Source organism: Chiroxiphia lanceolata, chromosome 3 (genome assembly GCF_009829145.1).
Source record: "Chiroxiphia lanceolata isolate bChiLan1 chromosome 3, bChiLan1.pri, whole genome shotgun sequence".
NCBI classification, from domain to species: Eukaryota; Metazoa; Chordata; class Aves; order Passeriformes; family Pipridae; genus Chiroxiphia; species Chiroxiphia lanceolata.
The window spans coordinates 66,602,127-66,890,484 of record NC_045639.1 but is presented as its reverse complement, the minus strand read 5'-3'; the positions used below and the strand labels follow the sequence as shown (position 1 = coordinate 66,890,484).

Sequence of the window (288,358 nt, the reverse complement as noted above, 5' to 3'; positions counted from 1 at the left end):
CCGAGAGGTCAGAATGAGACACCAAGATGACTAACTGTGCCTTCTGGAAAGCATTCTCAACAAGACTGCTGTATTCCTACATTTGCATTTGAAAGATCTTGTGCACACTCACATTTTAAGCATAGTCACAGTCAGTGCATTAAGGTGTAAGAGATTTACAGACCACATTTGGAATTTTAGCCTGCCCATTTTATAAAACCCATATATTAAAAAAAAAAGAAAAAAAGTAAAAATCTTTGTGATGCCTCAGCAGATATGGAATTACATGCAATTTCTGTCTGATTGTGTTTTGATATAAGCCCAAAGATTGAACTTTCAGCCTTCTTTCCTAACAGTTGTCTGAAAATTATAAAAGCATTGAACCTGGCCACCTTTGAACCAATGCTACTGTGGTGATTCAGGTTTTCCTTTGAAAATGCTGAAAGAAGATCATACTCCAGCAGGAGAAAAAGGAGACAGTATTTTTCCTGCAGGCCTTCACAGTACTCACATATTTGTTTCTGTATTGGTAGTGATTCATATCACAAATGCCTTTGTCCATTTCTCTCTCTCTGCTACAATAACCCAAGTAATTAACTAAGTGAAGAGGCTGTCAATTAAACACTGATACTAATCTTGGCATAAAAGCTACCTTAAGAAACACTGAGCTGGAACATATTTTACAGTGACACCACTGCCTTCATTCAGCTCACTTCTCAGACAATTAAGTGCTCCAAATGTTTGTGTGTCATCCGGGCAACATTAGTAGCATGAATGACCCCTGCTATAGATACAGTCCCTGCAAAGAATGCCTGGGAATACAATGCCTATTGTGGCAGCAAGGCTGATTTTATCAACCAAGGGACATTATATAGTTAATTAATGCCAAGATCTTTAATGATAAGATTGTCAAGGACAATTAAGAAGATTATTATAAGTGTCCTTGGTAACAAGAATGCAATACTGATTTTAGCTTACTTTCACTAAGTGTGGCTTAAAGGTCAGTTTCTCTAAAGTGTGAATACTTAAGCATTCTTTGGATAGATGTCATTATATGTTAAGATCAGAAAGAAAACACATTTTTCTAATCTAACTGTGCAGTAAGTGAAAATTAATGTGAAACTCTTGCTAAGAAATTAAGGTAACATATTTCAACAAGAAACTTCTAGCCCATGTCACATCCTCAGTAACAGCTCTGGAGCCATATTCTGACATTAAGTCAATGGAATGACTTGCTCCAACTTCAGCCCATGTGGTTCAAAACCATGACCATGGAGCCACTAGATGGACAGACCCTCCTCAGTCAGCATTCTTATGCTTGCTAAGTTTCTCCTGTTTTTTATCTTCCCAGTATTGGATCGGATCTAGCTTTACTGTGTCTCACTTATGCATCAAACTGAAGCTCAAATGGCACTTGAAATAAAATCTCTGTGAACTGGATAAGCTCACAGAAGACAAGTGATGGATACTGGTAGCACAGATTGCACCTTGAATGTTGAAATTAAGAGAGGAATTAATTTTGTCTTTTAGAACCGGAGACGGGTGTGCTGCAAGTTGACATTTTAGCCTCCTACGATGACACCGTAAATGCAGGGCACTTTATGATTTAAAGTTTTCAGTGATTATATGAAAGATGGATGTGGTTTTCCTACCACACTATCCCTTGGAGATTAATTTAGTATCTGGCTTCTGTCTGATGGGCAAAGTATTAATCACTGACTTCAAAATAACGAAACACATTTGGCAAGGCGAGAATACTGTGATCTAATGTTCTTTTATGTGGTGGGAGCAGACTACAGCAGAGATGGGCATACCTGAAACTAGAATCCTGAAAAAGCTTTTAGCAGTTGCTAGCAAAATTGGAAATCAGTTTAAGTGGAATTGTCTGAGGAATGGATGAGCAGTAGATACAATTCCATAGATATGAAAGAAATAATTTGCTTAGAAAAATCTTTCGTAGTTAAAGATAGATATGAACATTTCATATATATTTTTTTAAGTTACAGCAGTTATAAGGAGGAGAGAAAAGGAAAGCTTTCAGCTATAAAAAGCAATATACAGTTTCCATTCAAAACAATTAAAGCAATATCTAAAATATCTCTAGCCATTTAATTAAAACTAAATATAAGGCATTAAAAACCACATACAATAGATAAATCCATGCCAGGCATCAAGTTAATATAGAAACAGATGGTATAAATAGAAACAGGGCACAGAAAAAAATAAGAGATTTAAGAGAGACTGCTGTGCCATGTTTAAAACAAATGGTTCTGTAGGTAGTTATAAATGAAAGAAGAATTGTATTGTTTTGGGAAAAAAGAACACAAGGAAAACAATTATTAAAATTACTTTCTTTCGAAACCAACAGGTTTAAACTTGCATTCAGAATCCTGAAGGATAAGCTAAGGAGTTCCTCAGATCAGAATCTGTAATTTGTTTTTAAGCATAGAGTAATAAACTTATCTTCTTAGATAACAAAGGGTAGAAAACTGATATTTTTTTTCTCTTTTCTTTTTTTTTTTTTAAAGGAAGGGGAGAGGTAAGTAAAGAAGTTAATCAACGGAAACTTGTACCAGTTACCTGGTGCCAAACCTGAGCAAACTAATGAAAGTCTGTTTAAGACTACCAAGAAATAACTAAGTTCAAGACCCCCTAGACTGAGAAACTACAAGCTACGGAGCGTTGGTCTTTTTAAACCTAAAAAGCACTAAGGTTACATACTTGGTCAATAAATGCAAGTATTTTCTGATAGTATAACTTGGATTTATCCCAGGTATCTGATATAGCACTAAATGCCACACTGATTTTAAAACCCCAGTTGACTCTGAACCAGATACACGTTCTGTTTGCCAGTGCTCGGTGTAACGGATTGGGAAGCCTGTCCACCACCATAATACAAAACAGGAGTTAACAATGGCATGTGGCCTTGAAAGCTGCTTACATGCAACCTTGCTCACTCATCCCTGAGAAGGTAAGGTCTTTCTTTTAAAGGATTTTCCAGAGGAATTAAGATCTGGTCCTTCCTTTTAGCACAAAAAGACTGCTGCTTTGCATAAGGAAGTGAAAAGCTGGAAGCCACTAAAGGGCTCTGTACACAAGCATCCCACCTCCCCTGTTTGACAGCCTCCTTTTCCCTTTTTTTCCTTTTGTTCTCTCACAGTGCAGATTCACTTCAGGTGTCTCTGTGAGATCCTAAACTGATATAAAAATATGGTTTAGGTGAACCAAGGCTCCACGCCTGGGGACGGAAACAGAGCTAGGAGATGTTGAAAGTCAAAACTGGGAGTATAAAATTGATAAATATCCATTACAGTTGCCTCTGCTTCTTCTTTCCCTCTCTCCCATACCCTATCCAGTCATTATTTCCACTTGCTTCTGATCTTTTATCAGCTCATCCCTGCATAGAATGCTCTGAAGACTACTTAGGGCTTTCTGTAAAAAAGTTGATTCATAATCTAACTTTTAAGGGGGCAAATGTTTGTTTCACTACATGTACCACCACAATTGTCAGTGAGCATCCCTTTTGCAGCTGTATTGTCACATGCACCACTGAGAAGAGACTCAAAGAGAGAAAAGAAATTCTATTGCAGCTCAGTGGCCAGTGACACACACCACTACAGGGACTAAATTCTCTACTGGTTTACTTCCATTCCTTCAGGTTGTTTCTGAGTAAAGATGGGACTTAGAGAGTAAAATGCTAAGTCTGGAAGCTTAGCCATTTGCCACCTCCGAACCAGAAGCTGTGTGTATACTAGCAGTTTCAGAACCCTCACTTCAGTTTACTCTATAGACTTGGAAAATTGAGAGGTTTATTTGCATGTAAGAAATATAGAGAAATTTTGAAGCACCAGCCATACAAAAAAAATTGCACTGATGCTTTTTTAAAGCACAGAAATAATCTGTTTGCAGGAGCGTGGGAAGAGTAGTGAATACAATCAAAAGTGGTGGGGTTTTGCACAACGGTTAATGTTCAGCACCAAAACTATTTTGCCATCAAGTATACTGATATAAGTAGCAGCTGCTTCTCAGAAAATCTGTTTTCCTTAAATTACCTTATAATTGTGTTATTATTAATCACTCACATGGCAGTTAAATGGCAAAGAAATTGCAGTTCTGATTGTCCATTCACACATGACAATTTTATTCAGCAAGCTGCCTTCCTGACAAACTGGTGGATTGCTTTTGCTGGCTCACAGACTTGAACACGCAGCCTTTCTGATGCTGACAGATTCCATCTGCTCCCCTTTAATTAACATCTAATATGTAAACCATCTAATACATGTAACACTGCATAGCAAGGGATTAAGAACAAGAAGGTAGCTCTTCATCATAAAACTGTGCCATCTCAGGATCTCATTATGAACGGGAAATGGTACCATAATCTAGTGGGAACTGCACACTAGTAAAAATACCAACATGTAGGTACTCTGACATATATGAACACAGACACAAAATAAAGTGGAAGGTGTAGCAGCATTCATAAATGGATTCACATTGATACTGCTCCAGCTCAGAGATATCAGCTGATTTAATGCAATTACAAGGAAGAATGGGATCTACTAATTTGTGTTTCCAATTATTGCTAGCTAGATAAGAAGCATCATTTCTATAAGACTCTGGTGCAATCCATTAAACCCATTAAAAGTGCTAATTAGCTCATGGTTTGCAAATGAAACTGTCCAGGCTGCACTTTATTGTCTGATACCTGCCAGTAGTCAAAAGCTGGGGACGAAAACATACAAAGACTAGATTCTAGGAAAGCCCTGCAACCAAATTAAGATGTCAAAAGTAAGGGAGATAAAATACTTTTCTGCATAACAACAGCTGATGAACAGGCATGAAATTTATGTGGCTGGGGGACAGGGCTTGCCACTATTCATGACTGGCTAAGTTATGTGAAAGGTCAAGGCTGCTATGTTTTCATGATAACATCTAAGCAGAACACAAGCATTTAGAGAGTCTCATCCACACATCTATCTAGTGAGTTAGATTAAACTCATGCAGAACAGCTGCAACAAGGCTTGCAAGGCTCAACAAAGGGCAGGAAGATTAGACATCTTGATAATAAGACATGAAAGACCCTAATGGCAAGAGGAGAACGTGAACTGTGCTCGCTAACGCACAGCAATAACAGAATCATTATTTGAAGCCTCTGAGAAATAACTGGAAGAGAGGGGGAGGGACAAATGGAGGGGACAGTGTGAGATCAGCACCTCCTGGCAGAGTTGGTCACTGGTTTTCTGCAGCATGTGAGCTACGATCTTGTGGTATGAGCTCTTGAGCTAATAATATTATTTTAAGTTGTACAAGTTGTTCTCCATTTGCTCAGAATGCATCTGGAAGGCCAGCCTCTGAAAGCATGCTCACATGAAGCTCCTCTACACTGTGGGCTGAGCATGTCTCTGAGAGGAAAGAGAACTGCTCACATGTTCTTAAGATACATGCGTATGTATTTGCTTGTCCCTCTCACCTGCTTTCAGTTTCAGGAAGCTCTAACTCTATACAAGAGAGCACAGGAGCCCATCATTCACATCATCTTCAGTGGGGACAGGTCAAAAACTTGAATTGAGGAAGACGGCTGTGTCCCTGCTGAGACTGATTTTTCAGTCACTGACTCTTGTCATTGAAGTGGAAAGAAAAGAGGAGTCAGTGCAAATCCACACGAGCATACTTTAGCATGTGCCCCACATCTCTGTTTCTTAGAGCCTGGGTACCTGATAGGATACATATTTAAGAATCTATGAAAATAAATAAATAAAGTTCATGGAGACCACTAACAGATGGTAATGAAGTGCCTCACAAGAAATACGCCAATGCTACCAACTACCCCAAAGCGCAGAGCTCCAAACTCAATGCTAACAAACACCACTGGAGTTTTGAGCATGTCAGAGGTGTTTGACAAATACTTCCCAAAAGTCATATTTGTTTTGTTTTCTGTCCACCTATCTAAACTTTTCTGTTCACACTACTAACCTTTTTCCATACTACAAAGGTGTATCTTTGTCAGACGATGCCAGATGATCTGTCTGTTCCTACCATCCTTGTCCTGTCCTCTTCACTCTAGTTAATGGTCATGTTTACTCTTGTCTCAAAGACAGTGTCTGAACACTTCTTAATAAAACATGTCAATATTGTGACAAAGCACATCTTTCACTTGCCTGAACTATGTGCATTGAAAATGCTTGAAAATGTTCAAGTATTTCATACTCTGTGCTATCTGTAATTTAGTACTGTCTTGAGAAAATACCTAAAGAGTAAGAAAAATAAAAGCCCCAGTCCTGGTCTTTATTCAGTTATTCCTAAAATAGGTGGGTTTTCCAGTTATTTCGTTAATGTGCTAAACAAGCAAATAAATTGCTTTCTAATTCTGTTTTTTTTTTTTCTCTGAATGTTTTTGGAGAGAATGAACCTTTACTCAGTTATTTATTTTGCTGAGATTTCCTTTATAATAGCTTTAAGATCAGTCCTCGATTTCCTAATCCTTTCCTTTTTTCCTGCCACAGGCTAAATCCATTAGGTAGTTACACAGTCATTCACAGGCCATTAAATCTTCCTTTTGAGAAGAGACTCTAGTTAGAGTTTCACTCTTATCTCTGTTTCCGATCAGAGGAGGAAATCCCGTTACATCGAATCTGCCTTGAAGCCTTCCATCGGCATCGTGCTCTGCAGGAGAACACCCATCCTTTTCTCCACACCCCTGTGGCATCCAAAGACCCTGCTAAAGCAAGCATCTGCCGGATCTCCATGCTTTCTCCCTTGGGAGCGGTCAGCTTGCAGCAAGCAAGCTGAAATTCACATTTGCTTCGGCAAAGCCTTGCTCCAGACAATATGCCAGACAGCACAGGACAGTTTCTGGGTTTGAAGCCATGCTCTTTAGGGGAGGAACCTTAGACTTGCACTGGCTAATGGATGATATACTTCAGTAAGGTTTGGAAGTAGAAGTAAAAGGGAGGCCTTTCATATTGATGTAATAAGTTGATCAGAATGATACCATAGACTAGGTAGTCCCAACAGAAATGTTTGGGAGCATCAGTCCATAGGTTATCGAGTCTTTACTTGCTCACCTATCAGCTGCTGCATTCATAACTGCAGACAAAGGAACTCCTCTGTGTGAGTCCCAGGGGGTGGGGGGAGAGAAAGGGAAAGAGTTTGTTAGAAAGCAACACCTGCAGTGGGAATAGAGGCTGGAGGAGATGGCCAACCCAATCCCACCAGCAGGAACAGATGAGGAACAGGAATTTAAGTGGATAATCCCATGAGCAGCAGAAGCCATACAGGGAGGTTTTCTATGGCTGCCTTGCATGGATTTTCTGCTTCCTAGTAATCTGGTTGAGCTCAAATTACAGCATTTCCTTTTGGAGAAAGCACTAATCTTGGTGTGTTTCCTGCACTTATTTGATAGCTTTTTCAAGATTTAGGAGTCCAGTGTCATGGAGCTTTCTCAGGATAGGAGTTCAATATCATGGGAGTCTCTGTTCTCCATTTAGATGTTTTTGAAATGGACAACAGCATGCAAAGAACCACAAATACAGACTAGGCAGTTTGCTTACAGAAATCTTACTTTTTAGCAAATCAGGCTGAAAGTGGTTTGACCATATGCACTTGAAATCTAGCTAATTTTGTGATAGGCTAGAATATAGATTTGGGGAAAGATCTCACTCAACCCTAAGTTTTGACTACTTATTTTCATATTGATTTACCCATCTCTCTTTTTTTCTTTTTTTTTTTTTCATCCCAATAGAACTTTGCAATTTTGATGTGACAATTAATAGCTCCCCACAGATAGACAGAGAGCTCCAAAGACCAAAAGGAGTCAAAATCAAGCTTGTACCTCGAGGCAATTGAACTCAATTGTATACCTTGGTAATATCATGCCAATAGAAGGGGAAAAGTGCGGTCATATGTCAATGAAGTTTTACAAATTGCTAAATAAAACTGAAGAGGTATTTTCCTGGTCATGAATAGTTTGGGGTTTTTTGTTATTAAACAAAAACTTCAACTTTTGCTTTTGAGGAAAGAGTGCAAGCAGGTTGAACTTGTACAGAACAAGTAGCAGAGAAGTTGCCAGCTCCTGTGTTTTGGGCAGGATCGCTAGTGGATTTCAGGCATTTCTGTCTTATTTAATCACCATTAACTGCAGACTGGAATGCTGACACCATGTGTAGTGAAAGCAAAGAGTGTAAATTGGGCATGATAGAGGTTTCTTGATGCAGGAAGGAAGTAACATAACACTGAACAAGCTCAAGTTGCACTGTGAGAACAGAACGAATAAGAAAACCTGGTCTCTGTCACAAGACAACAGGAGAAAAAAATAGATAATTAAAAAGAGGCTTAGAAGGAAAAGAGTAATGAAATGTTTCCATTTTACTTCCTAAATTGATCTTTGGAAATAAAGAATAGATATACCTTTAAAAGCATGTTATGTTTTAGTTAAAATAGCGATTTAAACAATTATCATTAATCAATTAACATTTAATTTAGTGAGAAAAATCTTATGCTTAAGTGCCAAAGTCCTTTTTCCAAAAGTTTTCAGCAGCACAACTTTTGTCTCAGCTCTTAGGAACACTTACATTCAGAACTTCAGAGAGGGATCTTCAAACACCCCTGACAGTTTGCTGGGAACCCAATACAGCCAGTGAATAGGAGGAGTTCAGGATGCATGCCCCACTGGGCAATGAAATGCAGCTTTGAGCAATCTGGTCTGGTGGAATGCGTCCTTGCCAATGGCAAGGGGAGGTTAGAATTAGATGATCTTTAAGGCCCCTTCCAGCCCAAACCATTCTGTGGTGATGCCATGATGATTCCATCTACCTTGTGCCACCCCAATGTATCCCACATGGAGAGGTAAAAGGTGACTTTGGGCCCTGGTAATGATATTGGCTTCTGTTCCTCTGTATCCCAGCAGACCAGGCCTTCTCCCAGCTCATCCTGCCTTAGGAAGTGTTTCCCCACTCTTATGCCCTGGTGACACATGCATCCTACCACACGGGCTATATGAAGGATGAATGGTCACATGGATGCAGGTTGTTGGTGCAGTGAGCCTTGGGGTCCAACACACTCTAAAATATCTATGGAGAATGCTCATGGTGGCACTTTAGGCTTCTTTGAGAAGAAGCGACACAGACACAGGGAGAGTCAGACATCAGGGGAGAGGGGATGAAAAGAAGTAGACTACAGGTTCCCCCAGTTTCCTGTGACCGTGATTCTGTTCCTAAGCCCAAAACGTTGAACCTTCTCCTCAGAAATAGTCTTTGGAATCTTACTGTCCATAGAGATTTTAAAACTAACCTGGTTTTAGCAATTAAATTCAACCTCACTGGAACCAAGGGAGCTATAGAAAAAGATTATTTTCACTGTACACAGCTAAACCCTCGCTGCCCTAGCAAATAATTTTTCTCTGAAGTGAAAAATTCCCCAGGCTGAGCAAGAGTAGCTCCTTTTCAAGCAGCCAATTCAGAATTACCTTGATTTAAAATCACAAAGAGGTACTGAACAAATTTACAAATCATTCCAGAGTCTTGCCCACTCTTTTTAGAACAAAAGATATTGTTTACCTGCTCTGATATTAACAGCCTTGCTCAGATATTCAGCACCATATGAAGAATACTCCAGAGAAGACTGTCATCAAAGTCTATAGCATACCTCTTAAAGCTGTTATAATATAGACTCCACATTGTTTGTTGTATCTAGATACACTATGCTACAAAAAAGCCTCCTTTTTATTACATGTCACCTCATTTTATCTTCATAAAGAAATGTTTAGGTTTCTATCCTTTTGAATGTGACTGAATAATGTTACTTTTTATTTATGAACATATATTTTGAATTTCAACAATAGAACACAAGGACAGACCCAATGAACACTCTATTATACTTAAGAAATTGAGTTTCTATTCATAAAGAGCTGAGTAGTACCTATTAGATGGTTTCCCATACAAAAAACACTGAATACCTCCAAATGAGGCTGACTATATCAAAACACTAAAACATGAATAGGATTTGTTCTCAAAGGAAGGACTGAATGAAAGTAAAACTATACTGGTATATCTTGTAATGCAGCTATTTACAATCTAAGAAGTACCTTTACCTTGGCTTAGAATCACTCTGATTTCTGCTACAGTGTTTTTGTCATAAATATGCACCTTATTATACAGAGGAAGGATTTCTGTGAACAGCATAAAGGGCACATTTACACACTAATTCCCCTGACTAGCATGTGATGTTTGCCACAAAATACAATACTTACCATTTTTCAGATTTAGTGTATCTTAACCATGTGTTCATATTTTTAATTCTCTGCTACTACTTTCAAAAAACATGTACCTGAACAAAAGTGACTGTAATAATCTTTGATAATAATTTTTCAGGAGTTATTCAGGATAAGAAGACTTAATTCTCCAGTTCAGTGACAAAAACAATTTCTTAAGTGTCAAGTCTTAACCAAAACAATGGGAAAAGAAAGGGGATAAAATCTTTCACTTTGTATAGAAGCCACATGCAACCTTATCAAATTGTGCATCAGGTAGCAAAACACAGTCTTAGTAGAAATTTTCGGAGATAGAAACTTTTCACAGATGGAAGGATATGTTTTCATACAATACTTATGATTGTCTTTTTTTCCCAAGCTAAATTTTATCATTTGCCAAGGATATGCAAAATATTACCACTGACCTATGAGTGCTCAATAACCCTTGTGTTTGGTTTGAAGTATCACTGTGCAGACTACTGGAAAGCCTGGTTCAGCAGTTGTAGCAAACCTTTGATGAGGATGCAAAAGGTGAAACACAGGTATTGCCAATTCAGCTCTGTGATACCTGAGAGCCTCATGCCCCAAAAGATCACCATAGAGGAGGTGATCCTACTCCTCTGGATCTCACTGGAGCCTAGTGAGGCTGCATCTGGAAGGCTTGTCCAGTTCTTGGCTCCTTAGGAAAAGAGAGATTTGAAGCTCCTGGAGTAAGTTTGGCACTGGGCTACAAAGATGGTTAAGGGACAAGAGCATCTCTCTTACAATGATAAGCCAAGGGAGCTGGGCCTGTTCAGCCTCGAGAAAAGATGACTGAGAGGGAACCTCATCAATGTCTATAAGTATCCAAAGGGAGAGTGGCAAGAGGATGGACCCAGGCTCTTCTTCAAAGTGGTGCCAAGCAATAGGACAAGAGGCAATGGGCAAAAACTGATGCACAGAAAGTTCCACCTGAATATGAGGAAGAAATTCTTTACTGTGAGGATGACTGTGCACTTAAACGGGTTGCCCAGAGTCTCCTTCACTGGAGATATTTGAGAATCATCTGGATGGAATCCTGTGCCATGTGCTCTAGCATGAACCTGCTTGAGCAGGGAGGTTGGATCAGATGACCCACTGAGGCCCCTTCCAAATTTACCTATTCTGTGAAAAAGCAGAAAGCAAAATCCAGGGCTGACAAGAACATAGATGGTAGCTATTTTATTGGGTTTTCAAAAAAATGAGGCAACGATAACTCATCCATGTACTAATAACCAATAGAGCACATGTCAGTGGACAGGTTCCCTGCTTCAGTTTGAAGTGTAAGGGAAGAACTGCTACTCATTGTATAGTGAATATAAGCCCAGGGTAGGGAACAAAAGTGTTTTTCCTCCCCAACTCAAAGTTTAAAAGGCAAAGTTCAGTCATGTGGTGATGCCACAAACTTTTTTTAAAAGTTTCTGTCTAAAATGTTTAAGTTCAAGAAGATTTTTGACTTAAAAGGAGTTATTCTTGTTGTTGCTTTAAAAAATCTAAAACTCTCAAACACAGTGGCCATATCCTTCAACAGTAAAGCCACTTAGAAAAAGCAGTATTGCTGCTAATGGAAGTACTGTTCAAAGGAAGAACATTACTCCTTAGTTTTTCTCCATAGCCAGCATTTGCTACAAGGGGAGAGACATTGATCTCTGGCTTGTGGTGGATAAGTACTAGCAAATAAAAGTCAAAGGTGCTTTCTATGTTGCTTTTTTTGTTAATGGCCTCTGCTCTGTTAAGACAGCAGCTGTTTGTTGTTCCCTCTACTCTAAAATACACATTTTGGTCACAAAACTGATTCTGCTAGGTTTCTGAGTGGGAGCATCCCACAGTGAATATCTATGTCCACCTTATGTTTCACTTAATGTCTGAACGTCATTGGTAGTTATCCTGAATTATCAAAATTATAAAGATTTTTTTTTTTTAATGGAAGTTTATTAGCCACAGAGTAATAGAGGCTGGGATCAGTTACAAGCAGCTAGAAGGGGAGTTATTTCCCACTGTTAGTAAGTCTGACAGTGACTACTAAACCTTTACTATATCCCACAGAAATTTTGATCAACATCCCTGTAGATTCCCCATAACCTTGCAGTGCAAAAGTTTTTCCTGTTTTTCCTCTCCTCAGAGGCAAGGACAAAGCAGAACTGAAAGGCTAGCTTTTGACTGTAGGAGACCTTATTTTAGGCCCTTTATGTGTCACAGGTTTCCTATCCATTCTCACAAAAGTTGCATGAAGTCAATCGCACAATATAGACCCAAGCCTTGGGGTCTGGAAGTAGATTTGTGCACCCCATGAGACTCAGGGAGTTTGATGCCAGGGAATAAGAACAAGCTCCACTAATGATGCAATCTGACTCTGAATTTCTGCTGCCTTATGCAGAAACTCTGGTCCGCCCAGAGTTTCATAGCCCTATGTCTCATCCCTGAGTTAGGGAGTAGGAGGTCCTTGAGAAGGTTCAAACCCTCAATGTCTAGCCTCCAGGTTCTGCAGCAATGCATCCAGCCTTCACTGTCCCTGAGGGGCTCAGCTAGGAGCTCAAAGGGTCAGCAAGACCAAGATCATGTAAGCAGGATCATGACTCCATAGCAAGGAAGTGCATTCACTCAAGACCAACGTAAAAGAGGAGAGAGATCTGCTCTGAACCCTGATTCCTGCCCACAACACTCTTGATGAAAAATAGATATGCACTTCAAGGCCAAGGGCCAGAGCACAAGGTTTTCTTTCCCTACTTCACCAGGCTGCAAAGCACAAGCTTGTTTTCTCTCTGGCTGACTCCACTAACCTGATAGTCCTTGCTGAACAGTGGCAGAGCCTCAGTGCAGATGTGGACAGTACTTCTGACACCTTGGTCTCACCAAGGTGAGGTTTTAATGGCTTAGTCTTTCTTCTTTCTGGATGCTTTTATGTACCTAAGCTTGAATGTTCTTGTGCCTCAGCTTTCCCTCTCATGTTGCAAAATAAACATATTAATAAAAATAAGCAGGTATGAACTGAACCATGGGAATCACAGAAATAGCAGGTGAGTTACAACATATCCCCTCAGCAAAGAAAGCAGGTGTCAGTGCACTTCAGTTGTAAGTATGCAAACATGAGGTCAAAATACTTTTAAATTTCCTTTTTGAAAAGGCTCCAACAAGAACCTTACAAAACTATTGCAACACAGACCAAAATTTTCACAGAAAGGCTGATTTGTGATTTGCAATATTGAAATCTTTGACAAACTCAGGTTTCAAAAAGCACAATAGAACAGAACCATCAGAATGCATTGTTTTAGCACTTTCTAATTTTTCAATTCATATTGATATTGTTGGTGTTCACTATATTTTTATTTGAAGGATGTTTGTTAAAAAACAAAACCCATCTTGAATGGAACATTTAATTTTGGTTCTTTGACGATTTCATTTCAGATCAACCCAAGATGTGTCTAAAGATGGCTTTTAGTTGTCTGAAGCAAAGTCAAATATCTTCAAACTCTGGATTCTATGATTCTGTGATTCTATGATTTGAGAGTTGATTGTCCATTATGTAAGGTAAACAATGGGTTGTCCTAACATTAGACTATGCTGAAACATCCAGACAATTGCAGGTTTCAGATGCATTTTGCATTAAGTAAGCACCGCTTATTACACACTACCCAATGTGAAGTAGCGTTTCATGCACTGATTTTACAGCTGTCACCACGAGTAGTGGATTTGGGTTCTTCACAGAGATGCTGGTTAAATCAGTCTGCTGAAATTTGGTAGCAGACTGATTATAAGTGAATTGAGAATATTTATTTAAACAATTTAGAAAGTAAACTGATATGGACAGCCTAGTACAGCAGGACTACTCTGCTAAATTAAGTTTAAAGGAAAACAGGACGAGTTGCTACTCCTGAATGCATGTTGAATTCAACTTTGCTTCATTTTATTTTACTTGAAATATATTAGAACTTCGGCATGTTAATTATCAATGGCAGGCTAACAGTAACCAGGTCCTGATTAGTGTTAAATGGGTTGGAAGCTGATGGTGAAAACTATTTCTGTTTGGTTTTTTTGAGCAAACAGATTATTGTGACTAATTATTAAACTTAGCATTTGAAGAGCTATTTTACAGTATAATTGTAATTTGGTATGATTATTTGGTGGTAAAGGCTTTGGGCTGTGTCTTGCCTCACACTTAGTTGTTTCAGAAAGGAAGGAATTAAACGTCAACTATCTATATAGTTAAAGCTCAACTCTGACCTAAGACATGAGCATTTGCTGTGAGACATGCTTGTCTAATCCTGAGTGCCTGGTTCTGCTTTGAGATTCTGTAAGATGCTGGAGAAAGCTATGTGAGACTGACAGACACAGGACCCACAGATCTTTTTCTGAAGTCAGTAGAGGGTTAGGTGGAAGAAGGTTTTCAAAACAGTTTTTAATTTTGGAAAAAGTTACAATCTAGCTTGAATATAAAATCACTGCCACTGAGGGAGAAGATGTACGTTAGATTAAATAGATAAAATAGACTTGAGAGGAGGTAGACTTGTGATTTTCTTTTTCCTTCTCTTCCACCATCTCACCATCTGGCAAAGAATCTGGTATCGGGAGTTATGTGTCTGCACCCCCTTTCCCCTTTGGGAGGGGGTCTCCCTCTTCCCACCCACTCCCCAGCTCAGGGATCCAAGCAATTTTCTCACCACTGAGTAATCCTACACACAGGGAGATTTTTGCATTAGCCTGTTTACTTCCTTTTTACTCAGCACTGCACTGGAGGAATTAGTGTGAAAATAAACTGCAAGTGCAAAGTGACAAAATGGGTCTTTGTCTTACAGTTTCATAGCTCAAGCTCAGCACACACAACACTGTCCCTTGGGTTTGTCTTTGTTTTCTTTTTCCTTTTATTTTACTCATTTACAGACAGGACAAGAATTTTAAGAACATTTAGAATGTCAAAATTGGCACCTTAATCCTTCCCATACAAGGGAAATGGTTCTTCTGCAGCTCCCCATCCTCCTCCACCTGGATTAGCCATAAACCAACAAAAGCAGATTTTCTCTAAGGTTGAGTGCCTAAAACAGGACTAGGTGACATACAAGACAGTCCAGGTGAGTTTAATGTTTTGTCTATTGATGCCTTGTCAGTGACACCATTGTATCTTCAAGGGCATCATATCACTTATCCATCCCTCAGAGGACTCAGTGCTCTGAAGCTCTGTGAGTTAAAATAAGTTAAAAAGTCCATACTGGCAAAAACACTAAATGTTTCACAACAGCCTCACATACCCCTCTCCTCCAGCAGAGTATGTGAGAGTTTCAGACCCACATAGCCCTTTTCAAGGAAGTGCCCAACTCAAAGTGGACCCTTGGGAGCCTTGCTGTGTCCACATTCTAGTCACTTTTCATTGCAGAAGCCCATAATCACTTTTAGAAACCATTTTCCCCTACCTCATCTTGTGCTTATCTGGGACAACATTGTCTGATGTTGCAAATGCCACCTAATGACCAATAAGAGTCAGTCATGAATTTCCATGTCTCTTTTACATTACATGGAGCTAACTGTCTCTTGTGTTCTCATAGAAATAACATGGGACATTCTGGTATTCCCAAATATTTTTATTAGCAGGTGTCCTCATGCAATTGACCCCCACCTTGCAGGTAGGTATTCAGCAGCTTCTTCATAGAGAGTACAGAGGAAAAGGGTTTAAACCAACAAGGAGAATATATGTGCCTTTATTTCCTAGGGCTCAGAGTAGTCTGGGAGTGATAACCATTAAAACTGTTCTGGAGTAAGAGAAATTAAACTGTCTCATAGCCGAGAGACATGACAACTCACTGGCATGTCTGCAAGCTAGCACCAAAACACAAAAGGATTTTTATGCCCGTGATATACTTTGAATGAGTTCAGAAACAGAGAACATTGCTGGTAAACTGTTTTGTAGAGCTCAGAGGCGACAGTGAGTAGCCGAGTTCTTGCTGTACGTCTTGTACTGGGACAGCTGCACACAGACTCCTGGTGACAACAAAAGCTCCCAGCTTGGTTATCATAAAACAACACCCCAGAAGTACTGTTACACGAAGCCATTACAGAACTGAAATTAGTAGGACACTTAAGAAATTAATTTTAGTTAATAAAGCATTTTAATACTTTTTTAAAAATAAATCAATAACAAGTTTCAGTGGTTCTGTTCCTTTTGCATGCATCAACCAGTTTTAGGACAATTATGCAAAGTTTAACTTAGCCAGCCACATCTCTTTTGGATATATGGCTCTTTTACCTTGGCCACCATGTCCAAAAATGATTCATATATTTTTAAAAAGATCTTTATACAAGAATAATATTTTAAAAATGGAAAACCCCAATAATATGTAAAATCAATTGCCCAGTAAATTACTTTTTCATTAGAATAGGGAGACAGGAAAAGAGAAAGTAGTCTTTTACACATGGGATTAAACACACAGAAGAGCTGAATGCATACATATATATGTGTGTGTGTATTTGCACGAGTTAAAGACTTTTAAAGTATCAATTGTTTATAAAGAAAAATCAAAACAAAATGAAACTACACAAAAAAATTGTACTTTCTCCATTTTCTAGCTAAAGGTCATTGTTACATCCCTATTAAAAACAGTAACTTATAAACACATTAACAGGTAATTAGTAAGGCACTCTGTCTATAATCTGAATGAAAAATCAGTATTTTTTTCCTTATTCCTCAAAGACTTTACATGAAAATGCTGAAACAGTGTTTGATGTAAAGCTTTTGTCATTTTACTAGCTGTCTGCGTGTAAGGTATTACAAAAAGAAGTAGAACTAAACCACAGTTTAGTTCTAAACTGCAGCTGCATCGACATAGGACACATTGGGATGTGCTATTCTTGCTTTCTAGTTGTCATAATTGACCAGAAGCCAGTTTTCCATGTTCTAACACACTACCAGTCCACTGGAAGTCACAGAGTTTAGGAACCTACACCAGTAAAATATGTTCATGAGAGAGAGGGCACACAAACGTAACTTTTGAAATCTGGAGCTAATTGATTTCTAAGATTTCTCCACACAGTGTCTTCTAAATGCAGAGAACATTTGCACTGTCCACACATCAGGGTCTACACTCAGCAACCTGCCTGTGCACTGCATCAATCCCTCTGCAAAAACATCTAAGAAAGATCTGGGAAGATGCAAGACTCGCCTCTATCATAACAGTCTCTGAATAAACCTCACAAGATGCCTTCTCTCTGGGCATAAAAAGGATTCCTATGAATGTGGACCAAGCCTACCTTTGCATTTAGACACAAAAGAACTGTCTTTGCTCAAGCCATAGTCATTTAGGTCAGCTTATTTGTACAAAATTGCCAAATCTTTGTTCGCGAAGCCTAGCCATGATGATTTGTACAAAAATGGGGTCAGTGCTTACAGGTAAGTAAGGCATTGAAAATGCTATTGGAAAGGCTAGAAGGCTTAAGAACTTGTGGTCAAACCTCTTGAACTATTGCATAGGATGTTTAGTTTCACTTCTTACTGTGGATTGAATTGGTTGATATTGGATGAGTGACTTTATTTTGCTATGCTTCTACCTATAAATAAGTAATATCCATGGTCTGCAATCTGATCAACTTTAGACATGATCTTTGCAGAGGCAGGAACAACTTTGTGCTGAGTATTTGAATACACACTTGACTTTTTCCAAATGTAAAAGGCAGACTTTAACAAGTGGAGCAGGGTGGTGGTGGGAACTAGAAGGGAGGGGAATCACCTCTGTGTAGAGTACAACAAATGATCCAAGACACACCTCATACAGCAGGAGAACCATTTATCTTCACTTAACTCTCACTTTCACACCTATGTCTACCCCTGTTCTTCAAGATCCACTATACATAGGCACTAAATTGGTGATAATACAAATGACCAAGATTTATACCTTCCCTGGCGGAAATCAATGGCAGCTTGCGAAACAGCTTTGCCTCTTGCAGTTTGCCCTCTAGAGTGTGTGTTTGAGGCATATTTGTTTTGAGCGATTTTAAGCTGCAAAGGCCTGTGAATCCTAACCATTCACTTAATCTTGACTGTCAGAAGTGAGTTGCCAGGCAGGACGGATCTTGGGCTCTGACCCACCAGGGCTGGCCACACTTGCAACTACAGTGAGTAAACCTGAGACATAAAACAACTTTTGTAAGTCATGTGGTACAGTGTTTTTTAGTCAAAACAGAAAAAAAAAACAGGAGGAGAGAAAACATATCTGATGGTTATGTTTAAGGGAGCAGGCAGCAAAGAGACGTAGCATAGGAAAGAGGCAAGTGAAAAGCCATTGCTTCCTTCAGGATGTGCAGCAATGTTTGCTGTGGAGTCAGGAACCAAATTCTTCTTTTTATAATCAGCATAATCCACCAGAAAAAAAATATAATTCCCTGTAACTGAACGGCTGTCTCACAGATGGATGGTGTAATGTGTCCCCTGCTTCCCTCGCTTCCCCTCCCTTCCTTTCTTTCCCTCGCTGGAAGTTCCTGTAATTGTCACTTTGTAATGTATATTCCAGCACATGGACATGCAGAATGAAGGCTGCATGCTCATTTTGCACTATAAATGATGTGTACTGCCTTGTGTCACAAACAGTAAATCCTTTATACCAAAAGTCTGCTCATTTTCACACCATTCACTTGTTCAGTAACAGTTGTCCAGATTTTTTAATTCAGCTCCTTACACTAATCCAGCAACTGCTGGTCTTAGACAGGTGCAGGGATCAAACAGGCTCAATAAACTGGAACATCTGGCCTGGAAATGATAATAGACCCTTTTACTCTCCAAAGCAGAGGAGGAATGCAAAGTTTTCAAATGTTAAATCATGCAATTAGCCCTTGTAATATTCTTTTTTTAAAAGATTGAAACAATAGTGTTTTCTATTCAGGGTTTCATTCATTACATAGGTCCTTCTCTCCTCTCTGGTATGGGACATGACAGGCCAAAGAGGTCAAAACATCATCTACTAATAACAAAATAAAAAAATCCAAAAAAAACCAACCCAGACCTGCCTCCCCTCCTTCACTACAGTAATGCTCAGTCATGTCAAGAGGCCCAGCCATGCATTAAGCCAAAAACTAATTCTGTAGAATGTTTTAGGAGGGCTTATGCCCCAGACAGTGGAAAAATCCCTGTACAAGCCCAGTTTTGTGAAGCTGAGCAATTTCCAGCCCAGTGAAGGCTGGTAGCTGAAGAGCAGACAATCACCTGAATGACACCAGGAGACAGTTGTCCTCACACTCCTTCCAATGCAGAGACTACTGTCAGAGCTAGACAAAACCTTTCAAACTCTGAAAATGCCTGCAGGAGTACTTCTGTTCAAGGTTATTCAGCTTTGGAGCAGTTCTCACTACACCTGTGCCTGGGTTTGGTTAGGCTGAACCCAGGGTTGGAAGGCTCATTATGGTCTCCTTCAGGCATTGTTTCCAGCTACCATCCGTGGCTTGTATGTGGCTGTCTAAGTGCCCCTAAGACCAGAATCAAGACCTTCTGCAGAAAAGGATTGCTGTTAGAAACTTTTATAATTATTACTAAGGGAATATTATCTTCTGGTAGACCATATATGTGGCCAAGTAGTAGTGACAGGTATGTTCCTATGCCTGTACTGGAAAATAAGTTTCCATCTCTTGTTCAAAAAGTTCTCCATCTTCTTGACAAAAATGCTTTGGCTTGACTAAAAAAAAATTCTTTTTTAAAAAGTTTCAACAGGCCTCACCTTGACTACTGGCACTCATTAAATCTCATACGAAGAGTTGGTATTTCTATCCAACATCACTGCCAAACTACAGTCTTGGTAACTCTGCACTGACCAGGTTTTCCTTTACACTTGGAGCTGAACATGGCGTGCTCTCTTGAGTAAACGGGAATGTTCATCTTGGGCCAGAGAAACTTGGAAACTAGTCCTGGGTCCCACTCCAACCTTTGCCTCAAGTTTCCTGTGAGGTCTGAGTGCTGGACTTTCAGAAGTGCTGTGAGCCTTCTGGGTACAGTTTATTTAGCACATTTGAGCCCAGGCTTCCAAAGGTATGTTCAGTTCTTCTTACACATAATCCAGCCTCATAAACCCTTTTGACAGCCTGACTTCATTTGTCAAGATGCTTCTCTTGAAAATATTGTCTTTAGGCTTTCATGGCTTTTGCTGTCAGAAAAGCTGGAATTGTAATAGTTACACAGCATATAGGCTGTAGATTGCCAACAATGCCAATAACTTATATAAGGAAACAATATATTTATATATAAATATAATATAAAGGACCAGTGTAATGAAAATAAATAAACCGTTCCTCCTCACTTGTGCAGAAACAGATGTTGCAGTGTTCCTGGACTGCTGGCTGCCACGGCCCGAGGGAAAAGGGAATAGGGACACGACACTACACAAACAGTTCTGACACAGTAAAAGGTCAGGGTGTAATGGCCAGTTTATTAGGGGGAACAAGGACTTATATAAGGTTTGGGTAAGGGGAGGTCTGATAACTGGGGTGGAGCACGGGATTGACAACTCAGGGTGAAACAGGATAGGAGAACAAGGAAAAGGTGGGTGGAATTCAGGAGTATCCAGGGGAAAGGACCAATGGGAGCTCACTCTGCACTGCGGCACCCACCAGCCAATCAGTGAGAGATGAGCGGGAAAACCAGGGGAGAACAAGGGAGTAAACAACTTTTGGCAGGAAAAATGTGAGGGCAAGTCCAGACAAGCCCTGAACAGTATAAACCAAGGGGAATTAACATGGGAGTACATTGAACATGACATGAAACTGGGAGATAACATGAAAGTACGTGGATTAATAGTCCTTTCAGGTCCCATACAAGTCCCCCCAGGCCTTAAATCTTTCCCAATTGTTTGGGTGATCCTCCTCAGCTGGCTGTGGAAGTGCAGCCTTGGGGCCAGAAACTGAATGCATCACACAGGTCCAGGCTATGGTCTACGTTTCACTGCACGGCTTTGCTCAAAGGTCATGAGCCTTCAGCTAAAAACACCCTACATCACTGTAATGAGGGTGAGCATATACGTTTCCCTCAGTCACTGTATGTTGACAACCTCTGGCAGCTGTAGCAGATCTGGGTTCTCTTCCTGGAGTTGATAAAAGGGACTCATGAGCCAGGCAAGAAGGAACTCAGGGAAACTCCTTAGTTTTCCTGAATTCTTACATAGGTTTTCTTTAAGGGCACAAGACTATGACAACAGGGATCTCTAAACACACATTAAGTGACTGTTCACCTGTGTTAATGACACGTGTGTGATGTAAATGAGAGAGAGAAACTAACAAAACTAGGAGTTAAGCGAGTACCAGCCTTTAGGAGCAGTGTCCCTAGGTCAGGGTCAGGCTTAAAATAGACACAGCAAGAGACTTTAGCTCAGACCAGGGCTCCTAAATGCTGAGTCCTCCTTGCATGATTGATCTTGGACTAGACAATGAGGCTCACTGTGGTGAGAGAGGTGTCATGCAAAAGAGTCTCAATGTGCTCCCGAGGGCATCATTCTCACCTTGGTGCAATGGCTGGTTCAGACCCAGAAACAGTTACCGCATTCAGCAGCTTAGGAGGGAGTTTGGATTAAGCCCTAAAGGGTAGTGTTGCAACAGGCATCTCTTCCACCAGACTGCCAGTAAAAGATGGTAGGCAGACATCAACTAGCTTAACATTGTTACCTTCCTTTAGGAACCAGAGGATGTTGAATCAGAAGCTTGTGACCTTAGAAAAGATGCTGGGAAGAGATTTCTTTGAAAAGGGCAGATGGTACATCCTTGTGTTATCTTTGTTACTCCTGGAAGCCAAGAAAATCCTTATGACCTTTGAAGGAATATGCAATTAAGAGAAAAATTCTGTATTGGTACATATACAGCTGATCTCTCATAACATTTTAACTATATAACTGCTGATCAGAATTTTAAAAGTTTCTCAAGTTTTGTTCACAATCGCACTTGTAATGATTTGATTTGGAAACACACCAGAGACAAAGAGATCAGAATTGTATATATCTTTAATTTTCTGATTTTGTGGTGTTTCTGCTTCCTGCAAAAAAGTAAGCCAAAAGTTTTTAACTTCTGACAAATCTACCAATAAATTTCCTGCTACAGGGAAATGAAATTCAACACATCCTTTGTTGGTCTCTGAGATCAATCTACAGGTCCTACGCCTACTTCAAATAGGTTAGGTGCTCAAAACCAATGGCCTATGGCCAAATTTAAATTCTTAATGGAGGAAATTTATGCCTTGGGGATGTTATATAGCACTGACGCTAATGTCTAATAAAAGTGCAGCAGAACAGTATGTCTGTGCAAAAGCAAGGGAAAAAATAATTACTCTTCAGTCATAGGTGAGGATGCAGTTGCTCAGCTTCTCTGATCTGGGTAATGGAAGTTGCAAGGTCAAGAAAATTTATCAAAGATGTAGCAAAGTGTGTACAAGTATTCTGAAGGAAGAAGCAGTCTCTAGGAAAATATCTTTTATTACCAGAACACAGAGACCAGAGACCTTGATTCATTAACACATGGCCTCTATTGGCACCTACTAGCACTTGCCCATAATTCTGTAATTTGGCACATGAACAGTGTATACACTGAGGAATTGGCTTGTTTGTGGATCCAAAAAACCCACTCACCATAAATTAGCAAGATCGAGGTCATATTTTTTATTGACTATGAAGTTTAGGTGTAAAATGAAACCAAGCCAGAGATGCTTTTTGTTGGTATAGCAAAAGTAGCTAAATATGAGTGCCTTTCATGAATTCAGTATTCCTTTTGACACATTAGATACTCTGGTTTGTTTAGCCCTACTACCATGTCCTTACAAGTCTTCAGTTCAAATGCTCACTTCTAGTACACTAAATCCAGCCTATATGTCTGTTATAAATAGGGTACTGCACATACAGCAAATGCAGCCCCCACTACACACCCTTGTACGATCTCTTCAGATAGCACACATATTCTCACACTATATTTAGTTTTACATCCACAGTAACATATCACCACATCATCATATACAAAATGTCTTCATAACAACAAACACTGAAGCCGAAAAATGGATTTCTTCAGACTGCATTGAAGTCTGCCAATCCATAAAGTTCTAGCAGAAGTTTTATTTAATTTAGTTTAATTCAAATTTCTAAAGTTTTTCCTAGTTTGTGAAACTCCCAAGCAAATTCAAATTACAACAATTCTTTACCTTAGCAGATATGCCCAATATTTTTAAGCACTCAGTTTATCAGTTTGTACCCAGATTTTCAAAACCCTACACAATTCTTCAGGAAGACATGCATAAATGGACAAATATTTAAAACCATTTGGAAAATTAAGCTGTCAGCCATGGTAAAAACATGGAAACATTCTGAAATACCTGGCTCCAGATATGGGTCACCTGGATATATGCTCTTGAGTTCCCATTGAACATCTGTTTTTTTGGTAAATTTAAAATTGTAGAATCACAGAATAATTTGGGTTGGAAGGGACCTTAAAGATCATCTAATTCCAAGCCCCCTGCCATGGGCAGGGACATCTCCCACTAAATCAATTTACTTAGAGCCCATCCAACCTGGCCTTGAACACTGCCAGGGACGAGGCAACCACCACAACTTCTCTGGTCAACCTGTTCCAGTGCCTCACTGCCCTCACAGTAAAGAATTTCTTCTGTAAACTTCACCTGTGAAACACTAAGCTCCTAATTTTTACATAACTTTACTTTCTTTTTTCCTTCTTTGTTTTTCTTTCAATTTATTTCCACTCTTTTGACTCTAACTTATACTCTTAAGTTTATGATAAACAACTTCATAAAACAATTACATTGCTGATATTACTCCATAGAGTGCTTCTATATTTGAATCCAGGAACACGAATGAGCTGTTCAGATAACTTTTACTGATGCATGTTGCCTTCTGGTTTGAACTTTGGACTGCATGGATCAACATACTGGCAACTCGCACACCTAGTATAGATGGAGCAGGCAATAAAAACAGGGTAGTAACCTCCTTCCAACCCTAAAGTAAGAAATATGGACCAGGATGCTGCTGTTAGATATAGCATCAACATAAAATAAGTATTGAAAAAGCTATGAGCATGAGAAGTGGTGCAGCAATCCAGAGCTGGCTGACACAGCAGTCTACAAATTGAGCTCACCATCTATTTGTTATCTTTCTTTTTCTTTTTTGCCTGTTGTAGGCATCATAGACTAAGGGAATCTTAAGGGGTCTCAGGGACGATAATAATATGATTATGTGGGAGCTTCCCTAACATGGATAACTGCGTGGTCAAGAGCATGTTGAAACTGAGCACGTGATGGCAGTAGGATGCAACTGGAGAAGAAAGTTAATATTTTGAGAGTGATTAAGAACTGTTGAAGCAGGATTAAAAAAAAAAACAGAAAGGATCCTAAGTTTCAAGCACTTAATGCAGCAGAAAACATGGGGAATTGGTGAAGGCTGCATAGGGAAGTGTTGCCCAGGGAACTTGACACAATAAGAAAATGGTCATTACAGCAACACTGATGAGACAGGATAGTGTTTCTTCAAGACCAGGTGTCCTGGTCTTGGCCAAGACAGGGTTAATTTTTGCAGTAGCCAGGAGTGGGCATGACCAGGATCCAGAGGTTATTCTATACCACCTCACATCATCTTCAGTGGACAGGGAAAGGGCTCCTGAGCAATCAGCTGTGAATCGTCCACGTTTTTTTTCTTATACATTCTGTCATTAGTACTGTTGCTGTTAGAGTTTGTTGTCTTATTTATTTGCTGTTTCCAGGAAATTGTTCTTAACTCAACCCATGATCTTTACCCTTTGTGCATCCATTCTTCTTTCCGGTCTGCTGCAGGGTGGGGAGAGAGGGAGGGAGAGAGGGATGAATGAGCGGCACATGGTTTGGAATGGTTCAGTGGGAACACCCACAATGGGGAATACCATTCCTAAACCATGACACCAAACAGAGTAATTTTGCAGTAATGAAAATTGTATAGTGAACTAGAAAGGTTACATTTTTGATAAATTATAAGGAAAATGTCATCAGTTAAGGTACCCCTCTGCAGCACCTTAACCCAGCTGAAGTCCAGATGTTTTCTCCCCACGTATTGACACTACAGTCCATGAAACTTCACAGTGAGGTTCTTCAGGGAACCAACCCAGCTGAAAACCAAATCTTCCAAAAACATCTGTTTTGTCTTGAAACAGCATGACTCATTGAACTGCCTGACACACTTGTACCAAAGCACAAACAGCATAAGAGAGGGAGGAAGAACATGGTACCAGAGTCATGGTGAGTAGAGTAGCTACCAGGAGACTTGGGGTGCAACGTCTTGCATTCACTCCTCTGCCAAAAGCTGGGGGAAGAGTAAGACTGAGAACAGGATTGACTGCAGGACAATATGTTGGTACAGTGTTAGAGAAAGCTGTAGGAAGTAAAAATCAAGAGTCATTTTTTAGCCAGATAAATCCTGAAACATTTACTAAACATCCTTTAAATGATATAGGAGAGAAAAGAGAAGATTTGACCTTGGGCAGGTGGAGACAGGTAAGGAATTAAAAGGTAGATCTGTATGTTATTATTAAAGACAACACTGCTCTGAAAGCAGCAGTTAGAAAGATGGATTTCTTACTCCTACCTGTAGTCCTTTGTCTTTATAGTCATAATATTACTTTACCTCTTGTCCCATTACTAATGTTTTCTTAAAAGCTTATTGCAGAGAATCAGTTGAAAGTCCCAAATTTCCTGTTATTATTGATGTAATTTCTTCTCTTTGGTTTTTGCGAGAAGCCTGTTTTTAAAATGTTTTCAGCTGCTCCAAAAACAACTTAGACTGGGCTTAAACTCGTTCCTTCTGGTAGTTAATTCCACTCAGAGATTTCATCCAGTCATGCTTTTTCCTTAGCTACAAGGAGTTTTATTAGGCCCCATTAGCTTTGTTGGCTCAAAAGAAAGCCTGTTCCAGCTGAGATGGTTTCTAAAATACTCAAAAGATTTTTCATGGAGTCTGAGAAGAGAGCTTTAAATTCGCCTCAGAAACTGGGAAGCAAGTAGTTCTGTGGAACACACATATACTGTGGTCCCACTAAGAAACCCAACTGCTAGCTGCTGTGCAGGTCAGGACTTGGAAAAATCTCAAATAACTCTGAAAGTAATCCCCCCAAACCTAAAAGCAGGTAAAGAAGAAATTAGATAATAAAGGCAGGAAGAAGTGTTGTGAGCAGACATGAGGAATGCTGTCTCATGTAGTGCAAGATTGAATCATAATAAACAACTTCCATAAACTAATTTAAATTAAGAAAATTGCAGCTTCAGGATGCTCTTTTCCCATCATGACTAAGTTTTCACAATGCTAAATTAAAAGCAAGCAAAGAAAGAAAACAAAGGCGTAGCAGGTAAAATACTGGAATTCTTTTAACTTTTTGTTTTAGAAGAGACACTCACTACAAACCTCTGACAGATACGTGCTGCCCAGCCAAACTACTTCTCAGCCACTTACCCACAACATACCCACATGCTCAGAGCTGGGTATGACACTTCTGCAGAGGACAGTAGGGCAGCCCAGATAAAAGCGGTATCAGCATACTCTGAGGTAGAAATTTCATCTCACATCCATCTTCTGACCTAGATGGGGCAGCTGCATCACTGACTTCAGCCCAGGAGGTCACCTCACCTGAGTGGGTCTGGAACACAAAGCTGACCTAGTGCAGCTGAGGAAAAGAGTAGAGGGAAGCTCAACTGTTGGTCCCTGTATCAGCCTATATGTAGAACAAATCACACTGGCTAAGGTCTTATTTTAAAATTTCCTGTAGACCAGCTGCACCAGTCTGTTATTGCACCCCTGATGAGCACATCTTGTGAAAAATCTGTCCTCTACTTGAGGTTGGATTCAGCACATTGAGTTAGGATGTAATTAGCTCTCACTGGTGTCCTTTGCATGCAGAAGCTTGGGATGCATGCAATTTGCATACAATTTGGAAAAGGCTGTGATTTAAATAAAAAATAAAAAAATCATGTCTAATAGGAGAAGTGTTATAAAAATACTGAGATTTTCACAGCATTTTTCAGATACATCTGAGTGCATTTTGAAGACAACGATCTGCTGAACTATATCAACATCTTCCATAAGTGTATATTGTCAGACATGAGCACCCTGGTTCATTGGCTACCCTTGATCTGAAAAAGCACTGTCATTCATAGCACGTTTTAAGAACACAGAAACAGATTTGTTTATCAAAAACTGTTCTTCAAACCTTCACTCAGTCTATTTTTAGGACAAATAAAAGGTGTTATAACCAACCTGTTCATACTATGGAATGAATTCTGAGATTGTTTCTTGTGCCCTCTGGAAAGTCTTATTATGTGCCTGACTGACAACTGAAAGTAGAAGATGAGTAGACTTCAGTAGCTGAAATCGTGTTAAGAAGCTGGTCTGTTAACTTTAATATCTGTAATCAGTTTGTCCAAATGAAGTGTAATATGGGCATCTGAGTTGTAAACTTGTACTCAAATCTCAGACTTAAAATATAGGACTATCTACCCACTCTCTCTCATGTATTTCTAGGGCATAATGTGACTTCACTTCAGGATCCCAGTGGACTAGATTATGAACCAGGTGTGCCTTGCAAGTAAGGGCCCAGAACAAGGAGAGTGGCCTCAACATCACCCCCCAGCTGCAGAAAGCACACATAAGAGCATGTGCAGATAGGTGCTTCTGAGAGTCTCGTGTTCAGCTGCAGCAATTCATTGCGGTCTCTCTGTTGTGTGTGTATGAACTTTATTCTCAGATAGCAAAAAAGCCTTTTCAGTCTGGCAATATTAAATCTCTTAGCTAACAGTGTCTAGATAGAGGTGGTACAAGAATCTGGACTGTCCTAGAAGTATCCAAGACTGCTACACAGGATCAAGGCTGAGGACCTCCCAGTTCCTAAATGATTCTTGATGCTCCTGTTCAGGCCCCTGAGCATGTAGCATACTGACCCAGAACCTCATCATAAGTAACTCCTGACAAAAATATTTTCCCAGTTAAAAATCAAAATTCAGGTAGTTTTTTCACATCCCTTTCTTTTTTTTTTTTTAACCTGAAGACAGGTTAGATAGGGAGGGAGAACTAACCATCAGTGCCATGTGAAGAGACAGACTGTAGTATCATCTTGGCATAAACATCAGAACAGCCAGCCATGAGAAGTGAAGCTTTATCAAACCAACCTTTATCATCTTCATCAGCTGTGAGTCCTAATCAGCTCTGGGCCCCTCAGTTCAGGAAGGATATTGAGGTGCTGGAGCAGGTCCAAAGAGCAGTGAGGCTGGTGAAGGGACTCAAGCACAAGTCCTATGAGGAGAGGCTGAGGGAGCTGGGGTTGTTGAGAATGAAGAAGAGGAGGCTCAGGGGAGACCTCATCACTCTCTACAACTACCTGAAAGGAGGTTGTAGCCACGTAGGAGTCAGTCTTTTCTCCAAGGCAACCAGCAGTAGGACAAGAGGGCATGGTCTTAAGGTCTACCAGGGGAGGTTAAGGTTATATTAGGAAGAAATTTTTTACAGAGAGAGTGATCAGACATTGGAATGGGCTGCCCAGGGAGGTGGTGGATTCAACATCCTTGTAGGTTTTTAAGATGAGACTGGATGTGGCACTTAGTGCCATGGTCTAGTAACCACGGTGGTGTTGGATCAAGGGTTGGACTTGATGATCTCAGAGGTCTCATGATTCTATGATTCTATGATCTTGCCAGCTAAACATTTTACTCCCAGACTAAATCTAAAATAGAAAAGTTTTGGTTTGCACTTGCTATTGCTGCTCGGTAGGCCAAGTTTCACAAAGTAACTAATAATTGGGCTTCTTCAATTTTCAGACCTCCAAATCAACTCCTGGAATCTTTTCTAAGGCTTTTCTTGGCATGGACACAAGGGTTTTTGCTTCTTGACCATAATGCAAGCCACAGAATACAGAGGGACGCTTTGTGCTCTATGACTTTAGGACCAAAGTGATGCGTTCAGACTGCCTGGTATGACACTCAGGTTCAAAAGGACTGTTTCAGCTACCGACTGCCTAAGGCTGCCAGATGCTGGATGAAGAAAGAAGTAGACGTCATACATGACTTACACATCCAGATATATGCACTTCAGTTACAACTTCTATCTCTTTCCTCTGGGAGCTGTGGTGGGGAGCTCACAGTGCTTGGTAGCTAGGGTTGTCTGCACAGTGCCTCCAGTCTCTTCCTGACTGGAGGCACACCTCTGGCCACTGCAAACTCTGTGTTAGCATGTCTTTGGATAGCTACAGCAATTAAAGGCAGTCCATGTCTCTGTGCCTCATCCACATAACTCATGCCAAATCTACCTGGAGCTGCAAATGTAAGACATGATTAATTAAAGACGAAAAGTACTGTAGATCTTCAGACAGAAGGAGCTGAGGGAGTCCAACATGATTATTATTATCACTAAGTCAACATTGCATATTCAGTGATGAAAGGCTCTCAGAGTAGTAATACAAACCTATAGTTGGAATTAACACTCCCGCTCAAATTTGATAGTGCCCTTTGTAGAGGATTTTCATTTGTATTCACAAGAAAACATAAATAAGTGCTCGGGCTGACCAACCTATTTCCTCTGTAACTGGCAGCATTCACAGTCACTTTATTGTATGAAATAATGTCTTGGTTTTTTCTCCCTTTATCTTGCTTGTGCCTGACCTTCCATTAAAAGTTGCTTGGAAACTGCTTAGAGAATAGTCAGTGGTGCTTCTTATTGATGTCTTCCTTTTGTGATTTCTTTGCTATTCTGTTGTTTTGTATTCCTTTCCCAAAGCTTTTTAAGCTAGATGAAGATGAAAAGAAACCAGAGAATCAAAGCCTAATATTTTTTCTTTTTAAAAGGAACAGGGAAACCATCCTCCCTGTATACATTGACATGTTAAAGGAGAAAGAAACACTCTCCTAATAAATGCTCCAGCAGGTCTTTAACACATGTGTTATTATCAAGTGGTTTACACATTCGCCTTTGCACCTTAGTAATTAAAATCAGGACATATAAAGTAAGTTGTATGACTAAATACACCTTGCAATTGCCATGTATAGAAATAATGGAAAATGGGAACCACTATGACAACCATTTTACCAGAGAGGCTTTGTAAGGGTAGTTAGAGCTGTCTCTTAAAAGAAGGCTGGAGAAGAAGTAGCTCAGAGGATTAGCCACTGGACAGCAGTGATCATGGTGGATAGTAGGAATTCAAGCAGTGGGCTGAAGGAAGGAATTATTCCCCTTTCCATCTGCTCTTGTGAGTATATATCTGGAATTTTCAGGGACTTCCTCAGGGACCAGGAGCAGTGAGGGCTCTTCTGGAGTGACAGGGTAGGACTTTGTAGACAGCTGTTCCACCACCCCAGCCAGGAGCAGGGCAGCCTGGGAGAGCAGTGCCCTGGGCACTGGGTATGGTCAGTCTGCAACTAGTCCAGCAAGGGACTAGCAGGATGGTTAGGTGTATGGAGCATCCAATACAACAGGAAAAAATGAGGGATATGTGTTTCTCTGACCTGTAGAACACAAAGCAAACAGGTGAATCTAACAGCAGTCTTCTCCCCCTGTATCTACAGGGCTTTATGCAGATGATAGAGGGAGAGATATAATTGAAAGGACAAGAGGCAACAGTCACAAGTTGCAGCAATAGAACTGGTGACTGGACATGAGGAAAATATCCTTTATGAAAACCACTGACACATTTGTCCAGAAAAGCTGGTCAATAGCTATTCTTGAATATTTGGCTTTATAAAGCACTGAGCAACCTGTTCTAGCTTTGAAGGGAGCCCCGTCTCGAGCAGGGAACTTGACTGCTGAACCTTTGGCAAATGCAAATTTATTCTATAACATTATGATTCTATATTCCCAGAGAAATATATTTGCTGTGATAAATTAAATTCGTCCACACTTTTGAGTAGATGGTCTTTGGTGGGAAGGCTGTCCACATGTATATTCAGTGACAAATCTGAAGAGCCATTTGAGAAGAAGTGATTTTATTCTGTAGCAATGGAACTCACTGTGCTTTGCATGAACTTTCAGCCTTAATCTTTTGGCCATGTGCTTGCCCAATACATCTGCACTAGGACACTAAAATATCTCCATGCAGGCCTGAAGGTCTAAAAAGTTTTTCTCCCACAAATATTTTATCCAGATTCACACCAAACTACATCATTGCTCAAATGCAGGTTGGTGTTAGGACTTGTGACTGTCATGGACAAGTAGGATGGTACTGGAATGAAGACATAGTAAGGTCTGCATCTGACTTTATTAAAATTCATGACGAAATTCCACTTTTTGTCTTTACATTTCCACCCTTGTTCACAAACTTCCCTGTATAACTACTTTTATAAAAGATAATGAAAATAAATAAACTTTATAAATTAAGAGGAAGTACTTATTCTTGAATCTCTCTTCCAGTTTTCTCTGTGAAGAATAACGATAACTATGGTTAGTATAGTTTCAAGGTGTATTCTTCAAAACCATAACATTTTAAAATGTTACCTATCACATCAATATTTCCTCATTTTCCTCATTTGTAAGGAGAAAATGCAAAATATGATGTATTTGTAGATGTCTAATTTTTTTTCTTGTACTTCTTGGAACCACAGATATTACTTTATTGAAAGTTTCTGACCAGTATGCACATTTTAATATGATTTAACGTGTAGGAATAAGACAGTAAATTTGACCAGAAAGCAGTTCTTCTTTGAGGGAATCTGTGAATACTACTTTAATCTATGTAGAAATGAAGTAAAAAAATTTTTTTCTTCTTTTTCCCAAATTTAACTCATTGAGTCTTTTATTTAATACTTCTGAGCATGGTTCTTTGTTGATCACAGTCTGATCAGCTTGCAGGCAAAAGGTCACATCAATTCACAGATGACAACATGCAGCTCTTATCTGTTTCAATCCAGAAATTCCAGGAAATTATCACATGGAGTTCTCTGCATGCCCTTCCAGAGCACTATCTTTCAGGCTAATCAGTAAGATAGTTGCTGGGGTCAGATCTACACATATTAAAGTGTTTATTTCCCAGGAGAGAAGTACCCCAGCTCCTTGACTCTTGGAAAATTGTATGTTTCTTTCTAAGTTGCTCTAGTTTTGCTGTCTTCTACTATTCTCAGGTTTCCCTATAGCTGACTGGGTTACCTCATAACTATTTTAGTAAATCAGCATATTGCTGGCAAAAGTTCTTCTCAAAATCACAGTCCAATTCTGACCTGAATCTGAAGACAGACTTTTACTCACAAAGTATTACATGGATACTCTTCTCAAAAAAACAGGCAGTAATGCTTCATTATTTCTCTATATTTGCAGAATATCCTTTCACTTTTATAATACCTTCAAGTATTATACTTCTTATATATCCATTGCAAGAGAAATATATGCATCCTAGATCCGCTCCTCTGCACACAACTGGTAGTATGTTTTGTAATCAGCTTTTTTTTTTTTTTTTTCTTTTTTAGTGGAAACAAAGAAAAGGTCTGTTGCAGGCTAGGGGCACTGACTGTTATGAGACCAGCAGACAGATTTTTCTTAGTTTGGAAATTAATTTTGTTTTATTTTACTGCCTTATATAGTCATTTTAAGCACCTTCTAAGTATACCCCACCTCGTTCATGACAGTGGCTACAGCTAAGTCACCACACAGACACACAGCTGCCCTGCCCCAGACGCTAGCAGGACAAAGAACTAATATAACATAGAGGAATAGGACCCGTTTCAATAGAAATCATTGGCCATCTCCCTTCTGGGATAAAGACTAACAAAAAACCACTAAAAATTTATGTGGCTAGGCACATCCTGGGATTCGTGCATTTCCATATAACCATCCTTTCCCAGTCCGTCTTTCTCCCGACCACAGTTATGCCACCTTTCCTCTTGTCCCTGCTCCTTTTCATCTAGGTGCCTTTGCCTTGCACAGCCTCAGCTTGGGAATATCCATGAGGGCAGGCCCTGATTGTGCTGCTTTGAACCATCTGGCAGGTTTTGTGCAGTGAACGCGTGTTTTGCTTCCCCCTAGACCAGTGTATCAGCCCCTACAGCATGTCCCCTGCCCTTTCCACATGCCTTTGCATTTCACCAGGACTGTCCCACTGTCCTCATCATAAGCACAGCTTCAGAGCCTTTCCCTGGGCGTGGCCCCAGGTACGTGCACAGCAGTGGCCACAGGTGAGCCTACCTATCATTTAAGTGTTTCCTCAACTTGCTTGTACAGGAGCACACACACCCTGCCCTGGGGAGAGTGGGGAGAGCATTTTGCTTGGGTGGTTACACAGTATTTTGATGGATTCTTTGATTTCAGAGCTTGAGAAAGCAAGGAGCAGGCAGTAGTGGTCTCAATCCACCCTCACTTAAAGACCCTCTGCTATTCACTGAAACTGCTGTCAAATTAACCTGTTACTCTTTGGGACCCATATTCTGCAATGTACTGAATCTCTGCAGATTGCAGATACATTTACCTGTGGGAATTGGAGATGTATTGTAGGCCAGGTCCATATACACCTCCTTATGCTTAGTCCACAAAGGACTCATCAACCTGGAAGAACAAATTCTGTCCTCCAGGCCTTTTTTCCTTGGCTTGTACAAGGTTCTTTGAGCTCCAGATTTAAGTATCCCTCCTAATTAACGATCATTTCACATTGTCTTCAAAAACCATTGGATTTTGATTAGGTAGCAAATAAAAATGGCTTCATTTTCTTCTCCAGGCACATATTTTCTCTGTCTCCTTAGCAATTAATTGAGTAGACGAATAATAGTCTGTGCACTTTAACAGACTGTGCAGGGAAGGCAATACCAGCCTGGTCACCAGGAGAACATTGCCACTGAGCACTTAGCAAATCTGATCCCCCAAAGAGAGAGATCAGTGCACCCTGTTACATGGAGTCCTGGCAGCTCCCATGCAGCTGTAGCCTTGAAAGCACAGCACGCAGCCTGCCTTTGCTGTGGATACTTCAGCTCGCTCCTTCATGCAGACCTCAGTCTGGAAGCTGTTATAAGAGAGAGACAGAAAACATATTCTTGTGTCTCCTTAGCCAAATGTGGAAATACTCACCTTTGGAGAAATCTAGGCCAACTCCACTGAAGTTGATGAAGTGGCTCTAGCATAACTAACAGACAGAAATCTGCGAATCAATGAGATATCCTTCCTTTTACTTGTTTTTACTCATAAGATGTGCATTTCAACAGCAAATTTTTTCCAGGGTAAAACAAGGGCAGGAGAAGTCCCTGAAATGTTTTGCTATTCTCAGCACAGTTGTTAGGCAACACATATGAGAGACCAGTGAATGAATATGCCAACTACCTCAACATACATATCAGGTAAAATACAGCATGTAAAATCAAACAGGCATCAAATTTGTGCTGTAATGAAGACATCGAGAACAGGAAGTGCTGGATATCTTGCAGTTTGACTTGATACATTGGTCCTTATTAAAATATTGCTAGGATAGAAAACTTGCTGTCATGCTTTCCAATGAGGTACAAAGTTCAGAGGAACAAGTTGGAGGAAGGAGAGCTTTCAGCAAGTGTTGCTTTTGAATTCTCTTGGCCTTGGAGTGTATTAAGGCATTGTATGTATTAAGTGTAAACAGATCCACCTACATATAACCAAATTCACATCAAGAGGTGCTGAACTTGCTTCTACAGCACTTAAAGCAGGCCTTCAGCTTTTATAGAGATGAAAGGTGTTTTTGTCACTAGCTTCAGGCAAGACCTGAATACCAAACACTTTGAATGTAGCAAAACATGTGCAGTGATTCAACAAACAAAAATACTTTCAAACACATTCTAGATTCCTTTTTATTGTTCAGTTCTATTTGTTGAATTGTAACAGAAACACTTAGAGTTTTCACGGGAGGTCAACGATCAGGAGATGCTTTGTCGCCAGTGACAGTTGTGCATCTCTTCAAATATATTAAAACACTGGAAACAGAATGCTGTGAGACATCTCTTCGAGAAGATTAATGGTTTGTCTTCAATAGCCACCAGAATACAAGGTTAATTGATACCCACTGGCATATTGTGAGCACAGCCACAAACACCTCCGCTTCACATAGGCTCCCATCTATACATAGGTGGTCGGAAAAATCATCTCTTATGTTCTTCCTCTCTTCTGAGCAGGGATCCCTATAATATAAACTATTTCTCTGCTCTGGAGCAGAGTTAGTAACTGTTGCCTTCAAAGGTGTTGACATTATAAGATTGATCTGGCAACACTGGTGTCATGGTTTGAGATAACCCAAAAATCTAATTCCCTAGTCTAAACCCCCTCCTACATTTCAACCTAGTGTAAGATGTGTTTTCCAGACAATCACACGGACTCAAAATGGGGAAAAGGGAATATATTACAATGACTGTACACATAAATAAATACTACAATACATTATATACAATATTAATTATCTCTACCACAGCATAAGTATTTACAATGGATCAAATCTCTTCTCCGCTCCAAATAAAAGTCCAGGAGGGAAGAAGGACAGATCTCTTTTAACTCTCAGGGCAGCAGCTTCTTCAGAGTACCAGTCTATCTCTCTCTCATGCATGCAGCTGTTGCTGGATCTCTGCCAGCACACACGAGGGGATATCCAAGCCCTCGGCCACTCGTCTTTCAAGTGAGGGTCTTCTCTTCCGTGGACTGCGTAGTAGGGACAAAGCTCGCGTCACCACGTCATACCACAAAGCTCAGGGGTCTTCGTGGCAGTCCCTTTCCTCAGGGGATTCAAATTCCCCTTTGCAGAGCTTCCGTGCCCTGCTTCAAGATGACTGTGAGCTTCTTTGTAGCTTGCAGCAAGGGAGGGCCTCAAGGTCAACCTCCACACACCGTCCTGGCTAAGCTCTCAGAATGACTGACCTTCTTAGCTCCTTTACTCCATCTAGGACTTCTAATCAGTAAGAGTCCACCACCCCGACTTAAGAGGGGTCTCAAAGGAGTCTGGGGTCTTTTGGTTCAGTTCTTACCCCAACTCTCTCTGTAGAGCCAGGGGCTGGGGGGGCCCCAGAGGCCCTAAGGGGCTCCAAGCCCCTCTCCTCCTGGTGTCAGAACATGGCTACCTCTTCTACTACCCAAAACTACAACTCCTCTTCCATTTGGTTGTGATATGTTTATATTTTGCAGAAGCACTCATTGGACAAAACTTCAAAACTTCAAGAGTTACCACCCCCTAGGGGTTACCACTTTCAACTGCAGGGGGAAAACTTGGTTTTAACTACTACAACTGGTGTACTTTCTACTTCATATTTCTTCATAAACCCTGACTGTATAATCAAATTAGAAAGCGATGCTTTAGCCTTCTTTTGCAAATTTTACTTCAGAAGTTTTCCCATGATGGTCACAGCCAAGAAAAAATGTAAGACTGATTAAACAGAATGTTTATCTCATAGTATTACTGTCTGACTTGAATTCTTAAATACCTTGTGGGCTAAATATGGAAAAGCTGGCAGCTATTCATGGGATAAGGCCACAATGCTACTGGTCTGTGGCCCTGATCCTACCAATACTTTTGTTGGTTCTCAGGCTACTCTAGTCACACAGATATCAGGTCAAGTAACACAAAAAATGGTAGAAAAAAAATGAGTAAAAAGTAAAAATTATCCTGAATGGTAGAAACTTTTGTCAAGACCTTTCTTGACACAGTAGTTACAGTTGAAAAGTAGATATATACACAAGTAAACATCTACCATTTGCGTTCATAAAATTAAACACACCAGTGTAGCCAGGTTCAGGACGTTGCATAATCAATCCTTCAGAAGAAAGCCAGGCTTCCTTCTCTTTTGTGTTCAACACTAACTGCATTACCAACAAAAGAAATTCCAAGATAACCACACTCTGCACCCAACGAAGAACAGCTGGAAAAGGTTTCAGCAGACAAATCATGGTTTTGTGCAGTAAACTCACTATGATTCCCAAAACTGCCACTTTCCTTCTGTATAATTAATTAAGCATCACAAGTTGCAGAATACTGAACTGTTCTGTGTTTTCATATGGCACTGCTTTCATTTATGTCCCCATAACACTGGAGGATTGAGAAGCTAAGACTGAGACAGAGGCCTCATACCTGATCACTGGCAGTTGAAGTTGATTGGAAAAGGAAGTGTGGGGAAGGGAAGTGGAGACTCTGGAAGTTTAAGTGACTTCTTCAAGGACAAGCTGGAGTCTGGTGGCACAGGTGTGTCACAAAACAAAAATAAAATTAGCTGTCACCTGCTATCTTGTCATACTCTAACTTCACAAGGCAATACTGCCTTCTTGAGACAAGTGTACTGCTAAAGCATCAGAATTTTGATGGCTCAGACCAAAAGCTGGCTCAGACCAAAAGTTCCACTTAAAGGCGAAAATTTTGAGCCTCATGGTTTATCTAAATTGTTTAATCTCACCTGCAGAAATACCATAATTTCTGCATTCTTCAAAAACTACAATCATTCTTTTCCCTGAAAAAATTACTCCAGTAATGATTCCTTATTTCTGTATTGTTGCTAATATGATGAAGGCAGCTGTAGGTGCTATTAGATCAGTGTGACTATTTTTCTCAAGGCAATTTCAGACCAAACTTTAGCTGACATACCCAACATGTTAGTCCACCAAAGACCAGGGGAATTCTTGTTGCTCTTCTGTTACTGGGGTGACCCTTTGCTTTGGTTTAAAATATTTGCTACTTTTTCCCATGGATGACAAATAGATGACCACATTGGCAATGGTCTCATTGCCTCAAGATTTGGAAAGGTGTGAGGGGATATTTTTCCAAAGTTTATTAACAATATTGATTTTGTGAGTACTTTTCATTAGGCAAAGAAAAGAAGAAAGCGAAACTCTGACATGGTAAGATGCACTTACATCTTGTGCTAAAGAGTTATCTTTAGTTCTTCTTAATACTAATGGGCACAAAGCTCTTTGCCACTTTTTTTTCCCTAGTCTCATTGTACCTTAGGCCCCACTGAGCTCTCTTGCAGCCCCATGATCTCCTCTCCCCACCGGGAAGCTCTGCCCCAGTGCCCAGCGGACTGCTCTGTCCCAGTCCCCTGCCTGCCTGCCAGGAGCAGCTGTTGGGCCAGCAGATGACTCTCAGATCTCTGAAGGCCTCCTCCCAGGCCACAGCCACCCTGGCCAGGGGCCAGAAGCTGCTGTCACCACCAGACCCATATGAGAAGAGGCACGTTCCCTGCTTGGCATGCCACCCAGTGCTGTGCCAGGTGGGGCAAATGGAAGGGGAAGGCCACAGAGGCAGGAGTTGGCTCCTCACTCTGTCAGCAGCAGAGCAGCCTTTCCCAGAGATGCTTCTCCTCTTTAATTTTTGTTCTCAATCCCTTTGATGGCAGGAGTCACTTTAAAGACCCTGAACTACAACTTCTTCCTTTTTTGTTTTGTTTGTTTTACTGCAAAAAATAGCAATAACAAATCTTTTTTTTTTCTTGAAAGAGAAAGCTTTTGAATCATTGAGGGCTAGATAAGATAAATGGCCGGAAGTTTATCATAAAATTTTAAGACCTGGCCTTTGAAATCTTTATTCAGTGGACTTGTGCGCATAAATAGTCTTCTAATTGTCATACCCTACTAAGTATCTCCTCCCTTGCAATCCCTAGAGTTAGTTGATGTAATTCCCTCATATCCAAAGAAAATTCAGACAAGAGAGGTCACAAACATTTGCTCACCTCTCACTGAAACAGAAAGAAAGAGATAGTAGGAAACAAGAGCTGGAACTCAACAGAGCAAATTAGATGTTCAGCCAGAAGGATGACCTTCAACTTCAACTTCTCATACTTCTTGATTTTTTTCCCTTCAAAAACAGGAGTGTGCATCCTTTGTTATCATCTGGTTTAAATTTCACTTTCTCAGTGCAAGAACAAATTAATTTTCCCTTGTTTTCAGTGGGAAATCACTTGGATGTGTTTTCTTCAAGATTCAGGTATCTTCCTGCACTTGTTGATACTATCACCTGAAAAAAGCCTTTCCAGGGTTTATGTGTGTGTGTACGTCATGGAAACTGAGCATTACAAAACTACAGTTTTGTCTGGATTGTCCTATCTGCTTATAAAATGTCACCAGATGCAGGGATGGGATGAAAGATGCTTTTAAGGCAGAAGACCTCAAACCATGCCTCTTACCACCGTTGCTGCTGCTACCAGCTGAAAAAAGGGACATTGAGTCCTCAAAGCTGTCAGTTGCTAACAGGGCTGAGAGAGGAAGATGAATAGAACTAAAAAATAGCTGAAAGGAACTCAAGGAACACACATACCAAAAGGCTTGCCAAAGTACAGGGTGCAGCACTGCCAGTAGCACTCCAACTCCAGTGGATGCTTCTGTATTTATTTTGATATACGGTACGGGAAGCATTAAATGGGACTGGGATCTTAAAGTGTTCAGTTTGTATTGCAGAAACACTGGGCAATGACTGCTCCAAGGCACTACCACTTGGCATTCTGATTATTAGCTCCTTCACTGTGGCATGTTTTTACATCGAGACACCTCTTCATTACGGTGGTGGCAGTGTGCTCATAACTGCAGAAAACAAAATTGAATTGGGAAATCCCTGTAAGGTTTACCCTAAGTTGGCTGGATGTCACAAAGGTTTTTTTTTTCTGAGGAGAAGACACCACCTTCCAGAAGGAAAAATGTCGCCCATACTAGGGTGAAAACCCTACCATACACTGTGCTTGGGAAGATAGATCAAATGCGCAAATTGGAGCAACCAATGTTACAAACCTTAGAGCAAATTATCTTTGGAGTCTCACTCACCCACCTCCAATCAGGCAATTTGAGTCCTAAACAGTGACACTCCCCCCCCACCACAAAAAAAAAAAGATGAAACCTCATTTCACAAAGCAAATAAACGTGTTTTGCAGCCTATTCGTAAGTCCCAGCTCAGTATTTTCCTTGGAACTATAATATCCATGATATTCAGATTTACAGATGTAAGAAAGTATATGTGAATCTAAAATCAAAAGAAAGCAAGGCTTGCTTTGCTTGCAGACAGCTCTGACTGGTACCCACCTGCAGCCTTCTCTTCCTGATGAATGGGCAAGAGTATCAACTATATATGCTACCCAGTTGTTAAAAGGAACATAAAGGATGCCCATCAGCTAGAAGCAAGAGAGAAAGCAGTCTCTGTTAAAATACAACTCATGAATCAGTAAAAAAAATGAGGGTTTCATTTTGCTGCAGTTTAGTCATCCAGCCAAGGATCCTATGCCAACAGGGCAACAGATTTTGCTTGTGCCTATGGAGGCAGCATCCAGGTGGGTTGAAAAGGATGCCTGATCAACCTCTGCTCCATTCACTGCTTTTATCACTTTTTATGCTGGGAGCTCACATGCCAGGATCTCGGGGATCACATTAGCAGTCATGTTCAGCACCTGCAGTTATGGAGCTGAGGAGGTGACCATGGTGCTGTGATATTGCAGCTACAGTCCCCTGGACCTTGGGCACTATCAGGCATGGATCCTACAATGGATCAAAACACACATCTGTGGAAGGAGCAGACAGATTAGAGCTATGGAGTGTTGCAACTTGTCTGATTTGCCTGAAGGTTTCCCTGCGGGTGGATGTAACCTGCGTGGTGGGGGTGGTAAAAGAGGTGTAGACTGAGCAGCTAGGTTTGGGGGAAAGGGGAGCACCTAAGTGCTTTGCTGAATTGAAGCTTTAGGACTCTATCAGGCTGTGGAACGTGTAATGCTGACTGAGTGTCTACGGTGCGCACTGGAAGAAGGAAAACCAATGACTGAATTAGTGCTGTGGTCATTGTATACCAGAGCTGTAACAGTGGAGCTGGGAGGTGACAAAGGATAATGACAACCGTGCACAGGATTCCCCATTCATTGTGCAGAGCCATATTCTCCCCTTCCAACTCCCCAGACTCTGCCAGTTCAGTTTGTCCTGGAAACACAAGCACAAAGGTGCTGCACAAAACCCGCAGCTCCCCCTTGTTAGCCACTTGGTTTCTCCACTCTTCACCGTGGGGGAAGGCCATTACCTTTGGACCATCCCTGGCTCTCACTGGGTACAGCCACATGCCCATTGGCACAAGGCTGGGTGCTGCCTGAGGGCTGTGGTGTAGCCAGCCCCCCGCTGCTGGGGCTCGCTGCCTGCTGCTCAGCTGTCCCGTGCAGCAGCCCCAGGGCTAGGGTTACAGGACAGTTTCTAACTTTGTGCCTGTCCCAAGGCATCAGGGCAGAGGCACATGATTTTTAATTTATGAGGACACCCATAGAGCTGTCACTTTCAAGGCAGGTGTTGAGAAACTGGCAGAGGGCCCAAGCAAAGAAAAAGACTGACCTCACCCCGAAATAATGGTGGCCAACATGGTCACAGGACAGAGAGCATTGACATAAGTGGGCTTTAAAAATAACTAGGTCATCCTGCTAGACTGGCTTACTGTCTTATACAAAGAAGCTGTGAAGTACCAATTTATAGTAAAAGTGGAGTGTAAACAACTATTCAAGGATTTGAACAAATGTGTAATGCTTTGAGTCATTATTTTATTTAGTTTTTCTAATTCTCCTACCAATCACACCTGTAGACATAGCATCAGAATAAGGCAAGCTTTCAAGGTCCATGCACAGTGAGGGCCCCAGATGCTGGGCAGCTGAGGTTCTAAAGTGGTCATTGCTCTGCCCTGTGGCTACAGCTTCCTCATTTCAGATCCCAGTCACAATAAAAACCTAAAATGGCTGTTGAACTAGGTGATTGTTGTAGGTCTTTTCCAGTTGAACTGTTCTAGCCTGAAAATGAAGCAAAGGTCACAAACACATAAACATTTTGTTGCAGAGGAAATATTGTGAATATGTGCTAATAGAACCTGGCCTTAGGAAAAAAGGAGAGGAAACACAGAGAGGAAATTGCTATTTCTGTACCTAATCTGAACTTTGGAAAAAATCTTAAAGTAGACTGTTCTCAATTTGAGATGAGGCTGAGTGCTTTCAAACAAATACTGTTTTGCAAAACACACTTCACACCTCCTAAGATCACAGCATTTTGCTGCAATTCCTAAGAGGAGAAAAATAAGACTTGGCTTAGACAGAAACTTCAAACTGTTCCAATAGTTAAGACAATTACTAGGCCAATAACGACTTAGGTTTTGACATCTGCATCCACAATCACCTATTCCTGGTTTTATGGCACCCATTTAATTCTATATGGACTTGAAGAGCACTTACTGCCTCCCCTGCTCTCTCCAGATCTGTTTGTCATTGGAGAGAGAGAAAGCATGATTTTGCCATAGAAAACTCTTATTAACTCTTTCATACCACCCGAATGGTACAAAGGGAAAGGACAAAAACAAGGACTACATGCTGGCTACTGCAACTCTGTAAGAACACAGACTGTATGCTCAGGTGCACAATAATTAAATTCTTGTACTGGTTAGCACCATTGGTTTTGTCAACAGTGTAACTTCACAACAAACTTCTCTCAGTCTTTGCTTCCTGAAGGAAAACTGTCCCTCAGCGAGAGCATACAGCAGCCTTGTATATAGCCAAACAGTTTTTCTCAGCCAGGAAAACAGAAACAAATAATTACAACATGGAAAACACTTGCTTTTGCTTTGACCAAGCATGCCTTTGAGTCAGCTGTTTATGGTTTGTCACATAGTGACCGTTCCCCATCGGGGTAACTAGCGAACTACCATAAAAAGTCCAGTATCGCTGGCATTAGATTGTTTATCAGGCTTGTAAGGCTGTTTTCTAAATCAAGACATCATGTTACCAGAGGTCAATAGATTGCTATTTCATGCTTGATTACTTCCATGTTCCCTCTAAAAAGTACTTGCTAATTTTCAGTTTCTCAGATAACCCTTAATGATGTCAAAAATGTCTTGTTCCAGTACGACACCTATTCTGCTCCTTCTCTCGTTCAGTTTTAGCACTCTTACCTTGTCATCCCAGAAAAGGGTGTCACTGTGTTCCATGTACCACGTTCAATTTAAACCTAATTTTTCCATTGCAACTTGCATCATGACCATAACTCCTATCTTTGCAGTTGTGAAAGACTTCAGTAGCTCAGTCCTGAAGACATCAAAGTGAACAGCAAAAAATAGCTAAAACAAATCAGGAGAATAACAATCAGTATGCATTTTAATGTGGGGTGGGTTTTGGGGGTTTTTTGCTTTGTTTTCTTGGGGGGCGGAGGGCATGGACAAAGGAAAACCCTGTTTCAGGCACCCATTTTGTACGACAGACTGAAAACAGGCTGCAAGTAGTTTGCAGAATTTCACAACAAATTGTAATGGAGAGGCCAATTAAAGAAGAAACACCCTCAAAAAATCAGATTCGGTGAGCCAAAACACCTAATCAAAGTGACAGGCCATCTAATTAGCTTCACATGGAATTAGGAGCTTGCTTCCCATTTCTTTTCCAGCAATATGGCCACTCCAATTATCCATATCCTCTTTCATTCATTTTGACTGCAAACATCTCTCCAATACAATAGATCCCTTCTTAATCAGTGTCCTACAGATGAGATTTGACAAAGCCATGGTGCCGGTGCTGTTGTTTTTAAGTTGGTGCAGTCCTTTTAGGTGTTTTCTCTGCTACAACACAGCTGAGAATTATATTGACCAGCTGAATGACTATAATTTTTGCAAAGGTAACTAGGAAAGGAATTACCTGGTAAAGACAGCATTCTCAGGCATATCAAACAGCTATTATAGGCTGCCACAGAGCAACAGGATAGAGTCTACAAGGTGAAGACCGTGTAAACTCTGAGATACCTGTAATTTGCCAGTTTAGCCCAATCAGTAGATACTTCACATAGTATCTGTCCCAGAAAGATTGGGGGTTTTTTAAATAATCTTTTAGTTGCTTGAGGTCAGAAAAAGGAAACTAAGATGGGCTTTGCTAGCTCGGGTGATATAAACCCTGTTGGTTTTGACCCTGCAGCAAGAAACAATTAAATAAGACATACAGAGTTTATTAAAGTCTTGGCTCTTCACATTACTGACACGTTTGGTGGTGATGGCAGCCTAGGCATAGGAAGATCCAACCTTGTACAAAATAGTCCAAGGCTCCATGAGAATCTTTTACTCAGCATAAATGACCTCTCCAGATAATATCCATCTGCCTATTAATTATACCACCTGGTCTGGTATTACCCTTCCAAATATTGGATAAAAGCAATATTCAAGGTTTTTAATTTTTAATATTTGGCTTACAGCAGGATGTGTAGTTTTCACATGTATGTGCATCTAATAGGCCCTATATCCTTAAATAAAGTGGAAGGACAAATATCCCTGAACTAGACTTGTGCTGCTAAATTGCTTAGCAAAAGGTGGAATAACTATTTAGAATTTTGTTAATGGGGAAAATTTGTTAAAATCATATTAGTGGAAATATAAAATGGAGGAGTCACTTAAGTAGTTCTCGCAATACTGATCTATACCCTGGAAAACTACCCACAGGTTTCTCTTGGGTCAGTGGGGACACAGAGTGTTTCCAGGCGCAGCTCCATAATTCACCCATTAAGAAGAACAGGACTGAATTCAGCACTTCCAGTACTCAGTGAGCCCTTCTTTATCTCGTGTCTAGGGAGAGGGGTGGTAGGGGTGTGAAATTTGGTTTGGATTGCTTTCTTAAATGTCCAAAAAATGAGTTCCGGGTAAATTCACTAAAAAAACTATACTGATAATAGCTCATTGTTGCTAAAGTTGGTCACAGTTATGAATCAACAATAAACAATTCAGGTGGATGAGAGCATTGCATGTTGCAGTTTTGTACCCGACTACCTAAACATAAATAATCTCCAAACAATAGCCAGAGTTGCTGGGAAGCTACTTGAAGCTTCATGATTATCCTCATTATGTTACAGGTTACTTAGGTTATATGTTTGAAGGTAACCCATCAGCAGACATCTCGATTAGATATTTCCAGGCTGACATCACCCACACATTTCACTTCTTGATAATTAATTCTATGCAGCACATGTATTGTTACAGTCACATAAAACCTTTCATTATGATCTTGACACCTTTGTTAATATTGTACCAAATTTTCCATGAAAGAAGGGGTTTCATCTCTTTATATTTTTAGCAATAATATACATTCACTACTCAAAGAACAAGAGTTTTAATTTTGGAAGGGAATGGTATTTTCAGGCAAAGATGCTCATAGAAGTAAGATATTGCTTGGTGGAAACACTAATGTGATTTCAAGACTGCATCAGACAGAAGATCATCTGAATTATTTGAAATCTGTCTGACATTTTCTAACCATATGCTGATATAATGTTTATACGCGGCGGGTATGTTGATTAAAACCTGTTGTAAAAAAGTGAAAACATACAGTAGTTCATGCTTATTCTTCTCTCCTGTGTCTAATTGTCTGGCAATGTTAGTGGAGAGATGAGAACAGTACTACTGATTTAAAGGAACTTTCCCTTGTTCTCAAACATCCTTCCTTGCTATGAATGCAGTCAGCGAAACAGTAACACAGGTTTTGACCCCAGTGCAGGCTGTGAGTGTTCTCCCTGGAACCACAGCTAAAAATGGCTCCAGCTTTCCTGGTATTGCCCTAAGTTTGCACTGAAGACTTCCCAGTATATCTAGTTCCCTGCTTGCTCTTGTAATCACTGAAACAACTCAGTCACTAAAGAACAGTCTTATGGAAGTGCTTTTTATAATGAAAATTCCTTTCCTGGCCTATAATATTTTTTCCTTAATCTTTCTTTTTCCCCCTAATTCTCACAATCAGGGATATTTTCAGGTGGATTATTATTAGGAGAAGGATACAACATAAATATCAAAGGTGCTATACACCAAACTAGGTCTAGAATTTCTCACTACCATAATAGCCATCTTCAAGCCAGCTGGGTGGCCGGAAAAATAATAAATCTGATCCATGCAGAGCAGATGGCCTGGAATGTCTCATTACTCAGAGGTGAGTGCAGGATCCAGTTGACTAAATCTGCATGGCATCCCAGAAGTTTGCTCTTCTCCTTAGTCTTTACTCATCAACGTTTGCAGTTCTTCAAGACTGCATCACTGGGCTGTCTTTTTCTTCCCCTACTATTTCTCCTTTCCATCTACCACTCTGAATTCAAAAGATTTTCTTTTTGCCAGCCTGGGGAATTCCTTTGTCCTGTCTACCTTCTGAGGCTACTTTGTCCTTTTCATCATATTCAGGGCCCTTTGTGCCCAGAGCCGCAGGGTGCTCAACAACCTGAATTAGGCTGGCAGTGTTGAAGTGGATGTCCATACTGAGCTTGACACAAAGTTACGTTGGTACTAGCAAAGTAATAAAGCATATTTCCAATTATTAAAGGTGGTTGATTACACTAGACTCAAAATTTGAATTCTAACCAGGAAGAACACACAGAAGTGTTTCAACTTAATTCCCCAGTGCATAAAGTGTTCAGATGTTCATAGTTCAGATGATCATAGATGTTCAAATTTTCAAAGTGCTCATATGATACAGCATTCAATGTCCAATACAGGATTAGTTTATATGTTCAAAATTAGACTCAGAAACCTGTCATGCATGCTCATCTGCAGATATTTTACTTCCTTAAAATATCCTCCCTTTCATTAACTTCAAGAAGTTTCTTCTACAGCTGTGCTTCTACGGAAAGTGTTGCCCAAGATGCTGTTACTCTTTAACACCTGCTAAGGATTGTGTGAGGATAAACTGTTACCAATTCTAATGCAACAAACTTCTATTATTAAATTTCATTTCATTAAGAAAACATAAACAAAAGTTGCTTTGTTTTCTCTGGGAATCAAATCAAGGTCAGAGATCCATTCACTGCATTGGGTAGCAAAATGAAACACCACACTACTTCAGAAAGCCAACAACCTAAAGGCTGTTTGGAATGATTTCTTGGATTTCAAGAAATACCTTTACAAATAAATCACTGTGGTAGTGCTCTTGTTCATAAACATCTGAATTGATTTTTTAAAAAAAGAACTCATCTCTGGGAAGTGATGCTTGGGAGGACAAAGTGGAATGGGAATCTCTCAGTGGAGATCTTGTAGGCTCACATTTCAAAACCCTCTCTGTCCCCATTAGTTCCAGTTGCTAGAGGGTTTAAATGGACTTCCCAGTAGGTGTTACATTTAACTCCCTCCCCCGCGCTTTTTACACCACTCTGTTCATCAGAGGACAACTTGGTCTAAACAAATGTGACTTGAATACAAGATTGTGTCTTGATAAGCCACATAACAGATTTTTTGCATGCTACAGTGAGACAAATAGTGAGTATCTCACAAATTAATACCATCCATAAGGTAAACACACAAAAATATCAATAGAACTTCATTTGGGGAATTAATGTGAGAACTTTTTGGAGATAAGAACAGCTATAGATGTGAGATAACATATATTGGAATTACTTACTATATCTTTACATTAAAGTATAAGTGTTTTTTTTATTTGGTGAAACACATTTTGAGCATTTACAATGTTCTACACCATTTAAATAAGGGCAAAAATTTGCACATTCTCTGTGTACTACAATCTTCGTTACTAGAAGCATTTAACTAAGTGTTTAGGTCCCTACCTATTAAATAGAGCCCTTCCTTAAGTGCAGGTAAATATAGGGATACTTAAGCATGTGGTTAGGTCCTTTTCCCTGTTGTAATTCAGCTTTTTAAATCTAAAACACCTGTTGATTTTGCGCAGAGGCAATTAGCTCTTACTAATTGTAATACTTCTTGTAACCTAATGAGAAGATAAGGTTCAGTTTGTTTTACCCATGAGAACAGGCCGAAATCATGTTGTTGAGGGCAGCCAGGTTGGCATGGTCTGGCAGGGAATAAGGTGTCCTGGTCTCAGCATTTCTCTGGGAGCCTTTCACCTGTAAATCCTGGGTGTAAGTGAGGCCAGCCTCTACAGCAGTCAGCAGTTGCTGTATCTCTGGGCTGCAGCCCAGCAAGAAAAATGAGTTGGTGGTCTCAACCCAGGTGGTTGTGCATGGCAAAAATTTCCAGCACTAAGTGATACCCTTGATGACAGAAGTCATGTTAGAAAGAACCAGGACAAAAGTAAGCAGGAAAACATGTAGGCCAACACAGACCCCTACTCTCTTCTTAACAGGAGGGGAGGTATAAAAGGAAAAGTTTCTGGAGCAAGTTAAACAAACAAGTCAGCATGGTGGGAATCAGTGACAGTGTCCAGGCTGTATTTTTTAGATGCACAGTGCCCAAAGAAAACCTGAGATAATTTTCTATACAAAGTAAAATTTTGCACAAGGAGGGAAACAGAACACAGCACACCGCACAGGCAGTCTGGAGATAACAAACATTCCCTAACTGAGATACAGATGCCAAAAAAAACCCCCAAACAAACAAAACTGGTCCTGTGTTCCTGTGGGACAAAGAGGGAGCTAGCGACATGATAACTTGCCCCTACATCATTTAGAAAATCTTCATCACATATTAAAGCAAAAGTTCACGACTACTAACTTTCGCCCCCACTGACGTCTTGTGACTGAATCTGTAAGTACGGCCAAAGTGTAACACTCAGTCAATTTTTCTTGAATTCACCAGATGGCAAAGATATGGAAAGAGAAAGCAACAGCAATTTTCCTTTTCCCGCCACTGAGGGAGAAGGGAAACTGCTTTCTTTAATCAAATTTTGATCAAAGAAGTAAAATGTCTGTGGCTGATTGTGCAGGGACAGTCAAAATGGAAAATACGAGCTATTAGATAACCCTCCAGCTTCTCATCTAGCTGGAGCATGTGTTACCACATTGTCTCATGTACATTCCCAGCCACCACTAATTAATTACTTGCAGACCTGCCTCCTTTCCCTAAAAATGACAGGTGCCGGTGGTCTGCCCAGATGCATCCCCCCGCTGCCACAGCCTCCTCCTGGCCGCCCCTGCGGGAGGCTGGCCGGCATGCTGAGTTAAGCCTAAGATTCTCAGGATTCCCCACAACATAACAGCAATGCTTCAGAGAGTTTCTGCAGCTTGTTATGGAGGATGCCATGCATGGTTACTAGAGGGTATATTTTCATTTAGTCTGAATGCTTGGCACCCTCAGACCATCAACAGAAGCCTAGGTAGAAATAGATGGAATTATTTACTTACACTTCCAGTGATGAAAATGATTAGTCAATTAACTTTACTAATATACGGTATCTTGTGAGGAGATAAGATGTCAACAAGTGAAGCTAGCCTCCAAGTCATGTCAAAAAGAACAAGCCCTCTGGCATTTATGCTGATTTATGATGAACTATGACAAGTATGTTAATTATGAAAATTCCCGTTTATGTTTACATTTGTGCATTTTTCTTTGGCTATTTCTGATGATAGGCAGATTAGTGCAGCTACTTATAATTTGATCTCATTGACAAGAAAGCATTCAACTCAGAGAGATGTCCTGCAGCCCGAGCTTCCTGTACTACAACAGGCTGAGGGCACTGTGTTGGTAAATATCTTCAAGGGGAAAATGGCAGCTAAAATTAAACACAATGACATTACTGGGATCACTGGGGAAAAAAAAAAAAGAGTCTAGATGAAAAAGGTTTATAACATGAGACAGGTTCAATTGGTTATTCAGTTGATTTAAGTAGTCCAGCTGGACAATTATAGACAGCTACCAATTCCATTACATAACCATGAAGCAATGTCTTCATGAACTTCTATTTGTGCATCACTGTATCCATCCCGGATATCTAAATCTCTTTTCAGTTCTCTTGTACAGCGTAGCTTCTGGATATAGCCCTGCATGTGTTATACACACTATATAATATAATTTCTTGGTGTCTCAAGCCATATAGGTGCTTCAAGCTTTCTCCAGATGAATGGCCAGCTCAAGAACAGAACATAGTATGAACATGGATAGCCTGGACCAAACGTTTCCATTCATTTTATGCAAATACAACTTCACTCTCTAACTGTGCACTTCCACCCTCTTAGGTGGTTTTACTCTCCCTCTGCTAATCTGCTGCTCTCATTCTATCAAAGGAAATGGAGCCCTACAGATTAGGATCAAGAAGCAGGTTTACCTCACACATATCTGTCTGAGTGAAACTGTTTAAGGAATTAATTTTACAAACACTCTTTGGGTCAAAACTGTCCCAAAATCTCAGTTTGACTCCTCATGTGAGGAGTCCTGCCACAGGAACTCCGTGAACTCCCCATGTCTTTGGTTTCAGTGGGCAGTTTTGGTGAAGAGTAAATCCAAGTATTATGCTCTCCAGAGAGTGCATGTTTTAGAGATTTCCTCTGAACATTCATCTTCTGTTTTTGGTGAGAGTCACTCAAAATATGGTCTCTTTAGAATATCAAGAATCCTTTCAGAAACCAAGGTGATTCACTTCAGCTGATGGCCAACACATAGTCCAGAACATGAGGAGCAACATGCCTACGCTTGTCCATATGACCGTAAAACCAAAAAATCCCTATATCTTTCTGACCACTTCTGTGCATCCAGACATCTTGTGTGCTCTGACCACCAGAAGCTGTGGCCTAGTATCAGGAGTAAGCACATTACTTGGATCTGTTCCAGCCTGAACTACTCTCACACATCTGTGAAAAGGTTAGAAGGGGGTTCAAAGGACAGCCTAGCATAACTTACCCGACAGTTAGCTCCAATTTAATTTCATCCCTTGGAGGCTACCTACAAAAGTTCTCCAATCACTGGCATCCCCAGATATCATCTCTGAACAAAACTGCGCATCTCAATGCTCCCAAAGCTTGAATTCACATCTAAACTGTGAGCAGATCCACAAGGGTAAAGATGATGCAAAAAATATCTCTCACCTGAGTGAATCCTGAGCATTAGTACAGTCATGACTTCTTCAGAGTACAGAAGTATTTCCACAGCAGCTTTCAGATGAGTGAAAGGGAAGAAGCAAGGCAACACCATCAGTCTTTGCTTTCTCATACAGCTGCCACACACTCCAACTAGTGACACCCTCTCTGCCAATAACTTCACATGATGTACAGCACTTCTGATGGGCCCCTGCGAGCTACTTAAAGATCTGAGACTCTGGGAGAAAACCTGGAAACTACAGGATATGAAGCTGTTTTCTTCACCATTTGTTTTCTGTGGATGTCTGTGCAAAAAATTGGAAAACTTTGGAAAAATTTGAAGGAAACCCTTTCCACGTGGAAAAGATAATTTCTCTTGGAAGAAACGGTGAAAAAACCTCTAGTGTCTTTTTCTTAAAGGATATAGCTGCTAAACATGAAGCAATCAGTGTTCTCTCTATAAAAAATTAAGCCTTTCATACGACGTTACTCCACTGGAAAACTTGCTGTTTTGCATTATTTAAATTCCTCCATTCCTTAGGTCAAATGGCTTAGTATGGTGCAGTGTTAGCAATACAAAAATATCTCCACATACATGTTCATGAAGTAAAGCTGAGTATTAGCTATTAAATCCAAAGAACATGTATACAAACATGAAGTTCTTAAGAAGAGGTGATGTAGACAGGTACATAAAAGAGATTACTTTTCTTGCAAAGCTTTAATCTTTTGTATTCTTTAACCAGCCAGGATTAAACACTAGTATTTCCACTATTTCCACTAGAAACATAGACTTGGTCTTCTAAATAAACCGTATAATTCACATTCTTGAAGTTAAGAAAATTTTCTTTTGGTTACAAGTAAGTAGCCCACATCAACATTTCAAACTTCAGTTATTAGAAAGCAAATAACTACAAGAAAACCTAAAAAACCTTGGGAAGGGATGTTACTTCCTGGGGCTTCAAAACATCCAGAAACTTTGCATCTCCAACTCTAACTAGAAGCCAGCAGATATTACCCAGGGCATCAAAAAATACTTTAAGTATATTGAACAAATAAACTATGTTGAGCTCTTGGTTTAACTACGTCAAGATTCAGTTGGTCACACAACATTAGAACATACTGGATACAAGAAGGAGATATGTCCTATTTTATTAAGAAGAGGATATCTCAGAAGTTCAAATGAAAGAGGAATCTAGAATTTTTCCTACTCTGGAAGAAAAACTGCCATTATCAGAATAATATAATTTAGATATTTCCCTCCTTTTCTTGATAGAAAGGAAGAAAACAAGACTTAAGTCACTGATTCCGAGAAGTACTAGACCTTATCTGCTGTTAGGAGTATCTACACAAATCACTTGGAAGCATGTCCCTGCAAGTCACTGTGTTCCTGCCAAATTACTAGAAACAGAAACAATGTGAAATGAAAAAAGTGAGCTTATTTATCCTACGGGGTCCTGAGAACAGTAGCATGGAATGGGAGTAAGGGCTAAAGAAGTACCCATCATTGGGTACAGTCAGAGTCTTATTAAACACCATGTTCTCACCGCCTCCATGGGTAAGTCACACACAGTAAGTCATGGGGTCAAAATCTTCAAGAGTCAGTAGGGTATGTCTGTTTTAAAATCCCTTCAGAGGCAGCTTAATGGTAGAGACTGCAGGACAGTCTTTGGATACGGGAGGAGTCTCAGCAATAAAAGGAGTGAGATCTTCCATAGAAACCAGCCTATGCAACCTGTCTCAGTAGTGGCCAACCAACACTAAATGAAATAGTCTCTGCTCTGAGTACACAGCTCATTTCATACACAGTTGGCCATGCAGCAGTGTGTACATGTGGGTGTGCATGCACATATACTACTTTTAAGAAATCAAAACAAAAGCCCTGCACTGCACATATCCTGGAGGAAAAGATGAGAGAACAGATGTGGGTTAAGTGTTAATTGCATTGCATGCATCCATACTGTAAGATACTCAGTTCAATGATGAACATTGTAACTGAATCCATGGGGAGCATAAAAAAATTATTTTTTGCATAGTACCTCTAAACTGGAATTTGTGTAATCAAACTCTGTAAAACATGTCTACATCTGCCTGCTGCTAAGATCAGCACCAATAAAAACATAAAGCAAACTATATTAATCTCTGCATATACTATGGCTGAGACCAGGTTGCTGGTTATTCATTTTAGAAGGTGAAATATGTCATGCAATGACATATTTCTAGATCTACAATGCTTTGTAGATCTAGCTCAGCAAAATGTCTTATCTTTAAATATGGGCGTCAGCCCCAAGGAAGTTTGCTCAATGAAAGCCTTGCATGATTAGTGCCAGAAATGAGAGAGTTTCAGAAGCATAAGATACTCCTATAAAACTGTAACTTCACAGACAGCTACAGGCACCTCTCCTCTTACACAGGCAGCTGCTCCAGAAATACTCACTTGTTTACTGCCGGCAGCGCGCACACAAGGAGCGCACGCCTCCGCTCCTGCACCGCATGTAACGAGGGGGTGCGTGCCTGCCGAATCCTCCTGTCAGTAGACCTTCTCGCTTTTCACTTCTTCTTTGTTACTTTGCAAACTCTCAGCTATTTTTTCCCAAGCCATAACACGGGGGCTCTTAGAGATTATTGCCATTCTCCCCCTGCCTGTCAGACACCTTGTTTCCAAGTATGGTCACTATGAGGAGACTGTCGCTTGGAGCCTTTGTGGAAAATTAATGGCAGACAGGAAAGGGCAAAAAAGACAGGACAGATGGCTCTGTCACCACCAGTAGCCTGATGCCATGAGAGCTCTTCAGTGTCTTTGCAAATGCCACCCTGTTCCACAGACTTACTCTGAAGTTGATCCAATCGCAACCTTGGCAGCTGTCTTTCTTCTTTTTTATAAGATTTTTCCTTGTCCTTTGACTTCCCAGGCTCATCCACGTGGCAAATTCAAAAGGTCAGTTTTTAAATTAGTGACCGGGTGCTGATGATCTGAAATACTGTTTAACTATAAGGGTATTGGCATCTTGCTAGAAGGGGTGTTGAATAGTGCTGTTAATAGGGCTTGTTTACTAGTTGGTTAAAATCCAAATTGAGTCAGCTGAGACTCGAAGATGCAATGAGTAAACTTCTAATTCAAGTAGGCAAATCGAGTGATGTCACCTCACTTTATTCTTTAAATGGCATTCTGTCTAGTTTCACTTTCACAGTGAAATACACACCCGTAGTATATTGGGTGCCTGTTGGAAGCACAAAGAGATGCCTCCTCCTTATGCGAGTGGTGTCAGACAAATTGTGGTTTGATTTATATACATACAGAAGTGAAGATATGACTAGGATTTTATGTGTTTAAAACATTATGAACAGGGTAAATAAATTGTGATGTGACGCCAGGCTATACAGTCAGAGTCTGCGGAGAGAAAGCTAATCCCTCCGAAGAAGCAGGGCAATGATCTCTAGTTATGTAGTTTCACCTTATACGATTGTAATTATAGGAAAAGTTCTACATTGCACACATCCCAAGACATCTTGCTATTATGCAAGAACAATTCATATGCTTTCAAAGCCTGGGATGTTTGTAGATGTTTCCAGGTTCGGACAAAATTTTAAAAATAGAGAGTTAGTCTGATGACCAGAAGAGCTAGTACTATGGTGTGATTTGGGGTGGAACCATTTGTCTAAATGTGAAAATGTGTCACTGTCCCAAGTCTACAGACAGTATTTAACTGTGGCCACTTGATATGAAGAAATATCTGAGATCTTGCATACTACGGGAACATTAATGAGAATTCTGAGACAGAACTAAATAGACCATCACTCACAAGCCTGTATCTCTGAAGGTACAGGCTGTTTCCCTACCACCAGGTCTAGCCCCTACTTCACATCAACTTTTCCCATGATGGTTTTGTGTTGCACAACAACACTGAGTACTGGAAAGTTTTTTGCTAGAAACCTAGCTACAGATTGCTTTCAGGAAGACGGCTGACACCCACCTTCTGCAGTGGAAAGATCTTCCTCTGTTGCCGTGAATCTAGGGTGCGGTTGCCATCATACCACTATATCATGGTCAGTGATGTCATTCCTTATGGAGAAGCCTGCTATTCTACATGCTCAAACAAGTTAATTTTGTTTGCCTAATCAAATTTACCTTCAAGCCTGATTCAATGAAAAGTTAAAATGTTGAAGTTTTAATATAAAAGGAAGTTCCAATCTGGGCAAAAAAATTCTCATTCTGTAGTGATGGGTTGCAACTATGCCTGAATATAAAGTGTTAAAAGAATTTACATGGCCTGCCTCAAAAACAGCCCTAAAATAACTGAGCTTGCTACACTGTAGTACCAAAGCTGCTGGCACCAAGCTTTATGTCAGTAATACACATATCAAAACCACTCTGTGATAATCTACAACAGGGGTAAACTCTGGATTTATGAAAACAGAAGCTGAATAAGGTATGCAGGATTTTAGGAATATTAAGGATGAAACACTCTTCCTATCATATTGATTAGTTTTCTAGATTCAACTGAATCATTCAGTATTCCTCCTGTTTCTTGGAGCAAGAAGAAGATACAGCTGAGTTACACTGTTTCCATCAGACCTCACTTCTGCTTTGAGTTCAAACAAATTAGAATGAGCATGAATTTTATCATTTGCATTTACAAAGCAAGACAGTGTGCTGTGACAATGTCGTTTGTGGGGTTAAATAGGGAAAGGTGCAAGTCACTGTATGCCAACAGGTCTGTTTAGCAAAAAGCTGGTCCTACCTTGTCCTACCTTCGCTGATATGTCAGTGCTCAGTGACACATATATGGTCTTCAGCTGCAAAGCCTACTGTGGACATCACTATTGAATCTGATGCAGCCTAAATGGGGTCCCTTAGTCATCCACTTCTAGGCCTGGAAACATCTTGTTCATTTGTTCTGCATCCTGTCCCAGCTTTAATAAGAGCCTGAAAGCAAAAAGGGTTGCTGAGAAGGGCATAAAAACATTACTGCTCTCCAAACATTACTGTCTGTCTTCACTCTTGGTAGTGGACATGCTGAGTATGGGAGGTGGCATGCTTCAACCCTTCAAGAAGGAACTTGGAATTAACACGTGTGTGTACTTTCCTGTCTTATGTCGATGAAGCAGGCAGCTTCCACACTATCTAAACTCACTGAGAGTCATATTTGTCTTTTCCAGGACAGAACAGAAATATCTGCCTTCCTCTCCTGATAAATTTATCTCATGATCTCTCTTCCCTTCCCTTCTCATTTGTCTTGAAACTTTCCCTAACACATTATCCCTACTCCCCCTCTTTAACTGGTCAAACATTCTGTCCTTTGTCCAGTTAGATGACTCGGCTTTCTCAAACCTGGCCTAGATTTGGCATTTCTACTTGTTGTCCTTGCAGAATACAAATAATAAAGTGTTGTCAACAGAAGATAAGCACAGGACTTCTGTTTTTGCAGATGAAAGCTTTTGTTCGTGTTTCCACCTGCTAGATATCACTTAGACATATCAAAATGCATCAGATAATTTCCCACTATTACATTTCCTTGGCAACAAATGCTATAATCCCTACAGGAAAGTTATGCAATGATGAATGGGAGGGAAGAGCCCCCTGTAATCTCCATGGGAGGACAGATACTGTGCCATTCCTTAGCTTCTCTTTCCCATCTCAGAAGCATGGTCTCCTTGGCCATGTTCAACTGTTATTCTGTGTTCCCTCTTTGTATGACAATAATTATATGTCACCTCCATGGGATCTCACTGGGATACTTGCAGAGGGAGTTTAGGAATGTCAGGTTCTTAGGCAATGCACAAAGCCTAACATGAGGTTACTTTTTCCAGGCTGCACGCCTGAGTCAGGTGCTTGGTGGAGGGTAACTAAATAACATCTGCCAATTTAGAGAGCACATGTTTGAAAAACAAAGGTGTTGTTACAGTAAGCCCCGAGTTATTTGCACGAAATTGGAGTGCGGTTCCTCCTCTTGGCAGTAAGCAAGCCTTGGTGCCTACATGAGGCCTAATGAAAGAGCAGGGTAAACAAAAAAATACTTGTGATTTTAATAATTTCATTTACCAGATAGATGAGGAAAGAACATTTTTCCAGAAAAAGTCTCAAATTTGAAGACGAGACTATATCCCAGGGTTGAATTTCGGTGGCAACTCCTCAGTGGTAAGGTGTGGATAACAAGCTCAGGATCAAGACTGTCTGCTTCAGGAACAGATAAACTCATTGCAAATGGGGAAATGGAACTCCCCTATTTCACAGGTTCAGCTGGGAAGGAATTATGTGCTCTCTGGACTGCAAGCTAGGAAGGAGAGTGCTGCCTGGAGGTATAGACAGAGTGGACCAAGAAGATCTCCAAAAACAGATGGGGGTAGACACATTACATCTCCCCATCCGCCATGTCTCCTGTTTTCTCCTATTTCCTACTACACTCAATCTTTTGGAAGAGCAACTCAAGTGCTGCCAGTGTTGTGGATCAGAGATCAAAAAATGGATAAAGACACTCCATCTTTACTGCTCCAAACTTTACAGTAATACAACGAGCTACTGCTAGCTGTAAACTATTAGGAGAGAGAAAGAAATCACACCATTCCTTTTTTCTGCTAATAAAAAGTCTGTATTAAAAAGTAGAGATCAAGACTCTGCCCCTCATGGAATGCTGTCCAGTGGATCAGAAGTGATGTGGAGGCAAGGATAGTTACGTCACAGTGACAATGGACCCATTTCAATGCCTACCTGTCAGACAACTGCTTTGTACTCACTGTAGTCTGGGAAATGCTGAAAGACAAGGGATGCTCAACATAATGCCTCCCAAACACCTCATGAGGTACACTGTGTTGCAACAAAGGGCTGGGAATAATAAGGCCATGCACAGTGACTCAGAAGTCATGTTCAGGACCAGCAGTAGTAGAGAGGAAGGGGAAAGAATGGGGCTGCTGCATGAGGTTGGCAGAGGAAATGTTAGAAGCCAGGGCTATATGAACATGGCATGCATATGGCCTTAGTAATAGAGGATGCTTGGAATAGACAGGATACCTAGAAGGACACAGGCAAGGTGTTAGATAACAAGTTATTAAATGTCAAGTGAATGAAAGTGTCTTCTACATCAGGTCAGGTGAGTGCTAATTAATTCTGCCTATGTTAGCAAAATGGGTAAGAACTTACAGCTGAAAAGCAGTTACATGAGGCTCAACAAGATGACTATTACCTGAACATTTAGAGACATGGTTTGCATGATGTTATGGTTACACTGCCTTTTTGAGGCACATTTAGTCCTTATGAGCAATAAACAAGGAAAACTGCCCAAACTGCCCCTGATCATGCTGGGGAGAGTGTGGGGGTGGAGGGTGTAGGTAGGGATGTTGGAACTAGTTGATCTTTAAGACTGCTTCCAACCCAAGCCATTCCGTTCTGTTGTTCTAAAACCATGGAGACTACTATTGAAATTATAGAATAGTAAATTAATGCAGTAAGAATATTGACTTGAATGGCTTCTATTACAGAGTAAAATGAATCAAAAGGCAAAGCTTACATAAAATGTAGCATGTATGTGTAGTCTAAGGGAAAATGGGTGATGAAGCAAAGTTTCCCTAAGACAAAACACGGGCAAAGACATGGTTAACACTAAGCTAACCTTCTTGCTCAGCAGAATTTGGAGCATATTGTTTCCTCATTCATCCTTATCTACGCTCTAGTACCAAAGATGCATTGCTCTAATATTCTTTCAAAAAGCCTGGATTACCCTGGGAAGCTCATGGATAACAAACACCTTTCACTATATGGCTGATTCTTGTTTTCCAAAAGAAATGTTCTGAAGGGGAAGGCTGCTGATCCCATTTTGATTGGACTCAATGATCTTAAAGGTCTTTTCCAACCTTTACAATTCTATGAAGCTATGATTTTTTTCATCCATTTGGAAATACTTTTTAGCTATCTGTCTTTGATTTTGTTTTTGGAAAAGCTCAAGAACCAGAAGAATGACATTAACATTTTGGGGCTACAGAGTGGTAAAAGTACCAGAAAGGTTCACTAGCAGTTATGAACAGGAAGAAGTTCCTCTGGTTAACTTAAACTTTCCACTTCGACACTCAGTTCCTCGACAAGTGGGCAAGGTGAAGAATTTATTAAGGAGTTCCACTTTCCACAAGATTTAGGAAGAAATTTAACTGTGATAATAATTCACAGCAGATTGCAGGTACTGTATTGAACTTGCTTTTCTTTCCTCCATTTCACCAGCTCCTTTTGTTAGGGAGGATGCAGGGAAGGGTTGTTTTCAGCAAAGGGTTCTATTAATGGCATGTTTGCAGGAACAAATATAGAGAACTAGCACATTTTTTTAATATTGTCTCCAATAGGTATAATACACTCTTCTATTAAACCAGTGGAAATAGTTCTTCCATATTTCCAAAGGTCCTGTGAGTTCAGTGTCACTTAGCCACCATCAACTTTTATTATTTGATCTGACTCTTAAAATATTGGCAATTGCAATTAGTCAATATATGTATCCAGAAAGACAAGCATCAATAATGTCAGCCAAAAGAGATATGTGAGTAGCTTCTGTATATAGATGACATTTGTCACTACTGTGGAGACTGAGATGAATAGCTCTGTGTGACCAGGCTCAGACTACAGACTCTTCATATTTGCACAAGAGTACCTTAATGACAGTTTAGCATTCCATACTCATAGGCATTTTTAAACTTTTTCAGAAAGCTTCAATCGGTGTGCTGCTTAATTCACTGAGTAGACTCAGTCTACATTAAATTCTTGCTATAGAAAGTACAGAAGGAAGCAGTAAGCAACTCAGAGGTGGCAGGAAATAACAACTGGGCCAGCACTGCTCAGGTCAACTGGCAATAGCAAGTGGGAAAGGTGAGACCTAAAGCAGTAAGAATGGATTAAAAAAAAATGAACAGAAAACCCTCCTACTCAATTAAACCTTATGTATTCAAAATTATTTAGCAGCTCAGCTCAAAGATGTAATGTAGAGGCTATAGTATTTAAGGAGGAATTCATCTTAGTTGGAAAACTAAGGATAATGCGGGCCCGTTACCAAATGGAGGGGAGACCCTGGTAACAAAGAACACTGAAAAGGCAAACTTACTGAATGCCTTCTTTGCCTCTGTCTTCAATGACAAGGCCAGCCCTTAGGAAACTCCGACCCAGAAACCAAGGTAAAAAAATGTTGAAAGGAAGACTTTCCCTCAATCAAAAAGGATTGGGTTAAAGAACACCTAGACAAACTTTACATCCACAAGTCCATGTGCCCTGATGGGATGCATCCACGAGTGCTGAGAGAGCTGGCAGACACCATAGCGAGGCCACTCATGACCATCTTGGAAAGGTCATGGAGTTCAGGAGAGGTGCCTGAGGACTGGAAGAAAGCAAATGTCATCCCAGTCTTCGAAAAGGGCAAGAAGGAGGACTCAGGGAACTACTGGTCAGTCAGCCTCACCTCAATCCTTGGAAAGGTGATGGAGCACATCATTCTAGAGGCCATATGTATAGAATGACATGGCTGACAAGAAGTTGATCAGGAGTCGTCAGCATGGATTCACTACATGTAAATCACACTTGACCAATCTGATTGCTTTCTACAATGAAACAACTATCAGGATGGATGAGGGGAGAGCACTGGTTATTGTCTACCTCAGTTTCAGCAAGGCTTTTGACGCTGTCTCTCACAATCCTGTTTGGCAAACTCAGGAAGTATGGACTGGGTGAGTGGACAGTGAGTTGGATTGAGAACCGGCTGAACAGCAGCACCCAGAGGGTTGTAATCAGTGGCACAGGCTCTGGTTGGAGGCCTGTCACTCATGGTGTCCCCCCAGAGTCAATAGTGAGCCCGGTATTGTTCAACTTATTCATCAATGACTTGGATGAAGGGGTAAATGCCTCCTCAGGAAGTCTGCTGATGGCAAGATGCTGGGAGGAGTGGCTGATCCCCCAGAGTGCTGTGCAGCCCTTCAGAAGTACCTTAACAGGTTAGAGAGATGGGCAGAGAAGAACTGTCCAAAGTTCAACAAAGGCAAATGCAGGGTCCTGCACCTGGGGAGGAATAACCCCATGCACCAGTAAAGGCTGGGTGCCAACCTGATGGAAGCAGCTCTGTGGAGAAGGACCTGGGAGTCCTGGTGGACAACAAGCTGTCCATGAGCCAGCAGTGTGCCCTTGTGGTCAAGAAGGCCAATGGTATCCTGGGGTGTATTAGGAAGAGCATTGCCAGCAGGTGATCCTGCCCCTCTACTCAGCCTTAGTGAGGTCACATCTGGAGTGCTGTGTCCAGTTCTGGGCTCCTCAATACAAGACAGACATGAGGGTCCTGGAACTGGTCCAGTAGAGGACAAGAAAGATAACTAAGGGACTGGAGCATCTCTTACAAGGAAAGGCTGAGAGAGTTGGGCCTGTTCGGCCTCGAAAAGAGACAACTGTGAGAGAAGGCCTCATCGATGTATATAAGCATCTGAAGGGAGGGTGTCAAGAGGATGGAGTCAGGCTCTTCTCAGTAGTGCCAAGCAATAGCACAAGAGGCAGTGGGCAGAAACTGATGCACAGGAATTTCCATCTGAATAAGAGGAAGAATTTCTTTCTGTGCAGGTGACCGTGCACTGGAATAGACAGCCCAGAGAGGTTGTGGAGTCTCCCTCACTCAAGATATTTGAGAACTGTCTGGATGCAATCCTGTGCAATGTGCCCTAGGATGACCCTGCTTAAGCAGAGAGGTTGGACCAGATGACCCTCTTCCAACCTTACCCATGTTGTGATTCTGTGATCTTCTGGCCTCCTCCAGACACTTGTGATCTCTACGTGTTTGTGCTCTTCCACAGTCTTAAGAAAACCGAACATTCTCTCTCCTTCATCGTGTTCACAGAAAAGCACATACGAATCAATTCTTGAATACTATCTTTTTTCTTTGACTAAGCAGAATGACAACAGTGACAAAATTAAGTAGCAAATTTGTTTTTGTATAAAGAACTAGGAAATTCTACTTTGAGAAAACCATTGAAGTTTTCTCAAAATAGAAGTTTTAATGGACAATTCAAAATGCTAAGCTACTTTTCCAGGAGGGAGGAATCTATAGAACCTCTTGTAACCACTTATAATTCCAAACAATCAAAAATCATTGAGTGGTAATCATTTAAATTTATGTTAATGGGCAAACACATGACTTTTCTTGCAGAGGGACTTAAATGTTCAGAGTTGAGAGAAGTAATAATGTGTGTTTTAATGGACTCAATGACAAGTACCTTAAAAGATGCAGACCCTGTATCTTTTAAATAAAGTTGTTACTGTTATAGGTGGATTTGTACACACTTTTTGAAACTCTGGATTCTGCTATTAAAACATTTCATACGACTTGACTGAAACATATCAAGAAAAAGATTTAAATCTTAAAGAGTTAACATCTCACTATTGAGGATGTAAGTAAAATCATGAACCAGGTCTAACTGGGGGCTCCTCTAACCCTGCTGTGCTTGATCACAGTCCCCTTGCCAATTGGACAGATTGCTTCTGCCTTGTCTGGAATTTTCTTGATCTTCTCTCTTGAGTGGCAGCTGCTGGCACCCTGTAAGCATGGGAACTTCATGGTATATTGTGAGTCAGACACAGAAGATGTTGGAGCACAGCAGAAAAGCCAGGTGAGATCCTGCTAACTGAGACTGAAGAGCTCTTCACCAGACCTGAAGGTCTAATATTTTTTTTAATTAGTTTCTGTCCAAATAATTAACCCATGTACCGTTTCCTGCCTGGACTGTATTGATGAACCTGACTGCAGTGGCATGGTATTAAAACACCCAGACATCTGCCCATACCCAGTAATAAATAAATTCATGTGCCAACAGTCAGAGTCACTTCTCTGTGGTGTCTGGACTTAGTTAGCACGAGCACCATGTTGGGTGCAGTCCTGGAGCCAGCTGCACTTCATAGTGCCCTGAGGCCAACACAGAGCTGGGAACACTGTGCTGAGGTGTCTGACATGGATCTGCCCGAGCAACCTCCCATCCAAAAGATAGCACATATTTTCACACGAGTTGGCACGTGGAGTTTCTCTGCCTGTGCAACACCACTTATACCCACAAAGAGTAAAATACCAGACTGTTAATAGACATCTGCAGACAGATGTTCTCCTCCTCACCAGCAAAACTGGCAGATACTACTCTGCAGATCTCAGGTCACCAAGAGGATGAAAGACCTAAAATTTTGTACATGGTTGTTTTTCCCTCATGGTGAATACTTCAGCAGAGCAACAATGATAATCCAGTAAATACTGGGATTTTGTTTGGCTAGAGAGTCTCAGTTCTGCTTCCCATTGCATCTTTCTGGTGTTGCAGAGGAGGCCAGGGCTTTTCAGGAGCATGGAAGAAGGCAGCAGTAAGGGAGACTACCTTGGGAAGTGTAGAGCATGTATTTTAATACATCCCCTTTACAGTCAATATTGTGCAAACATTCATGAGAAAAAAGGAAATTAAAAGAAAGAAAAAGAAGGAAAGTGAGACGGTCGGAGAGGAGAGGGTCGGAGAGGAGAGGGTCGGAGAGGGTCAGAGAGGGTCGGAGAGGAAAGGGTCGGAGAGGAAAGGGTTGGAGAGGAGAGGAGAGGGTCGGAGAGGGTCAGAGAGGGTCGGAGAGGAAAGGGTCGGAGAGGAAAGGGTTGGAGAGGAGAGGAGAGGGTCAGAGAGGGTCGGAGAGGGTCGGAGAGGGTCGGAGAGGAGAGGGTTGGAGAGGGTCGGAGAGGGTTGGAGAGGATCGGAGAGGAGAGGGTCGGAGAGGGTCGGAGAGGATCGGAGAGGAGAGGGTCGGAGAGGGTCGGAGAGGGTCGGAGAAGGTCGGAGAGGAGAGGGTTGGAGAGGGTCGGAGAGGGTCGGAGAGGATCGGAGAGGAGAGGGTCGGAGAGGATCGGAGAGGAGAGGGTCGGAGAGGGTCGGAGAAGGTCAGAGAGGAGAGGGTCGGAGAGGGTCGGAGAGGATCGGAGAGGAGAGGGTCGGAGAGGGTCGGAGAGGGTCGGAGAGGATCGGAGAGGAGAGGGTCGGAGAGGGTCGGAGAGGAGAGGAGGGGAGAGGAGAGGAGAGGAGAGGGTCGGAGAGGAGAGGAGAGGAGAGGAGAGGAGAGGAGAGGAGAGGAGAGGAGAGGAGAGGAGAGGAGAGGAGAGGAGAGGAGAGGAGAGGAGAGGAGAGGAGAGGAGAGGAGAGGAGAGGAGAGGAGAGGAGAGGAGAGGAGAGGAGAGGAGAGGAGAGGAGAGGAGAGGAGAGGAGAGGAGAGGAGAATGTTCAGCCTCCTTATTGAGCAACACAGATGTCAAGGGCAATGAGGAACGGTACAGTACCTATATGGAAATGCACGCTCATTTCTTAAATCATTATAGGAAATCTTTGGTCAGAATGAAGCCAGAAAATCCTGCTAAGTCTTTTCCATGAAGTCGATCAGCTGCTATCTGAATTATAGTAGCCCAAACTGATAAATGACACATGACAAATATTGGTGTGTCTAGCTCTTTTTTGGTTTTTAAATATGTCTACCCTCTGTTGGAGAGTCAGCATGTGCTGTCACAGGTCAGTTGCCTAATTTTAACCACTAATGGAGTTTGCTTATCCTGGGATGCAGATTCAGGCCAGAAATAGGAAGCCAAGTGATGGTCATGTGTCTGACAAGGAGCCGGGCAGTGGACCAAAACACATTTGAGCTGGATGGAATTTCTTGCCCCTGTGAAAATGCAGCGCTAAATCTTCCTCCCCCACTCGCTCTTTACACACAAGTGGATCCCTCTAGTACAGTGAACTGTCACCCGAAACTAACAAGGAGGATGTGTCTCCCAGCAATCTGAGCTTCGGTCAAAAGTTCACCACTTGCCAGCCCCCCTATGCCAACTTGGACCAAGATTTCTGGAATGGTTAGAAAAATATTTTAATGTAATTCACCTTGCTATGCTATTTCATTAATAACCTCTAAAAATGCAGAGAGTGCGGCCTTAAAATTCCTTGACATCCTCAGCATATGACTAATAATAATGAAACTTTCTCGCTGCCGGTGGAGCCACTCTGTGAACTCCCTGTTTTCCCTGGAGTTTCATGGAGCCTTTAGCAAATGCAGTACATTTACCATGTCCATTTTTTACAGCCTAGTAACTGCTGTTCAGCCAGGCTTGCCTGAGCTGGCTCTTTGTCCAGCCCACTACACTGTACTCTCCTTTCTTGCTACCCTGTGCTATTTTTCTCACAAGAATATTTTGTACAGGCGTAATTTGGACGTGCGTGAAATACTCTTTTACACATTAAGTCTTTCCTATTTTCCCTGTTTCTGTTCTGAGTCCAGTCTCTCAATGTCTTCCAAAATATGTCGTCCATGCTAAGCACGGAGTTGTTACCAGCCCGCATCTGTGTGTGCTCCACACTGTGCTGAGTAAAAAGGGCTCAGCCCTCGGATGGGGACAGAGCGTGTCTGACATGCCATTATATAACTTGAAACCAAAGTATATAATACTGTCTTTAAAAGTACATTTTACATAGATCCCCATTTCTATATCTTGCTTCAAGCATTTCTTTCTAAAATAGCCTTTTGAGAGTCAGTGGATGAGACTCCACTCACTGGGGGTAGGTCCAGGGCTGCAGGATTTCTTTCCACACCATGTCTGCATTCAGACTTCTAGGACCAGGACTTCATAAACTACTGGATGGTATCTAGAATTAAATTAATTCTAGATTAACTTTTTACCCCAGTGGCAAAAGCAGAGCAAAGACTGCTTCATTGCCAACACCTCCCAAATTAGTGACAAAACAGAAATCTTCTCATCATAATTTCTTTAAAACCTGTAGCAAGGCCTGATTATGGCCCATACTGTGTACTCCCTATCAATCCTCAATAGGTCTGTCTCCACTGCATACCCTCATGGGATCTAATGGGATCATGTTCCACAGTACCAGTTGACACATGAATATTTGGAGATGTCATGAGGGATGACCGGAATAGATTCTTTACCCAAACAAAGCCTCCTTTGGACATGGGAGGTTTGCAAAAACATAGTTCTTCTTTGGATCTGATGTTTTTCCCACTGTGAGAAGCAACTGAGATCAAATCAAGACTGCTACCAAAAGCCATGAGAGGTTGTAATCCAAACATATTCTCTCCAACAAGCACAGACAAAGGACAAGTTCCCTCTGGGCCATCCCATGCCGTGCCGAACTGACAAGCCTATTTCATATTGCAGGATCTGTTCATACCACACTGGTACCACACCAGAGGCAAACAGGAAGATTCAGAATAGTGTGGAAAGGGGAAGTCGCTAAAAACTATTTCTATAGCCAGATGACCTTCCACTGCGTTAATTCTAAATTATCCCTTTCCTAATGAATCCCATTTTTTTTCTAACCCAGTCCTGTGACTTCCTCAATTAACAGTTCATTTTTAGATTAAGGTTGTGCCATATAAACTGAGAATGTATTTCCAAGAACTTCATGCACTAACAGATGTAATCTAGCACAGGTGAGGCTGAGTAGAGGAAGAGTTTTCCAGCGGTGAAATGGAGATGGAATATTTTTTCCAAAATACTTCCATATTTGCCCAGTATTTTCCTATTCCTTCAAAAATCTGGGCTAGGAAAAAAACCAGAGCATTCTAACTTCTCTAGAGGTAAACAAAAACTGGGGAAAAAGAAACAAAAATTCATCAAGATAATTTAGTGACATTTTAAAGTCCAGAATATTCATGGACAAATGTAAATATTCCCAGGCTCAGTTGCCTTGGATTTTGTAATAACAAAAAAATTGGATTTTGGGAGAGTGCTTTTCATGGCATGGACATTTGATTCAATTTGAAGAAAACAGACAGAGACTAGCTTTCCTCCAAAGTATGGGCAGTTGTTATACTTCCACCAAACACTGCCACATGAACATAGGCAGTGCTTTGGGTTTTTTTCTGCATGGGTTTGGCCAAGGTCTCTAATCATCATTTATAAGCCAGTGGTAGATGGTGCAGGAGCAGCTGCAGTCTCGGGGAGTTGGAAGTGTTCCTTTGTAAAGGCCTTCTTTCCAGAACTTCGAAGAGAAAAAGAAAGACCTGCTTCTGACATCTTCTGATTTCAGAGAAGCATCATCTACTGGCCTGGCCACACTCTTTATGTTGAGGCAGTCTTCAACTGAATATTAGATTTTACCATTTTTTAAGAAAAGCATCCCTTTCCCAGTTTGTAGTGAACGATTTGTTGTTTTCTGACTATCTTCATCTTCAGACTTTCATTATGGTTACCAGAGAAGGAAAAAATAATATTTGTATGTCAATCTATCTATCTATCTATCTATCTATCCATCCATCCATCCATCCATAACGTATATATGCATGTATGTGTGTGCATGTATATAGGTTGGATATTAGGAAGAAATTTTTTACAGAGAGAGTAATCAGACATTGGAATGGGCTGCCCAGGGAGGTGGTGGATTCACCACCCCATGGTCTTGTAACCATGGTGGCATTGTACTTGATGATCTCAGAGGTCTTTTCCAACCCAGTTGATTCTGTGATTCTATATTTGCATACATGTACATGCATACACCTTTTAACCACTTCTACTGTCTCCTTCACAATAAACTGTCCATTTGTGACAGCATGTCAGAATATGCTTATCTGGCATTACATCCCAGATGACTGGTACACCAGTGGTGTGCTATTCTGAGCAGTCTCAAGCCCCATTTACCCAGAAAAGCTAAAAGTACATGTCTTTACATGCAAGCTGATCGGTGGAAAGTAGTCAATACATATAAGTTAATCAATAAAACAGTTTTTTAAAGAGCTATGTATATAACAATTTTTTCTGCAGGCTCATTCTTACTGCACTTGCTGTTGGCCCACAGTGCCAATCCTCAATCAGTGTGCTTCTGGAAACTTCTGTTCTTCTGAAAACCAAACCTACTCCTGCACTCATCTTGTTTTACCTTCCCTGCCTATAGCAAACCATTTCCTTGTTTTTGGTACTGTTGCTCACTGTGGGTCAGCGAGACTGTGAAGCTGGAAACCTCAGTGCACTTGGGAGCAGGCTGTTAGAAGCATTTTTCACACATCAACAAGACCTGCCCTGTGTAATTTTACATAGCATGGTGTGAAAGAAGGTTATAACAGCCAGCTGGCCATCCACACTGAGAATGCTGCTTATGCAGGGCTGAGATGAGGGTGCAACTTCCTAGGAAAATGTCCCAGTCCAAACGGGGCCCACAGAAGTGCAGGACTGCTGCTGAAGACACATACACAGTGAGGTCTCGAAACTGAAGGAACCAGAGGGTCTTCAGAGGCTTCAGCTGGCTCCAGCAAAAAGGATGGTAAGGAGGACTCTGGCAGGGAAGGGAGGCATAAGGCAAAAGTTCCCCCCCATCACAGAAGGATCATCACTAGAAAGCAACTACAGCAAGGAAAGCCCTGTCAAAACTCAAATACAATAGAACTAAATGGTGATCAGCTGTAGTCCTTATTGTAATTAAGCTGTGTTAGGGATTTTTAAAGATGTTAATGTTCCCAATACAGGTAGATTTCCAGTCCTCCTTGAAAATAAATTATAAAAACAAAAAAGTGAGAGAAAAATATTAACTCGGGAGAGCTGTGGGAAATTAATGTTTTAGGTTTGGATCAATTGTTTCTACAAAAGACAACAGCAATCTGGAAATATTATGAGTTCCTAAAGAGGCTGGAGGTGAATCTTGGCCATGAAACTGATGCATATTAGCTTTTAGGCTACCTAGCCCCCATAAGCCAAAATGCTCCGTCCAGTCCTTGGTTTACAAGTTCCCCCATCACCTCTCTTAGATCTGAAGGTTTGGCTTCTATATATTAGTTGGTCAACCTTCCCTTTCCATGCTATCCCTCTCAAATTGTCTCTTCTTAGGTATTTGATAATTGTGAGAAATTTGTATAATAGGCTAGTACACAAGTAGGGAGGGAGGGAGGTAGTAAATGGATAAATCTTGATAGGAATAGTCTAGCAGACAAATGAACTTCAACTTCAACTTTAGGACAAATGGTGAGTACAGGGAACACAGCTGAAGAAACAAATGTGTTGACACAGAGATAATTACCTTTTTACTAAGTCGATGATGGTAACTTTTTCTGCTTAGTGTTTCATGTACGTGTGAAATCACTACTTCAGCATGTGGTCTCTGAGAAGAAGAAGCAAACATGGTCTGGCTAAAGCATATATACCTACTTGGATAAAAACATGCAGTGTCAGGATATCCAGAATACCCTTTGGAATGTTCATTTTACCTTGTACCAGCTTTGTCTCACCTACCCAAAATCTGCGAGGCAGTATAACCAATTTAGGAGATTAACACTGATACAATTCATGGAGTGCGAATCATCTTGCTTTTCTCAAATAAGAGAAGGCAAGAGAGAACACGAGGCAGTTGCAGGGCAAAAGAGAACACAGGAACAAAGGAACCAAGAGGTTAAAAGACATCTTTTCCAATACTGGCTTCGAACAGTGCAACAGCCCTTGCAGATCAGTGGAGTGTGGCACCTGGTGTGTTTTGCTGAATAGTAAAAGCTGTTCACCACTGTGAGAACTAGCTTACCTGGGAAAGAGCACAACACCCATTAATCTGTGTGTGGTTTCCCCTGGAGCATGGCAGCAAGCTGTGCTCCATATGGGCAGAGGCAGGAGCAGTGTCCCATGCTGCGCGAATGTGAGGACTGTGGAGTTTGCTTGGTGCTGGAAGGCAAGAGACTAAAATATGGTTTAGCATGTGCTGGCTGGAAAGACACTTCGAAAGACAAGCTCCTGTCTCTGGGTGTGCAGGAGGATGGGACAAAGCACAGAGCATGTGAGAGAGAAAAGAGCTGTAAGGGGTTCCTGAGTATCCTGCTCTTCCTCTGGAACATGGAGCTGATGGCAGGCTTCCTCCAACAGCATTTTCTTGCCTGTTTCTGATTTCCCTGGAAATCACCCTTAGCCCCTGCTTCAGCTGCCTGTCAAGCAAACACCAGCCTGACCCAGGAAGGTGCACAAGGGCTCCCGGAGGCAGCAGCATCCTTGCACAGCAAAACAACAAAGCCAGGTCCCACTCTATTTTCAGATTGGAAGTAAAGGAGCAAATCAGGACAAGAGACACACAGACTGATAAAAGTGTCTCTGTGACCAGCAATAATATAACAAAAATTAGTGCCAGTTTATTTAATGCAGCAGTTGTATTATGTCAACAGACAGGGACACAGACATAGCTTTGAACTATCCTCCCATGTGACCAGTGAACTGTCTGTGAGTTAAAAATCAATTTCTGAAAAATGTTATTCAAAATGTTTGCCAAATTCTGAGCCTAAATGAAGTCCTGTCTATTCATTTCTTGTGAAGCAGCAAGTATGTGCCACCCGATGTACTTGGCTCTTACCACCTACGTCCAGAACCTCAACAAAAACTTAAAGGTAATTTTTGAATTTTTCCTCAATTTGGTTATCTTTCTGAATTACAAATTGCATTCTGTTACCTTGATATAAAAACTGGACCTGCATTTCAAAAACTTGATATGTTAGGATAGTATCTCCATCAATTTAACTCAGTAGACCAAAAGATCTTTAATGCACTCACGCTTTCTTTAAAGAAGAGGGTATCACATCAGAGGTATGAAAATTACTTACTTTCCCTAAATTCATACCTCTTCCCTCCTGTGTAAACTCACTGTCTGATTCATACGTACCCGTAAAACTCTTTTGCAGTTCAGGGTAGTGCCCACCTCAGCATGAGAAGAGATTCTTCTTTAAAAAGTACAACCAGCATGTGCAAAGACTCCAGCACATGATCCCTGGTATGCACGTAATGATTTACCTCAGAGGGTGTGCTTATTGCATGGGATTTAATTTAATTTGTCCTCATTCTAATAATTTTGTGTACAAGCAAGGGAATAGGGCATAGATTACATGTGTTCTCAACAGAGTTTGGAGCACTGTTATTTATTACACATAACTCATCTGGATACTAATTTCTTATCTTTCCATATTAAAAGAGGTAAATCTATACAGATACTTATATGAAACTAAATCAGAGTTTCCATCTAGGCTACAATATGACTATATATGCACTGGTTTCTGGTGGACTGAGCTACAAAACATAAGTATTATTATGAGAATCAAGTGACATTTTCTTTTGTCCCCTTCTACTTCACACAGTGCATACCTATAGTGTCAGCACCTTCCTTTATTCTTTTGTTACTGTCTTCCTCTCTCTTTCTTGTTTGTTTTTGCAACCTCATTTAGAAAGGTGGAGTTGGCTTTTGCAGCCATAAAGACTAAGTTCTCTATTAGGTATAGCCATTAAAAAAAAAAAGTAAATGTGGGCTCTGTTCAGTTTCAGAAAGTCAGGATATATTTTCAGCCCTGAATTCACACCTATTCACACTTAACCCAGGAACTACATTATTTGGGGCAATTCCAGACAATGAGAACACAGTTCCCTGTAGCATGGCTCCACTTCCAGTATTTTGCTATGAATTTTCTTTTTACTTTGTTTTTCAGTTTTGTTACTTTAAATATACTCTGTCACCATTTTCTAATAACATTATCTCAAGGCTTAGCCAAATACACACTGAATAAAACAGAAGTGAACCAGTGAATTCCTCCCACTATGATATAATATTTCCCACTCTGAGCAATTAAAGTTTCCACTTGAGGAAGACTTAACCATGGAAGTCTTTCTTTTCCTCATCTCAGCTTCATATTGTCAGTATTATACTAAAATCTGTACAGACAAAAAAACCTATACCTTGCCTGTCTGTACTCTGCTGAAAACCTGATCATCTTCTTGTTTCCTTGCCTCGAGCCACTTACTCTCTCAAGCTGCAGTCTTCCTCTGCCACCTACCTCCCTCTGTCTGAAGTATTATCTACAAAAGTGGAAAGAAAGATGCTTCTAAATTTAAAACATTTGTGGGAATTAAAGCCTTCATATAAAACAACCTTTTTTTTTTCCAAAAAAAAATACGTAAAGTTATGACTGGGCAATCAAAATCACTGTGACTTGACATTGCAGAGGATTTATATCACAATTACATCAAGAGTTTAGTGCCTGTATTAATAAGGTTGGTGCTTAAGAAAGTTCAACAGAGAGTAGGCACAGTCCGTTTCTACTTTTGCATTATAACAATAAAAAAAGTAAAATAAAACATAAAAAGAACCCTATTTTGTGCATAGTGGTGATTGTTAAGAAACATTTTCTCTGAAATTACCTTTCTACCCTGAGCACAGAGAAAATATGTATTGTATATATTGTATACAAATAAAAACAATATCTGTAGAATATCTTTGTGAATGCGTCTCAGAAAAAGCCAGGTTCACCTTCTGGTGGCTCAGTGGTGAGTGGGGGAAAGAGGTGCATAGTCATGCAGCTCAGATCTGAATGTGCCACAATACTTGCATTAGAAAAGCTGATACCTCTGCCTCTGTTGGCAAAACTGAGACTGTTCCTATGCCAATTCTGGAAAAAAATTTCCATGAGCTTTCATATTGCAAAATCAAGCCCTAAATTCAATGCATGCGAACGAACATGTGTGAATATATTCCCTCATGACAGCTCTGGATGTCTCTTCCAGCCCTGCATAATGATCTCTTCATCTGCCGCAATCAGTAGAGGAGAGACAGGTGATGCCTCTGGCCCATCAGGGTTGAGCAGGACGGGTGAGTGACACACGCCAGATGCTGCACCCTGAGCTGGGCAGCAACTCCCCTGTAAATACATCATGGAGTAAAAATCACCACGTACATTCCAGCTGCTGCAGAGCATGTCACTGGAGTAGACGTGCAGTCACATGTACAAATGCACACCAAATAGTATCCGTACGTGTGATGAATTAGCAGCTAACAGTGAATTCTTTGAGCCACAGGGGGGAAAAAGGAAAAGAGAAAAAGAAAATCACACCCTTAAAAGAAAGATTAAGACTAACTCTACAAAGTCTCTGAGGCCGAAAAACTGTGTTCTTCAGGACAGTGAAGGAGACAATGAAGTTAGTGATATGTGTCCCCCAAATTTTACTTTATTTTTTACTGTATTTGTAATACTGGTTTTTATCGTTAATGTCAGTTAATTCAGTGCCCATGGAAACTACCAAGCCAGCAGCTCTTGAGCCTAAAGTCTTCTGTATCAATACAGACCCAGAGGTGTACCTCAAAAACATCCCTGAGAACACCATGGTAACAGTTGCCAAGCCCCCCAAGAAATAAAAAGCTTTTAGGGATATGGAGTACAAAGACTGACAAAATAAGAAAGAAGAATAGCATTATCTCTTAATTCATTTCAGCCAAATTTGACCCATGTAAACCCATAAGTAGTGCATTCAACTGAAAGTTAACTATGTGTTGAATCCTACAGGCAGTTTGAAACATTAGAGAGTAAAGTAGAGAGCAGGAATAGGCAAACTATTAAAACTGATTTTATCATCCCATAGAGGAGGTACTGCACAGTACAAGTGATGCACACAGGAAATGGAAAAAAATTGCAAGAAATGAGTCAACAAAAAATCTTTAGTATTTAGGAATATGAGTACTGCCCATATGAGTATAGTATGAGAACACGGTATAGGAACAGTCATATTAGTTAGTTTGTGAACTAATTAATGCAAGATGTTCATCAGTAATTTGAAAGTTGATATAATATCACACTAGTAAATTTAGCAGGTAGCAGAGTAGCATGAAGACTGGTGAGTAAAGTGGGAAATGGGACATTCAGAAATACCTGAGCCCATTGCTATCTCTCTTGGCATTCTCAAGAAGAAACAGCACATAAATGGAGCTGTTTGAAGAGTTGCACTTCTAGGACCAAGAAAGTCAGGTGATGAAAAAGGTTCTGTAAAGTATGACTCTATAAGATGTCATGAGCAGGTGCCATAGGCTTACATGAGACCACCACAGCTTTCAGCCTAGTTACTTGTGATCTCAGTCAGCTATGTAAGAACTAGAAGAAATGCCAGAAACTTCCCAGTACCATCAGTTCCATATCACCAAGTAGTCCATGTTTTTTGCATACTTTTAGAAGGAAAACTGAAAATGCCCTGGTGATCACAGTGGGAGAGCACATCAGTATGACAGATCTTTAAAACCGTGTTGTGGCAAAAAAACCCACAACAGCTATAAGCATCAGCTGCTAAGAAGGTATTTTACTTCGTGTGTGCCTTCAGCAAGAGAAATGCTAGATAATATCAAGTTCTTGTGTCAATATTTTTAAAACAATGTTGAAAAATTACACAGGTTGCAATCATATAAACTATGTGAAGAATTGCTGTAGAAAGTTAAGAACTTCATCTATTTTGGCAGGGAAAAAATTATATTATTATATGGAATAAAATAAGTTTCATAACAGAAAATATTACACATGAAAATACTGTTTACGTAAGTGAAGTAAGGCATTATTTGAACCAGCAGCTTGAAGCTGAAGCCAGCCCAACTCAAGCTAGAACTGAGAAACACTGAAGGCTACTGAGCAGACTGGTAAATGGCTGCAGCAAGGAAGTGGGATCATCCATCCATCTCATGATATCTTCTAATTGAGAAAGCATGCCTTTCTGGAAACAGTAAAAGTCTCCCCGAGATTCTAAAATAGCGTGTTATGAACAGCAAGAATTATATATGTGGTAAGACTGAAAAAACAGAAAGGTCCATTCTGGATGTTGATATTAAATACTTAATCTTTTCATTGAATGTGATGCTTGATGCTCAAATGTTTGCATACTGGGGGCTGGCAGACTAGCACTGGATGTAGGATTTCCAGGGAAGGTGAACAACAAATGTGGTCAGTGCTATCACGTTTCCATGACTTTTTTGTTCTAGTCTTTCTGAATGTTGATGTTTTGTTTGATGATCTGTTCGCTTGTCAGGTGAGCCATTCACAGTAATACACAATTCTTCTTTTGTGAAAAGTTCCAGATTAATTAGATGATAACACTGACTTGCTTTATAGAAATGTTTTCTGAGGCAAGTTGTACTTTTCTACATCTTGCTGTTTATCAGAATCCATCATTCTGTATTCCTAAAAACAAGATTTTCTTTTCATATTACGGCTGTGAAATATTTACCAGTGTATGGCCATAGGAGTAGGCCCATGACAGTGTTTTAATGGTACACAGCCAATTCTCAACCCATGTCCTTCCTAAAGCTGTGCTTTCCTTTATTGCTGTCATAATTTTCTCTCTGAGGTAACTCAGCTGTTTCTTTCCAGGCTTTGTAGTTCTTTATGTGACTCAATCCACCTAAAATTCTGTAGTTAGGACCCAGGAAAACTATTTTTATATAATTGCAAATATGCAGTCAGATCATTAGTGAATATAGTTTCTGACCCTTGGTTTCCAGGATAATTTCCTATACCAGGACTGATTTCACAGAGTGCACAGAGGAGGCAAAACAATGTCAGTAGTTTCTCATGAATGTCTGTATTGCTCTGCATTAAGACACCAAAGTTTACTCGTGTCTTACACTGGACAGTTTTATTGTCAAATAACTGTCTGTAAAAGAAACAGAATTCATACCAAGCCACATTAGCCCTGATTCCTCTAACACATTCTTGAATGTGAGGTAAAATCCCTAAATTCAGCCCTCAATGAGAAATTCTTCAGGGAGTACAAGCTAGACCATCTGCCTCAATGCAGCACCCGGTCTCACATGTTGCTGTTACTCTCTGGGTTTTTCTACACAAGAAGTAAATGTTCAGCCTTGGCAATTGTCAGGACCTACCTTTGCTATTACACAGAGTCATTGGTGAAGGGCTTGTACAAGGCGTGCTCCGTCTTTGGAGTATGTGTCCATTGGACTCAGTCTCTGAGAAATGGGCTGGTTTTGGTACCTCGCCCAGCATACTGCTGCCTTTAAAATAGTCACAGATCTGTGTGGGCTGGGAAAGCTCCCTACCTCTCACAAGCAGGGACACAGAGGAGAAGTGAGATCTCATTGTCCCAGGTAAGATGTGTTAGTCTCTCACTGTGAGGAGTGGAGGGCGTTCTTTAGCTGACTGCCTTAATTTGGACACCAGCCGCAGAGTGAGTCCTTCCCTGTGTTGTGACTATTTGCTTACTACTCAAGAGAAATAAAATTATAGAGTACAAGATACATTTCTTATTTTAAGGCCTGATACCTAACAGTCTTCAACTCGTTTTCTTCTTCTTGGTCACCAACAAAAAATTTGCTGATGGGGGAAAGAGTGGTGCTGAGGCAGAACCCTCAGCCACGGCATTCCAGGCTGCATTGCAATATGAAAAATGAATTTACCAAACTAAAATAGGGAGAAAAAAGTTTGTTTAAATATGAATTTTAAATCTTGCACGTGATGCAGAAAATATTGAAACATGCTCATTGGGCACTGAAACATCATTTTGGTGAAAGGCACGCATTTAGAACAGTTTCTAGCACTTACAATATAAAAATTACATTTTGGGGAAAACAAAATAGAGTCAATACTTAGTTTTAATTCTGAGGATTTTCTGCTAAAATTAGTTCAAATATTTCCAGGTCTTCAAAATTCAAAGTGTTCATTCTTTTCAGATTTTCCCCCATACTTTTGTAAGCAATCAGCATTTGAAAACCAAGTAATATTCTTTCTATCATATGTTCTGTATTTTTTCTGCTTTATTACAGATTCTTAAAGAAAAAAAGAAACAAACCCGGGTCTCTTTTCACTTTGATTGTGACCCTTACCACGATGAGAACTTAGAGCTCTGTTAGAAAGTGATCTAGTTCCTATGCAACTTCGTCAAAATGAGCAGTGAAGACACATTCACCTATTTACAACTTTGCATGTCACACTCGGCAGAAAGCCGAGGAGGAAATCAAGTTTACCTTCACGATAATTTGTTCTTTTGACGTGACTTTGCCATCGGCGTTGTTTTAATTTCTATTAATGCAAAAGCATTGCCGTTCCAAGGATTTGAAATGATTCAAAAGTTTCTGGGGAGATTCCTCCACGGGAGCAACTGGATTTTTCTCCGTGGATTCATCAGACCTCTCAACTCCTGTGACTTTGACGGTGGCATTTTCCGGCGGACGCCGGACTTGGTGGGATTTGGAGGGTGTTATTCCAATCCCTGTCTTCCCCGGAGCTGCACTTCTCCCCGGCAGGAGCGGGGCCCGACGAGGCAGGAGGAACGACGGGGGCATCTTCCTCGGGAGGCGCGGGGCAGCACCTGGCACAGGAGGCACGTGAAAAGAAATTAAATAAATGAAATTAAATGAAATGTAGCGGGAGATGGATTGACTCTCTGTGTGAGTCCCCATCTCCCGCCGCCCCACGTCTCCCCCGCATCCCGCAGCCGTCGCTCCGTCCCTGCTTGGCCGGGGAGGGTATCGCTTGCCGGAGCTCTCCCCGCGCCTCCCGCCCGGCAGCTCCCGGGCAGTCCCGGCTGCGGGGAGGATCTCCCTGGCTTCCCCCGCCTTTGCCACCCGCCAGGCACGGGGCTAAAATTCCCCCGGCGGCCGTGGAGCCCCTCCGGCCCCAGCGTATTTGCGGGAGGGAGCCAAGCTGTAGAAAGGGCGGGAGGCAGGGAAAGAGGGCAGGGAGGGGGTGTCAGCTCAGCCCACTGCGGCCTCATCCCCCCTCACTCCTCCCACCAGTGCGTGGTGCCTCTTAACCCCCGGGAACCTCCCTCCCGCGAAGCATTGTCCACTTTGCAGAACACGAGTTGATGAAAAAAATACTTCTCGGCCGCGGCCAGCCATGAGCTGTTTGGATGTTATGTACCAAGTCTACGGTCCTCCCCAGCCCTACTTCGCAGCAGCCTACAGCCCCTATCACCAGGTAAGTGTGGGGGGCAGTGGTGAAGAGGCAGTGGGTGGGAGGGGTGTCATCTGGAGGATGGCCGTCTGGGGCCTCACCAAAAGGAAAAAGGGAAAAGGAGAAGGGGAGGGGAAAGGGGGGCGGCGGGGGGGGGGAAGATCTGGGAGCCTGAGATGGTGATCGGAGTAGAACCGCATCCCACCTTGGAGCAGGGCTCCGCAGGGTACGTACACCGGTGGCAACGACGGACTACGGGATGCCTTGGGAGCTTGGGCGCGATTTAACCCTCAGAGGGATTTTTAGGGGGTTGGTTTGCTCGTTTTCCAATATTTGTTTGTCTGTTTCCTTTGCCGGGACCGGCTCCATCCGAGCGCGGCGGCTCGGGGCAGCGATGTCCGAGGTGTGTGTAGCCCGTCGGTAGCTGCGAGGCCGGGCTACCCGGAGTATTGCTCACCCCTGCCCGCCGGCATCCCGGCCGCCGCTGCGGGAGCCACTTCGTGCAGAGATTTTATAGCCGCCTCGGAGGGGTGCTCCGGAGTTACGCTCTGGAAGTGGAGGAGGCGACAGTGCCGGGCGGCTGCAGGGTCTCCCCGGTTTGTCGACGACGGGAAAAGCCCCGGCAGCGAAAGGGGCCAGGGGTTGAGGGATGCTCCCCGCTCCCGGGGAGCGCTCGGTGGCAGGACCCTGGCCCGTCCCCCAGCCCCACCGGGCTCCCGGTGGAGCCGTAGTTTGCGAGACCTGCGGGTGCTCCGTGGGCTGGAGCCACGTCTCGCCGCCGCGCTGCGTGCGGCTCCGCCCGCGCGGGCGGGTGTATCAACTCATCCCCGGTTTTCAGTAACAGGATCCTGCCGGCCGCGGGAATGTTTCGGGCAGGCACAGCCCGTCGTGCGTGGGGATTTGCTCTCTTCAGGACCCGCACCGTCCCGCGTGGGTCAGGGCTCGTTTCCCCGGGCTGCACCTGTTGCACACCTCTTTCCTTTTACCCCTCTGCGTTTCCAGCTTTTCCCTCGCCCTTACTCCTTCCAGAAATTAATTCCTTTGTCCACCAGCGTAACGAAAAAGGGGCTGGATAGAGGAAGCAGCGCCCCAGGCTCGAGGCGGGTGAGAGCCCCCGCCGTGCAGAGTCGGGCCGGGGTCAGCGGCCCCACTCCCTGCAGCCCCCGGCGTGGCGGACCCTGTGCCGCCTCCATCGCTCGGCAGCGGGACCCAATTCCCGTTACAAATAGCAGATGATGTCTTCCCCACCTTACCTTCCTTCCAATCACCCCCTCACCCTCCCGGCACACGGCTTATGACATTATTAAGGGGGATGATCATTACCTCAATGGCCGAACTGGGAGCCAAGTGGAAAGGCGGTCGTCGCAAAGGAGTCACATTATGATATATATTGCACGTCTTGGCCCAAGGCTCTGCCCCATCCCCTCGGTGCTTCCCTCGCCGGCCGCTCCAAGGCTCTGCCCGTATAATCCAAGCCCGGGCTCCACGTCCCAGCGCTTATTGCTAAGAAACTCCCAGCACCTGCAGGCATGCTAACGCGGATAAAGATGGGAAACATCCACCAACGCCCGCTGTTTTCCCACTCATCGATATCCAGTAAAAACAGAATAATTTTGTAGGAAATACCTAGAGCTTCCTGCTGGCCAGGGGAATGATGTGCTTTGCCCTGAAATGTGTTTGAGTCTTTTTTTTTCTCTTTCCTTCTCCTCGCCGCTGTGAGTTACGGGACACTCTTCACAGCAGATTTTGCGAGCCGGGGACCGAGCGGCTCTCGCCTTCCCCCCGTTGCCGTCGCTGCTCCGTGTGTGCCTGGTCGCCGTCCGACCGTGCCCGGCGCCTTTCCCCCCGCATTGCAGCCCCTTGGCGGCCGCTCCAGAGCCATCTGCAAAGCGCCTTCTTATGCCGGGCTTGGTGCGGGGAACCAGGGCGTGTGATCCCCGCCTGGCCGCGCCTGCCCCACCCGGTGGTTCTTCATCCCGGCCGGCGACTCTGGGTTTCGGACCACCTGCCCTGTTTGCAGCCTCTTCGCTGCCTCCCAGAGGCGGGGCAGAATTGCAGTTACGGAGGGCGATGTGGAGGTGTGTGGGGATGCGTTGCGTGCTGGGGGAACAGCGGACAGCCGAGGATTAGACTTTTGCAACCTCTCGGAAAGATCGCAGGAGAGGGCTCAGCGCTGCATGCCGGATGGCACAGGGGGGAGCAGCGCACCTTGATGCGCTGCGTGACTGGCTCTGTTTTCTTTCCTTCCCCATAGAAACTCGCCTTTTACTCCAAAATGCAAGAAGCCCCGGAGAGCGGCAGCAGCGCCAGCGCCAGCAGCTCCTTCTCCAGCCACCCCGCGGCCAGCATCAAGGAGGAGGACTGCAGCCCCGAGAAGGAGCGACCCCCCGAGGCCGAGTACATCAGCTCCCGCTGTGTCCTCTTCACCTACTTCCAGGGGGACATCAGCGCCGTGGTGGACGAGCACTTCAGCCGGGCGCTCAGCCAGCCCAGCAGCTTCTCCCTCGGCAGCTCGAAGGCGACGCGGAACGCCGGCTCCTGGCGGGGTGAGCACCCAGCGCGGCGCGGGGAGCGCGGGGGGCGGCGGGGTCCCCGTCCGGGCAGGCACCTCGGACTTCGACATCCCGTCTCCCTCCTTCCTCCCCTCGGCGGCTGGTGCTCGGCGGGCAGCCCCTGGGAACCAATGTCCCGGGCCGAGAGCTGTCAGCTGCTTGGCCCTTTTAAGGGAAAAAAAAGAATAAAGCCCTTCAGTTCATGCCGGACCACAGTGGGTGAGGGGGAAGCAACCTGGGACGTGGAATGGGGAAATGAACTTTCTTTACACTGCAGGTGCTTTACCTGGAAGGGGCTACAGCCAAAACAGTTACAGAAGTGACCCCTGCACTGTGACTGTGCAGGGGATACCCTGTTGATGCTAGCTTTCAGTTTAGTGTGGTCATAATGATGGGAACAAAGCAAAAAGCAAATGTGGGAACCATCTCATCAGCTTCCCACCTCTGAAAAACTAATTGCTTGTCCCCATATTTTGCCCTGCATGTATCACCGCCCTGATTGCTGCTGGAGGAAGGTCCCTAAATTTCTGAAAATTAAGGCTTCTAGACCTGCCTATGACTGTGGCCATATGCCAGGTTAAGGCCAGGGCTTACGCACAGCTGATTCACTCTGGACAGGCCTAGAGGTACCCAGGGCAGAAGGGAATAACCTTCCCCATCCTCTCTCCACCAGAGAGTTAGGGCTGGCACTTCTTTGTGGGCAGTTTTGGTAATTCTCCCTCACAGGGCCACCTGCTCAGCCGAGGCTGGTTTCCCAGCCTCTGTATGAATTGCTGTCAGTAATGTCTAAGAATGAAATAGTTTAAATAATTCCCGTGTGAAAGATATTCAACTGATGGCAGGAAAGGAGTGTTTTGCTCATCATGAACCTCTTCCCCTTCTACTGAGTAATGCCAGGGCTCAGAGCTGACATACTTCCTGGCAAACATGTATCAGGAGCATGGTTTTGTTTATTTCTTTTGGGAACCGTGTGCATTCTCAATTAATCATGCATAACATCTACCTGTACTATTACTAATCACCAGTCCATCTTGCGTGTTGCTTACTGGGCTAAGAAAATGCAGGGTCCTTGTCCTTTGCCCTGCCTCCCAAATATCTCCAAAGGTCTACAGAGTGCTTCCCAAATGTGTTGACTGTATACCTAAGAAACAGGCATAAGTCTGGTGTAATAGGTGGACAATTGCCCCCAGAAAATTAAGGAAATTCAAGCTGACCTTTAGTCAACTCTCACTGTTCCTGACCACTTTGAAACTGCACTGAGGTAGCAGCTGCTTTCCTGGAGGTGTTGGACATAAATGTTTATACAAGGAGATTATTACAAAAACAAACAAGAAAAGTCCAACCCTGAAAATTTCAGTGGCATATAATAGCTCTCACTCAGTTTCCACTATGGAAGAAATGTTTCCCTCACCTTAGATAACAGCCTTTTTCCCACCTACATACTAAGAGAAACCTGGACCAAACAGTTGCAGCTTCAGGGATAAGCCATAGTCTAGCTGTGTTGGATGTTTAGCTGGAGAGGAATCTGTATTTGTTTGCAGCAAGTTCTTGTGTTTGGTAGCTTTTCAGGGAATAAAGGGAATGCAAGGTTTGGTTTAGTTAGATCAGGGAGGGACAGAGGCCTAGGGGAAGGTGATCAAGGCTTGCTAGGTGTGCTCATTGCTGACTTTCTCTTCCGCTTCCTTCACCCAGATGGCTCCTTCCCAATGAGCCAGCGCATCTTCCCGCCGTCCTTCTGGAACAGCACGTACCAGCCCTCCTCAGTCCCAGCCAGCTTGAGCAGCCCCCTGGCAGCTGCTGCCCACAGTGAGCTGCCCTTCGCCACCACCACCGACCCCTACGCACCCGCCTCCCTGCATGGTCACCTGCACCAGGGTGGCCCTGAGCCCTGGCACCATGCCCACCACCACCACCACCACCACCACCACCCCTACATTGGGACACAGAGCACTGCCTACCCTCGCCCCACCACCATGCACGAAGTCTACGGGCCCCACTTCGACCCCCGCTACGGCTCCCTTCTGGTGCCCACTGCCTCCGTCCGCCCCCACCGCCTCACCCCCGCCTCCGTGTCCACTCCAGTCAGTCCCCCTTGTGAACTGGGCAAGAACGAAGCGGGCACTGCTGCAGCCTGGACGACACCGGGCCCTTTCCCCAGCGCAGCAGGAGACATGGCGCAGAGCATCAGCCTCAATGTTGACACAGGTAACGAGCTGCCCTTGGCGCCTACAAGTTCCCTGAGTCAGCTGCACCCCCGCTCCCTGACTCCACACCATCCATAGTAGTAGGGAAGGACCACCCTGGGGGGTGGCTGGGATGCCGCTGTGGGAGAATAAATTGGGGGTGGAGGCCCCATATGCAACACCTGAGCTCTGTCCTGAGTGCTCTTCTTGGGGTTCTCAGGCCAGACAAGAGAGGATGGGGAGAGGGAGGATGGGACAGACCAACACATCACATCCCCAAAACATCATTTGAATTTCTGATGCCTGCAAACATGCCCTGAGGATACATGCTGCTTTGAGGTACTCTTGTCGGGGCCCTGATCCTGATTCTGCATTGAGCAGCAAGAGTTGGGAGCAGGACGAAGCAGCCCTAAAGGTCACTGCTTGGCCCCCTCCACATGCTGCACTGAGGGCAGTAGTATGGGCAGCCACAGCAGAGCAGGTCATTTTTAGACCCCATGCAGGTTCATGAACTATCTCCTCTCCTTATTTACTTTTTCCCTCAAGTGTTTGAAATGAAAGCCCAATTGCATTTGCTGAGCAGAAAGGGCAATGGCATTCCCCCAGTAGTGCCTGGTGGGGTGTCTGGAACCAAGGCTGTGTGACTGTAGCAGTGATAAAATCAGGGACACAGGCAATTAGCAGTGATAGATCCTGAATCAGTGGTTGTGAAGGCAAGGAAAGCTTGCTCCATGCTGATTTTGTTATCACAGCCCCTAATGGATCCTTTCGGCGTCCTCATTTACAGCAGGAGGGACGTGTACCAGGCTCCAGTCTGGCATGGGCTCTTCTCCTTGCTTCATAGCCTTCTGGGGCTCTAGAGACCCAATGCTTTAGACTGATTTCAGCTGGCAGAAATGCATTTTGTTTTCCTTTGTCCTTAAATGCCTGTACCTATTTTTCTTCTTCCCTTTTTTTTTCTTCTCTCCGTTCTCAGGTTTGCAGACTCAGGATAAAAGCAAGGATCTGTACTGGTTTTAGAGCTGTCCTTCACTCTTCTTCCCCTGGCTATCCCCTGTAGCTCTCTGCCTGTTAGGCATGGTGGCATTCAGAGCTGAAATCGGGTCAGTTTGTAACAGCTTCTGATCTTGGTTTGCAGCTCGCCGTTACTCCTTCTGTGGTGGATCCCTTCTGAGCTGATGTGCTGACTCAAAGACTCTCAGATTCCCCCCTGCCCTTTTCCAAGCCCAACGTGGCCCCGCAGTTCTGGTAAAGACAACAGGATTTAAAAGGACCTGGCATTGCAAGGGCGATACTTTAGATTTGTTTCAGAAAGGAAAATCCTTCTGGCGCAAGAGGAGAGCCAAAGACATTGAACTTCCATTTAAGCAGATCCCACACCGAGACCTGAATTCAGACTACTCTAAAAGAGTCAAATGACATCATGGATGGTGATGCAAAATGACTGGCCTTCATACAAGGAGCAGAGAAAATTGTGGGAGTTCTTTTTTAGTGGTGTGAATATTTTTTTATGGCAGTGAAAGTTATTTCTTGAATGTAAACATGGGAAAGCTACTTAGCAGCTTTGAACTGGATTTTTACTTTCCTTTATAGAAAAGTAAAAGGAGAAGAAACTGGAATTCACAAACATTTTCAGACTGTCAAGGAACTCGTCAGATTTTTCAGCTTTGTGGTTGTGAGTGGCAAGTGTCTGGCTGGGGCCACCTGCCCTGGGCTTATAGATATGCAGCTGTTCTGCTCACAACTGCTCAAATCCCAGAAAGATGAAAACCAAGGTGGCACTTCTTAGAGTTTGGCACAACATTTGCATTGGATGTATAACAGTTGTTTGGCTGGGGGAGTGGGGTGGTGTTTGGTTTTTTTGTTGGTTTTTGTTTTTTGGTTTTTGTTGGGTTTTTTTTGTGTGTGTGTTCTGTTTTTGTTTTTTTTTTTTTACAATAAACATTTTCTGGTGAAAGTAAAACCCCCTTAAAGCAGGGGGAGAATGGAGTCTGGAGAAGAATGGCTCATCTTCAATCCAACAACCTTTAAAGGGAATACCAGAATGAAAAGCATGTGATGGACAATAGGTCCGAGTTGCTTCTAACACTTCTCTTTGTCCACTTGTTGCTGTCATTTTGTCACTTTAGTAGCTGTTTTGGTTTTTTTTAAAGAGGGAATAAGATAGCTATTTAACAGTAGGAAAGCTATATTAAAGGTATCTCCTTCTTTCACCCTGTGTACTTTTATGCAGAATTAAGCTAAATAAGAGAAATGAGACAAACTGGAAACTTCAGGATGAAAAAGAAAAAGGATTTCTCAAATGGATGAAGTGAGTTATTTTATTATTTTGTGCTAAAGATAAATAGAAATCCTAACAGTTGAAAATATTTTCTTAGTGAGTAAAATATACATCGATAAATACAAAATACAAAAAATGCGAGACTATTGCAGTGCTACATTTTAGTGTGTGGTGTATCTATAAGATCTGTAAGAGGCTTTCCATAGTAGCAGATATTTTTCCATGAAGCTGCTAGAAGAGGGGACTATAGCATTTAGTGTTGCTATTGCACTGGTAAATTAAAATGTTATTATCGAGTGATGAATAATTAATGAAACAGGACAGAAATAGAGATTATCCTATACTTAAAAGCTGACTTTTTTACAGGCAAAACATTTGATTTGAACACTACTGTGTTGTGGTTTTTTCTGGTTTTTTTTCTCAATGTAATGTGTTCGGAGGCTGACAAAGTTCAAAGTATATAAGAGGAGAGTCCTAACACTACCCCTCTGACACTAGGAAAAGCAGTAAAAAATGGACTTTTATGCTGTGATGAGAGTTTTTGCCTTCCAACACTCTCACATAAGCTGACAAAATGTTCCGTATGTGTCAGAAATGGAGTTATGAATAACCCAAATTTGCCCTCCTAGGTTTCAGCTTGAGGATAACTCAATTTCTGGAAAAGAGTAGGAAGCCTAATAGAAGGAGTATGATAAAGCAGTGTGAGTACATACTGTGAGAAGCTGACAAGGAAGAATGTGTGCAGAGCATCCCTGGCCAGTGCTCAGCAAATAGCAGGAGGGGACTTGCTGCGATTTCGTCAGCCAGACATACCCCTGAGCATTTTGTCCTCACCTTCCAAATAGCCAGAGCCCAGAAAAGCTGCAAAGGGTAAGGGAAGGACCCCAGAAATTATATTACTGGTTAAAGCAAAAATGTTCTGAAGTGTCTATCAAGGAAGAAAACATCAGGACTTGGCAGGAAAAAAGTAACCAAAAATGGTGTTTAACTTTATTGCTGCAGAGACTTGAAGTTAACGGGATCATTCTATGAGCATTTGCCTGAGTGTTTTTTCAGGCTGTTTTTAAAGGCTTTTTTTTTTACAAAAAGATAAATCTGACTCCATCATTGGTTGTGCTTCACCACAATTTTTTCTTTTTTCTTTCCTTTCCCCCCTCTCTCCTCTGCAATTCTAAACGAGGAGGGCTGAGCAAAGCAGCCCAATACATTTGGCAATACTCGTGTAAGCATAAACCAGTCATTTACTACATTGGTATTTACAATACATTTTGACCCTGACCATATTCAAGCATGAAAATTTGTGCAATGAATACATCAATATCGGTTTTGACGTTTGTTCTCTGGGTACTCTTTTTTACTATTGTAGCATGAAAGCACCCAAACACCAAAGCCAAGATCGTACCTCAAGGCATCAGGTGTGCAAACAACTTTTTAAAAATACTCCTACTCTGGATGGACTGCAGTCTGAAAGCACACATGTCCTGTTTTGGCTAATCCTTGCAGTTTTGCTCATTCTGACTCCTGGAGGACTGCTCAGAGCACCTACCTTTAAGGTTTGGACATGAGTCTGCAGGGCTGGAGCCACAACTCCTAATGCAGTAACAGTGCAAATGACTTCTGTGCCATTTTGGAAGTCTGTTTTTTTCATCTTTGCATCATAGATTGTTACTTCCTTAATCAGGAATGCTTGTAGCAAATCTGGAAATACAAAAGAAACCCTTCTTATACATTACGTGTGTATTACACGTCACATGCTTGTCACACACTGAAAGAGCAGGGTTGTGAGTTCCCATCCCTGCAGCTTGAAGAGCAGATCCTCCTGCTGCCCTTTCTGAGTGTCATGCAGAGGTTAGCACCTGCTTGTGCTCTGTAGCTGCCCACCTGTCAAACAGACTAGACCGTCTAGGACAGACAGACACAGATCCCAACCTGTTCATGCAGAATCCAGGGAAGGAGGTAGAGGGACAGGAACTGCTGCAGAGTATGGCAGTGCTGGGCATGATGAGAGTGTCTGCTGCTGCCCAGTTGCAAGAGTATCCTCTCTACAAGGAGTTTGCAAAACAAGCTCTGGACGTAATTTACCACAGATACTTATTTCTCTTTCTGAAAATAACTGAAAATTAACAAAGCATGAAGGAATACTGTTTTAATGAACAATTTGAAGGGTTGAAAGGGATCTGTCAAGGGAAGAATGGAAGTGAGATAGGACTTTGTGTATTTGTGGTTGCACTTTATTTTAGATGTTTTTGCTTCGGTATAGCACAGTTGCAGGAATGCAGCATAAAACTCTTAAACACATATATGTGCCCCTGTACTTACAGTCTAATGTTGGAGAGTTTTAGGGTGATGTTTCTTACTTCCCATCTCCTCTTCCAGTGTTTTTACCATAGAAGCCCCCAGTAGAGGAGGAGGAGGGGAGGAGACAGAGGGTGAAAGAGAGTCTGAATAATCCCTTGCACCTCCCCCAGACTGTGTGTTGCCCGCCTCTAGGGAAATGTATCTGCCCTGTCTCCTCCTTGGGTCAGGAGCTGCTGATCCTTCTTGCTTTCCCTTTGAAGTCCTATTTAGGTTCACGACAAGCTCTAGCTAGGGCTTAAAGGTTGGTCCCTTCTTGGAAGGGAGGAAAATGCTGCTGGTGGCTTTGAATGCATCTGTGTTCTCTAACTGGCAGTCACTGTGTGTCTTTTTCTGGGCAAGTGTTGTAATTAATGTGCCCTTTTGATTACAGAAGGATGAGCCAGCTCCCATCTGGGATTGTGGTGTCCTGGCTGTCTTCCTGGGCCTGCCACCCAGAGGAGCAGTTGCAGTAGGGAAAGGAGAGAGACTTATGATTATTTGGAGGAGTGAGGTATTGATTTTGTAGGATAGGTAATTTTGCATAAGGAATTGTGAATAGACATCACAAAAAAAAAAAAAAAAAAAAAAAGAAGAAAAAGAAAAAATGGAAACAGAAAAAAAAGAAGAAGAAGAAGAAGAAGGAAAAAGAAAAAAGAAAAAGATAAAAAAGGCAAAGAAAAAGCTAAAGCAAAGAAGAAAGGGAAGGAAAGGAAATTTCAGGAAATTTCAGGAAAGGAAATTTCAGGAAAGGAAATTTCAGGAAATTTCAGGAAAGGAAATTTCAGGAAATTTCAGGAAATTTCAGGAAAGGAAATTTCAGGAAATTTCAGGAAATTTCAGGAAATTTCAGGAAAGGAAAGAAAGGAAAGGAAAGGAAAGGAAAAAGAGAAAAGGCTTGGGACTCTAGCTTTGGGAACCAGATTCTTAATTTACTTTCCAGCATGGTAACACTTATCTAAACTGACTGTACTGACAAGTGGCTCAGTATGGACTGTTCATGTCCATCCCTAATCATAAAGGAGGAGCTACCTTTGCAGTGCACCTTCTGCTGCCTCCTTAGCCAGGTATAGTTGGTGAATAACGTGCATCAAGCCCATGAGTGCAATTTGTAGCAGAGAGGTACCAGGGTGCCATGTCCCCATCCTCCTGCCTTTACCCTCTCTGTATCAAGTCCTACAAAAGAAAGGGAAGGTGCTGGACAAGCCTGTGCAGGAGTGCAGGTGTGCAGGAGTGCAGGTATGCAGGAGTGCAGGGGTGCTGTGCAGGGTGCAGGGGTGCAGCGTGCAGGTGTGCATGCCCCTGGGACTGACTCTCATGCATAGGCACTTCCATTTGCCATACTCAACTGCAGCCCACGAAAGTACAGTCTGGCCGAGGACTGGAGTGTTTGTTTAGGTATGTGTCAGTTGCTTATTCATTGATGTTAAAGACAGGATAAACACCCGACAGGAGTGCTGTCCCATTAGGAGATGTAATACTACTCTGAACATTATTGAGTGTGCTCCATCTCCCCATCTCCCTGCTGCATGGCACATTTCCTTCTGCCCTATCTGGCCCAGGTACAGATGCAGGACGCCCTCCTCCTTCATCACACTTCCCCAACTTCTTTGCTTCTTCTCTCCTTGACTTCTGGCCCCAGCCCTGACTGTGCATCTCATCCTGTCTCTGTTCTCCTGCCTCACCCACTCTCTTATGTTCTGCACTCAGTACTCTGGCCCCACACTCCAGCAACAAGGAGCAAAGAAACAGCATTAGGAGGGTCACAAACTTCCCAGTGTTATTTGCATGGAATTGGTCTTTACATAATAAACAGAATTGGACAAACACAGACCTTTTCAGGAATAGCCAGCACATTGGTCTCAATCCTGCATCATTCCTCTGTGACAGGAACCAAGCCCTAACCCCTGATCCCTAATCCAATGGAACAACCGCTTTTTCCAGAAGCCAAGTCTTAAAGAACTGCAGCAGCCCCAGTTGTACACAGACACAAATGATTATTTGCTCTTGACAGACCTGCACAGCTCCCTCCTTGTATTTAACTGCAGTCCAAGAGAGCTGGATCAGGAAAGAGACATTTGATAGCTGCTGTTTCCGTGGTTGAAATATTTGTGAAGTTAGCGCATAATCTGAAAGCAGAAGCTAATAAATTATAGGGTGCTAATTGGGGCCGGAGTGGAGCTGTCAATCATATTATCCTAAACATGCAGAGACCCTCATAACCTAAAAAGGCAAGAAAGCCTCCGGGAACAGCTCCCAGTTGTCACTAGCCATGACCTCCACTTCACTGAGAGCACTAAGAGTCAAGGTAGAAAGTTTATTCAGCTAAGAAAATGCAAACCCTGTGTTTAAGAGGGCACTTGTATTTGATTTTGCTTACCCTCTTTGGTTATGTATTTCCAAGGCCACTTTATTATTTTGCTTTGCCACTTAACTTGCCAGTCTTGCAATTTAAAAAAACCCATGTAGATTAGAGAAGAATTTGCAATTTTTCTTCTACACAGTCCTTAGAGTAATTGTCAAAAGTTTTTATTTACAGTCCAACCTCCTTGCATATAGGCTTGTTTTCTTAAAGCCATCTTATGTCTCACATATCATTTATTGTTTCTCATTTCTCAGAAACATATATTCTACTTTGGAGTTGCAGGACTCTGTGATCTGAACCAAAGCCCAAATGATCAAAAATGGCGATAAATGGGCATTTGCAGCTCCAGTCACTTTGTCAACACTTTTTCTTATATTGCTTCCATCAAGATCAAATATTTTACTCATAATACAAAATTGAATAAAAAAATGCTAGAGAGGTTTTAGTAAAAATTTCCCTAGAAATTCATGTCTATATATAGAGAGGTAGGCATTCCAGAAAGCATTCCTTGAAGAAAAGATCTGAATGAAGCAGATCACCTTGAGTGCCATCACATGGCATGTGCAGGACAACCAGAGGATCAGGCTCAGGCAGCATGGGTTTACAAAAGGCAGGTCCTGCTTGACAACTTGATCTCCTTCTACGGCAATATGTCCCACTTAGTGGATAAGGGAAAGGCAGTAGCTGTTGTCTACCTGGACTTTAGTAAAGCCTTTGACACAGTTTTCCACAGCGTTACCCTGGACAAACTGGCTTCTCACAGTTTGGATGGGTGCACTGTTCACGAGGTAAAAAACTGGCTGGGTGGCTGGAACCATAGTGTGGCAGTGAATGGTGCCACATCAAACTGGCAGCCAGTCGTGTTCCCCAGGCTTCAGCCTGGAGCCAGCCCTGTTTAACACCTTTATCAATGATGTGGATGAGAGGATCGAGCTCTTCCTCAGTCAGTTTGGAGACGACACCAAGTCGAGTGGGAGTGTTGATCTGCTGGAAGGCAGTAAGGCTCTGCAGAAAGATCCAAAAAGGCTGGATCAGTGAGCCAAGGCCAACGGTATGAGGTGCTGGTTGACAGCATGTGTCCAATCTTAATGATTCTGTGATTTTGTGGAGGGCATCAGAGCTGGCGAAATGTCTGGAGCAGAAGTCCTTTGAGCAACAGCTGGGGGAACTCAGGTTGTTTAGCCTGGAGAAAAGGAGGCTCAAGAAGAAGCTGATCACTCTCTACAACTACCTGAAAGGAAGTTGTAAGAATATGGGGGTCAAACTCCTCTCCCAAGTAACGAGTGACAGGATGAGAAGAAACAGCTGCAAGCCGCACCAGAGGAGGTTCAGATTAGATTTTTGGGAAATTTCTCTCAAAAAGGGCTGTCAAGCATTGGAACAGGCTTCCCAGGAAAGTGATGGAGTCACCATCCCTGGATGTATTTAAAAGATGTGTAGATGTGTGACTTAGAGACATAGTTTAGTGGTGGACTTGGCAGTGCTGGGTTAATGGTTGGACTCGATGATCTTAGAAGTCTTTTTCGACCTAAATGATTCTATTCTATTCCAAAAAGAAAATACAGCTATGTCAACAGTGTTGCAAAGGGATTAATATCCAAACAGAGAGTGGCTATTTTACCATTCTTTTCTTGCTGTAAAAGACAGAAGGCAGTGATGAATGTCCTGCAAATGGAAGATGTCACATAAAGAAGTTAACACGTTATAACAAAGGGTTTTTTATTCAGCAATATCAGTCATGTCAGTAGTAATAATGACAATATTTTGGTATCTTCATATGGCTTTGACAACCTGCATTTCTGGTTATTTTTTAGAGTTAAAACATAATGTCAGTTAGAGTTGCCAAGTGTCATTATAAATAGAGCCATGGTCATTTGAAAAAGCCACCTGATATGGAAGCTCCTGCAACTCACTCCAGAGTGTGTGTGTGTAACAAAAATTTTAAAGAATGAATTAAAAGAAATGAAGGTGAATTAGAACTTTTCAATCATTAACAGACCTGCCAGGGCTATGTTACAGATATTCTTTTCTGTAACACCTATTTTCAGGTCTGTTATAGCTGAATTAATATCAACTTTGTGTAGAAAGAGGTAAATTTGAATTTAGAACAAAGCTTGCCCTCACAGTTATTATTAAAATGCATAGTCCTAAACCTGACTTACAGAGGATCGATTTCACCCAGTTATGTTCAGTAAAGCCACAGCTGAGGACTCAAACCATCACAGACAGCATGCCACAGATGTCAAGGAAAATTAAAGAAAGAGGAAATAACCTGGAGTCATTAGTCAAGTCAAAAAGATGGTAAAATTTTCCCTACTGAAAAACAGCTGTGGAAAGCAAGGGTGTAGTGACACTGCTGTAAGGATCTTTGTGCTCTTCTATACAAGTGATGAAGGAACCAAATTTTGAGGGCCCTTGTGATCTAGAGGATGTTACTAGTCTCTGTCATATAGGGTAATAGGAAATCTGAGGAAAACCAAGTTTGGGTTCAACCCTAAGATAAGTTAAGCTGAGGTGAACTTAGTTCTTGCTTTTCTTGTTCTCACTACTTAGTTTCTGCAGGTAACAAAGACTAATAGAAAAAACTTTTGTTAGCAGTGTAGCTGCACAACCTTTTGCTCTTCTGATGGTCATTTTTAAGTTTCCCAAAGGTTGTGATCATGCCATTGAATGACTGACAATAATGTCTCCTAGAGAAGATGAGACCTGAATGTAAAACATAAAAAGACAAAAAAATCATCTTGAACACTCAAATTTTTCAGTCCAATGTGATACAAGCAATCATGTCTTTTGCCTTTCATATCTCAACAAATCATCTTTTCAAGCTGTGTAAGTTTCCCCTTCAGAGCTCTCAACAGCCATGTTTCTATTGCTCGTGTTGAACTGCTGAGCACTTCCTCTATGGCACATGGGGATGAGTGAATGAATCCCACTAAAGCCTGGCTTATCTCTCAGCAGCAGATACACACACACACACACTTTCTGTAATTTTATCCAGTAAGGACTCAATATTTTTGTCATAAAACGTTTTTTTTCCTTTGTAGGATCTTGATCAGGGTCCCAAATGGAAAGCATGAGGTACACATGTTTTGGATAGATCTGGTCATCAGTATGTGGTTGATGACCAGCTGAAAAGCCCCTGCAAGAAGCCCTGAAAAACAGAAGTGCACTGACTGTTGGGTCTTCCACCTGTAGACCAAGGGACGTGAAGATAGAAGACTTAGAATTGATGCCACTGAAAATGCTCCCTTAACAAACAAGTAGCATCTGCCCTCACATTTACAAAATAATTTGCAAATATTAATTAATCAAAGAAGCACTTGTGTTAGATTGTAGTAAATGCTAATCATAGGTAGAAGCAGAATATTTTTCATCTGTTCATATGAATGTCAAGTTTGTGGTTGCAGGACTAAATAATCCCACTAAAGACACACAACATGTCCATGTCTGCCCAAGCACAGCTCAGAGCTCAGCCATAGCCATTTGAGAGCCCAGAAGTCATGGGTTGTGTGTGTGGTATCATGTGTGCAGCATGTTCACCATTGCAGCTCAGTGATCTCCCCAATTGTCTGTGCTGGCATCAAGGAACATGGAAGAGCCCGAGACACTAACTGGCTGTGGCCCAGAGACTCACCTAGGGCATCCCCTGATCAGCGCTTGAGGGCACACATCTCCTCTTCCCTGGCAGTTTAGAGACTGTGTTGGATTGGAGTTTCTTTTCTTCATAGCAGCTTGCCTTGTGTTGTGTTTTAAATTTGCAACCAAAACAATACTAATAACAGAGTAATATTTTAGTTCTTGCTGAAAAGTTCCTGTACAAAGTCAAAGCCACCTCTGTTTCACACTGTGCCCCTTCCCCAGTGAACAGACTGAGTTTGGGAGGGGACACAACCAACCAAGTACTTTGAATTAACCAAAGAGGTATTCCATGCCATATAGTGTGGTGCTCAGCAATAAAATGAAGAGGAGAAGACTTAAGGAGATTAACCATCTTTTGTTCAAAAACTGAACTATGCCCACATAGGTCTACCTGTCTCAGGCCAAATCTAAGCTAAAGACTTGGAGACAGTTTCCCTACTGCTCTACACCAACTTAGCTTAATGTATTTAACTGATTTACAGCAGCTGAAGATTAGGTTCATGTGCCTTATACTAGCCTGAGAATGATGCTTTTGTTCAGAATGTTTTGGAATGGCTGAATCTTGTTCATTTATGATTCAAAGTTCAGACATCACTTTCTGGTTACTGTAACTCTTGCAGAGGGAATCTTCCTAGGACAGATATCTCCTCTTATTTAGGTGGCTTCCTCTGAGTTACAAGGGAATCCAGAAAGATTTTCTCTTACTACATAGACATCACAACCTAGACTCAGTCTCACTGTACACCTTAAAGGAAGTAACTAAGAATGCAAGTTATTGCCTTTATGCTTGAAGACGAGTTCTCTCAGAAGTGTGTCACATAAGTGCGGTCACAACAACTGCTTCACTTGTACCCTTATCTCACATACAACCCTTCTGACATGTCAGGATTCTTTTCTCCTCTAAACACATATTTCTTTTAAATGACATTATTACTCTTAAACCCATATATACTTATTTAAAACCTATAACCTTGAAAGTCAAGACACTTGAACTCAAGGATTTCTTGACTCTTTTTCTTGATCTGCCACAGGAGGAGGTACTAACAATCAGAGACAAACACAGGCCAGGTATTATCCATTTCCCTGCTGTAGTGGGTTTCTGTGGTTGGGTTTTGGTGGTGGTGGAAGAGCTACAGGGGTGATTTCTGTTAAAAGCTGCTAGAAGCTTGACCTGTCTGGTGGAGCCAATGCTGGCCGGCTTCAGGATGGGCTTCCTGCTGCTGGCCAAGTCTGAGCCAAACAGGAGTGATAGTAACACCTCTGTGATAACATATTTAAGAACAGAAAGTTATTTTGCAGTGAAAAATTCCAGCCAGGGAAGAGCAGAGTGAGAATATGTGAACAGCAATGTAGACACCAAGGTCAGTGCAGAAGGAGGAGGTGCTCCAGGCGCCCGAGCTGAGGCCCCTGCAGCCTGTGGTGCAGGCCACGGTGTTGCAACTGTGCCCCTGCAGCCCATGGAGGACCATCAGGGTGCAGAGACCCACCTGCAGCCCACAGAGAAGCCCATGCTGGAGCAGGTGGATATCCAAAGGAGGCCGTGACCCTGTGGGAGGCTCAAGATGGAGCAGGGTCCTGCCAAGGACCTGCAGCCCATGGAGAAAGAAGCCCATGCTGGAGCAGGTTTTTCCCAGGTAGGACTTGTGGCCCCTGAGGGGGACCCACGCTGGTACAGCTTATTCATGAAGGACTGCACCCCACGGAGATGTGACCCATGGGACAGCAGTTTGGGAAGAACTGTTGCCTGTGGGATGGACTCACACCAGAGAGGTCTGTGAAGGACTGTCACCTGTGGAAAGGACCCCACAGGAGCAGGGGAAGGACTCCTCTTCCTGAGCAGCAGCAGAAAAAACAACTGACTGTAACCCCCATTCCCCATCTCCCTGCACCGCTGGAGGAGGAGGAGGTAGGGTTTGGAAGGAAAGGAGGAGGGGTGGGGGAAAGGTGTCTTTAAGATTATTTTACTTTTCACTCTTTTGCTCTGAACGTCTTAGTAATAAATTTAAGTAATATCCCCACTCTGAGTCTGTTTTGCCCGTGATGGTGATCAGTAAGTGACCTCTCCCAACTCTTAACTCACGAATCCTTAGCTGCTTTTTTTTCTCTCCTCTGTCCAGTTGCAGAGGGGAGTGAGAGAGCTGCTTTAGTGGGTACCTTGTGTCCAGCCAGGGTCAACCTACTACACTTGCCTAAGAAAGAATATGCTGAAGTGGTCTCTCATTATTATCATCTCTTATATGTGTCCAAAAGCAGCTGCAAAAGGTGCCATCAGGCCCTGGCTGCTTGAAGGTGAGATGTGACCTCCTGACAGTGAATAAATGTTGATGAGAAAAACATGAATAATCAAGAAGAGTTTTAATGAAAAGAGGAATCAACACCTCAATAAGATAGAGAAGGTGAAATGATTAAGATGTATAAAGAGAAGGGTGATACAAAAAGCTGAGGGATTAAGAAACTCTCTTCAAGTAGCATCATGGGTGGATGCAACTGAGGTTAAATTTGCATACATCAAATTCAGCCTTACTATAACTCAGTAGAAAAGTTGCATTTGCATACTTACTTCTTTAAGGCAGGAAAATGAGAGGGGGACAATGGAGTTATCACTGGTGTGTGAGCAGGGCCATGCTCATGGTCACACTGTATCACCGAGTATGACTCAGTTATGGGGAAGGTGTCTTCCACTGAATTCAGCAAGTTATAGATCAAGATCCTTAGATTTGGATTGATAAATTTGGGGTTTACCCAGTCCAATACATTTTTCATACTATGCACCAAAGGCATAGGTCACTGGCCAGTACCCTTAGATTTCACTTATTAGCAGTGTATTATTAGACTTGACACTTTCTTTCTCATCATGATGTTGTAAATCCTTCACTAAAACTAGCCTTGTCTTGCAACACTTACAAGATGTGAACAAAACAAGAATTTTCTTTCTGTACCAGTTTGGATATTTGTCACTACACCTGAAGGACATTACTCATGGTTGCTATCTGTTACCAATGCTCACCTTGCCCATTAACCCAGTTTACATGTTAGTTAGGCTCTTCCATGATCCTTTTCCAATGCAGACCTACACAAAACTGAATCCACTTGGGATGTCACACCACAGGCACTCGTGAGGACTGTGAAAGTTGTTGCCTAGACAAAATTTTAGCAGGATTGAAGGTTTCTCCTGCTAAAAAAAAAGATATCATATGAAGTCTCATTGTTTTCCCAAACCTTTGTGTGTGGTTTGCTGACTGATCAGTCTTCACTAGTTAAGTAGAATTACGCACACATTTGAAGACATCCGGGTGTGGTGATAAGGAACTGGGATCCTCCTCGTTTCTGGCTCACACATGCTACAGCTTAGTAAACATCAGTAATTTTATGTTATTGAAATGGAAGGAATAGCTGTACAACCAATCAAGAAGCACTTGAAGAGGAAGAAAACACAATACAGTATTTATTTTTTTATCTCTTGCTCACAGTCTGGTGAGAATAGCAAAGTGTTGCAATTGTTTTTATTAGCAAATCTATTTATATAATTACGAAATGCTTCAATGGGCTTTGTCAGGGACTTTGAAGAATCCTAATTCAAAATGTCTTAATTTCTATTTCATTTGAGTAAAACAGTCGAAGTCCAAATTTCTTGTTTATCTGTGTTGAATCTCCATTTAAGAAATTTTTTAAGCTTGACTTCAGTGGAGTTGCATCTTGAAAATGTATACATTCTGACATCAGATAGCACCATTACTACTCTCCAGTATGCCACATTATCAAATATTTGCATAAAATCATAGCATGTTTCTAGCTTCCTGAAAGATGTCAGCGAATAGCTCTGCATAATTGCTAACTACTGCTCATGATGAAAGGTTTCAAAAAGCTTATTCCTGTTTTTTATTCAGTAATGATTTAGACTTAATTTTATTATATACTTTGAGTTGATCTCGAAACACACCAAGGAAAAGTATCTCCCTTCACCCAGTCTCATAAAAAATAAGTGAGGATGATGAACATTAAAAAGGGAAAGTAAAAGAAATGTGAGAAAACAGAACTGTCCAGATTCACAGACCGTTTGCTGTGCAACTTAATATGCAAGATGATTGCAAGCATTTGTTTAAATTAAATAGTGAAGCAGACCATCTGCAGCAGTGGACAACCTTCATTGATTGCTTTCTGATTTGAAGCTCAGTATTTATGGTTTTTTTCAATTTTTAAAATCTTGCTTGTGCACGGTGAAGTTAGACTTCAACTTTTCGTTTTTTTTTCATGAACAAGCTGGTCTGCTCTTTGAAACAACATACCAGTGCTCCCTTTTTTTGAAGGACTGCCTGTACCTAAGGCATATGTGATTGCATAACTTTATTCAATACCACAGTAAAATCACTTATTGTCTGATACATGTTTTATTACCTTAAACTATCTCCTGTGTAAGCACCCAAACCATAACATGTAGAAAATGAAAGGATACATAATTGTTGTCTTATTCTGGTGCACATCATTCAGTATTTTATTATATTTTCTGGTAGCTTTATTAAAAAGTTGTTGGGGCTTTTTTTAAACACCTCTGTAAGTATGATGATGTGCAGAATATTTTCCTTTGCTTCTGTCTTCTCTGAAAGAGTTTTTCTCTTCTTTCTCTGGGGGAACCAAACTTAAGAAAGTTCAGTAGAATTGATGCTTCCTTGATCTTGTTTGCCTTCTTTGACTAATACCAAATAATTTAAGCCCTCTTGATTCCTTGTTTCCATTAATGTGGCTGAAAGAACACTGTCTGAATCTACATATGGAGTCTCATTATCTGCATTTAAAAAAAAAAAAGAAGAAAAAATGCAACAGCTCAATAATATACATATAGTTGTTGAAAGCAAATAAGATCAAACAGCTGTTGGAGAAAGCTGGTCTAGTGACTGCATAAGGAGTGACTGATGATTCAAATTCATGTTCTGCTGATGCCTGCGTGGATTAGAACTTTAAACAAATCACTTGGGGAAGGTTGGTCATCAGTATTCATACCTCCAGCGGCAGCAACACAGTTATGAATACCTGACTTGCTTCCTTTCATTGTAAAGATAAACTGCATAAAGCCAAAGTGATTTCAATCTGTACCTTTGTAGTAAACCTGCTAATAATACTGCTAAAGAGTCCTGTAACATAGGCAGTTTTATATCTACTAAATCATTATATACTGTCTCTCTAGACGACTTGTAGTATTCTGTCTTTCTAGAAGATTAAACTTGTCAATCCATTGTGGCTTTCCCATTTTTAAAAACTTTCTATTTTTCCTTAATTTGATACAGTTTATATATACATAGTTGCTTGAAATCTATTGCAGGGGATATATATTTTAAAAATATAAAAATGGTTAACTAAATGCTCAAGTTATAAATGTTGCTATTTTTTGCATTTACTACAACATGTACCTTTCTTTACTACACTCCCCCCTTATTTTACTTCATAAAAAGTTAACTTCGTGAAAAGTTAAGCATGTGACATTCAGGGCTATGTATTCAAAGGAATTGCAACTGTTGTGCTGTTCCACCAGGCAACACACAATTTATTATGCCACTATAATCACACATCTCCCCCAGTTATAAAGTGAGAAATGTGTTCCACATGCTAGAGTCCATTAGGCAATATTATCAGGAAAAGTCTGAAAGAGAATTTTGGTTTTAGAAACCCATTAGCAAGACAGGGTTGGGGACAAACTATAGCAAACTATGGTCACATACCACAGTGACTGACAGCAACGAAAAATAATTTGATACTCACTTTATCAGTTCAGGACTATTATGACAATATTTGGTAATTCAACCCCAACTAAGCCTTTACCAATCAGTTCAGCTCTTCTTTGTATTTGTTTTTTGTTTAATAAAACTTTTAATGGGAATCCCCAGGGGCAAGTTATTTTTAAAAAGGCACACAAGCAAATGCTGAGGGCACATTTACAGCAAACTCTTAAGAGGGAAACCTTAAAATAAAGACCCAAGTAAAACTGGGTATTTACAGACCAGACATATGCCGGCTGACCTGCCTAAGTATAGAACACTAGAGGAGCATTCAGATTTGTTTCCTGTATAAGTATCTGGAACTGATGAGGTGATGTTTACACAAATGTGAGTATGAGGTCACTGAGATATTTTTACCAGATATATAGATACATTACTAATTCTTTCCCCGACAGGTCTGAAGAACTACAGAATATATTAAATATTATAATCCTTTTTCAGCCTATGCACAACTGTGTTTCTCATTACAGAGAAAAAGATCTAAAAAATCAAATACTTTGCCTTGGTTTTACTTCTTGAGCTTTGGGAACGAAATAATCAAGAAAGTCTATTTTTGCAGAATATTCTTGTCATATCCAAAGAGGGAGGAAGAATACAGTGTTGATGACTTTTCTCCTATCACATGACGTATAAGATACACTGCCATTTTCACAATGAGATTTTTAACTGTAACTGCCCTTTCCTTCACTATTGACTCATCTCTTAGTGTAGTATTCAGTGCCTATGAAAGTTTAGCACCACTCTGCTGTACAAGCCACAGAAGTTGCACGAAGATCTCAAGTTATATAGTGCAATGCTGGACTGTTGTGTAAGTCAGCAAAGCAAGCAAATAATTTTTGCTGATTTACTTGGAGCAAAACAATGGATGGAGACAGAAAATACTGAAAATGAACAACTGAAGAAAAAAATCATGATAAGATGTGAAATTGCCTTAGAAATGTGAGGGCTAGAAGCACACCAGCACCTTGAGAAGCCATAAGTCAAGTCAGAGAATTTTGAATAATCTCTGGAACCTCGTTTCAAAAAACATTAAGAAATTAAAGGAAGAGAGAGAGAAACTGGAATGGGGAGGCAGGCCAGTATATTTATGAGATATCGTTATTTTCTCTTCAGTTTTAACATTGCTAAAATTAGTTGATTGATGTATAGTCATGCTGGGTTATACGTGAGTAAATGCAGGATAAACCATGTGATGTGATCCCCTCAGATTTCACAAGCAAAGCCTGGCTGGGTCAACAAAACACCCCAAGAGGAGACATCCAAGAAACACCTTCGTGGAATCTGAAGTCGTGCTGGGGAGTCAACTCCGAATGTTTAAATTCTGAGGGGTGAACTGCTGCATAGTGTAGAGTTACCCATGCTCACTTTAAACAACCTTCTTCAGGGCACGAGACAGGCTAGCTCTGTCAGTCCAGAGCTTTGTACAGGCTGAGAAGTACTCTGTTGAGAAGCAGGTTCCCACTGAGCTTTGAGCTGTCTCATGTAGACTGCTTCCAACAGCTAAAATGGTGAGTTCAAAACTCAGCATTTTACTTGGACAGACATGTCTCAGGTCTTAAATTCATGTTGCTTTGACTTTTCTGGACACTTTTCCTGGTAGTGCTGTGCTTAAAGCTTAAAGCTGATGTTTAAAGCTTGTGCATAAATCACAGCCTCTAGCTAAACTGCAGGTAAATTAATTATAATACATCTCTTGAGGAGTAGGCAGAAGCTTACTCTAGAGAGCCATGCATTAATTGACACAAGAAACTATTATCGCCTGACTCATACATAATGAGGAATAAAGTTTGCTTGCTTAGCCTCCTCTGAGGAGATTGGCCCTAACCTGATAAAATCTGTGCTTCCCCCTTCCCAGTCTCAGCATCTCAGTTAGCTACTTCCTGCCACAGAGTAGCCATGGTGCTGCCTCATGATTGCGGTGTCTTTCCTTGCCTGCTTAGTAGACTCTGAGGGCTCACAACATGTTTTGAAGTCCTGCCTGGAAGGGTGCAAATTTTTGTGATGTCTTGATAAGCAGAAGGGTTTTTTTGGTGTTTAAATTCAAGAAGGTGACAACACATAAGAAGAAAAATAATGTCAGTAGAAAAGCTGACTGGTAGAGACTGAACAAACTGATCTAGAGATGCTGATCTTCTATTACAGCTATTTCAGGACCAGATCCTCAGCTAGCATAAATTAACAAAGTCCATAGAAACCAGTGTGATACCACCAATTTACACCAGCTAAGTAGCCAGCCTGAGACATTACTGATTCTGGGTAACATAATCTCATGCAATGCTTAGCACCTTCACTGTGGTAAGGTATTTAGAAGTGCAGACACATTTGCTTTTTCTTATTAATACCTTCCTGTTTTTCTCATGCATACTCTGTCCTTTGTCACTGCCACACAAAGTATGTGGCAGTAAACAAGAGACGGGCTGCCTTACTGGCATGGCCACTGTGACCACATTCAAGAGGAGCACTTGATGACATATCTTTGTCAAGTCTATTGAACCTAGACTTCTCTACCTCAGCTGTGTTGGTTATCCCAAGGAGATAGTTCCTGTGTAGAGAACATTTTCCTGGTCCCTGATGGCCACCTGGAGCTAGAGGTGCTGTGTTTCAATTTCTGCACATTGCCAGTAAGAATATAAATAGAACAAATATATATCCGTTTTAATACTCCGCTCTGTATTATATATCAGTGGAGATATATCTGTGTTTCCTGTCTAATGAAGCATATGATCTTGCATGATTTGAGGATGACTCATGGAGCTTCGCTATTCTGTCAGACACTGAATGTGTTAAAAGTGACAATTTTGTTCATCTTACATTTCCTCAGCTCTAATCTGCTTGGAGCATTGACTACCTGCCTTTCTTTTTATTTTAATATGTTTTTTAGAGATCTGTGAACTGAAATCTCTGTGTGCAAGAAGCTGTCTGAGGAATTACACATATAAACATGATTCTTTTCTAGTTTATTATAATTAATAATATAAAAGCAACAAAAAAGACCAATTCCACATTTGTTGCAATGCAATAAGGCTATACAAATAGGAAAACACTTTCCTTCTCCAGGTCACAAAGTAGGACTCGTTTTACCAAGTTTTGAGGACCCATATCTTAAGTGTCCAATTTAAGCTCCTTGCCTAGGCTGTCTTTGCAGTCAACAGAGAGAGAAAGGAGGAATGAATCGCTTTGTGGAGATGCTTATTTTGCATCCTTGCCTTAATGCATTAACATCCTCTGAATGTGTCTACAACTCTCTGCTGACTATCAAACAGTCTAGACAGACAGTGTGAATGCAGTGCTTATGTTTTAGTTCCTTATACCTATCAACATCTGTCTACAGAGATGTCAGCTCTTATACATTATATCACGTGATTTTTTTTCCATCAGTTCAAGGCAAAGTATTAGCATGACTTTATTTGCAGCATCATATGGCTCACATGCATCCTCTGGAATCAAACAGCATTTATCTAGAGTACAAGTAAGATATCACACCATCAAGTCCCCCTTTTCCTGCAGTGTTGTAACCGCTCACTCTTTCAGAAGAAGCCTTTTCTCTGACCTCTGCTGGCTTTGGGTCAGCCACTCACTAAGCTAAGTGGGGAGAGGATTATTGAATTTCAGAAAAATACAAAGGAGACTAGATACAAGGTTTTAAAAATGTCTCTTATCAACACATCTGCTTTAGAGAAGCTTCCGTAATTACAGAAGCCCAAGTGATTACTTTACGTTCAGAGAGTTGTGTGGAACAGTTTTTAAAAGGCAGATGGGTTTAGGAAAATAAACTGATGGCTCTTACATGGGGAACAGAAAACAGGAGCTACTCAGTCAGCAGAGAGTGCAACATATAATTAATGATGAAATCACTGATTCTATATTTTAATATCAAATCCCCTCAGTGCAAAGTTTTGTACAGAGATTTTAAAAAAGTACAAATGACAGTTTTAGAAAGTACCTGAACTGCTGAAAGAATAAATACACTGAGTTACTGGCTTTGTAAAGAAAAGTAAAAAAAAAAAAAGGAAACACTACAAAATTCTAACTCTTTTATCTTCCCACATTTTTCAAGCAACATCTCCAGCTTAGGGATTTAAAAATCATTAAAAATTGTTTAAAAATAATTTTGAGGCCAAATGTGTTTCCTTTTAGTCTTTAGACTTTTACCCTGGATTTCATCCAACTGTCCTGCATCTTCTCTCACCAGAGGAGCTACTTTTTCTGAGCAATTAGACATTTTTTCCATATAGGACCAAAAGGGATTATGGGGAGCAGCCCTGATAAGAATAGTCCTCCTGGGTCATAAAGGCAAGGAGTCGCTCCAGCTGCTTAATGCCCAGTTGTCTGATGTCGGCAAAAATGTTTGCCAAATCAAACAGGTGTTTCCGTCTGTAAAGAGGCACTCTTGGGACCTGAAAAAATATAGTGCTGTCTTATATGTGCAAATGTAAAAACTTATGTCTGAAAATAGATGGTCCAGTTATTTTTACAGCAATGCAGAGCCATCCTTCTAGCACACTGCACCTCTTGTAAATGGGGGAAGAACAGACTATCTTTCAGCAATAAATGGGGACTCTGGTGACAGGGCCTCTGCTCAGTAAAGTCCCATTGAATTCAAAACCCACTGGTGTCTCAGTACTCAGTTGGTTAGTGCTGCCCTCACTCAAATAAATATCATTACTGCTAGTTTAAACCCACAATTAATGTCCTGGGAAAGCCTGTAAGAGCTAGAAGGAAAAACTCTAGACTGGCAGACCCTGGTCCTGAGTTTCCTTCCCTCCCTTCCAAAGCAGCAGTGCCAGGAGGTGCTGGTATTGCTCGGGCATATTTATTGACATTTGACACCTGCTTTAGAAGGGTGACTCTTGCAATAGCACAGCATGTGTCTCTTTTGCCATCCCCATGCTATCCTGTTAGAGTGCTGCCCAGACCACTAACATACTGTCTGTATTAGTTCACCCACACTTGCCATCTGTGTGTCACATTGCACTAGCATTAAGATTCTTGAGAAAATCTAGTGCTTCTCAGCTCTTCCACCTATGAAAAGCACTGACAGGATGTATGGATCTGTTAAAGGTGTGGCTACCTACAAGCAGGAAAGACTCAAGACAGTTTGGAAGATGTATGATTCCATGTAAGGTTAAGTATCACAGTTATTTTGAGGCATGTTGTTTCACTTTGCTTGACATTTGTCTCTTTCTTTTGGAACCAGGTCACCTGGTGAGAGCAAACATTTCTTGGCAGGAGGCTCATGATAGGAGTTTCATTACACACAAAGGCCAATGACCGTGTAACATTTTTGGAAAATGTTGTCCAGGACAATCCATCATGGAATAGTCTTTTGGATTTCTACTACTACAAACACAAGTACTTCACTTAGTTCCAGTTAAAAATTAGTGCAAATTTTTAAAATCACTTACTTATTATACAATATTTTACAAATTACAAACTAAGGCATATTCCAAGCCCTAAACTGTTTTCGACAGGGTCATAATGGAGAATGCATTTTAGTCTGGAAGCTCAGCTAGAATTTGAGTGGTCTTTTCTTGCTTAAATCAATCTTGCTTCCGGAGTCCACATTTCTCTGAACTCCACTGCATGAGATGTACACTGCCGGCAGAAAAACTGTTGAATTAATTTAAGGCTGGAGAGCTACAGAAAACTGACATGCAAGTCTCTCTGATCAGGTAATTCAACAACATTAAGACATCACCGGGACTCTAGACCTCCAGTCAAGTACACAGCAAAGGGAAGAATGGGGGAAAGCCAGAAGAAGAAACACAGCAGCTAGTGGTGAAAAGTCTAAGGCTCAGGGAGAGACTGTGCCAAGCATGAGCTCTGATAGCCAAAGCTCTACCTACACTGAATTACCCTGCTTACTGGAGTGGGCCTGATTTTACCAACTAAGTTACTGTAAACAGACTTAATGGAGTCTGATTTTAAAAGTGACCACCATCAACAGATTTCCTGAATGCAACATACATTATGGAGTACTACTATTATTAGGACAACCCTGAAAGTCCATTATACAACAACATTTTCTGCAGTAAACTAATTTTATCAATTTTTTATCATTTAAAGTGAAACTTTTCATGGAAGCCTCAATTCATATTTCCCTTTGCAACAACTTGGTCATTTCTAAGAATACTATTTCTGTTCCTGGCAAACAAACAAAGCAATGGCTTTTTCTCTGTGATCTCTGCTGTGTGGCAGAACCTGAAATCTTGGCATAGTAGTGTTTTTTACATTAAGAATATCTATTTGTCATCCCATTGAAAGCAATTATTTACCTAGATTGAGCAAGTTAACAGCAAGGGAAAGATCATGCTTAGTTGACACATGTTAAACAGAAATTTGCAGAGACTGAAACTAAAATTCTTTCATGTTACATCTGTGCCGCCTGCTTTACCAAAAGGACAGCAACCTATGTTCCAGCCCCTTTCCCCAATTCTAAGCAGCAAAAGGGTAGGCTTCTCTTTAGAATTTTCAGCCCTGCTAAAGATTTTAACAGATATTGATGTAATGCCACAAGAATTTCTTAACTCCCTTAGTTTTGATGTCTCTGTCACCTGTGGAGCTAGGGAACACAGCACAGAGATGTCTAATCTAGAAACCACAGTAGCTCAAGAGTAGGTGTGAGCAGTTGAATCAGTACAGCCCCGTATCCAGTGGATGTTGTGTTCCTGTAGCCAGCTGGATATTAAAGATCTAGGCTGAGATACTGTATCTGAGATGATGTATTTTGGACATGATCCTGAGCAATGTGTTTAAGGGACCCTGCTTGAGCAGTGATGTTGGACTAGATGATTTCCAGTGGTCCCTTCCAATCTTACCCACCCTGTGACTCTGTATTCACTCCATGAATATAGCAAGTCACCTAGACACCAGCCATCATTAGTGAAGAGTAAAGCAAAAGATGACTCCTTTCATGCTAGGATACATGTCTAAAACATAGGAGTTATCACTTTCTGGAGATATCTGTTTCTACTCCTGACTACAGAGCTATCTAGAAGAGTATCTTAGATGAGACTCCTAGCTTGTAGACAGCTGCATTTAGGTGAGATAAAGTCTATTAGCTAAAGGCTATTAGCTTGGGCATACCGCCTAATTAATTGGCTGTACTCCTCTCCTGAGCTAATGCCAGGCTTAGATTTGTGCCAGACTAAGTATCTCTTTCCTGAATGCCACTATTCAGAACAAAGATACCCTTAAAGAAACTAAGGAATTCCAATGTATGCAAATAAACAAAGCTTTTCATTATAGCCTAAGGGTGAAAAAACAGCTGTTAAAAAAGCATGAAATGATAGGTTATCAGTGCTGGCTTACTTTGACCCTACCACGTCTTTATAAAGATTTTAGTCTTGCAATGACATGTAAACATGTCATACACAGACTGGATCTGACATATAGAGAAATCAAGATGGGCATAAATGGACATTTATAAAGCTACACAAAATGATAAAGATTAGCAAAATATCAAATAGACTAGCATTAAGTGAGCACTGGACAATGTCAGTGAATTGAATACAGGTAGTGTCCTGCAGAAAAATGTCTATGTAATTGTGTAATTGAGTACTGTGATGGATCAGGAAGTTTTTAAGAAAAGACAAAATACTAAAGAATCAAAACTGTTCGTGAAGCAGGGTGAGTTCCTAGTTCAACAACAATTTTTGAAGGGGGGAAAAGAAAAATCCACAAAAATTCCCACCAAAAAAAGTCTTTAGATATTTTAGAAAAAGACAGGTTTGGGATTTTTTTCCATTTTTCGGAATGGAAATTACCTCTTTTGCCATTCAACATTTTTCTTTAGAAAACCATAGAATGTAAACAGATCAAATGAGAAAAAAAAGAGATCTGTGAAACAAAAGTGAAATATTTGAACTGATAAAAACTTTCTTTTTGCAGATTCAGATCCATTGTTTGCTAATATTTGTCACTTTCTCAATTTAATTAGTCAGGAATTACTGCAGGATGTGAAGAGATTGTTGTTCTGGTCTAGTCAGGCATTCATTTCCATATTTAGGTGATTTAAATCACAGTTGCATAGACAGATTCAAATTTAGCACCACTTATTTTTTTTTAATTCCTGCCTTCACAACATGAATAATGTTCTTACATAATGGACTTTGTCGTGTCCCATATCTTAAGTGTGTCTTCCCTAACATCACCTAGTTTGTTCATTCACAGTGTGCAGAGCACGGGGAAGACCTGACTCTATCACAGTTTGGGCTTGGATAAAGGCTGCCATACTTGGGAACCTAAATTATGCCTCACTTTCAGGAGACTACCGAATCAGTAGTCCTATAGTAAGTGTCTAACAGCTGTGTTTACCAGATGGAGAGGGTGCAGATGCCTTTGAAATTGAGACAGATTTCCACACAGAAGCCTTCTAAGGCTCTCCTGGTTGTACATGGAACTTAAACATTTACTTTAGTGGAACAGAGCTGTGAAGTATCAAAAATTTAGATGCAAGTTGGATGTCCCTGTGAGTCAGGCTCAGTTGCAACCTCATTTGGGCCTTTTTGTTTGGTAATCTTACACATACTTTATCTAATGCATTGTACCTAGTGGCACCTAATGAATCCTTACAAGTTCATTATGACCAAGGTACATCTTTGCTGTTTCCATTTTACAGGCAAAGAATTTGAGACAGTGACAAATGCAATGAAAAGCACTGTTGAATTCCACTTTGCTCACAGGGAAGAGGCCATAAGAACAGGTGCTGGCCCAGACTCACTTTCAAAAGCTTGGTTTATGACTCCAGTTGATGCCTCTTTGTCTTCAAGGTAGTGGGTGAAGGACAGTGGACAGCGTCTTATCTCTTGCAGTTTGGCATGAATATAAGAGAAAGTAGGTCTGTTGTGAGGTTCTCGAGACCAGCATCTTGTCACTAAATCACATCTGAAAAAGAAAAATTTACAATGCAAACATTAATGATAATAGTATCATTCATCTCAACACTTACCATTAAACATCTGAGAAGCAAGCTTGGCCTTAAAACTTTCTATGTGGTACAAAGATTATCATCAGCTGCTGAGGAAAGGAAAAACAAATTAAAGATCAGATGTCAGGAATACTCACCTTGAAACCTTTTAATTTTTCAAAGATGGATATTTTTGAGATTGGGAGCAGCTATAACATAAAAACAACAAACAACCAACAATAACAACAAAACACAAAAAAACTCCCCACCACTAGAAACCACACTTGCCATTAACATCTACTCTCACCAAAGAAGCCAAAATATTTTCTAAGGAAGCAGAGAAGGAGGAATTCTCTCACAGAAAAAAAATGCATAAATCCAGAAATGAACCTGAAGTTTTCAACTTATTTAATCCTCCTTCAACTCATGTTACCTCAAATTTAGAGGAAGTTCAAGGCAAACCCTCCAGCACAGAGAGTGTTAATGTAGATTTCTGCCTCCAGACCAAAACAAAGTGGAGTAAGTTTTCCCATCAAAGGCAAAAATGGTATAAGTTTCCTCTGGGTGCAGGGATTCTAGTCCACCTTGTACTACACTATCTCTACCATTCAGTGGAAAACTTTACCTCCTGTTTGTATAAAGGATAGGGCTGTTTTTTATTCCTTAGTCAAGGTGAGTTTATGCTACACAAAACCAAATCCTACAAAAGCCAGTGGGAGACAGGCTGAAAATCAAAACACAGCCAACACCTGGACATGCTAAGTGTTGGGAGTGGAAAGAGGTCTTAGAGTCTCAAAACCAGAAAGCAGTCAGTGAAAGGCCTGTTCAGGAAGCTGCTCATGGAATGTGGAGCATTTACCTCTAAGCCCTAAGTTCAAACCCTCCCCTGACAAACACTCTCCCAAACCTACTGCTATGTGATACCAGGCATTACTCTGTTATGTGAAATGAATTGGCTTGCTCAGATCCTTGCTTATCCATCTTAAAAAGATAAATGCTGTCCTTCACCACAACTGGGTATTTTACAAAACCCTTAGTGACAGCTGGGAAAAATCTCTTGACTTCTGATTTTTCAATGATATTATTCATTAAAATATTAGTGTTGGATGATAATGTGAGTAGAAAAATTGTTTCAGAACCGTTTTTCATTGACCTGTATCTAGTGATTTCCAAGTTGAACAGAGTGATTCTGTTTTTTGAAAATGATCCCAGGACATTTTGCAAATCCATTTTAAGAATCTAATAAATGGTAGTGACTTCATAATGCTCTGAATCACTTCATCTGCTTGCTTTCAGGTGTACTGGTTATTGATGACGCTGGAAATATAGACAGAAAAGTACGGAATAGGACTTAAAATGAGGTTAAAGAGTTGGTTTTCCTACTGCTGTCTGCAAAATGTCACACTAAATTCCAGCCTTGGATGCTAGAAGCCAAGCCATCTGCTTTCTGGTTGTGATTGTTGGTAGGATATCCAAGCAAAATACATGAATTCAGATGCTGTGCTCCACCAGGTTAGCACCTGGGATCTCATGAGCAGAGCCTTGTGGAAGGTGTAGCAATGAAGTAAAAGAGCTGATGGAGTACACTGCTCCTTCAGCTGAAAGGAAGAAACAGCCAGCCATAAGCCAACAGAAGAAAGAAACAGGAAATGATATGTAAGTCATAGACTTGTAGAATGTTTTGGGTTAGAAGGGACCTTCAAGGATGATCTAGTCCAACCTGCCAGCCGTGTGCAGGGACATCTTCCACTAGACCAGGTTGTTCAAAGTCCCATCCAACCTGGCCTTGAACAGCTCCAGGGATGGTATATCCACAACTTCTCTGGGCAACTTGTTTCAGTCTTTCACCACTCTTATCATAAAAAAATTCTTCCTTATATACAATCTAAATCTACCTTCTTTTAATTTATGAAACAAGAACATCATGAGTGTGGATTCTGAATATTTTTGTATTCCTATTACCAATCACTGTCTTTATAAATAACTAATTTTTTATTGGACAATCTGCTTTATAAAGAAGTTCAGTTTTGCTATGGAGTGGGGATATTAATTGTTGCTGAAACATTCAGTACTGTAATTTTCTCTTTTTAATTATATTTCATATTTTTATTTACTAAATTAAATTACTTGTTAGTTGTCTTAAAATATCAATACCAGATAGAACTTGTATTTTTCACCAAGTATTTAATTCAGGTAGGCTTTAGGTTTCTAATGACAAAAACTTTCATGCTGTCTCAAAATATATCTGCAAATTTTGCATGTACAGCTATTTGTGGCACAATATTTAGCTTTCAAGTCATGCTATGATACTGAAAGCTTTAAGTCACACAACGTAAACTTCCACTAGCTCAGAAATGCATCAGCATGAGGTCAATCGAGACAGTGAAAGCCAGGTAAATATGCCAAGTTGCTTATACAAAATAGCTTTTACCCTGGACATATTCCTATATATTTGGGGATCCAAACATATGTTGGCAAACAGTGCATCATTTTAGCATAAGAAAGAGACTCGGAGGATTCCCCTACATTATAGGGAAAGCCTTTCAGGAAAAAAGTAAAAAATAACAGTTCCAAACACAGCATCAGCTAAAGGTTTATGTTAGGTTTAAGAACTAGCCTTTACACCTACATGTAAACCTACACACCTACACTTCACACCTGTGTTTTATCTGGGTGCAACTGACAACCGTACGTCCAATAGAGCTGCATACAGGGGGCAAATTAAATTTCAAGGGCCTGGAAAAAAAAACAACTAATACTCAGTATCCAGTCCTGGAAGCTGAAAGTGAACAATTCCTGAAATGTGCTATAGCACAGAGAAGCTACAGGGCAGCATTATCAATTTTTTCTCCCATGAAATGGAAAATATAATCAATGTGGGATTTTCTCAGAAAAAGTTGTTACGATGAAGAAGAGTCTCTGCTTTCATCTGATGCATTCTGATCAAGGCCTTCTTCTCTCTCATTCTCTTAGTCCCTCCAGGGGGCCATTCCCAGAGACAAATAGCAAAAAGCTTTTAGTTACCAAACTAAAATTTCTTCATCAAAGTCAGTTGTGTAAGCTTGCATGGGACTGAGTATTTTGTGAAACTGCAAAATCAGGTCAGCAAGTGGTATGGTGCTTGTACAAATTCCCTTGACGGTAATCCACAGACTTTGAGGATCTATGTTAGCTCAGATCAGTCCAAACCTTGGTATTCTCTTGCATGCAAGTCTCACACTCAAATGATTGTACCAGATGTGGATCGGACTGCAAATGTAGCTCCATTTATAGATCTAATTCATATTTCAATAAATGAGTATCATTTATAGGTCCCCAAGCCCCTTTTTCCAATTCATTACCAAGATTTACCTAACCACACTTCTTTGGGGAAGAGTAGATGATTAATCCCTGGAGCAAAATCTTGTGGAGGTAAGGGAGAGAATTTCTCACCCTGCCAAAAAAAAATCCCAATCCCACTTTCTTAGTGCTTTTTCACCCCAAGGTTTCTGTGCCAGCCCTACTTGCACTTGCAAGTGTAAGCCTACCACAGATTCCTAAACACTTCTCAGCTGAAGTACTTTGGCCTTTGAACTCTTTTCCTGTCAGTGATGGTTTGTTTTGTCAAATGACAATGAGCAAGCCAAAGTGCCGAGGAGACAATTACTGACGGCTGGTGTCCTGATGCAGGTTCAAAACCTCAAGGAGGGAAACAGGAATGTCAAGAATCCCAGCATGCCATTAATGACCTAGGAAAGCAGCAAAAAGCTATTTATGCTACTGACAGAAGCTGCATGCAGGTGCTGAGTGTTCACCAAATGAGATAAAAGATGGTACAAGAGCCTAAGCTCATCAGCTCCTTGGCTTTCCCACTATTAGACATTGATCCCACTATTAAGTTACAGCAGGCAGACCAGTATTTAAGCCCTATGCTATGCTAAGTTCAAGATCTGGCACCTTAAAAATTGCTTCAAGCAAAGTTTTCTTAAGATTTGGTCACTTGTTTTAAGGCAACTTATGAGCCTTTTCTTAAGCTTGAATGTCAGATTAGTACAGGGATATAGCTGCCTCCTATGCTTTTTTATTTGCAGGAGAGCTGTCAGAAACTTTTTGAGGAAACTTTTTTCAGCAGATCTCGAAAATAAAATGGCTTTGGGCTCTCATTTGTTCTGTGACTTCCAGTTTTCCCTCTGTTCTTAAAATTTTAATCTCTTCAATTTTCCAGTTCCTCCAAGTGCTAAAGCTTGGGGGTTTTTGGTTTTATTTGGTTTGGTTTGATTTGGGATTTATTAATTGCTACTATGATGTTTCAGCTATATCTACATAATGATAAATAATCATCTTTTTTGAAATTCAGAGCATGGTAATTGACTGTGAAATCTATCAGAGAAATACTGGTTTTTCAATCACAGGATTATTCTCAAGCCTTTTCCTCAGCCCCAGGAGTAAGAATTGTTCAGTAGCCTCTCCTATTTGTAGGACCAGCTGTCACGTGCATTGTTGGGACAGAGTGGGTAATAAAGAAATTGAGAAATGAAATTAGACAATATTGAGTGATTGTTGAGTTCACATTCAGCTTCCTCCTTTACACACTACTCATCAGTATGGGTTTGATCCACTAGATGTATTTATTTTATTCTTTTAATTGCAAGAATTTTGCAACTAAACCCAAATTTTGTGCTCAAGAGACAAATAGAAATTCAAGGCTTTATTTATCCAGCCTAGCTAAAGACTAAGCAGAATTGCAGACTTCCCTTTTCCTGTACTGCTTCAGCTTTTCTTATTGGTTTTTGCAAGAGTTCTATCTATAAAGAGAGCACAGGTTATTTTTCACATATGTTCTAGTATTAGCCTAATTCCTGCATCTACCATTGAGAAAGCCAGTTATATCTACTGTTACTAGACCAGTAAATTCTTTTTTGAAACCATCTTAACTTTTAACCAATACCATCAGGTACTCCCAGCCTGTTCTCACATTACTACCGGATTCATGCCCAAGACTGACTTTATATTGTCCCTGAAACTCTATTTAAAAGACCAGTATTCACCATTCAACTTCAACACTTATATTCTTGTTCACAGGCTGCACTGCTGGATGAATTAACAGGAGGTTGGCAGCTACCAGTGCTAGCTGTTTTATTGGAAACAAAAAGGAACAATGTTGAGCTCTGCGTGGGTATGACTGGCAACAAGTCTCTTGCTTCTTATAAATATTATTAACAACATTTAAACAAAATTAACTTACAGGTCATCAGGACAATTGTTTGGAGATTCCAACCTTCCTCCTGATCGTACATGGTGTAAAACTTCTGTATTGGACAAACCCGGATATGGCTGTTGACCCAAAGTTAGTGTTTCCCACACTAGTATTCCAAAAGCCCTAGAAAGCACCACCAAGAAATAAAAAAAAAAAAAAAAAAGAAAGAAAAATTAATAGCCATAGTCATCATGAATAATCTCCTTATTAACAGCTAAAATATGCCTAACCTAAGAATAAGACTCAGAAAAATTAAGTTAGAAGCCTTAATTTGTTGTTGTCCCTAAACCAGTCTCTGGAACAGCTAAAATAGATGTGTAGAACCGACCCGCTTTCCCAGACTCAATGAGATGCAGCTCAGAAGACATTGAGTACCCACATCTTCCCTGGGCAACACTGCCTGATTGAGCATGTCCTCACTTAAACAAGTGTTTAGAAATCTCTAAACATGTTTTAAATGGAGAGAGACAAGTTCTCCTAAGCCCCACTCATGGAGTAATCAGCACCTCATTTAGTTTGGCACAGAGCACTAAACGACTTGCTTAGATAAGTGCAAGAGTGGCAGTCAAATGGATTGCTGCAGGGGCTGAGGACTTGGGCAAGACTGGTGGGTACAACCCACCCGAGTACCTATGGCCACGAAATCTAAACTTGTGTGAATCAGGTTTTGTGGATCTAGTTTTATTTGGGTTTTTTTTTTCATGTCTCTGACAGTGGGTCTCTTCTTCTTCACTATACACTCAAAGTTACTGAAATACACACTTTAGGTAAACCTCCACGGTAAAGTGCTTTGACCTTCCCCTGATGACACTGAGAAAGTTGATCTTCAAAATAAAGAAGTCACTTGAAGAGGGTAAAATGGTAAGGGTATTTGGCGGTAGGAATGAAGTGCCAATAAACCTAATGGAAAACAAAATGGAACAGCATAAAGGCAGTCGACTCACTGTCCAATCAAGTAAAAACCACATTGTGGACCTAGTACAAAATTGTTTAAGTGACATAAGCAACATTCACGACTTTGAATCCAGAATCCAAAGTTAGAGCTCAAAGCATAAAAAAATATACCCATAATATATATCATATATTTGTAGTGCCAAACTTTTCATTAGCCCACTAAAATATCACTTAGGAGGAAATCTGTCTTAGCCTAACAATTATTAGAGATGGAAATATACAACCTTGTAATTCCTCCTACGAACTAATATTTTCTTGACGTGGGATTTAATATTATTCCCACAGTTGTGTAGCTGCTGTAACTCACCAGACATCAGAATGATTTGTAAAGACTCCATCAATAAGGCTTTCAGGAGCCATCCATCTGACAGGGAGTAGGCCTTCTCCTCTTTTCCTGTAATAATCATTTTTGTAGACATCTCTGGCAAGCCCAAAATCACCAATCTTTACTATCCGGGAGGAGCTCTCATATTCCTTCTCAGACACAAGGCAGTTGCGAGCAGCCAGGTCCCTGATTTGTAAGGCAGAAAAAAAGAGGATGGAATTTGCGTTGCAGAATAACTCAGGTCTGTAAGTCACGTGGTTCAACCCTCACAAGGTTGGATCATGGGACTTCAGACCTCACTTAGTTTAGTTTGGCATATCTTCAAGACTGGAGATGACGCAACCCCTCTGGACAATCTGTTTCAGTGGTTGATCTTGCATTGTGAACAACATTATCTAATATCCTTCACTGTAAGTTGTACCTGTTACTTCTCGTCTTTTCCCTGTACTTCTCTGAGAAAAGTCTGTGTCCTCTAAAGCTACCCATTGGACAGATGAGGACAGTAAATTGGATCTCTCCACTTGCCCTTCTCTCTGTTGCACAGGGTATGATTCTTGCCAAGGGTTCAATAAGCCCTGGATTCAGATCTTAGAGTAGCCCAGCATTTTGAGAGAGATCTGCAGATGATATTTAGTGGTAAAGTGTAACATTAGATTTTACTCCAGTGCTCTCCCCTTTCCAGTTACATTGTAACACCTTTCTAGGCATTTTTTCCCAGGTAAGATGATCAGTCCTGATTCTGTGGGTAAACCTGTGAAGACTAACGTAAGTTCTGTACCTGTGTATAAAATGCATTTTCTCTAAATAGACACAGCCTTTGCAAACATCCAAACATATATCCAAGAGGTCAGTCACTGTCAGTAAAGGGTTCTGGAGCTACAAGAAAGAAAGACAGAGGTTAATCATGCATTTCAGCTTTACCAACTCAGAATGACAACCTCCCTATGCAAAGATGGTATTGTTTCCTCATTTGAAATGTGTAGGATTTTTCCAAAAGAGTAGAAGCAGAGGTGTAAAATCTCTGTATGTCAATAGAGATTAATTAGGAGCAGGGTAAACTGCCAAATCACTACACTATAAGGAAGATGAATGCATCCTGTTCTTTGATTTGGGACTAAAAATATCCTAGGACCTTCAGAGCTTTGGAAGAAATGGGATCCTGAAAATTTCCTCCCACTATCAGATCAGGTTTTCTTGTTGCTGTATTAATCAGCGTGGTGTATTTCTAGTAGAGTACATGTATATACATATCAGTACAGTTCAATACTGACTGTGGATTTGATCTGATCATGTAAATGAACTGTACAATTGCTATTATGATATAAAATTTCATTGTTGAGTCATTTTGACCTACAATCCTACCATCCACATTTTTAATCTGCATGCTAACTATGTAAAAATTTACTTCAAATTGTTCATTCTTTATTCTTTTCTCTTTCCTTCTAAAGAATTTGAGGATATGGGGATAGTATCTTCTTATATGTCTGGACTATACCTCACACCTTAATGATACTGCTATTATTTAAAGACAAAAAATCCCTACGATGCCTAGTAGACCACATACATGACCACCATTATTTATGATCACTTTCCAAAAGGACTGGTTATGATTTTGACAGAGAGAAATTCAGCAGACATCTCATGACTGAAACCATGATTTTGGTCAGTAATCTAATGACATTCACTCTTATTCACAGCACCACTGAATGCAAGATTGGCACTCAACACTGATGTCTCAGGGTGTTAAGGAAAAACCAAGTCAGACTTTACAGGTACAGAAACAGCTGAACGTCAGCATGGACTTTGAGAAAGGGCAGTTCCTTACCCTACCTTTTGTTTTCTGGCTCCTCGTAAATAGTTAAGTAGATCCCCTCCTTCCATCAGCTCCAGTATAAGATACTGAGGTTCATTTAACAGGCACACACCGAGTAACTTCAGAATGTGGGGATGATCAAATTTACTAAAGAGAAGGAAACAATTGTAAGACTACAGATGAGAAATCCAGCTGGTTGATAGTTAACAAAATGTATATGGCTGTAAGCAATGAATGAGCAGTTTGGCTTTTACAATCCTGCCTCTACGAACAACATGATTCAGTAACTCACGGTGCCTAGATTTGCTCGGTCATGGAGAGAATTCAGGGACATCCCTTCAAAACACAGGCTTACACTGTCTTTGACAGGCACTCTAATACATGTACCTATATTAAAAGCACACTTCATTCTATTTCCAGGAAACAAAGAAAGGTAGCCAAATGGCATTTTCTTCTGGAAATAATGTGATTTGCCACCTGTACCTTGAAAGTATCTATGTTATTTTAATAAATTACTTTTACTACTATATTCATAGTAGAACTGATGATTCAGAAAAATGCACAGAGAAAGGTAAAAGCACAAGGTGCAATATATAATTTTCACAATTCAGAGGGGAATGGTTTTTCACAGTACATTTTCAAGAGAAACAAAATACACATGACAAATACTTGTAGGTATACGAGTAATTGTCTGTGTGTGCCTAAAAAGACAAAGATTTCCACAAAGGAATTGGCACTCTCAGACCTAGCACTTTTTAAAGAACAAAGAATATTTTTGCTTCTGTCAGTGCCTTTGTTTTTACAATCACATCTCTTGTTTTAGAAAATGGTTTTGCTTCTCACCACTGTGTGAAAGCACTTGCACCAGCAGTCAGAGAAACTTGACTCTACTGGGAGAAGTGATGGTGTCCAAAATGCTGTCAAATGCACAAGTGTAAACAAATAAAGCAGAGGGACATTTTCCTTCTAACCTCTTTTAATTCATGTAGTCTCAGGTATGGGCAAAACTTTAGCAAAAAGTGTGATTTAGAATTTGACAGTTGCCCCTGGCCCCTAGCACATACCTCTCACTCAGACAAATTTTGGCACTTTCAGGAACAAAAAGAGGGGAAGGAGCACCTGGCATTTTCCTTACAACAAATACAGACCTTTCTCCACTGAGTCGTCATTCCTTACTTCCCAAGTGATGGGATACAGACAAGGATTTCCTACATATATTTGTACACAAATGACTCACCAATTACCAATAACAAATTACTTTTTGTAATAGAGACAACTCAATTTCCCCACTGCTGCATAGCAACAATAGAAGTACTAAATAGTCCTATATTCAGCTTAACTGAGCCAGTATGCATAGCATTACAATCCAAATTTTAATGAACATCCAAAAAGGCAAGCAAAATAAAAGTTGCTCTTTTAAATCTTACATCAAGGTTTGTAAACAATCAGATCTACTTATTTTTCCTTTCTATGCTTGATTTCATTTATGAGACCTTACAGATGAACAAAAAGAAAAATCATTAAGTTTTCCATGTGTGAACTAAGTTATTTTTCATATTAAAAAAAATAATAAAAATATATCTTTTTATTGTTATTGTTTAATGACTACTAGAAATATGTAATACTTAAACTTTTCTATTCTTTTAATTTCTCTGACTCATTTTATTGGTGTACACATTAATGTTTACATTTAAATGCAATAATTTTCAATTATATATTCTTCCAGGATTTCTGGGTTTGGATTATTACGTGCAACAAGAACGTAGAATTGGGGAAGTTTCAGAGACTTCAACTATGGGTCCATATAATTTCCATACTACACAGAAAAGAGACCTTAACTGGGTTTATGACTGCTAGATAAACTGAAGAAAGATTATAAGACATTTACACACAACTGCTACTGTTTATAATTAATTTTTGCTTTAATGACATGGTTACATTTTGGTTTTCACAAACCTTTTACCCCATTCAGGTACAGCACGTGGGAAAAGTTAGGCAAAAAATGCAAGATTTTTTTTAAATATGTAACCAAAAATAGGATGCTGTGAAAACCAATTTCAAATTTAAAACCACAACATTTTCTGTGCATGATATAAAATCCTTAATTTTTTAAAAAATGCTTCTAATTCCACATTCATGAAATAAAAGTCAAAGTGCAGAGGTGTGTCTGAAAGTTAAACTACGCTCTTGGTCCTATGTTACCAGCTGAAAACTTCAGTTGTACTTCTGCTCGTTTCTGTGGAGACTCTGGAAAACCAGATTTTCAGCTGAAACATAAACCTTTCTGTGTGACCTTCTTGCATTGGTGACAGATTCATTAAGTCTACCTCAATAGAAAAGGTATGTGGCAGCCTCTAGTGGTAAATATGAACATTTTTTAGAAACAATTTCCACAGTAAGTTAAAACGTGAAGGCATCAGCTGATTCTGATCTGTTTTGGTAAAATGGGATTAGCCAAGTGTTGATTGATTGCCTTTAGCAACTAACTTAGTCTTAGATGAGCAAGGATACCAAAATACACCAGTCCAAACCCAAATAAATTCATGTTATGAGCATACTGAACTTGCAATATATATTTTAAATTTTGCTAATCTGTTTTATAGCTTTAATTTCATAGGATTCATCAGTAGTGATTTACTTTGTTAGCAGAAACAGGAGAACACCCTAAAAGTGCCACAATACTCTGTTTAGAGGAAAGTGCTGCTTTCATTCCTCTGGAAGGCCACCATCTTCACATGATGCTGGCTTTGAAGAGTGCCCAGTGGCAGAGCTGTCCCTACCTCATTAAGTGTGCCTCCTTCAAGAATTCACTCTTCTCGTGGTCTGTCGCACCCTTCTTCAAAGTCTACTCAAGAGAAAGTAAAAGTGTAGTTACACTTTGGTCATCACCATCATCATCACATAGCACTTATGTAAAGCAGTCATACATAGACATGGCCTTAAATATACATTATTTTCCAGAAATCATTACAAGGAGATAGGCACAGCTTTAAGTGACTTGCAAGAAATGCTGCAAGGAAGTACCCAGATTTGTCAACACCCATGTCTCAGGTAAAATCTCTAAGACAAACCTATCTGCCCATCCCATTCCATTGCCAGAGAAATACACAGATACAATTACCTTGACTGCTACTTTGAATTCTCCATTTCCACCTGCCAGGATATCTACTGCAGTCCCTTCATACACTTCTCCAAATGCTCCACTTCCTAACAATTTGTGTAAGTTCAGTTTGTCCCGAGGGAAAGCTGGCAATGATTCAATCTCTGCCTGAGAAGGAAGAGTACTACAAAACAGCAATACTAATCATTTGTTCATACCTAAAAATGTTTGAAATTTTATTAAAATTCTTCTTCAAATGAAGGCGGTACTATTTCTATCATCAGATACATTTAAGGGAAGCTTAATTGAGGCCAGGATGTTTTGGAAGCTATTGGAAAACATCAGAACTTCTTCCTTCCTCATGCACTTGCTTTTCTTGCCAGGGTGAGTATGAAGGGTGGGCTAGGGGCAATCCAGGCCAGGCTCCATGCCACGGAGACCACATGTCAGAGCGCCCTTCAGAGCAGACCTGCCCTGCAGCACAGATGCAGCCCTTAACTCTACCTTGAGGTGTCAGGAATGAGTGCCCTGATGAAAATTGGTCCAGGGAAGCGCTCTTACATGTTTTTGTCCTGAAAATACATCTACCCCGAGGACATACCGTATAGCATAACAGGCATTGGCTATTCCCACTGTCTCAGACATCCCTCTGAGTTGAGCTAGTTCCTTATCTTCCTTGATAAACACTATCCGTCCAGGCAAGGCTTGTTTTCTGGATTTCCATCTTTGGTGCCATACTGGAACAGAAAAGGAGATGATCAGGTATTTCACTCTGGGAGCATCCTGATGTGCAAACAGGCTGAAAGGCTACAGACTTTTTGTTATTCAGTTCAACATGGCCCCCAAGCATCTCATGGATGCAAGTCATTTCCAACCAGTCATCCAGCCAACTTTTTCCCACAAAACACATATTCAGCTCATTGAGCTGAGAAACCAGTGAAGAATCCGCTTCTGTATGTGGCAGGATACAAGCCTGAAGGGCAGCTGATGCATCCCAGGGAAAGGAAGAGGAGTGAGAGGACAGGACCATCAGATGTGGACATGTACACTTCAGGGTAATCATTGCATCCTTTCTTCAGGAACAAATCTTAAGAGAAAGATAATGGGACTCTTTCATGAATAAATGCAGTTCCAAACTTGAGAATTGTAAGGTACAAGTTTTTATAAGGATACATATGAACATCAGAGCTCCCTCAGCATTCCTGTGCTCTCCCTGCAGGTAATCAACAGCAAGAAATGCCTGAGGATGGAGTGAATTTGCATCTTATTCTTGATAATGAAAATATAAACAGTTATCTTTAGGACCTCAGAGAATGAGAATATGCAAATTCCTTCCAGCTCCCATCCTAGGAATAGCTCAGCATTTCCTTAAACCTGGAGGACAGTCATCTCCCAACACCTGGACTGCCTTTTACTGAAGCCTGGCAAAACAAGCATATGCAAAAAATTTAGCCACATACCAAAAACGAATAGCAAGACCACAGCCAAACTCAGCACAGCTCCAATCACAGAAGAAATGGCAGTGATGGTGCCTGTGGTGCCCGTGCCTTCTGTTAAATAGAAGAGGAAAATTGGTTAATGAGTGTGTATACAAACAGTATCAATCCTATGGAGCTGACCTGAGAGAACCCTTGAGCAGCCTGCTTTGTAAATGTCTTCCTCTGCACAAAGCTCTCTTGTAGACTGTATGTGGATGTCTGCATTTGGTCAGACTAATCCTTCTCCCCCAGACCTGGGCCATTTCTGTGGTGATGACCTACAGGGTATGCAGAAAGAGAAAATACTGCACTGTTTAACCACTCAAGGTGGGATTTCCAAAAGCACCCACAGAGTGTAGGTCTAACATTCTGGCCAAAGGAAAGAAGTAATCCTCACATCTTTGCCCAGTGTGGGAGCTTACCTTTTCTCAAGAATCATATCACAAAGCAGTGGCAGGGCCACAGAAACAAACTGGTATAAATGAGCAGAAGTACATTTCAGGCCCACTGTTCTGTGCAAAAGAGCCTGCATGAGCACTAGCAGCTGGGGTCCATCATATAAACATCACCATTTATTACCTACAAGGCACATTACCTTTGCAGCAACATCATCATTAAAATAGCAAGTCTCTGTTCATAAATTGGTGTGATTACTTAGAATTAAAAAAAAAATAAAATTGAAAGAGTACTAAAGTATGAGACATACCTTTACCCAGAACTATATTCTTGCTTGTGTCACTGTATTCACCAATTCCCAGTGCATTTGCAGCTGCTGCTCTGAACTGGAAAGTTCCTTCTAAGTTCTTGGCCTTCCATGTGCAAATACTGCCACAGGAGCCATTGTAAACCACCTCCCACAAGGACTTCATTTTTCTAGTGTTGCCAGACTGCTTCCTGAAACATGCACAGCACAACAACACAGATAAGTCATTAATGCCACGAGGGCAGTTTACTGCTCCCCCCCACCCTGTTCTTCACTTCAGTTCCATGGTTTTCACAACATCCCTCTGCCTGCATGAAAGCTCAATCTGGCTGTGGGATTCTGGCTACAGAGCAAAAAAATTGTGTCATGCCATTTCAGCAACGCTAAGAATCACACGTCGTTATCTTCACACTGGAAATTAAATAATAGAATATTTTAGACATAAAAAGCTACAGCATGCTTTCACTTGTTTCAGTGTATGCCTCACAGCCACAATTTCAAAATTTTCTTATTTAGCTTTCAGAAAAAAGTAACCATTTTTTTCTTATCCTATTAGAGCTTTTTGATTGCCCAGGCCCAGAGTAATTCAGTGGCTCAGGTTTCGCAAGCTAAACAGGAAGTAAGTAATTGGCAGTGAAGACACAATTCTTTAGTTAGCCACCTTCCTATTGGACTGAGATTGACTGCTCACTATAAATTCAGATCTGATTATTCACAAAGCAGAAGAAGACCATGTATCAAAACTTGAAAAGCCATATCTGAAACATCATTTCATGTCATGCAAGACCATGATATATCATGTGAAATGACCTTCATGAGTATGTCAATCATTCTCCCAACACACCTTAATGTAGAAAAAAGTTCAAATGTTTCTAAACCAAAAAGACATGGGAAAACTATATTTTCATGTCCTTGGTGTACAAATATCCCTACTAGAGCTGTATGATAAAAAGTGGTTGTTTCAAAGGGCTATGCAAATATTTTCTAGAATGCTGTGCAAATGACCTAACATTTTTCTACCTAATGTAAAAGGGTCACGAGGCTCAAAGTGAAATTCAGTCAAAAACATCAGCAAGTGCACATTCAGACCGAAGGAGAAAAGCTTATTTAATTAAAAGACCACCTCAGCGTTGCTTCATGACTCCAGAGACGAGTAAGAAGCTGGAGTCTGGAGAACACAGCAGCTAATGCACGGCCCTGACACAGGCCAAGAGACTGACTTTTCTTTACCCATCCACAGCAAGTCAGATACAGACTGGCTGCTGGTATGCCAAAATTATTGTTGACTCATAGCATGTGGGTCAGTGCTCCCGTATGCTCACAGAGCTGTACAGAGGAAGCTTACAGCACCAGGAAAATATGTCTGGGTGAAAACTTATATAGGTAAGGTGTGCCCAGCTCCAGAGTGCTGTCAGTCCTTAGCTTTCATAAGCAGAGAGTTAACTGAGAAGAAAGAAATAATAGCTGAGTTTAGCAAACTACTTCCTTCCATCAGTAATGATTTCAAACAATGACATGGCTGACATCTCAGAAGATGGACTCTTCTCATTTTTAAATAATGGTTAATTAAGCTTTGCTCTGACTGCTTTAAACAGATCTCTCCAGAGTCATGGTCAAAAAATTAGAAGTTTCAGACTCACTGCCCACAGCAATATACTCTAACATACCCACCCAGCCCTTCCAATGTCAATGCAGGAATAAGCATGAACTGGCACTCTAGTGTGACATGTATAGTCCAGGCAGTCTGTATTTGATGACAGAGCATTTTAAAAATTATATAGTTATCAGAGACTGAAACAGTTAATGATTTACTTATTATAAGATCACCAAAAGACTTGCAATCTGCGAAGAAACAACTGTTCACCAGCAAAGCCTACCCCTCCCTGAACATGCCTACTGTGAAAGGACCTTCAAATCAGATAAGTGGGTGCTGTTGTCCAACTATCCCAGGTGCAGGCATACCTGAAGCTACAAACTGGATTTCCACATAAGGAAAGAGACTAAGAGACAAATTCTGCAAGGTGGGATAAATTCTTCTTATCATGCCAACATCCTCCCTTACATGATGCCTCTGCTGTGAAAACCCCTCTGGAGGAGCACTGAAAACTTGTGACATGTCCTGTGACATGATCCATGGTAAAACTCCCTGCCTCGGGGAGGTACAGAGTGTTCCCACCTGAGCTGGAAGAGTACATTTACTCATGAAATATTAGAGTTTTGGGGAGGGGCTTCCCCCAGCCCCAAGGGACCAAGACCACCACATCAACCAACTGACATGGAAGCTGTAACTACCAAGTTTCATCGCTGGATCCAGTGGGCTGTGATTATATATATATTTCTAACTTTATCCTTTCTTCCCCTTTCTCTCCCTTATGCATTTCTTTAAGTGTTATCTTTATGCTTTAATATTGCTATATTGCTAGAGATGCTCTAATACTTCTATATTGCTATAGATGATAACACCCAAAATGGCAAGATACCTGTTTACCTTTGAAATAAAATTGTTCCAACATAAACTCTACATACATATGTTTGCAAACACTGATTATTCAATGTCATTTCACTCTAATACACCTCAAGGGATTTATTAATAAGAACTTGGGTTACCCTCCCCTTCAGAGACAAGTTGTAACAATAGTCATCTCATGTTAGTGGGAATACTCTACTTCTGGCAACACTATAAGACCTTTTCATGAGTCCTCTGAACACTAAGATATTTATACATACATTTTAGCCAAAAATACATACTACATACTTGAAATTTGTGATTTTAAATTATCTCTGAATCTTCTAATTCACTGACAAAAATCCGAATACATCACCATATTTCAAAGTTGGTCTGAAAATACTGCTAGTGTATATTTTCTTCTAAGTTTTCGAGGAATTTCTGGAAATTATGGCTACTTGGTTTATCTAAGAAAGGGATCCCAATGAGAAGGGCCTTCTGCATCATAGATACTTCACTCTTCCCATCACAGCCAACCTGGAAATCCCTGCACACTGGATTTTTTTCTGGGCTGCTACCATGGGAAGGGTACCTGCATGCACAGCTTACCTGCTTTCTAAGATGTAGTAGGTCAGGTTGCTTCCATTATCATCAGCCTTTTCCCACTGTATATAGTTTTTAGTGTCTTCTGCTCTTTTTGGTACTCCTGGCTTACTAGGAACACCAGCTTAAGCCAAACAGGGAAAGAAACAGAACCTTTAGAATGTGTTTGTAGCAAGACAAAGGCTAACGGGCACAGAAAAAAATTAGATGTGTACATGGGTGTTTAGACATACAAAAGGATGGAGGATCTACAGCAATAATCCCCATCCGGAATGTATCTTTGGTGTTCTCTTTGCAATGGACAAATTTCAAAATTTTTATTCACGTGTAGCCTTTCACCGGTAATGAGTTCATATCCGTATAGGCATTTCATTTTAGTTTCCATCACTCTTTTCCTCTCCTCCACTTGGAAATAAACCTCATTTCTTTACCCCTATTACTTTCAAAGGTATGATATTGTGTTATTCTTTTTCAAACACGCAGAACTATTGGCTCTCAGTATAAGAAAATTACCTGCTAAATTTTAGAAAATATTATGTTTAATATTCGCATCCTGAAAATAGTCTTAAAATCTTGTTATCTTACATTGAGTGCTTACCTGTAGTTTTAAAGCTTGTTGAAGAGGATGTGCTTTTCAGTCCTGTAACATAAACTACTGTTACTCTTACAAAGTAGTTGGTTGAAGGACGAGTTCCTGTCAGGTTGCATGTGTAAACAAGATCTGCTGTGCATGTAGTGCTTGCAGGAGAAAACCAGTCACTCTTTGTTGGCCACTAGAAAAAAAAAAAAATCATCATAGTCAACTTTATTGCTCTTCTGAAGCATGTCACAGTTCTATTCCTGGGTAGAATAACTACTTTTCCACCTCTTAATATTGTAGTGGGGATATGACGCGTGCTGTTTCAATCATGGGACTTTTTCCTCTTAGAGACCAGGGTCACAAACCCTAATTTTTTTCTTTGCTTTCGGAAGACCTACAAGTCTTGCTGGTAATAAAGATCAATAGATTAAGTGACCGCTTTACACAGCCAAGAGGAGCTTTCTCCTTGTATTTCTGGATCACCACGATGTGCCCATGAGTTCAGCTTGCCATGACACAATTGAAAGCAGGTGGTTTAGAGGAATTGTACTATGACATTTGTTTTAGGGCAGGGAAATCTTTGGTGTAAGTCTAATGAATCTGATTTTATATAGTAAAGAATCTATGTGATTCAGCTTAGCACATGACTTTTTCAGTGTTCATTGGTTCAAGCACTAAAATCTGAAGTTTTCATCCATGTTGCTGTCACTCTAGCGCTTACTTCTCCAGTTTGCACTTCTGGATCTGTCTTTGTCTCTAGCATTTTCTCCTAGCCTCTATCACAGGAAAATAAAATTCAGATACTAGGTTGTAGCTAATATTTATTGCTGAAAACCCTTTTCTTCTTTTTCTTGTGCAGAGCAAACATAGGATTTATAGCTGCAAGCCAGGTTGGGCCAGGGCAGTGAGGAAACAGGGAGAGGACTCTGCTGAAACCGGAGACCCAGGAGTAATTCTGATGGGGTCATCCAGGATGTCCTTTGGCACTATGGAGTACTAAATGCTCCAGCTGCATTCCTCCTTGTTCCTGGCAAATGCTGACTCCATCCTGCCCCTTCTGAGACACTAAGACTGACATCATCATGCCCAAATTATTCACTGAGACTCTTCGTGTACATCCTGCCACCCACCCTGTCCTGCTCACCGGGAGAGAGTAGCTTAAATTCACTCTAATATGAACAAAAACCATAAGTGGTATTTTTACCTTACACAGATCAAACCAGAAGCTGGATTCTTTGATGTGCAGAGGAGCTCTCCATTCTAGCTGGAAACTTGTATTTCTGGGAACTATGTTGACAGGTGCAGGTGGAGTCTCAAAAGTTTTTGCGATGACAGGGACACTTTCTGAAAACCAGTTCTCCTCAGGATGAAAAGCAAGAACCTAGTAAGGAAATGAATGAACTATACCAGACCACTTGGAAAGGCAGCTTTGCTTTAGCAACTCGAAATGTTTAGAAGACTAGCTGTTTTCAAACAAGACAGTGTTCGGGCAATACAGATACAGGTGTAGAAAGATTTTAAGCCTCATAGCTGCAGCGTTACACATCTTCAGGTTGGAAGTCCATGGCCTGGAGGGCATGGAGTACCCTTCCCTTCCTCAGAGATTCTTCTTAGTTTCTCATCTCAGCTTTCTTACCAAGACTTTTCTCTTTCTAGACCTTTCTTAAATGCCACATGGTCTTACACAGACACACAGATGTCACATCACGTTAGGCAGGGCTTTAGAACCACAAAAACACAAAGTGAGGAGGTACCTTAGGATGTTGCCTTTCACTAAGCCACAGTTCTATGTTTGGGTATGCATACTTGCATAAACTCATACAGGTATTTAGGCAGGTGCGTGTATACATACATACATACATACATATATATATATATGTATATATATGTATATACACATATGTATACACACACATATATATATTCCTCATTGTAACATCCAAGTCATTAACAAAAGCACAAAATCAAATTAAGACCAGAACAAATCCCCTCCTGTCATCATCTGAATATTCTCCCAACTGTGATAACCACACTGTGACTATTTGTGATGTACCCAGAGCACATTCTGCAGACAACATGTTTACTTGTTTGCTTTTGAAAATGTCACTCTGCTGACAGCCCTGCTGTCAAGACATGTCTTTTTTTTTTCTTTTAAGTCTTCATCTGTAAAGGGAGAAGCAGTACATTTTGTTATGAATCCACACTGGACACTTTTATTTGTCTGCTTTACAGAAGAGCAGTCAAAATATTTGCAGTTCAGTGAACAAACCAATAAAACTACTTGCAACTATACCTTGAATGAATTGCTTATTCCAGGTTGGAGCCCACTGACAGACCAGGCAAGCATCCCATTTGAAAATTCACTTTTTCGCAAGGGTGTCACTGGAACAGGAGGTAATGAATTGACAGCGATTTGATAACGGATGGATTCAAGAGGTCCATTTGGCTTCAGAGGTTCACTCCAAGATATATTGATGGTGGTGTCAGACAAAACTAGTGTTTTAATTGTGTCAACTGCCTCTGGTACTAAAATAGAAAGAAAAATGAATCTTCTTTTAGGTACAGATCTCACAAGAGGTTTTTTTGTCTGTTTTATTTTTAAAGAAGTCAAGAAATGTCACCAGGGAAGGAGAATAAGGTTAGATGTATATGAATATGATTAATTTACAGGACTGACACTTTACACATGTAAAACTCGTATTCTTGTGTAGTCAGTCAGCTGCAGACAAGTTTGAAATATTTTGAGGGATTTTTTAGTATCTTCCTGGCTATCCTACAATGAAAGCAGATTAAAAAAATACCAAAAAATCTGGTGTCCTGTACCACTACATTTATAGTCATATCACTGAATGCCTGCTCTCTCTTGGTTTCCTAATCAGGGTCTCAGATGTGAGTTTAAGATGATGCTTACTTGGACACACACACAAAAAAATACCTGTGCACTATTCCAATTGGAAAGTCTGTTCTTGAACAGAAACTTCTGATGGAAGAAAACCCAAAACTAAGCATTGTTTGCCATCGTTTGCAATTTTACTCTGAAAAACATGATCTGACTGAGCTGTGTAAGGAAGAAACTGGGTTGCTGGTCTGATGTTCATACCAGCTGGTTACTCACTAATTGTTCTGGAGAAAACAACCTTTCCTTTGAAGCTTTAAGGTCACAGACTTTGAAATAGTATATGGCATACCCCACCTCTGCATTGAAAAGTTCATTTGCTATTGAACTGTCCAGATAGGTAAAAAGTTCACTTATTTTCCCAACATATCAGAATGATGAGTCTCTATGCTATCATTTATGTCCTAGTAGCAAGACTGTAGATTATTTAATGAAATATGCAGAAACTAGACAAATAAAGTAGACAAACTTCTCATTTTTCTAGCTTAGACATATGTGGAGTAAGAGTGACACTCTGTGGCAAGAGCAATGCATTACTTTTTCTAAGTTGTCTTCCTCTTTTTTCATTCCCTCTATCTTGCTATTTGATGGAAAGCACAGATTAATCCGAGCTTCTTTTACTTCATTGCAGAATTGAGAGAAAGGCAGAAGGAATTCACACAGCTTCAGAGGTGTAAAATAGTGTACACACTTCAAGAGGCTCTAGCAGCATCTGATTACAATTTAAACTAGCAGTTACATTCATGAAATTGAGAACATAATTGTCAGGACACATATACCTTCTATTTACAGCTGGTTGGAAATTTTTCAACAAATTGTGAAAAGCATTCTGAATGTTGATACGAGTACATATTAAAAATGCTCAGGGTTGGGATATTGGGGGGAGGGTTGCTTGGTTGTTTGATTTGGTTTGGCTTTTGTCTAGGACTTTATTTTGATCCGGATGTTGTGTTTTGCCCCAGCTAGAGAGGCCTATTCTGAGTTTCATGTTTCATTTTAACTTGAGACTGAAAAATTCCATTTCAGTGGAGCAATTCAGTCTCCCATTTCATTGCTACCCTCATGTTTCACCCCTGAAAGGGCGCACATTGCTGCAGGATGGATCGGTTTACCATACAAAGAAGTAACGGTGTGAATTCTTGCCGCATCCCAATCGTATTCAGCACCCAGCACTGTATCCCTTAAACCACTAAGCCAAACCACCCAGCACCAGATTCAGGCACTTTTTAAATACTTTCAGGGATGATGACTCCACCATCTCCCTGGGCAACCTATTCCAATGCCTGACAACCCTAACAGTGAAAAAAGTTTTTCTAATATCTAATCTGAATCTCCTCTGTCTCAGCTTAAGGCCATTTCCTCTAGTCTTGTCACTGAAGATATGGTAGAAGACACTGGCTCATAATATTCAGAGATCCACACAGGATGAGAGCCTATTTGCTTGATGCTGCAGATGCTAAGGGATCTGACCGTTGAGAGGAAAAAAAATAGCATAGTTGCAAGAGAACTTCCGAAGTATAATATATCTGGATTCCAAAAGAAGAGTGGCAATATGCCTGCACCTCTTGTTCCACTTTCATTTGAAAGATGAAAAGAGGTTCCTCTTAAACAGAGGGGGGGAAATATGACTGCTCCCAGGACAAAAACCAGAGAATGATCTGTGCATAAGAGAAGCCACTGGTAGTTCACAGGTGATGCTCTCCTGTGGACAATGGTGGCAGAAAGAGAGGTGACTTATTCTATAAATGAACCTTTAAAGCAATCACAGAGTACAGCCCCAAGGGAAGAAGAAAAGGAAACAGGACCCCTGGCATGTACTTGTTGCCAGGTATTTTGAATAAAGTGTTTCCTTGGACATAGTTGATCACTAGGGGAGAGAGACACTGAGGCAAGCAAGAAAAACATAGTGGTGGCTGTTCTTATTTCAATTCTACTTACTTTAGCACCTTCTGAAGCAGCCAAAAGCCAAGGAGAGGTAAAGAAAGAGGGAGGGAAACCTTAGAAATCCTGCTGTGGCACCCTAACTGCATGTCACAATATCTGAATAGCTGCCCAGCCTGCACAGCTGTATGTAGCTATAACCATCCCTGCTGTACCTGGGCCAAGTGAGTCAATGCCCAGGGACCAGGTGGACTGTGACTCTCAGTTTTACTCCTTTCTCAAAGAAAAACTGCTCCAATTCTTCAGGACAAGAGCCAGACATGAAAACTAGTGAAGATGAGGTCCATAGCATTCCCATATCCCTGTGAATTCAACAACAAGCATTGTTAGGTACAATCTCCACAGTAGTTCCTGCAGGGCACAGATTTGCCGCCACATAGATATAATTCTGCCTTGCTCACTTAGGTATTATCAGAGGTGCCTGATGCAAGTGATGACTTTATGTGGATCAAGCTGACCCTGGCTGATGACACCGGCCACAATAAATGGGCGACATCTTCAGAGCAAATCTGATACAACAGAAGAGCAAGCACTATGTATACTACAGGGAATAGCTACCTCTTATAATAGTTTTCCACGTTTTCAGAGAGTTCAGCAGGTGCGCTCCAATTATGAGAAAATAATCTGAAGAGAAGCATAAAGGCAACTCCTCTGGAAGACAAGTACACGTGTGCATGAGTACACACACGTGCAAAACAAGAAAAAGTGCTGAGCAAGGTACTTCTATTGGGTTGAGTTACAATGTAAGACAGTATGTGCAAAAGTGTTACATGCATCTTTGGATAACACTTTTCTTTCTGGAAGACAATAAGGGCTTCAGGGAATTTACCCAGTCACTGCCCCACAGCTGCAAGCAAGTGGAGTGAAGCAGGGAGTGAGCTGAAGTATCTTCCTGCCCTCACTTAGGTATTTCCAAGCATAGGAGGCATCTAGCTCAGACTAGTAGTATTCTCAAAGATTAAGGACATCTTGGACTTGAGCTGTGTGTGAATCTCAATTCCTCTTCTAGCAATTGATGAAAGTTTCCAGGTCATGTTGGTTTCAAAGACAGCTGGGATACATGGGTCTGCACTAAAGCAGCAGAGAGTTGGTTTTCCTTACTATTATATGCCCCAAGTTTCATCAAATATGACAAACTGAACTCCCCTGAGCTTCTTCTGTGTTCAACGGAGCCAATGCTATGTGGCTCCAAGATGGACCCAAGGCCAAGCCCACCTTGATCAAAGCCATTACCATTAGCAGTGGTGGTAGCACCTGTAGAATATTTAAGAAAAGAAAAAAGAAAAATATCAACTGCAGTTGGAGAGAGGAGTGAGAATATGTGAGAGGAACAACTCTGCAGACACTCAGGTCAGTGAAGAAGGAAGGACAGGAGATGTTTCAGGCATCAGGGCAGAGATTCTCCTGCAGTCCATGGCGAAGAACATAGAAGAGCAGGCTGTGCCTCTGCAGCCCAAGGAGGTCCATGGTGGAGCACCTGCAGCCCCTAGAGAATCACCCACAAAAAGAGGTGGATACCTGAAGGAGGCTCTGACCCCATGGGAAGCCTGCGCTGGAGCAGGCTACTGGCAGGACCTGTGGACCTGTGGAGAGAGGAGCCCATGCTGTAGAGGGCTTGCTGGCAGGACTTGTGACTTTTGTCCACAGAGGACCCGCGCTGGAGCAGCCTGTTCCTGAAGGACTGCAGCCCATAGAAGGGACTCATGCTGGAGCAGTTTGTGAAGAACTGGAGCTTGTGGGAAGGACTCATTTTGAAGTTCATGGAGGACTGTCTCCCATGGGAGGGACTCCATGCTGGAGCAGGGAAAGGATGTGAAGAGCCCTCCCTCTGAGAAGGAATGAGTGGCAGAGACAACATGTCATGAATTGACTACAACCCTCCCTCAGCACCTCCCCTGCACCACTGCACAAGAGGAGGTAGAGAAAACTAGAAGTAAAGCCCCAGAAAAAGCGAGGGCTGGAATTAAGGTGTTTTAAGGTTTTGTTTTATTTCTCGTGATCCTACTCTGATTTTATTGGTAATAAATTAAATTAATTTCCCCAAATTGAGCCTGTTTTGCCCATGATAGTAACTGGTGACTGATCTCAACCCCATGAGCCTCCTACCTGTCCACCTGAGGAGGGGAGTGATAGATCGGATTTGGTGGGCACTTGGTATCCAGTCAGGGTCAACCCAACACACTTAACATCTTATCTTGGCCTCTTGCCTTCACTAAAACCTCTCTCACCTATCCACTCACACATAGATTTCTTAGTTTCCCTCTGCCATAATTAGATAAGTTTACCAATGTGTTTATTTATTTTTAGGTAACCTCTAACCAGTCCACTCTTAAATGACACAGTGAACATTCATGTGCAAAGCACTAGTCTTAGCTTTTTCTTCCTGTCTGGAAAGGACTGAAAGGGTGCACCAAAATTCTTGAAGCCAACTGAAAACAGGCTGTTGTCATTCAGGCCAAAAGTAAAAACAAAGCAATGTCTTTTCAGCCTGGTTCACAACAAAACAAATCTGCTTGACCTTAAGAAACAGTAATTATGAGAATGACATCAAGCCAAGGGGAAAAAATCTTAATGCTGAATGAACATGTAACACACATATTTAAACATACATAACCACATATACATTCAAATACAACCTATTAAAAGATGTGGTCCAAGGCAGAAACTGCAGCTGTTTACCCAATTTTAACCATAGTTTGTCTTTCCTCAGGAAGCCAATGAGCCAAAACATTAAAGAATACATATGTGTCTTATGAATCTTACAAATTCATTAAGTCTGGTTGCCAAAACCTTGTAAAGATCTACACAGGTTAAATTTTAAGCAGACAATTTGTCTGCTTCCTGATTTACAAACCAAACTTACATAAACTTTCTTTAACTGAGATGAGAATTCTGTTCAAAATCAGAATAAAATATGAAACAAACCTCCACATAGAGTTGTGCCAACTGTGTGTTTTCCCATAGGCTGCACTTCCTCTTCTGAATAGTAGTTTTTCACTGCTACTTGTATGGCATAACTTGAAAATGGCTGTAGGTTGTCTAGGACAGCAATAGGATCCTGAAATTCCTGTAATTAGAAATCAGATAATAAACATGCATTCTCAGAAAAGAGAGTCATATGTCAACCCAAACATCTGTCAGTGAAATGCATGTTAAAAAAACCAATACAGTAGTTCTTTTGTATTGTACTACACTTTGGTGTTTAAAAAAAGAATGTTAAAATCATAGTTTTGGTAATAGGTTACTACAGAAAAGAAAGCACATACCCCAAAACAAGCCAAAGTGTAGTACCACACTATTCAATGGCAATTCTGGAAAAGGCAAAGTTAAAAAAAATGTAAGAAGAAAAAATTATGAATAGAAGTACAACTAACACAAAGAACATAAAGGCAAGCTATTTGGTTGCTGGATGGCTTCAAGAGTCATTTCAACAGATTAATATCAACCACAACCACTCATTTTACAAGTAGAAACTGAAGACCTATTTCAGCAGGACTTTAGCAAAAGCATGTTGAAAAGTAGAGGAGTGCTTGCACAAAGGAAAGCTAAGAAATCTACCACTTACCAAATACCAGACAGAAAGCTGAATTACTGTTGGGACAGAGAAATGGAAAAACTCACTGATAGAAAGTTACAGAATGGTTTATAAAATTACTACAAGTGATATCATATTCCCTGTTTATATGTGATATCACATGCATTTCTGTTCTGAAATAACCATACCAATGTTTTCTGCTGTAGAGCAGACAAACAGTATCTTGGGTTCCTGCAGTTGTCAGTCATTTCTCTGAAAAACACCAGGTATGTCAGTGTAGGCCGTGTTATGCCAGGGCATAGCTGCTGTGGTGTGACAGATGGTAACCTTAACGTAAAACTGGTGTTGGTCGTAGCAAGGATAGTAGGTTTCTCGGTGTCTGGCAATACCATCAGGCATCTTTTATCTAGGAAAGAGATAAAATTTAAAAAAAGTTAATTATGGCTGGATCAATCCAAAATTGCATGGGATCTTACCACTGTTCTTAGCAGAAAGCATAACTACAAAGAATTCTCTCTGCTTTTACAAACCGAAACAGAAGAAAAACCCACCTGAATGTACTTTATTTGATGACTTTCATGGACACAAAAATAATGGTCACCAAAGGAAGTCTCATTTATGCTTGATAAGATACAGCTTTAATAAAGAATTTATGTTCTTCTTTAAGCAGAAAATGGAAATGCAATTTGTAGTTACTGTGTTATCAAGGGCAGTAAACACTGATAAGCCCAAACTTGCTTGTCACAGGAAATAGAGAATATTTCCTGTGACAAGGAATAGAGAGTATCTTTCTCTAGCAATTAAATGGTTTTGGTTTGGTTTTTTTTCTAAGCATCTTTCCACATGCAAAGCAACAACAGGGAAGGAGAGACAAATTTTGGAACTAGAAAAGGAGTCTGTAAGGAGAAAGTAATATGAAACTACATTCTGACAGTTAACAAAAAGTCATAAAAAAAAATCCCTCATCACTTGATATACTTTCAAAAACAAAATAAAGATATATTGAATGGATTTCCTGCTAAGAAGGAAAAGATTAACGCTTGTGCATAGGGAAGAAGGTACAAGGACCAATGCTTGCCCTTAGGCTAGAACAACTGACCTCATAGTCAAGATCTTTTCTTCCTAAATGAGCAACCCTGACATTCCTATCAAAGTCAGGTTCATGCATGGAAGGGAAAGCAACTAAAAAAGTCTTATTTAACAGAAGAAAATGTAAGGTTAAATCTTTGTCAATTTTATATCTACCTAGAGTAGTAAAACTCCCATGGGAAAAGTCCCAGATGGAATAAAGAATTGAGTCACTTTCAGTGTTAAAGTTTCTGTCAGGCAGTTCCATAGAAATATGTTTACCCTGACAAGAAAATCCTTCACTACATATTCAGTCCCCTTCCTTCTAACTCTGAAGAGAAATCATTCTCTCAGAGAATCGGTGACAAGACAATAATTTTCACCGAGTACTTCTGATGTGTCAAATGATCAACTGACATCACATCTCCGGATGGCAATTAAATAGGTTAGAATGAAAGGAAACTCTAGCAGTACTCCTTGCTCACATCACTAAAGCAATAAAAAGCATGTCAGTCAACCCAGATGGTCTTTACAAACACCAGTTTTCCACATATACATCATTTGCTTTCAGTACTGAGAACTTTCTTTTTCTTATTTTAGCATGTTCACTTACTTTTATTTTAAACTTGTGTGAATAATTCTCTTTATTGCCCTCCTCCTCAGATGCCAAGGTTGTATATTCCTCCAAATATATTTGCAGCAATGTAAATAAGAAGAGCTCTGTAGGAATCTCTGGGTATAAATAATGCATTTGGACTGAGATTTGGTTCTTCCATTTCTAAGCCATTTAAGCCTGGGGCTCTTGTGGGAAACCCTATCCCCTGGGGACAGGGAATGGCACATTCTGTATCAGGGCCAAACCAGGCTCCTGCACCGATGCCAAACCCACACAGGTCTCATGAAAACAAATATGCCCAAAGTGCTGGTAAGAATAGCCTGGGCATTGGTAAGAGCACCTGCAGGCAGGAGTAACGCTACTGGCTACCCAAAAGAATGTGACATTGTTTTATTCCAATGAATTCTATCTTGATAAAACATTCTCTTGTGTACTTGTCAGGTTTTTTGTACAGAACTGGAATTAAAGAATTATTTTGAATATATTCTAACCCTCTGCATTTACAAAGATAATCCCTATAGGTACCATGAATCCTAATTTTCTGCTAAAACTAATTTTTTTATTTCTTTCATCATCATTCTGTAATGGTTTGTTTAAAATACTAGGCATTCTATCTGAAGCTTGGGGTCTACTATAATGTAACCTATAATTGTCTCTCAGGTACTTCTTTATAAGGGGACCCCTGGTGGTCTAGTGGTTAGGATGCACCATTCTCACCACTGCAACCCAGGTTCAATTCCCAGTCAGGGAAACTCCCCCAGGCAGGTGGAGCTCATCAGCCCTGTAAGGCCATCCATCCAAGAGAAGGTCACTCTAAACAAACCTACATCCTGAGGACCTCACTGCCACTGTCCAAGCTTGCTCAGCCCCAGCAGATGAACCTTAGGATTAAAGGGTGGGCTCAGCTCAGCACACACTGTGTCTCACCTAAAAAATCCACTGCACAGGCTCAAAGGGTAAAGACCTTTCCCAAATCTTCATTTGCAAAGACTGACCATACACACTTCTTTAAAAACAATTTTAATAATTAGAGTCTTACCTCTTTGTCTTTGGAAGGGCAGACCTTTTTATTTCAGTTTTATATACTTGTGAACAAAACCAGAAATAAGTGTCACAACAGGGGTCATTATCAAACTCTTGCTACAACACTCTGTGGAACACATTTGCTCTTTTTCTGTGCTTTAATGTGCACCACCTTTTCTAAATCTCCAACTTTGACACAACTTTGAAAATAGGCATGGTTTGGTGTTAACAAACATGGGCAATGCTCATCATCATGACTTTTCATGCGATCTAACATAAAACCAGTCCTTATATTCATCCTTTTAAAAAATATGCAAATTGTTTCCCTGTAGAAGGTACCTGAATCCACGAAGCATACTTTGCGTGAACACACATAGCACCATCAGCAACTTAAACACATGCTTCTGAAATAAGTTGGTTACATTTACAAAAGAACCCAAATCCCCTCTACCTGGATACAATTGTGCCGCTGAGCTGTAAGCTAAGACTTTTAGCTTATGATTTTGTCTCCTGTGAAGAAAGTATCTTGTGCTTTCTTTATTTGCTAGCCAAATTTCAGCGTATTCCTTTGTTTCTGCACTCCAGTATATAAATTTCTTATCTGCAGTCAAGCTGCCGATTTTCTTACCTGTAGGAAAACATTGCATAGTTAAGTTTTTTAATCAAAGAATCACAGAATATGCTGAGTTAGAAGGGACCCACAAGGATCATTGATTCCAACTCTGAGCAAACAATTTTACAAGAGTAGATGGGTGTTTGTATTCACAGTGTGTCAACATAGGTTGAGTCAACATCTTAGCCATAGTGTATCTTCAAAGACCACTCCTTGAGAAGAGATTTCTGATATTTTCAAGTAGGTCTCATGAAGGTGAGACACTGTTATTTCAGTTTACAAGTGTAGATTCAAAGGGGTTTTATTATCCATAATTATGAGAACGGTAATTCTATCACCAAACACAAGAAATGAAACATGAAAGAGAGAGTTGTCTACAGAAATTTTCATCTTTTTTCCAAGATGTAAACCACTGTGATCTGTCATCTCCAAGGAACAATTAAGACAGCTCATCTGGTAATAGAACAGCTTTACCAGCACTCGTCCAGAACTGAGCTGAAAACCAAGCAACCAAGATTAGGTGTTATTACAAGAATTGAAATATAGATAAGTTGTCATACAAGACCGTACCTTAATGAAGTACCCTCCCCACATATTGAAGTCTGCAATGCCATTATCAGGCATGACTTAATGTGTTCCTGCATTTTCTCATTGAGATAAACTCTAATAGGTGTAGATAATATGAAACCCTAGCAAAATAAAGTATTAATACTTCAAGTGAAATCTGTTGACAGGTAGCATTTGAGACTGTAGCATCTCATTTGATTTACATCTTACTAGAACACATACTTCCATCACAGTGCTCTTCCTCCCAGTTTGTATCAACAGGGTACACAACTGAAAACGTATAACACAAACATTTTGTCCATATTGACTAAAGATGAATCAGTTTTATAAATAATGTGCTCCATGACTGCTATTTTCGGAAATGAATATTGTTTGATGTAAGAGACAGCAAGAATCACAAACTACCTAGAAACATAACTGAGCACTCAGACCTTGAAAACCTGGTATTTTGGTAATTCTCCAACAGTGGCAGCCATCCACGTCTGAGGCCCAAATTTCATCTCTTCCTCTGATGAAGAGAAGCTGGGGATTCTTGGAGTCAGACACATCTATACTCATCGGTCTTCCTAGTTCTGCTTCTGCCACATTACAGGTACAGTAGTTCCTCATCTGTTCTTCTACTGATATGAATCCCAAAATGTGGTGCACTGTGTTATTCGGAATATCATAATAGAACATGTGGCTTCCATAATCAAGTTCTTCCATCCAGTACAAGCGGCTATCAAATAAAATACAATTCTTACAGTAGAAAAACTTCAATCTAAGCAATCTGCTCCAAGAGCAATCCTGTGAGTTGTTAGCCAAAAACCTCCCAAATCTCTAAAATGAGGTAACTAGAGCAGTGTACTTGAAAAGTGATTCCAAGGACTTACTGATTATTTTTGTATGGAAGGTCACAATAACTGATTATTCTGAATAAAGTAGTTACTGTAAAAAATTGTTGTCTGGTGCTGACTTTCATTTGCATTACTTAGATGGAAAAACCTGTCAGTATTTAAGTATTATTTGAAATCTTTACTCAAACACAGACATCTTTTGAAATTAGGTATGACCAAGCTCAACTAGCTGTATAAAAGTAGAACTACACCCAAAAATTTCTGAGATTTACATAATGCCAAAGACTCATGTACTATAAAAAGTCCTTTTTGGCCCTTAACAGTTGAAGATTTAATGAAAATAATGTTTAAAATATGTTTTAAAAAGTTATTAGTAATATATGCCTTACCTTAAGAAAGGATATGACAACAGAGATGATACAGTTGAATTACTTTTGCCCAACTGCATGTTCAAGGCTTTTAGAGATTTTTTCTTGAGCTCAAGATAAATAACAAATATTTCAGTTTCATTCCATGGTGTTTTCGAGGCAAGAAAAAGATGTCTTGCAATCCAGTCAACTGTTATGGCTGTGACATTGTGAAGATATGCGTCTTTGAAAAACTTAAGGAAAAAATAAAAACATTACTAAAACTGCTTAAGAGCAGAAATTTCCAACCTTATGCTAGAACGTTATGAAATTAGATTTGTTTCAGAAAGAAATGTCTACTTGGGAAGTAGAAGTCAAAATACAAAGAGGCGCCATGGATTGAAGATTACAATATTTTTATACATTATTATATATTTATACAATATAAAATATATAATATTATATATTTATGCAAACTATTTTTAAAAAAATCAATTATTGCTTCCATATTGCTCATGTATTCTTGAAATCAGAATAAAATAAAAGTACATAAATTTGTTACAAAAAATAAATTTCTTGTATTTAATAGCGTGAATTTTAAATTAAATATCTGATTAAGTATCAACAAAGCAGATGTCAGTAAAGCTATTTGTGATTAATGGGATAACTTCATCAATGGTATACTCCACCCATTTTACTTTTTCAAACACACAGTTGGCCACAAAATAATGACACATACTTTCCTAGATTCTCTCAAGTAATGGAAGAACATAGGAATACCTGAAACTTTGAAGCATTCTGCATATTCAGAATAAAAAGAGAATCTTGTATTATATAGTATGCTTTTTCATCATTAGCAGTATAACAGATGTCCTTTACATTTGTCTTTGCTGAAAGTTCCCACATGGTATGATTACTGTCTATGTCAGCAAGAAACAAGTTGTTGGCAGTAATAGTTATAAGAGTTGGGACAGGGAAAAGATCTGGAAGGAAATGACACAGTAGAATTTACGAAAAATATTCTAGATAATCACAGTAATTCATAAGAAAAGTACAAGATACAAATAAATGATGTCCCTGCTCTCAGTAAATAAATAAAATAATGAGACTCCTTCTTGTCATCACAATCAATTCCTCAGATATTTTCAATGGCATTGTGGATGTTTGCCTAACAAATTTAAGCATGATAAAACAGATTTGCTCATTTAATTAACTTTAACAGCCCAACTAGAAATAACCTATGATCTCTAGTAGATCTCTAACTCTCCTGGTTACTATTCACAGCCTAATTAGAAATATTTTACGATCTCTAGCAGTATGCAGATTACAGATCAAAAGCCACCGTGCCATATTTCCTGGAGTTGACTAGATAAGTTAATTTAGCATAGTTTTGAGGAAAGGCTTGAAATTCCTGAAATTTAGTCTAATGATAAGTGATGTGTTCATCATTTCATGTCAGAAGCTTGAACCTTCTCTGTGGTGTCTGCTTTAAGGCGGAACAAATGTCACATAAAGTGTTGGAGAATATTTATCAGATTGCCAGATTCTTCTACTACCGATTTCACCAGCTATTGCACACAAACTATGAGAGGGCAACTAAATCATCCATACCTGATGTATTCCTCTCTGCCATTTCAGACAAAGGTCCTGGACCTACAGAGGTGAAGGCTTGCACCTGTGGGACAGAAGATTGTTCCTTATGTTAAGTAAGAGCATAAATGATTGCACTTGAAAGTCTGTAAAGTCATAGTTAATGACAAAAACAGCAGATCCACTGTCTGCTCACCAAGGAATATACGTGTGTGCTTCTGTTTGACATAAGTACTGGTCAGTTCAAAGGCAACATTCAGGTCTGGACCATGGCTATGAAGACAATTTTAAGCAGTGGGCTAGAGAGTGACAATCCATGCTTCATCTAACAATTAGAGCTCAAAGGACTCCAGACAGTGCTGCTTCTTTCCCCAGCCTGGAGCAATTCCTACTGTTGGTTGATGGTTCAACAAACATGGTGTTCTCCCCATCAATACCCGGTCTATTACATGGTCTCATGTTTTAACTTGTCTTTCAAGCACACATTCTGTGTGTTTCAAAGCTTTTATCACAATGAGACTATGACTTCTTGACAAGTTTTAAAATGGAAATTTTTTATGGAAGCTGTGTGAGTCCTTGCAGAAACCACAAGCTCTTGCCCCAAGCCCAGTACCATCTCCTAGGCAAACACATCAGACTGCACTGATAATATCTATCATCTAGCATGACATAAGCTTAATTTTTCATACCTGAAACCTTACTGTGAGGCTGGGAAGCACATTCTTGAGAGAAAAACGCATCAGGGTAGTTTTAACATTGCTTGCATTCCACTCTGTGAAAGTGTCAGCAGTGTCACTTTGATTCAATAATTGATAGTAAATCCTGAACTGCGTTAATACTCCATTGTCCCTTTCAGGTCTGTCCCACCTGAACTCCACAAGGACTTTCTCAGCACTTTCATGTAGGTTATGTCGTAATACATATATTCTAAGGTTTGTAGGTGCTGAAGGAACTGTATCAAAAAAAAAAAAAAAAGAAAGAAAAAAACCACAGAAGCAATACTTCTATTAAAACACAAACTCTACCTCATAGTTAACTCTTTTAGTTTTGAGTCAGAGCTTTACAGCCCGAATGCTGTTCTGAATTCTATTACTGCAATTGTGTGCTTTTGTGTGTGCAATAGATAATTGCCAAAGATGCTTGGAAACATGTCCTTGCAACTCTGCCTACAGCTGGCTAGGTCTGAAAGCTGCTTATCCTTCTCTGGGGTTTCACTTGCTGACATAGACCTGGCCCCAGCACCCATCACAAGTGAGGAATGGGATTTAAAATTTTAGTACCTCCTTCAGGGGCTCGAAGAGATACAGATGTCGTTGGTGCCTTGCCCCAGTATGTGTATGGAGTGACAGTAAAATCAAAGAATGCAAATGGTTCCAGCCAATCTACTCGGTAGGATGGCACTGTCAGGTTATGGGGATGGAGGCACTGCTCACTCTTCAGAGACTGTGAATGAAATAAAATAGAACAAAGTAAAGCAAGACTTTTTTCCCACTCAGAAAGGCCTTAAGTTTTCCAAAATTCCCTCAGCAAGCTGGTCAACTAAATCAAAACAGAGCTTCTCTTCCTGTGAGTGATCATTATTTCACCAACTCCTGTGGTATTGTAGTGATGTGTAGCAATGTGTTAGCAATATGCCCTCTGAATTTAAAGAAAAACTTGCCAAATGCACTAAAATTAAGTGTGGGTGAGGGCTAGATTTCACATTCAGGCAAAGGCTGTCCCACTGTCACCTCAGAGGACACTTCTCTCTCTGAGTTACCGTGAAAGGCTTTCTCACACATCTTTGAGCACTGTGAACTCCTTGCTTGGCTCTTCACACCCCAGCTGCTAGCCCAGAGCTACTGCTAAGCCCGTGTTCCTCCTGTGATGACTGCAGTGATGGAGAACCTGGACAACTTGCATTCCATTTACAGTTTAGTTTTGTTCTTGACCGATTTGTAAATGCTGGAGAAGAAAAAAACTGAATTTCTGTTTAAAAAGAGATATATCAGCAAGTAGATGCAGTAATATATGCAGATAATAGGGAAGGATTGCATGAATATCCTCACCTGTAGAGCTTTTGATCCCACGCAGTAAAAGACAGTTCCCCATTCCACCTTTGTGGAAGGACTCCAAGTGATGTGAAAACTTGAAGAATTTCCTTTAATCCTGAAGGAAGACTCTGGCACTCTATCTGGAATCACTTTTGGTGTAAAAGACAAATTTCCTGTCCATAAACAGAAGAAATAATAATAGCCTAAAGAATGTGAAGAATAGGTAGACTTTTCAAATCTGACGTAAAACATTAAAGTACTATGGAAAATCCTATAAACTGTCTTAAATAGAAACAATGAATAACAGCATCATGTATTCTTTTTATCCATACCCATACCACCAGCTTTTATAATTGCACAATAACTAGGTATATCCTGATATATTTATTAAGAAGTTGCATTTGCCCTTATCCTTTGTCAAATAACTAAAAAATTTTAAGAATGAAGAATTGCAGGCTGGCAGTAAGGAGTTATTGAGGAGTTTAGATAAAGAAAATAATGTACCTGGCAAAGGTTTAAGTGATGTATGAACAAGGGTAAAGGCTGTAAACTCTGCTGGTTGTGAGAAGGGAATGCTAAGGCTCTGATTTAGTTCCTGGGTTGTAATGAACTGAAGCCTATTAATCCAGAACAGACGACCACTGTAGTATTCCAGTGCACCCTGAGATATTTCTGAAGTACTCCACGCTGCAAATTCTGTGACTATGGCATTGCCACAACTGTGAAAACACGTATGAAATTAGCAAACTGAAAGCACACATGTAGAGAGAACAGATTTATGCAATGTTTGACACATTTATAAGTTTCTCATAATTCAAATTTTTAATACTCATGTAGGAGACAGGAAAACAAATTAAAAAGTTTCCTTGAAGCTCTTTAAAGCACAATGCTTTTCAGAATATGAAACATTGCAGAAACACCTGCAAGAAAATCTAAACAAACAAAGAAAAAACCCTTTTCATTCCCTTGATTTCATTGGAAAACAATTATAAAATGGTTTAATATTTTGAAGCAGAAAAGTGAATATTTTGAACAATCAACTCATCTCTCAGCAATTTCACTGAAACAGAGTCTACTTTGCAGAATAGGATTCATTCCACTCCATTATATCAGAAACCCAGATGAATTTGACCCTGCTAGTTTCCTTCTTTTATTAAATTCTATTAACATTTTCCTCCACTGGGATCACTGATGATTTAATCTGCCTTGTATATTTTATGTCAAAACTAAAAAGGCCTTTTTAGGTTCCAATTTATCTTCTGTGTAAGAGATTGTATATGTCATTAGAGGCATCATTTTGCCATCTCAGAAATGTCTTTAAGCTTAGACGCATGTTATCCAAAACAAATTTGGAAAAGCTTTGACACACCAGCAGGTCCATTAGGATGGATTACTTCTGATCTCTGTATTCTGGCATGCCAGGCACAATGATTTATGGTGGCCAATTGGTTCACAATGGGGCTGCATATTCCAGCTAAAACTAATCAAGGTATTTTGATTTTTTAAGTATTTTCTGTTAATCATAGCAAGTCTAAAATGAGTCAGAAAATTCAGCTGATTCCACACAAAGACATCCTGCAACATTATAAGCACATGTAAATACAGATGCTGTTCAGGTAAGTTTAAGAAGTTTATTCTGATGCTTGAAAAAAAAGTAGTGGCATTCTCCACATGGAAAGGAGCAAAAGATTAGTTTCACAAACTACCACTCATCACACACTTGGCAGTTAGAGAACAAATTACCACTTTTCTCAAGGTCTTAGTAAGTATTCAAGCTAACCCATAAACATGGTTTTGTTATGTTTTTCTTTTTAAACTTCACCATTTAGGAATAATACAGCCATTTCATGTTCAGGATGATCAAGAGGAAAGCCTGCTGAGTACTGATTGCTCAGATGAGAAAGTAGTGTCAGTTTGAGTCCTGAGCTTCATGCAAGATGAACAAGTTACAGAGCTCTAGGCACTTGGAAACTGTCATATGTTGTAAATGCCAAGATAAAATAGACAATAAATGGTGACTATTTCCTAAAGCTAAGTCTAAACATTAATGAGCATTATCTCAGTTAAGTTGAGCTTCCACATTGTGTTTCTCTCACTGTAGGACTGTTACCGTCTCAACATGTAGTTTGCAATCAGCCAGTTGTGATCATTAGCTCTTCTTTTTGTCCATTGTTAAATTAGTAAATAGTGTGTCCAGCATTGGATAATTTCTTTTTTTCTCAGAGAGTATCACGAAAGCTAGAAAATATAGACTTTCTTAACTCTGCTATACATTTACTTACTGTTCTTTGCAGAGAGAAGCTCTATATAGGTTTAGACATAGACTATCTTGCACAAGCCAGTAAAGAAAACCTTGGGTGAGATCCAAAGTTAAACCAACCACCTAGGAAAAAAACAGTCCAAATGGCAGTTTGAACACATCTTCACTTCTGAGGTAAAAGGCCTTAGGCATAAGTGTTGTCTAGACAACTTCATGCATGGGTATTTATTGGCAAAAATAACATTACTACCATGAATGTTTATTGTAACACAAAAAGAGACAGCTCTAGAAAATAATCAGGTGCTTGGTGGACAGCTATTTATAGCAGCTGATTATTTTCTAGATAGGATTTTATTAACACTTGTCACAGTGTTCATCCCCGGAGTATCCGAGTACTTCAGATAGGATGGCAGTAGCGTATAAAGTGATTAAGAGAACTACCTATCAAAATCTCTAGAATACCTCCAGTATTTTAACAATCTTTATCTGAAACAGGTGGTTGATATCCAGTCTGAACATCAGAATCACCTTTTAAAAGAAGTATTTCAGATCTTTTGTCTTTGTTTTCTGGCTTTGATTCTATACATAGAATATATAATGTGTTGCATTACTTATGAAAAAGAGGTACAAAATTTTTATTGATTTATTTCATTAAGTGGGAAATTTAAATATTTACATTTTAGTAAATAATTCATTATTTTAAAAAGAGGAGGTGTGGAGGAAATTAAACAATCTTCCTGTTCATTACTTCAATGTTTTACCCTCACTTAAGTGAAAGATTTTTTTGTTTATTTTTCATAGGATCTAATATACAAAATAGAACTTTCTTGCTTTTGCAGTAAACAACAGATTCAATACCATATGCAACAGTAATAGAAATCAGACATCTAATAATCTGTTCTACAAATAAAAAAGAATTTGCCTCCACAAGTTAGTCTGCTAAATGTTATCAAGTTTAGTCTATGTTATATCATTAGCAGAGCTTACAAGTTGTTAGGGGCCTCTCTGAACATGTTTTCCTGCAGCTCTCAAACTTCTCATCCAAACACTAGTTGTAGCTATTCTTTTATAAGCTCTAAATTTCCATTATGGATGTAAGTGGAACAGCCTTTTTTTTTTCCCTAACTCTTCATTAATAAACTGCAGAAGATGATGACAGGAAAGCAAATGCTATATCACTTAGTTGTCTGTTGCTCCTTATGTAATCACATTCTTGACATATTTCTGTTGACACTGTGTGTCAGAAAATTAAGGTTTGAATGATTGCTCCCGTAGGTTGTCCTGTTAAAAATATCTCACAGCATGTACGTGTCTGAGTGTATATTTAGTTAACCATGTTATATTTTATCCTGTTTATCTATTCTCCCTCCTATGCTCAACAACAAATGACATCTTCTGGAATTTATCTTGCTTTCTTTAAACATTTTGGCTTTTTGTCCTTGCCCCATTTTTTTTCTACAACTATTATATTTTCCCATAGGTGTGTCCATTTTCTTTCTCCTAATCCCTGGTATCACCATTAATAAAAGGCAAATAAATAATTGTACTATTCATCTTCGGGAGTTAGGCAGTAATTTAACATCTCCCCTTCTCTTATGCTTCAAAAACAGAAAAACTTTTTCCAGTTCGTGAGAGGTACTAGTTTCTGGACACATCATGTAGTTGTGATGATGCAATGTAACTCAACATCGTAAGATGCAGTATAAATTTACCTATTTGAAATACCCTTTGACTAGAAATATTAAGAGACGACACCTAGGGGGTCCTGGCCCCTTCCATATAGTGCACTTTGCTGTTCCCTTACAAATAACTTTTGTTCCAGCCATTGTACAGCCTAAATGGCTTACTAAGTGCTTTGAAAATTCTACGCCAGGTTCTAAGTTGGTATAAACCAGAGTAGCTCTGCTAAAATCAATCAGGCAATGCCAATACACACTAGCTAACCTAAAGAGCTGATTGAAAAATAAAATAATTGTAATAAAGCGATCTAGTTCCTGCCAAAGAAATTAGACTTTCAAAGCTCTGCCTTTGTATTGGTTTAGGAAAGCTGTCGTTTTCACAGTAGTCTCTTCAATTCCTATTCCTAGCACTCTAGCTAAAAGTAACACCAGTAAGAAACAGTTATGTGGCAAACATGCTTTAACTGTTGAATAACAACAATTAACGATTACATCTGTGTTTTAATACTGAGTTAAGAAGTGCTCTTTCCAGGATAAAGAACTCCATTGTGCAAGGAAGATACGTCAGTACTTGTGTAAACATATATTTGCATCTTTATACTGAGACGATATGACCAGCTCAATAATTCTGCCATTACAGAATGCTGTACTGCCCTTTTTTTTCTGATGGGTTTATTTTGGGGTTTATTTTAATAAACACCTGTAAGCTATAACTGGTAACTTCTCAATCTCGGTATTTTTAGTTGGCTTTTTTCCTGTATGCATCACAGCAGGAGGTTGAGTTCAGGAAGTCAGTGCATAGATTAGGGCAGCAGAGAATCAGGAGAGGAGATGCTTGCTTGTAGGAGGTGTGAATAAGTGGATGGTTGAAGGCTGATATCACTGACATAGAGAAAGGTGAAGAAAAAAAATGACAGGAGGAGACAAGAAGTCTCATTGCTGCCAAGGTTCTTGAAAAGAGGAACAAGAAATCTGAGGTTAGCATAAAGCGATTAAGAGAAGCAGGTAGTGAATCAAAAGAGAAGGACAAGGAAGGTAGTGTTTGCCTCTTAGAATAAACTGCAAGTTTTGGATCCTTTGAAACAGATCATTCAGAAGATATGTGATAAGTCTAAGTGTGCCATTGAGCTTGTACAGCATATATTTTCCCATGAAGACAGTCCACACCAGCCACCTTCGAAAGAGAGGTGGGAGGCTAATACTGGAAGATATTTGACCTTTTGCAGCACAGACACTTCTGTCATGTACAAAAGTTCTCCATTTCTTCTGTATTAAGGTTTACAAGTAGAGTAGGTACCACATCAGAAAGAGCTTTCCTTCTTCCCAAGCCCTCAGGAATGTAACAGACCTGTGAGATTAGCTGGTCTTTCTGAATGTTAATTCCCCTTCATGGGCTAAACCAGGCCTGGCTTTTTTTTATAATTGGAGAAACACTATCTTCTTTTCCTTTGGGAAAGAATATTTAAATGTTCTGGGGAACGATACAAAGCTAACCAAGAAAGATAGATCTCTAAAATTGTAATGGGTCTTTAACAGAGAATCTGGCATCAGGTAAGATGGGAAAAATAATTGTATAACAGATGGAAAACAAACAAAGGCTTCTTTATCATGAGCTGTATTTTAAAGAAAGATGTTGCAGCAAATAATATATCTATGCTGACCAGTTCTGTGGCAGTCAAACTATGTCTCACTCCAGCACTTGGGACAGAGTGTACAAGCCCACACAGGCTGTGGTTTATGCTGAGGAGCATTCAGCTCTCCCTCAAGAGAGACTCCATAGAGTAAAAGCAGTGCAGTAGATGGAACAGTCCCTCAGTCTGACCTGCTCAGGACACAACCTGGAAAAGGTTCAAAGCTACTACTGGGTCTACAGTCCCAATTACACTGATTCCCAAAGTTCTCGAGTCCCTTTTAAGAGAGTAAGGGATTCACTTGCCAGGGAATTTGGTCATCCATCACAGATCAGCAGAGATACAGAGGTTGTCTGTGCAGGCTTCAGAGCACATCAAAATGTCTTCAGGTAGGGAAGAGGAGTTAATGAACTCCCACAATCTGCAGGGTCTCTGATGATCCATAGGTGGAAATGGCATCTCTATTTGCCCTCTACCAGCCTACTCCTGCATGTAGGAGGAGTATTCCACCCTAACACAGCTAAAATGATAATCCCTCATCTCCTTTTTCCCCCTATACTGTCCAATGTCTTTACTCAGTCTTATAAGAAACCCCCTTTCCTTCTCCCTGAGGAGCTGCTCTACTCTTCACAGCCTTCTGGAGTTCCCCATGAGCCTGGAGCAAAGAAAGAGGTACCAAGCTGGGGCCAGGTCTGAGTCTGACTTGGCAAAGGATAAAGAGAAAATGGGGAAGGGAAGAGGTGAGTTGGGAGAGGAGACCCTTGACAATTCTCAAAGTATGGGACTTGCTGTTCCTGGTACCACAGGAGGGACAGGATGAGGCAGAATGGAGACTGTCAGTGGCACCCTCATCAGCACTGTGGGAGAAGCAGCAGTGAGCTGTGCCAGGCCTCAGCAGGGACCAGCTGCGCTGAGTGCAAGTATGGCACCAGCTGCCATTCCCCCTCTCTCATCACCACAGGCAAAGCCTGTCTCTACAGCAGCACCTCTGCGGCCTGAAGCGCAAATCCTATGTCCCTGGCAAGTGTCTAGCCCCAAAACTGGCCCTGTCAGGACCTGCAAGCTGGGCGACATCACAAAATAAGCAGGATGCTATGGAGCTCTGCCTACTTATTTTGATGTGAAAGATCGAAGACTTAAATCATTTGGGGAAAAGCAAGTACCTTTCACATAAGGGAAGGAGCAGCATTACAACCACAAAGAGATCTCTTATGTCACATTTTATTGCAAACGTCTGATTTCAGAATTATGAGCCACGGTTTTAGTACAGCTACTACATCACTTAATTCTTACCCTGTTCTCAGAATGATACAAAACTATTGCAAGTAAGGCATGTTATTCTTCTGGTAGTAAAATGTCAATTTTGGCAGCCATGAACACTGACTATATTTAAGAGATCTAAATACTAAAACATACACCAACCCACACCCCCACGACTCAAAAAAAACCCAAACAAACAAAAAAAACCCAGTCACCTGTTTATCAGAAAACTGTAGCTGCTCTTGTAACATCAGATACTCCTCTCCATTCAATCTTGTGCTCTCCACTGAATACATTGTGGTCCAGTACAAATAGCCATTTACTGAATCCACTACTAGATCCTTCACTGGGAGCATGACATGAGCCACAACATCCATATGGCCCCCCCGCAGTAATCTTCTGTATATCTAGGGACAAAAGAATTGCTTTTAGCATCACACCTAAATCATCAGCCATCCTCAATTGAGTATACACTGGCGACTTTTCCATAGCCTTTTATCAGAAGCCTATGCAATCCTTAGACTTTCAAAGCCTAAACCTTTTACATTCGAAGTGTAAGGATGAAGAATAGCTCAAAAATTATTAGTTCATTTTTGCCAGAAAGTAACAAAAGAAGAAAAGCAGAAATAGCTTTTCCCTTTCATTTTCCCGGTTTTGGCAGCCTTCTGTCTGACAGAGTTTCTCACCCGCTTCATATTCACTATTCACAAGTGTAAATGAGGGTGCAAGGCAGTGTGAAATCTGGCCTTCTAGCTCCAGTTTTTAAAACAGCTTCTGACTTTGCACTTACAAGAAATGAAAAGCATAATTTGACAGCACTGCATAAATTAGCACTACAATTTTGAAGTCGGATACCTTTTAAATAATTCACATGTCAGTGTTCCTGATATAAGAGTGTACAAAGTGCATTTGTAATTATTTTTTAACTGCAGTGATCTGCAAAATATCACAGTACAGAGGTCAATCTTGAAAATCTCAGTGTAAACAAATAGTGTCAAATTTGATTAAAATAAAGTCCATCTACTTCTTAGCTAAGATCAACTTGGTGGTCTCCATTTTCACTATCTTCTCCCATTTTTACAACGTTGAATCCACCAAAACTGTTGATAGCATGTTTGATTTGCCTTTTTTGCACCTGGTAAATTCACTATCCTGGATTAGTGAATGTTAGTGAACATTTTACCCCAAACTTTTGTGTAACTCTGGAAAATCACATAAAGGAAGAAAGACCCCCTTGTTCTACACTATCATAGCAGAGGTCCAAATGCATCTCAGATTGCAAGAAGTAGGGATTATCTTTCTAAATTCTGCCTTACAGCCTTTTATTGTTGACTTGATGGAGGTTTTTTTCTCTTAAGAAGTGCAACTATACCTACCGTATTTGCTTTACCAGCCCAATACAAGCATTGACCCAACCAATCCAATGCCAACATCCTTGCATCTGTGACATCAGGTATATAAGTATTCTCAGTGGTACCCTTTCTTATGTTAAATGACCAGGTCTGAACTTCCCCCATGGAATTAATCCAATAAAGAGTGTTATTATACCAATCGAGGTCTTAAAAAAAAAAAAAAAAAAGGAAGATATTAAGCATTTCACAAACATGCAAATAAAACCCCCATATTTTTTCAAAGAATAAAATGCAGCCAGACACTTCAGCTTTTTAAAAATCAATACAAATCCGCAGCTAGGCTCAGCTAACACAAAGGTAGATGTTTCTCTATAGGAATACAATGTATATAAATAATACATATATAGCCCTGATGACTATAAATGTATGACAAGCATATACTGGGATGCTGGAGACATAACTATTTAGGTCAGAGAGTCGATTTTAGCTCTGCTGTAACTAGGGTGATGTCAGTAGGGTTTCACCAGGGATTCATTTGACTCATAAAATAGAAGAGAATGAGGACAAAAGCTTGGCTCAGTGAAGCTGTTGCACTGTACTGCACTGCACTATATTCAAGTCTAGACTGCTGCAATAGGAACTCTTGTCTTTCAATTCTACTGCTGAAATTTATGGCAACCTAATAAATTCCAGTAAGTCTGTAGCAGCAGCATGTAATTTGTTTAGTATTCACCTGAAATGTTTCCTATATGAGGATAGAGGAGTTCTCCTGGCCCATAGCTATCCAATCGCTGCTTCCAGAGGCCTTCAGGCCCCACTGCGAACATATATGGATCTTCTTCAGCTGATAAAGAAAGAAAACAGTGGTTGTGCACTCTAAGAAGCAATTTTTTATAACATTTGTATTTCAGTGACGGGGTTCTTATTTCTGGAAAGCTACAAAATCACCCTTAACATTTATTTCTAAGGAATAGTGGACAAAGAAATGCATGAAAATATCATAATTTGACAAATTCAGAGGTTAAGGGCAGGTTTAGTCACAGAACAATAAGGCATTTTGAAATCCTATTAGGTGCTTAAAAACCACTGTGTGTTTTGACCTGGCCTTACCAAAGTCAGGCAAAAGTCACCCCTAATCTTAAGAGCCAGTCCAGCACTTTAATCTGAAAGGTATTTTCCCCTCAGACATAGGATATTATGGGTGAACCAGCTTTCAAACCACATTCCAAAGACCTACAAATTTCAGACATCTCACACACATCCATTTCCTCTCATTATTTATGCTCAAACCAAGGATTTTCAGCATTCAGTGAACTGCACTTTTCCATGAACTGTCATTAACCCCCAAGCGTGCAAACCACTTCAACGTAGAAAGTTCTTTACAGAGCACAGGAAAGGAATAACACGTCTCATACTGTTAATTTGATAATGTATCAAATAATGTGTTTGATAGCATATTTGCATTAGAAAAATGTAGATAAGTAGCAATATTAAATGCATAAATAATATTTAATATCATTATACTATTTTAAGAATCTCACTACTTTGACTAAAAGCAAATTTATTTATCCTGTGTTCTTTAATGTTTCTAAGACAAACCGTTCCGTGTCCCTTATTTTACAGTCTTTGCCCAAGGTCTAGGCCTCACCAGGTGAAGATCTGCATATAAAACTTGTTCTTCATTTTTCCTATGAGACAAAGCGATTCTCACCTTCTTCTAAAGTTGTACCTCTAAATGACTCTGACCATGGCCCTGCACCAGCAGGAGACACAGCTCTAACTGACACTTCATACGCTCTGAAGCTGACCAGACCCTTCACTGTAAGCCTCGTGTTACTAATATTTGAGACAATCCATTTCTCCTCAAATGGGTGTTGAGATGACACTTTCACATCATAGGTCCATTTCTGCCAAGCAGATAAACCTGTGAGAAGCAAATCATCATGTTATTACAGAAGAGATGGTTGCAACAGATGATACACATTCTTTGAGAAAACTGTATATTGGCGACTCCTTTCAAAAATGCCAGTATCAGGGGAACTGGGAGAGGGATAAATTAAAAATGTACACTCTTCATCTCTGGGACCAACCAAGAGCAGTGGTTCAGCCCCCAAGAAGAATGAAGTTGGAAGAACCAAAATTTTCCCCAACCAGGTAATTTTCTGCTGGTCAAAGACTCATACACAGAGGATAGAAACCATAACACAGTCACTGATCAAAAGTCATTACATCTCTGGCATGCATGTTCTGTGTGATATCAGCAACCAACATTACTGCTACTCCACACCACTCTTAAGATGAAGCCTTGCTTAAAATCCTTGGAGGGGACAGATGAGTTACTAATATACACTTGTATTAATTCAGACAGACAATTTGTCTATTTTACTGGCAAATTATGGCTTACATTTTTCAAATTAAGGTAATTCCACAACTTCTATGAGGACCTGCTATTGAAGTCACTAAAGCCCAAATCAAGAAAAGAGAAACCAGAAAGTTACTCTTCTAGAAAGAAAAGGAGTAGACTTTCAGTGAGAAACAACTGAACTTACTGGTTCCAATACTGTGTTCAGGTGGTCTCCAGCTGATCACAGCTTGGTCCAATCCAAACAGCACCATGACAAGACGAGGAGTAGTTGGTAAAGGAAAAGGTTGAGCTGATGCCCCATAGAAAATCAAGTTGCCAAAGCCGAAGTATTCTGGATACACCAAATTGCAATCCACAGCATACTCATTGAAGCTAGAACCTTCTGGAGAGACCTCCTCGTGAAAAACTGCAGAGCCATCTGTGACTGTAAATGTGTTATCCTCATAAACAAAGCTCTCCACATCATTAAATGGCACTTGTGATCGCAGCATGCGAAATTCTGAACCATCAAGAAAACCTGACACAAAGGCGTGTTCTGTTTTGTTGAAGAAAATGAGTCTCTTAGATTGGAAGTTGATCATGAAGGCTCTCAGAGCACTGGATCTCACTACTGGTGAAGCTATGGAGGCAGTGCCAGGAAAGAGTGGAAGGTTTGCTCTGTATATGCCATCCTCCAGAAGACAGAAAATATAACTGGCCATGGAGCAAAATAAACCCAAATAACTACAGTGCAAGCACTCTGTAAGTGACACACAAATATTTTAACAGAGATGTGTTTGTGTTTGTGCACAACACGAAAATACTTTTGGCAGTATTAATATATATATACTTCAAGAAGTAACCACATAAATTTTTACTTTCTGGGACTTTTGATAGCAGATTGTTGGAGAATATTCTTCCATAATATTTCAAGTGTTAAGCATGAACATTTAAAATGCATAGAGATTCATATTCATAAAGCACGAAATTTCTGAAACTCAAATTTTTGTGCTGGAAATGCTTTATCTCCTCTACTAACACCCAAAGAAATAAAGAGCAGAAAACAACACTGCATGGCACCACTCTTGTTCCAATTGTTTTGTAGTTTGCTGTTTGTTACCAATTGTACTTCTGTTTAGCTAATGCAAGTGCTTGAAACAGGAACCTAGATGACTAATGAAGTGGAGAAATTTAGAGAGGAGCTTTATAGCACCTTTGACATCAAGTGCTCAAAGGAGGACACTTACCCATTATAGGGATCAGCTATAACCTTCCTAGGAGATGTCACATAAAGAGGAGTGATGTCTTCAACTACTGTGCAGTTCTCTAAATGGCAGACATGTATCTGGCAAATGAGAAGAAAAACTGGTCATGCATTCACAGGGTGTTTGCTAATGAGCAAACAAGCTGACCCAAGATTCCTTTGGGGGAATCAGGTAATGAAACAGCTCTCTCAAAATCCTAGGTCCTTCTGGGCTCCTGAGTTGTCAGTCAGCCAAATATAACACTTGTACACAAGCACAAATGCAGCCATGACAGCTTACCCTGAAAGAGCTGTCAGTCATCTCCTCTTCCTACCTCTAAGCTGGAGGGGAAAGCCCAGTTTTGATGGTCTAGGCAAACTATACTTGGAAAATGATCTGGCAGGAAAGGGAAGTGCTTTTCTGATTCTGGGAATTCCCAATAGCTTGGGATTCAGAACTCTCTGCCATCAGTCTGTTAATGTACAGCTCAGTTGTGTCTTTTTATCACTACTGCTTTTCCTCCTCCCGGTTCCCTGAGCAGTAAGCAAAAAATCAGACATGGCAAGAGGATTACAAAAAAAAAAATTGCCCCACTAACCATTTAGGGCAAGTTTCTAGTCCTTTGTACAGCAGGAGACTACATAAGTACATTCAGAGTCTTACCATTAACGTAATTGGTGTTTTACGAGTAAGAAATCAAGTGCAGGATTGCCTTCTCCATTTATACTTCAGATTGAAGCCATTGTAATCAGACCTGTCATCATTGTATGAAACACTTTCCCTCTTAAACATCTTCTGTCAATTATGAAGGGCCTTATAATCACTAACTAGTTATCTGACCATCTTCCCGAGGCAGAGTAGGAACCAAACAGATTAGATGGGAACCAAGTGGACAAACAAAGTGCCTATACTGGGTATGAGGAAGGTATGAAGTCAGTCTCAAAAACAAAGCAGTTAAAACTAAAAAACTTATGTCCTAAGGAGAAAAATAAGACAAGGAGCCAGAGTTCCACATAGGGGAGTTACTTTAAATATGATCTGATACTCAAGTCTTCCTTATTTTTTAAATTATGAAATATGTGGATATTACTGAAGTTAAAAATATATTTCTGTAAGTATATTTTGTGCATACATATCTACATATAAACCGTATTTTCTCATGTAAAATGAATCACAGTAATGGTTCAACTTTAGTAAAACATTAAGTAAGCCCTAGAGCATTACCTTTTCATTCATGACAAAGTATATTCTATGGTAGAGCCAGTCTACTGAGATGGACGTAATATTACCCCAGCCAGCATAAAAGAGTGTTAGGTCAGATACATCAGACATATTTGCAACTCCTTTCACCCAGATGGAATTCCCCTCAGAAAAATAGACAACTTGCTGATAAATATTCACAGAAATTCCTAAAAATAGAAAGATATGTGCACACAGATAATATAAGAAATAATTTTCAGTTTTTCAGTTAATATTTCAACTTGCCTTAAAAATATGTATTTTTCAATCTGCAACTCATCATCATAGGAGAAAAGTTAACTGGTTTTTTTCCTCTGCTTCTAGTCTTCTTTAAGACAATAAGGAAACTTTCCCATTTGCTATGTAAATGACATTATTACAGAGAATTGCCCTTCAGAAAGGTAATCAGACAAAGAGGAGATATGTAATATGCAAACCGACACTGATTGCCCCTCTATAGGGCAAACAGATGCAATTGGCATCACCTCACAAAGTACTGTTCACTCTAATAGTCAAGCTTGACATAATCTGTGCCACCCCTGCACTGTCAAAGGCTATTTAGTCAGGGGTGACATTCTTTCTCTGGAGTCTCTGCCTCTGTGAAATTTGGTAAACTCAGATTTCCACACTGTCACCAAGGAGCAGTGTAGATAAGAAACATTAGAGTTGTGAGGAATTTGAGATAACAAGGTTGTCTGGTGACTTTGGCTACTAAATCTCTCATTAGTATGCTAACACACCAGCCAGTACCTTTAGCACTTGGTATCATTTTATTCTGAAGTCTGAAGCACATTCCCATATTCATGTTGAGAAAATATAGACATTAATCATAGGGAAACATGCATTCATGTTACCTCAGTTTAGATACCTACAGTGTAAAAGTCTCTCTCTGAAGCAGCTGCCTAAATACAGTGAAGAAAAAGTTGCACTGGGGAGAACAATTCATCTCTGCCCAATGCCTGTCACTTCAAATAGGTCTAATCATATCCTGAAAGTTCCTATTTCTCTTGATTGACTATAAAAGGAGGCTAGATACTGTCTCAGGCTATGTGAGGTGCATTCTGCCCTTGGTGAACGCCAAGGTCTTAGACACACTTGACAGAAAAGGAGAGAGCCCAATTAGATTTTACCTGTAATGTGGTGGTGTATAATATCATTTGGCAGGCACTGAGCAGCTGCAAGGAAATATTCTGTGTATCTCTTCCTTAAAGACTCTTTCCTGGATAGGAAGAACCATGATGCTTTTTCCTTAACTAAAAAACAGTGAAATTCAAAATTTAGATGACTGCAGCACAGAGAATAATGTTGCTAGCTCAGATACATCATTAATAGACATGCACATACACGTGTACACATATGTACATGCATGAATATATTCTTACACTGGAATGACAGACTAAAACCTAAACTCTTTGAGTGTTGAAAGTGTACGGAGTTATTATACAGTGCCTTCTGGCTCCTCACACAGGATGAGAATGCACCACATGAATTTCACACCATCATTTCCTGCAACAATAGTGAGTCCCTAGTGAGGAAAAGTAAGCTGGAGCAAATGAAACTCTACTGACTCCCGAGGAAATGAAGACACTGAGACATCCATATGACTCCAGGATTCAGCAGAATTGGGATATTTAACCCCTCTGGACCTCTTTGAAAACCTCAGTGAAACTAGAATATTATCCCACAGAGCTGAGGAAGAGCAAGGTAATTATATTTATTTCATATGTTTCATCCTGTTGACAAGTGATTTATTCAAGAAACAAGTAGCTTTCATCTTTCATAAAGATGACAATTGGATAATATCATCTACTTTAAAGTTGATAAATTTAATAATGGGTTTTTTCTAATAAAGTCACAGAATTGAAAGTCAAGAAGGAGAGATTTGGTCACATAAGCTGACTTCGTGCTTCAGGCCCAAGTAACTTATATCAAAACATCTGCAGTAAATCCACACCTTCTGTCTGGGCTATGCATAACTCTGAGAAAGACAGATTACCTTGTTTCTGAATCTCAGATCCTTGAAAATCTATCACACACCCTGTGAAATTGATTCATGAGGTAGTAACCTTCATTTCAAAAAGTGGTGTATTATTTCAAGTATTAATTTGGCTGATTTCCATTGCCAAACCATCTTTCCTTTTTTTTTTCTCCAGTGTAAACAGCTGTCTGCTATCAGATATCATTTCCTCATATGAGTATCACAAAACTGTCATTAAACACTGTCTTAATTTATTCCCAGATAATCTGCATAGATTGAGCTGCATGTATTTCTCACATGATGCACACACCGTAATTTTGATAATGATGCCTCCAGAGCAGAGTACAACAGGGTAATATTACATCTTCATCTCTTTTCAAGTAACATTTCTTGCAATCTACAACAGCAATCAAATTCTTTTGCTGACTCTTCTTGAGGCTCAGATCTACACAGCTCAGTATCTCATGCAGTAACACCATTTCTGAACAAAATACATGAGGAAGGGTTGCTCCTGTTCAGTGTTAGTACAGGGAGAAAGCATGTGCCCATGCAATTCAGTGGGAAACAACTGAAATTTTATGTGATGACTAGTAAAGGGAAGTGAGGTGGTTCCCTATCCCCATGACGGTTTTTTTTGGGGGGAAAGGGTTGTTTGGTTTTATTTTTACCTTAAATTAATTGCTTGGTAGTTGTATTGACATAATGAATGAACATGGCCTGGACTTCTCACAAATGACACAAATGTTTATGGTTCAGCGTCAGCCAACCCTAGAGCAAAACTCCATGGAGTCACCAAGTAAGGACATATCAGAGTCTGAACTACTATTTAAAAAAAAAAAGCAGCACTAGAGAAGTAAGTTCAATTTCTCTAACCAGTAGCACAAGACTGGCTATTCAGAGACAGTTTTGAAGTGTTTTCATAGAGTTGAAGTATTTCCAGGTGTTTGACAACTGAATTTCTTCAGGAGGAGGGGAGTAGCCTTTGTTTTCTTTTGGTAACACTGGTTTCATTCTTGTGCTCTATCTCAACGTGTACCTTTCTCTGGCAATTAATTAATATTGCCGCAGTTCTTTGAGAGATACCTACAGTGTATCATTACTTTCAGTATTAGTTCATATAGCGAAATAAATACCTTCATGAAAGAGCAACAAAAATTGACATGATCTCACATATTTGGCTTGAGACAACTGAGAAGTTTTGACAAAAGAGTTTTATGTTAAGTATTTAATATTATTAGAAGAAATATATTTCTTTATCAGCTGTTAAAATCTCATCTAGAAAACAGAATCACGTTTTTTCAGTTGCCACCCCAGACCACTGAGGTGTTTTTCATCTGTAATGCAACTCAGGCCAAATCTGTTTGGGCCTGCCAGCTTCACAGGTCATTACCGTGGTGTATAGCCTAATAATGTCTACAGCTAAAGAACAGGACTCTCTCTGAAATGTTATTGACTTGTCAGTATACAACTCCTTGACATACATTGTTTACAGTGTAAATATTAGTCTCTCTCCCAGGTACACGGCAGGCCAATGAACATGAGTTTTGTCCCCACGAACAGACAGTGATAAGGACTCTTGTACCTTTGGATGCTGGGGTTGTGATGTTGGCTTCAGCAGGGGGTCCAGTACCAATCTCATTAACTGCCACAATACTGAACCTATGGTAAACCAAAGAGACAGGTTTTGGTTTGCAGGTTTCTTTTGAAAGATTGCCTGAGAAACAATTTATCAAGTAGAGAAGCTGCTACAGAAGTGTTTGCCTTTTAGAAAATATAATGCTCTGGGAAATTTATAATAAAAACAAAACCAACCAAAATCTGAATTGCCCAAAGGTGAAACAACAACAGAATATTCTAAATTTAAAGTCAAAATAAATTTGCAGACTGAGAAGAACAACTCAATTTTATTTCAAAGGAAGATCTGTATTTACCAGTGCCATCAGAATGCAGGCTTTCATGTTTAATAAAAACAAAGGAATTTTTCCAGATTCTTAAAGGACTAGAGAGTACTGCTATATCATTTCCTGAGTATACTAAAAACATGTCACACAAACTTAAAAAAATTAAAAACAACAGCTAAGAAAATACAGCCTCCTGGTGCTATATCAAGTTGCTTTTCCTTCCTACCCATCTGAGTTTTGCATAAGCAGCCAACATACCTGGAATAACTCTGTTACCTCAAGGAAAGCACCCCTCATTTTGGCAAGAACATAAGTAAATAGTATAATTGTTCAGAAGTGGCATTAAGGTATACTCTGGGCTATGTGGGCAAGAAGTGTGACAGCACACTTGGCCACGTCAGTTATCTTTTATTTTTGTACCTGTAAGTGGTGTTTGGGAAGGTGGAGTAGAACTGAAAGCTATGGCCCCTTGAGGCTCTCAACAATTCATGATTTGCACTGGTCAGGAGCAAGTTGTATCCAATAATCAATCCATTTGGGAAAAGTGGTGGAGACCAACTAACTTCAACAGTGTTTGGACTTGAACTCTGAATATCTTTAATGACAGGAGCTGTTGCAGGAGCTGCAAGAGACAGAAATATCTGACTCTGGTATGGTGTTTAAGACATTAATGGTTTTTCTTATTTTTAAGTACATTTTTAGGTTTCATACCTCTTAATCCATTTATACACCAATAAACATTATTAGGGACAGTATAAAATTTCAACAACAGTTAACTTTTTTAATGTCCAGGAAAACAGGTGTGTGTTTCAGTCAAGAATTTAGCACGCATAATTATACACAGAAGTGTCCAATGTGTCCTCACAATTTTGACCATGTAATTTTCTGTGCTTGCTTTTAAAACCAAAAGGACAAAGGAGCCCTACTTCAAAAAAAAGAACCTGTGATATTTTGGTTTGGTCTTCTGCAGCTACCCAATAGACAACACACACATCATTTTGAAGATTAGACATCAATGTTTTCTGTAAAAGAAACAGCAATGAAACCTAAATGTTTCTGTTAAAGTCCTGAAAGATGTAATTAACAGCACAATTCATTACCTCCAAAAGCATGTGTCCGGTAGCTGGGACTAGATGGAGAACGGACCTGCAGCTGAGACGTAATGATCCAAACTACTCGAAACATATATTCTGTGTAGGCTTGAAGGTCTTTGACTGTATATGAAGTTTCAGATATTACCTAGATTAATGCACAGACACAAGTGGGTTTTTTGCCTTCCTCCGTCTGCAGCTAATGTGTAGGATGGTATCAGGGCAAAAGATGTCTCATACAACAACGTACATATTTCAGGATAAAAAAGTTCAGCATCCAAAGTTTAAATAAGAGGAAATTCTGGGAATTATTTTCCTCATAAACTTTAATTTTCCATCTTTTCAGAACTTTTCTCTTTTCTTTAGAACACGTGACCAAATCTAAATAATGAGCAGATGAAGGGAAGGATGGATGCAATATAATAGTAAATTTTAAGAAGGTAGTTAAAAAACCCCCTAAAATAATAACTTATTATGAGCCATGTATTTTAAACTGCTGATACATACACTACAGTTGTAAGATCCAAAGGCTCCTAGCTACATTGAAATATTTATTGTCTGAAGTAATTGTTCCCTATCATTTCATGAATGATTCACTCAGAAGAACTTCCTGCTTAGCCAATCACCTTTACCTTTGATTTACAGCAGCAACTTGTCATATTCTGTAAATTGGTCCAATAGAGATGATGGTAAGATAACAGGTGTATAGTTGACGCAAAAGAACATAGTATGAGAATAACTGTAGTGAGTCAGCAAAAAGGTCTTTCTAGCCAAGTATTGTGTTTTGACAAGAACAAAATAAATTTCCCTAGGGAAAGGCATTTAAAAAAAAAAAGAAAGAAAGCAAACAGCCATATTTCTCTTGAATACTCTCAGTCTTGGCGTTTCATAAGTGTGGCTCAACACGAAACTATGGGAATGTTTACATTTAATAGAACTCAATATTTTTGTCCCTAATTTTTCCAGTCACTTTTCCAACCCTATTTAGTAATTTTAGCAATTTTAATATTAAGGAGTTTATAGTAATTCAACATCCACGTGGGCTAGGAATCAGCTGAACATTTTAGCTACACATTCTGTGAGGAGATACCTTCATTTGATAGTTTTGAATATGCTACCTGCTAGTTTACCTCAAATTCCCTAGTTCCTATGTTGAAGGAAATGGGCAATAATCGACCACTCCTCAGCTTCTCCATGCTACTCATGATTTTGCTAACCTCTTTTATGTACCTAAGAATATTTTAAAAAAAAAGGACAGAAAAGAGCCTATTTCCTTGCAAAGTAAAAGGAAGTGTCCTTCTTTACCTCTGTGTACCTCCAGTCTCCAGGGAGCTGATTGTACTTCCACTGGATAATATATTTCACCCCAGAGATATTAGCTGGCTTCCACCCTAATGTGACACTATGGCTTCCAATGGCAGATGCAAATGGTGCTCTAGGCTTGTTCAAGTAGTCTGAGGGGAAAATAAAATGCAACTGTAAGGAAAAAATCTTTCAAGGTAATCTCTGTGTCTCAAAGGTAAAAGCCTATTACCCCATACACCTGAAAGTGGTGAAGCCAATAAAAATACACAAAAGAATATATTGAAAATGTTGCTGAATAAAAATCCCATAACATTTCAAAGACAGTTTGATAAGTAAGCCTGAAATGGGCCAAGTTGAACATGAACAAATGTGACTACAACTCTGCACTTTTATAAATGCACTTTTAGTTACAGGTGCTTAGTAAAATTTTACTGAATAGAAACCTAGAGAAGGTGTAGGAGGCCTCTGAAGAGATTTTCAAGGGAATTATTTCCTTAGCCCTACATCAGCCCAAGGTATCATCTTAAAGAGTTGAGACTGGATTCAAAAATCTCATGTCCATGAAAGGGAGGGAAAGCAGTTTTACTCTAAGATAAACTTCAGTGTATTTGTTAAAGGAAAAAAGAAGAGTGGTAATATTCTGATTAATGAAAATACTCAAGTCATTCCTATTTTTTAAAGAAATCCAGATCGTAGAACAAGACTATAATCTTAAAAATGAATTTATCACTGTCAATTGGACACAGGGCTCTATTCAGACTTACTTTGTGCTTCAGCTCCATATGCATCCTCTGCACGGCTACAGCCAAACTTACAGGAAACTGTCTGTGTAGGGTACAGAAGTCACTGGTTAGCTTTGTGTAGAGGCAAACTTCCTTCCAGAACCATGCAGACACATTTTAAATACATACAAATTCTGTGGACATTTTGTATATACACAAACCCTGTGAAAATAATCATATTCATTCTGAAAGATATCAGTATCATAAACTCACTCCAATGATTTTACTGAGAGCCTTTTTGTCAATTCACTAGGCACTGAATTAAGGGTTACCTACTTACACATTGTCCCTTTGTGGAAAGCACGAATATGGGGCTATATTAAAGTTGGAAATAGACTTCAGAGATAACCATGGAGTTTAACCAAGGTTTTTGACTTGTTAGTGATGTATTCCACATGTTGGATTTCACCCTTTCCCACTTCAAGTATTCCTTATGAATGAGGTGCATTCTTACAGATGTACTTCCAGTGAATTTTCAAAACAGTCTGAAATCAGCAATTTGTAAGAGCAGTCATGCCTAATTCACACTTCCTTTTCGGTAGTTACTCCTTCTGGTACAGTTGTGCCTACAAGCTATAAACATAACAAGTATCCCAGGGCAGTGAGCTCAACATTCATGTCCTAAGAACAGAAAATTCCTGACTTTTCAGTTTAGGTAGGAAACATAGATATAGTATTATCGTTCATTATAGGTAGAGAACAGGTTGAAACATGTTCCAGGTGGGTTTGAGTAGCTTTAAAATTACATTCTAGAGTCTCCTGGAAATTGAAAACTTTTGAGAAGTGGTGGTTTGAGCTTTGCTTGACAGGCGTTTCATTTGGGCTAATTTTATTCTTCAAGTTCACTTGGCCTATAAAATCTTGAAGTTTCCTTCATACAGCAGCCACCTTTGAAGTGATAATTAACCTTTAGATCACTAAGAAGCAATTCATTATGGTAAGTGAGGAAATTTTTTTAACTGCTCTTCCTATGATTTGTGGATACACACTTCTGGCACCCTCTGGAAACTGATAAGACATATTATTCCAGACAACACAGTTGCAGCTGAGACAGATTTGAAAATTTGCCTAGCAGTATCCTCCTATATACAGTACCTCACATGTAGACATTCAATGCTGAGTGCAAGCACTTAAAAAATTTTATCCAATGTTTTCATATTCAGAGAAATGAAATACTTCCAAGTGAATCATCATGACTATTAGTGGGCAAAGATCCGGGTATTAGCAGATATCAGTTATCAGTTGTACACTGGAGCTTTGATTTACAGCCAATATTTGTTTAGTTGTAGAGGATAGTGTTCCCAGATTACATACTGATTCATAGTGCCTTCTGCTTCATTTAACATAGACATTTCTGAGCATTTGTTTTTTGTTGTGTGATTCTTTCTTCTTCTGATTTTTGTCTGAACCTGAACCATAAACCAAATTTTTGCTTGAGGATTGCAAAAGCTCCTCGCCTTACAAATTTAGAGGAAAATTTGTCATGTGTTCTACCTGAAAACAATAAATCTTCATATATTCTCCATCCATCAGAAATGCCCTTGTATGAGCCAGAGTATGCCGTCCTTTCTTGTGAATATTCCCACCAAATTCAGTGGCATTCCCCTGCTCCCAGGTGAAAGGAGAAATACTACCAGATTTCAGTCCCAAGGTGTAGTCACACAACAGAACTGAGCTAATGTCAAAGGAAAAGTCTTACTCTTACTCCCACTCCTTTGCTCTGCAGAGTGCAATAACCTGATCCTCTTTGTGCAGTGACATGATGCACGCCTGACCAGGTGGGTAGTGAAGTCAATCAACCAATCCAGTGGAAAGATAATCCCCAAAAAAGCCCTTGCAGTGACAGTGAATTTAAGTGGCATATTGCGTGACCAGACAAGCAAAAAAAAAAACCAACTCAAAACCAAAAGCAACAAAATCCCCGCACTAATCTTGTGTTTTTACAAAAGTAAGTTGGTTACTTCTTGGACAGTTCCTAGATTCCAAAACCACTATTTAGTGCATTAGTAAAACTATTTTATAGTAAGAATTTGATAGATTAAAAAGCACTTAAAAAAATGATCCTTTCAATCAAATTTCCAGGTTGCCAATGGGTTTGTGTTCTACTCAGGACTGTCTCCAACTCCTCTATCACCTGCTTGAAGTGTGTTGCCTCCAACTGAGAACAACCTTCATCCTGAGGCCTCATCCTTATCATCTCATCCTTATCCTATCCCATCTTACACTCTGTGTTCATGATAAAAGGGCCCCAGAAAGGCATTGTCTCTTTAAAAGCACTTTGTTGACCCATTTATCTTTTGTCTTCTAGCTCTCACTCCTTGTTTCCACTTCTTACCAAGCTAGTATCAGACCAACCTTAATAAGCATTCTCTCTGGATAGTCTTTGATGTCATTAATGAAAAACTGGATGAACAAGACTCTGGTGAGAGCCTAGAACATAGTTTAAATAGGTCTGTACTGAGTTTCATAATGCTGAGATTAGTCTGCTTTCATTACAGCAATGCTCTTTGCCATGCAGCAGTGTTTAACACAAATATGACCTTAGCCACCATGCTGAAAAGAAAGGATTCAGGCACTTGACTCATCTTCAGAAGTATAAAAAAATAAGACCTGAATTGACAACTTTGTGTATCTACATTTTTTTTCTTAACACTATGTGGACACAGTAATCACTGAAATTGTGATTTTTTTTTTTTTTTTTTTTACTGCTCTGATAGCATTTAACTTACCTCACATGCTCTGGTGTATGTCTCATTCTGCCAAGAAACAAATTAATAAAATATGGGATTAGTATAAATATAATCACAGAGTGTTTCAAACAGATAATGCCAGTTAATAAGAAGTTTCTTACAGTGAAAGTACACTACAAAACCCTTGGCAAATAATGAAAGAAGAAAAACCCACACTTGAAAAAACAGAAAGTCAACACCATAACGATGCTAAGGATGAATGAGATTTAGGTGTTCAAGAGGTCCAGAAAAAAAAGAGCATTTTAAAAATTATCGTGGCAGTTGTCCCAGACCATTGCTAGTTCTCATCCATCTGGTTTAGTAAAATCAAGAAATCAATCTAATAAAGACCATGTGCTTCATTTACATCTAGATGCAACTCTGAGACAGTCTCTGGTAGAGTAAAATCCTGAAAAGCGCTAGTTCTTTCTCACTGTTTGAAAATCTGAGTGGTTGAGCAGTTGAGCTTAATGAACTGCAAAATGCCCACGCATTTTGTCAAACATAATGAAAACTTTTGATATTACAGGCAACTTGCATAGCAAGAATTAGTAGCGTCCCAAAACAGAATTTATAAACAAACTGAGAAAAGATACAGACATTACATCTTTTCATAGAAACACTACTCTGAGTAGATTTCAAGTGTCTGTCATTGGATAAGCCATCTGATGGACTGGAGGCAAGTGCTATAGAACTAAGGCTAAGGCAATACTCACACATTTCAGTGGACAATTGATTTGCACCGTTGCATTCCAAAACTGACATCCCTGTATGCACTGCAAAGACAGAGGGTGGCTTTAAAAATTACTTTGAAAGTACATTTTTTAAGAGAAGAGATACTCCAGCTCTAATGGCAAGGACATTGGTTCAATTTTCAGCTGCAGTACAACATTCTGCATGACCAAGTCACTTATCTCCTTCATGAGCTGGTTCTTTAGCAATAAAATAGATATTTATAGCACTTAGACTCTGTAAAAAATATATTAAATATACTAAATATTATAGGTACTCAGATCTTACAGTAAGAGAATTATGTTGTATAGTGCGCTTCTCAATGTAAAACCAAATACAGTGAAAAGGGAAAAAAAAAAGTCATTCTTAGAGATTGGTTTGTGAAAAATTGGAGATGTTCAATCGCCTGTTCAACTCTGGTAAGGACTGTGACACTGTCGTTTGTATTGAGAGCACTTAAGGATAGCAGGACACTTGAGTAGACCGTGACTATCACTTCAGGAGGGTGCTCAGCTTTACATAGGCCTTGGGAAAGGGCTGATACGCAGCTCCAGGGGCAGGAGGAGCCCCGGTCAAGACAGTCCACATTCAGTATTGCTCTGGGAATGAGTTTATTCAGCCAGCTATGATGTGTGTGGCCAGTGCTCCAGCCATTCCAGCTTTATTTTAGCATCTGTTCTCTGTGGAGAAGTAACAGATATGCAGCACAGCCAAGCACAGTGGAAAGCTGTTCAACACAAGTCGTCCGTCCCCCACCCCCCGCTCTCCAATAGGCAAGCCACCAGCTTTAAAACCCCGAGTTTTCAAAGATGTAATAAATATTACATGGTTCAGTTTTGATGTTGGACCTTTCTTGTTTCTGCCATCCCACTTCTTAATGATCATGAAGGTTTTTCTTTTAGAAGGGAAGCTGGAACAACTTTAGAAGCAGAAGACTCTGATACTGAGTATTGCAAAGCCACATGAAAAAAACAAATTAAGACTAGATAATACTGAGCAAAGATAATTGTAACCTAAACAGGAGAGTCAACCTTGCTATGTATTGTCATGACAACACAGACTTTTATGGTCCCAGAATCATAAATGACCCAGCCTCACTAGAAATCAGGTGCTGAGAGGCTGCTTCCCACCAGTCTCTGCAGAAAATACTGATGACTGAATTCTCCAGCACTCTTCAAGGAATGTGTGTAACCACCAGCTTGAATTGCATTTGAAATCTGAACTAAGAAAACATCAACTGAAGTCCTCCAAGAATGCTCCTATGGAAAGCTCATGTTAAGCTGAAGATTTCCCATGATAGAGACAACCATTTGAAGTCCTAGAAACTGTAAATGTTCAATAATTGTAAGTTTTCTACCACTGAATCACCGAGTTTTCTACATTGAATCACTTAACTGTACAAAGGAAAATTAATAAGACAGTCTTACTGATATGCATTTTGCAGGTAACACTCATTTTGACTTCTTGTCTCAAAAATGAGAGACTATGAACTTTGTAGATCACAAATATGAACATGACTCACAGTAGAGATCCATGCCCTTTACACATTTTCTTTAAACAAAAAAGATAACCATGTCTCTAGGAATGCGAGCCAGGTCTAACCACACAACCTAGTGACTTATGCTAGACAAGCAACTGTGCACATTTACTTTGACAATATGATCATTGTACCCGTTATACTGAAACAGCAGTAATATAAAATGCCTTTAAACAACAAAGTGAATCATTACTCACTGCTCCAGTGACGTCACTAACATAACAAAGGTTAGTAATTCCAAGTTCTCCTTTCTATAAGAGAAATACAGACATTTTTAAAAAGAGCCAGAATATTTCCCCAAAATTCTTTGATTAAGATGTAATAAAGCATTGGTTCCTTGTAAAACAAATTTTCTTTGACCAGTGTTTCCTCACCTGGAGAAATTTATTGTTGACACACCAGTAGCTTCTCACTTGAGACTAATGTCAGAGTACCATCAGAGACATTGGAAGAATCAGTTGGTGTTAATTAAGTTATCTCAGGTAGGAGTTGGTTCTTATCTCCTGATTCTGGTTCACTGAGTCGATAACAAATGCTTCACAAATATGTTGGGCCAAGTGGCTTTGACCTCTGTGAGCAGAAAGACCTTCCTTCAAGCTAAATGTTTTTTGTCTGGCCGCCTTTTGAAGGGTTTTACTCAGCCGTATGGTGACCTCCACCATCCTTCCTCTCCTGCCAAAAGTGCTCTCCAGCTAATGTGCCTGGGTTTTTACGTAATTCAAAGTGTGCAAAACCAATCGTTGTCTGTGAAGTGTAAATGATTTGAGGATGTATGCAACAACCTTAGAGAAGCTTAGCTCTTAAGTTTTGACCTGAAAACAGGTATGGCCAGCCTTAGTAAAACAACTCTCAGAAAGAAATTTTCTGCAAAACTAGGCACATAGTGACAATACTGAGAATCAAAGTTTCACAAAGCAAATTTGAACACCACAAGTAGACTGGAGGACTAAAATAAGATTTACATCTCTCAGACTCCAAAATTACATTTTCCTCATCTGAATGCCTTACACAATACATTCACTGAACATGAATGTGATTTTCCTGTCTTTCAAAGCTGAAAGGAAGAGCAACTTACTTCTTATTCTGAATTAATTTAAGCTTAAATCAAAGGATCCCCATTAAAGTTATCATTGCATGATAGGCTTCCATCAGGGAAGACAATTAACTCTTTCACTGATGCAAGAGTTAGAACTAGTTTTAAAGGAACTGTCAGGAAATGTATGAAATAAAATGGAGCAGATGATAGTGATAGTCCTCTGCAGCAGGTTTCCACAGTTAGTTAGCACCAAGGCACAAAATGTCCTTTTTACAAAGCAAAGATACATGGTCCTTTAAATCACATCAACATTTCAGGTAAATAGAAGCAAGGAGGCAGTTCCTGAAAGCAGACTAATTGTTTGGATTTGAGAGGTTTTGTTAATCTTTGTTCTGCATTTGTAGAAGGAAATATAATGAATTCCACACCACTATTCAAAGGAACATTAAGAAAGCGTCAGACTAAGGATCTGACCACTAATTTTAATATTTATAGAAACACGTACAATTTAAGCCAGTTAACTTGAAAATTAAGCTGCAACCACTTCAGTATAGTTGTGCAAGCCACAGATTCCCAGACCATTTCTTGTGAATTTACAGTTTTCCTAGGTTTATAAAAAAAAGTCCTGGATTACACAGAACCTAATTAATAAAGTGAATAAATAAAGAAAAAATGTTTATCTCCCCCACCTTCCAGGGTCTTTAGCATTCATAGTAATTTAATTCAATCGAATCAGTAGGATTTCTTCTTTATCAGTTTCCAAAAATTCAAATGTCAAACATTGGCTCTCAAACTCTGCTTTTACTAGAATACATTCTTTAAAATAATTTTGAAAGAGCTGATATGTAGTATAAAATGATAAAAACCATCTGTGTTTCAAAAGACTAGGTGCAGTTTTTGAAAACTTACCAGGTTACTTGTACATAAGTTTTGGCAATTCCTCGAGAAAGTACAGTACACTGCAGAAATCCATAGACTGTAAAAAAAGACAAGTCTGTTTAGCAGGAAAACCCACAGGCAAGAGTTTCTCATAACTCAAACTTAATTTTGTCTATCAGCCTGATTCTGTCCTCCACTTGGCCATACAAACTCCTTTTAGTCTGGGTGACAGAGACACAACTGTGAAATTTCTGCATGTCAGGTTATTAGAATATTCTTTAAATCCTTGTTTACACTCTGTTCCTTCAACAGCTTCTCAGCTTCCTGGAGCACTTGTCTCAAACTTACGCAACATCTCTTTCATAGTTTCTTATTAAACCACTGAAACAAAAGAGTTGCCCAATGAAAGTCAGTGTATCAACTTACACAAATATCATTAACGTAAAATGGAAACTAAGTGCAATATTTTTAATCAGGTGCTCCAAGCAACACGGAAACAGGGAAAGAATGGGAAATAAAGGCCTAAAGTTAATTTTTACAGTGATTAGGCTACTTCTAAATATTTTCAAGTGAATGCAACTAAGAAAATCTGCTTGTGATGATGAACAACCTTGTTAAAACTCACCTGGCCATACCAGGCATGACAAAAATTTTAATTAATTTTCCGTTTTAATGACTGTTTCCAAATGTTCCATTTCCACACCAAAATACCACTCAAAACAGCCTCCTGTCTGCCTTCTGATGCAATCTAGACACAAACAAAATAAGCAGAGCCAAACTGCTAGGGGCTCTCTACATGAGTAGGCACAATTGTGGTAGTAAATGTGTACCCAAATCATGGAAGAAAATTTAAGCTGATAAATAAATCACATATCTGATTTAAAGAGTGGTGAAGAGTTGGAGACTCACATTAAAGACAAAAGTGGAAATTCAAGCTTAAGATACATCCAGTCCTGGTCCGTGGCATATCTGTGCTGTGTTGGCAGAGCTATTCACAGAGTCATTCTGCAGCAGAAAATCAATCCAGCTTACATATATATATATATATATATATACAAAAACAAATCCTATAACATTTTGTGCATGTATATTAGTCATTATAAATAAAATTTGCTATTTTATAAATAATATAGCATTTTGATGATCAGTTGAAGCTGGCACATCCTGTCATTGCTGCTTAAAGAGGGTACCTGCTTTTTCACCATATCTTTCCAAGCCCCTTTCACTTACCAAGCAATCATTTCTGCAGTCATGCAATAAAACAGGCTAAGAATCTGGTTAACACTAACCCAGCAACAGCAGGAGTGAACTGCTCAGCATTAACCTGATGCTGTTTTCTCTGGTTCAGGCTCTAGAACAATCCTCTGTGCTGCTCTGTCCTTGCAGTGAAAGGAGTAAAAGCACCAAGGCAGGAGGAAAGGGTAAGCCAGGCTGGAGACAGTCAATGAACACTGTGAAACATGGAGCTCAAAGGTGGCCAGAGGAAGGAAAGGCTTTGTGGAGAGGGTTCCTTCCTTTTCTGCCAGTTGCTCTGGGAAGCATCTGGGGGGTTCCTTTTGCATTATCTCAGTGTCCTCACCACTAGTCAAGGGAACTCCTAGATGAGAGTTAGACTTATCTAGGGTGAGCTTAGCTTTCAGCTAAGGGCTTCCAGCTACACAGGTGAAGGGGAATTACTGCCCCGTTTGCTTGTCACTTCTCCACTACAAAAGATGCTGCCCCCACTCCAGTCCATGAGCAAAGCTGCTCAAGGGGGAACTCCTTAGTTCCAGCCAAAATGAGTCAGTTTAGTATTACTACCTAAACAGTAGCTCTCTGCTAACCCAGCTCATCTTGGTTGAAGAACCTTCATCAGAGCTCATGTGATCAGCAAAACTGAAGAGAAAGCTGGTAACAGGCAGATGTAGGCTGCTTTGGATAGTTAGGACATTTAGGACCCTCAGTATTTGATTTCCAGGACTAGCAGGTCTATACTAATAAATAAATGTACCAACACCCATGCCCTAGCAAGTGGCACAGGATAACACACATCCACATTTTAAAAATCAGTCATACCCCAAAGGAGGATAGATGCAACTGAAATATCCATGGATTACGGCTCTTAGCTTTTACTATATCCCAGACTGTTTCTGGTTGGGCTAGTGCTGATGTGAATCAAAATCAGACAGAGTTCAATGATTGATCTATGTGGTCACTTAGGATTAAGAATGCTGGTTGGCATGGATTTAAGTTACTATCTTACATGTAGCGCAGGTAAAGAAATATGTCTAAGTTCAAACTTTTTTAAAAAATCTTTTAATTGCATTTAATTATTCAGCACTTTTTTTCTTTTGGTTTGTTTTAGTTTTTTAGAAATTGGTTGATTGTTAGGATGTCTTGGGTCTTTTTTTGTCATGTATAGGGAGGAGCAGTAGGAGATGAGAAACACAGAATCATAGAATCATTATAGTTAGAAAAGACTTCCAAGATCATTGAGTCCAACCTTGGACTGAACACCACCATGCCAACTAAACCATAGCACTGAGTGCCACTTCCAGTGGTTTCTTGAATACTTTCAGGGGTGGTGACTCTACCAGGTTAAGAATCTGGTGAGGAATACAATCAAGGTGCATCTTAAAGTCTGAAGAAAAAGTTTGCAGTGCCATAAAAATGTTGGTATTTGGCTTTTAGGACAAGGAAATTTGGTTACTATGAAATACACATAACTAACCCTTTCTTTATAACTGGAAAGCTTGGCTATTACTGATGCCGATAATTCTTGCCAGTGAGCATTTGCACACTCATATATGGGTAGTACATGCATACTTTGCACAAATGGGTTCTAAACATTATCGATAGTTAATAAAATAATAACGTTAAAGACACTATTCAAACGAACAACTAGTCGAATGATGCAGAATTTTTTCTTAGACTTTCAACACTGTTTTCCACCAGGTGTCACTGTAACATCCCATAAACCACGACTTTCAAAGAAAAAAACCCCACTGAAATATCTCCTTTTTTATGTTCCTTTGAACACGCTGATCGAACAAATACTAGAAGTCAACTGAGTCAGGATTTTTCACCTGAATTTCAGAAATTCTTCAGAAGCAGAATACTTATGGGCTTTAGAAGCCAAACTTTAAAAGGAGGGTTTGCAATATCTGTAAATGATCGAAAATCATTAAGTGTAATTTTTAAATACACCCCTGTCATAACACTACATCCCGACATGGAGTTGGGGATCCAAATTTTATGATATACCATTAATAACCTTGTCCTTTATATTATAGATCTGCTTACAAAACATCATTTCCTTCATTCCAAAGACCAGCACAAGGAGAGGATATGCAAGGGAGAAGACTCTGAACGAGGACAAAAATTGAGAAAACTCCATTACAATTCCCTACCTGAACAGCAGCATATATCAGAGCACTTTGCAAACTATGGACTCATCTTTCAAACCCTTTCGAGATAAACAGAACTATGTACAGACAAATAATCAGCCCTCATATCTTGAGGAGAAACATGCACATTATTACTGCCAGTAAAACAAGTAACTCTTATCTTCTTTATACATGAAATTTTCATTATCCACGAAGACAAACCTTTACTCTGTGTGAACATGCACATGACTGTGTATATGTATACATGAACGGTACAATATAAGCAGACTAATGATCTAAGACACAGAGCTTTAGGGCCTTGCTGCACTGAAATTATCAGTTCAAAGTGAGTTGGCAGCCTCCTCTACCACACATCCCAGTGCACAGACACAGGCTGTTGCACTTACAGCCAGAAAGATCAGCTGGGAAACATCTTCTGGGCTGCCAAAGGTTACAGCCCAGCGCATTAACACCAGCTGATGGCAACTTCCATTTTTTTTTAATACTACAGGACAAAAGTTCTCAAATTTCAGGGCAGCTCCTAGCTGACCCAGTCCTGGAACCAGGTCATCATCCCTGCCCCTGTGGCAGCAAACTCCATCATAAAGGTAGTCCAAGCAGCTCAAGGCAATACCCACTCCAGCAATTTAATTTTGATCTGCTCCTACATGTGAGTCCAGTATCTAAAATCTCTTCAAATGAAACCCTTGTCTGTGTACTGCCACTTAAACACATCTGTACAGAGTTTCACAAAACAGCAGCACACAGCAGCAATTGGAAGGAGAACAAAAACGGAAGAGGGAATGGCTGAGGAGGCAAGGAGGGGGACACCCAAAGCCCACAGATGTCCATGTCTAATCTGGGCTGGTTTTGTCCAGTTACATAGCACTGAAAATATCTTGAAGATGGACCACACTCGTGAGTCCTTGATGGGGAGGAAAGTTGGGAGAGGTGAGACAGGAGAGACTATCAATCCCTCAGCCAGCCTGTAGGGCAGAGCAATGAAAAGAAAAATCTCAGCTTTTACTTATCAGTTTCTAACTCCTTTGTCTTGGGGAGGTCATCTTGAAAAAATATGCTGATGTGAAGCACTCACTAGGGGTGATGGATTTTTACTCTTTTCCAAAGATCACGCATTATTCTTGTTTTCCCTTCAACAATGGCCCCCCATTATATTCTGAATTTCTCACTAAAGTAAGTGAACAAGGACCCCAAGGGCAAAAACCTTCCCTTCACTGCCCAGGCCTTCCTCCATACCCCTTTTATTTGTTGGTGCAACTGCTAAGACAGCTGTTTGTCTGGCAATACCAGCCAGTCAGTCAGGGAGCGTTGTGCACAAACAGAGGGAAGACCATACAAGAGAAACCCCCTGGAGTCTGGCTGAAGATTTATATCTATCTCTGCAGATTAGAGAAGTGGGGTTGGGGGGGAGGGAGAAGCAGACTGTTAAACTGGATCAAATTGGAAAGACAGTCATGCATGAGATACTTAGCTAAACCAGTCAGGAGACAGGGATTTGTTTCTATCGATCTGCAGTAATGACGACTGGAGAAATGCCTCATGAAATGATGGATGTACAGTGATGGATTTCAGACTAGCAAATTTGAGCTGTGGAGATTAACAATACTAAGAGATGTGAAAGCTAGACCAGGATAGAAAATACAAGGAATGCTAAAGGGTAACATGGATCTATACGTATGTAGCTGAAAGATTCAAATCTGAAAGGAAAAGAATATATTAAGTCTTACTAAACTATGTTTGTGTAATCATCCTACATGACACCAAGGGAGAAAGAGAGCAAGCACAAAGTGATAACAAAAGTCTTGCTGTTAAGTAGGTAAAGCTTGCACTGCTTTTTGTATTGCTTTAAAGAGGAGAGAATAGCATGGTATTTGCAAAGCTTTTTAGTGATTTGTTCAACTGTATTGTCTATTAGATATATCCAGATTTCTACTAATCAAATGTGCAGTCTGAAATTTGAAGAAAACAAGATTTCAACATGCACAGGTATCAGGCAGTGCAACAGTGTAGATATAAAATGGCTTGTTGCAGCATTTCTGAAGAGGATTGCATGGAAAAGGCATGCAAAGATTTTTAGAGAGGAACAGAAGGAAAGAAGATTGTATACTACAGAGCAAGTGACTTATTGCTCTGAGCATGTAGATCAGTGTATAAGCAGATATAAAGCCAAGATTAGGAGAAAAAGACAAAAGCTGCAGAAGCAATAGTGTAGATTACAGGATCTTTGTAGAGATCTTCAGAACAATCAGATGTTCAGCTTGCATAAACATCTCCCGCAGAAGTCTTTATCTCTAACACGTCCTGGTTTCCATGGCATTCCCAAATACCTGAACATTTTATCTCCCAGTAGTTCCATAAAAAGAAATTGCTTACGCAGCAATCCAAAAGAGAACCCACCTGCATAGAGTTTCTTACAGATAAAGAAGCAACAGTGTCCACTAAGGAGATGGGATTTAACAGGAGCTGTTTTTACCATTTCAGTCACCTGCCTGTGTGTGTTGTTGGAGTGTTTGGATGTACTGCTTAATAACCTTTTGGTATATATCTAGAGTTTCGGCCCTTCTCTCCAAAACTTCCTGTCCTCCTCTCCTTAGTTGAGGAATAACCCTAGGTAGAGGCACTGGTCCACAGGAATGAGTAGATCCCTTTATCTACACAAGCAAGAGCAAAGCTCCTTGTAGTAGGGGAAAAAATTAAACAATTCTTTAAAATGTTTTTGAGCCTCGAACAAACAAACACAAATCTGTAACAAACAGGTGAAGATATGTCTGATCCCTTCTTGTCTGAGGGACAAGGAAACATCCCCTGGGAAAACCATGGTTAGCTGGGACCATCATGAGAAATCCTGGGAATGGCAATCCAGTACATCATTTCCACCTGCATTAACAGGCAAAGAGATAAATTTTGTCTTCATCTCAGGCAGTCCAGTCAAACTCAGGTTTCATCCTCTGAGGGTTGCAAACCCTTCTGGAATACCAGCAACAGCCACGATTTCAGACATGGCCATTCCTTGCCCCTCTGGATGGGGGGAAGGCCTGAGCACACATCCACAGGCCCTATATTCAAATCAACCTCCTGAGGGGCAGCCCATGCTGAGCTCCTCAACTATGCACCTGCTCCTCTGCTCTAGGGAACATGAGGCTTGATCCCATTCCCTAAATACAGATCACTATTTCAGGGTACCCCAGATGCTAATCCAGGGCTGTCAATGTCTAGGCACCCTGGCAGGGGCCTCCCAGGGCAGCATCTATTCCATTCCCACCCAGGAGCAGGGCAGTCAGGGTGACCATCAGGCACCTCCCTGGGGACAGAGACAGGCCAAGGCCAGACTGGGATGTGGGCCCATGGCTGGGCAGGGTGAAGGGCTGGAGACTGGCCCCGCCTGTGGCATCACTGGGGCAGAAGCTGATGGCCTCAGGGGCTGACATGGGGTCTTGGTCCCTGGGTAGAGCAGAGGTGGGGGCTGGGGGGAACCCTGTGGGGTGGGGCAGGGAATGCTGATCCCAGGGGTACCCTCAGGCACCAGGCTGGTAGATGTCACCCAGAGCAATGGAGCCCCTGCCCTTCTGAACCAGTAGCTGAGAGCCAGAGGGATAATCCAAAAACCTCAAAAGGCCACTGAATTGAGCCTGCCATCTCCATCAACTGCAGCAGCAGTCATTTGAATCTAGATGTATTGATTTTAAATTAATTACAATGCTTTTAAACATCCTAAGTATTATCTGCCCACAGCCATGTGTGCTGCCCCTGACATGTTGTCAGACTCACAAAAAGGTGGTGGTTTGGGTGCTGAACAAGTTTTTTATTTTCTTTTGCAGAGGAAATCTCCTTCCAGCTGAGGAAGCTTTCTTCACTGAGAAGTCAAGCAGACTTGCCAGAGCAAGAAGGGGGCAGACACACAGAGCTACATCTGCACACTGCCAGTGAGGGTGCACACCAATGCTGAGAGGAGTTATCACTCTGCGAAAGACATTAGCCCTGCCATTCCCTACCATGTTCCCAGACCTCAGTTTCCCTGCTCTGCCCTAGCAGAGTGGTCACTTCCCCGTGCACCAGCTCTTGTGCTGTTTTGATCCTCTACTGAGCTAATTCAGGTCCCCAGCACAGCAGAAGGCCATTCACCTTGTTGTCAAGAAAATGTTCTGCTAGCTCAGCAAACTGAATTAGCTCAATACAACATCAGGTGAACACCAGGAAGCGGGGAAGTAAGGCCAAGAAAGGAACCCTTTGACCCAGCTGGTTTGAACCTTCACTCTAACAGCTGCTATTGTTAACTAAATTTAGGTCTGATGCATCATTGTCCCTTAATAGAGAGAAGCCTGGGGTGCAGGGTCTGCTGCTTGCGACATGTTTGAATGTGATCTTGCACAACAGAGCTGTGACCTCTTTCTGCATTATGATAACACAAATAGTAAGAGTTGGCCCTTAATTGTGAGTACATCTGGACTCCTAAAAGATTTGCAAAACAATAACATGCTTAAGCTGTAATGACAAACACAACCTCAAGGTAAAGCAGGCTAAGACCGGAAAAACATTAAAAAAGGGATGTCATATTGATTCATATGTTTATGCTCCCAAGATTAAAGATATAAATTGGTTTATGAAAAGTACATTATTTTTCCAGTTTTACTTACATGTACAAACATAAGCACACATATGCCTCTTCTAAGGCTGAAAGGACTCAGTGGAGTTCAAAGAAGAAAGGAAGAGTATTATAAAGAGTAAACCTCTATATAGAACTTATTATTTATTTTAAAACAACAACTGCAATAATTATTTCTGAGAAGATTCTTCTGATTTGGTTAGGGGTGTTTGTTTTGAGGGGTTTTTAAATTTATTTTAGAGTGAAGTTTGGGATTTGTACTAAATTATAAACCAGAGAAAGACTACTCTGTGAAAATAGGGTAATGTGCCCTTTGCCAGTAATCCACAGCAGCAACTACAGTAGAGACCATATCCTTCAGCTTTGCCAGGCATTTGTGTTCACTGTCCAGTGTACTGGTGGATGTCCATCCTAATAGAATTTAAGTGAAGGCTGAACAGCAGAGCTGCAGACAAATGTTTTCTTCCATTTCTTTGCAAACTGCAGAACTTGAGCAGAATGAAGAGCTGTGGATACAGCAACATCTTGAAACACTACAGCATCAGCATCTAGAAAGCATGGGCTCAAAGGAGTACTTGGCACTGCTGTCAACACAAGCTCCCCCAGTCACTTCAAGGTGCTTTAGATTAGGTCCAAGAACTAATCTGAAGGAAGAGACTCTGCACAAGCAGGACTACTAAGCAGTAATGTCTCCTTCAGTAGAGTTTCTAGGTGCACAAAGAGTGCCCAGGTACATATACAATGTCTGTATACCAATCAAAACAGTTTACTGCTTTTTCACACATGTTTTTCAGATAAATATAATACATATGAGAAATTGTCTGCAAGTGTATTTTTATAAGACTAGTAAAAAAAACCAGCTATAAATATTTCCTTTGTGTAGCAAAAAGTTAGCCTTCACTTGGTAGAACAGCTGTCTGCAAATGTTATCATTATTTTCTGACTGTGGTATCTCTGTCTTGCTGGTTTTGTTTCCTTTGCTTCAGTGTTTGCTATTGTATTGCATTAGTGTAATTCCACTGATTGAAACAACAACAAAATTCCTGGGACACCAGCACAGAACAAGGAACATCAAGAAAAAAAATACTGGTTTTAAGTTTTAAGATGCAAGGAAGTAAGTGAAGGTTCATGGTCCACCAAATCCAAACTCTGTAACCAGCAGAAACCAACGTAAAATTGCCTACAGTGGTTTGTAACTGACAGAAGGCTGAAGAGCAGCCAAGCTTCCTGCTCCTGCTCATTTGGAGGATAGGATTTGCCTCTCTAGATCCCTAGTAATGAGGGCACGTTGGTGGGAGTGTGGGAGAAGAATCATGTAACGAGAATGAATCAAAATCCATTTTATCTCTCTTTTCCAAGTAAAAGCTATGAAGTCAGCTAGAAGACAGTTCAACAGTGCCAACATGAATCCTGATGATTGATTATTATAACATGCTCATCTTTATTGAAACAGTAGGTCAAATACCTGTAAATGTCTAAATGGTACTGTATTCAAATGTAGACAGCAGAAGTCTGAACCTAAAGATTATGGTGACCCCTGAAGTGGTGCTGAGTCCTGGTAATTACCAGATGAGCAGGGTGCTGCATGAGAAAGTCAGAAACCACAGGGACTCGGGTCTTCTTTTGAGAAAAAAAGTGTATGTTTCCACTGCAAGACTAGGCCTGGTAATTACTATAAGGGTTACTTTTGCCCTGCTTGGAGCAGTCAATAACACAACCTTAGCTGTGGTTAGCTGCACCAACACTGTGCTCAACATTTGGCATCTCTTCAGTGAAGCTACCTGTTTCTCTTGACACATGAGAAACTGTGGCTGGATAGTGGGGACTGTTGCAGGGACTTTGGCCATAAACAATAGCTCTGTTTGTGGCCAAACAGAGCTGCTGCTCTGTCAGCAGCTCTGACTCTGTCTGCCAGGCTTGGTCATGCCAGCTGAAGATTTTCTTATACCTAGATGTTCAGAGCTGTTGACCCACTGGAGGAATGTCTTCACATGAAGCCACGAAGGGTTCACTCAAACATTTTAAGGTGTGGACAAACATGCATGAAACAGATAAGAAAACGCATCTACTGCAGAGCCTTTAGAGTGGGAACTCAACATGCCCAGGCAGCAGGAGCTAGAAATTTAGATTAGGCAGCAGAGCTACTCATACGGTGAATTCCTGGCCCTGGCCCTAACATCTGTCATCTGCGCAGGCAAGCAGCCCACAGGAGATGAATTCGTGGGCTGAATCCACATGGGCAATCAGCCCAACCCCACCATTCTACACCAAAACCACCATCATGCTCAAGGGAAAGAGGGTAAAAAACATCTGATTTCAGTGGACAAATGCCATACTGCATATAGAGGAAGAAATTTAAATACAGGCTCAATTTAAGTCTAAGAGGTAGATCTAACCGGGGCTAAACTACATATAACATATTTTGAAAAAGGTCTTTAGGACCATTTGTGAACCCTGGCCAAGAACAACGACCGCTGTGCATGTCTAGCATAACTAAGTATACAATATCTTTAATGATATTAATCTGTCTTCTTTAAAGAAGTAGACAGAAGGATGCCAAACGGAATATTTGAGAAATTATACTGTCCAAATAAACCTAACTTTCAGGGATAAAAATTTCGATTATTGGTCATTTATTATCTTATGAGGAATGAAAGTTTAAAATTGATTTGGATGTTCGCCAGCATACTATATTTACCTTCTGTTGAGCAATTATCTTTGACAAGGAACCTAAGACAGGCTCTAACTTTTTGTATTTTGTAAACAGCCACAAAAATACATTGAATACTGTAAGTAAAACATGAGAAAATATTCACTCAAGCCCACATTTTTTTTTGAAATTATTTTCAGAAAAGGTAAAAAGGTCTTTATAAAACAGATAACATTAGACCAGGTTTTTACATTTCGACAAATAGCCTGACCTTAAAAGCTATTGACAGTGAACCCTTAAACTGTATATACAGTTGTAACCCACAGCTGTGATAGTTATGAATTACAAGAATTTGACCTTGTGATCTATGTAGAAAAGCTGCACAAGAATAATTTTCTCCATACATAATGATTATTGCAGATTTATGAGCTATGCTTCCACTACGCATAACTGGCTTACTTCCGTGAAGCTCATGAGGACTGCAGACTTCCACAGGGCCTGAACAGAGCACAGGGAGCAGAGATGGAGCACACCACTAATCACTAAATGAATAAGCATGACTCCCAACCCTTTCTCTTGAAACAAATCAACTGAAGGGAAAGAAGGCCATCTCTGGTCTTACTTTTCAACTCCTGAGGCTTTCAGCCTAAGTTCATATTACACCGTGCAAAAAAACTGCAATATGGCATGAACACTCAAAATTAGGAAGAAGAGTTAGATCTGGTGTAAACAGGATGATTTCTATTAAATCAAGCAGTCACTCAGCTTGTACTTGCTTTCAGCTTTTAAGCTCTTAGTTATATAGCCAGGTGTACAATGATCAATAAAACAACATGTAAAGTGCCCTCTCCAGTATAAAAAAGTGCTAGTCTCTATATCAGAAATAGTCAAACTACTTAATTTCATTCACTTTCCATTACTCCACACCTTTTGGAGGAAGAATGTATTTAGACCAATTGCTCTCTTTATTTAAGTCATGATTCAAACACAGTTGGTTATTTCTGCAAGTGACCAGGGGATTGCTTCATAGTTTGCACAAGTTATTTTTTAGCTCCTACTTAGATGCAGACTCATAAACATGAGTAATGATTGAGACCACTTGTTTCTCACAGAAAAAAATGCAGACTATGCAAATTCAGCTGTGAACTCCCTCTTGAAAATCCCAAACATGCTACAGTTAAAAATTATATACTATCTATGCATTAAGGGACAAAATTTGGTGTTTTTAAAAAGTATGAGGACTAATACCTTACAGAAACAGGAGAACTCTTTAAAACACCTATAAAAAACAATGAGAGTTTTGTCACTGACAAATTGATCAAGGATGCTGCCAACTAGTAAGTTATAAAATAGTAGGCTCTGTTTTGACAAAGAGTGTCATGAATCTCTAGATCATAATATTTTTCAAGGCAACACTAAAACAATATGTTTAAATGAAAAGGAACATTCTGCCCCATATTTCTTGACAGCAGCATAACATGTTTTGTTGATTATCTTCAAAATCCAGATGATTAGCAACTTTATTTCATTTTGCTTGAAACTAAGAAAAATTATGACCTAAGACTACCGAGCAGCTGTGAGAAACTGCAAAATATGTGGCAGTGGGACAAACGATTAGTCTTCAACTTGATCTCATAATTACATCATAATAGGTGACATGATTGGATAGGTTACAGCAATTAAAGTGATGAAAAGTGCACATTCATCCCCTTTATGACTCTCATTAGAGTTACACCCAACTGCTGCTATTGTAGTGAATGAGACTGCCTATCTCTTAGCATCCAATTATCCCACGGACATTTCCTGCCAGCGCTGGTAAGAGCCCTGCTATCACTCCCACCCAGACAAGATCTATAGTTCTCGTCTCCTGAAAAGACAAAGTCTTCAAGCCTACTGCATTTTAGTTTTCTCTCCTAGTATTTATTGCCTGTAATTTCTTTTTCCATATTCTTAAGGTCTATGAATACTTATGGTCTCTACCCCCTGGGGATTTCTGTTACCAGTGTAATTGCATAATGCCACTCTATGGTTCTAACTCATCCATATGGGTGTGGGCAGTGACCTATGCTAGTGCAAGTTAAACTGTTTCTTCTATCAGGATTTTTTTTTCTGTCTGATTCTTACCTCATGTTTGCCTTAAAGTACTAATGAAGCACTGGGTCAGGATATCCTCTTAGCTACTTGCTCAGAAGCACTTAAAAAGTGGAAAAGTTATTTTACTAACTCCATCGCTGCTGTGCATTTTCACACCCGGAGAGGGATGCTTACATTAAGCAAGGATGGAAGTTGCTAACATGAACGTCACCAGAACCAAGGCTGGCTCTGAGAAGGAGAACTCAATCCCACAGTTTACTACAAATGGGTAAGACCTTTTTTGCAATAGTAGTTAGATAAATATCCAGAAGCCCAGAGGAGTCCTGGAGGTCAGTCCATCTCCTGCTGGTTTAATGGTATGCAGACCTTAATAGAGGGTGATGTTATACAGGTTGAAATGTTCTTGCTGCTTAATGGGCATGGCATTAGCCTTTCTATGAAAAAAACACAGTGCACTGTGTCCATTAAATACTCTAAATATACAGAATAATTCATGTGTGTCTCAAGGAACGTGCTAAACTTTCTAAGTCATGCCACAGCCTAGCAGCAGCTCTGACTTTTGCTGTAGCCTAACCATTTTTAACAGAGCGGGCTCCTTGCACATGATATACAAATGTTGAATCTAGACACATCTCAGGCTGCTACTTTATATGTTTTATTTTATTTTCTGGCTTTTTTATACAACCACCACATACACTTCTGGCAGAACACAGTATCTGAATACACAGAGATCAGCAACCAGAGCACTCTGATCTCAGCTTTATCCTGTAAATTCATTATACCATTTGTTGTGCCCCAATGAAAATGCAAAACCTGGCCCATGTATAAAGACTGCTATAAGGCCTCTCAATCTGCAAGCTATCCTTCTGCTAATGAACAGATTAGCATACCTCTCAATGTCTAGAATTGCTCTTGTGCTTTGCAATTTGTAACCTCGGGTCCTTTCCATCTCATTGTGCTTTCCATTCCTCCCCTTTCTTTTATAAAGTCAGCAAAGAAAACGCTTTCCACTTAGGAACTTTCCTGTTAGCCACACAAAAGCAAGGCTGCTCCAAGAAGATTAAACTTGAATGTCTTTGTATATATTATGTTTTTGGCTTCTATTTTTTTTTCCCAGAACATGTACAGAACAAGATGTTTTTGAAAGGAAGAATGTATACAGTGTCATGTTTGCAAGATAAGCTTAGGTGAACTTTTCAGTGTGTTTTTTCTTCCTCCCCTGCCCCTTGCCCCAGACAAACTACCAGTTTAATATCACACAAGGCACTCAAGGACTCATTGGATTATTTAGGTCTGTTTAGAAGCAGCTTTTCAACGCATGTTACATACAAGTATGCAACAGTATATAAAAAGTATAGGTTAAGAAGGTAAATCTGAGAAGCTAGAAACTGTATAAGTCTATAAATGAAACCTGCGTATGTCCCCGCCATACTGACCAACCTCCTTCTAAAGTGTTCTGAGCTGATTTTGTCTTGAAGTCCTCTCTTGCTCTTCACCCTGAGGCCAGAGATCTGTGAAGTAAAAACTGAATTTCTCGTTTGCAGGTGGCTGCACAGTAAAAGTATCCATATAATGAATATGAGATGATACACATTACCTAGTTGTAGGTGACTCAGTTAATACCAATTTCATCAAACACACAAAAATACTCCTAAATCGTATGCTTGGAAAACTACCTGTAAAGGAAGGGCACATGCTCATGCTAAAAAGTAGCCCATCCATGTCCTTGGGTGAATTATGGCTCTTCCAAATTAAGTCAGTTTTAGTGACCAAAATAAGCTTCATTAAGCTGCCAGAAGTGGTCTGCCAAAGAACTTTTATACTGTGAAGCTCCCATTGTGTGAAAACTTTAATTAGTCAGGTTCCATGTATGCCTTCTTTCTGAACTAATCTTTTGCCTTGACTCGAAGTCCTTGCCTTTAAGACTGTATTTATTTAAAAGCTCATTTTAACTCTCCTTCTTACAAAAGGAAATTGGCAAAAGTACATATGAACCAATGTAGCAATGTGATGGGATACACAAGTCCTTGAATAAGAGCTTTGAGAGCTATAGACTACTTCATTCGTCTTAATGATTATTTAATCTTGGAAGATGACAGTAAGTTCTTTGCCTACAGCATATTGAAAACTGACAGGGAGATGGTATGGTAATGTGAATTTAATAGCAAAATAAATAATACAGAAGCTACTGCACTGATTACATTGTTATTATTATCCTACTGAAGTCAATACGAAAGCTATGCTTCCAACACCTGCAAGAGGTACAGAGTTTCCACGGGAGCATTATATACGTTTGCAGTAGGAAACATGTAGCCTTGGGAAAGCAACCAGCTCCGGATGAGCCCCGGGTTGTGAGAAGTTTGAAAAGGCAACCTGCACGCCCTTCCTTTGACCAATGCTCTCCTGTACCAACCATGAACAAAACACAAATACCACTCCCAGACATTTTACATCTCCAATCTCAAGGGCATGACTTACCATTTTACTACAAATCATTGAAATAAAAATAACTGTGAATGAAATTATTCTCTATATATCTGTTCCAGAGGGCAGTGCCAAGCCTCCAGCACCCAAGAGAAGGAGAAAGCTTCCTCCTCACTCTGAGCCTCCTAAACATGTGTGACAGGCAAAAACCATTTTGGATTTCCAAAGCTGCTAACTTGCCTCTAACAATTACCAGCCACCCAAGTTCTGTGGAGAGCTCAACATTAGTGACATTATCTGCAAGCTCCATGGCAAATTTAACGTTTTGCACATTAAATTGCTCAAGCTCACCAAAACGAGTTTATTGCATCACTGCTTGGCCGAGATTACTTGGGATCGACCCACGGGACTGTTCTCTCAGTATTTACGATAACCCTTAACAAATACAACTAGAACCTGGCTCCGTTTTTAGAGAACATATTTTAGATCACAGTTGATGGAATACAAATCAGTACAGTTCCCAGTACCAACCTGTGTGTGACTGACTGGTTTTGATTGCCTGCTAAGACTGACACAAAACAAGGCACTCTCTTGTGTTGTTTTATTGCTTTTAAATAACTGCAACTCTTTCAAGGATGATATATGTTTTGCAACATATATATTGTCTTGTTCATTTGTCTTCCTCGTGTTTTCATTTATGTTGGGTCTCATTTGTACATTCTGAACCGGTATTTGGTATTGGAAAAACTATTTTGTATGACTGCAATATTTTCACCAATTCTGTCAGGTTTTCAAATCCAATCTTGAGGATGTTGCAGAATTTTACTTTTTTGGTCCCTTCCTCTTCATAATCACCTTCATTTGTATGGATTTGTTCCTGACAATCTGTCAAGTACATGTACAAGCCACTTTTATTCACATGGACACACTCCTGTTTAAAAGCCTCTCAGCCTTCAGAGTCTTGAAGCGAGTAGCCCATCCCAACCTCCTTCAACCAGAAGGATGCTGCCATTTGTTGGCAAAATCCAGCAAGGCTTAGTCTGACCACCAAACTGCTGCATTAACAAACATTCTTTCTGCCTTACATCTTAGACCATTTTAGTCTAGATTTCAAACTCTCCTTTGTAAAGAAGGATAAGTCTCAAATACTAACAACGTGTGTTAAATACATATACCAAGAATATAATGTACTGAGTACGTGGTAAAAAATATGCCTGATCACACATGGTGTCTGAAAAGTTAAAAAACAGACATTAACGCTTATAAAACAAGAACTCAATTAAAATAAAGGTTTACTAAACTTCACTTTTTTCTAACATAATATAAAACCTAATCATTTTATCTCTATGACATACAAGTTAATTCTGTACTTCATTTTACCATGGCAGCACAGTGTTTCTGACCTGCCAGCAGTGTGAATCCACCTGCCTCACAGCAACTCACCCCTGAAAAGCCTGTATAGAGTCAGACAGGCTACCTTCAATACTCCAGAATACTTCTAAAAGGCCAACCGCTGGGGCTTGCTTAATATGGGGGTCTCCTGTGGTCACTGGCATTGCTTCCCTACCACGCACCTGCGTCCCTCCCTGTGCCACAGGTCTTCTCCAGAGCCAAGGTCATCCCACCCAGACAGAAAGATGCATACAGCATCGTTACAAAGGTTGTATTTAATTCAGCCCATAATGGTAATGCACAAAAGTTCGCATAGGTTAATCTTGCGTTTGCAACCCTGCATGGAGATACTCTCCAGGAGCAGGTTACAGGAGCGAGAAGCCCAATCACGACCCCGGCTATGCTGAAGGGGTCAGACGCTCCCCCTTTGCCCCGTCCGGCTCCGCCGCCCACTGGCCCCACTCGTGTCCCCCCACTGCATAGGCACCCCCGCGACCCTTCCCGCTATGGCAGCGGGAGCGACTCCTGGGAATTAGCCTGCAAACGGCAAAATAATCCTGCTTCCTTATAAACATACATGTATATACGACTGTGCGTGTATATACGCGGGCATGCACATGGCCTGCCAGCTTCGGGATTTCGCAGGCGACGCTGGGGGCTGCATGGTTTGGGGGGAGCCTCCCAACCGTGGGAAGCCCCACGATCCCGGTGCAGCACCCCAGAGCGCCGGTGGGCGGGAGAAACAGCACTCGGGGAGGGGAGGGGGTGGCGGGGACGCGCCGGCCCCTCGGTCCACGGCAGGAGGAGGAGATACCCCGCGCGGCAGCCCAGTGGGAATAGTGGCGCTTCCCCTTCTCCCGTTTCCTCTCTCCACCCCCAGCCCCAGGCCGGGGAGGAGGGAGGCAGGAGGCAGCAGCGCTGCAGCCCGGCCACCGGCGGGGCACGGGGCCAGAGGCAGCCCCGCACGGCCCCTTCTCCGCCTCCGCAGGAACACCTGCGGGGGGGAAGGATGCCGGGAGTTGACCGCCCCCCTCCGCAGGAGCGCGGGTTGGCCCCGGAGCCACCCCAACGACGAGGAGGAGGAAGAGGAGAGGAAGAGAAAGGAGCAGGAGGGAAGTGGGGAAGTTGTGCCTTGCCCGGCCCGCCGAGAGCCGGAGCCATGAGCCCCGCCGGGGGGGCGCGGGCCGCCCCCTCGCTGCTGCTCTCGCTGCTGCTCGGAGCCTCGGCCCCGCTCTGGCTGCGGGCGGAGACGCTGGGTGAGTCCGGGGACGGGGGGGGGAAAATCGGCGGCGTGCACGGCCCCCGGGGGGCTCCCTGCGCCGGGGGCGAGCGGTGGCTGCTGGGGGGGATCCCCACCGCCCTCGCCTCGCTGCTCGGCGTGAGCGTAGCCTGAGCTGCTCTCAGGGCTGTATATAGTTGACCTCGTTAATCCTCGCCGGGTTTATCCCCGTGTCTGAGTAGCTGCGAGATTAAAGTGGTAACCGGCCTTATGGTAAATGTATACTACGTCTTTCTTGGTCTTTGTAAATTAGGATTTTGTTTTGTTTTGCTTTTTAATAAGTCAAGTAAGTGGCGAAAAAGTCCCCAGCAAGTTGCGCGCAGGAGGCAGGGAGCGGCCACCTGGGCGCCCGTCTTTGGCCGCGCCTCGTCAGCCCTGGCGGGAGCCCCGGGGCGCGGCGGGAGACGCTCGGACCCCGTCAGTACCGCGTCTGCTCCGACCGGGGCCGGGGCCGGCAGCCCCTGTCCCACAGCTGAGACTGCCTGTAGGCAGCTCTGCTCTCCCACTGCCTCGCTGAAAATGGGAAATGCCCATACCCGTGCCGGGACAAAGTTCCGTAGGAGTCTCGAGGGGATTTTACGAGCCCTTTCGTGATAGTGCAGTTTGTTGCAATTAGGGCGCAGGTACTGTTCTTTTTAGCATCTGTTTTTATGCGGCTCACGGTTAAGCTTCCTGTGTAAATTACAAGTACACAGGACATCTCCTACCGAGGAGTTGCAACCTTCTGGCAGTGGCATTGCATGGCTTGATGCATCCGTCTTAGAAGAGTTCACTAACAGCCACCGATAAAATAGTTAATACTGGAAGCTAAGCGTCATAATGAGCTTGACAATGCATTCAGATAAATTAGAAGCTCCCCATCAATGTTCTAACTTGGCTGCAAATTTCAGAATCCAGTGCTGTGAATTAGCGTTGCATGCAGGCAATGACACAAAGCACTTCGGCTGATTTATGCCTATTTTTCCTAAACCCTTCTTTTAACAGAGATTTCTGGTATGGATCTCCACAGAAGGGAGAGTTTGGTGTGAGTTGTGTTGCCTTTCCACCTACCAGCTTCATGGCAGCTTTGCTATTCTGTCCTCAGTGTGTTGGGACTCCAATTTGATATGTTTCAGGAAAGATATGTAGCAAACAAAAAATATTCCTTTAATCTCCTCTTTTTGTCAGTGTTTCGTGGGGTTTTTTTGTTTGTTTCCTCTTTCACCAATATTTGTTTCTCACACAATGACCTCAAGGAGAAGAAAGTCACTCGAGGAGTGAGAAATAATAAGTTTGCTGGGATTTCTGGGTGGTTTTGTGCATACAGTAACACAGAGCAGTAAGTATGAATGTCCCTCCTTGTTTGTATTCCCACATTAACTGTTAAAAGCATTTATGTTGTTTTCACGATATCAAACCAACAGCATGGAAGCACAAGTAATATTTTACCTGGTTCTTTTTGGATCAAACTCAAATTTACAAGTCTGTCCAGCCTCTAGAAAGCAGAAAAGATGTTGACTCTCTGCCCCCCCTTTTGTTTCTCCTCAGAGGGCAGTTTTTCTATGTGTTTGTTTATTACTATTACCCTATAAATTAGGGGCTAAGTGTTCTAAAGTCACACCAGTGGAGAAAGGAGATAAGTGGACACAAACTTCCTGTTACACAAGCTTCTTGTCTTGATTTAAAAGTTGTAATGGAGCAGGAGATGTGCCAGAGTGAATCAGGCTTGAGTTTCAGATAATTCTATATCTCCTCACCACTGGTATCTCCCACTAGCTGGTTCAAAGATGTGCTGGTGTAAGTATATTGATTTTAAAATACCCATTTTTAAAAATGAAGCAATATGTTTTTCTGACCTGTCACGAGCTGGCTGCACAACCTGCAGCCTTCACATTTCCCTTTGTTTTTTTCTTGGGGGGATAATACAGAACAAGGATGAAGCAGCTGTTATAGCTTATGTTCTTTTACTTAAGTAAGTTTGAAATTAAGGAAAGTACCCTTTTTTCACTGTGGCTTGGTTACTTCAGAGAATGGCTCATATCTGAGTGTGTGCAGGGTCCAAGTGTCAACTCACTTTCTGTTCTTGAAAATATGTTAACTGTATGTGTTGTCCCAGGACAACTATGAATGTGGAATTTTGTTGTCCATAAAATAACGATAGGAAAGGCTGAGCACCTAGGGAGCTGATTTTAACTAAAAATATTTTTAGGCTTAGTAGGTCTCATGGGGGGACAAATACTGCATCTGTGATTGCCCATGAGCGATAAATAGCTTTGGGATTTCTAATAAAAGGTGATTCTTTTCTCTTTTTACTCTGCTCTACGGTGATCTTCTCTTGGGGTTTCAGTTCATTGCTGATGACTACAAAACATATACCTTACTCCCTGCCTGCCAACCTCACACAGCCGTGCCTGACCTGGTACCTCTTCTAAAAATCTCCTCCAGCATTTAGGACCCAAGGCAGAATGGAGGCAAAGCTGAAGACATTATCTTTGCCTTTCACCATTCCCTGTTTTTTCTTCTGGAGTCGTTTAAAAGACCTTGAACCATGTAATTGTGGGTATCAGAAATGGGAGTTGGATCTTAGTCTTTCAGAGCTTTCATTCATTTTCTATCACATTTCTGGCCAATAGGACTTTAAAATGACCCGAGAGTTGTTTGTTTGTAGGAAAGCATAAGAGGAATGGGGATTTTAATCTATTAAGAACAAGATTTAAGCCACTGCTCTTGCTGTACCTCATTTATTTTCACTTCAAATAAAGCACAGCTATGAAACTAGTTCATGTGGGATTTGCAGATCAGCATCCAGGAGTGAGCTTTGCTTGCAGTATTCCTGGATCTGTTGCCAGTTGCACCCAATGCCCAGTTGCAAGAATTGATGGGCAGTAGACTTTTAAATGTTTTGAGGAAAGGCTGTTATTTAATGTGACAACAGTGTATCCAGTAATTATGAACGATTATGCCTGTTCTCAGAGGCTTTCACAAAACCCTTACCTGAAGAATACTGGTGTGATCCTGCTAATCCACTTTGTATGCCCATTTCCAGCAGTTTGAAATGCAGATTGAGATGAATTTTTCTTGTGCACTCCCCCCTCCAGTTTTTGAATATAAGTCATTGGTAAATTTCCAGTTTGTTTGTGTTTTGTCCTTATGCCTGTTTCCTTCCTTGGCTCTCTCTCTTGCCTTGGGAATGCTGACTAGAATTGCTAAAGAGGGAGGCAACAGTTTTCCAGTTGCAGTTCGTAAGCAATACATGTACCCACCAGAAGAAAACTGCTATGTTTTCAGTCACACAGACTTTGCTATAAATAGCGCTAAGCTCTTTATATGTACTTCTCTTTAGTTTATGGGGGGATGTATTTCAAACAAAGTCAGAGACAGGTAGGCTACCAAGAGTCTCGCTGACAATGCAAGGAGAAGATGCTTGGGGAAAGTTGTTACCTACATGGCTACTGAATGATATTTCATGAAAATTATTCATTGATTTGCACATGCAAAAATACATTCATTTCTGTTTATTAAAGCTGTGTCATCTTTGGTCCACTTGAGTTACATGTGTAGCACAGTAAAAATTAGTTTGAAAAAACCAACTTTGAGGATGCTCACACTACTGTATATAGATGCCTAAGATACCTTCTCAAACCCATCTTAGGTACCAGTAGTATAGTTTTGAAAGCCCATCTGAGCTAACACACTGTGCCAAGAAGTGTGGTCCTACATGGTGGCAGGCAATGAAGTCCTCAGCATAGACATCGTTGTAGTTTGGGGCTGGCTGTATAGTATCAGATGCTCTCCTGTGGCATGTACTTATCAACACATGGGTTTGCACCATCTGCTAAGAATAAAATAAGCCAGACAAAATCCAAATAAAATCCTTCTGACTGGAATGGTGTTGGATCCCAGCTAACTGCAATAAAAAATATTAATAGCAATGCATAAGAACGAGCACACAACTTCCCCAAAAGGTTTAATTAGTGTTACAACTGTGAGTGGGAAACTTCAAATTGGGACAAGCTAATAGTGATGTTTAAATAAAAAAGGAGAGTGGTTTGACTAGTTTTAAGAGTATACAGATATTTTCATTTTTGCTTTCAAAAGAAATTACAAGCTATCTAATTAAACTGATTTTTGTCTGTAAAAATTGTATGAGTGCTAAAGCCACATTTTTGAGGTTGGCTCTTGTATGTAGAGAGCCTGCCAGTAGTTATGGTTAGGATTGTTGATCCTGTATAATTAAGCCTGGGAGCTGAGTGTTAAGAGGAGGAAATATTTTGGTCTTTTCATTCCCTCTCTCCCTGTCTCTTCTTTTGAGAGAGACAGGACTTGCTTCTTGGGAGTTTCCTTCCAAGATGTGAAGGCTTATTTTGGTGGTGATGGGACTTTTTCATCCTCCCTGAGCAGGATTTCCAGTCCCAATGTGACCTTAATCGTTATTTCCATCCCCCTGCTGGGACAGGATTGCTGTCTGGTGGCAGCAGCTTCCTGGGTGGCTGCTCCATTCTTCCCTCTCCCACATGGGCAGAGGGAAGGTACAAGTGTACCCATGCTTTGCGGTCTTTACCCATCTCTAAAGAGCTTCACTAAAGGTGTTTTCAAGTGCCATGATGAGGGACAGAAGAATAAATGGGGAAAAGAGAGCAAGGCAAGACTAGAAATCCTGTCCCCAGTCCTCCTACAGGCCCAGTACCTTCTTCAGTTTTGTATTTAGTATTACGCATTTATGCCCAAGTTGCTTCTGTAATTACCTTAGTAAAGCTCTAAAACATTGTTTCTTCCCTCAGCTGTGGCAGAAACTTTGTATCCATCACAATTTTATTCCATGATGTTCAGGTTTCTGGCACTTCCACCACAAATTGTTCAACAATATTGGATTTCAGTCTATTGCTTTGACATTAAAGTTGAAGTCATGTTGATGTCATCTTCCAGATGTTCATGTCTACTGAATAAAAATTGTGTTTATTTGTTTTATTTCGAATTACAAAAACACATGGGGAATTCTGGATGTGATCCCTCATACTATACAAAGGCCTGTCAGAAATCAAACAAAACTTTTCTTCATGGAGTAGCAGGGGAGACCTCAAAAAGCTGAAGGCATAGGTGGATTTCTTCACCCACTCGAACAGAATGGCTTTTGTTACATGCCTGAGCCTTGTTGTTGCAGCTGTGGTAACTGCACAGAAGGGAAATGTGTGGCTTCTGTCTGAAACTAGTTGTGTTTTGCTCTGGTGCCACACCAGTTCTGTGTTGGCATGTTGCTTTGACTTAATGTCAGCTATGCTTCATTTGTAAAATGAACTCATGACACACACACTAAAAAAAAAAAAAATAAATCCACTTTGTCCTCCAGCTATGAAAATACATATTTTAACCTGTAAAATAAATTCAGGTATCCTGTGGGTCCCCCTCCACTGGGAGGCTTCAGCAGCAAGGTCCATGGCTCACATTAGAGCTATTGCACTCCCTGTTTCAGTTTTCTCCGAAAGACAGAGGTTTATATTATTATCCCATGTTTCTTATGTCAGCATGCTACAAGGGAATTGAAGTTGAAATGCCTGTGAGCTACAGGACTGGAGGTTTTTTGAGTGGTCATAAGTGTTAACATTTTCAAACCCGAAGAGTCAGCACTTACTGCTCTATTGGTATTTTAGCACAGACAGAAGAGGTGTGGTTAAACTCATGGTCCTTGCTAGTGCTTGTGTTTTGAAAATTAATCTGCTGTTTTGTTTTTAGATGAATTTCAGTCCCTGTATTCTGGAGGTGGAAAGCAAAATAAAACTGTATCAAAATAAATTGAGCAGTTACACTGAGGTATTCACTCTTCAAATGAGTGAAAAACTGTTCAGATCTTTCTGCTGCATCCTGTTTCAAAACTGGAGAACATGATTGTTTGATAGTACTGCTAATCAAAAAATTCCAGTCAAAATGAAATTATGGAGTTCCAGTGTACGTGATGTACACAGAGGGGCATAAAATACACTCTTCTGTGCTATTTTCTACATCCATTAGCAAATACCTTTTGTGCAGTATTTGCACTCATATTAACATGTCACAGAAATGATGGTGTGGGCCATATATGGTACCACAACCAAGACTACAGTACTTAAGTAATGCTGTAGCTGCTTTCCTCTCTATTTTTTAATTGAAATATTTTTCACAGTGACTGTCTGTAATCACAATTAGCCAGAGAGGTCACAAAGTTTCCTGGTGTATGGAGCTTCTGCATGCACCATTCTGGTTAATACCTTGATGACAAGCATCAGGCAGGCTGGTAATGTGACAATACTGATAGAAGGCATTTCTTGCTTTCAGTGCTTTAGGTCAGAATAGTACAGTTAATCTTTATTCAGTTAATTTTTGCTTCCATTCCTACTGGAGTTGCACGAAACCACTTCTTGTTAACTTCAAATAACCAAGGAGGAAATAGCTAGTTTCCTATATGTTGGGTTCACTGAGTAAAAAGACAAGAGAAAAAATATATCTTGCTAATAAAAGGTGATTATTGTTTCCATCAGAAACCAATTAATTTTTTTAAGAGATATTTGTTAATTTATACCTTGGGGATAATGGAGTGTCTGCATATTTGCTTGAAGAAAAGTGGCATGCTTTCTGTTGTCCTTTCTTACTAACAAATCACATATTCCACCTAGAAATACAGGCATAAAAGGTGAATGAATGATTTCTCAAGTAAGCCAGGATAGGTTTGATTTCAAGAAAAAAAGAACACCTTGCATCATTGATAACTTTCTGTCTTGTTTTACTTGTATCACACTAACAAGGGAATTACATATTAAAATAAGGGGAGTGTGTAGTTTCATCCTATCATGTTCAGCCATTTCCTCTTGCCCAAATTAAAACTGTTTTGAAATCTTGCCTTCCCACCTGCTACTGTAACTGGAACAGCTCTGCTTCAGCCTCTCCTTACTGTGGTGTCTCTAAATTTCCTGTCCCTGTGGGTTTGTCAGTCCTTAGCACTGCTGTGAATATTCCTATTCCTGTGCAACCCAATATTCGAGTCTGGCCCTGAGATTGCAGCATATGTTTCCCACACAGTCCAAATTTGGTGCAATATACTGTAAGTTAATCTCCAGTAAAGCATAGTGAAGAGAAAAACCTGAGAAGAAAACAGATGGAGAAAGTAGAGCAAACAATTTGCATATATATGATATGACTTTCAGTTAAGATTAGCATTTCCTACTTTGCCCGAAAAAACCCTTAATAAAAATTCAACTGTATGTTTACCACAAATCAACAGAATCAGAGGAGATGCCCTAATGGCAAAATGTCCCCCCACTGCAGGGGCAGCCCAGCACACGGCAGGAGAGAACTCCATCTCCTGCTGCAGCCCTGTGTCGTCGCCACCTTGCTGGGATGCTGTAGGCAGAGGGGCAGGGATTAAACCTCTGTCTGAGGGATATTTGTTTCCCATAACCTTCATAGCACTGAAGCATCAACAGGATTCTGAGTTACTCTACAGAGGTGGCTGATGACCATGGGTGGAGCACGGCCATCTTCTCATTCATTTAGAATCCTTCACAGTTCTTTCCGAGTATGCAGTTACAAGTGCTTGGGAATTAACTTCTCAGTGCCTTCACTGCACTTGAGGTGCATACTATGGGCATGTATCTCAAAGAAAGCAGGTATTTATTTAGAAAACAAAAAATCAAATTCACTTTTGCAAAAAGGGGACCCTACACTTAAAATTCGTCTGAGATTTCCATACATACGTAACTCTGTTCTCCTATCTCTGTCCAAAACCACACAGAATAGTAAGATATTGAGGTGGTCAATCTCAGCAATATGCCACCTTCATAAAAGAAAAGCACTGACAAATATTAAATGCAGCTATGCAGGAAATAAGTAAATAATCTACAAATCTCTTTTGTTTCAGCAGCTAAAAAGGCATAGAAGTTTTCTCACACCCACAAGCACAAGAATGCTGTATTTAGAGTGCTGAAAAGCAAATTCCAATACTGAAACTTGCCACTCTGGCGGACTACATTTGGGTATACTACCGAAGTCCTAGAAGCAGCAACTAAACCATACTTATTTTTGACATGTACTCTGGTACTGTCTATCTTTCACAGATTGTGATGGAACCAGATAATGATACTGAAAATCAAAGGCAAACCTCATTTGCTACTATTTGCATATATAATAAAAGCAAAGTAAGAAAACTGTACAATGCTATTTGCAATTTTGTATAAACCTTATCCCTTTTCTGTTTCAGGATTTTGTCCTTCACAGAATGCAGCAACTTCTTAATCCTGTGTACTCATAAATAATTCATAGGAAAGGAACTACCAGGCTGTAGCTGCTATTCTCTTCTTTTGCACTGTGATTTCTACAGTAATCTGAATTGTCCTGTCACTGAGGTCTCCTGCCAGGTAGTGTTAGGCTTCATCCTGATGCAAGTCCCTAAAATGTGTATGCAGATGAGATGGTTGCTTTCCAGGAAGTTATTTTAAGTAGCAAAGTTAATCAAGTTTTTATGGATACTGGAAGAGTTTCAGCAAGAGAGTTTCTGGTTTGCATTTTTGTTAGTTTAAGTAAGACTTTACTACTTGTTCAGGTTTCAAACCTGCATGCTGAAGTTCCCTCTTCAGTGAATATGGCTTTCTGTTGATGGGAGAAGTTGCTTGTAAGGAGATTTCTGCTTTCTTTTGACCTTTTAGCAGCTAAATAAATAAAATCTCAGATCTTGCTAGGTTTTTGCCTTTGTGAATTTCTGCAAGGGTGAGAGGCTTCTGGGATAGTAAAGGCTGCCCAGGTCAGTTGTAGCAATCCAGCAAAGTCACTACCATGTAGGTCAGCACAGCTGGAAAGATTTCCCTGTCTACTGGCAGATGGCTGTGCTGCAATTGCTAAAAAATTCTTTAACTTTGAAAAATGGTAGTATGGATGTAAGCTACTTTGCTAGATAAGACATTTAGAGGGGTTGTCAGGGATTTTTTTTTTTTTTTTTTCTGTACTGGATGATGGTAATCCAGCTGGTTACCAAAATAACTTGTAATACATTTGAGGCAGAGCATCTCCTCAGACACCCTGAGGAAAGCCAGCCCCCAGCTGGAGCCTGAAAGGCTATAGGGGTGATTGCAGATGGGCGCATGGTGGGAATTTGTGATTTATGGAACCACTGTGGAACCAATTGGAGATCATTTGCTTTTTTCTCATTTCTACTCTAAGAGCAACATTACAGTAAATAACGTCTGTGAAGAGGAGGGGAAAACATTCTGTGGTTTATTTGGCCTCCTTCTCTTTTGCATCCCTTTGAAGTTCATAAGTAAATAATTTGGGCAACAAAATCGGCACTCCACAATCTTCCTTTGTTTCTTCTGCTGCTCTACCTTCCCTTCCTGCTCTCGGCCCTCCTGCCAGCCACTGCATGGTTAGCTTGGGCAGCAAAATGGGTGTCCTCAGGAGCTGCTACAGCAGAAGTTAAAATGTTTCCTGGGAACCTAATGGAATCAAATTAAAATGCAATTCAAAGAAAATGTTTACACACTATTTGTTTTGCCTTTTGCAGTATGGCATACTGTGGAGTGGGAGACTTCTTCCCTTAAACAGATATTAATACTAATTTAAAGGCCATGGAAGATATCAATCACTGTTTTTTTTCAGGTGATTATAGACTTGCCTTAATTTTTAATGGTTTCTTTCATTATTTTAAAATTATTTTTACTGTATCCACAAAATATTGTGAAGAATGTAAAGCTGGACTTTTGAAAAAATCCTGCTGTGTATTTATATAATTTAGAAGCAGGGCTCAGCCAGTTGTTTGGCTGGTGTAAATGGCATCTATCCTGAGTCTGGTGGTTTGTGAAATCCTCAAATGCATGGCCATCCCCCCACTGCCCACATGGTGCCTGTGGCTCTGACCCCTAGAACTGCTGGGAAGGAGGACTGGGGGTACTCACCTGCCCAGCAATGACACAGGACTGTGATGTCGCCCTTCATTTTAGTTACCTGCTTGAGGTCACTGCCAGAAAAAAACACAAAGGTCTGACAATCTCACAATTCTCTAGAAAAGTGATGGGTTTAGGTCTTGGTTGTGTGGAACTCTCTCCCTTCTGTTATAGTGGCACAGTAAGGACCTGATGCTCTTGACCCAGGTTTGGCAGCAGAGAAGTTAGAGATGAAGAACTAAACTCTAGATTTTACTCTGTCACCTCAGAAAGCAGTGAAGGCATGAACACATCTGTGTTTGCAGTGTGCATGATTCCACTAGTAATGGAAGTTAAAGTAGCTGTATGAAAACATGAAGTGTTTTCAGACCACACCAGTGGATTTGTATGGCATTTAGCAAGAAACTTGGTTTTTCCCTGTCTTTTTCCCTATCCCACGTGAGCAGGGTTGGCACAGGTTTGACTGGAAGGAATTGATTTCTTTTTTAGATACTTTTATGTTCTTATGCATAACTCATATCAAACACAGATGCAAAACTCCTTCTTGGCTCAGTTATATTGTAGCTTTTAATAAACTGGAGTGATTACTTCAGTGAAAGCAATGTGGAAGATGAGAAAAGTCTTATTTCTCTTTGTGGGTTTCTCATCAGAGCTCTCAGAGCTGTACCCATGACTCTCCACCTTGACACTGTCCATCTGCAGCTGTGGCTTTTCAGAAAATGCTGATTTTTTTTTTGCTGAATCAAAAATTTAGGTATACAGACTCAGTTTTCTGCTCTCTCCTCTCGAGGGAGAAAGGAGTGGGAAGGAAGGATAGGCCATCAGCCCCCAACAGCTCTACTCCCTGGCCTCATGCAGGGTGGGGAGAGCATGCCTTGTCCCAGGCATCACCATGAAGGTGGCTGTGCAAAAGGCTGTCAGACTGGGAGAGGAGGCAGAGAGGGAGATAAAGTTGCTTTACGGGGCTTCATGCTGGTGGGAAGAGATGGGCAGCCAAGGGGCAGCAGGTAGCAAGAGTCTGTAACCAGAGACACCAAGAGTGAAATGCTGGCACCAAGAGTGAATTGGCTTGTCTGATGGGATGGAAGGGGGCAGGGAACCACAAGCTGAGCGTATGAATGGGCCTAGGTATAACACGTATTTAGCACTGGATTAGGTCCAAGTCTGTTATGAATTGCTTCATGAGGGTGAATCAGGATGAAAAAGGCAGCTGTTTGCAGCCAGGATATTGTAGCAATGCTTTTGAAAATGTGCTTTGATACCATACTCTGTAACTGTTTTGTAGTTGGCCGTATCAACATGTTTCTGAAAGGTGCAGCACATGGAAACTTTTTATAGCACTTATTTGAAAAACTGTAACCTTTTCCCTAGCTGAGAAGGGGTGTGATGACTGCTTGGGCGAAGGTACTGTGCACATCCACATGTGTTGTAAGGGGTGGAAAAGCCTAGGGAGCAGAGGAGTGAGAGACCAGGGCTCAGCTTGTGTGCTGGGCTTGGGAAGGGAGGAGCGAATCATCCTAGCCAGGTGATTCTGGATGATAAGAGGGTACCTGAAGGAACCAGCATCATTTTAGAGATCTCTAGCTGTGCTGCCTCTGGCACCACCATCATTTTGCTAAACCCTCAGAATCTGTTATGGGCTGTGCTGAGGGTAGCTCACAAGCCAGAGCTTGTTTGAGGACATTGATTTCATTACCCTATGTCCTTCCTGGGCAGGTTAGATCCCATAGGGGGCCCTCCTGCCTGTTAGCCAGCAGCCATGGTGAGACTCAGCCCAGACACAGCAGCTTGGAGATACTTTTCCACCTTGTCCCACACACATTCATCACATGTGTGTCTGAGGGTGGGAAATGGTACTATCTGCCAGCCACTTGGTATCTCGTCTTGCCCTCGCCACAGAGACATGTGCTGGTGTCTTCTGGTGGGGTCCCGGGTTTGGTTTTAAAAACATGCACTGCTCTCAGTGAGCACCATATGAGACAGAGCAAGGTGTGAGTGGTGTGCTCACTGCTGTGGCAGAAGGTGGCAGCTGTGGTTCTCACGTCTTGGGGAGCTGTTTCCATTGTCTGCCCTAGGAGAGTATTTTTATCGCTGGTAAACAGCCCTAATTTCAGTGCTGTGTGATCTTCGGTACAACCTGGAGGCCAAGAGGGCCATGATCCAGAGACTATGATCTTGGTCTTGATTCAAATGCCCATGGGAACTTGTTTTATAAAGCATGTTTGATGTGCTTTAAATAACTTCTGGTGCTGTGGGGAGATTTCATTAAATCTAAGTAGGTTTAGACTCTCTGGTTGCTGAATACCTTGTGCTCAAATATTTGCTTTGCTCCTGTCCAGTGAGAAGTGATGAAACTTGGATGTCTGAGGCAAGGCTGCCAGCTTCTTGCCAAATGGGGCGATAGAAAACAGTTCTCAGAAGTAGTGCTAATTTAAAATTCAGTGTCAGCAAGAAATTCTGTGTCAAACTGACTAGTCGAATAAACATATTTCCAGGCAGAAGAGCTGTGCCTATAGAAAAGAGTGTGACGTCAGGAATTTAAATGAAAGTTTTCATAAGGACAAGGAGTTGTGTTTTCAACTCAGTGTTTTTGATGTTTGGCCAATACATTTCTACTGGAAATCAAAATTTTCTGTGGAAAAGAGTAAGAACAAAACTAATGGTAGTATTGTTCACATTTTTCATTTGAAAATATGGATATGCTTTGGATTTCTTACAACTTACCTCCATTTCTGAGCCCTTGTTATACAATGGTGTTATATTTGTAATTTTTTTCACTAGCATTTAATCATTAAATCTCTCTTTAAACCACCAGATCCTGAGCTTTGCTGTACCTTCCCTCTATACTTTCTGACTCCTTCCCTAGGATGGGTTTTACAGCAAATTTCAGTATAAGATTTTTCTTTGTTCTGGCAATCTTGCTGAGAAACTCAAAATTCAGAGCTGCAGTCAGCCTTCTCTGTAAGAAACAACAGTTACTAGGACTTGGTCTGACTTCTTGGACATTGCTTCAGTTCTTGTGGCAAACAAGCTTTTATCATTAGCTTTCCCTTTGTGGCAGGCAAGAACAGAGGCAGCAAGGGACGTCACAGGTGCAGGCTGATGCTGAGCCTACCTCTCATCAGCTAGAGCGTTTGAATGACCATGACCCACCAGTGAAAAGTCAGAAAAGAGCATTTATGCATTCTTAGCTCAAAAGATGTTCAGGTGTTAATACTCTGACTCAAAGACAGATTTAACAAAAAAGAAGGAGTTTCCCTGGGAACAAGACCTTGTATAACCTCGACAGAGGCAGGCTGAGGTCTCTCATGCACAGTTTTGCCTCTACACTTTCTGCAGAAATATAAGGCTGTGTGACCTGGACAGTTGTCAGGGTCTTACCAATGTAGCAATGTCTTTACAGTTTTTTGAGGAACATTTTATACCACAAAGGATCCTTAGGAGTGTACCAAGGTGACACAGGCCAGAACCTAGTCCAGTGAGATGAAAACGATGTGAATCTTAGACTTTCCATTCTAAGGAGTTCATCCCCATGTGGTTCTGTAACTTCGCTCTTTGTTTTCCTTTTTCTTTCCTAATAAGGATAAGTTGCAAACTAAGCTCAGGATTGTAGTTACTTTATTTTCATCAGCCCAGCTAAAGCAAATGCTCACAGATAGAAACATGCAGTGTAAATTGAAGGCCATGGGCACTTTTTTTTTATGACACAGCAGTTGCCTGCATAGGCAGCAAGGTTGTACTGTGTTCAGCTAGAAGTGGTCTGGTTTTACATTTTCTGGAGCTCTGTGGACCCCTCTCTCTGTTCAGAAAGTTGATAGCTCATGTACTGTATTGCTCTTCATATTTTTATTCCAGTTGCAGAAAGCTTCCATTAAAAGATTATTTGCTCATGAGGCTAGTTTTCCTTTCATCTTGAGTATTTTCCTATGCATCCTAAAATCAATAATGCTTAGATAAAAAACTGGAACAACAGGTGTTTTTTAAAGCATGTGAACAAGATCTGAAAACAACATATCGAATATGTTTTACAGTGAGCTGTTTTTGGATCTATATCTTCTATTCCCCTCTATTCCCAGCATGAACCTGCAACAAAAATAAATAGCAGGCAACAAAGCTAGTAATAATGCTAAAGCTTCAAAATAAATGTGGTTGCTTGTGAAAAAACAGTTGAGTGATTTGGATAAAATGGCAGTGTAATTATATGGTAGTAAGTCAAAGTCTGATAGCTTGGAGCTTATCTTTGCATAGCATGCCACTTTGCCCGACAAACCCCAATAACTCATGTTTCTTTTTCAACATTTCATTTCTTGTTGTTTATTTTTAAATAATCTTATGAAACCTAGTTTTTCCTAGTGTTTGTGGAAGGAAGTTCAGATAGTAATGAAAAGGCACAGACCAAAACAGTTTAACCAAAATATCCCCAAAAGTAAAATTTTGGGTAGTTAAAGAGGACATTGTGAATTCTCAGCTCTGCAGGATTGTCTGTTTTATTAGCATTTCTTGGATTAGCTTCAGTTTTGCAGAGATAAAGAAAAGCAGTATACAAGACTCCTATGTAAAGAGTGCCTATGCCCTAACTGACCTAAAGCTAAGGACTGCCTACATGCACATGTATATGACCCTAGTTTCACTGTTGCAAAAGTTTCCATTATTTGGATGACTGAGCAGAATGAAATGGCTTAGGCTTTAATATATCAGTTTTAAGTTACTAGTATACTTTTAAATAGTTTAGTAAAAATTGCTTCCTTTAATAGTCAAGGTCTCTTATCTGATACCTGCTTCCTTCCCCTCTGTGGATGCATCCTGTTTTCCATGTCAGTCCACACATCCCCCCATGTATTTCCATGTGCCTTTTCCTGTTGTCCTATGTTCTGCTGCAGCTGTTCCTCAGATGCTTCTCCACCAAGGAAAGGCTCCAAAGCCAAGCTGGTTCCTATACAGTGCCATGAAAACACACTTTGCGGGCACCTGCCCTCACCCCTTGAGCAAGGAGGCAGCAGCACTTGTATTTCCAGGCATGTACTGCGAAGTAGCCTGCATACCACTAACAATGCACATCCCCCTTTTGAAACCTCTCCTGTCACCTTGTCCCCCGTGCTTTTTGTGTTGTGCAACTGAGACAAGAAAGCCAACAAGAAAGTAAGATGTTTGGTCTATGATAGTACGTAGTTAAATCATGTCTGTTGTGCTTTCATGTATGATTCAGTTACCCTCTCTTCAGAATTCAGTAGGGTTTGTCTGTAAAGCAGACAGCCAGAGAGACTGTCTGTACAGTACTGTCAAATACTCCTTAGTTCATTAGTGTTTCCAACCTCCCTTTCTACTGCTTTACAAGAGAAATGTGACTAGATTTATTTTAGTTACCTATGTTCCAACAAAAGTAGAACTGAAATGGAGTATTTCAAAATACTTTTCTAAAAGGGGAAAGTGCACGAGACATGATTATGTGGCCAGTATTTCTTTACATGTTTTTTATTTCTTTTACATTTTTCTTATTACATTTCTTTTCTCTTCCTTTTTTGTTTTCTTGTTGCAGGGGATGGATGTGGGCACACAGTGATGTATCAAGACAGTGGGACGCTGGCATCCAAGAACTATCCTGGTACATACCCAAACTACACACTTTGTGAAAAGAAAATCCAAGTGCCTCCAGGAAAACGCCTGATCTTGAAAATTGGAGACCTGGATATCGAATCACAGAAATGCGAGTCCAGCTACCTTACCATCCAGAGCTCTTCAACATTGCACGGTACGTAAAAGACAAGACAATGGTCAATGCATGAAATGGTGAAAGTGTGAGTAAAAGGCCAGCTCAGCAAAATGCAAGAAATGTCAGCCTCTGTCCTCTCCTCCTCCTTTTCATATTCAAGTGTGTCCTTCTCTGTATGGGAGGCCATTGCCCCTCACACTGTATGTAGTTCTGCCCCGGCCAAGGCTGCTGCCGTGCTGTGCTGCAGAGGGGCTGCCAGGGACACAGGGGCATATACCTGGCTCTGCCACATCCACCCCAAGGGCTCTGTCTTCAGAACTGCAGAACTTCACTGTCACAGTTTTGGTATAGCAAGTTTGTGGATCTATAGCAGCCCTGTTCCCTTGCATAGGGAAAGAGCTTGCTCGTGAACCAGACAAAGATGAGAAATTGGAGCCAAATGATCCTGCGTGTCTCTATTTCTAGGCAGTTCACGGCGCAGAGAAGAGATAACCTTTATTATTGCTACCTATTAGCCACTGATAACCTTTGCTAATGTACAGGCTTTAATACATGTAGATATTAAATGCATGAAGCCAGACTGCACTCCTGTAAGAGATTTGCACAGGAAGATAAGTAAATAATCTGCTATAGCTGTGCACTTTAAACAATCATAACAACAGGATACTCCGCAGGGAGAACCTGAGGCCTTCCTCAAGTTGATTTTCCCAATCAGATGTCACTGAAACTTTGATCTGCACTTTCTAAAAGAGTCAAACTGATTTTCAAGTCAATGTGCCCTTTTTCAGAAGTCCAATTTAAATCCAAAGCTGCAAGGAGTTCCCTAATGTAGGAGTAAACTCAAGAATTGACAGTTCCTAAGATTTTGCCTGTTAGGAATGGGCTGTAGCCCATCAGTCAGCTGAAGCTGAATGTGCTGTACTGGACTTAACAAGCAGAATGGATTCAATGGGAAAATGTGACAAAGACATGAGCTACACAGGGCCTCTGCAGGTTTTTCAGCTTATTGCTTGGCTCAGAAAAGTATGTGGTTCTCCAAGGATGAAATCTAACAGATATCTTAGTAGTAAGGAGGGTTGATTGTCTTTCATTCATCAGCATGATAGGCTTATCACTCATCTGGTAAGAGAAGATCAAGTGAAGTATTAAAGCCTTGCTCTCAAAGGAAGGTAAAGGTAATTACTCTTCTCGTGGGGGAAGTATTACATTTTGAAACAGCCTTCACTAAGAGTGGGCAGTGACATGCTGATATCTAAGCCTTGCATAGAGCTTGATTTGAGGCATAAGGAACATCTTTGTTCACATGTGCTGGGCTTTTTTTTAAATTTTTTTTTATTCCTTTCTTCACTATGAGGGTGGTGAGGCACTGGAACAGGTTGGCCAGAGAAGTTGTGGATGCCCCATCCCTGGAAGTGTTTAAACACAGGTTGGATGGGGCCCTGAACAACCAGATCTAGTGGCAGGTGTCCCTGCCCATGGTGGGGGCAGCTGGAATTAGATTAAGATCCTTTACAACCCAAACCATTCCGTGGTTCTATGATCATAACTGTAAGTAATGAGTTGTATTTACCTGACACAGTCTGCCTGTACTTGGCAGTAAGAACTAGGTGGTTGATATTGCATTAACATATCTGAATAATTTTTGTTTATACTATCTTGGCATTTCTAATCAAAGTATCTTGGAAACAGGGATGAATCAATATATTGTTTTCTGAAGTGAAAAATGAATCTTGGATGTTGATTGAAATTTTGAGTCCTTACACATCAGCATGAAGACATCTTCACATAGTTTATCCTGCAGTTTTTCAGCCTGTGAGCACAGAATACCTGTGTATTATGCAATCAATTCCACATAATTAATTTTTTTAAAGTATTCCCACACCCATTTTCAGACCTGATTCGTAATGTTAGATGCATGTGGACTATAATTTGCATTCTCATAATGAACTGCACAACTAGCAGATTTTACTTATATCTGATTAAACCAGTTCTATAGGTTAAACAGACATACCCTCTGTAATGTTTTTTTGTGGTCTGCAGCTCACTGTAGACTTTCCCACTAGCATACCTACAAAGTCTCTACATTCAGGTCAATCCATGCACAACAACAGTGTGGAAATAGTTCTATAGGCATAAATTCATGATGTCCCCTGTGTTTTAAAAGACACAGCAATTCTTAGATGAGACTAGAGCTCCTCTAAGTAATTTTTTTCAATAGTTTTGCTACAGCTCTGACTTTTAATATGCATTTATGTCAGCAAAAGAAGCCCTGTGAGTAGACATCCATTCAGTCTGTTAAGTGTCATTTTAGACAGCTGTTTCTGAATCCAGATCTCCTCTTTGCAACTGTCTCCTCCTCATGAACATCTACAGGCAGGTCAACATCTTCCCTTTGGCCAAGGAGACACCTATTTTTGCCATCGAAATTATTTCATAGGAAGATAGAGCATTGAAAATATTTTGCAGTCATTGGAAACATCTGAGCAATTAAAAACTAATCTTTGTATGTTTTCTGTATTTGATCTGGGTTTAAAAAAGAAAACCTAAAAAGCAAAGTAGGAAAGCTGGCAGTGTGAATATTGTTCATGTTTCAAATTAGCCAAGCAGTCTTTGCTCTGTATTTGGGAGGTTTGCAATTACAAGACAATAAGGTCCAAAGGGAAATATGTTTTAAATATCATGCTGATCTCTTCAACTCTACAGAAGACAACAGCGTGAATGTCAGTATGAGTACAAACATCTGCTGAGGGTTGAATCTGAAGCTTAGAAAATCGGTCAGAGGCAAAACACTAGATTATGCGTGTAAATATAAAATTAGGGTAAAGAAGACTCTGATGACAAAGTGTTGTTTTCCTTTCAGATTTCTTCCAGTCTTTACATTTAACTGTGATTCATTCATGATTATAACCATCTGCAGCGACTCATGCAATACAACAAAGACTAACTCAATTTGTGTTTGGGGTATTTCTATTCTGTGCAATAAGGAGAAGCTGTTAAATACAAATAAATGGATTAGTTGATTTATGTTAGCTGTAACATGGATGTCTTCACTGTTGTAAATTGGTGACTACAGATTAGACCACTTGCATGCAAATTTTATTTAAGTTCAGGACATTCCTTGATTTTTGTAAACTGATAGAAGAGTACAATTCACTCCCAGAAAAGTGCGTTGTGTATGCTGATGTACTGAAGCCTCTCTGAGTCTCAACTGAGACACTAATGTGACACTACAGTTCTTCTCACCTTTGATGGACCTGTGAAAGCAACTATTGCATTTAGATTTCTCCAATATTGCAATTAAAAGATGGTAATTAAATACTCTTAATGAAGCTCTAAAACTGGAGACATAAAATGTCTGAACACTGTATTTCTGGGTTATTACTCTGCAAATTATTTTCTTCAGTGTTCACCATAGAAAAGAACCTGTAGCAAACCCTTTCTTTCAAGCTGTTAGCTTTGCATCCAGGCTTAGATGTGAAAATATTAATCATCAGTCAGCAAAGGGAGCCTAACACCCATTTTAGTTGAACTGAGTCACCTTTGTCTGACAAACCTTTAAATATTAGCACAATTTTGTCTCTAGGAGAAATAAATAGATGATCATGTTCTGTTTCAAAGGCATAGCTTTTCACTGGATTAAAATATGGGGAGTTTTGTCCCACAAAAAGAATCTAGAATAAAAATAATTATGAGCATAATCTTACAGTGTACCCAAGGTGAAGCCTTTACCGAAATGCTTTTCTTCTCGAGTTAATTGCATTATCTGAGCATATTAAAAATACTGAGCTCTGAAGTAGAGCTTCTGATTTTTTAATTAGTTAAAGGGATATGTGAAAACAAGATTAACCATGTCAGCCTTGTAGTTCTCAAGAACAAAATTTGCACTACTTAGGAAGGTGGAACATAAATGTTTGAAGAATATGACAGGAACTGCTTTTAGTCAGCTTCTTTATATGTCTTTATCAGAATTCTGTACCTCTTTTGACCCTTTTTCCTTGCCTTTTTCTGTCTTTTTCCCCATCTAATGGCTTAGTATTTTTTCCCTTAATTTTATGAGCTGATCATCAGCCCTGACTGGAGGGAAAGACTAAAGAAGAGATAAGTGCCTACTTACTTCTCCATTCACTTTCAGTCAGTAGGAGGTTGATGTGTTCCTCTGGGGTGGATGTCAGAGCTGCTGAGTGACTAGTAATAATTTGGAGAGTTAGTGCAGTTGACTTGTTCTTGCATAATTTACAGCCGGTAACTAATGTGAAATAGTGAAATTACTGAAAATGCTTTCTCCTCCCCACACCCCGCCACTATGGGCTGTTAGACAAATTGAGCATTTACTGGTGTCTAATAGTTGCTGAGAGTGTGCACATGTGTGTGTGCAGGTGTGCAGGAGAACCAAGTGCCTTTGGATGCCTCCTACCTGTCATTATGACTTGAGGGGATTCATCAAACCAGTCTCTCCTTATTATGTATTGAAATAAATCTCTTGCTTGAATAAAGGGTGTGTCCAGGTTTCTTTTTTGTCCCTCAAAGGAAACTTGTTATTATTGTATTGTTTCTGGTATTTCAGGAAACCCAGGGAAATGCCCAGACAAGTTCTTGCTGAAGATCAAGTCAAGCACTTTCTTAACAGTCAAAACTCTTCTAACAGTTGGGTTTCGCCTGAGTGGTTGCTTGAGTATCCTGAGGTTTCAGAGTTGGAAAGATTGATGCAACAAAGAATGTCTGTGTTTTGTTTTATCAAATGGACCGTTCTTTTCTCTTAGCTGCATACGGTGTATTATGTATTATTCTCTGGTTTTTGTTAAACTACAGCTCTTCACTCATGATTCCTAGCTGTTGCTGTGATTCTGTCTTTGGATTTGGCTAAAACTGCAGCGATGTTAGAAGTGAGGGATCTCACTTGAAGTCAAGCAGGCAGATGTGCAGCCTGTGCAGGTGGTCCAGACCCTCCATTTTTTAATTGTGATTACTTCTCCAGTCTAACTAGGATGCCTTTTTCTTTCCTTTATTGCAGTCTTTGGCAACCCTTTGGAAACACTAAATGAAAGTTATATTTGTTTTTCCTAAAACAAGAAATGTTTACCACTCAGCCTGGGGTCAGACTGTGTTGCACAGAATTAAATGTTGAATAATCAGGCTGTCACATCCTGACTACTCTGTCAACTCGTATCTACCGAGTATTAAACACTACCTTGCCTGAGTCCTGCAAAGAAGGACATAGAGCAGCACTTTTTCTCTCCTGGCACGTCCTTGTGGGGTCATGCTTGTTACCTCTGCACATGTGTGTGTCATGGTTGGAGCAAAGAGGACCTCTCTTGGTCTGGAGGAGAGGAAGACTTACTGCTTATCAAGAGTTACTTCATACTACTTATGAAGTATTTGTGTGAATGTAGGATGGAGATGAATTTTGAGAATGCAGGTGTTTTCATCCAACAGATCCTTGCTGGTTTTGTGTGGTATTTGTGAAAGACTTGCACTCTAGATGAGGTTTTAGCTCTGAAGTGAAACAAGCATAATCTGTGCTCATCATATCCCGTCCTTCCCCAGCTACTGAGGTAATGCCAAGTTGATTTATTTGAGAAAAGGCGACTGAATATAAGGATGACATTTTAAAACATTGTTTTCCCCAAACAAATGCATTAGGACATATTAATCCTGGAGAGGAAGATCTATGGGATTGTTGCTGCACCTTGCCTGACTACTGTGGCTTATTCTCTAAGTAAAGACTGAAAAAAAAGGAAGAAGATTCTCTGTTGAACGGAGGATGTTATGATTTGATATCTAAACTGAGTTTCTTAAAGACCTCTGTGAATGTCAAACTGCAGATTTCAAGTGAAGTTTGGGAATTTGAAAGGAGAATGAGCATAGTGAACCAGACATTCAATAGCTAAAGAGGGAAATAATTGCTTCTAAAAGGAAGCAAAAGCCTTATAGAAGAGGCAGAAAGTATTAAGAACCACAGAAACAAATGGCATGTAGGCATTGCCAGCTGGTGTAAGAGTAGAGGGTCCTCTAGGCACAGTACTTCTTACGGGAAGTAGAAAAAATAAAGGAACATAATTCAACAAAGAAAGGTCATGAGTTGTGCCAGAGCCTGGTTGACAGGAGAAATAAACTAGACCTCATAAACCCAGACAATGCTGTAAAGATCATCAGATTTGCAAAACAACATTATTATGAAAAAGACAAAAGCAGTAGGCCTTTGCTAACATTTAAAAAATAAACAACACATGAAATAGTCTCTTCAGTCTCCAAAGGATATCCAGGAGACAATTTACTGTGTATCTTGCAGGATGTTAATACTACTTGGAGACAGTGATTCCAAAATAAAGGTATTTAATTTAAGCCACCTAGACCATACCAGCAGATCAAATGTTCTGGATGAAAGGCATTAAATGTTAGTTTAATTATAAAGAATATTAAATTAAATTAGGTATATTTGAAATCCTTAGACTCCTAATATCTCTCCTGCAGAATTATATTTATATTTTTATATATATATATATATATATATATATATACACACACACATATATGTATATATAAAAAGAATCTGAAGCGAACAGACAGAACCACAGTTGGGTCAATTTTTAATGAGACATGGAAAGAAGAAAAGGCCCTGGCATATAGATGTAATAATACTGAAATATGGAAAACACCTACTCAGTTTCATCACATGTAACACATCTGTTTATTAAATCAAACTCTTTTCTTTGTTCTTAGTAAACAAACTCAATAATCCTGCCTAGTTACCCCATCAGAGCTCCAGCCAAGTCACTTTAACAGGAAACAGAGAGAGATCAGCATTCATGACTCGTTTTTCAAACTGAATATGCAAAACAACTTACCTCACAACTAACATTAGGAGATGAAAAACTGATAACGTGATCTGGCAGTTCTCAAAAGGGATCTTAAAAATTTTTGGCTAAGTTCCAGTTTTGGGAATTAGATATTTATCCAAAGTCAAGTCCAAATGCTGCAGCAAAAATTAACAGAGCCCTATAAGCAAGTTTCTCATTTTCATACCAGACACAAACCAAGGCTTTCTCCATCATCTCTCATCTCCACTATGGTTGTACTGTATTCATATAGACAGCTCATGGAAATCAATAAATCCTAGGTGGAATGGACAGACAACACAGGGAGCACATATGAATATATGAGTTTTAGAAATATTTTTGCCAAATACCTCAATTGTCTTAAAATGGAAAATACGGAGTAGTAAATAGAGTTTTCAGATGAAGTCTAATGTCTACAGATGCTGATTAGTTTTATACTTCTAATGCCTAAAAATTCTCGCAATATATGTATTTGAGGTAATGGATAAGTCAATGGAGAGCAAATCTGCTAGGCATTACTGTGTATATAGAAAGTGCATCTAATTCAGGCACACCACAAGCTGAAATGCAGAGAGATCACAAGACTATCTTGTCTCTGGCTTTACAGCATGAAAGGAAATGGAGGATTGCTGTATGGAAGTGCATAGGAAAGAGTCCATAAAAACAAAGATGTTATTTTTCTAAAGAAAATTAGGAAACAGATGAAAGCATAAAATTCTCTCATCAGTCAAAACTGAACCCAGAGAATTGTCTTGATCCTGAATCAGTTTTATTTTCTAAGCATTACTAGTTGTTCCCCTGGAGAATTTCTTGGAAGACCATCAGTGTAAAATAAATTGATTCAGGGAAAAATGAGAATTTGAGGTTAAAAAGCCACTCTGCAAAAACCTGGCGAAATGGAGTGAGGTGCTGCTAAACCAAACCCAATATTATTAGGTAAATCAAATCAGAAAGGTGCTTTTACACAGGTCATTTTAAACACAGTAATGAGCAAAAATAGTGGATTAACACCTTTTCCTGAAAAGCAAACTGTACACGTCTAGTTTTTCAGGGAGTAGAGAACCTCTAAGCCAACCTGGTGTCTGATCACCTTCTCTAAGAACATCAATATAGGGGTGAGATAATGCTTACACTTTTTTTCTGAACACTACCTCTCAGCACTTATTTCTGTATTTGACAATATGGAAATAAACTCTGCTAGATCTCAGGCAAGTCTGAGGACCTCACAGTATAGTGTTGACATGGTGTTACCTGATTTATTGAGAAAAAATATATTTAAATATTTTGCAAGCCTTCCTTAATTTGTATCAAGAGAGCAAGTTAATGTTTTAGAGTATTAATAAATCCCGCACCTATTTTTTTCTTAAAAATCTTTGCAGAAAACTGATAAACTTTCAGAAAATATTCCTTCCTTGAGGGTATAATTTTTCTTGTTTCTGTATTCTCTAAGGAATTCATCCTTAGGCCCCCTTAATTTTGAGCTACCCATGGAAATCTCTCAGTACACCAGAACTGCTCTTAGCAGAAAATACCATAGCCTGGATTTAAATCCAAAAAATACCATTTTTGGATTTATCACAAGTAGAAACTTGTCTTTAGACATCAAATGCTGATTTCTTAAGCTGATTGTTTCTGAATTTCTGGCTTTCGTTTGGATTATACAACTCTGTAAGTCTAAGCCTATTTTATATTTTATTTTATTGGTTTTACTCATGATGTGTGATTTGTTTGTATAATTATATGGAACGTATGTAGACTTGCTACTGGAGGAGACACTCATCCCTGATCCAGCTGATGTGTGGTTTTGTGAATCAGTCATCTAAATTATACCTACAGAGTAGATAGGTCAGTGCCGATTGCTGCAAGGGAGAAAGCCAAAGAGCACTTGTGAGAAAATATGTACAGACAGTCCTTCAGAGGAGAAAAGGACTAAAGCTTTCTCAGGTGTTTGTTTTGAAGAAGTGCAATGCCTCCCTGTCTTCTTCCCCTTTCTCTCTCTCTCTCTCAAAAAAGTTATCTAAGTTAGCACTTTACTTCTCCCACTGCAATCTGACACAAAAGACCTTCTCAAATAAATCACTTATGCAGTTGTCTGGTATGACATGGTGTCAGATGCTGTCTTTTTGATAAGTTCATTTCCTAAGCAATTTGTTTAACCCTTTTTATAGACACTGTTGTCTCTGACTAAGTCATGAGTCATTTTTCAACACATGAGTACTCCAGGGAAATGTCATATTCCTCTCTTGTTTCTCTGCCTGCCTGGCTTCACCATGTGACTTTTATAAGCCAAAAGACAAGAGTTCCTTCTTTTGTTTGTCCCATTCTGCTGACAGCTGGCTGTCGTGTGCTCCTATCGGGCTACTCTATAGGCTGACCTTATAGCTGTAATAAGGCAAATGAAGTATTTGGGAAAGAGCCCTCCTTCCCCCCCAACCCCAGAATATCAAGTAAAAGGAAGAAGCTTTTAGGAGCCTGTTAGGAAGGGTATCACTCATCAAATTTGTGTCATGCTGTGAATGTAATTTCTTGTGTCTCAGAAGTCAGTTCCAAATTGCCCTAAAGTAGCCACAATCAACAAAATGAGGTTGTCTAGGAAAAATCAAACTGATCATTTTTCATCCCAAAGACTTACTTTAGGACACAAAAGCTGTCATTCACCTCAACAGAACAGATGGGCTGAAGGCTCGTAAAGGGTCGTTTGTTTCTTTTTTTCTCTTGGGAAAAAAAATCTGTTTCCCACCTTACAAAACCTCTTTGCAGTTTATATAGCAAATAGCCTCATAAATTCGGACAAGTGTACCCAAACTACTTGAGGTTTTCTGTATTATCTGTGCCTGAGGGTAGCCAGGGACAAGTGTTTGCAGCAGGTATGGTGACAGAAGGCAAGCGCAGAGACTGTGGCAGTCTCAAAGGAATGCTCCCTTTGGGAACTGACTTCTGAAGAAGCAGATGTAATTACTAGGAGTCCTGGGCATGCCTGCTCTCACAAGAAAGGAGTGTCCCAAAGACTGTTCCAAGATATTGTAGTTGGTAGCTATAAAACCCTTATCTAACTCAATGTAAGCACAAGGCTCTTGTCTCCCTGTCCCACTCCCTTCATCTTCCCCTTTCTCTACCTCTCCTTTTCCTTTAAAATTCTGGAGACTTGAACTGTGTAATTCCATGACCTGATGGTGTTTTTAAAAGGAAAAGATTAAGAAATGTTCCCAGTAAGGTGTTAACTGTCTTGTAGTACGATTTGTGGCACGCAGGTCCCTGAAAACCAGGTACTCCGTGATCTTAATCCTTCTTGACTGGCTGCTGTGCTACAGCAGCACGAGCTGTATGCGTCTGGAAAGTTTATCTAGGGGACCCTGCCTAGACCCCTTGGATTGCTTTTAAATGTTCTGTTATTTTCTCTAATGAATTACTGCTGGTTGTAAGCATGCTACACTTCAAAGGTCAAAGGGCATTAATCATTCTCTTAAGGCTTATGTGATGAGAGACACAGATGCTGGAATTTCTGCCATGGAGAGACAACTGAATCCTGGCCACTCCTTGTCAGGATAACTTTGTAGCTCATACCCATAAAGGACTGAAGCCAAAAACCTTTTGTCAACATTTGGAATGTTACTGAAAGAGAATGGATGTGTTATGAAACTCTTTGCTAATCATGAGAATATTCCAGTCTAATTATGTCATCTAAACTTTTGAAATCTTCTTTGTTCTGCCATAGGGCCGTATTGTGGTAATGTGATGCCTGTCCCCAAAGAAATCATTCTGGATAGCAATGAGGCAACTATTCACTTTGAGAGTGGATCCCATGTGTCAGGACGAGGTTTTCTTTTGTCCTACGCCAGTAGTGATCATCCAGGTAAAGTGAAATCCAAGAGTAGTAGAGGATTAGTGGCATAGTCCCCCCTATTTCAATATTTTCATTACATGCATAGACTTTAGCCCAAATGTTTGATCCTAAATATTTCCAGATTAGCATCAACCAAGGTATTTTTAATAGCATGTGTGCAAGGAATAGTTGTAGCATTAACCAGATATAATGGCTGCTAGACCATCTGCAATACAGGCCCAGTGAAAGAGAAAATTAATACTTTCTCCTTGAAGCTCCACTGTTTTCTGGGCTCCAGCATCCACCTTACTGTGATAGGAGCACGGGGTAAGACAGATTATTATTTTCATTCCTACATTTAATGTTCTGGAGGTCTGTTCAACTTTGATGAAGGTGTAAAACAGAAGAGGAGTAAAAGAGAGAGTTGAAAAGAATGAGGGAGAACCATAGCTGTTGCTTCCAGTCTAACAAAATTGCTTAAATATTATACAGAGGGGTCTTTAAATGTAATTACACATTTAACCAAATATTTGTCTCTATTTCTACATCCTACAATGGGAATTGACATTTGTAAACTTTCCGCAGATCTAATCACCTGTTTGGAACGAGCAAACCACTATACAAAGGCTGAATTCAGGTAAAGAGGGTTTGTAGCTCTCTGTATTCTGGCTTGCTTTGCTGTATCTGTCATCTGGTCCAGTCATTAGAAAATGTTAGAAAACAGTCTTGGTTTTTCTGGAGAAGTGAATTTTTTTGAGTTCCAATACTGCAATGGTCCAAGGCTCTGTTATGAGAAGCAGTAGTGCAGAATGGAAGTCTGCAGCCCAGAAAAATGATGAAATGGAGTTGCAGAGCTCTCAGCAATACTCGTTAGGGCATACCTATATATGGTATATGTAAAAACAGTTTCCACTTTGAAATTCAAAATAGCTTTAAATTCCGGTGCTCCCTCTGAGAGCAGATCACGTCCCAGCTGATATAAGATTATCTGAGGACAAGCTATAATTTCTTGATTCCTTGAACTTTGTGATAGGATTTGAAGTGGTAATAAATTGTGCTCTTCTGGCTGCTGTCTGAGCGTGCATATAGGCTTCTTATCTGGGCTGCACTGAAAACTCATATGGTAGCATTTCCAGAACAAGAGAATTAGACAGAAATAAGTGCCCTTGCAAAACTGCTTTTCTGGTTCTTTGAGTGCTACTGTGTCCAGTCCACCTATAAACTCAAGGGCCCATTTATTTATCCCCTAGACTCACAAACAGACCACCAGCCAGAAATTGCTGCTAAAATAATTATTGGTTTGAGAGCATTTCTTTTGTATGAGTTTATTTGTGTGTATCATCACTACGGTTCATGTCTTAAACAAGCCTTTCTCTTCTCACTACAGCAGATACTGTCCTGCTGGCTGCAGAGACATAGCAGGTGACATTTCTGGGAATATTGGAGAAGGATACAGAGATGTAAGTACACAGAATAATGAGGGGAAATTCATAAAGATGAAAGAAACAAGAATAGAACCATTCAGTTTAAACTTTTACTGCTTGACTTTTGTCGGTAATTATTCCCAGCTGTGTTAAATAGACCCTTTATTATCAGTATATAAGTAAGCTATCAGTATATAAGCACACAGAGACACTTGTCAAACAGACAAATCAATTGTGTGAGAACAAAGTCCACTAATTGTCAAATACACCTACTGACTTGTGGTTTCTGGCTTTCTGGAAAAACCCTGCATAGGGTTTGTCCCTCTTGAGGCAGTGCTCATCCATGTACCAAATATTTCTGTGATTTTAGCTTTTACTTTTTTGGTGTCCACATGTGAAAAAAATACATTTCAGTAACACATGGTTTTTCTTTAGGATTATGCCTGCAGTATCCTAGCAGTCTCCTCTGAGATGAAATAAATATTACACACTGCCTAATCACATCCCACTGATAAGTACCAACCTCTTGGGTTGTTCTAACTGCCTGTTCTTTAAAGCAAAGAATTTGCCCAAGGTGTTGCATTTATCCACAGTTCATATCACACAGAGCTCTGCCCTCTCTCTGGCCCTCACCGTGGACTGTCCTCCTGTCACGCCTGTGAAATCTCAAAGAGTAAGCTTAATCATATCCCTGAAGTACAATCCCACCCTATCACAACTATAACAGTTGCTGTGTTTCCAAAAAGTCAGTGTTGATGTTTAACCTGTTCATCCAGTTATTCAAGCTTGCCGGCTCCAGCCTGGAAAGTGGCAGAGCTGAAGAAACAAAGAAATGCCACATTACATTCTCATTAGCTGGAGTTATTCTGCCCTTGGGTTGGATGATTAGGATAGAAAAGCAGCACATGGCATGACCTCACGCAGATCTTATCTGCACTGAGGAATTTGTGAAAGACATTTTCCCTTCACCATTAAGAAGGATTTAGCTTATCTGATGGGAAGAACCTGCAGGGCTCCCCTGGAGACCTGCTGCCTTTGAGCCCCTGCTCCCCCCCAGCCCTCCCTGGAGGGAACAGCCCAGCAACCCAGATTTTCCAGTAGCACAGCCCAAGCAGGGCCTCTGTGAACCAGACCAATCTCTGCCTGTTGTCCTGCACAGAAGTTGTCCTGCCTGTATTTTTCAGCGCTATCCCACCTCAGACACTGGTAAATGGGCTATACTTAAAACCCAGCAGCAGCTAGTCAACACATAGCTAAATCTCCTAATGTACGCCATGACTCAAGTCCTAAGGTGCAGTAATAGGTAGGTCTGCCTTCAGGCAAGAATAGCAAGCAATTATTGATTTATCTTCCCAAGGAAATGTTGCCTTGCCTTTGACTTTGTTTTCCTGAAGAGTGACAATCTTACAGCACCTTCTCAGAAGCAGATTATTTGATCTTTCATTTAAAAAAAACCAAAAGACATTACTTTGGGAAACATATATCTTTCAAAGATTGCTCTTCTTCCTTCCTCCCCTGCCTCGTACTTCTCTTGAGCTTTACCTGGATTTTATGAGCTGTAACACCTGTATACTAGTGGCTTGGAAGGGAAAGCATTTGCAGTTTGTCAGATTGATCTTCTGAGTTTTGGCTTCTGCCTTTCAGACCTCGCTGTTGTGCAAATCTGCGATACATGCGGGCGTGATCACGGACGAGCTGGGTGGGCAGATCAGCGTCACCCAGCAGAAGGGCATCAGCCGCTACGAAGGCGCCATCGCCAATGGCATCCCCTCGCAAGAGTGAGTACCACTGGTGGTGCTCACACTGGGGGCAAATCCCGGGGCACAGTGCACCGTCCACATCAGCAGAAGCAGCTGGGGACACCACTTTGGGGAGGAAAAGATGTTAGGTGTGGGTCTAGAGGTTTTCGGGCTTAATTTCTATGGCTTTATTAGAATGGTGTTGGCATTGGAGATAGGAAAATACTCAAAGTTTTCAGTGGCTCTATACCATGTAGTGAAGTATTTTCTTCTTTTTTTCCTTCTATTCTTTCCAACACATATCTACAAATTACTTTGTTAGCAGATACATGAGAATATGATGTTCTGCAATGAACACCTTTAATCAATGTGCTAATAAATCATGGTAAATTCATGTCAAAGTTTGAAAAAAGCTAGGAAGACTGAATAAATAAAAAGTGCCATTGAGCTATAGGGGATTTAATGAACAACTTCTTAAACACTGTGCTATTGACATGTTCAGAGTTTTTCTCTTTTAGAATATTTATAGCAAGGGTGTTATATTTCCTGCTTATCTTCTCACTTTTAATTGTACTGTTGTTGAAGTAGAAATAAATCCTCTAATCTCCATCCGGCACAGTAAGCCCTTCCAGCAACTGCTTCTGTCATTCCTCTTGGTTTATAGTTTTTAATTTTCAAATGTTATCTGGATTTTACGTGAGGCTTTTTTTTTAAGTAGGAAGGAAAATTTCCATCCCACAGCTATGAGAGCTAAGAGAATATGTATTTTTTATACTATTTTCTTGTTTTCTCCATGATTTCTCACACCCTCCTGACAATTTTACAATCATGGTTTCATTCATTAAAAAAAAAAAAAAAGGCATTCATTTGCTCTGTTGCTGTGCTTAAACTTCAGCACAGATTGAAATGCTTTATATATAATGGAACTGAAGTATACAAACCTGGGTAGTATGTAGATCATAGCCAAAGAACTGTAAAGCCTAAATATTTTCTATCTCTCTTGAAAGTTGATTGCCAAAGAAAATTAATATAAAGTTGTATCAAGCAAAGCAGGATTGATAGCTCTGCTCAGGCACCAAGCTCCTCCATAAAACAAATAATACAAATTCTTTCCATCACACATGCCAGCTTAGTGAAACCATAAATTTAATACTTTGTACCTTACCTAAAGATGTTACAGAACTGTTTACATACATTCATATGTTTGTGATCCTTGAGAGTCCCAGTAGGAGTAACTCAGACAGCAGCACATGAAATTTTATAAGGAAAGGCAGTTATGATTCCCATTTGTATTTTTTTCACAGTACAAGAGCTATGGACAAGGAATTAAGTCTTTAAGACAGCAAATGCACACGTTCTGGGGGAAAACAGTTTGCGTAATTACCAATCGCCTTAACTGTGTCCTTCTAATGTTGCTATTCACAAAATATCCCATCCATTTCATGTGAGTAATAGAAGTATCCATGGAGATGCAAACTTGTCTCTGTTACATCAAATGGGAAAACTCCCATTTACTTGAAGGAAAGCTGAAACATGCTTCCAGGCTGAATCCAGCCTCCAGGGCTTGGATGTAGCCAATTTAATGTGAAGCCCCTGAGAAAGCAGCCTAAGAAGGAGCATAGCCCCTGTAGCTCTTCTGCCTACCAGGGCACTCCTTGAGCATGATGCACATCTTGAAGAGACTGAATTACCCTGAGGAGACAACTGTCACTTTCTACAGGTTATACAGGGAGCTACAGATAAACAGGCTCATACTGGGATGGATGCCTGCAAACTAGATGGCATGGACCTTAAGAAAAATGGGATCCCTAGGATGCTTCTGCCATACCTGGCAGCTGGGACAATCCCTGGAGCAGATGAACTGCTGGTGTGAGCCCATTATGCCAGAAGAGGAAATCTGAAGTATTCAGGGAAATTCTTTTATTTCAAATCATGAAAAAATGTTCCTAGAAACAGTGGGCCTGTTTACTAAAATAATGAAACAACACATATGCTTTAAGAAACCTTTTACAAGAGGTATTTGCAAAGTTGCATGGCTTCCCTGTCCTCAGGGTACCTACACGGTGAAAGAAAATCCTGCAGAGAAGCCAGAGCTGGCAAGAAAAAATTGGTGCTTGAGCAGCAGTGCTTTAAGAGCTCTTCAGGTGCCCTTAAATAAAAGCTTACTCAAGCTTTTAAAATCTCATTTACAGTGGATTCCAGTACTAAAGATTTAAATTATTTAGTGGCTTGAGCTGAAATTGACCTCATCAAAAGCTGGTGCTGGAGTGCATCGAGCTGTTAAGTATCTGCATTGTTAACACGGAGTAGGAGTTACTGCTCGCTTGCCCATCATCCTGGGAGAGCTGACCTTTGCCTCCGCACTCCATTTTTCAGTGCGCTTGTTACGCACCAGCATCTGTGAGGTTTTCAGTTCTCATGATCCACGCGTGGACCTGCACCCAGAAATGCTGTAATGAAGACCAAGTGGCTGAATTTATTGGGCAGTTCTGCTGTCCAGTACAAATACATGAGGGTTTAAGCTTGTGACGTGGCCTGGCCTCTCACTATACATCTACGCACATGAAATCATTTGTCTTTGAAAACGCAAGATACTGTGTGCTTGTGAACAGAGAAAGATGAGATTTGGGGTTAACTTTCACTGCTTAGGAAAATCTTGCTTGAGACCAACTCTGGAAAAAAAATGTATTTTATATTTATTTATTTTACTTATTATGGGAAGTTAGCATCCTTTTTTTTGCAGAGCTACTGGCACAGGTCTTCTATGTAGTGCTGCCACTAGTACTGTTAGAAAGGCAGGATCCTGAAGGTTGTCAGGAAAATGAGGAGCATGGGGTGATACCCTTCCTTAAAGGACAAAGTGGAATTTGTGTGACGAATGCCAGTTGTCACATTAGGAAACTGATGAATTACCACTTACTGAATTACTTTTTCCTCTTTAGTGAATTATAGCAGAAGTATTTCAGCTTGATTTCATAGCTTTATAGACCTTAGAAATGCTAATCTCCTCCCTTTATTTGCTAAATTTGCTGCTCTCTATTTGAAAGGGATCTGGATGACTTTTTTATTACAAAGCTTTATCATATTCAAGGAGTGCCGTGATTGCTGTTTTGGGTAGGTTTTACTGATCACCATAGGTGTTTATTTTCTTCTTTTCTCTTGAAATGGACTGCTTTGCATTCACTAAGAAAGCAAAAAATATTTTGGCTCTGATGTTGAACTGGTTTGAAGTGAGCAGAGTGCATCTGATTGCCCCCGAGGATTGCCTGGGGGGAAGATGTGGGAGGGAGGGCTTGTGTTTCCCCTTCTAGCTACATGCCGCCTACATGCCCAAACAAATCAGCTCCCACCCAGTGCTCCCCATCATCTCTGATGGGCTTCGTTTGCCTGTAGTCATTAGTTTTCCCTCACTGACAGAAAGAGGCAGTGTTTTTATTGACCTTGACATGGGACTACTTTCCTATTCCCCATTTGCAGTACTCTCAAAACATACAGACAGTGCACACCGTGGTTAGCCTGCAGACAGTACCTCGGGGGGAAATTTTCCTGGTCAACAACAAAAGGGCAGCCTGAAAGGGAACTGTCTTGATGCTTAGTGCAGAAGTTGTTTTACTGCTCAGTCATGCTGGCCAAGGCTTTTCAAAAGGGGCAAGTGATGCATGCAGCTAATTGAAGTGACGGTCAAGGGGTCAGATTTTTAAGAAATCCAAACTAATTTCACGTTAAAACCCAGGCCTTCCTTTTTATTAGGCAGCCAGTCAGCGTCATTGCTTCTGGAATGAAACCTCAGGGGCATTTCCTTGGGAATCAGAAAGTGCTCCTTGGGAGGCCAAGGGAAGCTCAGCTTTCCCTCACAGTGATGATTTTATCTTGTCTTGCATTGTGCAGGCCTGTGTGGAGTGGCCCAAGAAATGGCTTTTCTCCTGAAGCAAAGCAGTCCATGTCAGAAGCAGGAAGAAAAAGAGAGCCATAGATGTGGTTAATGGAGCATAAAGAACCATTCCTGATGGGAGATGTTGGCCATGGTTATAAAGAACTGGTTCCCACCCAGATTAAAACAAGTAGTTTTCATCCAGTGGCATCCTATGACACACCTGTAGCCCAAGCAGGAATGGCCAGACCTGGTGTGGTTTAGTTGCCATCAAGTGTAACTCCTTCACATGTAGCACGAGTAACAGGTTGATGCAACAGGAAGTCACTTTAGCATAACAAATGTTCAAATCCATTTAAAAAATGATTAGAATTCAGTCACAGTAAGAGATGCACTAGAGTGCAAAGAAAGCGGCTGTCTGGCCAGAGACATTTTACTGGATAAACAGTGATTCTGAAACTGTACCTCAGCATTCCTGTGACCACCTCATGAAAGGCTGAATTACCTTTTTCTTTTCTTACAGTGGTTCACTGTCAGATAAGCGGTTTACATTTACTTCAAATGGTAAGAACAATTGCTTTATTTTTAGCTATTCATATGTTACCTTTTTATTTAAGTATTTTCTGCAAAAGTTTTGAAAAATGATCAGGAGAATGTCAGGCTGTGTCTAGGAAGGATGTTTTAGGACAGCAATTTTTTAAAATTGGTAAGTGAATAAAAAAATTGAAGGGATGTGAAGTGAGCTAGAAAAAACCCAGAGAATATGTGCGGTCATACGCACATAGACAAGAAACAGAAATAGTATTCTGCTGTTGCATTTCTAGTGCCAGCATATGAAAAATGGCAATCAGATAATCCCATTTTTATGTACTTTTGGCTACAGAAAAATTAAAGCAATTTTTCTTCAGACATTTATAAATTTCATCTTCATCATACAAGAAGAGAAAAAAAACATAGGAGGAATGAAGATATATTTATATTGCACTGATATAGAACGAGTTTTTGTTTATGACTTTCCAAGATGCAAAACCCTCTTTTTAATCTGTCAAGCTGTTCATTTGCATAAAACACAGCAAAGAGGGGAGAAAAGTTCACATTCATTCATTTGAATTATATTTTACTCATTTGAGATAAAATCATTTACTATTCCACTGAAAACTGAAAACGTGTAGAGCATGTATAGGCCTTTAAATCTGCCAAGGAATTATTTTTAACTTCATTGAAACCATATTCCACTGGCCTGTTTTCTCTGAAGAACCTCGATGTGCAAAAATTTTGTGGGTTCTTTGGTGGAGTTTGTAATACTTACCTGCAGCTATTATCTTCATGATATCATGTCTTGGCAGCAGTATCAAGGAACTTCTCTAATGAGTAACTTTGCTAGCCCTAATTGCAGGTGAGAATCATGAAATATTTACAGTAAAGTGTTCCTTTCAGTACAGTGCCTTCATCTGTGAAATGTTTTGTAGAGCAGAATTAGTTAACACCAATCTCAAAACATAAATATTATGTTTCAGAAGGAAAATTTAAAAATAAAAAGAGTCTTCACAGGAATGAGACAAAAGTGCAGAGATTAAAAAAACAAAATTGCAAAAATAGCAGATGTAGTCAGAAGGTGTCTTGTACGTAGGAGTTAGACTGGTAAAGGAGAGGGACTGCACCACGCTGGTACTGGATCATCCACTACAAATTCTGGTAAACACCACAGCTAATGGAGAGCATCAGGCTAGCAGTAGATTCAGCAATGTCTGATTTGGCTGTTGTGGGTGGTCTTTAAATGTTGCTAGCCTAATATAAAAATATCCTGTGAAAACACAAAGTAACTCCTTCTGCCTGTCTGTGTGGGGACTCCTAGGCTGCAACAAATCTCTCAGTCTGGAAGAGGGATTCCTCTCCAAGAGCCAGGTTACTGCATCTTCCTACTGGGAGGAGACCAACGAGTTTGGGCAACTATTCCAGTGGTCTCCTGACAAGGCTTGGCTTCAAGTCCTGGGATTGGCTTGGGCCTCTAATCACAGCAGCAATCGTGAATGGCTGGAGATAGACCTGGGAGAGAAGAAGAGAATAACAGGTATGTCACTGTCTGGTTATTAGAAACTGGTGTTGCAGCTGGAGAACAAAATGAATGCAGCAGAAAAGCTAATAGTGCACAAATGCAATGTTTCTTTTGTTAAATGTAATGAAATGTTCTGCATTCAGGAATATTATTTTCCTATTTAAAAAATCTTGGCTATTTACAAGACTGGTCTTCCTATGGAGATATAGTGTTCAACTCAATTGTCATGTGTGTTTGATCTATAAACATGTTGACAGAACAAAACACACAGGGACTGGTAGAGCCTGGGTGGATGATAAACAATTGCTTAGGATCTGTTAAAGATGTAGTTCTGGAATCAATAAGAAACATGAAAGTCATAGCCTTTGAAACAATGGTCCAGGTGAAAGAAATTCCTGTTTCCATCTCCTGATTTAGGTGTAAAAATGTAAATTACAGTTGCTGCTAAAGATGTAAAGATGGTTGATACGGACCATAATACCAAAAAGCAATTATCATTTCGGAGTCACAGAATCACAGAATAGATAAAGTTGGAAGGGACCACAGGGGGTCATCTGGTCCAACCTCCCTGCTCAAGCAGAGCACATGGCACAGGATTGTGTCCAGATGGTTCTTGAAGATCTCCAGTGAAGGAGACTTCACAACCTCTCTGGGCAATATGTTCCAGTGCTCTTTCACCTGCACAGTAAAGAAGTTCTTCCTCCAGGTGAAGGCTGGTGAAGGGACTCGAGCACAAGTCCTATGAGGAGAGGCTGAGGGAGCTGGGGTTGTTTAGCCTGTAGAAGAGGAGGCTCAGGGGAGACCTCATCACTCTCTACAACTACCTGAAAGGAGGTTGTAGTCAGGTGGGGGTTGGTCTCTTCTCCCAGACAACCAGCTGTAGGACAAGAGGACATGGTCTTAAACTGTGCCAGGGGAGGTTTAGGTTGGATTTTAGGAAGACATTTTTTACAGAGAGAGTAATCAGACATTGGAATGGGCTGCCCAGGGAGGTGGTGGATTCACCATCCCTGAAGGTTTTTAAGATGAGACTGGATGTGGCACTTAATACCATGGCCTAGTAACCACAGGGGTGTTGGATCAAGGTTGGACTTGATGATCTCAGAGGTCTTTTCCAACCTGGTTGATTCTATAATTCTATGATTCTTATTCAGGTGGAACTTTCTGTGCATCAGTTTCTGCCCATTGCCTCTTGTCCTATTGCTTGGCACCACTGAGAAGAGCCTGGTTCCCTCCTCTTGACACCCTCCCTTGAGATGCTTATACACATGCTTATACAGATGCTTATACACTGAGAGGTTCCCTCTCAGTCATCTCTTCTCGAGCCTGAACAGGCCCAGCTCTCTCAGCCCTTTGTGCTCTGTTAAAAATATCCATGGCTCTGACAATTTAAAACTGATTTCCATTCTTCATCCAACTTTAAGCTCAATTTCAACACAGTTTGAAAAATAAATTAAGACCTTGAAGGCAAAATTTTCCAAATTGTTTTGGCTTCTGTGTTTGCATTTGAAAATGTTCCTTTAAAACAGACACCTAGCAAATGAAAATGTTTTTTGCATCTTGTCAAAAGGGATTAAGACCACTGGTTCTGGATCCACGATGCTGAATTTCAACTTTTACGTGAAGACATTTACAATGAACTATAAAAATAACAACTCAAAATGGAGAACTTACAAAGGGATTCTGAGCAACGAAGAAAAGGTAAGGGAAAGTGAGAAGGGTAGGAAAACACAAAGCTATAATGTGTATGCTGCCTTGACATTGAAGGGCAGGCTTTCACTGTCAAGAAAGGTTAGGAGTTTCAAACTAGTCTCAACTTGGGTTGTCTTCACCAGTGTAATTTTTGCCCATGGAGTAGTAGACAGTGAGCTTGTCAAAACAAGCAAGTTGTCCAGGGATTGATGAAGTTGTGGGACACACACAGGGAGGCATGTGTATGTCCGTATCCTTCTTTCAAAAAAATAGTGTAATGAAAGCTGTACAGCAGGCTGTTTGGGCAAGTCTTTAGCTCAGCTCAGCTTTTGCCTGTGCTAGTAATGCTGTACCAGTGCAGAAGCATAGGTCGGCACAGCACCAGCAAAGCTGAGGCTCACCTTCAAATGCATGTGGATGGTCAATCCACCGCCCCCGCCAAATGAAACAACTCCCTCAGGTAAAGCGCAGGGCTGCTGCTGGGGTTGTGCCTGTGGCTTCCACAGTGCCCATGTTACCATCGCCAGGGCTACACCACTCCCCAATCCTCACTGGTGGGACTCTTCTGACACAAGTGGGCACAGCCTACGTCTGTTAGGAACTGGTGTAACAGAATGTAAAATATACACTCTTACACTAAAATACCCAACAGCTTTCACAGACTCTGTGTGACTTTGGCAATGAACATAGAAAAGAAGTGTAACAAGTTAATGCAGACAAAAGCTGTGCTGCACAAGTTTGTCTGATAACATTATCCCCTGAAAACCTCATGTTTCCTTTCAAACAAAAGAAACCCCAAAAGCCTCACTTCGTGTCCCTACAGTGTTCAAAGTCAGACCTTCACTTATCATTTCTGAGAGAGTTCAGTTTGCTTAGGAGAAGGTTCTACCTGGTCCTCAGTCCTGATGACAGGTTTTAAAAATTTGGTGGAGTTGCAGAGAGATTTCCTGCTAGCTCTGATTTTCTTAGCTTGCATGGCAAGGAATTTCATTGCCCAACATTAACTGGTTTAATGTTTTTTTTAAACATTAAACTGAGGGGATGTTGGCCCAAAAAGTGACAAATCAACCTAGTAGTGGCTGAACTGCAAAGACTTGTGGTTTTCCACAATGACTTGCTATATGCAAATAATCTTATTAAAGTATTATGTATGATCTTAGTTTCAGCTAAGGTGCATGACAGAACCTGTCCTATCAGAACCCTGTGTGGCCTAGCATTTTATCTAAGATATGCTGAGCTCTCTATCTCATCAGGCTTTTAAGTTTTTCTAGATCATGCTGAAGCATCTCTAAGAATTAATATTGCAAGGACTACTGTTCTGCACAAGGGGCTGAGCTGATTCTAGGAAATACTGTATAAGTGCAATAACAACTGCATAGTTAAAAGTCACTCTTCAGTTCAGTTTTTTCTTTTTATGTCTTTATCCCCTGTTCCCAAGAAAGGGTGCTGTTGTGCTATTAAATAAAAAATGATAGCATTATACCAGCATACATTAACTAAAAATTACACAGAATTGAAATGGTGATAATCTTTCTCCTCCGAGCTAACAGAAAAATGTGATCATCTGGCAGAACTGAAAAGATTATTTCTTTCTTTCCAGAACTCTCAATTCCTAAAATCTTGTGTCTGAATCCCAGATTATCAATGTATTAGTTTTAGGATAATGAAAATCTTTGAAGATGGATGTCAGGAACACTTTGAAGAAAGAGACTTTCAAAACCAAGCAAACAATGTGTGCACATTTCATTGCAGGTATTCCAAGGCAACTCCAACTCTGGTGACATAGTACGCAATAACTTCATCCCTCCAATAGTGGCCCGTTATGTGCGAATTATCCCTCAGACTTGGAACCAAAGAATAGCATTGAAGCTTGAGCTGATGGGGTGTCGAATAATGCCAGGTATGGGGTAAGCAGTGGTCCCCAGGCATGGTGCCTCTAAAACCACTGTGCTACCCCAGTGCCACTGATGCCCCCTTCTCTTTTGCAGCTAACAGTTCATTTACGCATTCAATGTGGCAGAAACCAAGTCAGAGCACAGAAACCTCCCTTGGAAAAGAAGACAGGACTGTTACAGAGCCCATCCCGTCAGAAGAAACAAACTTGGGTAACACTACCTAGTGCTGCGTTTTCTCTAGGATGCACCATGTCTTCAGTCCACCCTGAGTGAACTTTAAACTTTCTCACAAACCAAAACTTTCATTTTCCCTTCAGACTTTAATGACAGAGAGAAGAGGGAGGAACATATGTTCTTTTTGTCTTAAAGCACAGAAAGAGATCGAAAGCCTTAATTTTCCTTGATGTGTTAACATCAGGCTTTGGTTTCCCTGTCCTATTGGTTTATTTGCCATGCTTGGTGGGTTGCTCAAGGGACTATAGTGAGCACACAGCAGCAATTTTTGAAAGAGCTCTTTCTCACTATTTTCCTATATTTTATGATTTTTTTAAATTATAAAAATTAATTAAAAATGTGAGGTAGCGGTCTCACAAAAATGTTACCTTCTCTCTACACAATCATGAGAGCCCTCCCAGAGAGGGTCCCCAGCTAAAAGCAGCATACAGTAGTGCACAGTTGTGTAATTAAACATTTTTTCATAATGCATGTGTTCATGGGGGCTCAGACCACCTTAATTTGCATACTTCTTCCTGAATTTGCAGTCTTCATCCTTTAATGCTGTGGAGCTAGCATCTAAGATCTTAAAAAGCAAACAAACAAAATTTAGTGCTTATACTGACTGTTTGGTGGACCCACAGCCAGGCAGGCATTACCAGATCTACTGTACCAAATGCTTCTACTCACTAGATAACTGATAGTTGCAGGAATGGCTCTGTGAAAAAACTGGTTGTAGAAACAATCACTGTAATAAAAAAAACATTCTGAAGCTCTTGCCAAGAGCAAAGAAGCTCAATTCATCTGCGCAGTGGCATGGGTAAACCATATCCATGTTCACTGAAAATTAAATCTACTGAGATTTCATCTGCTAAATTGTAAATACCCCGTGGACACTTGTACTACCTTATTGTCACAGCTGGCAAGTGTCTGTAGAAACAGGGGATGAAACACTCCTGACACAAGAGCCACCCCACTGCTGATTTTCAAATCCCTGTGCTAAAGCATGTTGTGTTAGAATTTAACAGGGGCTAAACAGGTTTTTCCCTAGATTCACTCATGGAAAGCTTTGAACTATTTTGACTGAAATGTTTCCGTCTGTTCCACGAGCCACATACTCAGCATGTAAAATTGCAGCCTTGTTTGGCAGATTTATAAGCAACTGCAAACAAAGTGTGTGTAAGTGGCTTTTTAAAAGTCATCTGGTGTGTAATAAGAAAGAACTGCTCTTTGTAAGGATGCATATAGATGCCAAGTCAAGTGTCACCCTTGAGAAAGTATATTCAAGTCTTTCATCTCAACATTGTTCCACGTAGGTACATGGCAAGAAAATGTGGCTGAGGAGTAGTATTTTAGTTTTATAGATGTACATTTTTATGCTCTCTTCAAGGAGCATTCCTGCAACATTATCTACTTTTTGCTGCATTCTCTGTAGTAAAAATTTTATTATCTTCAGAGTAATTTGCCTTCTAAACTTTTATCACTTTTTTTTCTCATGCAGGTTTAAAGCTTACAGCTATAATTGTCCCCGTCCTCATTGTGCTGTGTCTGTTCGTGTTCTCTGGAATTTGTATCTGTGCAGCCCTACGCAAGTAAGATATGACTTTTGTCACAAGAGGCATTTGTGGGTACCTAGCTAGCATGTCCAACTTTGTGCCCTCTTTCCAGAGCCTCTTTACCAGGGAGCTGGGAATTGATCCTGTTTGTCAGTCCTCCTTTTAAGTAGAACTCACGTTGTATCTCTGTAAATTGTATTTCTTATCGTATGCCTCCCCTAGTCAGAGTAAAATGAAGGTAAAGCAGGTCAGAACTGCGCACCCCAATTTACAGTCCAAGGTAACCAGCTGTTCTCTTCAGCCTACATATACCCAAAAATACTATGGTGTAAAGCAATCGAAGACAGAATGCTTTCCACACCAAAGCCAAGTAAAAATTCAGTGAAGGGAAGATTTCAGCTATCTATCTGGATCATTTTCTTTTATATCCCTCCAGTTGTGTTTCTGCTTCTCAGTGCCTTAAGTCAGAGCACTTAACCTAGCAGGCTGAAAGCAGAAAGAGCCCAGCTGTAAGGAGTTGCACACATACACTGGGGTTACTTCAACTCACAAGTCAGAGGACTGGAAGAAGCACTGCTAACTGTGCTTCTTGCCAGATGCCCATTCATATGAACCTGCACTTGCATGTAGAGCCAGAAAATATTTCTGTCAGCAGATGGCAATTTGGAAGTATAAGCAATGCTTTGGTGATGCTGCTTCATCACCAAAGTTGCCTTGGATTCCCAGTAAATCTATAAACTAGCCAAAGAATTCAGAAGAGCAGACACAAACATAGCCTGGGTCTATGGACATAGAGACATGAACACATCAAATTGATGAGTGCCAGTCCTAGACATTTGAGCACCAGCACTCACAGCTTGCACACAGATGGGGAAAAAGAAAATGTCAAAGTGCTGGTTTGCATGCCTGACGTTCTGGTAAACACCAGCCTCCAGGAACTTGAAATGAAGCCTTGTCCTCGGCCACTAAACACAAAGCTCTGCTGGAGCTAATGCATGAAACTGAAATGCTGTGAGTACAGACATTCATAATTCCTTTTCTCTCCTGGCAGGCGAGAAGCCAAAGGACTTTCCTATGGATTATCCAGTACTCAGAAATCAGGTTAGTGGAGAATCATGCACTTCATCCTGTCCTGTCCATTGGGCCAACAGGAAGGGGGTTATGCAACTAAGCATTTAATGCTTGTGAAATAGCATCCACATATCCTCATTCAAATTCACCTCTTCATACAAGGGAAATGGCAAACGATAGTCCCACTTGTGTCATCCTAGTACAGTGCCCTGAGAAACAATACAATTTGGTTTCTATGACAGAAAGGCAATTAACAAAAGATCTATTATACAGAGTGCATAAATTAGCATGTAAGAGTGCTCCCAGGTGCCCTCCTTTTCCCTCCCTCCTCCAAAATACCTATTTTGCAGAAAATTGCTGCTTTCCTTTTCTTTTCCCCGCAGCAGGGAGGATTGCCTTTCTTCAAGAGAGCAAGGGATAATCATTTTTTATGGCTTTAATATTCTTATCTCACTGCCCTCCCTGTTTGGGACTGTGTTTATAAAGCTTAACAATACTCAACTGTACTTCACGTGTAAAATCCAAATGAGGGATTGGCTTGAGAACACTGCTTTAGGAGATGCCTGCAAAACCCCGATGAAGTATTTTCTTTGTCTTGCTCAATAACACTTTCTGGAGTGGGGTCTCCCATCAGGGTCTCCCGGCAGTTGAGGTTTAGCTGTTTTTCCTGGCCAACCAACTTGATAGATATCCTTCCGAACCTCGGCTTTTTGTAAAAAAAGAAACCACTAAGCAGTTCATATGTCTCTTGACAAGTGTTTTGCAATAGCTCAGCTGCGAAATTTCATCCCTCAGCAGGTGCTGACGTCAGTGAAAGGAATGTTGTTCCCCACTGCAGCTTGCCCTCACTAGAAAATTAATTTGTACTTAACATCATATTTGCTAATATGATTTTTCAAGGTCACATCATAATCCTTTCTCACTTGCTAATGAGGACAAATCCCAAGAAATTGGAGATAGCCTCTTACCCAGTCAGTTCATTTGTTGCATGCGTGCTTCATAAATCAAGCTCCTAAGCCCTTGTGAATCAAGCTTGGGACTTAGAAAGCTGGTAGTCAAACTCACCCCTCCACAGACCTCCTGTTGCCAGCTCCAGGGAAGTGCCTGACATTGTGGAGTTTTTTCTGTCTCACAAGGATGTTGTAAGAACAAATGAACTGATGAGTGCAGATGCTCAGATACCAACAAAATGAAAGCCACACTGATCTACTGAAAAAAAAATTGTGCATTATTTTTGCCACATAATCAATGCCATAAGACATAACTGATTTAAAGCTAGTGTTTTATCAGTATACCTTGTTAAGGCATCAATGCAGGCACATACAGAATCTGAGCCCTCCTTGACAAAAAATCCTATGTAAAGATTCATTTTCATTTGGAAATCCCAGTTGATGAATCACTTTTTCCTTCACCCTCCATATTTAGGGGGGTCTTTTTACAAGCAGCCTATTTTAGCCTTGGTTTTTAACTGTTTAAATATATATTGACAGCAAAGAGAACACCAAATATTAAACTTCCTGGTAAATCCTCTGATTCTAACCATTTAACTTGTTGATAAGCCTTCTATTTTTATTTCTTTATCATAGGTTGTTGGAAACAAATCAAGCAGCCCTTTACCAGACATCAGTCAACTGAATTTACCATCAGCTATAACAATGAGAAGGAAACACCACAAAAACTGGATCTGGTCACCAGTGACATGGCAGGTAACAGTTGCTTCCCCTCATATGCATTCCTTTTGCTCCATGTGTGGAGCAGGTAATGGAGAGGGATGGCCCAGCAATATTACAAGCTCCAACTCTTATGCAAGCTGAGGCCCAGGAATAGATTTATCCATGTTCATCCCAGATATGTAGTGAAGCAGCTAAGTATATTAGGGAGGGAAAGACCGCTACTTTAGAATTTTTTTCTTGGAGTTATTGGAAAGATTTTCTGACTCTGAAATGCTGGAAGGCACTCAGGCATGGATGGAATGCAAGAATATGCCTAGGATAGGATCGTTTGCCTTTGCTGACTAATTTTTGTGTTTCTATTTAAAAACAAATGCTCCTGAAAATGGAACAAAATATAATGCCCCTTTCTGCTGAGCAAATAGAAAAATTACTTAGTTGGTTTGTGGTGGGATTTCCTACCCAGCTGGAAGTTGTGCTGAGATCCCGGTGCAGCTTTCCTGGTGCTGAACGATCTGGGAGATGAGACCCCTTGAAGTGGAAGCAGGTAGACTGGAGAGAAGAAAAAAGCCAGTGCTTCTCTCCTGTGCTACCTTAGCTCTAGGTCACTGTTTGGATAGAGCAAATCCCCACATCAGTACTATTTGCATTCCAAAGGGATGATTTTTTAATTCATCCTCTTAGCACATCTTATCCCCGCCTAGTCTAGTCTGTCTGGTAAGGCTGGTGAGAGCAGCCATTTCATGAGATCAGTGATCAGCAATCTTGCAGAAAGACTAGTTTGCTGTTTCCAGCCTCCAGACCTCAGAAATTCCTTAGAATTTCTTCAAAGTGTTTGGCAGAGAAATACATTTAAAAACAAATGGATGGTTACTGTAATTCCATATGGTGCTACCCTCCATATCTTTCAAAGACAGTTTCAATCATTTATAGAAACTTTCAATATAAATATGCAGAGATCTATAAAGCAGTTTTCTATTATGAAGGAAAGAGAATGAATAAAGGTTGCTCAAACATCATGGTTATTTGGCTCCCTTGGCCACGCCTGGGGAGTTTCTGCTCTATCCATCCTCCCCTCCTGCTGTGTTTGTGGGAAGTCTTAACTCTCAGCCTGGCCCAGGCAGCTTCCCAGCCTTAGCCTTTCATTTACAGTCTCCTTAAAAATAAGAAACATGAAATAAAAATGTGAATGCAACTCAGAAAATTTAATAATTTAATTGCAGAGAGCACACAATTTGCATATAGGTTATCATGCTACATGGAATTCCCTCACTTCAAATCCCCATCTGCCTGCTGGCTCCCAAAGGCAGCCAGGAGCAAGTCGAGATGCTGCATCCTGAGCGAGAGATTGCTGGGGATGGCGGCAGCGATGCGGAGGAGAGCTGCACCACTTACTTAGTGAAATATCATAACACCTTCACCCTCCATGCTGAAGTTTGGGAGTTAGCCAGAAACTGCCAAAAAGATTCACAGGACATATGGGATCGAATTCAACGCTCATGTCATATGAACCACGATGCCAGAACAGAAACTGAGCTAACTTCTTTCACGCCTGCATCAAAACACGATACTTTAGCAGTGTCATTTACTAGAACTGTTCAGGCCACTGTATGTATCCACATGAGATTGTCACCAGCGCCAAAGTGAGAAAGTTAGAACACTGAATTTTCTCATAATAGTATTACTGGATTTTTTAAAAAAACTTTTTAGTTCAGACCTCCTCCTTACATGGCAGTCTGGCATCTGCCTTGACTAGAGGCGCAAACAAGCAAATCTTGAGGCCGTATTTCCTCCATCTCACTCCTTGCTCCTGCTCAGGCCGTTTGTCTGTCGCCAGCTGTATCCCTGTCATCCCCCTTCACCAGGGTGACTGCCCAATTCCTCTGGGAGCACCAGTCCTGCTTCTCCTCCCACACTCATTCCCCCTGGCATGCCTGCAGCCGTGCGAGCTGGCTTAGTGTGTTTCACACTTCTACTGACTCTCTTGGCTGCCGTTTTGCCTAACTTCATCCTTCTTGTCAGTCAGCTACTGTGAGATGCCTTTTAAATAAAGCAGTCTCGTTAAGAATCCTGGGTATTCTAATTGTTCCAAAAGTGGAACACTTGTTGTGGAGAACTTCTCCCCTGAAGATCTTCATGCAATGTCCTTTGTCCAGTTTGGTGCTAATATTTTGTTGACTTCACTTGTTTTTCTAGGGCTTTTAAGTATATTCCAGAAATGTTAATTTATTTAGGTGGGTAGGTGGAGAAAGGGAGGGAGGGAGTAGGAAAAGGGGTGGCAGATTGGAGTTCCTCTGTGGAAGAGCTTCTGCCATGTTCTACAACGCTTGCTTACGGAAGGAGTTTACAGGATCAGTGCTGCGGAAAGGTTTTCTCATAATCCCCAATAACCACACAATTGATATAATAAATGAGTAGTTTTTCATCAGAAAATACATATCTATGCGTAAGTATTACATACATAAAATAATCATTCTGTGCCTTATTGAGCAGTTCATGCTTCCTTTTAGATTATCAGCAGCCTCTCATGATTGGGACTGGGACAGTAACACGTAAAGGATCTACTTTTCGACCCGTGGACACCAAAGATGAGGGAAGAAGGGGGAGTTCTGAGTCTGAAAATCACTATCGCTGCCCTCACAGAGCTAACCGGCATGAATATGCTCTGCCCCTGACCAGCCAAGAGCCTGAATACGCCACCCCCATCATAGAACGGCACATAGCAAGAGAAAATAATTTCCCTTCTGAAAATGGCTACAATGTTCCTGTTGTCTCATCTCAGATACACTCCCTCACTGCTGGCAGCTTCTCCAGTTCATGTAAAACTGACACCAGGAACGGAGACTATCAGACACCCCAGAGTGTCATAAACTATGACAAACCCAAAGTTAATGGTGTTCTGACCTCTGTGAGCTACAGCACAGACTACCAGAAACCTCAGCAAAATGCCCTTGGGAACGAGGGTTACTCAACACCCAGAGACTGCCTAAAACCCATAAGTCAGACAGCAATGACAGCTCTCTTGTGATTTGCTGAGCAGGAGAGGTGTGGTGCACAGGAACATCACTGCACAGCTTTCTGAAGCGAAAACAGAGTTTGGAGGGACTCTGCTGTGGGAGGCAGAAGGCAAACAAGCCCTGTGTACATAATATTGCTGTCTTGCTGGGTTCTGACATCTGAAGAAAGCATATGCTGTTTATCACTGTTTGTAGCAAGAGAGATGTTATCAGTGAAGACTGTACATCTTATTTTCTGTAACTGATCTCAGTGCTCCATTTGCAATGTGTGCAATTTGTACATAGCTTTTATTTAAGGAGAATTTCTTAAGTTTCCTTTTCACCTGGGGGTTTGAAAGGACTGCAGAAAGGCCTGTTTAAGAAAAAACAGGCCTCCTTTTCTCTCTTTATTTTACCTGCTGCTGTACTGGCAGCTGTAAATGGTGTATCTTATGGTTGTGGTGATTCATCTCCTTTCCTATGAAAACTGAAGATAGGGCATCACTGTAGTTCTTTCTGGGAGGGTAGAAGTTAAACTACTTGAAGCATAATGTGCACAAGAGAAGGCAGCTGAGCATTTAAATACTGTGCTCAAACCCAACTTCCCAGCTGCTTTTTTAGCAGCAATTCTCACATGCTTTAATTTGATCTAGCATATGAGCTGAGCCATCTAACTTGCAATTCATGTTAGAAATAAGTAGAAAGGCTGAAACTGGTTTTGGGTTCAAGCCATAGTGATCACTCTACAACAGAAAAAAAAAACAACCAACAACCAAAAAACCAAACAAAACCAAACGACAAATCCAACACCAGTTAATCTGGTTTTGTTTCTTTTTTTATTTAGGAAGTGTGCATGGAACCAAAATGTGAATTTACAGCTGAGAATGAAATCCTGTTCAAGCCCTAGCTGACCTTTTTGCTGCTAAACTGTAAGGACATTTGTTCCTTGGCACAAAGCAGCAAACTTCCTAAACTCTTCATTGCTCCACTAGGTATTTTTCTGTCTTACAAATTTAGTGTAACATTTCTACTTGAAATACTTCAACTAAGTAAAACAGTGTGTGTACTGTTGCAGTTAAATTTGCTAGACAGTGGATCAGCACCATTGTTTTCAAATAATTTTTCTTTTGCAGCTGATGTTCCCCTTAGTTCTGTTTTTGGACAAACTTGAAAAAGTGTGGGGATGGGTGCAATGTATCGCACAGTAGCTGGCTCCTCTTTCAGCAGAGGCAGCGTTGGAGCAAAACAGCTTCTGGTAGCAACTGGGACCATCTGCTGCCCTTCTACCTCCAGTGCTTGGGGCATTTCTCTGAATTCAAAAGCTTGTCCTGAAGTGTCAAGAAGTGATAAACTTCTGTGAAGAAAGAATGGTGCTATATTTTAAGCACAAGGTTGGGAAACGAGACCAGTAAAACCTGAGCTCTGGGAAAGTCACTCTTCGAAAGCCCCCCATTTCCTTGTGTGTAAATGGGATAATTTGCAAAGGATGCAGCCAAGATTATTCAGTCTGTTTGTAAAGTGCTTTCAGACCCTTGGGTGGAAAGTGCTGTCAGAGGACAGACTGGTTGCAGTGATACTACTCATGAATACTCTAGCCATACCTGAACTTGAGGCAAGGTATGAATGGGTTCTTTGCATACGCGTGTTTTGTGGCCCCGAGTGGTGCCGTTCCCCCACGCCGCACCGTGCATGCAACTCCTGCGCAAAGAAGAGTCAAGGTAACCTCGTAGCCTTCCTGTGTTTCCTGTCATTACAGTTTCTGTGAAATGTCTAAAACACCTCAGGTCCTGAAGTGAAACAGCAGCAGCCTGTTTGTTAGACTGAGCTGGGCGGTGTTGTTTACCTTCTGTTGTTTACATGTCTGTGTAAATAAAGAACACTGGTATTTGTAAATCAGTCACACGGGCCTGCCACTTAACTCGGGCCTGCCACTTAACTCAGAGACTTGATCATCGCTGCACACCCACTCTCGTCACATATGCTGCAGGGTGAGAAAAAAGAGTACTTTACGCCCTGCAAAAGTGCCAGTTGTGCTGCCGCAATTCACAGTCCCAGTGTGACTGGCTAAAAAAAGATTCCCTCAGTGCCCCATTTAGCCCAGCTTTTCTGTCCATAAGCTCTATAGAAGAAGAAGCCACAAAATAACGTCTATGCCCAACCCTGCTGCTGGATGCATATAATTGAGGAAAGGATGAGGATGCCCTCCTGATGAGCCTGAAACCAATCCTCCACCCACGCAACTAATTAGCCTCACTTGACAAACAAGTCAGCAATCAGGCCTACTCCCCACGAGGCAGCTAAATAACACAGCAGTGCAAGGGACCAGGCAGCAGATGACACTACTTGTATTCTAAGGAACTTTTCCTATGCTTCTGCCACATGCTTGGTGCATCTGCAGCATGCTACAAGTGTCAAAGGGTTCTTGGCAGCATATGCCCATTTCTGCTGTCATTCAAACACATCTTAATACAGCTGGTTTAGCCTAATGAAAAGTTGGGTCTCAATTTGCACCTTCCCTTCATTCCCCTCACCTCCCCACCCTCCAGAAAAACCCTGCAAAGATGGCTTAAAATAGATCCCCAGACATCTCCAGCCTCCCTTCAGAATGGCTTGGTGCCAACAGAGATGGAGTGACTGCTGAGGGTGGCTAACCTAAAAAGCCTCAGCTTCTCCACCTTGGCCTGGAAAACTTTTAGTGACCCTAGCAGCAGACATGCAAGGGAACTTCTTACCCATGTAGCCTCTCTATCCTGACAGTGGTAGAGATACAAAATCCTACTGTAGGAAGGAAAGGGGAATGCCTGAATCTTACCAGTGCTAGTGCTCATCCCCATGCTCGTCCTCTGAATGGCCTCTTTCATACCGATACATCGAACTCCAGCTTGTCTACATCAACCTGTTCTATCAACCCCTGATGCAAGGCACCCTTATAAAATGTCACAGATTTAAAAAACTTTGTTTCACAGTGAAGGTTAGAGAATGCATCATTTTGGGACATTTTCATGCTCAGAAGGGCTGCTTTAGCTTTGGATCTCTCACCGACAGCTCTAGAGATTGTGGGAGAGCAGAGTTTGACCCTCTAGTCAATGGAGACTTTGAATAGCATTTTGGTACCGAACTTCTTTCCTGAGCAGGCACTCCCAGTGGGCTGGAGCACTAAAACCAAGCCAGAGTCCACAAGAAGGTTAAATATTAACTGCTCATGGCACTAAGGGCCTGCCTGTCCCATTGCAGTTGACAGCAAGTCTCTGACTTTGCCAGGAACAGGGGCAGCACTGTAACTGCACGAGTCTGACCAAAGGAACTGAAGAAGGTACCTCTTGAGGTAAGAAAGTGTAAAAGATGGTGTACACTACCTACAACTGAAATAAAAACCCAACAGCTTAGCATGTTTCCAGCTGGTGCCTCATATTTAAAACACAAACAAAAAACCTACAAAAACCAACAAAGATTCCGAAAACACCACAGGAAAAACACAAATGTTCTTTGCTCGCACCTCTGACTGGGAAATAGATCGCAAATTCTTATTTCTTCTATCAAGTATCTTTCTAATGCTTGATATAAAAGCATTTCAAGTGTAATTCTAAAGAGTAGTTCTCTGTTTCTTTTAGTTGCTAAACATCAGATATTAAACCCTACCTTAATACCTAACAATCTTTACATCCAACAGGCAATAGAATAAAAGTAGCCCTTGTAGATTGGAACTAGGATATCCTGGCTCAGGTGATGCCCTACTCGCTCACGTATAGTATCACCTGCTCTCATTTATGGTCTTTCTCTGGATCAAAAACTTGGCCTCACCTCTCTCTCCAGACTCAGGACAGGTTCAACCAGCTCAGCACTGACTACAGCAGTTTGCATAGAAGGGGAAAGGCAGGAAAAGCACCGAGGACAATCTGCACCCCCTGCAACTGATAGTATTGTAAGCACTGAGTCAAAATGTCAGCAGTCACAGCAGTGTCTTGAGCACCTGTGTGTAAATGACACATCCCTGCCTCCTTACTTAAAAAACCCCATGAGGTTGGATTACAACCATTAGAAGCAGCTTGTGAATCCCATAGCTGGTCTGCATAATTGGCATGGCTAAAACTTGGGAAGATTGAGTTTTTAATACAGATTTTCTTCAGGTTTTTCCCACTGCCTGCCAGAGAACTGACAGTTCTTCACTCCGTGGGCAGATTTTAGTGAAACCCTGTCTGAGACCCAAAATACTCCCTACACAGGATGGGAATGTCAGGCTGTGGGTCCCATTAGAGGAGCAGATGCCTAACTGTGATGACCTATTTGGTGGATCACTATTGTTAAAATAAAAAGCGAAAAAATGAAGAGAATTCTAAAAAAGGAGTCAGTGGTCTCACAGCAGTCCTGTGGGATTGGATGTCCACTGAAAAGTAACCTTATATAAATCCATCTGTACTTTTCTGTTCACCCTCTCTCCAAAACCAGGTTAGCTTTGCTCAGCGAGTGGGTGTCTGTAATCAGGCCAGACCTAAGGGATAACAAGGTTATGTTGTTGTATTTCTTTCTTTCTTACTTTCCATAATAAAAATTCTATACTGCCCTTTTCTTTCCAGTGTCAGTTATGATGCAAGCTTGTTGGAGAACCTCCACTGCAATTAGTACAGTGTGAAAACAGTATTTACCATTTCATTAGAAATTCACCAGTGTTGATACTTACACTGAAAATCAGGGTGCCATAGCTCTGTGGGGTTAACACGACTAACAATGTTGCAATTCCTATGAACTGAAGACAGAATACATTTCACGGAACATACTTATTTAATAGGAAGGTGCCATTTCTGCACAATCACTTTCAAACTTAAAATAGAAACCTCTCCCGAGGGCTTCCTTTTTTTTTCAATTCCCCCTCCTCCTCAAAGTACAGTCCTACAGTTCATAAAGGACATGCAAGAAGGAGTCAGATAAAGTGTTTCTAAACTAGATAAAGACAAGAGGGAAGACATTCGAACTTGGAGAAAACTCATGTTATCCATAAGGAGGATGCCTCACATCCGACTTTCTCTGCTATCTCTTTGTACAGTCTAGACATGAGAATCTGGAGACTTCTTCATTAAAACTTCACCAATTTGTTTTGGCTTCGCCTCACATTAAACGGCTGTAAGACCTAAAAAACACTTGCCATCTACAAGTAGGCAAAGGTTATTCAATAACCTCTTGTCCTGGGCCGAGTTAATTCATTACTTAGACAGTCACAACACAGCTACTGTGCTGCCATGTGACATCCAAGAGATTATCATCCCATTTATTTTAATACAGCCACAAGTATAAAAATGAGAAATCCAGGAAAGAGACAATGTTATCAAGTTAAAATATAACATTTTTCAGCATAGAAAAAATATAACTCAAGAAATACAACATAGTAGTGTTACTAAGGCTTTTGTGCCCTTAATAACCACTCTCAACTGACCTCAAGAACCCATAATTCTGACTAGGCACAAAATTTTTAACAGACTTTACTGGAAACTCTCCTTTAATGCATTGATTATCTGCATTATTGGCTAACCCAAAGAGGAACAGTATCTCTTCCTATTAAGCTACCCAAAAGAGTGAGAAAACTTACAAACATAACAAATTATTCAAAACCTGTAACATTCTCTCAGCCAGATCAGATGACAACAGCCAATAACAGACTTTAAAACACATGTATGTTGCCTACTAGAAGGCAGGCAAAAAAACTAATGACAAAATTCTAGGCTTAATAGAAACACCAAGAGCAATTTAATACAAACAATACAGAAACATACAGCAATGGTTGGTGCCTGACCCACGACAGGGAGTTTATCAGAAGTCATCCTCCATGAGGAGTGGCTGATAGCAGAGAAGATGGTGCTGCTTGCCATAAAAGAAGGGAGAAAAGACAGTAAGTTCCATTACCCACCACCCAGCCCCTGGTCTGAACCATTTAACCCCTTGAGCATATACTAGAAACTTCAGTCTTTACAAACTTGTTTGGTGCATCTTAGTTTCTCTGGCCTAGGAAAACACCATTTCACAGATGGGTGAACTGAGATAGATAATCTGCCACCTGTGCAGAGCTGTAGCAACAAATCAAGTCCATCCAAAAACGTAAAGGCCTCTGAAAACACCAATCACAAACCTGTGAGAAGTCCTTGGTTGGGCAGGGAGAGAAGGCAGGGGTGATAAAAACTAAGACAAGCTAGCAGACCTCACTTGAAGAGGCAGCTTTTCTTCACATCTATGGCTAAGCTTTTTATCCTTAAGTGACACCATCTGTTCTGACAGACAGTTTTATAAAATTTGAATAAGGTGACCTGGTTAAAGCATGCCTGTTACATGGAAATGCCAGTGTCATATGTGGATGTGGAAAGATCATGGATGGCTCATGCAGCTTCTCTTCCACAGTTATCCAAGCACTTTCAGCATCTCATCACAAAAGGCAGCACAAGTCTTTTTTGATACCCCACAACACAAAGTGAGATGTGGTTTTGATAACAATGCTGCAATAACTTTTCTACTATCTTACAAAGGCCAGGCAATGGTGTTCATAAATGATACTCCTTTAAGGTAAGTATTTAACTTATATAGGCAACTTTTTAACATATGAAGTCATACTCCATCCTCTCCTGCTTTACAGTATGATCACAATACTGTAAAAGGACCAGCATTGAGGACATAAATATGTCTCAGAACATTTTGCTGACAGATCTACTGATCACCTGGTTAATGACAACAAACAAGGTCTGGAGATTGCACTATCATTTGGTGGTGACTGGAAACCAACAGCAGTAGAGAAAAGATGATGGTGGGTCAATGTGAAGCGACCTTCCTCTTTTTCCAACCAAGAGGCTTCTGCCTGAAATTAGACTAGAGCAAAATGTAATCATCATGTCCTTTGTTTCCCACTTCTCCTCACCACAGTTTGACATGACCATGGGCAGCCTCTGTCCTAGCAAAGATTCCAGGAATGTGACAATGCTGGTTCCATATCATGATTGAAGAGCACTGGCAAAGTGCAGGCAGGAGTGTTTAATATTTACCTGATACCCCACTTCATGTTTCATCAGTGCATTTGGTCCCTTCTTTTGGAAAGCCTTAACCCACCCATAAACACAGATAAAAAACTTCAGTGCTTGGGTGTGAGATTATAAGAGAGCAGAGCACTCATTTTTTAAAGTAATTGATGGGGATATTTGTGTTTTTTAACAAGTCACGAATCCAGAGCTATATGAAATTATTTATGCCTGTGTTTAGTGGGCTTGTACATATGCTACACTGATTATATAGAGGACAATTTTTAACTGTAAGATGTGTCCCCTGCTAAGTACTTGCTACAGGATGTCAACCAGACTGGATGTTTGTAATTTTAAGATTACATGCTACTAGAAATAGTTCTAATGAATAAAGTATTCTATTTTTTAAATTCAAAAAAACTCCTCACAAAAAACCCCAGCAACCAACCCACAAAACAATAGGTTCTCTTTCTCAAAGGCACCTTAATGCTGAAGATTTGAAGGAAGCTGCTGCCCCCTCTTGGCACTACATACAAATGCAAATACTTTGCACTAAAAATGAGGATTCCAGTCACAAATTGCAATTACTAAGTAATGTACAAGTTTGGGGGTGGAAATAGCATAAAACTGAGACAGCCCGAAGTGCACTTGCCTATTTAACCAGGCCACTCAAGACAACCTCATTAACTTACTGAGATGTAGGGGTCATAATACATAGAGTTGCCATGTTTTTCATTTCAAAATAAAAGTTAGTAATACGTGACCTGGATTTAAAATAGCACTTGAATGAGCACAACAGATCTCAAAAAAAATTCTGCTGGCTTTCTGAATTGTCTTATAACACCCCATGTCTATCATAAATTAGAACACCTAAACTGCCACACTCACCAAAAAGGAAGATCAAATAAAGGGGAATGTGTGCAGTAGCACTCGACAGCTACACAGAAATCCCCATTTATTGTATATAAAATGTCAGTTCCTCAATTCTAAGCCCAGAACTGTCACCCTCAGCAGCTGAGGTATGTTCCCATTGCAGGGTTTATATTGTAGCAGCCATTGGGAATCCCTTCTCACAAAACCATGGACAACCATGCAAATTATAAATCAAAACAAGAGGAACTGGTGCATTTGTGGACATAAGAGGACCAGCATAGGCAACCTACAGCAACCTTCTTCCCCTACCTTTAGCTGAAGAACAGTCAATAGCAGCAAACTCTCTACAGGTTGTTCCAGCAGGGAGTGAACACAGACACCCCATTTCTTATTTGAAGGGAACACATTCAAGCCCAGTTCAGCAGCATGATTGTTAATGCTTCCATTCCCCTAAAGAAATTGATAACAGACATGAACACTTGGACAACAGCAGATAAAATAACATTAGAAAAAATATTTTCGTGCCAATCTGGTTTATTTCATTTGACAGTAGTATATCTGTGCAAATATTTAGACGGTTAATAGGTAAATGAAGACTTAATCAATAGGATTTACAGACATTTACAGATATATTTGAAGACTTGCAGTTTTAACAGAAAAGTTACCAGCTGTCTCCCAAGCACCCCTGACTTCCAGCACTACAGGCAATCAAAACATGTCTGTAACTGCCTGTTCTTTCACTTTACTTATTTTTACATTTTCCTAACCTTCTGATTGAGACCCAGCTATTGAAAACCAGGCAGCAGAGTGTCGATGGCCTCACAGCTGATGGAGGGGAAGCTGGCGAGATGGTTCAGGCTGCAGTGCTTTTGCACTTCAAAAGGGAAATTTGAAGAAATAGAGTGCCAAAAACTCAATGATGGAATTGTGATTACTATCTCCTGTAGAAAGTTACAAACAAAGAAAACCAGCACAACTTTAACTGGCTTTCCTGCAATCTTTTTTAGGGATCAATAGATGGACTTCTAACATACCTCTCATGGGGGACTGGAAGAGCATACTCCTGGCAGAGCCTTCAAAACACTGGCAGCTCCAACACTTACCTAGGTAGAGCCGGGAAGCACGAGTCTCAGCACACAAAGTTGAAGGCTGACAAAGAGATACCAAATAATTAAACACTTTTAATAGAGTGTGGAAAATTTACGCAAGTGACTTCAATTTTTCACCTAAGAAGTGAAAACCCTTGAAAAATATCACTTGGCCTTTTTCAACCATCTGGTTTAGAAACATTGTCCTGCACAGAAGCAGGCATGAGGAGCAGATACCAAAGTATGTCTGAAGCAGGGGTACATCAGGCGAACACAGCTAAGGCAAGACTACTCCGAAGCATAAGAAGCAACAGCTGTCTTGTTGAGAAAAGAAAATCCAAAGAAGTTGAGTATTTATCTTTCAAAGTCATCACATTTTCCACTTCTCAGCTCCTAGGTTCCCTTCCAACTGTGAAACTTCTAAAGAATTAGAAATCACATTGTGCTGGAAAAGACACACTGGACAAGCTTGTAATATTTTTCAATTGTTGTAACATAATTTCAAGCTTGTAAAGCAAGCTTGAAATATTTTAGCCAATTTTCTTCTCAGGTCACTGAGCTGAAGTTTTAACCAAAACAGACTTCCCACACATACCCTAAGTCAGGATGTGTTTCTCTTGTCTTCTGTCACATGTGGATTCCTGGAAGAAAAATGCAGAGGACTAGTCAGTGACAAAAGTCACTGGGAGTAGTCTCTGAAGTCTTTCAGTAGGGTACTGGGATACAAAGAAATTTTGAATGATCTTCCTTGACCCCAGGTGACATAAAAAAGTAATTTTCTTTCTCCTCTTTCCATTTTCATCTTCATTCATAGCTGCCTCTATTCCTCTCCTTGTTTTATGACAACTCAGGCAAGATTTCTCTGCTTTCCCTCTTCCTTCCATCTGCTGAAGTCACTCATATCCAAACCCTTCTAAAAATGTTAGAGCTAAAAAATACTTACAGTTCTAGCCCTCACCAATTGTCCATTATACATCTTTTCATCCAAAATGCCTCAGCCTTGTCTACTGAGACAGTTCCTACACTCACAGTTTTCTACTCTCTACTTACACACTCTCAATAAGTCCTTAAGTACTACCATAATTATACTACTAACCACAGCTACCAGATCACTACCTTTCATTGGAGCTCTCTGTTCATTCAGATGAACTTGATGCTTTAGGGTAAGATGATCACTCAGGTGTAGGTGAGAGATTATTTCTTTTAAAATACAGTTTAGAATACAAAACAGACACTTAATCTGAACAAGACGACCTTAATATCAGGACTAAAAATTGTAACTTAAACGTGTTTCGTAACTTCAGTGGAAAACTCAGAATACACTTATTATCCATAATGCATGGGAAACAAAAAAGGCAGTATCCACAATTTTACCCAAATGACTTAATTGGTTGACAGGTTTGGGTCTTTGTAGCCCTTCTTAGTCAAGGGCTTTAGAATACTTATGGTGTTATTATACAGCCAGACACTGCAAATATTCCTTTTTTTTTTTTAACTGAAAAACATTCGGCAGAAAATGTATCTCAATGAAATTATATCCTATAACTATCTTTCAAAAAATGTAATTTACTATTAACCATTGCTGGACAAGACTGGAGTGGAGTCAAAATTACGCAGTTTTGGTTTGCCCCATATTAGTTTTTAGGCCAGGTGAGAACCACATGTTTAACAGAAAAATATCATATACAAAGTTGGGTGGGTTTTATATATTAAAAAAGAAGAAAATGAAATACAAGTCTGAATTAGGTGCAGAAATCACTGCAATGCAGAAGAGTATATTTATTTGCAGGCTAATAAAAATATATTATATTCAGCTTAACGAGATGTATACATTTTTTGGAAAACGTTGTATCTGCTACAGAAATGAGAGTAACCCATGATGTAATTAAGTTTGGACAAATACAATAAATACCTTAATTTTGTCTGATACAACTGTGGGTTAAAATATAGCGAGACAGACACAAACCATCTTCACTGCCAAGAACACACTTCTACAAAGGAAATACTACATACAGCCTTTGATCAGATTTAAATTTATTGCCATAAAGCATTTTCCTTATCTTACATGCTTTTAATTAACAGAGGTCCCAGATGCGAACACTGTCCACCTTTAGCTTAGAACACAATTGTCTCACTGAAAATTTTAATAGGCAAGGAATTATCTACTAAAAAAAGAATTGCAAAATTATCTTTAGAATATTATTTTATTTTTTTAAGTAAAAATATATATGCACACACAAGTAAACCATTTTACACTTTAAAAAATAAAAATGACGTCTGAACACTGACTTCCCTCAGGAATTCTTCCAAGTCTAACTCACTCAACCCCTGGGAATCAGCAGGACTGAGTCTTCCAGTTACTGACACAGGGAAGAACACACATTTATCTACAGAATCTGGAAATCTCAACTTGCAAAACTTTTCTCAGTTTAAATATTAATCTCTAAGCATCTCAGTATGATTACAAATAAACCAGCATGTTAAATCAGCTGGTAGGAAGTACAGAGTACATGGAGACAGACTGTAGTGTCTGAGCAAAATCCTCCCATTCAAGACTTTCTAAACAAAGATTATAAAAACTGTCAGGAAGGAAATCTGATGATAATTTATTGCTACCTGATTCATCTACTCCTAGTCATGTTCCTTTAGCTGATCTCATATATAGTCAAAAACAGACAAGGTAAGAGCAGAGAAAAGGGTCTAGCAGATGAAGAAGAGAGTACAACATCATGTAAAACTGGTGGACAAGAAATGTTAGGAAAATAACTCTAGAAACATTCCCCCACTTCAGGCTAAAACTGATCAAATGCATTAAATGGAAAATAGGTGTGCCGAGAAGTAAGGAAGAACAAATAAATTAAAAATTTCACTTTTCCCTCAAATAAAGGGAAACTGTACAGGTAAATTTACTGCCTTTTTAAAAAGTTACACAACTGGTTGGACAAGCCTAATTTCTAAGAATTGCAGCAAGATTCCATAAAGCCATGATTTTCAAGGACAAAATGACCACTACTTAGCTTTGAACTATCCCTCCTGACAGATAGGACATTGAGTGTTCCAGGCTACATACAGTTTCAGAATACACTCTGCTTGAGTAGCTGTGGGAAAAAACACAAATTTGGATGCAAAGTTCTGGCAGTGGATTCATCTGCTAACACACAGCCAACATGTCCTCAAGTTTTCGAAGCTTCAGAAAAAGAAACATGCCTGGGGACCTGTTTCTTCTTCACACAACTTTATTTTTAAATACTAGTTTCTGTTCAGTGAAAACTGTACAGCCTTGACTATTTTAAAAACCTTCAACAGTATGCTGTATGACAAAGACTATTATAAAAAATGAACCAAATAATGTTATACCACTGAGTAAGTGGAACTGATGCGCGCACGTAAACACACACAAAACTATCGTGTAAATAGCGAAGTTAAGGGATTTATAAATAGCAAAATCTTTTAATAAAGTATATACATTTTTAGGCTTTTTTCTATAAACATATATATATATAGTGCTCCTAGGAGAGACAAAGTAACTGTGTTCTACATCACAATTTAGAACATAAGATTAGTTGATGTTACTCTAAAGGCCTTTGAGTTTTTTTCTTACGTATGTACATCCTACACAGTAACTCTTGCAAAGATGTCTTTTCACGTTAGTTCCTCTTTCAATGTACAAAATCTTTTCACATTACAGTTCAACAGCCTGCAGAGAAGTGGGCAGGAAACACAGCACTGCATGCTGAAATAAGTGCGATGACAATGTAGAGCTTGTTTGTGGAGTGTGCTGCACTTCACCAACAGATCTACAAATGGAGTATGAGAAACTGGTCAAGACACTGTCCTCAACATTGCTGTCTGCAGCCCCATCATGGGCCTTTAGATGTACACCAATCAAAAACAATTTTAAGATACGCTGCTCTCACAAAGGCAGTAACATTTTTTTCCAACAGTAAGACAATTTTAAGTTAATAGGACACGGATAGGGCCAGACACAGTATCATTCTGAGCACCTTCTGTAAAGTACTGTGCACTCAACTTCCACTTCTTTAAGGATTATTTTAATGTGGAATTAGTATGTTCAGTACTCATCAAAAGCACTGAGCATTTCGTAAGGTAAAGCTAATAATGACCAACTCCACTAGCAGTAACCATATCCATTCAAAACCAAACACTACATTGATGATGCTCAGAAAAAAAATACCAAAGGGCCCACATAATTGTGAGTAATTTTTAAACTAATTTCACCTTTAGAACCCTGTAATATGGTGGTGAATTTAAATTAAAACAACAATTCCAAAAATCTCAGTTATAAAATTATCATGGGCTGAAAGATCATGATTAGCAAGTAACCCACTGCTTATTTGGGTTTTGATAGTCTTTGCTCAAATAAAACTCTGATCTGCCCCCCTCATCCTTCTACGGTTTAAGCACCAAACTTAACATCAGTTGTCCCTTTAAAACATCAAAGGGTCAAAATGAAGCTGGCCACATACTATTCTACTTCCTTAGGGACATCAATGAGACTAAAAGTGGAGTGTATTGAGGTTATCAATTTTAGAAATTCCACACTTTGGTGGATTACTCTTTTATTATTAAAAGAAATCCATTTCACATGCCATGTGTTAGGTAACTACTGTGTGTCACGCAAAAGACAGTTTTCCACATTTAGAATTGCTCACAATGAAGCCCTGAGGTAACCGCCTTTTTTCCAGGCAACAGTAATACAGTTCTCTTGACATTTAATCATCCTTTTACAACCTACTCTAGTATATGCAACTTTAAGCAGTCAATATTGATTATCAATTGCTCCCAAAGATGGGATTTGTCCAGTTGATTTTTTTGTTTGACTGATTGTTTTTAGGATAAAGACTCAGCAGAACGGGCTAATTTGGGTGCAGTGTCTTCTAATGAACCTTCAACTGAATTCCCCAGGTCTCCATTCTCATGTCCATCAATACTTGGCTTCTTATCAAACACTGCAAGATAAAAAGAAAGTTTATTTAAGGAAGTGAAGCAATATTGGGAAGGACAAATCCGTGATCCTTATTTCAGAAACTAGAAAGTGTGCTTAAATGACTACTCAAAGCTAACAGTTTTTTAGCAGAACGTAGTATGTCAGGAAAACAGGAACTGTTTCTTTACCTCTCTAACATAACAATTGTATCTGAAGAAGCCAACAACATTACGTGTTATGGGGCATTAACTACTCCCAGACCAGAGGCAGGAAAAGAAAGGAATAAGTTTGAATTTCAACCTTTGGAAAAAATGACCATGAAAAAAATCCATAAATTAATTCAGTTAATTCAGGTGTATCTAAGTAAACCAGGCCAAAGAGTGAGGGACCAACCAGAAGAGCTGACAGTCTATGAGTAGGTTAATTGAATTAACAGTAGATTAATTTTACAATGAATATAAAACCAGTGTTTTCCCTAAATTGGTTTGCATATTGAGAATTAAACTGCATGTAACACATTTTAGAAGGTTTACCTTGTGAAGGTTTGACATCCACATTTGCATCTTTCCTATTAGAACTTGAATTTGCACCTTCCTCCAATTCATCAAGGTATAAACGATAACGGTGTCCACTCTCATCCTCATATTCCACATTTTCATCATCCGAATCAACTTCTGGAGCAACATACACTACTTCAAATTCAATTTCACCTCTCTGAAATGCAATGAAAATTACAAATTTACTTACTACTGCACAGCTACCTAATAGGATTACCAAGATGAGCTAGGTTACTAAAACACATTTACTATTGTAAACACATTTGCAATTGAGTATTTTGGAAACATATCTGAATTAAGTTTTTACTGACTAAAATAGTACAGCTCTATAGCTAAGCTGCATTTTTTTTACAAAATTATCTGAATTTCTTAGATATATTCCAGTATATTTCAAACAGTGACTTCTAATGAGGAAGCTGCCTGCTAAATTAAACAGACCTGTTAACTGTCTGAAAGAGGCAGGAAGAAGATTCTAGACCACAAAGAAACACTGTTTGGCTGGAGCTGTTCAGTCATAAAAGACTGAAGTGTATATGTCACTAAAGAATTATTTCTGTGGGGCAATGTAACTGATTTCCATCAGCCTAACTGAATTAGCCAATACATGCGTTTAACTGAACCAGTACTGGCCCAGCATTTTCCTCCTTAAATTGCAAGACATAAGAGGATTAAATGTAAGGTGACACAGCCTCAGGAATCACTGCAGCTTGGAATTACACTGTGCTTAACAGTAAACAGAAAAATTCAAAGTAATTCAACAGGCAGAACACAAGAAGCACCTAAACGTGCTTACGGATAACAGATCCCAACTGACCTGTTGGGAAAGAATAGTTACAGCTTCTTTATGTTTGGCATCTCTTAGATTAACTCCATTTACTGCCAGAATAGCATCACCAACATGCAGTCCTCCACATCGATCAGCAGGTTGCCCAGGATGGATTTCGGAGATCAGTATTGGAACACCATGCTCCTTCCCACCCTATTTAAGAAAAAAAAAAGTGTATTTTAATAAACTGAGATGCCCTTTAACATAAAATCAACATGCAGGTAATTGCTCCTAAAGTGCTTATTTCAACTTCTATTTTAGAAAATTAGAAATTATTCTTCAGACAAAAAGAATCTTTAAGAAGAACACATGCAATGCTTCCTTTAATTCTTCTCCCCACAACAGAATGGAATATTTCAAATATGTACTCAAAGAGTCAAAGGATGCAATTTTGAATATTAATAACACTATAAAATCATATACAAGCTGATGAAAAGCTGAAAACTTCATTAAAAAAAGCCTATCAGGCACCATATTGACTTGTAAGAAACAGTATTCACATTTAGAATACAAGTATAACAGTCAAAATTTTTAAAATGTGTTGTAAAAAGTTTATACAGCTTTTTTTAGGTATGAGATGCCAACACATATACTTAGAAAAAAAAGGTTATAATCACAACAGCTAAAGTCTGGTAGTCAGGTCTCAGATTGCTTCTGCTCTTCTACACACTTACCCCACCTGAAATTCACCACTGGCAAATGTCTATACCTTAAACCTCAAAATCATAAGTTTGACATAAAGTAGCAATTACCTATTTTCTAATCTATCAAAATGTGTCTTCAAGTTCTGTGACCATAGCTATGGATTTTTGTATGTTTTTTTCATATGTTCTAACAATACATTTACTGATCCATGTATTTTACAGAAATAGGACTTCGGTGTCATAGAAAATAAAAGCAAATATTTACTGTGATTGAAATTCCTAAGCCTTCATGGTCTTCTTTAACTAGCAAAACTTTTCTGATTGGACCAACACCTTGACTCTTCTTTAAGGCATCAGGATCCTAGTTTGATAAAAAACAAACATAGCACAAACATGAATGTGTGAACCAAAAACTGATGCGTTTCAGCATTTCGGTTTTTTTAAATTATATACAGACACTGGATGAGCAACAGAGTTTTAGGCTAGCTCCAGGCAGGACAACTTACAGTGCTCCATTACAGAAACAGTATGAAATCAGAAAAGATTCTCCATCATGCACCCCTGATGAGAGTAATTATTTAAATTATTTTAGTGCTGAATGATGCACAACACAGAACTTAACTTCAAAAGAAGGAAATCGCCCACATACTAAAAATATAAAGGGACTACATGAAGAAATGCCGATCACTGCTAAAATGTTACATGATGTAAACTCAACTTGTAACTAACCAAATGACAGAAGAGGTAATACAATGCCAATGAAGAGGTTGCTTGCTCAAGTTTATTTTTACTGTAATAAAAATAAACCAAACCAAAAGCCATTGAACACAAAACTAAATGCCAGACTAAATAAATCAAAGTATTGGTTTTTGCTTTTGTTAAGTCACTGACACCATTATGCACACTCTTAAAATCACACACATATTTGTCCACCAATATTTTGTATGCAATCAGGAACATAAGCAGTAAGACCCACCTGACCAACTAAGGTATTTAGAACAGATCAAAGTAAAGCATTTTCCTGAAAACGTTCGGGTTTATGCACTGAACACTGGGGTGATTAACAGGACATGTGCCACATTGGGTGAGTTCTAAGATACCCACAGTGAAATGCTGTTTAAAGGTTTAGTTTTAAAAAGTACCTTTATGAGGAGAAAAAAGAAACCAAACCAACAAACAATTATTTTATAGTGTCAATTTATGTGGTCTTTAAAAAAAAATTTAAATTGACTTCAGTTCAATCTAATCCTAAAAATGTTATTCTTGTTTTTCGTAAGTAAGTTAGCTCCACATTTCAAAACACAGGTTACAAAATTATGCTGTTAAATTTATATTTATAAACACACATAGCAGAGGCTCAGTTTTCAGAAGGACTGGGTGTTCCCCAGTAAGTCAAAGGAATTGTATCATCTTTCCTGTCATCTATAGGGACACGCTATTCAGCATGGAACTGTCCCTCAGCATACAGAAGAATTACGCATTTACAAGTGACATTTGAAAGAACACAAAATTAAAGTGAAAATAATCACAAAGGTGAAGTAACTTGTGTCTGTTTCCCACAAATGGTGGAAATCATGGAGGAATGGCTTATCTTTTCAACTTACATGACCTGGTGGTGCTTGCATTGGTCGTTTTAGATCATTCCGACCTCGACACGCTCTAATAACAGTTTTGTGACGGTGAAGGTGTATTTCTGCTTCAAGCTGATTCCACAGCTTGTCATGAGCGGGTCCTTTCATATCTCGGCCCAGTAACTGAATCTGCTGGACCCTACAGAGTGACAAAGAGGGTAAAACAAGATGCTGTATTACAACCAAAAAAATCAATGCATTGTACGACTCATACACCTCACGTGGCTACAGCACATAGTCGTGCGGCAACTACTGCAAGAACTGTGGGGATTTTATTTCTACCTTTTGTTCAATTAACTGGAAATATGAGACTTTTCTTACCTAGTCTTAACTTTGAACCTGCTTCTGCGGATGCAAAGGAAGAAAACAGCAACAAAGAACATCTCATGCTAAGGGATGCAGATTGACTTCACATACCTTCCAGCCAGCTCCTTATCTAAATACTTGGCTGCTAGTCTTGCTCCATAAACCTCAGCCTGAAGCACCGCTATGTGTCTACGAAGGGCTTCATTCTCCTTCCTCAGCAACTTCACCTCAGCTTCCAGCTGAGCTTCTTTCACTTTTTCTTTCTTGTTAGCTTCAAGTTCTCTCTCCTTTACAACAGCAGAAAGAGAAAAAAAAAAGGAAAAATATGTTGAAAAGCCTTTATCCAAGTTAATAATGAAAGAGCATTTACTGTTTCTGCATACACAAACTGAAATTATTCTCCTGCGTACAGGACATGCAGTAAAAAAAAAAAAAGAAAGCATGGACTCTGGCACTACAGCTAGTGGTTTGCATACTATCCTCTAAAAAGCTGGCAAAATTTAAGTAGACTAAATATCATCCTTACTTTTTACTGTCTTGCAGATGGAAGATTCAAAGGTAAAGAATACTATTTTTAAAATTAAAGGGTATCTATAAAGCCACTTCCTATTTCAATTTGACCACATTCTTTAACTATTTGATCATGATGATGATGATGATTATGTCAAGGAAACGTTTAATAAGGCCATGTGTCCTTAAAATGACAACTGTTTTCATGCAAACAACTGAGAAATGTCCAGCCAGAGACATTTCCAAATTAAGAGTCCGAAGACCACATAAATAATGCCAGACATTCTACACATAAAGATGCCCACCCTGACAAACTTAAAGGAAAATTAGTGCAAAATAGTTTTGTTAAAAAAACCAAAACAAACTAAACAAAAACAAAACCCACACTAAAACCACACTTTAAGCCCTGTGCTCTGAAAAAGGAATTATGGAAACATAAATTAGTCCCACAGTGCTCCATCCCAAATGTATAGAAACGGCATAGTTATTACCTTTTCTGATAGCTAGGGCACTGGAGCAAAAGGAATTAGTATGCTCAGATTGCTAATCTACAAAATCTACTTTAAGGAGAGCACATTTGATTACTTGTATCTTCATATCTTGCTCTGAATTGCTTTTACAAGGAGAGGAAACCCTCTCATCGCAAATAGGAAACAGGAAAATGGAAGAGACACAGGGTCTAATACTGTTTCCTTTAAAAAATGGCTGACAACTCAAACAGCAATAAAAACTAATTTCACCATAATGCATTTTTGAAGACATTTAGAGTACCCAAAAAAACTCTTCTCTGTGCTTGTATCAATTACATTGTTAAGCAAATAAAACCAGGAAGTGCTACTAAAGAAGCAACAGGACAGATACAAAATTTTACAGAACTGGCAAGACAAATCTGTTGTCAAATTGTGAATATGATATTCACTGTTCCAAGCCTGGATATAAACCACTAATATAGTCAATATTACCACATTTGAGAAATTACGCAAGGTCGGTCCTCCCAGAGAGTTATTTTCACAATAGATATATGTAAGCATTTATAGCTATTTGCCAGAAAGTCAACTCTGAATTTAATGGACTCTACTATCTCCCTCAGCTGTTAAATACTTGTATCAGGTTAGACAGATGAATAGAGAACACCTATGTACGTGTTAGCCTAGCATAGTGCTCAGTAGAAGCAGCATAAAGACTGCTTGACACTTGCATTTCACTTCCTGTCATTCCCATATGCACATTAGAAAACATGCCACACAAAGCCACTTATGGTCTCTGGTCTTTGAGTTGGGGCTTGTCTTGTGAGAATGACTCTCTTCAGCAAATCTCTTTCTGAACTGCAGGATCACTCCTAAACCAACAATTTTTACTAATCTACCTTTCAAGAATAGGAGTTCTGAAGATCATACCAATTCTTTCTACTATTATTTTGGTCTTGGGCTTTAATTCACAGCTACTGCCAGTAGCCAAAGGGCAATTACAAGAATTCAAGAGTGCCACCATGCTGTGTTGTCTCTGCCACACACCCTGGCAGTGAGAAGGGTCACAGTTCAGATATAACACCTGTTTTACAGTAGCTGCAATGTCCATCTACAGGTACAGTGCCCCTGTTTGCTATGTACGTATTGCCAATATCGCACCAAGGTGTTCTAAACAGGATAGGCTCCCTGTTCGTACACATACTGACTTTTAGAATGTCTTTTATTTGACAAATATAAAAAGACAAAGACTAGAATTTAAGACAGACATATTCCAACCTGCTTCAGAAAACTGAATTGTTGAAGCAATCCAAGATATTTGATAACACTAGCAAATTTCATGCAGGACATTTTACTGTATGTATACAAAGTATCCAGCTTACACACTCTCATCAGGACTGAAATTTTCCATTGATTTTCTCTGAATTTGGTTTGTTATTTAAATTAAATTCAAACAGAAAGCCAATGTTACATTTCTAAGTAGAATCACTTTTAGTCAAGCATTTTAAATGTTAGACCTAAAATACAAGTAACAATGCAATCCCACAGAAGTATTTTCTTGCTATTTTCGCCATTACTATGACTAGTGTTCTATGACTGAGGTGGAAATGGCTTCACACCCAGAAGCCATTCTTTTCTGGACTGCCTCCAACTGATCACCACACGAATTTAAAAAGAAAAAAATTTAAAAAATCAAAAGGTTTGCAATACGGAATCTCTGACGATGTACTGAAAGAACACATCTCGTTTTGAATGTCAGGAGATGTGACAAAAGTCCCAAAAATGTTTCAAGAAATCAAAGAAGTTACAGAATAATGTTTTCTAGTGTTGATAGTATGGTACAGGTTCTGAAAACAGAAAACATATTTTCTGTTGGTAACATAAAAAAAAACTAAACCAAAAATGCAACTGCAAGGTTGAAGATCAAAGCTTACAATTACCAGCTATCCCATGGCTTTTCAAAAAGCAAATACTAAGTAATGATAATAAAGTATATAAGACAATAAAAGTGGAAACACTGTTTAAAAACCTCTCAAGTCTATCACTGTGAACAACCGAACGATAAAAGTCACCTTTGCTTCACTTTGTCTTCTTATCTATGTATTATTGTGTTTATATGCTTTTGGCTGTTACACAAGCCAGTACATCATATTAAAACAGGCCCATAAAACGAATAGAGAAAAGGGGAAAAAAAGGAAAAGTTGACAGGATTTTTTTACATACAACATGCAAAATACTTCAGATTACACTCACAGATGTGTACAGTGTTTATGCTTTAGAAATTGTATAACACATTTTTTGAGATACTGCCAGGACAATCTTTCACAACGTCAAGTTTCCAGATATCACCTCAAATTAGCTGTAGCAATAATAAATAAAACATATACAGACTTAGAAAAGAGGGCACCACATCTAGAAAAGAAATTTAAAATGCAAAGGAAATTCTTTACACAGCATTTTGACAACTGTTAGGAAGAAAGAACAAGCCAGATCTGTTTTGCCAGTTTCTGAGGCCAACAAACATATAAGTTGTTGCACAAAACAAAAGCATTGCTTAAACATAAAGAAAAATTGGCAATCAGCATACTTACCATTTCATCCACAGAAAGGACAGACTTAAGACAGAAGAAAAGAGTTCCATAATTAGAGAAAAAGGCAACAGAAACTTCAAGAAAATGCAACAACATAAGTTATTTACTCCAAAAGACATTCACCAGCAGACTGCATATTTTATTAGAAGGCATAAAGAACAAGCACACTGCTACAACTGTATTTAGCAACAATTTTGGTATTTTGCAGTAGAAGTTATTAAAAGCTTAGCCTTATTGTAGCATTAAAACCAATATTTTCTCCTAAAATACCAAGTATCTCTATATAGAATAGTGAGGTAATGCAATATACAGGAAGGTATCACAAAAAACCTTTCTGCACCATAACACCTGTTACGCAGATAACAGATTTTTTTCCTTTCAGAAGGAACAACAAAATATGTGTTACAAGAGGGACACAAAGGACAGCAAGAAGTATCAGAAAAGGTATATCAACTGCAAAACTCAAGAAAAAAATTCAACTAGGCAATTGCATATTTTTACAAAGAAAGTATTACTGTGATTGGAGTGAGATTCACCACTCCTAAAAATGGATTCAGCCTAGACTACATAATGTTATCAACTGTTTAGCAATATAAACATTTTGAAATGTCTTAGTTCACCACTAGGTACAAATTTATAGATTACAGCGTATACATTTATGCTAAGAGTCTACATACAAAAGAAGAGTGTCTGTCTCTCAAAGAAAGCAGGAAGTCAACTAGTACAGAACTTTATTTCCCCATTACATATTCTGTTGACACAGTACTTCTTTGCCCTCAGAGGCTTTCTGACTGCCAGAAGGTCAGTACAACAGTTTTTATTTACCCAAATATCACAATTCCCATTTTATTCTCATTTCAGCAGCCTCAGTTTTGCTTGTTCTACCTTCACAGACCTTTACAGCTTGCTTTATCTTGAAGAGTTTAAAGTTGAGCTTCTATCCATAACTATGGATTCCCTAAAGGCAAAGTAAAGCAAACTCCAAAGACTAGTTCTGATATTTATAAAAAAGAAAAACTAAGGGAAATTAAGGAGAGAATATCAGTCTAAGCTGTTAATAAAATTCAACTTCAGCACAGATAAAATCTGAAACTATGTAGAGTAAAATGTATTTATTGTCACCTGTGGAAAGAAAACTGCTGTCAATAGCACGGAGATTTAATATATCTTTAGAAATTGTTTATAACAAGGTAAAGAGAAACAAAAAGGTTAAAAGTATTACTCTCCATGTCACTCAGAAGTTAAGTCTAACTAATAACGTTTACTCACAGTGATGTGTTGACTTAAAAAATTTGCTACATGTAAACCTGTAGCCTAACACTTACAAAATGCTTATTTACAATTTATTTAACTAATGCTTATTTACAAACCCATAAGAATTATTAACAGCTCTAAATAAATTTCATCATACTTAAGCTATAAATCAGTACAGAATAAATTATGTACAGACAATCCAGAAAATGTTATTCTTATACTGAATATACAAGCGTGTAGCCCTAAGAAGATTCAATTACAGCTTTTGGATCTGAAACAGAAGAATTTGGGTTACTGCTGTTATTCAGTGATTAGGCTAGACATCCTTTAAGCCTTATAGTCTATTACTGTGTTTTACTGTACATTAATTAACAGGACAAAATAGCAGAAGTATCTAATATTCCACATATACTGTGACTAGGTATTTGCAACCCAACTGTGAAGCAATTTTAGAAACAGTCAGAGATAGACTTGGATTCGTGCCAACAGTTAGAAAACATATCTCTACAACACTACATTACTTTTCTAATTTACAAAGTCTTAGTGTTAGAGCCTGAATTTGTGCTGTGGCTAGTAACAAGGCAGACCAGGCTCTGGCTACCAGTCAATGCCAACTAATTGCACAGATTAGTTGTTGTTAACTTTTGGTGTGCTTCGCAAAAGGACTGAGTTTCTAAAAAACATATCGTACAAAATTATCAGTGGTTTACTGAGTTCTTTTACAACAGTCTGCTGCATGTAGTAACTGCACCATCCATGCATTCACAGCACTCTTAAAGAGAAAGAATGACCACAGAGAGGGGACTGTGATGCCATCTACTCTCTCTCTCTTTCTGCATGGCAACCAATCCCGCTCTTACTCTTATCAGACTGTTATTACAAGAAAAACAGTTAACTTATCTCACTTTAGGCTTTTGCAAGATCTGTGAAAATTTGGTTGTGTCTGTTTATTGGAAACTATTATCTTTTGCAACTTCAGTCTCCAGAAAAGCTCTATAAATCACCAAAATATTTTCTTATTTTACTTTAAAAAACCACTATGTAAAAACAACTTCTTAAATTCTAATTCTTTATTCTGACATTATTTATGTTGTTTTTAATGGCTGCTAACAACCAACCATAAATATTACTTAAAAAAGAAAAAGTTAACATTTTCAACATGAAAATCTGTAATCAGCTTAATTAACACCTTCCAGTGAAAAAATTCAGTCAAGAGAGGGAAAAGAATAATGTAATCCTAGATTTAAGTCACCACACTCACCAGTTTTGCCTTAATAGCCCCCGAATCAACATTCTGACCAGTCTTGGCATGTAGCTGAAGCTGAACAGCATGGAGTTGCAAAAGCTGATCGTGCACTTCCTTTTCCAACACTGCTTTCTCCGCCTGCGTTTCTGTCAGTTCAGACTTCAGATCAACTAACTGTGCCTGTGAAGATATAATCCATCATAGTAATGAGCAATGACTAAACAGAGTCACCAGAACTATGACACATAACACATCATTTGTTGGTGCATACATGTTATACATGGTGTATACAGCTAAGAGCACACGCTCCTCCTCTGTAGCACAACCTAAGCACTGGATCATTTGCAGAATTTTCTCCCCAACTGCCACAAAATTAATTTACCCACAAAAGCAGCATCAAACGGCCATACTGCCAAAAGCAACAACAGCTGAGTTCTTCCTCATGCAGATAACAGCATGTGATGCTGATGTCCACTCCAAAACAGGGAAATGGCATTAAACCTATGTAGGGTGTACAACCATACCAATGTAAACACAATTTTAAACTGTAATATTATTAAATCTTACTGAAAAATATTGATCAAAGCAAAATGACATTTATTTATGCAATGCTGAAATCAAATAATCTTATTTACAACTGGTCTATTATCAACAGCTTAACTGAAAGAGCAAATTAGGTGGGTAAACCAGAAGCCACAAATTAGCATGTCCCTAGAATGGACATGTAGAAAACAAAAAACAGTTAGTAACTCTTGAAAAAGTGGTTTCGAAACATTTTAAAACCAGTTTTCATGTAGGGTTTATATGTGGAATAAAAGAACAAGTTTACCAAGTTGCTTTTATCCTTAAGTTCAAGTAGCATTTTATAAGACAAGATACATATATATAAGATTTAAAGCTACTATTTGCAAAAAACCCCACTCCCGAATATGATTTCAGGGGATTTTTAGCTAAATTCCCAGATCATATTTTTGCTACCAAAACATTTGGAACTGAAGAGCAAAAAGGAAAAGCCACCAACTCTAAAAAAAAGCCCTCTCATATTAAAGCAGGGTATTATAACAACATTATACTAATGTTCAAATTCACAATGAACATCAAGTTGCAAGTTGCAATGCTCACCCCATTCAACTACATAAATCACTGCTATAAAACGTCTGTATCAGTTAATGAAAAAAAAGCAGGAAGGATTTGACTATCAATAGGGAGTACTTACTGGGTCTAACATTAGGTACACAGTTTAAAGGGACGGTCTCCTTAAGCTTTCAGAGTAATTCAGACATAAGTAGGCTTTTCCAGAGGTGATTCAGAGCACCTAAATTAAAGTGCAATTTGATGAGATGGGTCAAGCCAACCTCCAGTTTGCTGCTGCTGACAAAAAGATCTCCGTTCCCACGTTTAGGTGGAGCCTCAACAGACCAGGCTTGCATTTACTTTTTGCCAAGGAATGGAGCTGCATGCATTTCCACCTTCCAACTGCCAGAATAACAAAAAAACGTGAAAAATTTGTAAACCCTTGCAGAACTCCAAAGCAGAAATTGCCTTCTACAGAAAGATGATACTTTAAATTTCACACAGCCAAATAGTTTCAGAGAAATGGGTTACTTACAAAACTGCACTGTTTTCCCCAGTGACCAGCCATTGTTACAGTCTCTCTGCTGTGGATTATCTATCCTCCAACAAAAGTAGACACACACCTGAACTAATGTAGCAAAAGAAAATATCACTGGCATAAAAGGTGATAATATGGTACAGAGCAGACAACAGAGACTTTAATAATGAAGGCACAGTTTGTCCCAGTCATAATTTCTGAATAGGAGTATTTTGTTATTATTACATAAGGTACATATCACTTCTACTCAAAAAAAAAAAAAAAAAAAAGAAGACCACTAATGTCTTCCTCCTTTCTAACAGGTACTCACAGCTCACATACTGACTTTTATTGCTTTTTTTATACACGTAAACACACTCTCTCATCTGTTCTAATTCAAAATGCCCGTAGAAAGGTAAAGTGGCAGAACAGATAAATTAGAGCAGTTTAATATTGTCCAGCCTCACTTAGTAGAGAATGGCAGACAAAACAGAGTTCTGGTGGGGGAAAAAAGAAATAAATTTATTTCCTTGTGCAAATTACAAAGCACTAATGACAGCTACCAGTTTTGTGGCATGAATGATGCTCCAAAAGTATCACAAAAAGACTGTCAAACTCATAATAAAAAATAAAAATTGTACTCTGCATATGGCCTATGGTTTAAATTCATGTCCTGCTGTTTTTATCATAAAATGGCCTGGGTTGAAAGGGATCACACAGATCATCTAGTTCCAACCAGCCTGCCATGGACAGGGACACCTTGCACTAGACCAGCTGCTCAGAGCTCCATCCAACCTGGCCTTAAACACTTGAAGGGATGGGGCATCTACAACTTCTCTGGGTAACCTGTTCCAGTGTCCCACCACCCTCACAGGAAAGAAATTCTTCCTAATATCTAATCTAAACCTACTCTCTCTCAGTTTGAAACCATTCACCCCTGTCCTGTTACTACATGCTCTTGTAAAGTCTCCATCTTTCTTGTAGGCTCCCTTCAGGTACTGGAAAGCCTTAATAAAGAGAAGAAAATAAATACAGCAAAATGAGAAATAGTATGAGCATACATCATGGAAATAATCTGTTTACACATTATGAAAAGTCACAAATCTATCCCCAGGTACAGATGCAGACACAAGAGACATTCCAAAATGCAAACACAGCAAAGCTGGTTTCAAATCCTGTGATCACTTCTACGACGGCTGACAAATCTTTACACTATTTCACAGAAGTCCCGTCGTTCTCTGCTTGGCCAGCTCATTTAATTTTCCTTTATTTTACTCTTACTAGCACTATTTTTTACCCAAATTCCCTCAATTTGTTATAAAGGAAACATATGGAAAGACTGCTGGAAATTCAACAGCTCTATATTCAATTTTGGAAGCTACTCAGTAAAAAACAGAGAGGGGGCAGAGACAGTAGAGGAAATGACGAGCACGAACAAGAACTATCAGTAAGGCCATTCCTTCCTAGAGCATCATTCACTGCAGGAGGCAAGGGTTCTACAGAAAAAGATGGTCCCAAATAATACAATTTTAATATTTCAATTTGTATAAACACAAGGATAAATTAATGTTGCACAAGCAACTGCACTAATCCTTCACTGGCAGCTTTTTTGGATGTAATCTCCAACAAGACTGTTGAAGAGAAATGTCATGTATATTGATGGTCACCTGCAACTGCTCTAGAATTTGCAGAGAAGTCAGCTGTGGGCAGAAGTAACAAACACCCAGTCACAGGAGACCATTGAGCTTCAGGGTCAAGAGAGTTCAGGAAAAGCCATCAAACAACAAATAGAGAACACAAACTTTCCTTGGGGAACAGTAAGGGGCAGAGGGTGAAGAGAAGGTAGTGTGTTTACTTTCATAACATCCTTTTAACTCTAACTTGCTGATTCAGCCAAAAATGGAACTCTTCTGGGCAGTATCCAACTGTGCAGCTTAGTACTCATCACTCATTAGCAAGTACCATACTGCAAGGTTACACCTTAGTTTCTCTCTGCTAACTCATTTGTGCCTATGCCCCAGCCAACACGCAGCTAATAGCACAACAGGACTGTGGTTCATGGAACTAGGATTTAATCATGAAAACCTACATCTAGACCTAGATGAATCAAGGACACAGGACATGAGAGACAGAATTTGCACAACTCTTTTTTGCCTTTTATTCTGACATATGTTGGCAAAGTCAGTGTCTTTTGAGATATGCTCATTTGTCTCTGACTCACTGAAGTCATGGATACTTTTCTCTGACCAAGATCTGTAAGTGGAATTCGGTGCCAACGGCAATAAGAAGTGCTGGTCTGGACCTTACAACAGAAGCCAAAACTTACTGAAGTCAACTAGAAAATAAGCAAGTTTCTTAGTTATTAAAGGAAGTCAGGCTCGTTTCAATTCTCCACTTTCCCCACCTCTCTTGTCACGGACAACTTTTCCTGAAGTGCTCTGAAAAATGCTTCAGTTAAGCACTGCCTGCTGACTGAGAACTCAGAGAAGTTACATAAACGAGTCAGCACGGAAAACATTAAGCAAAAAAAGAACAGCATTACTGACATCACTTATTCCTAAGTACCTCATTCAAGCTTGTTCTCTAATTTATCAATGATTATTAAACACGTTACTGTTAATTCTTTGTACTTATTGTCCCTAGTCCATACACTGTCAAGTACACAAGACATGCTTCTTGGTTTCTTACCTTTTTTCTCCTCACTATTCGGAATAAAAAAAACCCCACAACAAACTAACCTTTTAAGAGTGATCTGATCTGATTGTGGTGCAGGGAGAAAAGCCTGGTTTTCCTTCTCCTCCACAAAGTACTAGTAAAACCAGAGTATTTCAGAAAGAGCTATTGCTTCAAATTATGGCACAAGCTATTTCTAAATTCCACATGAAAGTCTGTATTTGAGTAAACTGAAGATCTTAGTCAAATTCACCAAATAGGACAACTCAGTATTTATCTTCCAAACAATCTAACATATAGATGATACCAGAAAAAGAGTTTTGAAATGCTAACTAAATATTTACTCAGTTTTGGGGCATACTTTGTGATTTATCAAGTATTTTGTATTTCCCATTAGTTTACACCACATTATATAATTTTTTCATATCATGGTCTGAACTCTCAGAAAAAATACTCATTTAGTCACCTGTATACTTTTCATAGAAAAGTGAGCATTAGAATAACTAACCAAAATTATTTATTTCTGTAAGATCTCAGAGATACACTCAAAGATCATATAATAACTTTATACATTGAAAAGATTAAAAATGTGACCTCGTCCTGAACAATTTACAATGTAAATATGTGAAGGAAACAAAGGAAAAATGTAAGATAAAGAGAAGCACAAATGCAGAGCTATTTGTGTGTAGAAGTGCACAACAGGAAGCAGACAGATGGCAGCTAAAACCACAACTTACCACTGCTCATACCCATCACTGCTTGAATGAGGCACTAAGATACAGCAATATCACAACCTCTTCAGATCCAAAGCATCAGAGGGAGCACAGAAACAGAGTAAACTTAAGACAGTGGGATGATGGTGACTAACAGATCGTGTCAACAGGAAACAAACCCTCACTACTGAAAGGGAAACCAGCTGCAAGGGGTGAGAGGCAAACTGAGAGATGGCACCATTAGATAAAATAATCACAGTGCTTTTGGGGAAAGCTTTTTCATTTTCTGAGCTATCACTACAAGAATTTCTGCAGTATGGACAAGAGTTTTCTTTGAGCTAATAGATACAAAATCTACCTATGACTTATCCATTTCCCAGAGAGGAGAACTCAAAATACAGCCAAACTGAATTGGAAAGGTGGGCCATAGGCCTGAATAGCAACACAGTGGCATTATTCACCACACCAACTAAAAATGAGAGGAAGACCAGAAATCCCTCAAAGTGTAATGAATGCATTTTTTGGTATATGAATTTCTAGCTCAAAAAAAGACTAAGCATAATCCACGTATTAGAAAACTCATACTTTTCAGCAAAGAAAAGCCAGACACATACAAAATTATCCATCATATTACCAGCCTCCAGTGACTAAAAGTCATAAGCCAAACACTCATCAAATGCCTTTAAAGTTTTCCTTTAATTTCAGGCCTTTAGGGTCCACCTAATTCATTCTCATACCAAGCCTTCTAAACTCATAAAGGTCTGAAAACTGTCTTTCTAAAGTGAAAGATTATTTTTCCCACCATATAATCTCTCAATGCCAGCACTTAATTTCAGAATTTCTTTTTACCTAAACAAGACAGTCTAGTGCCATCATTTTATCTCTATGTCTACATTTCTCCCTATTTTGCCTTCCTTCCCTCTTGAACTGAATTAATTTTCAAGAATCAAACAAAGCCGTTAAAGAGGTAAAGGTGTGCATGATTAAAGTTCCTACAACATACAAGTTTTGCACAAAACAGCTACTAGTAGTAAAGAATGAGGGACTAGTGCCCTCACAGAAGGAAAAGTGGGGCGAGTCAGATCTTCAGCTAATTTGTTTAATCTACCCAGAGACAGGAGGCAACAGCCCGGTGTCTGGGTAGCACAAGTGCAGTTCTGATCTGGAGACTGAGCTGCTCTCTGTGTCCAGCCAACTAACCAAAAAACATAGGTAGATGAAAAGGCAAAGGATGCTGTGATGTGGAAACTCGCAGATCATGGGAGAGAACGGGGAGTGCCTGAATCAGAAGGTTTTAGTGACTTGAGAAAGTGCTCAACACTTCCATGAGGACAAATCACTCCCCACAAATCAGCAGGGCACAAGATTTCCAAGCTCCCTTGAGTCTGTTACTAATAAAACACCTTCACTATATATACATATTTTTAATAGCTAATTTTACAGGACAGATCCCTATCAATCTTGCCAAGGGATCAAATCAAAATTCACAGACAAATCAAGTATATGAGGTGGTTTTACTTCTTCAGAAGAATGTCCTCATGTAATCTACACCTGACTCCAAAAAGTTTACCAACATACATGTTTATACATTTCAACACTGACTCCTGATCAGGACTATTAACTTTCTGATATAGAGGCTGCAGGAACTGGGATCATGAAACACAACAGAGCATACTACAATGCTTATGCCCCCATATATGCACAAAAAAGCAATATAAATATCAAAATATGACAGTAGCATATTTGCATAGCATTTCATTCTGGGGGCATTTTTTTAAAGACAGAAATGTCATTTAAATTAAAAAATCCCTAATTATGCTTTACAAACAACGAAATCATTATTCCTAAGTGTTCCCATAACATTAGACAAATGCAGGACAGAAAACAATTTTTCAGGATGTAACAGCTGCAGCTCTTACAGCCTGAGGCCTAAACACACTCACAGACACCCAAGTGGCATTGGTTCAACAACAACAGAGCCTGTCTTGCACAGTTATGAACCACATAACCCACATACTACCAAGTTTTCAGGGGGAACTCTTAACTTTGCATCAGCCCCCTGATGGGAAGCAGCTGAAGCTCTTAATGATTATGTTTCTCTAACTGCTACAAAAAAGGACTGTCTCCATTATCTCACCAGCATCACTTCACCACCATGTCTACAGCTCTCCAAAAGACAAGAACACTCTACCCTTCCTCAGTCTTGACTATTTGGTTCTCCCTGTCTGCTAAACAACATTTACTGCAATGTCTCACACATCCCTATTAGGTTTAATGGACTGTTTTGAACGAGAAACCATGAAACAGATCAGAGCCCTATAAATCTCACTGTGCTCCTTGCAAAACTAAACAATGTGACAGCACTGTCCAAAATGTTTCTGAATAGGTGATTCACTTAGGAACCATAATTTTTGATGATAAATCCCCCCCAGGTTTAACATAATGTTTACCACTTGTCAATGATGCCAATGTTTCAAGAAATTATTCAAAAAGACTGTACTGACAAATTTTTTAATTATATTAAAAGTTTTTATTTCATTTTTATTATGACCCCAAAAAGGACACGACTTAAATTTTTAGCTAAAGCTTTAAATTTAATAAAATGGTCTTTATCGTGTGCCTAATAAGAACATGAATGACAAAATTGATGATTACTGATTCCCTAAATAAACACTACAGTTACAGTAGTGTAGCTATGTAAGTAGTCTTGGTAAAAATGCAGTGTATGATACTGAAGACGCAAATGAACTGTAAATAAATTTAATCCACTTTTATTATGTCTCATACAGATTACAAAGCACATGAGACAAATTAACCTCTCTGTTTCTTAGATTCTATTCTGGTCCTGACAAAACATTCAAAAGACCGGTCAGCAAATTAAAAGGATGCAAAACAACATTCCTCCTTTTTTATCTTCTCTGCTTAAGATTAGTTCTGGACCCATAACTGTTTGCACACTTTTCCTCCCAACAATTAAAAGATAATCATAATACTACATGTAAAGCATCTTAAGAATTTGGTTTCCATTTACAAAAACGGATACATCAACCAACATTTATACACCAGTCACTGACCTTTTTCAGCTCTATCATTAAAATACCTGTTACTGCAGCAATCTCTTACGGTTTTCACTTTGCTTTAGGTACTGTTTCTTGCTGCTGTTTTACTCTGTATTTGACTGTTTCATTCTGTTTACACCCACTTACAGAAGCAGAAATTATTTTTTTTTTTAATCACTACTTGTACACTTCACTGCCAGTGACAAATTTCTGACTGCCTCACAAAGACTTTTTTTGTCAGGTTGCCCATGCTTCTGATTGTTTATTAAGAAGACACAAATCTGTTCTTAGAAACCATATTGGTGGTTTTATTATCACCATTATTTTGAAAGCCATACTAGCTATGCAATGTAATTCAGGAAATAAAACTATGAAATATAAACTACAATGCTGGTTCCCTCTCAATTTCTCTTTGGCAACTCCCAACAAACGAGACAGAGAAAAGGAAAACCCTTTCTATATGCAGACTGAAAATGAAGTAAACTAATTCAACTCGCATAGAATTCCACGGCTTCTGATACAGGAAAATATGAATTAAGTAGAGGTGACCTCTTTAAAAGGGCTTAATTATTCTGATAAAAGTTATATGTATCAAACTAATGACAATTTAGCATATAAGCCAACTGGAAAATGCATATAAATCCATATTTCCACTTCCTGAATATGTGAAAACTGCTCACATTTTAGGATATAAAATAAGCTGGATCAAATATCATTCAAATGTTTTTTCAAAAAACCACACTCTGTCTAGTACCAACAGATTTCTATCCAAAAGAGAAAAAGTACTAAGAGTCAAAAGTACAATTAATAAAATAACACCTTCCTAAATACTAGAAATATTAATGAAATGTGAAAAAAAACTAACAAGTTCTTGCAACTATGCTCCCAGTTTTATATACATATTTCATATGGGGCAAAGAAATATCTTGGTCTTCAACAAGTGCATTTCTTAGTGCAAGATAAAGGGGAGAGGGTGAAAAAAATCCAAACAGACCTTCCTAAGAAGGTGAAAAGTCCTACCTTGGTTTAAGAAGTACTATCAAACAACAAAGCAGGACTACAACTCTGCAGTGCGCCCCATAAGACAGACTCACACACTGTATGAAAAGTCATCACACACACAAAGCCACCTACATGTAGCTTTTTCAGTTTGCCATTGGGAGGGTTTATATATAATTTTTATATATATACATACATATATATTACCTACATTATTCTACATATGCTTTAGTTGAAACAGCAAGGAGTTACTTACAGAAGAATTCAGCTTATAGAAATATGTTCCTCTAAACCTGCTTATTCCAAGTTAATCACAGACATAAATCTACACAGGTAATTAACTTCTTAGACATATATATTTTCTTTAACTTCAGCATGTATATTGCCTTAACACAACTGCCAAGATACAGGGTGTGCTCCATCAGACATTCCTTTCTAGCTTGTTCATTTAAAATTGCAGAATCAGATTGGCAAAATGCCAGACTTAAAGTCAAGCTCAGTCTTCACTGGCACCCTGACCTACTAACTTTATTTCTACAGTACTGCACTACATGGAACTTTTTGAAATGGACATTCAGACAACGCCATAGTCAAGTCACAGTCAAACAGGAAAAACAAAAGCCTATTAACTGCTTCTCAATTAAATATCTACTGAAATCTCACACACTGACTCCCAGCCTGCATCTGCTGATTTATATGGCTTTCCAAGAGACAGAGCACCACAAAAAAATCTCCTTTAAAATGGCTGTCATCTCCTTTTGTTCTAAAAGCCTGAGGCCCTGACTGTCCTCCATCAAGATACACTTTGCTATTTTTTCATAATGAAGTGAAGCTGATCTCAGAAAAGACAGTGGCTTTTATTGCCTAACACTTTTTTAAGCTGTGATAAGCTACTTAATTCAACTTTGTCCTACTGTGACCAGGAGGAAAATCATGAAAACAAGTCCTCCTTCCCTGTCATACCACTAGTTTTAATTTAAGACTGCAAATGTTATTAGCACAGTAGTACGTTTATGAACTTTCACCAACCGAATGCACCAGTAAATTTATTTGCATACATCCCCTGTGCATCTGCCATACCTTCAGGCTCCTGCTAAAAATAACTTACCCCTGAATTGCCAACATATGGTTGCCTCTTTGGAAACTACCATCTTCCTGGAACACCTCTTTCACTATTCAGGAACATCCCTCATACAGTATTTTATCTGGATTCAACTCTCTAGCAGTAGGAGTACACCAAGATGGTGAAAACTTTTTTGAAAAGTCCTACAGCAGGAGCTTCCATCCACCAAACTAAGCTGTGCTTCTTAAAACCAATTGTACGAACCAGAGAATGCATATTAAGCTGATAAAGTGGATAAATTAAAGCCTGAACTGCATTTCTTTATTCTTACCTGTAATATTATAATAAGACCCAACAATTTTGGTCAAGGAAACGGAATCCACAAACAATAGAACAATATTCATAATTTTTTGTTATTTTTCTTTATGAAATAGTATCAGTCATTCAGTAAGACAAGATCAGGCAAATGCAGCTGCAAGAGTAAGTTTAATCAAACTTAGCTTCAGTCAAAGTATTATTTTAATTCAAACAGAGGCATATTTCTGAAGATGGATCTTAGTGGCTTGAATAAGTGTTTGTACCTAAGTAAACTCTTACTGATGACATTTTTATGAATGTGATGAAAGCTTTGTCTAAAAAGTACAAGTAGTATAAAACTACAATTTTGGGTTACTAAGAAATGACCACAATCTTAAAACTTACATTAAATACAGTAACTTGCATTATAAAAAAAACAAGTCACTGATCACATCCTAAGCTCCAGTATTAAATTTAGTGATTTCTTTCAGAATACGTCACTGTACCCTTCATGTTGGACACTGTGGCTTTCCACTGGACATCTGTGCACATGAAAAGACAAGACACTCACTTTAAACAGAGCAGCTCCATCTTTTGGAGATTTTAAATGGCAGCTTTCATTTCAAGTTTATGACTTCAATAAACATGAAGTCCTAAAATTAGCAACCTTCAAGGCAATACTAAAATCTTCTAAAGGTCTACGTGAAAGAAAAAAACTCCTTTATATGTATAAGGCCTAATATTACTCCTAGTAATAAAAATACTCCATAAAATAAAAGACTTTTTATTCACTTCAAAAGCATTCACTCTAGACTAGCAGTATCATTTTTATCAAACAATTACCTCATAGACATAGATATACACAATAATTATGCTAATTATTAACAACTGTGCTCCTTTGCTCTCGATTTAGGTATAGATCTTCAGTTCTTTAGGTGCCCCTGATCATTTCTTAAAGATACAAAATCTTTCAGGTTCTGAGTTATATAATTTCTTTTAAAAACATTTAAGCTTGAAACAACCTTTCAAAGAAATATTTACCAAGCACCAAGCACCAATCCATTCTCTTAAAATATCCTGAAAACTCACCTGGTTTACAGGTCTGTACACAAAACCCACCATTCCTGCATAATATGCAATAAATACTGATTATCTATCTACTCACAAATCTTATTTTACTACACTTATACAATTAAGGCTACAGCATAGGTTGATGGTGTATATATATGCAACATAAACACGAAGAACATAAACATCACCACAGTAAGCATTCTGCTGAAATAAAGAATGTGATTAAAAAAAATCCTAGTTTAACCAATTCTTTGCTCTACTCTGAAATATTCTAAGCCTCTTTTACATTACAATGTCTTCATACCAAGAAGAAACCTGAGTAAAATCAAAGCCGATCTACTTACTTCCTACTGAAAGGCATACCTTCAGAAGATTGCTTGAAGACTCTAGAATTCCTTTATTATAATAAGTGTGACACAAAAACCTGAAAGAATGCAATTCTGTCTACTGAACCTCTTACAAAGCACGTATCTTCATGGTTTCTCAGAATTTCCCCCGTTACTCCTATATACTTACAAGCTAGTAGAACAATAAATAAAGCTTTAAAAAGTATGGCCTCCAACAGATACTGAAGAAACTAGAGGGCTTTAGCCCAGGGAAAAGGTAACTGAGGAAGAAACATCAACAGCCTTCTAATACGTTACTGAAAGGCAAGCAGGCAGTTCATATTCCTGCCTGTTAAGGTCGAGACAAATGACAACACTTACTAAACCAAAGATGCTTAGGTTGAACAGATATAAAATGACCACAAAGTTTCTGAGAATCTCCTTCCAGAGCACTCCAGTTCTTGCAGAAGCCAAAGGACCCTGCCTCTCAGCAGCATCAGCACCAGACAGCTTGGCTCTCTCTAGTGCTTCTTTCTTCCCACCCTGACTGAAACTCTGGATCAGGCATGAAGAAAACTTTCCAACAGGAAGGACAGTTACTATTCTTCTGACAGAACGTGTGACCTCTGCTATTATCTTCAGTCACTAAGCTTGGCAGAGAGCTGTTTGATCTGCTTTGTAGTGTGAAGGGACAAGAGGACCTGTCAAAGTCCATCCCCCGTCCACTTTTATGTTTTCTTTACTTGTAAGGAGGAACAATGTCCTCATTTTGACTACTGAGACTAAGCTTTAAGCACCTCGATCTTGTCTTTATCCCTTTCCTAAAAAAGGCTTTCCAAATTTACAGAATCCACTAGGACCTCTGAGACTGAGTCCAAGTTATGACTGAACACCACTCTGTCAACTAGACCATGGCAATAAAGTGCCACGTCCAGTCTTTCCTTAAACACTACCAGGGATGGTGACTCCACCACCTCCCCTGGCAGCCGATTCCAATGTCTAAACAGTCCTTCCCGCGAATAAATTCTTCCTAATGTCCAACCCAAACGTTGCCTGGCACAGCTTGAGACTGTGTCCTCTCATCTCGGCTCACCAGGGACTCAATGCCAACAGAAGACGAGTTAGCAGCATCTGTTGCTCAAGACTCCTGTTTTCCACATCCAAGAGAACTCCTTTGGCACGCACTGCTCCATGCCTGCGCTGGAACAACCAAACCCAGAGGGAGGATCGTCACGGCCAGGCCCGAATCCTAAAGCACGGGGCCTGGTTCATCTTCCCCAGTCGCTCGCAGGGAAGGGGCAGGAAGAAACCCGGCCGGGCTCTCGCTGCCCTGGGGCACGGCTCGGTCCCCTCCCCGGGTACCCCCGAGGATGCGCCCCGGCCCCGCATCCCGCTCACCTCCAGCTTGTGGTTGATCTGGGACACGGTCTGAGCCTTGTGGCAGAGCTGCGCGAAACACGAGCTCAGGCTCGTCATCTTCTGCCGTCCCTCGTACGTGATGTCGGCCTGGTCGGGGTCGATCTCGCCCAGCAGCAGGTCCACGTCCACGAACGCCTTGTCGAACTCCTTCTCCAGCACCTCCAGCCAGCGGAACATGGACACGCCGCCGCCGCCCGGGGCCGGCCCGGCCGCGCCCGGACCGCAGGGACCACCGCCCGCCGCCGACATTCCACCGCTGCCGCTGCCGCCCCCTGCCTTCGCACGGTACTGCCCCGCCGCAGCCGCTGCCGCCCCTCAGGACCCGCCGCTCCCGCTCCCGGCGCCGCTCCCGGGGCAGCCACGCAGGGAGCGCGGGCACGCGCGTGCGCGGCGGCCGCCTGGCGGTGTGGCAGGCAGCACCTGCCGAGCGCCGAGCCCCCGATCGCGCCCCGGCCGCGCCGGCAGGGGGCGCTGCGGTCCAGCCCAGAGGGGGATGGAGGGGCGGAGGGGCCGGGGGCGGGAGGGAATCGTGTCTGTCTGTCCCCTGTCCTCCTGTCCCTGTGTCCCCGTGTCCCCATGTCCCCGGCCTGGCCCCCGGGAGCGTCCGCGCCCGGCCCCCGCAGGCAACGGGCGTGTAATTGTAATTATCATCATCATCATGGCTAGGCTTCGCGAACGAAGATTTGGGAAGGCACTATCCACATTTGCTGCAGGCACGCTGGTGGCTTATGAGGCCAATGCGTGATAGACATATCCGATTGCAAAAGGCGCAGCAGAAAGACTCCATTGATGGTGTATTTTGCAAGATACGGTTCTTTCTGCGTTGCCTTTTTTCCTCGAGAGTGATCCTGCGTGAGTTCTCAAAGGAGACAGCTGCGTTATAGATGGTGTGTCTCCAGGCCTCCCGATTGGAGGCCAGAGTAGACCAGTTATATTGATCAATATGGCCGAGGCTGAGATGTTGTTTCAGGGAGTCCTTGAATCTTTTCTTCGGGGCTCCTCTCATGCGGCAGCCAGTGGCAAGTTCACCATAGAGCAGGAAATTGTAATTATAGTCACTTTTGTATTGACATATAGTCCATATAAGACCTATGCTAACTTTGTACATAGTGAAGAATAAGAATGTGGACCTTGCCCCGAACAACTTACAATGTATGTACGTGAAGAAAATGATGAATAAATGTAACATAAAGAGAAGCATAAGTGCAGAGGTATTTGTGTATAGAAGTGCACAACAGGAAGCAGACAGATGGCAGCTAAAACTGCAAGTCACCACTGCTTGAATGAGACACTGGGATACAGCAATATCACAACCTCTTCAGATCTAAAGCATCAGAGGGAACACACAAAAACAGAGAAAACTTCAGATGGTGACTAACAGACCATATTGACAGAAAACAAACCCTCACTACTGAAAGGGAAACCAGTTGCGAGGGTTGAGGGGCAGAGAGAGATGACATCATTAGATAAAATAATGACAGCGTTTTGGGGAAAAGCTTTTTCATTTTCTGAGCTACCACTGCAAAAATTTCTGCAGTACAGACCAGGGTTTTATTTGAGCTAATAGATATAAAATCTATTTATAACTTATCGATTTCCCAGACAAGAGAATTCAAACTAGAGCCAAAATGAATTGGAAAGCTGGATCATTCTTATGTATATATGGTTATTTTTACATATAAGGGAGGAGGAAGAGAGGAAAGAGAAGAAGAGGAAAGAGAAGAAGAGGAAAGAGAAGTCTTCATTACTGTATTCACCGATGTGATGAGCAGGTGCAAACCACACGGCAGGATTTGCACCAACACATCAATTGCTTGTGCTCAGAAAAGATGCAGACTTGCAAGTATTGCATAAAATCATAGAACCATAGAATGTTAAGGGTTGGAAGGCACCTTAAAAATCATCTAGTCCCAACAGCCCCTGCCATGTGCAGGGACACCTCTCACTAGACCAGGTTGCTCAAGGCCTTGCCCAACCTGTCCTTGAACACTGAGAGGCATGAGGCATCCACAACTTTTCTGGGCAACCTGTTCCAGTCTCACCAGCCTCACAGTAAAGAATTTCTTCCTGATATCTAACCTAAATGAACTGCCTCTGTCACCTTTGCATCTCTAGAAGCACCAATGAATGCAGTTATACCCATATAAAAGATATTTGCCCTTTTTTTTTTTTTAGCTCATCCTGGTTCTGACAATAAAACAAATTTCAGGGAACAAGCTACCCCTACACGGGTGCTTTCTCCAAGACGTTCACCTTGGCTACAGCTCGTCTCCTTTGAAATACTGCAATACTGCAACTCTGATGTTGATTTCAGCTGGAGCTTTATTAGCAGGTCTTGTGGAGAACATGTGCAGCTTTGTTTTACTGCATTGAAGTCGTAATTCCACCTCAAAAGAGAAAAAAGAAAAAAAATCACTTTAAAGCAGATCAGGACCCTAATCCTGCCTACAACATGGCCCCACAAAATACTGTCCCAGCGCAACAAAGAGAGCACAGGGACCCTCCAGTCGGCAGTGGAGGATACCAGAATAACGGTAAGGGCACCTCCCCCTTCCTCCTTCTTCCCCCCACTTTCTATACTGAGCATGATGTTATATGGTATGGAATATCCCTTAGTCAGCTGGGATCAGCTGTCCTGGCTGTGTCTCCTCCCAACTTCCTGTGCATTCTCAACTTCCCTTGCCTGTGTGGCAGTACAAAAAGCAGAAAAGGCCTTGACTCTGTGTAAGCCCTGCTCAGCAATAATAAAAACATCTCTGTATTATCAGCCCTGTGTTCAGCACAAATCCAAACCACATCCCCACAGTAACCACTGTGGAGAAAATGAACCACCCCAGGCAAAACCAGCACACCATTCAAATTGTCTGCACTGCAACTGAAGGTAGGTAGCAACAAACTGGGCGGGGTTCCCTTATTGCTAAACCCATCCGTGATGGAAACAAAAGCTACAAACACCTTTATGTATATCTACAGAAAAAAACCTGGCTCACTAAATTGGTGTACTCAGAACAGCAGCTGAGCAAAGGGTGCACGTGTCTAAAGTCACGCAACTACTCAGCCTTGGCCATATTGATCATCATAACTGGTCTACTCTGGCCTCCAACCGGGAGGTCTGGAGACACACCATCTATAACACTGCTGATGCTTTTGAGAAAGCACGCAGAATCACTCTTGAGTAGAAAAAACAACACAGAAAGAATCGTGTCTTGCAGAATATACCACCTAAGGAGTCTTTCTGCTGTGCCTTTTGCAACCCGACATGTCCAGCTCGTATTGGCCTTTTTAGCCACCAGTGCATTTGTAACAAACGTGGGTAGAGCCCTTCCCAAATCTTCGTTCGCAAAGCCCAGCCATGATGATGACTTTGGAGTGAGCCCAGCTGAACAGAGCATTTGCCTGACCTTCGTCGTGGCATTCATTCTTCACAGCTGTCTTTTTTTGCACAACAGCGTCCCATAGAAAATCAAATTTTTGCTGTATCAAAAGCTAAACTAATTTTATTGTTTAATTTAGTTCAGCCACGCAAGAAAATTAATTGTTTCAGAACTATCAGGTTTTATGTTAGCTTTGGCTTTGATTCTCGTAGATATCTCACTGGAGAAGTACCTATAGAATCATGTTACATTTTTTGCCTTTTTTTATTTAATGGAACAGTAAGCTATCCCTTAGCCAAATATTAGCATTTTCTGCTAATATACCTCTATTGTGCATTTGAACAGTATCTACTTATCTTGAGAAAGAAGTTTCCCATAGTTACTATGTAACATATCTATAGCAAATACTGCCTTTAAAAACTTAGACATAATGTAATTTATGTATGACTGCTTCTTTTTAAAGAATCACTTATTGTCAGTTTTTTAGTGTCCTTTTCCTTTAGCTCACAGGTTGGTCCTACTCTATTTTAAATTGTTTTTATCAACAATGGTATCAGAGTTTTGTGGTCATTAATTTTAATTCTTTCATCCCTTAGCAGTGCTACCTTTGTTTTGCACGTCCTTACATTTCACCACTCAAACAAGGTTTTGTCTCTCCTTATTCTACTCAAAGATTAGCTTCTCAAATGGGATCCTTTTAGAAGCTTACCTGCAGCATAATATCGGTCTAATACTTGCTGGACTATGTATAAATGAGAAGGAATGCTAGATATTGTTAAGGAAATCAGCAGTTTTGACACTGAATCTTAGTAAATGTAGCTATCATTAGCTACTATTTATATTTCTCACCAGGAATACGGTGTAAAAGAGGGGTTGAAATTTAAAGCAAGTGTCTCTGATATTAGGGTAAACACAGGAATAACTGAATTATCTCAAAACTATACTTGGAGATCCTCTACAAAATTCTGATAAATTCCAGTTATCCTTGAAATGTCTACCAAAAGCTCCCAGAGCAACTGTAACTCTCTTCTGTAAGCAAGCTGTGCAGTAATTATGGAATTGAACCTAAGAAAGGTTAGTAAGTTTGGCCTTCAATTAGAATTAAATCGATTTAGAGTAAACTGTAGCATACTACACCCTGATAACATCAATAAAATAATTGAAGAACATTTAAAGAACAGCAGTAGTCTGAGTCAACCAGTCTAGCAGTAAGAATCATTTCTACAATGGACATTTCTAACAATAGTTGGAGGAAGTTATATGTCAAGAAGAATTTAAATTTGCTGAATGCCTTTAATGTCAAAAGGACTTCACTGAAAGTTTTGTGATTTGTTTCTTTGACCTTATTTATGATGTAGTTCTGGTGAAGCTAATCACCAGATCATTTCTTCATGTATAATTTATGTACATAATTTCAATTATTTTACACAGGCTATAGAGCATGTGAGGTATCTGCATTATACTGTTATTAAGTACATTTGAGTACAAACAGTCCTTCATAAATTTAAACCTGCATACTTTGACTGATTACTGGAGTACCTAATTAATTATCTGAAATCTTACTTTGAGCTTAAAGAGTAAATGACCTTAAGCATGAGGAGGACACATTTTCATACCAAAAAAAGCCCCAAAGTAATACCCAAATCAAAAGGAAAAAATAAATTTCTTGGATTGACATCTCCACTGCTGTAGATTTTGTATCTAGTGTCCATGCCTAGACTGTGAGATACTCTATAAACCTTTGGTTAGACCCAGCCCCTGCACAAAGAATTTACAATATAAACACATATGTTTGCACATGAGGGTCAGTTCCCCCAGAACCCCCTGTAATTGCAGCTGCCCAGCTGTGTGTGCTGGGCTGCAGTGCCTGCACATGTCAAGGCCATCTCCTGTGTGGTTAATGCTGAAGCATCTTGAGTGGTTTGATTGCATGGGTGGCTGTGCAGTCACAAGCAGGGGCACCAAAGGGGAAACGGAGTGAAAACAAGTAATATCTTGCAGGATCAAAGTATCAGAGAAAATAGAGATGATAAAGCAAGATTTTCTTGCTAAAAAAGGAATTAGAGTAGATGATTAGAAAGCATCTTTCTGAAGCACACTCCTTTCTGAAGGAGAGGAGGAAGTCATCCACCCACATTGATACCTAAAGGGGCATACATTTTCAGTTGTCATTACAGAACAATATCTGTTAACAAACTCCAGACTTTTTAGTTTTTACATTTTAGGCAATTCCTGCCTTGCAGGACTAGAGAGTTCATGGTTGGCTCCATTTTACAGTCTATAGGTGAGCCCATAGGTGCAACAGTTTACTGACGACTGTTTTGAACCTTCACTCTATATTGGTCTCCTTTTACACAACACAACCTCCACAAGTCACTTCTTCAGGCCAGCTTTTCTTTTTCACAGTGCTATTCTGATCTTATTCTCATGCTTATTTCTATGTATACATTTATGCTTAATTGTTTTTGCTCTGAACTTTTGTTTTATTTTAAAAAATTAATAAAACACATGCAAAAAATGTTCAGCTTTTATAACATGCAAGAAAGAAACCCTCTTTCTGTGCATGATCCCAGTGTATAATTTAGAAAACTGCTGTTTCAGAGTCCTTGTCTGACTGAAATTGTGCCTTACAGTTTGAAGAGTAAATAATTTTTACAGTTTAAGCTCCTTTCTGGTTTTGTTGGATGCACAGTTACTAGCAGGCTGCTCTTAAAGCCTGAAGATATCCAAAGGAAATAGAAGGGCCAGAACTACAGGACTCTGAAAAAGTTCCCTTGGTTTCATGGTTCCCTTTTTGATTGGATGACCCTTCCCTGATGTTTTACTTTTAGGTGGTACTGTACGAGGCATGGTCTCATAAGTTCACTACAGATCTTACATAACTGCCCATATACAAAAGACCTGTATGTTTATACTCTAGGCTGAGAATGGACTCAGCCATCAGATCTGCCTTCTTTATTTCCCCCTCTTCATTCCTTTTTCAGACTTACCTGGAATGTCATTACTAGAAAGCTGTCACACATCCTAAAGGCTGTCACCACATCCTAATCTCTGATTTCATGGGCACAGCTCTCTGTGGCTCAATTAATGAAGAACAGTCCTCCATCAAGTGGATGCCATTAGCTACAATACTTTGAAGGCCAGTTACAGCATCATTAGTGGCATTAGGGTATGAAATTATCTAAATTGACCTCTGCTTATTTGTTGTTTGTGGGGTGCCTGCCCCAGATGCGTCCCACCTGATCTGGCCTAGCATCCCTCAGCACTATCATAAAACTGGCAATGACTAAAACTCCTTAATATGTGAATTTCTGTTCAACAAAGTTTCATTCCTTTCAGCAGGTTTCACAGTGCTAGTTCCTCTGGAATGCAAACATGCCACAGACAAGTGAAACGCAAGAAATTCCTGAGGGGTTATCAATTTCATCTCCTCGTGTAGCCAGCATGGAGGAAGAAAAGGAAAACTACCTTACTGTGTGGAAAAAAAAATCTGCTTTAACTCATCCGGCAGTTGTTTCCAGTATATGAAGATGACCTTGCCTGGAGTAAGAATGTGCCTTCTCCACATACTATGAAAATGGATAAAAAATATTTCTGCAAAATTCTTGGTGTAAGAAGAAGATTAATACTTAATTTTTTTTCAGACAGGTCTCTGGTTGTTTTTGTGAAACTCTACTTTGTAGGATTAAAACACAAAATCACTTTTGATACATTTTTAAGCTTTGTATTAATTAGGTCTCATTAATTTGCCTAAATTCATAGATTGACATTTTTGATTCAGTGTAACTCTCTGAGGCTCTTTGTTTAAGAAACATTTCTATAAAGCACTTCAGGTTATTCCAACAGATGATTAAGGGAAGCATCATGTTTTTTAAAAAAAATGTTATGATTGTTTCCCTTAGTATCCTGATCCACTCTGGAGAGAAATGCTTGATTGGAGACAAATGCCATTTGTTGTCCCTATGAAAAACTGGTCCAAATCCAAGTTAAAAACCTTCTGCAAAAAATAATTATAAATTCACACATACTCAGTGGCAGGCACTTGATAGCATATGGCAGCTAAATACGCCAAGGATTCTTTAGAGCATACGCCATCACTTAGCAGCTTCTAGTTGCCAAACTCCTTCTGCTTGTGATATCCCTCAGGGACCAAGCTCCTACCCATGCCCTATGCAGGCCCTAAGCTGGTCTTTTCCTGCAGTTCTTCCTTTCCATAGGCGAGCAACATGCCAGCTGCAGGAGCTCAGCTTCTCCACGTCTTTTGTGATAAGGCTGCATCTTCCCTCGTGCAGTCTGTGCACATTACAAGTCCTGCACATTACAAGGGATCCACCTGCAGGTTTTACAGGCTGTCTTAACTTAGGCATTTCTAAACGCTCTGTAGTAAGAATTTTGCAGATTCATTCTTCTAATTTTAATATTATCTTTTATATAATTTTCTGAATGCAATCTTAGGTTAAAAAATTATGTCTTGACATACACATGCGCTTTTGCCAAACCTCTGACTTCGGTGAAGAAAGAAAAGGCCCATACACCAGTACAGCAGGTGCTGAAATTATCTAGTGTGAGGTAAGGCTTGTACAAAAATATATTATTTTTTTTAGGTCAACTGATATATTTGGAAAATAAACAAACAAACAAACAAACAAACTTTACAGTCCTTTATGAGCACTACTTCAGATTTGAAATAGAAGCAGCAACCCTGAAAGATCTAACTTCCATCAACTCACACTTATGTTTTATCCACATTCATCCAATATACTTAATCAACATCTGTATTAAATGCCAACAAGACAACATTCGATATGGACTTTGGGTTTGGCAGGTTCTGCTCTGAAGTGTTTACCTCTGATTAAAGCACACACCATGTAGGATGTCCCTGTGACTTCTCACGCCAGCAGGTTTGGTTGCTATTGTTCATTCTTTCTGACAAAGAAATTACGCCATTAGTCCTGCACAGGAATCCCCATCAAAAGCTATGGAGAGTTTGCATAAAAACTGCTTTCAAGAAATGGCCACAGCGATTGACTTTCTTAAAATCCCAGTCTGAAGCTGTGCAACTCATGGGCCAGCAGTGCTGCTTCCACAACATCTTCCTGCTGTGCTTATGCTTATAGAGTACTGTGACTCTTCGTTGTTCTGTTGTCATGAGGTCTCCTAAAATCAATAAAACCCCCACAGGTCATGGTTTTCTGAAAAAGCAAAGTCATCAGTGCCAGTAGATGTGTGTCAGAATATGTAATAGGATATCACCTTTCGTAGTGATCACTTTAAATTACCTAGCTACCAAAAGCACACATATATCAGAAATCAATGGATACATAATTTCTGTAATCATTTAATCATTCAAATTTAATCATCAAATTTAATCATTATTGATTACATCATTGTTGTTAATATAATGGAAAAAAACTATTAAATCAATAAAGTATCCTTTCATTAGTTTGAAAAGACCAATATTACTCAAAAATTTTGGCCAAGAGCCAAAAATATTACATCTTACCATGGCATTACTTTGTAACTAGAGCTATGAGTTCTGACATTAGCTGACTGACTTAAAATTTACAAAATAGGGAAGGATGCAAACTATGATTCTTACTTAAAGGAAAATTTACAAAACAGGGAAGGATGCAATCTATGATTCTTACTTAAAGGGATTTGCAGACTGACCATGTTGTTACTCTAGAGCTGTAAACTGCAAACCATAGGGCTGGAACTTCATTCCTTTTGACTCTGCTTGAGCAAAAAGGAATTGGTTTCTGATGACATTTTTGAGGAAGACAAATCCCTACATAGGATACTGAGCACTGCCGTCTAGGTGACATCAGCGTTTAAACCCATGCCAGTGGAAAGATGGGATCAAAGCAATACATAAGTAGCCGTCAGGATGCAGGAAGGATTTACAGTTTTGTTAGAGCACTTTGACTCTTCTAAGGGCTAAAAAAAAAAGGCAAAACCGCAAGCCAGGTACCAAACTCTAGATCGAGACACATTAAAATATTTGTTTTAAGGCACAATTGCTAATTCTCCATCCACTCATTTTTGCTCAAGTGCTCACTACGGCATAAGTCAGGCAGGATTTTTCTGCATAGTTTGTTAAACATGCCAATTTGACAGGTTGCTTTTGGAAAAGGTTTCTGCTCTTGCTCTTTGGTTTAGCAGTTGCTGGGTTGCAGTTCTGTACTCACAGTATAAAGGATTAGGAAGAAAAAAGTGTGTCCAGGAAAGAATATGGCAATTGTCCACTGTAAGCTCAGCTGCATCCAATAGGCATTCCCATCAAGGACTGTCCCCACTTCTCTTATCCATTTGTCAAATCAAATTGACATTATCTTCAGCTTGGAAAAATAAGTGGCCTAGTTCTGCATTTAAGGAATAGGATTAGCTACTACTGAAGATATGATTGAGAGGATGGAAGGAAGCAGGTAACAGTGCAAAGCAGATCACTAAGATACAAAGGTTTGCAAAGACACAAGTTTGCACATTGTAAATTGCTCAGTGCAAAGGAAAATAATCACAACTCAAACTGTATGCCTTTCGAAACTTTACATTTCCAGCTGGCACAGCTAGCAGATATATAAAGAAACACCAGTAAGTAGAAAGAAAACTCTGAGGGGAACTTTGGTGCTCTCCATCTGTCATGGGATAAATAAGTCTTATTGATATCTGTCACTTGATTTATACTAAATGCTTTCAAGCATTTCACATTTATAATTTTCAAATATAAGAATAATTAAATTATGATCTATGGGAATTTCCCAAATACAGGTGACTTAGTTTTTTGTCCAACCAGCAGCACTCAGCTGTACCACAGATATTCAAAAAGTGAATAGAATATTTTCACTTTAAAATAATAGCTGCCTGAGTTTGGGGAGTCTAGGGGAGTGTGTGTGTGTGATCTGCATAATGCAAAAAGAGAGAAAAAGCTTTGGTGTTGGCTGTAGTTGTGTTTTTTCTGTTTCTAATACTGGGTCACAGAAGAAACAAAGGTTTTACAGCCCCAGTATAAAACAGCTCTTTATCTTTTCTCCACTAATTCTGTGGTGTCACATTTAACAAAACTAGGAAACTGGAGATAATATGGATGTTTGCAGATTAGATGTCAGGTAATAAATAACACTAATTTCGCATACCTACAAATGTAAAGGCACCTTATCACTGTTTAAGTTTCTCAGTCTTTGTAATGCCTGCCAACATTTTAACCCAGGCAAATTACGGTATTGTTTTTGCTGTTTTTTCACTGGGATAAAATACACAGTCATAATATCCTTTTATCAGATTTCATGGTATAAAAGGGCTTTGGTGCTTAATTCAAGCTGCCTGTTGCTGAGACAATGTCAGAGTTTCTGTTTTGGAAGATGTATCTATCATATCTTTTAGTCGTCTTCTTTTCTTTTCACAGTGGTCTAAGTACCACTTGCCCAAGAAGATGCAGCTGTGACCCTGCCCAGTCAGTGCAATGCTACAGAGCTACAGAGATACCCAGAGAGATTCCTTTTACCACCAGGAGACTCTACATCAGCCACAGCAAAATTAAACAACTCCAGGTAGGAAAATTCAGCAAAAGTACTTTCTGTAGTGCACTGTATCTGAAAGTTGGGCTTCCCAGATGGTAGTGCCTTTCAAGTGAGGAGAGAATCTTATTCCATGTTCGAAAAACTGGTGAAATGCTGACAGATCTGGTTTTTTATTTTTACTTACTCTTTAAGAATATGTAAATATATTCCTGTAGTGTTTTCATTACCCTGCAATCTCCAAGCAGTAGTTCATGCTGTCACACTCATATTTTCTATGAAACTCAAAAAAATAGTAATTTACAACTAGGAGCCAAGTGGTGACTTGTTTTATATATGGTCAAATAAACACTGACTTTCAGAGTAATTTTTTAACCTGTAAATTGAAAGGTTTTATGTCATTAGAATCATTTCCCTAATGAGTGAAATGGAAGTTCTTTTCCCCCTCTGGAGCTGCAAGTGTCAGGTACAACTTTAAGATTTAATTTATTTTTAACTGTGTTAATAAGTGGTGTTTTATCTGCTAAAAGAAAACTGTTTATCTTGCCTCCACGACAGAGGACTGTTTTAAAAAACTGTTTATAACAAATCCCAGTTCACAGGAATACTAAAAGAAAAAAAAGTCATTAAAAATTACAAATTAAAATGTTTCTATTAAAATAATAGTGTATTAGATCCATTTTCAGGAGATCAACATTTTAAAATGTAAAACTATACTAGTATCACTTCATAGACCATCCAGTTAGAGAATAAAACACCACTTTCTAGCAAAAAAAAAGAGCTGATAGTCTTTCAAATATGTCTTGATTCATATTAGAAAGACTGGTGTTTTGTAACAGCATGGATAAATGTTTAAGTCTAAAAACAGCATGGTCACAAAGCTTAGCAAAGCATGCCAAATAGGTGGAAAATAGAAATTATAATAATACACATTAAGAAGTATAACATCATTACAGAGGGAATGTCTGTACCTTGACCTTTACATAGCTCTCTGTCACTTAATAAGATGAAAATTAAGCCTCTTAGAGACTTACAGAAATCAACTGAGGAAAAGCAGAAAAATACTGCTTTTGAATTAATAGGAGAAAATGTGTTGAATTGTCAAGGTTCACAACTGTTTCAATTTCCTTAAGATGGTTTTATAATTACATATGACTATGTTTTTGTACTCTTGAGCAATGCAGTTCATTCCTATGGGACTTCTCATTTTAAAGCTTTACAAGACTAGCCTCCTAATCATGACCAAAACTGGACATGCAATTCTGATATTGCTATACAGCTACATATATGAAAAACACAAAACTGCATTATAGAAGAAAAAATACAATTCTGACAACTTTAATTACTGTTGAGAATATAAGGTTTTTAATGGAGTACATTCCCTTATTGAATTTAAACGTAATTGATGGAGAAACCTGCATCAATAGACATTCCATATCTATACTTTCTCCCTTACTGCATCCAATCTTGCAGTGCTCAGAAATTACTTTACAAGACAGAATAAAATTAATCAGAAGGATAAACTAAGGGCACCAGAAAAAAATGAAATCTGACTCCTCTTTCAGAGCTATGTGGGCTTTAATTTTAACAGAAGTTAAATGCAGAGTTTGTAGCTAAGATAAAGAGATAAAACCCAAAACATGCAGGAGTTGGATTAATGAAGCTGGAAGGCATCTTTTAACAGTCATCTTTATAAGCTGATTTCATATACACGAGTATGTATTCAACCAGGATGACAGAAAATAATTACTACCCAGCACCTGTACTGCAAAAAGACTTGTACTGCCCACCTCATACTGCACTCAGATTCCTGAGAGGCATGGGAGGTTATGCTGTAGAACATGCTTTGTGCTGGATTCTAGTTTCCTACCAAAACCTTATAGCAGCAAGAGGTAAAGGTATCCATGTGTACTTCCTCTGGGGAATACATGCTGCAGTGACAATACTGTTGATATCCAGCAATGGCTGTATGATAAACTCAAAACTGCTTCAGCAAGCTCCATTGAGCACAGTGAAGATTAACAACCATCTACTCTCTGCAAAGATTTCTGCCGCTGGTTGTATTAGCTCTCTATTTTATACAGACAATCCACCAGGCAGAAATAAAGATGTGTTTGCTCAAAACCAGACACAGTATAGACTTAAACAACAAAATTCTAGAAATGTGACAAACCGCAAGCACCTACAGTTAGTTAACACCTCTGTAGTTACCACTTATCTGTTTCTCATTCTAAATATTTAGCTTTTCCATATATACTAGCAATTGTCAGAGCATCCAGAAGTAACCAGTGAGGATATCTATAAATAGATGGTGTACTATCACATGAATTTATTTTTTTTTCTCTTTAAGTTTACTGACTTCAGGAGAATGTCTGTCCTTGAAGAGCTGGTCCTGTCATGCAGTGGCACAGAATCAGTAGAAAACAACACTTTCAAAGCTCTGAACTCCTTGAAGTCCCTGGAACTCTGCAAAAATCAGCTAAAGCAAATACCCACCTTTCTCCCATCTGGCCTTGAAATTTTAAAACTCGCTGATAACTCCATCAACACTCTGCATGCGACTGATTTTGCAGGTTTGATGAAACTAAGGGTGCTCGATATTCGGAACAACTTGATTGCAACTCTACCTCCAAGTGCATTTTCTTCCCTTTGCAACTTACAAAGTCTGATCCTGGATGGCAACAACATGGAATCCGTGTCTGCACCATTTAAGCTTCCTAGGCTGAAGTATCTAAGCATGGCTGATAATAAACTGAATTCATTCCCAACCAACTTCTTTGCATCTTTTCAAAATCTACAGTTTCTCAGTTTAAGTGGAAACTTTCTGACAAAAGTGCCTCTTGACCTACCTAGATCCCTGCTGTCACTGAATTTAGAGAAAAACCGACTTAAAATGGTGAGACTTCGAGACATGAAACATCTAGAAAACCTGTCTGAGTTCTTCCTGTCAGAAAACCGGCTTACATCAATAGATGGTGCCCAGCTTCTTCCTAACTTAACAACATTGGAGCTCTCTAAGAACCAGCTCCACACTATGCCATTCAGGCTGCCTGGCAGACTGCAGAAACTCGACTGCAGCAATAACCTGATTCAAAAGGTGACAGCCCAGGACTTCCAAGGACTACAAGACCTCAAGCACCTGTTTCTCGACAACAATGCTATGAGCATGTTTGAGGCGGGAGCTCTTCAACAGTGTGCACAGCTTTCAAATCTGGCGCTGGAACAGAATCTCCTCATTTCTATTCCACTGAGGCAAGTGAATCTGAGTGCAGCTGGTTCCAAGGTGTCATCTCTCCTTCTTTGCATTATGAGAATAAGAGCCAAAAATTTGTATTCAGCCCCAGTCATGGTAGAAGTCTATCCATAGCCTAAACCAACTGCCATAACTAGCACTAATTAGCACTCCTGTTAGCAGCCTTAGAATAGAAGTAGAGCTGTTTTCATTACATCTGTGGTCCCCAGTGAATCTGCTCATTTCACATCTCTTCCTGCCGGTGAGACCACTTTGTATAATTAGCACATGAATAAAGTGAACCTGCTAGGAGAATGCAACAGAAGTTGTACTGTTACTTAGATTTACCTTCCCTACAAAAGAAAATTAATAGAGCATTTGATAAAAAGGAACTAGAGCAATTTTAAAGCTGATGTTTCCACCAATCCATGCTGAGTTTATTATTGCTAAAATATTAAGATTTCAGGAATTGAGTCTGGTCAAAAAGAATGTGCTCTTTCAGTGATAATAGCATTCCTAACTTCATTAAATTCACACATTACGAGCTATTTGGAATGCATATATAGTCTCCAGCTTAAGGCTATAAGCAAAATTCCAGTCAAAACAGCATAGAAGAAACATCCCTTGGGCACACTGTGTTCATTAATGCCCTGCTTAGAGGATGTCTCACATTCATCTAAGTGTGGTCGTGGCCATTATTGGAGACAGCATATGAAGCCAAACAGAGGTTGCTCTGATATAAAGTGGCAATTTTATTATTACAAAAAGCTGTGCAATAAGATGGCATAAAAATAGCAAAGTAATTCCATTAACATCAACGTCTTTGACAAAACTGTACTGTAAAACTTTATTTTTATGGCTTGTGGACAGGTTTAACTAGCCCAAATAAATAATGCAGTAAAATTTCAATTCGTTTAGCATAAGGTCCTTTAGCATTTGAATCTATTTGGCAGCAGCTTTATAATCAGAAAGTGATTTAGTGGTGTATAAATATTTGATTTTACCTAGCTTGACAGAAATGTTTAATGCTTTCTAGTTACTTTAGGATCGTCTAATCCATCTTACTTTACAACCTTCGCAGTGAAGAGAATTAACAGGAAGGAGTTCTCTATTAGTCTTTAAACAGTACAACTTTTAAGGAGATATTGGAGGCTTTTATTTTCAATTCAACAATGAATACAAATTTCCAGGGAGGGCTGTAAACACATAAGAGGGGGAAAAATGACAAGATGTAAAATTTATGTACTTAATTTATTTGTCTGATGATGACCAGGTACACATGGATGTACAGAAATAAAAGTATTACTTTTGACAGCTATCTGAGAACTGTCACCACTGTAAAAGGTTAAAAGATATGGATAATATGCTAAAGTGAATAGGTCCTAGCATTTTTTTTTGGCACGAATGAGGACAAAGAAAGCTTCTTTTGTTTCCTTTCTGAGAAGAAAATAATCCACAAGTCCAAGTATTTTCCGGACTTTTAGAGAAGAGTCTGTACTTTCTAAAATCTTGCAGGGAGTGGTGCAAGTGTGGCGAAGAGTCTGATGATGTGCCCTAAAGTGGTAGTAGCACAGTGTGGCTGCCACGGTCAGCTCCTGAGTGAGCACAGCTCTTCTTCTAGCGGCAGGGTCAGTCATCATGTACTCCAGTGACATTATTTTCTCAAGATCTACATAGCCTCAAGTCAAATAACATGGCCACAAAGCCTAACATTAGTACAATAGGACTCTTAACAGGTTTAAGGACTTGCTGGTCAGCCTTTGGACTGTAATCAGTCTGGATAAACATCTCGGGTGATTTCCCACTGCCCTTGACATTAGTGGCACTCTGGGTGCCCCAGAGTACCCTTCTGACATTATAGTGTCATATTGAGCAAATATAGTCATTGCCCGTGGTTATGTTTCAAAACAGATTTATTGCAGACACAAGCATTTGGTAAGATCAAATTTTGTGGAGTGAATCACCGTATCAACATGTGAAATTCTCATCTCCACTGGAAATATCACAAAATACAGATCTGCACTACTCTTGAAATAGTACCACTGAACGTGTCAGATTTTCATAAATTTGGGAACCATTTTTCAGCTTAAGAGGTCAAACTCAGCTTGACAAAAACAGTTGGTGAGGGTCACAATTACCCTCTTAGTCATTTTCAAAGGTATCTCATATTATTACATTGAGAGAAACTATCACATGAACCTATACCAGTTGTGGTATACTGCTGTTTCTATTATAAATAGGTCTTGGTAGTATTATTTATAATTTCCCTGAGAGTTTCAGTCAATAAGTTTCCTTAAAATCTCTAACTATGACTTTTAATTTCATCACTTGCATACTACCATATGAAAGTGATTTTTAAGATACTTTCAAATAAATTGTATTAAAGATATTCCATACCAATTAAGTGGCTCTTCTGTTAAGCACTTGTCACTAACTATAGCAGAAGAAAATTAGGTCATAAATGGGCAAGACTTTTGAAATAATAGTCTTACCATAAAAAATTGTAATATGTATGAAAATAAGAATTATACTAACCTGTCTAGTATCTTGTCCAGAGATTATCAGCTTTTTTTTTCTTTTAAATGTAATCAGTTCTAATTCTCCGAAGTACTATTTAAAAAGACCATCAAGAAGCACTTGTATTTTCCCTGTTGCAGATTTATTAACAGGATGTCATCAGATGGACTACTGCTGTGATGATTAATGTTTGAGTCTTATGGGAGCAGGAGAACAAAACAGAAGAAAAATTCTAGTTCTTTATGAATAAAAAGAGCTTTTTAAACAAATCATATATAGGAGTACTTGAAAGAGCAGCGTTGCCATATTCTCTAAACTTCTGATCTTTCATGGTGCTATAATTTGGTCATTGGCATGCTTATGGCATTGAAGACTACAAAATGCATTTTTAAGCTTGACACTCGAACATAATTTTCTTCATAGTATAGCACAGCAAGGCTGCTGTTTAGTTCAGCTACACAAACACAGTCAGTACAGGTCAGAACTGCAGTAATTTGGGAAAAGAGTTCAAGGGTACACAGGCAGTATACTTATAACTTATAAAACCAAACAAAACCCACAAACAAATAAATAAACAAACAACCCCCCCAAATACTCACAATTCAACATGAACAACTTTTTTTTTGCAGAAGATTGCATTTTTTAGTGATAGTTTCATTTTAGTACATCAGATGTGCCTGGAAAAGTAACCATCAGCAAATGCCACTTACAGAAACAGAAACAATATGATGAACATAACATCTTTGTGTTGTTTTATTTTTATTCAGACTTCCAGACACCCTTGCCAGATTGGATCTAAAAGGAAATGGCATAGAGGATGTTGGAGAACAAGAGCTGAAGGACTTGAAACAGCTTCAGGTTTTAAATTTACGGAATAACAAGATATCTGCCTTGGATCGCAAAGTCTTGGAGTATTTACCTCGTCTTCGTCATCTGTATTTAGATGGAAACCCTTGGAACTGCACCTGTGACCTTCTCAGAACCAGAAGAGCGCTGGTGGCCAAAGGAACGGATGTCCAGGGAGGGCAGTGTGCAGCGCCAGCAGAAAGCCGAGGAGAAAGTTGGATGTCTTCCAAAAAGATTCTGCAGCAGTGTGAAGGCAATTCATCTTCCACAGAAACAGATAAAGAGGATAGAAAGAAAATGAAACCCAATGAGGCCTCCAGCACTGGAGTAAACACGGACGATGATTACTATGATTATGAATTAGATTAACCCCATGGTTTATCTGTACTGAATCTTGAAGCTGTCTAGAGCTGCCCACTGCCACCAGTGTCTCTACTGGCAAGCAGCCTTCTCATCTGTCATTAGTTTTCCTCTTTTGTTTGTACTATAAGAGGTAATAACTGGTGAGAGAAGGTCTGTAGTAAGGATGCCATTGTGAACTGCATATTGTAAAAAAAAATTATTTGTTTATCTATGCCATTAGTACTATGTAGTTTGAAGGAAGTAAGAATAC

The 288,358-nt window shown here is 40.1% G+C and overlaps 5 protein-coding genes and 1 long non-coding RNA gene across 13 annotated transcripts in view; 3 read left to right on the top strand and 3 right to left on the bottom strand.

Annotated features, from left to right (window-relative positions):
- LOC116784548 overlaps positions 1–53,409 on the bottom strand; it is a 60,671-nt gene extending 7,262 nt beyond the window's left edge. The window contains exons 1-3 of one of the 2 annotated variants that reach the window (XR_004356126.1): positions 53,297–53,409; positions 50,872–50,937; positions 25,525–25,590 (exon numbers count right to left, since the gene is read on the bottom strand). This is a non-coding gene — a long non-coding RNA (uncharacterized LOC116784548). Of the gene's footprint in view, positions 1–25,524; positions 25,591–50,871; positions 50,938–53,296 lie in introns of those variants that run through there. The other variant, XR_004356125.1, reaches the window with a different exon arrangement.
- A 24,017-nt stretch (positions 53,410–77,426) lies between these two features.
- VGLL2 (vestigial like family member 2) lies at positions 77,427–94,223 on the top strand. 4 transcript variants are annotated; one of them, XR_004356139.1, is made up of 5 exons: positions 77,427–77,566; positions 79,797–80,088; positions 81,787–82,299; positions 83,254–84,125; positions 94,213–94,223. XR_004356139.1 is itself a non-coding variant. In XM_032683294.1 (4 exons), the coding sequence occupies exons 1-4, from the start codon at positions 77,486–77,488 to the stop codon at positions 83,295–83,297; spliced, it is 930 nt and encodes a 309-aa protein (XP_032539185.1). In that variant the 5' UTR covers positions 77,427–77,485; the 3' UTR covers positions 83,298–84,946. The 4 variants fall into 4 exon arrangements, 2 of the variants coding, with proteins under 2 accessions (XP_032539185.1, XP_032539186.1); XR_004356138.1 differs by having other exon boundaries at positions 83,254–84,814; XM_032683294.1 differs by lacking the exon at positions 94,213–94,223 and having other exon boundaries at positions 83,254–84,946.
- Positions 94,224–96,312: 2,089 nt separating this feature from the next.
- Positions 96,313–169,163, bottom strand: ROS1 (ROS proto-oncogene 1, receptor tyrosine kinase). Of its 2 annotated transcripts, XM_032683292.1 has the most exons (44): positions 168,888–169,163; positions 167,140–167,193; positions 165,390–165,449; positions 164,674–164,700; positions 161,927–161,987; positions 161,163–161,311; positions 159,867–160,005; positions 159,187–159,388; positions 158,448–158,524; positions 156,018–156,140; positions 154,873–155,057; positions 153,652–153,749; positions 152,610–153,118; positions 151,772–151,984; positions 150,794–150,904; positions 150,085–150,266; positions 148,924–149,115; positions 144,161–144,261; positions 142,383–142,597; positions 141,894–142,051; positions 141,126–141,288; positions 140,535–140,797; positions 139,867–139,930; positions 139,036–139,238; positions 138,298–138,509; positions 137,504–137,790; positions 136,344–136,520; positions 133,374–133,591; positions 132,576–132,717; positions 127,107–127,339; positions 126,018–126,194; positions 124,832–125,006; positions 124,240–124,357; positions 121,188–121,375; positions 120,464–120,553; positions 119,605–119,740; positions 119,025–119,187; positions 118,684–118,748; positions 115,921–116,050; positions 114,869–114,966; positions 114,073–114,276; positions 112,800–112,934; positions 107,390–107,553; positions 96,313–97,679 (listed from the first exon to the last, which is right to left on the bottom strand). In XM_032683292.1, the coding sequence occupies exons 1-44, from the start codon at positions 169,008–169,010 to the stop codon at positions 97,534–97,536; spliced, it is 6,930 nt and encodes a 2,309-aa protein (XP_032539183.1). In that variant the 5' UTR covers positions 169,011–169,163; the 3' UTR covers positions 96,313–97,533. The 2 variants fall into 2 exon arrangements, with proteins under 2 accessions (XP_032539183.1, XP_032539184.1); XM_032683293.1 differs by lacking the exon at positions 148,924–149,115.
- A 17,171-nt stretch (positions 169,164–186,334) lies between these two features.
- DCBLD1 (discoidin, CUB and LCCL domain containing 1) lies at positions 186,335–233,903 on the top strand. 2 transcript variants are annotated; one of them, XM_032684314.1, is made up of 15 exons: positions 186,335–186,662; positions 202,103–202,315; positions 212,828–212,965; positions 213,521–213,572; positions 214,323–214,395; positions 216,004–216,137; positions 220,493–220,533; positions 221,825–222,040; positions 223,596–223,726; positions 225,470–225,617; positions 225,706–225,822; positions 227,327–227,417; positions 228,433–228,482; positions 230,039–230,158; positions 232,633–233,903. In XM_032684314.1, the coding sequence occupies exons 1-15, from the start codon at positions 186,416–186,418 to the stop codon at positions 233,148–233,150; spliced, it is 2,289 nt and encodes a 762-aa protein (XP_032540205.1). In that variant the 5' UTR covers positions 186,335–186,415; the 3' UTR covers positions 233,151–233,903. The 2 variants fall into 2 exon arrangements, with proteins under 2 accessions (XP_032540205.1, XP_032540206.1); XM_032684315.1 differs by lacking the exon at positions 232,633–233,903 and adding an exon at positions 231,346–232,332.
- A 9,923-nt stretch (positions 233,904–243,826) lies between these two features.
- Positions 243,827–270,511, bottom strand: GOPC (golgi associated PDZ and coiled-coil motif containing). 2 transcript variants are annotated; one of them, XM_032681557.1, is made up of 9 exons: positions 270,242–270,511; positions 257,067–257,231; positions 254,552–254,575; positions 251,095–251,270; positions 250,651–250,816; positions 249,312–249,407; positions 248,391–248,555; positions 247,553–247,733; positions 243,827–247,041 (listed from the first exon to the last, which is right to left on the bottom strand). In XM_032681557.1, the coding sequence occupies exons 1-9, from the start codon at positions 270,509–270,511 to the stop codon at positions 246,923–246,925; spliced, it is 1,362 nt and encodes a 453-aa protein (XP_032537448.1). In that variant the 3' UTR covers positions 243,827–246,922. The 2 variants fall into 2 exon arrangements, with proteins under 2 accessions (XP_032537448.1, XP_032537449.1); XM_032681558.1 differs by lacking the exon at positions 254,552–254,575.
- Positions 270,512–280,994: 10,483 nt separating this feature from the next.
- Positions 280,995–288,114, top strand: LOC116783747 (nephrocan-like). The gene is made up of 3 exons (XM_032681556.1): positions 280,995–281,183; positions 283,501–284,402; positions 287,667–288,114. The coding sequence occupies exons 1-3, from the start codon at positions 280,995–280,997 to the stop codon at positions 288,112–288,114; spliced, it is 1,539 nt and encodes a 512-aa protein (XP_032537447.1).
- The last annotated feature ends 244 nt before the right edge of the window (positions 288,115–288,358 follow it).

Coding starts and splice junctions, on each gene's coding strand:
- VGLL2 (XM_032683295.1), top strand. CDS start 77,486: ATGAGCTGTTTGGATGTTATGTACCAAGTCTACGGTCCTCCCCAGCCC. Junction 77,567..79,796: donor CCTACAGCCCCTATCACCAG/GTAAGTGTGGGG, acceptor CCTTCCCCATAG/AAACTCGCCTTTTACTCCAA. Junction 82,342..83,236: donor TACAAGTTCCCTGAGTCAGC/TGCACCCCCGCT, acceptor CCCTTTTTTTTT/CTTCTCTCCGTTCTCAGGTT.
- ROS1 (XM_032683292.1), bottom strand. CDS start 169,010: ATGAGAAACTCTTGCCTGTGGGTTTTCCTGCTAAACAGACTTGTCTTT. Junction 153,750..154,872: donor ACTTTGTCATGAATGAAAAG/GTAATGCTCTAG, acceptor CTCATTTGCCAG/ATACATGTCTGCCATTTAGA. Junction 107,554..112,799: donor AACAATTGTCCTGATGACCT/GTAAGTTAATTT, acceptor TTTCTTTTTCAG/ATGTGATTTAGTGACAAGAT.
- DCBLD1 (XM_032684314.1), top strand. CDS start 186,416: ATGCCGGGAGTTGACCGCCCCCCTCCGCAGGAGCGCGGGTTGGCCCCG. Junction 222,041..223,595: donor AGAGAAGAAGAGAATAACAG/GTATGTCACTGT, acceptor TCTTGTCAAAAG/GGATTAAGACCACTGGTTCT. Junction 228,483..230,038: donor ATCCAGTACTCAGAAATCAG/GTTAGTGGAGAA, acceptor TCTTTATCATAG/GTTGTTGGAAACAAATCAAG.
- GOPC (XM_032681557.1), bottom strand. CDS start 270,511: ATGTCGGCGGCGGGCGGTGGTCCCTGCGGTCCGGGCGCGGCCGGGCCG. Junction 257,232..270,241: donor AGATCAACCACAAGCTGGAG/GTGAGCGGGATG, acceptor ATATCTTCACAG/GCACAGTTAGTTGATCTGAA. Junction 251,271..254,551: donor TCCTTTCTGTGGATGAAATG/GTAAGTATGCTG, acceptor GCTGTTGTAAAG/GAGAGAGAACTTGAAGCTAA.
- LOC116783747 (XM_032681556.1), top strand. CDS start 280,995: ATGTATCTATCATATCTTTTAGTCGTCTTCTTTTCTTTTCACAGTGGT. Junction 281,184..283,500: donor GCAAAATTAAACAACTCCAG/GTAGGAAAATTC, acceptor TTTCTCTTTAAG/TTTACTGACTTCAGGAGAAT. Junction 284,403..287,666: donor CTCATTTCTATTCCACTGAG/GCAAGTGAATCT, acceptor ATTTTTATTCAG/ACTTCCAGACACCCTTGCCA.